At 39.9% G+C, this 252,000-nt stretch overlaps 2 protein-coding genes across 5 annotated transcripts; one reads left to right on the top strand and one right to left on the bottom strand.

Annotated features, from left to right (window-relative positions):
* Window positions 1-296: 296 nt before the first annotated feature.
* On the bottom strand, window positions 297-65,399 carry PPM1B (protein phosphatase, Mg2+/Mn2+ dependent 1B). Of its 4 annotated transcripts, none has more exons than XM_086461861.1 (7): window positions 65,362-65,399; window positions 38,331-38,476; window positions 24,901-25,764; window positions 22,894-23,011; window positions 14,114-14,225; window positions 9,914-9,971; window positions 297-2,125 (listed from the first exon to the last, which is right to left on the bottom strand). In XM_086461861.1, the coding sequence occupies exons 3-7, from the start codon at window positions 25,744-25,746 to the stop codon at window positions 2,096-2,098; spliced, it is 1,164 nt and encodes a 387-aa protein (XP_086317987.1). In that variant the 5' UTR covers window positions 25,747-25,764; window positions 38,331-38,476; window positions 65,362-65,399; the 3' UTR covers window positions 297-2,095. The 4 variants fall into 4 exon arrangements, with proteins under 4 accessions (XP_086317987.1, XP_086317988.1, XP_086317985.1 ...); XM_086461859.1 differs by lacking the exon at window positions 297-2,125 and adding an exon at window positions 3,389-4,020; XM_086461860.1 differs by lacking the exons at window positions 297-2,125; window positions 65,362-65,399 and adding exons at window positions 3,389-4,020; window positions 57,632-57,649.
* A 63,431-nt stretch (window positions 65,400-128,830) lies between these two features.
* On the top strand, window positions 128,831-241,337 carry LRPPRC (leucine rich pentatricopeptide repeat containing). The gene is made up of 40 exons (XM_086482286.1): window positions 128,831-128,960; window positions 147,383-147,975; window positions 148,041-148,324; window positions 159,945-160,150; window positions 163,043-163,165; window positions 163,882-164,003; window positions 164,094-164,152; window positions 164,890-164,976; window positions 165,470-165,596; window positions 166,648-166,792; window positions 167,583-167,725; window positions 167,991-168,096; window positions 168,178-168,285; window positions 174,142-174,260; window positions 174,909-175,002; window positions 178,160-178,229; window positions 181,430-181,457; window positions 183,746-183,803; window positions 184,943-185,049; window positions 185,262-185,339; window positions 185,683-185,736; window positions 186,447-186,560; window positions 187,772-187,902; window positions 189,352-189,437; window positions 191,065-191,269; window positions 198,943-199,067; window positions 199,674-199,780; window positions 212,414-212,482; window positions 212,722-212,812; window positions 216,275-216,417; window positions 216,527-216,614; window positions 221,426-221,549; window positions 225,226-225,314; window positions 228,605-228,809; window positions 231,023-231,162; window positions 231,325-231,440; window positions 234,531-234,605; window positions 236,102-236,186; window positions 239,736-239,878; window positions 241,212-241,337. The coding sequence occupies exons 1-40, from the start codon at window positions 128,831-128,833 to the stop codon at window positions 241,266-241,268; spliced, it is 5,034 nt and encodes a 1,677-aa protein (XP_086338412.1). The 3' UTR covers window positions 241,269-241,337.
* The last annotated feature ends 10,663 nt before the right edge of the window (window positions 241,338-252,000 follow it).

A 252,000-nucleotide genomic window follows, 5' to 3' on the forward strand; every position in this document is an offset into this window, starting at 1 on the left:
AGTTTAATGTGAATGTTTAGACTTTAAGTGATGCTCTCCCATAGCTGGAGTAAGACTCAGTCCAGCTGAATGTGGGATGGATTTGCCCCAGGGGGTCTAAATGCTGTTTGTACTCTTCTGTCTCCCACAGAGAAGCCCACTTGGGGACTTCTGGCTCACTATGACAAAGGGCCACGTTCCCTACAGAACAAGCACCAATCCACCTCTAAGACACCTCATAAATCCTGTTCGGGTCTTCTTTTCACATAGACTTTGCACCTTCTCGGTAAGTCCTTCTCAAGAAAATATACAGCATATCACACTGTTTTAGCAATCCTTTATTGAAGATAACAAGTTGGTTATGTTCACTGTATTGTATGAAACATCACAATATCATACTGGGAAGGTACTATCAGTACAGGGTTGGACCAGAGCGGACAGTCTGAACAATAAACCATTTTGCATTCTTCATTCCCTATCTTTTAACAACCCCAAAAAAACCAGTAAAGGGACAAATACCTGTTAACATCATCATTTAGAACACTTTAACTTACAAGGCTAAAATCTAATGAATAAATAAAATATACTGTGGCAATAATCCTCTCTAGACCAAAAAAAAATAAAATCAGATACACAGTGAATCAAAATGATTGGGAAAGCCGGCCTTCGGCACCAGTATGAAAGAGCGTGTGGTTTTTACAGACTCACCATGGGGATAAAGTTACAGAAAAATACCATGAATTCCATTTCACACAAAACCAGTTGATGACTGTCATTAGCTTAAAACTACACACAAGGGCAATTACATCCTCGCTGAAACACAGTTTAAACAAATAGGAAAATGTTTACAAGGCATCCACAGCATGTAAATCATGTACAGATGGATACATTCATTGTTTCCCCTCCCCAATAGCTTTTATTTTAGATAAATACTTTACTCTTCCCCGTTTTCAGCATTTACTGGACTCATTACATGCACAACTCAAAGAAGTCAGAAAAAAAGTCAAGGTTATTGCAAAAATAGAATTAAACTAAGAATCTTCAAGTACCTTACATGACAGCCACTCTGTACCATGCCCATTGCTTATAAAATGAAAGGTCATTGAACCCATGAAAATATCTCTAATATTTTCTTAATTTAAAATAGATAATTTTAAGTGTATTTATAGTAATCTCAAAGTGATAATTTGAACTTTGAAAATAATGCAAACAATTAAAAATTATACCCATATTACACAAGACTTCTGTCTGTATCTTAAGCTGAAAAAAATCAAAAAACTATAGAAAACCACATATAGAACAAAAAAATAATCACAATTTACATTATAATAAAGGCAAATTTTCAGCATTTTTTTAAAAAACCTGCAGCTGTGAGAGATGTCAAAGCAAGTCACTACTAACTATAAATTCATCAGTTTGGTTTAAAAGATCTTCTCTAGCAAGAGTTTAAGGGTGTGTTGTACACATGCGTAAAATTCTTACTGTTTTTAGATGCCTAGAATCTTCATATATTATTGCCAAATACACTTATCTTCAAGCAAGCAGTAGGCAACGTATCACAATTTGGACACCGCAGGGAAACCTAACGGTCTGGTAATACAGGTAAAACTGGAAAATTAAAAAAAAAAATAATACACATCTGACAGAGTATTGCCCAATTGAAATTACTTCCAAGCCACAGAGCTGCAAAGCCTTCCAACTCGGTAAAGGGAAATCAGTAACGTCTCAAACAATTACTTGCACTCTCTCACGCTCGTGTGTTGCACGTTTCGTTGAGCCATAGGGTATCTTCAGCGTACACCTACCACCCCACGTGCCTCAGGGACATTGACCGACTGCTGAGAGCATCGCTCCTTCCTTCCTTCTTAGGGCCAGAGTTCTTTACAGATGTAACCAGTGTGCCTGAGGCTGGTAAAAATACTGTAGTACAGGCAATGCTAAGAGTGGCAATATCAGAAAACACAAAAATGAACAAGTGATGGAAAATTCTAATATTTTTCTGCCCATTTCACAAAATGTTGTAAATCCACCAGAATTTTTCCCTTGTATTGAAGAAAACAGATTTAAAAGTTTTTCCCCCTTTCAGAATCAAAAGCATTTTAGTAGATTTGTAAGGCTACCACGGATCTTCTAGATCTCCAGCACCCTACAGGAAAAGAAGAGGAGAAATATTACTACTCACCAACACAAATGAAAACGCTTTGTTGCTCTTTGGATTTCAGTGGCACAATTAAGCAGAATACCAGCATAAGACAGATGACATTTTCCTTTTTTCCATACCTGCTCACTTCCACACACATTCTCTGTTCCTCAGCTTCATGAGGAAATTTGCTTTTATAAAACACAAACCCAGTAAAGCTACTAGAGCATAAAGACAGATTTAAAAACAAGTATTATCTAAAATTGTACTAAATCACAACTATCAACAGATACTACATCTACGCACTACAAGAAACCAAACAACTACAACATACTAAGGAACTCAGCTCTTCAGGTATTCCTGATCTGCAAGAAATTCCCACAGGCTCTTTTTCATTAAGGCAGTGAAATTTGTACCTATTTTGAACAATGATATTTTCGTGCAAGTGTTATATCGTGAACTGACCACTGACACAAGAATACCAGATTTAACTTATTAGCAGACTAGTTACCACCACTGTAAAGTCCCAGTACTATCACTAATCTACCCGAATGCACGTACAAACATGTGCTGTACACCAAAAGGCACAGAAAAGATTTGGTAGAAGGTAAACGTGGGTAGAATAGACAGTTTATTCATTTATATGCCTGATGTTTAACTTGAACCTAAGAAATGCTGCTCAAAGAGAGGAGTACGATGAATGTGCCAAACCCAAAATTACTGAAATATTTGTAGAAACCAAACGAACATCATGAGTTAATATCAGAAGCTATGAAAAGTTTCAAGTCATGTCAGAACAACAGCATTTCAGAGGGAGTTTATTACTTGCTTAAAAAAGTCCATATGCATACAGATATTATTCCACAGCATATTCTTTATTTTCACTTAAACACAAATTCGTAGACTCGACACTAGGTACTAAATCTAAGTACATTTTCATTTCTGGATATATGTTGTGCTACAACCTGGGAAGTAATAATACAGTCATCTAGAAAACTGGTATTTATGATGAACAGTGGATACAATCTAAATTGCAAAAAATCAAACACATTTCATGAAGAATAAGTGACAACCTAAAATGTAATAGCTTTTATAATTCAGTTGTAATATAAACTATACACAATTCAAATATGAACATGCAGTATATGATGCTGGGGAAAAAAAAAGAGTGAAGAATTTGTATAATTCGATTCATTTGCACAAAAGATACAATTAAGATTTAAATTACTTTACAATTAAAAAACATATTCCATCAAAATTATTATTTAAGATTGTACTTAAAAGAAAACGTTTTAAAATTGATTTTTGCATTAGCATGTTGGATTCCTATTGTTGGCATCACAGGATTTAAAAAAAAAATAAATCCGAGATTCAAATGGGAAGTTAACTGCTCACTGCACAAGATAAGATGCAACGACCATAATATACCATAGCAGTTGAACTTCTAAGGAAGAAAGAGCTTCGTATAAACCATCTGTACAAATAACTAAAGTAAAACCAAACAGACTTCTAGGATAGACGTGACAAATGCCGAGATATAAACAACGGAAAATGCGCCAAGCGAAGCATTAAACCCGCGACGTAAAACATTACGCCTGCTCATCGCTCCTCCCGTTCATCCCTGAATCTTCGGCTGAGCTCCGCGCATCAGCAAGGCGGTTCCCAGGTTCTGGGTGGGTGCCTGGTGCGGGGTCACTGGGTCCAGCCCGTATTTCAGTGCCTGAAGTGGACGCTGCAGCCGCTTGAGCCGGGCGCTCTTCCCCCTGCACCTTAGCTAGCCTGTAACTAGTCAGCATCTCTTCCAGGAGGTGGCGGTAGTTCCCCCTATGATTAAGTCTCATTTGCCTGAGCGCTTCCACCAATTTTCCCTGCGTTCCGCTTTCCTCGGCTTCGCCAGGGTCCTTTTTTTAAGATTCAAGACCCCAAAAAAATCAGTAGTTAAACCAGAATATTTTCTAACGACATTTAAAAAGAAAAAAAAACCACAAACAATTTTTTTTTTTCCTGAGAAAACATCAGCTTTGCTCTATTTGAATATAAAGCACCTTATTAGCAACATACACCTTAGAACAACGTCATTCCATGTTCTCCTATTTCATACAACATAACTTAATAAATGACACCTATTAAACCAGCATTTTTAATAATTTCAGTTTACTTTGAGCCAGGCAGCATCAACATGGTACCTCCTCACCATCTTGATTCAAATTGTCTTTTGGTGAATATAGCTGATATTCCCTGCAACTTTGGTCAGGGGTCAGTGAAAAATTTGAAAGTTTAAGCTTCTTTAAGCCACGAGGTCAATATTTTTAATTGTGAATTTCGGCACAGCCAATAGCAACATAGTTCTGTGAAAAACCTACTGAAGAGAATAGGTAACTCTACAGCAGTTTAGTTGAAGCATCACACCAAAACAAACGCTCAGTGGTTTAGGAAACAATCCCTGGTTTCTGCATGCATGATGCTGCCGTAAAAGAAACAAGCAGCTACCTATCAGCACCAGGAGCAGCCAGCTTTGCACAACGTAAGACTATTTTTGGCAGATGTGTGCATTGCCTAGAAAAATTAACGAGCAGAACAGGTATTGAAAGTCAAATCTAAACCTACAGCACAAAACCTGAGTAACCAGTGCTGATTAAGACATTGAGGTCTCCTCTGCAAACCACCTATTTGGCTACAAGCCTTCAGCTGAAAAAACTGGGGGTTTTGACGGATTTGGGTGGGGTTTTTTTCTGCAACAGGCTTGCACGTCTGTTACAGCGCTCTGACACCGACACTAGGTATTTTAACTTTCAAGTACTAAAGCAGTACTGTTACTTTAAGGGAACAGTACATTTTAAATCATTAATATCCAGCAGTTATCAAGCTAGACAAATGGAACTAGCTGCGAGATTTCGCAATACATTGGAGGCAAAATCCAGACTGCCTTTTTCTCATGCTGACCTCATTTGATTGTCATCTAGTCCAAACGCTTCATAAACTACAAGTATTGCAATCACTTATTTACAAGCTTAATAGCAGCATTAAGACACTATCACGGGTTCAGTAAGATTTTGGATGCCGTAATGTTGCTGGAATAGACAGATTATCACAGTCTAAATCAAAAAGGGGACAATTCTACCACACAAATGAACGTCACTGTGTATAATGCTATCCCTCTAAGCTTAACATGTTGCACAGAGTCATACTTCCACTGTGGTTTGCTGGTCTTAGCTCGAGATGTTTGGACTCCCATGTACTCGCATTTCGATATGTGGATAGCTCTTCAAGAGCCCAGTGAGGAGAAGCAAGTCAAGGAGGTAGTTTTAACGTATGAAGTGAGACTGTTTTAGTGTTTCATGAGCACAAAGTCAGTGAAAACTCAGGGCAGCAAGATCAGGCCACAGATTTTGACCAAAAAATACTATTTATCTAGCCAATATTAAACAAGGCAGCATAGCTGAGGAATTCCTGTTTTTAAAAGTTCAGAGAACATCTAAATCCCATAGTTCCTCCATTCCACCAGTTTTGCTCTGAGGTTGACATTAGCAAACGCACACCCTGAACCTCCACACTTCACAATATTCAGATCTTTAAAAATTCTTTTGGCAGACCGAAGCAAACACTTTTGTTCCCATGCAACGCTGAAGAGTAAAAGCAATAAGCAATGTAACAGCAGCCTTGAGACTGCTAAACAATTCAAACGGTAGCAGGAGTGGAAGTAACAGTGCCGTTAGTGTTTGATACTCAAATTCACCCCCTGCTTCGCTTTGCACCCTGTCTGATGGCTGTTTTGTGCTTCCCTCGTCTCCCTCAGCGCTAACAGACAAGAAGCCCCACAGACAACGGCAGGACAGAAACTGCCTCTTTTATACACTGTACACTATGATGCAGGTCTCCCTAACGATGCGCTGCTAGAACATGTCCCTGAAAACTCTGATTATTGTGCAAGTCAGCACTTGTCTTCACGTTCCAATTCAACTTGGTGCTACCGACCATTGAAACACGAGTAAATTTGCGCTAGCTGTATTTAACACGAGCATTCACAATTTCAACACAAGTTCTACTCTGTTAAGTTATGTATATCAAAAGGGCTACTACGTATTAGGGACAGGATTTACAATGTTTAAGGGGGTAAGAAATTTGTCCATTTACATTTGGAAAATTATCTGTAGCGGCCCTTAACGACCTATGATTTAATTTAGCAAAGCGCCAGAATAAAGTATTAGTAAAAGCAAGAGAGAAACATCACTGGTTTCAGACAAGGTATGATTGGTTTCAAACACAGCTTTAAACAAATGCCACTGAAACTATTAACACAGCCACTGTAATTTTAACGTTGTTCCTTGTGTTTAAGGATACCTATACACCCAAGTACCCTAACTGGATAGTAGCCTCTTAGTCTTAGGAACGCCAAAAAAAAAGATCAAAGAGGTAGAGTTAAAGAAAGAGTAATAGTGTAACATGTTAACTAGGACAATGACCCGGTGATATTGTAACATTACAGTGGTAACAACTATTTACCTATGAAGAAGTTCTTTTAAATCCCCTTTAAAGATCTGAAAGCACCAAGCCTCAATACCTAACACATTTCTACGATTTCACTCGCACTTGGTAAAGGCACAAGCCAGCACATTCATAGCACAAGTCCCTCTGCTCAAACACTGGCAACGCTGTTCTTTGTAAGCCCAACGCAGGGCTCTCTCCAGCCCTGCATTACAAAATACTTGTATTCTGCCGAGATGCCTAAAAGAAAAACAACTTAGGACTACTATACCTTGAAGCCACAGTAGTGATCTCTGAATATTGCTGTAGTGAGGATCCTTTCAATCCTCAGTGTCTCACTCTACACAACATCTCCTTCACATTAAGGATTCTTAGAAAACACACATGTGAAGAACTGGAAGAAGTTACTCCACAATCACGAGCTTGGATGACAAAAAAGAATTCTAAGCTCAACACTAACTGAAATCTTTACAGTGCTGAGTAAAAACAAAGGTAATCTAGGAAAAGATATCACCTTGGGTTTGATTTATATACTTTCTAAGAACTTATTTGCAAAGCTATAATAATCCAATTCACAGTAACTCAGGGCAACTAGTTTAAATTGTTCAACGCTAAAAAGAATACTTTTTAGAAGGAATCATATTCTCAACTGCAGAAGTTAATCTGGTTGGTTTGGGTGGTTGGTTTGGGGATTTCTGGTGGGGTTTAAAAAAATTTTTACTCACGTGCATTATTTTAGCAATTAATTACATTATTATTTTGTCAAGGTAAAACGGAACAACGGTTCTATAGCCTTACACAATATAAAACCATCAGCTGAAGGCGACTGCCACAGGCAGACTTTCCAGTTAGTAGCAGCAGCATCCTGCACTATGCCCACGCTCTAACAGACACGTGTACACCGTTAGCTACACACAGGGAAAGATTCCCAAGTGCAAGTCAGCGCACCCTCCTGCTCTGCAGGCTCAGCACCTGTGTCTGCAGCTCACACCTTTTTGTGTTTAAACAGGGCGTTATTAGTTCGATTCTGGTCTCGCCTGGAAATGTCATCGTTGGGATGTACTGTATGTTTCCTTCCTACCTTTGCTTCCTGTTTAAATGCGAGATGTGTGGCAACATTATCGCAGCGTGCAGACGTTGCGGAGAGTCTGATGTTGAGTAACTGAACAGCTTCCTTCCCTTCTACCCGCCCTCCCCCATGCACGAGAGTATTCAGTTCAAAAGACTACGAGATCACCACATATATACTTGGAACTGAGTAAGACTATCAAGGAAGTCATGCTTTCATCACCTCAGATACGAGGCCCACTAAATTCATTTCGTTCAAGGATAGTTAAGTAACAATTCCTGCTCGCTGGGAAAGCACAAACAGGAATTGCATCCTTCACCCAGTAGCACAACCTCCTCTCAAACTGCTCTGGGTCAGAATCACTTTGGATAGAAAGAAAAAAAAATAAAAAGGTACTGACTGGCAAATGACATCTTACCACAAGATCAAACTAATATTTAAGCCAGTGTATTTAAAACACATCATCCAACTTGTTATCAAGATTTGCACTAAATACCAACAGAAAGGTAAAGTTTACAAAGTCGACTGGAGTGTGCTGCTCACATTTCATATTAAAGAAGGAGGACTCAAAACAACTATCCAGGGATTCTAGCGGCAATAGAGGTCAAACCTATTAATGGTAATAAAGGTTAAAACTACATTCTTTTATGAGTAACTTGCATATTGAGTTCAGTTACTTTGTTTTATTAAGTTATAATGGATGATGTACAAAAACTTGTGCAAGTAGCCAATACACAAAAGGATGCTGTACTGTAGGTAAGGACTTTTAGCAAGCTTGCACGGCTATTGAAAAGTAAATTTGGACTTGGAAAAGATGCATCATAACTGCAACTATGCCATATGATATTTCTAGAAAGTTACCATTGGACAAACGTTTTTAAAAACACCACCAACTTGTAAAACCTATGCTGTAATCTTCAAATAAACCACTTTCACTAATAACTTTACTTCAAAAGTAGGAACAAAGTTATGGCTAAATATGAAAAGTAGTAGCAGTCTGACAGAGGTGCAGAGTTTCCTGAAGTACTAAAGAAGCTGAAAAGAGGAAAACTGTCTAGCTTGTTTTGCGGTACTGTTGCACAATTTGTTGACAGTTAAATGAAAAAAAATACCACTTTCAAACTAAAAAAGGAACAAATCCTAAAAAAATAAAGTTTGAGATTTCTTCTCTATTTGTACCCTACAGAACAGTGGCCCCTTCCACCTACATAAGCTTTCTAACCTAAGAGAAAAAACCAAATATAGGTAGGCAAGAGAAGATGACAGTGGGAAAAAAGTCATTGCAGAGACTGCATTCAGGACCTCAAGGCACAGAGCTGATAATTTCTAAGTATTTAAAAAAAAGCTGACATCTCCCCAGCACCATCCATGGTAGTGACCACCTGACTGAGGACCTTGTAGCCATCTCAGAAGACTATGATGAATTATTTACTAGAAGATGAGTGGTACCTTCACAGCTCAGTTCACATAAACTGCACAGGATATGACAACATGTACAAGCAGTGCTGTTTTTTATCAGTTCTTCAGTTTTCCAAAGATGTTTTTTTTTTAAACAGATTTAACCACAACCGACATGAAGACCAGTTATTACTCTTTACACTAATATCAAGGACCACCTAATAATCAGGTTCAAACTTACAGTAAACCATATTCCAACATACTATTTAAAATTCAACTGATAAGGAACTGGGCAGAACAATGTAAGCCATTTTAGAAATCAGAACTGAGGTAAACTAGAAATCACTTTGCACTTTGACTACTGCACAGCGGCTACACAGACAGCGTAAACTCTACAGTAGTCAATATTAGTCTCGGTATCTTTTACATTCAGTGTACCAAGGTCTTCCACACTTAGAGAAGACAATAGGAACTGCTAGATTCCTGGACAGCAGATATAAGAGCTAGTTAAGTAATGAATATGCTGACTGTAATTTTTGACAATAATAAACTATGATTTAGAAAAATCCTGTGTTATTGCCTCACAAGTTTGACTGAAAAAGCAGTAGTCAATTAAATGCTTTTAAAAGTCTTTCAGAATTGGGTGTCAGTTCGCTGCCTTTTTGAGGATGAAGTTCTGTATCAGATCCATCCAAAACAAGGTCAAAATGAACTGTATGCTACAATACATATTTTGTGTTTATAATATTTTATTAGCAGTGATGTACATTTTTACTTAATGTATGACACTACTTTGACATTCTCATTAACAAAGAGGTGTAGCAATCAAATTGGGAACTTACCCCCTCATTCTCTCTGTGTGGATTCAGCCTACTATACACAGCTTCAATAATATTACGCCTAGAAAGAGAAGTTTAAAAAAATTAAGCACAAAGGACTTCAAAACATTGAGAACTTAAAAGAGTTTGAGCACAGTAATAATTTCAAGTGTTTAAGATGTTTTGCCTTTAACCTGCCTCTTAAAGACAAAGCCCACTCTCAGTGTCTTTACTCACTTTCAATATGATGTCTGGGGATCTAGCAGTAAGTCAGGATTCGTAAAGACTAAGCAAGACAAAACATTGTCTTACCTTACCCTCCCCATGGTCTACCTCTTCACATCTTCAGAACTTCCAGCTGCATAGTCAGATTTTGCCAAGAGTAACATTTAAATTTATATTTCGCTTATTACAACAAAATTGTCGAGGTTGCTGGTTTTCTTGCCTTATTTCTGGATGTGGAACTTGAAGACAGCTGGGCTTTTCCCCATGTTTATCACATATTTATGTACAGAGGTTACTACTTGCCTACGAACTTTTGAAGTGTGGTACCCAGAGCATACAACCTCTGAGATGTGTTGTCTAGTGTCTATTCACACCATAGAAATTAAAACCCAAATGCTACTAGCTAGACTTTTTTCTGGCAGTGCTATATAAGGCCACACCTTCACAGGCAGGCAAACCAAGCACAAAAAGCTTCTCAAAAAATAAAACCCAAAGTATGAACAAACTTCTGAAAGGAAAAAGCTTATGTCCCTACATCTTCAGATCATAGTAAGAACTGGGAAACGTTCAGATGAGTATAATAAACATGATCAAAGTTACTGACAGCTTCCACAAAAAAGAAATGCTACATGAACAAAGACTCAAGTCTGGAAGTGACCAAGATCTATAAAAATGATGACTTACAGAATGCAAATAAGCACCGACTGTTGACTCTTCCAAAGAGCACAAGGGCATCAGATGAAGACAGCAGCAAATGTCTCAAAAATACACAGTGATGGCTTTTGATGCAACAGAACTTTCTCCCTAGGATACTGAGGATGCTAAAAGTTTGATGAGGATCCTTCTGAACTTATTTAACTTCATGGAAGAGAAGTTCTAAGTCATTAAGTACATAAACTACCTCAAGATCATGAAGCACCTCAGCTGTAAGAAGCTGAAAACCAAAATAATAACGACTGGGGCAGTATTTTACATATTTTTCCTAGTTTTATATTCTTCCCTAGGCATCTACTTTCAGCTATCCTGTGGACAGGACACAGCTAGAACGATCCTTGCTCTGATCTAGTACGACGAGGTTCTTATGTTCACACCATGGAAGCAAAAGCACATTCAGAAGTGTTCAGTTGTTGAATGGAACGTTGCAAGTATGTTCACTTCTGAGACAAAGCAGTAAATCAGGTGATCTCAGTATCTAGTGTCCAGCATCAGAATGTATTTTTCCAGTCATGATCCAGCATTTACAACCATACCTACTAAATGCTCAGCACTCTGGGAGATGACAGTGCATCGACTCTGAGGATGACCACTAACCTACAACACTGAAAAGTCATAGCGCTGTCATGTGTTCAGAAGCAATATATGTCAATGATGAAATGAGCATCTATCTAGACAAACCACACCAAGACAAGCAGAAGGCAGGCACAACAGATACACCTGACAAGTCAAAGCCTCAAGACACTGGTATATATGCAATTTATGCCTGTTCACACACAAAGGTTTTGGGCTGTGTCTGAACGAGCTCCAGGAAAGAAGTTCAGAATTACACTGATAGTGACACTTTCAAAAATTATGTCCAACACGGAAAGTCCACTGAAGAACTTCTCCAAGGGCACATCAGATAAAGTCAATGCTTTAAGAAGAAATCTAGAAGGGCTGCATGGCTGAACTAGTATGGGATCCACCAGCACTGATGGAAGATTTTCCTAAGGAAAGCAGCGGAGTCTTTTTGCAGATGATATAGGAAAGAGTTCTCTCCATTTAGTGATGGTGGAACAGCAGAATTCTGACCAAATGTCTGTACTATGACAGCAATATAGCAAAAAAAACCTAGACAGTCCAAGAAAGGCTGTCAGAGGCAGCCATTTAAATCAGACTTAAAACTCAGGCCCTTGGCAATTTTCCTATCTTTCCAATGCACTTTTCTTTCTTGAAGCAGCTTATTTCTCCATACTTTCCTGTGAGAGGAAAAGTCAGGAGCAAGATGTTGAGTGGAAGTACTAACGCCCAAGTGACACGGTGACTCAGGACTTCTGTTTTCTTCAACAACAAACGACCATTCTTATGGCGGCATTTGAAGTTACAGGGGGAGCCGAGTCAAGCCAGAAGCCAGTCTTTGTTGAGTAAGATTTTAAAGGATAAAACACAATCATCAAGTGACCACAGTGGAGTCAACACCTTCAGATCTTCTGTCTCAAAGAATGAGCCAGTAGGGGCTTCTACACAAGTGAGATGCTTGAAGGAAGTGCATAATGCCAGTAGAAGTGGGGCTACTTCAGAGGTTCCTACAGCTTGCAAAGACACTCTAGTCAAGGTAACATCACATGGCATTTCTCTAGCTCAGACATACTGAAAACCAGGAGCAACTATAACTGGTGGGAAAACCAAGGGTGTGAGCCACAGACCAGCTCTTTCTGCAACCAGTGAGCCAGGTCTTGGAGTTCAATCAGAAGGAGAAAGTGTGAATTCTTCATGTCCTGGTAATATGACAGGATAAGGATCTCTTGTTAGGACAAAAGTTTTAAGTCACACAGTATGTAATTTTGGGTAGTGTAGTCGTAATTTTTAAAAATCATCCGTTCAAGAACTCAATCCTGCAAGTAAACTAGTTACATGACCGCCTGTCTTTGTCCTAAGTTTGAAGGCCAAGAAAGAGTTACTCGATACCGTACGGTATTCTCTTAAAAGAAGCTGCAGCTACACCCACCAAAGTCAGTTTTCTGTAAAACAGGATTTCAGAAGCCAAAAAGGAGAGAAAGGCATCAAAAAGCAAATTCTGAACCTAAGCCCATTAAAAATGTAACCTGGTTCACAATAAAACAGAATTTATATGCAAAGATTTCAGAATAATGAAGCAGTATGTGATGCAGTTATTAAGCAAAACAACAAAACACACCAAGTCACTCAGCAGTTGGGAGGCACTAAGAAGAACAGGCACATGACAACTCTGAAAGCCTGGAATGCACACAAGTGGAAAAAAAGCCCCAGAACGTACAGGTGCTTTCAAGGCTAGGAAAAAACAATCATGGCAAACGGTGCTCATTAGTAAGTACACACAATGAAAACAGGTGTATACACAAACGCTCAGAGGACAGGACTCCACATTTTGAAAAATACAAAGATTCTAGAAACAACATGATCTATGCCAGGGAGCAACAATGGGTCCCACTGTTTGGGGAATTCTAGACTAACAATTGTTTATGCAATCCTAAACTCTGTTCATTAAATTCCTTAAGTTATAGGTTGTTAGAACATCACCATTAGCCTACCCCAGAAAACCAACGTAATTTCTGAATGCTCACTCCAATTAAGCTTTAAAATGCATAACACAGTTCAATATTCTTGCTTAGCTAACATTCAGTTTTGAGACTAAACAAAGAAAAACAGTCATGGAACCATAGAACGGTCTGGGTTGGAAGGGACCTTGAAGACCATCTAGTTCCAACCCCCCCACCATGGGCAGGGACACTTTCCACTAGACCAGGTTGCTCCAAGCCCCATCCAACCTGGCCTTCAACACTGCCAGGGAGGGGGCAGCCACAGCTTCTCTGCCCAAATTTTCTTATGAGAACATTTGCTGAGCAAACCAGCATTGACCCAAACTTATAATGGACACTAGGTAGTAAGAGGGAACATGACATCAGGAAAACTGAGCTAGTATTTTGATGTTCTGGTTACATTATTGATAGTTCTTAACAAGTGTAAAAGCAGTAAAAAGCCAAGAATCATTTTTTTAGTTTTTCTTTTAAAATGGCCATATGGAAATAGTAAGCTAGTATGTTATGTACCAGAATATGATCAATATGTTTCTTCTTACCGTTCTGGAATGGAAACAGTGACACAAATGTTTATGTAGTACAACAGGCAAACTACCTTAAAATATAAAACCCCCCCAACTTTTTTCTTTGAGTATAGCTGTTACAATAAGCAGGCTTTAAAACATTTAAACAAAAGAATGTTTCAGTGAACTAAACAGTTCAAAAACTCCAGTACTGTACTCACTTGCCAGCTAGACCACCTCCTGGTGGTAAATTAGGGATATTCTCCGCAGTTAAAATACGAATAACATGAGCAAGATCAGGCATTCCTTCTTCACCCGATTTTTCCATAATTTCTAATTCAAAAACAGAAGAAGTCCTTAGATTACTGAATTAATACCACCCATTCCTTAAGACACTAAAATACAAGATATTACCACTTTTTAAACAGAGACATTACAACCAAGTTACAGGTAAACAGGAAAACATGGGGGTTTTTGGGGGTTTTTTTTGTTTGTTTTGGTTTGGTTTGGTTTTTTACACTTTCGGTAAACAGTCTTTGCATGGTGGAACAGAGCTATTCAAACCCACAGCCTGCCTTTCCATCATGGTTCTAGCCAGGCCTCCTCAGAGAAACAGACTGTGAACCGGATGAAATATCCAGGAGACAGCAGCCTGTTCTCTTTCAAACAGACAACAGCTGGGAGTCTGTTTCAGTCACCTTCCCATTGCACCGCAACACGCACTCAGAAGTTCGATGCCATAAAATTCCCAGGAATTCAGTCATACTTCATTGAGTAACACCTTGAGTGCTCAAAGGCCTGGACCTCCAGTGCATGTACACCAAGACCATCACGCAATGAAGGTCATAGATAATGGCCCATTACTGCTCAAGTGGCCAAAACAGAATATAGAACCGACAATGAAAAATTAATAACATGGTTTTCCATTTCCAAAATAGAAATATCACTCAAGCCCAGTGCTAGTAAGCTCTTCTGCCCTGGGAAAGAACTGCCTAAACTGAAGTAAATCTTCACAAGTTTATTCATCAAAGCTGCTGTAAGGGGAACACGTAAGAGCTGTGTACACACAGGCACAACACTACCAGCTTCCAGTCAGTCTCCAGTCATTCAACTATCACCATGGCAGAAAAGGTTTCATTAAGTTATCTACAAATTGTAGTTGTATGCATGTGTCATAGTTTTAAGAAAGACCTTTTTTTCTGAAAATCAGCTAAAGGAATAGAGCGCCATTTCCTGTAGACATTGTTCTAGACAAAAATTCTCATAAGAATTAACAAGAGCGAATCCTCTCAAATATCATCCTAAAAAAAAACCTTCAGTCAGTCTGTATCTTGGCTACTAGCCAAAGAAAAACAAATCACTTGCATTTCTTAAAACCAATTATATTCTGGATGCCCGATTTGGAGCCCGCAACTAAACCCAGAAGCAGCTACAATTCGAGTTCCTGAAGTTAGAGAAAAGCACATCACCTACGTACTTTAAACACCACATCCCAAGTTTCCTGGTATTAATGCCTATCACCTATCTAGAAAGCAAGTGATATGCAGGCTTCTCTCAGGACTACTAAAAACAACCCAGTGCTTGTGAGGCACTCGCTCACTCTGTATCATGGACATGTGCAGGAAAGCTCCCCAAAAGCAATTCTACTTTTAGAACAGCTTTACTACCCTGTAACAAACAAGGCACTGTGCTTCCAAGTCCCAATTTTAAGTCAGCACCATGCAATTTCTGCAATGAGTAAGCTAGGTATACTACTACCAGAAGTCATTAAACATTATTTCATGAAACTTTATGTATAGTATCATACACCTGACCATTAAGAATGAATCACAGCTAGCAAAGGAAATGACAGCTGAATATGCAGGCTTGAATCTTCAGATTTTGACCACTCCTTCCATAACACATTCACACAAACCAGCCGCAAGTCCTCTTATACATTGCATCCTTCTGTGCAGTTCTACCTAGTTAGAGGTAGACTGTGCCACTATAATAGATTTTTGTTGAGTCACATCTGACAGGAAACATATTTTATGCATACACTGCTTTTTATAATAAGAGCACATCTGGTTCTGCACATACTAAAAGCAGACAAATAGCAAGAATTCATAAGAAGAAAGGCTACAGAAGTAAGCAATTACTAAATATTAATGCAAGCATAAGATTTTTATATCATCTTAAAAGGGAATTAAAGCAATCACATCTAAGGACTGCTGTATATTTCTTGGTACTTCAAGCTTTCCCTTTATGCCATATAACCACTTCTCAGCGAGTGCTGTGCTGAACCACGAGCATCTTCTCTCCATTTCTAGAAAGTGCCAAATCAGGAATTCTGGTGGAACTGACTGTCTCTTTTCTTTTCCTGATATTAGGGTGAATGATTTCATCCAGAACATGTCCCCTCTCCAAAAAAAAAGAAAGCTTCCTAATAGAAGATCCGAGAATAAAGCAAATGACCAAGCATGACCTTTTTTCATTACACATCAGTTAGCAGATACACACTGTGGATTTGTTTGACAAAGGCCACTAGAGAAAGAAACCCAATGCTTTCAGAAACAGATTTATAGGCATTTACAATGTTTTCACCTCCATCTCTCTGATGTTAAGAATAACCATGCAACTAAACCTTTTCCCCTGAATGTGCAAAACATGACTGCAGAAACTTTTATATTTGCATTGCTAATATAATTCAGACACTTAAAGAATCATTTCCTGACATTATCATATATGCAAGTCCATGGAAGTCTACTACAATGTCCTCTATTTTACTCCTAAAACATTTTTCACTAGAAGCCTAACACCTCAGATAAGCATTTTGAAAACTTAGACAAAATTTTCTTTCAATTTTATGTAATGCAAGTCCCCAATCAGACAGCATTACAAGTTTTCTATGTTCCAGCACCTCCTTTGATTTCCAGCTCAAGATTGACAGATCAGTTTTATACCCAGTATATATTCCACATACGTACAATGCACCATCCAACTCACTGTATTAACTGAGTAGTCATCTACTATTAAGACTGTTTAAGCCTACATAGAACAACGTGCCCCTATTTATGATTTGGGGGATTAGTGTGTTTTGGGGGTTTTGTTTGTTTGGTTGGTTTTTTTTAACAGCATGTCTGATACACCCTTTCAAATAAACTGAAACATAACAAAGAATTGAAATTGCTTCTGTGCCTACTTTTATCTTCCTGTGACCAAACTTCAGATCTCTAAAAAGCAGAGAAAAACAGATGTCCTGGTTTTGGCTGGGATAGAGTTAATGTTCTTCCTAGTAGCTGCTTCAGTGCTGTGTTTTGGATTTAGTGTGAGAACAATGTTGGTAACTCACTGATGTTTTAGTTGTTGCTGAGCAGTGCTTACGCTAAGTCAGGGACTTTTCAGATTCTCCTACTGCCTTGCCAGAGAGGAGGCTGGGGGTGCACAAGAAGCTGGGAGGGGACACAGCCAGGACACCTGACCCCAACTGGCCAAAGGGATATTCCATACCATAGGATGTCATGTTGAACGATAAAACTGGGGAAGCTGGCCAGGGGGTGGTGGCCCGCTGCTCAGGGACTAGCTGGGCATCTGTCGGCAGGTAGTGAGCAATTGCATTGTGCATCACTTGTCTTAAATATTCTTTTATCATTATTGTTTTCCCCTCCCTTTTCTATCTTATTAACCTGTCTTTATCTCAACGCACAAGTTTTACCTTTTGTTTTTCCAGTCCTGCCCCCATCCCACTGCAGGGGAGCGAGTGAAGAGCTGTGTGGTGTTTAGCTGCCTGCCAGGTTAAACCCCAACAACAGAGAACAGAAAGTAGCATTTGAAAGCAGCAGTAAGACAGGACTGACCTCACATACCTTAACTCCTGCCCAACACACCTGCATTACTTTGGAACCTAACCAACTGAGTGACTCAAACCAGAAGCACGGCTGTGCTCACCGCCATAAGTGACTCCATCACAAGCTACTGACTACAACCTCCTAAGTATTTCGGAGTACTGTTGAACTGGCAGCTCTGGAATGCAGTTATACACATTCTGTCATCCTCAGGGCCCAAACTAGCAAAAGAGCTTTGGTATACGAAGTCCTTCCACTGGAGATCTCTGTAAACCATCATTTGCTGAGTTTGTTTTTTTAATAACTCTGTTATTGGTATTAAAACAATAATTCCCTTAACTCTAGAAAGATCTTACGAACTACTAACTCAACTCATTGTACAAATATGCAGGATCTCAGCATTCTACTTAGGATGTACAAAGACAGACTACATTATATGTAGAAGTATTAAATTGCTTTTGAACACAGTTTTTAACTTTTTTTTTTAAAACAAACAAAACCATGCATCAAACAATGCCTTTCTCTCCAAGCCAGAGTTTAAAACGCTCAAGCATAGCAGTGAAAACACCCTGTTGTATAAAAGCTTTGACATGTTAGTCCAGTTGGCTTGAAATTTAAGGTCCACAACAAAAAGATATTCCATGTCGAAGAGTGTACACTCACCAAGAACAAATACCACTGATCAAACTAAAATTGTTTCAGAAATACCAAAAGGATTTTGCACTAAGTTCCAATGTTGTCTCGATTTAAATTAGTCACTTACTGAAAGATGAGAGTATCTAAGAGAACTCATGGCTTGTGTGTTTGCCACCTCCATCTTTCCAGCTTAGTAATTCTAAGACAAGTTGATTTTTTTCCAGAAAGTTTGCTATTGTCTATCAAGCAACTGCACATCACTTGTGAGCTGTTAATTCTTTAACAGATAAAGAAACATTGTTGTCCATGGTAAATTATTGTGTGCAAAGTCAATTATTTACCTTTTGAAGGGAACAGCCATCTAGTCTGGTATTTTAAACATCAGTAAATCTGCTACAGATTCTCACTACATACAATCACTTGCTGTAACTGAATGTATCAGACCACATTCAGAGCTTCAGAACACATCAGAACTACAAATAAATTATAACAAATACACTTCCCTGAAGACTATCCTAAGGTGTAAAACTATATTTAGAATACATCTAAAGAAATACAACTTCAGTCTTTTGAAAATATCTCGAACAGACAATCAAATCCATATTATCAACTTCAAAACTTATCTACGAGGCTTTAAGTTTTTAGAATTAAAGGCAGTTTAAACCTTTCAGGCACAGGTCTTTTATGCATTGTTTTCCAGACTACACTCAGTCTAAAGATGAATGCAAAATTGATTATGGCAGTTGTCCTTTCCTGGTCAAAAAGATGTTCCCACCTTCCAAAACTTTTCTTTACTACTCTAACACTTGAGAAAATACTCTTCTCCCCACTTTTTGTTTTTTCCTTCTATGAAGTTAAAAGTATTTCTGCTCACTACTTAAACCTTCAAATCAGACTACTTTTTTAAAAAGAATCTAACATTTTTCCAAATAATTCTCACCATGCTGCTTAGTGGTTTGAAACATTGTTAAAGCTTTTCTGTGTCATTTCCAAACCAATACTACAAGGCACAACAAACATAAGGTAAAAATGCCATCTAACAACTTTTTTTTTTTTAAATTAAGGAGACTGTGTCAAAATGACAATTTTGTAGAATTTACTATGAATGCAAAAATTTGTTAGAAGACAGGTAAATATTTCAAGTTCTTCTGAAGTTCGTTTCCTTTATTTTCTCCACTTCTTGACACAATTTCCTCAAATATGCTCTCATTCCTTGCTAAATACTTGACATTTAAAGGTCTTACACTCTGTCCCATTAGCAGAACACAGAATGACACAGGGAACTCATGCAGAAAAATAACAAGAAGAGCTGAAGCAACAGAAGTCCAAGCTTTGAAGCAGCCCATTTCCCTGAAGCACTTAAGCTTAGCAATCATTTTGAGTTCTATTCGGAATGGCTCTGCATCATCAGCTCAGACTACAAACTCTCCACTTGTTTTTCATTCGTGTACTATTTGTTAAATATACAATATAGCTAAAATACATTTCCACTAAGAAGTTATTTTGATAAAGTTGTAACTCAGTTATGCTTCAACACTGCATTGTTACTAGCAAACAGTGCCTCTTACATCATTCTCAGTTAATCCAGTCACATTGATCAGAAGTTATCTGACATGTTTTCTATTAATATAAACATTCACTTATGAAAGCAATAACATACACTGCAGTTCCATACACTTTTCACCCACTTGCTAATTGAGAGAGGAGCCACCAAGAAGCTGGGAATACTAACCAGTAACCACTGCTGTCAGTGAAGGTAACTGCTCCTGGCTCTCTCCCAGAGCCTATTAACAGCCCATGTGCTCTACTTGGACATAGGCAGATAATAAGCATTTATCTTAACTAGTGTCATCTAGGAAGCCTGGGATGTAAGCCAAGTTCTGAGAAACATGCCTAAAGTTAGCATTTGAAGTGACCATTAGCTCTCTCTAATCTCAACAGAAACTACAAATATGCAAGCCATTTCAATTTAGGTCCCATTTAAACAAGAGGGAAAGACACCACACAACAACAGCGCATTCAGAGATAACTTGTACTGTGGCCTGAAGGCCTTCCAAGATATATATTTAAAAATTAGGGGTTTTTACATCAACTATCTAGATTACCGGGACACTGACGCAAACAAAAAAATTTCTAAGTTTACCTCATTTGCGTTGAGTGCAATTAAAAAAAGGAATCCAGACAAAGAACATGGGTATTTTCACAGCTGTTCTACATAAATGAAAAACTAAATGATAAAATATCCACAGTAATCATCATTTCTAGCATTAAAGTAAGTTTGAGAATTTTTGATACTAAAGCAGCGAACGTAACAGTTGTTCATAACAACCAGGTTACAGTGGCAGCGTGTACACCTCCATGCCACTGTTGCATCTTACACAGAAGTGGTGCTAAGAAAAGTTATGAATGCTTAGCTGTGGGATTTTTGCTGTTGTAAAGGTTCAGAAGATTCCTGATCTCCTTGGATCTACATATTACTTCCCATTTATACCTAGTGCTACTTATTTGGATATGAACGACTTTCTAATAAAAGCACGTCCCACCAGTCCTTCCAGTATTTGTTACAGCACGTTAAAAAGCCAGTAGGTGCCTCAGATATTCAAGTAACCAAAACGAACAAGAAAAACAGAAGTGGCATCTATCTACTATGTGATGGTGCTGAGGTCCTGTATTAGTAATTCTCATCTAATAGTCATAAGAAAGGAAATGAAGTATTTTTACCTCTCCAAATTATACACACCATCCTTGGGTGCCTGGAAGGTTTCCAGATCCATGTTAAGACAATTTGGTGAGTCACACCTATCATAAAAAATGCTCAAGGTCACACAGTCAGTGGCCAGAGCTATGGTTTATGTCATTGAGACCTGGTTACAGCCTCAAGATGGTGGCTACATGTTGGTCTGACCTGCAAAGTTCCAAACATCTTGGCACCTGAACTTAAAATTACTTTCATGGAACTCTACTGAACAGTCCTGTAGACTGCCAGTATCACTTTTTTCAATATGAACACAGAAAAGTACCATTAGGACAGCAATACTATAGCATAAAACTACATCACTGGTCTCAGCACCTGGAACAAATACATCTACAAAGGCTACAAAGGGACTACCTCTTCATGAAGCACACTTAAACTTGGATTTAGTGATCAGAATATTCTAGTCCAGGCCTAAAACAAGTCAAGAAAGGGTACAAGTTATCTCAGCCAGCTTTCTCTTCAGTAAGCCCTTTCCTTCATTGAATACTGTCGCTATAACTGTTAGCTCCAACAAATCGGTTAATAAGCTGCATCACCCTAAGTGGGTGACAGTGCTTCAGTACCCTCTTGGTAAGATCACAGAAGTTTAAAGAATCATAACAACAAGGCTTTCAAACCCCTGATAACTGCTTGTCTCCAATGATGCTACTTCACAGTATTATCCCAGCAACATTTGTAACAGCAAGACAAGCTGTTTCAAGAACTCAGTTGCTTTCCTGCCTGGGTTGCTTCTGTAAAAACCCGTGCCAACGTAAGACCAATATTGTAAAAAAGGCAAACTTTCAATAGTAACTCTAACTTCAGTCAATTCTACCAAAACTGAGCTATACCTGGATCACTAGAATAACTGAGAAGATTGAACAGCCCAGGAGACCGCTACATATGGCTGTTGTCAGACCTTAAAACAGCCTTAACCAGTGACAAAAGATTCTAAATTAGAATAAACAGTTTGAAAGCCTGACTAAAAATTCAGTTTTTCTGTCATTCAGAATGCTGCAGAAAAGGAATAAATATACAAGGGCAAGCCTTTCATTGTTAGTCAAGCTAACTTTCCTTTAACTGTTTCTGCTTAAGGGAAGAAGTTGCATTCAACCTTTTGGATAAGCGAAGAGTTATAAAATCAGCGACTAAATGAAACTGGTTAAGAATTACGTTTAGTCCTCCATGAAAGTTCTAGACAATTATATGATTTTTATTCACACACACAGAGTTGGTAAGCATTCAGAATCCAAAGGGATGATTTAAGACTCTTGCATTCATAGGCATTTTGACCACCAACACTTAAGTATTTGCATAAGTGTATTTAAAGTTTTCCATGTGAAAAATAAGTCACAGCTGCATGAAACGGAAGCAGATGAAAAAACATTGGATAAGATGAACAAATTGTCCCACCATGAAAACCCTCTATAGCTTTTTCTTTTTGTCAAAAACTTTCATAAAAAAGGAACAAGTATCACAAGTATCCCTTTTAACATTTTATAAGCAAGACATTAACGATATCACAATTTACTTAGCTGATACAACACTCTGCAAGGTCAGTGTTTCCATTTTGACCTGTTAAAGATGGAAGTAAAAACCTAAAGCTCACCTTAAGAAAATGCTTGTGGAATACCAGGATAAACTAACCACATGGCTTAAAACATTTTTCCTGACATACAAAAATTCAGAGCTGTCATCAGGCCTGAATTTGACCCAACATATAGCGGCATGATGGCTTTCCCTGTTTTGGTTTTCATGCTCAAGAAGGTTATGAGAACATTTCTAGTGAACACAATGGATTTCTTACCTTCAACCCGTGATTCCAAGTACTTATCCAGCTCAGCATCTTTTTTCACCGCCTCATCTGAGACCTTAGGAGCATTTGAAAAACAAACTAGTACGATACTCATGTTATCACGACTCCCCTATATGACAACGAGAAAAGAAGAGTTAGGATCTTTAGTCTTATTTTTCATTTTTCTATTTTAGTCACATTTTTACTTGTTCCAAATACAGTACTACAGATATACCTAGGAAAAAAGAAACCTTGCAATAAAACTCTATTTTGATTAATAAGAAACTCTAAGTTTCCCAACTAAACTACTCGCTAAAATTAATTTTACTGATTTTTTCTTGTACTTCTAGTCTTAAAGTTTAAAATATTTCATGGACTTAGTTACTTGTCAACGGTCTAAAAACAGCATCAAGAAAACAGGTCAGAAATTGGACAGCCATTTAATGTCACCTTAAGCCAAGTTAAAAAAACCCCTCATGTTGCAAAATGAAATGCAGAATACTTGTCCCAGACTATTAGAATAGCTAGCTCCCAATACTGATTTATTTCAGTTTGGGAGCATTCACCTAAGACATTACATTTGCTACAAGTGTTTATCAGAGCACCTGTGTCATCATAGCACCTTGAAGAAAGTAAGCACGAAATATGAATCACTTAGTATGGCCAAGCTGACCTTAGACTATCATGTGCTCAGCAGTATCAGCCAACAGCTTTTTCAGATACTAACTTTAATGCCAGTTCTTCACTAGTGAGCTCTGATACCACTTTCCTGCTCATACTTAATTTTCAATGTTATAATCAACAGCTCAATTTAAAAACACAGTGTCTAAATCTCTTATAAGGAGATCCAGCAGAACTGTAATTTAAACTCCTGGTTTGAAATCAAGATCTTAATTTATTTTTGGGGAGGTAAAAGTTTAAGTGCCATTAGTCACTGCATATTGTTTCTGTGTAAATCCAACCTGCTATACAGTTCCTGTCATCTACCACAACAACTCCTTCTCCTGAGGAAATTAAGTAGGAATCTGGCATCAGAATAAATGCTTTCAGAAGTACTCAGGAGTTATTCTAGGTTCCCTTCTGTGCCAAGCACATGGGGACACACATCTTTTACAGCAGGTAATATTACGCGGTACAATTCACATCCTGAAGACAGAGGACAACATTCTAATATAGGTACAAACCGCAGAGATCCAGGACCTGACTTTATAAAATAAAGACGAGGTCAGGGTTCTGTTTTACTGGAAGTATACTAGAGTGACCATCCTTTAACAAGGCTGGTCAAGTGCTTGGTCAGAAAAGCCACGGCATTTAAACCAATCATATGGTGTATGGTATATGTTGGAATACAACCCCGTTTCTGGAAAAAAGTTACTTACCCTTTAGTGTTAGAATTCTGAATTTTAGTATTTTCCTCAAAATTGCACGTTTGGTTTGTGGCCTAATGAAGGAACTCTATTTGTGCTAGCAGGAGTTGCACTTTTCAGAGAATACTGGAAATTGTATAGCTATGAAACATTTGGAGACAGACCTGTAGTTGCTACAAAAAACCTCTCAATTTGAGGACCCCAAGCAAGCTCAGAGGCAACTCTCCATCTAAGCTACAACGAGCTGAGGACACCAGATGACAGATAAACCATACCTTGAAGAGGAGATCGTGCAAATGCTGGTTTTATGCAAAAGAGACGAACACAGCACAACTTGAAAGAACAAAAAAAAAATACCTTGCACCAAGTTTATTAATTTTGAAAATTCTGTATTTGGAAACAAAGTTTAGAGCTGGAGCCATATGTAAGCATTACTTGAGAAAATAATAAACCTTTAGTTTTGCAATTGCAGTTGCCTCTACAGGGACAAAGGATGAGTCTGTATATTCTTCAGCAAGGGCATAAAGTCAAGTAAGTTTGAGGAAAGGAAGAGGGAGAAGGGGAAAGGTAGGCCAGGAACTGCTGCTAACACAGTACCCATCGAAACAGAAGATCATTTTAGAACAGCTGCTTGGAGAAAACAGTTACATACCTTATGTAAACAAGTGTCCACTACCCAATTGCACACTTTTTCCAGGTCATCTGATACTTCAAGTCTAGACTTAACAAATTCACAGAGCTCTTCATTGCTCATTACATCCCAGATTCCATCACAAGCCAAGATGATAAACTCATCTTCTTCTGCCCTTAAAATTTCGCAAACCTCGGGCTCTGGAGAAACAAGTTGTTCTGTAGGGCCTTTACCATCAACACATTTGTAGTCATAGTCCCCCAGAGCTCGAGAAACTGCCAATGAACCATTAACACGCTGAATCATTACACTGCCTCCTGCATTCTGGATTCGCTCTTTCTCCCTTGGGTTGCAAGGTTTGTGATCCTGTGTTGAAAAACAGACTTGTCCATTCCTATAGAGAACAGCACGTGAATCACCACAATTGATAAAGTATACATGCTCAGGTGAAATCATAACTCCCACTGCTGTTGAGCCACTTCTGTCCATCCCATTTCTGAGGTCTGAGAAATTGCGCATATACTCATCAATTTTCAAAAAGCCAGTTCTGATTCCACTCTTGACATTTTCCACTGAAGGTTCAAGAGCAGATCCAGGTTTTTCTGTCGCCCTAAAGTCTTCATTGTTAGTGATGTGTTCTAATAAGTGCGTGGAGCAGTAATTTGCAACACGAGATCCTGCGTGACCATCATAGACAGCAAAAAAGGACCAGTCCTCTAAGCCATGGGGAATACCTACAACAGCTGTGTGAGCATCTTCCATTTCCACTCTCCATCCCTGCATACTGCTGAGGCCATAACGCAAGCCGTTCCCTGCACCATGAGCATTATGTTTTTCAGTTTTTGGTTTATCCAAAAATGCACCCATGTTTATGCAATACTGAATCTGGAAAACAGAGAAGAAAAGTCTTATTTATAAAACCACCACTCCATATAAGCTTTCTTTTTCCTCTCCTGTGTTTCTTCTTTATAGAAGAAGTGATAAAGCATGCACATGTGCAGAAGTCAACAACTCTAATGGGAGGAAAAAGCAATTAATAAATGTCATGAACTTACAGACCCCTGTTTGCATTTTTTGGCTGGGGTGTTGTGTCTTTTAAAGAGCTACTTCATCAAAATTAAAGGCTCTCCATATGAAGGCAGAGTAGTTCACATACCTTTGCAGCCCTGCCAATTTTGTCATTCTCCACATAAACTTATACATGCTGGAGAAATGACAACCATATCCCTTCTATTCTCCTTTCAGCTTTATTGTGGCATGAAGAAAAGCTAATACTTCATAAATAAGAACTGCCTGGTCTCACCAGCTTTGCACGTACCGTGCTACTGCTGTATTCTTGTAAAGCATGGCAAAAGTGACAATAGGGGAATCCAGGCCATCTGCCAAAGGAAACAAGGCAGCAAATCCCACTTCGATCCAAGAAAACTTCTCACAGGATTCTCTTAATAAATTACACTTAGTTCTTTGCAAAACTTTTCCATTTTTACTATCCCTAAAAGACATTCACGTGGTCACATGTGATTTTAAGTTCAAAGATAACACTGATTTGTTTTAAAAATGTAACAAGTCACAAGAGATATGAGCTAAGGGAAGAAATCAATGCACGGAAAGTTAAAACTTCTTCAACATTTGGAGATCTACTTCAAAAAATATGAAAGAACCATCTCCAATGAGCAAGCTTGCAGGTAAAATATGAGTAATCTATGTTGAAGCTTTACAGAACTTCTGACTTCCTCTCTGTATTGCAAGGTTTTGGAAGCAGGGGGGCTACAGCAGCTGCTTCTGTTAGAAGCTGCTAGAAGCTTCCCCTATGTCTGATACAGCCAGTGCCAGCCAGCTTCAGGACAGACCCGCTGCTGCCCAAGGCCAAGCCCGTCAGCGACAGCGATCAAACCTCTGGAATAACACATTTACAAAGGAGAAAAAGTTACTGTGCAAGAGCAACTGCAGCCAAAGAGAGGAGACTACGTGAGAAAGAGCTCTGCAGACACCCAGGTCAGTGCAGAAGTAGGGGGCAGGAGGTGCTCCAGGTGCCGGTGCAGAGATTCCCCTGCAGCCTGTGGTGAAGGCCACGGTGAGGCAGGCTGTGCCCCTGCAGCCCATGGAGGAGCAGATATCCACCTGCAGCCCCTGAAGGACCCCATGCTGGAGCAGGTGGCTGTGACCATGATGAAGGAGGCTGTGACCTCATGGGAAGCCTGTGCTGGAGCAGGCTCCTGGCAGGACCTGTGGAGACAGGGGAGCCCACACTGGAGCAGGTTTGCTGGCAGGACGTGTGACCCCATGAAATGGACCCAGGCTGGAGCAGTTCATGGAAGACTGCAGCCTACGGGAAGGACTCATGCTGTAGACGTTCATGGAAGACTGTCTCCCGTGGGAGGGACCCCACGCTGGAGCAGGGGAAGAGTGTGGGAGTCCTCCCCCTGAAGAGGAAGGAACAGCAGAAACAACGTGTGATGGACTGACCGCAATGCCCATTCCCCATCCCTCTGCACTGCTACAGCGGGAGGAATTAGGAGAATTCAGGAGTAAAGTTAACCCCGGGAAGAAGGGAGGGGTGAAGGGAAGGTGTTTTTAAGATTTTGGGTTTATTTCTCATTATCCTACTCTGATGTGAGTAGTAATAAATTAAACTAATTTCCCCAAGTCAAATCTGTTTTGCCCATGACAGTAATTGATGAGTGATTTCCCTGTCCTTGAACCATGAATCTTTCCTTATATTTTCTCTCCTCTGCCCAGTTGAGGAGGGGGAGCGACAGAGTGGTTTTTTGGTGGACACCTGGCATCCAGCCAGGGTCAACCCACCACACATCCTGTACAAGACCCAGTTGGACTACATAGACCCGAAAACTACCTTGCACTTTACAAAGTCAGTAGAGAATAGATTCTTTAACCCAAAGATCCCACAGTACTTTTCTGAGAATTTCAGAAACTCAGATACCACAACCTCTGAACATGCTAAAAATGACTGTCCTATAAAACTCTTAGTGACAGGATGTGACAATTATAGCAACCTTCATCCGAAAAGAATGAGAGAATTCTGCCATGACTGATGCTGAGCAGTCAGTCACCAGGTGTCCGACACGCTAGTACCCATCAAGCCTGCAGAGTCATGATAATCTAGTTCTGGTTTAAGAGTTTGTTACTAGGTCAGAAAAAGAGGTTAGGAAATCCTTACTTCTGCCATTCCCCTCACGTAAACACATTTTCAGCATACACAGCTTACTCTGACAGGAGAGATAAAAAGAAATAGTACAATGCAAGAAGGAGAAGATTACAGTTAGATTCTGTACCCCACCTCCCTTTTTAGGTAAAAACTGTAGGGCTTTCCTCCAGATAATCCAAATGTCATACTGCCTCTCTGCTACACCGACCTCCATGAAGGGCTGAGGATCCCCGCTACTACACAGACCCCAACAGTTTGCTCACCAGTTATGACACTTTCGAACTTGTCTCCCACTCTTAGTTTAATACAATTTTCAACAAACTTCCCCAAATACTGCAGCAACTCTGTATCTGGTTTACTTTTTAGCCTAGTTTCGCTGTCTGTCTCAAGTCAGGTTTAATGGCCTTTGATTCAGGTGCTACTAACACCATGCAAAAAGAGCAACGTGGTTCTATAGGAGACCGAGTACCATGTAACTTGATGTATTTTTTGTTTAAAAGCACCTGGCTAAGTCAAACTAACTAAGAAATGCCAGAATTTAAACAGCTCTTATGTTTGAGTACTACTCTATGTTCTAATCACAAGTCTTCAAACTATCTGTCCTGACACAGAATAAAACACTAATGAGACTCCAGGTTCAGGGAGATTTGCTGGAAAAGATGATTTCTTAAACTATCAGCTAGAAATTGAGGTTTTGCATGGACAGTATAAACACTAACACTACACAATTACCCCCTCTAGTCTGGCTATGAGATACTCCCATGATTTTTGATGATTTGTCACTTATTAGGGAACGCTACACTTGCATAACAGTTAGCTGTCTCGACGTATCAGTCTTCTGCTATCAAGTCTGATGTTACAACACACAGGCCTGGTACTCAGTAAATAGTCTATAAAGTAGCACTTAAAAAAGGAATTGTGTGACACCAAAGAAAGCGTCCTGAGCTTTTTTTTTTGCTCTCCAAATTGGGTATTCCATGTACAAGGTACAGATCCTCAGCTGCAGAATCTATAGTAAAACCAAATTAAGAAAACATGCTCAAAGGTTGTCGCCAATCTGAATTTAGTCCATATAAACATGGATTTTATAAAGCAAAACCAGAAATACCAATTTCTCAGATAATGACATATCTAATACAAGAAAAGACACAGAATTAGTTCAAACCCACATCACACATTCTCAAAATACTTTCCGTACTTTTAACAACTTGAAAAGTCATTAAGCCCTTTCAAACACATACTATCCTTCTTAAATTCCCCCCACCTTCCCAATCAGTTCAATTTTATGATATGATCTAAAAAATTCCATGCACAAGAAACCACAAATACTATCTTATTCTTTACCGCTGCAGTCACCATCCACTGGCCTCTAATTCTATTACCTGGGATAGCAAAATTGAAGATAAAATGACTACAGAACCCTATGTTATGCATTGTAAGCTTAACACTTTAATTTGCAAGTGAAAGTTGTAAGTTACATTCTGCTCACCATTATTTACATCATTATTTTTCCTTCTTTATCTGAAAAGAGTATTTGCAACTCTGCAAATCAGTGGAAACAACACACAACAACGCAAATGAGGTATTCATTACTTAGCGAGACACAGCCAAAATGCTTTTCACAACTCTTGCTCTTGAAAGATCTGATTTGGTTTGAAAAAAAACAAACAAAAAAATGGGTGTCATAAAAGCAAAGCAAGGCAGTGCTACACACCACCACAAACAAGTGCTCTCACTGCTCTCAGCAACTGATGTTCTCAGTTAAGAGCTGAACAAGTGACACAGTTTTAACAGTTCAACTAACATCAGCAAATGAGATTCTTGAAAGGGTTCTAATAGCTGATGACCACTCATTCACAAGTTACACACAATAGAAAGCTTATTTAAAAGCACACAAAAAAACATTCTTACCAGTAACATGTAATACAGGCCTGAAATGCTGCCAAAACAACACAAGTCCTCCAACACTTCAGACCTTGTATGAGATTCCTTTAATTGAGTTAAGTGTGTCCTTATGTTCTTAAAATCAAAAGTGTGGAAATCATAGAATCATTAGGTTGGAAGGGACCTCTGAGATGATCTAGTCCAACCATTGACCTAGTAGCACCACGCCCACTAAACCATGTCCTGAAGTGCCACATCTACACATTTTTTGAACCCCTTCAGGGATGGTGACTCCACCATTTCTCTGGGCAGCCTGTTCCAATGTTTGACTAACAAAACATGTGACTAAGGAAAAAAGATCAAAACCTATCTAATTGCAAAAGCCTGTAAGCTCAGTATTGTTTTTTTATACGCATAAAAAATACTGTTTAAAAACCCAACAAAAGCGTACATTCCACATCTTTGCTTTACCTATTTCCCAGTAGCTTCGCTTCTTACAGCACAGGAGGAGTGAGAAACAGAAAAGAAAGAGGATACTACTCAAGTTCATATTCTTGATATTCTAAATATCCCACTTCATATTACAAATCTTTAAAGAATGCAGAGATTGACTTGCGGTCAGTAAGAAAACAGTAAGTATAGAAATCAACTTATGCCTGGTCCTATAAAAGACACCAAACATACAGAAAAAGAATTCTTTTTATCCCTGTGTATATTATGTAGACTGTATAAGGCAGCAGCTGGTTTGAAGACCAGATGAAAAAGGTCAAGACATTTCAGTGAGCATGAAAGAAAGAAGCAGTGATTCCACTGACTCACTGGAACTCGGGTTTTCGATCAAAATTATCAGTGATAGTAAAGCACAAAGACAACTTAAAATTGATGAACCCCTGTTCTGTTAAAAACTTCATTTTTAACAGTAACAACTTTTAGCATTAAAGTTATAGAAAATAAGCAAGTGACATGGCATACAGGTGAGTACAGTATATTCCTATCAGGTGTAATTTGTACTTCACATCTACAGTGTCAACACACACAACTCACTCAGCTGTGTATTTACCTATGTACAAATTAGTTAAGTAAATCAGAAATACCTTAATGAAATCTGTGGTATCATACCAAACCTGACGTTTGCAAAGCTAAACCTGATGCTTCCATCTCTAACTTTAAGCATATTTGGCTAGATACAAGTCAGTCTTGACTCAAGCACCTAGATAATGCTTAAGTCAGGTCAGAATTCATTAATTACAGAATCAAACCGATTCATGTTGGAAGAGCTCATCCAGTCCAAACCTCTATTCAAAGTTCAATCAATATGATATCCAATACCAAAGATGACTCAGGCCGTTCAGATCCTTGTCAAGTTTTGAATGGAGATTTCGTAGCCTCTGAGCAACCAGTTCCTGTCTGACCACATTCATAAGGAAAACAGAACTCCCATCAGTGCAACCTGTGTCCTTTGCCTCTCGGTCTTTCATGACACATCTCCAGGAACAGCATAGCTCTACCTTCTCTATACCCTCCCATTATGTACCTAGAAGACAGCAACTGGATCCACCCCTTGGCCTTTTCCCCTCCAGACTGAAGAAACTCAGCTCTCACCTCTCCTCATACACCACATGCTTCAGCACCCAAGCAACAGAGTGGTCCTCTGCTCCACTTGTTCCACTATGTCTATGCCTTGCCTGTACTGGGCAACCACACTCCACACCATATTCCAGATGCAGCATCATCAGTTCCAACAAGAGGGAAATAATCACTTCTCCCAACATGCTGGATAAGCCTTTTTTAATACGGCCCAAACCTTCATCGCTACAGACATACTGCTCCCTGATGTTCAACTCGCTTGTCCTCATTTTCCAACGGGACCTCACGGTTCTTTTTCTGCAAAGCTCATTCCCAGATAGTCATCACTCGGACTATATTGAGGGAAAAGGTTACCTATTCCAGTAGGTACACAACTTGATTAAACTTCCTGAGGTTACCATGAGAATTTGTCCAACCTATCAAGATCTTTCTACCTAGTGTTAAGGCTCACCCTTTTGCTACTTGACCACACCCTCCAATACAGTACCAAATCTGCTAAAAGTGAACACTCTTCCACTGTCCAGGTTGCTAATGAAGATTTCACTATACTTCCTCTGAACAGTCAAAACCTCTCAACAGTTCTTGAGGGACTTAAGAAGGCATTAAGTCCCAAACACCTTTGTAGAGCAAGACTCAGTCTTAAGAGACAGCAGAGGAACAAATGAAGTGCCCCCCTTCAGCTAGCAAATTCAGCCAGAGTTTTAATCAATATGCGTAAGCTCAAAAATTCAATACCCCTTCAGCCTTTCAGATTTAATTTCCAAAGACCCCATTTTTAAATGAAATTTAATTGTGTAACATATTAGTTTGAGAAAACAATTTCATTTCCTTCTGGTGAAAATGTTTACCCTACAAGATTATTAGCTGAAACTTCCAAAATCTGGAAGACCACCTCTACTCTAATACCCAAAACTTTCTTTGAAATGGAGAAGGCCTTAGTTCTCATCCATGCTCCACAGACTATTCTTTAAAACAGTATATATTCTTCAGATCAATAACGGAAACTTAGGATTGCCTTCTTCCAGTAGTCTTCCCAACTCTGAGAAAAATAAAAGAATAATAATTATTATTATTTAAAAAAAAAATAAATCAAGGACCTTGTAAGTGCCAATAATAACTAGCGCTCAAAGGTTTTTGGAAGGCCTTCAGAGGAAGAAAATATTTCCCCCCCTCTCTGGCAATGGAAGAAGCTGAATCCGAGTGATGTGGTGCTAAAGCAGCAGCTCTAGCTACTGCTCTGCCATACACTCTTCATCTCTAGTTTTAAATCAATAGCTAAGCTTTCCGAGAGAGTTCAGGCTGGTTAGTAACAAAAGCTGACATCCCCTTCCCAGAGCAAAAACTCAACCCAAGGCTTACTTCTCTCAAGTCCTAACATATATTCTTCTCTGATGTTTCTTACCCGATACAAATCCTACATGAGGTCCTTATCTCATATACAGGGAACATAAGGAATAATTCAGGCTCAGGAAACCAAACACATCTACCCTTTTGAGGTACGGAAGTATGAAGACAAAAGCCATGTCCTCTGACACTCAAGAAAAATTTGTGATCAGCACCCTTTTCCCCACAGCTACACATTGAAGACTTTATTTGGTATTAGATCAGCCATAAAGTAAATGGTCTTAAAATCAGGTCTGTGAGTAAGTTTGAATTTCTTCCCTTTTTAAAAGAAAAACAACCACACCCACTGATTTTCTCCCAAGACCTACTTATAAAATGGTAAACAGCTCCTGCTCAGTTACAGATATCCATGGTTTTTTACCACACCATGAAGGAGAAACAGGCAGCTACCTTAAATGAAAAGCACGCTCCTTTCCATATAGATTTATATTTAATAGGCAGAAATATTTACTTGCTGGTTGTCATGAAGGCAGCCAAAATGTAATTTGATTATAAGGGTCTAAAAGCCATAATTAAAGTTTTGTAGATACTATAAAATAATTTTCAGATCACATGTCAGTTTCAAGAACATCAAAACTACACTAATGGCTTGACGGTCAACAGTCCCAAAGGCAGTAACATATCTTTTCATATAATAAGAATGGTCAAACATCAATCTTTTGGACTTAGGTCATAAAAGTGTACTGTAAAATGACTCTTCCTCAGAAGGATTCATTCAACAGGCCAGTTATTTTTAATAAGTCAGTGTTGTGGAAAAGAAACAGTGCCAGAGTTTCCTGTTACAAAACACATGTGCTCCTGCTATAAAAAAAGAATGACGTTTCAACAGAGAAAGTGCTGCACTAGGTATTAAAGAGGTAAGTGACGAATAAATAATCAAAATATCTGATAAACAATTTCAAAGCTTACTGAAAGTGCAGGAAGTAGTAATTTTTCTGGTTTAAGTAAAAAATTCAAACTTAGGCTTGGTAGAAAGCTCCTCTGTCTCCATTTCCATCTTGCACTCTCTAGTGTGTAGGCATGTGCATACACACACTCTATGCACTGCATGTGTTTACACACTCTGTAGGTAGTTTTGACATTCATAAAGATTCCCTGTACCCTTCAATTTACACAAGAAAGACTGACAGCATATTGTAAGTAATCTTTTACTAATCTTACATTATACTATCTATTTATACTACATGTACACTAAATACAAGTTCATTTGATGAGTGAAACCAGCTTTAAAAATGTTTATTTTTGATGCCAGAAAACTTGGGATCACTTTTCACTTACTGACACTGGCAGTACATAAATTCACATTAGGCAAACGGTCACTGAATTTCTGAGCAAGGTCTACTTGAAGCTTGGCCGTAACAGCTACTCTAACTACATAGCCACAAGTACTGGCAGAGTCAAACAGCAATTATCGAAATCTAAGAACAAGATGTGAATATTTTGCTTTCACTTAAAAATTAATTACATAAAAGGACAATGATTATCATTCATGTCCACTCTCTATTTGGTTTATATGTTTTGAGGGAGGATTTTTTGGTTTTAAATAACCTGTGGCCATGGGAGTCACCATTAGGAAGGATCTCAGCTGACCAAAGACACTGACACAAAGAAATTAAATATCAACATAAACCTTCAACATAGAGCCCACTATCAATAACTTCTCCTCCCAGGATGACATGAAAGCAGCCAAACAGGCTTTTAAACCAGGAATTTCAAAAATTCTGCAAGTTATTCCCATCACCAAGTAGAATACATGCCTAGGAGCTATAGTACAAACTTTGAAGTGAATTTCTGCATCTCTATAGTTACAACAGTTGGGGGAAAAAGAAACAGTAGCAAACCCAAACAAAACACACAACATGCCCCCACCTCACTACTTCTAAACCAGCAAGTTAAAAATGAAGAAGAGTTGAGAATGTGCTTCAGCTACTCTAAACCAGTCTGGAGGTACAAAACAATCACAGGGGTAATTTAACACTGTGGATTCACATCTATTTTCAATGTCAGTAGCAGTATCTGAAAACATTACCGCTTCTGCTCTGCCTCCACTACTCACCACTACATTGTGCCAGCAATTTCTTTTCTTTCAGAACTGCTGGCCCACACATTTTTGCCCCTACCCTTTGAACCGTTTCACTGAAGAACTGCAAGGTATTATGAAACTTTGTGGCTTTGACTGCAGTGGGTTTAGAAGCCAGTCGCCTGGATGGCACATCCAAGGGGGATCAACAGGGAAGACAGTGGGAGAAAATAGAAATGAGCACCAGGAGCTAGGTTAAGAACTGTAACCTTCTTAGCTGTGTTAACACCAGAAAAACATACGCACTCGTGGTCTTTTCAGAGGTTCATTTTATATTCTGCTTTCTTGCACTTTAGTAAAACACAGATGAAGCTAGGTAACTGCAGATCTTCAAGCTCAGCTTATACGGCAACCATCTGTCTCTCGTGGACAAGTTGCACACTTTTATGCGTGGGTTTTTATTTTTCTGGGATGCAGTTTGGTAGGTACAAAGTTAGAGATCATACCTCAGATATTCAAGATCAAGTTCCTAAAAAACTCGAAAGTGGACTCTGAATCTAGCTTTGCAATCACAGCATGTAGTACAAGGCCATCAGTGCCTAGGTTGACACATTTTTACAGTCACCAAGCTTTTATCATGCAGCTTCACCCTTACCCAAGTTGCAGAAGTCAGTTTCACACAGGTTTGTGGCCAAATGAAAGCTTAACATATATGTATATATGCAGGGCTCTTCCTAGTCAGCTACACATGATGCTGTGCTTGCAACTTCTGATAGCCAGCAGCCCTTAGATCACATTGGCACCACAGCTAGGGACTTCACTGAGAGATGAGGAATGCAGGGTCATTCTTAGGAAGGCTCTGCTCTAGTCAGTCTTAACTGATGTCACTCATCTTAGTTTTCGATGTAACAACTTCAAGTTTTCTTTACCAAGATTTCCTCCAAATACTACGAATCCTGGGAAATTCAACCCCCTTTGCTATCTGCAGTTTACCCAAGTTACAGAGTAACTATTGAAAAAGTGACACAGAAGATACATAAATACCCAGGCTGGTTCATCACGTCCAACATGGGCCAGGGCAAAGCAAACAGACTATTGCTTCTAGCACCTCCATGGGAACAAAATGAAGGCCAAAGTCTTTAGGAGCCAAGACTGCTCTGCATAATCCAGTATTCACGCTCTGGTACTATCTTCTTGAAGTAGGAATTTGGTGCACTGGCACCCAAGTGAAATGGGACTGTCCAGGCTTACTAACCCTGAAGTCACATTTTGTCCTTAAACTCTGCAACTCAGTGTCACTTTCTTGTACCACCTGGAAGACTGGACTGCATTCTTGTTTATCCCTACTGCCCATACTATGACAAGATTTATACCTCATGATATCAACTGAAATTCCTTTTGTTTGACCGTATCTGCTTATACTTCCCGTACCAAATGAGCACATTCTCACTTCTTTACTGGGCTATTCAAACCAGATGCATGCGTGGCACTTGCATACCACAAAGCATTGACCTAGTGTAAAAGAAGTGAACCTTGCCTAATAAAAGTTTATAGTTATTTTTAGGCAGAAAATTTTTTGGTTCTCCAAATTCAGTAAGAGATGAACTATTTTAAGTTAAATTTAGTTTGTTCCTTTTCAGTCAAACCAAGCACCACCAGCCAGGTTTCTATTAAAGAAATAGCACCTAAAACTTTGAAGAAAGAGCACCAATGTTTAGCCAATACACTATTGGTATTAAAAGTGAAGAATTTATTTTACTCATTTGCATGAAGCAGTATGTGACTAAAAATAAGTTCCTCCTTATTCTAAATTTAGGTGTTTAAGAAAATTTCTTTTCTTACCTTTTTCAATGTTTGTTTACTAAAAGTTTCAGATGCATTTTTGTGAGAACAGGGCAGCAATGAATCACCAATTCATACCATGAACAAATTGTTCCTAAACAGGTCTGAAAGACCAGGATAAGTGTTCTGCAGCAGGTCTGCACAACGGCAGTAAAACACAAACCCATTTATTTATATAATTGAGGGGTGACTTGTTGATTCATACAGAAATCTGAGGGAGTCGGACACAAGGGCTGGGCTAGATGAGTGCTAGAGGTCCATTCCAACATAAATTAGTCTGTGACTTGCACGGTATAAGAAGAGTTGTGCCTTTTTTCAACTTGTTACATCACTGCAAGTTAAGTGCAAACACACTCAAGACAACAGTAACAAAAGAAACCCCAACACACAAAACACATTTGAACCCTTCCTTCACTGTAGCAGCAGAGCAATCAATGCCACCTCCTCGACGCAAACCTGCCACTGACCTATGCCATCATCCAACTTCAGAGTTGATATCAACTGCTTGATACCAACAGTCCAGACTTGTCCTGCCACTATTGACAAGTGCAGCCTAAGGCAAGCAACTCTTCCTGTCAGAGATACCAAAATATGGAATCAAGACTGAAAGGCCTCCACTTGATCATAATTCTGCAGGTTCAGCATATGCAATAAAGCTATTTCATGGATAGTCTTCAAAATACATGCTTCCTGCTTAAAAACAGAAACAAATTATTCAGAAACATACAAATCAAAATATGCAATCTCTATGACAGGTATTTGTGGTGGTGTGGGGGGATATTTTGTTTGTTTTTATTAATGTAGCTTTGTAGCACTGAATTTTTTTTTAAAAAAAGAAGTCAGAGTAAAAGAACATTGACTTTTAGTTCCCTACACACGAGTTTATAAGACAGTGACTGAGTAGTAGGACAAGAGTTCTCTCCATCATTGTTGGATGAAGTCATGATTGAAAACCAGTAGCCAAAATATTTTCATCGACCTGGAAGACAATGTCAACCTTTACCCTTGAAAAGGTGATTCAAGAGTTCAAGCTACAGTGGACTTGTAACAAAAATTTAGAGATTTTCTGCAACTGATTAAAAAAGGTAACTTAAGCAATACTGCTGCTATCAGTGCATTTATGGAAATACAGAGGGGGGGAAAAAGCCACACACAGACAGTAAGCTGGTCTCAACACACAGTGGCAAAACACTTCCTGACTTTTACTGACTGACACTGTACAGTCTTTTGTGTGAGAAAATGCCTTCCTCAAAATCTGGCTCAGCACATATTTAGGTGTTGAAAAATCACTTTTGTTTTCCACTTATTAACAGTGCCTTGTACTGTAGCACAGAGAAGCTATGCGTTGTTATATTTCCTCCCTACTGAAAATAAGATTAAGCAAAATTCAAATGCATTTAAAGAAGAAAAAACCCAACACAATCCTTTTATCTAATCTGTTCTGAAGTTTATGTTAAATTCTTGGTCAATTACAAATTGCAAACTAAAACACAAAGTAAAAGCCATTATACCTTCCCACAAATTCCCAAGCAGCAGAATTTTTCTTACCTGTAATTGCAACCTTGTCAAGGTTCTACTTCAGTGCTGACAGAATTAGTTTACATTCCTGCTGCCAAGAAGCACATAACAGAATGACTTGCAAGACCTTGAGATAACAGTACAGCACACAACATCTGCTTTACTTTTGGTATTTCCTAGAAAGAAACAAAAAAAGAAAGTAGTTAGCTACTCCAGATGGTTTACAACAGATTTGTATATGATTTTTTTCATTAATACAACTTCTTCCTAAATACAAGTGCTTGAACTAAAGCAATGCTTGGATGTCAAAACACCTGTCAGTAAACACCATATTAAAGATTCATGCTAACAAAGAATCAGATTTATTTTTCCCCCCAGTCATCTAGCCTATTACCTGGCATTCAAGTCCCTAAATTCAGTAACAGAAGGAATAGCTTTTGCATGCCTGCTAGCATACAGTGCTATTTGCTTAATTTTATTCTCTTGCTCAAATGAGAGAGTACGCTCCTCGAGCATTTCACAACACTGAAACCCACCAAGTGCAGCATGTATAATTTGCAAGTTCTTTATTCTGCTTGTTTAGATGTAAAAATGCACAAGAGTTTAAAACAAAAGCAATAAGCCTCAGTCACAAAGTATTTCAGCCCCTCTGAAATAAGAATCATTGTGTTTCTTTAAAAGCAGTTTCTAGAAAATTAACCATAAATTCAGCTTAAAAGGTAAAAGTAGCAGATAACTAACAATTCAGACGTGTGTATCTACAAAAGCATCTAGGCACCTACCCATTGTTTTGAACAGGATGCAAATGCCCAAATTCCTTCATGGATCAGGGACTACATACTTAATCTTATAAATCACCGCATCTTACAAAAGTTACCATGACAGTACACTGGTAGAAGGAAGCACTACAGAAAATTCTGGATAACAGCCAGCTTGGTCTAGGGCATGACAGAAATACAAGCTTTATTGTAACACTGATGACTTTAAACTCATTACAGCACACTGATGAGCTGAACAAGTGATAAAGGGGACATACTGCAGAGACTGACTTTAAATCCACTGATTGAAAAAGACAGCTATGCCATTTCATTATGGCTTGCCTCTTCCAAACACTAAATAATGCTTTTCAACTACCAAAAAGCATCAAAAGCAAGAAATTGCTCAAAAAAAAGGAATACTTTGCTACCATTTGAAGAATCGTAGGGGTTCAGTAAGTTTTACGCCTGTAACATTAGTCTGCTGCAAGCCCTGTATTTTCCCCAAGATTCTCTCTTGCTGGGCACCACAACGGGACAGATGGTTCAAGGAATCAAACTGAAGCCAGAAAAAGTCAATTACTTTCTGCCACTTGAGGTCTCCGACCCAGCTTAGGAAATGCAAGATCAGACAAGTGCCAATGCCAGAAACACAGAAAGAGCAGCTGCTGCCAATTCAGATTTGCTCAGAGTATTGTGAAACTACACCTTAAGCAGCATTCACTAAATCATTAATGAACTCCAAAAAAGTATTTTGAAAGAACTAGATGCAAGTATCCTAAATCGCTGTATCAGACTACATGGCAAAAGCCCTCCCAAAAAAAGGTTTCAGAAAAAAAAAAAAAAAAAAAAAAAGAGTTGTTTCCACATCCAAGAACTTCAGCCAAAAAACCCACAAGCAGCACAGGTTCACAAAGTCACACAAAATAGCCTAACTCCCTCCTCTTAAACGCGCCAGTGACTAGGGCAGAAATGCAGAATGCGTGACCAGAACACAACTCCCTTCCAGCACTGTCTCCCACCTTCAGAAGATCCCCTTAACTAGGAGGGCACACGGTGCTTGCACGATGAAGTGTTCAAGAGCCTCACTTCCACTGGTGCTACTCCAGTAGCCTTTAGAAGCAGCTGACTCACAAAAGCAGACTGAAGACAAGCATTCCCAGAAGCAGGTGGCTTGACCCCTCCCAAATTATTCTACCCTACAGAGGATGTGAGAGCATTCATTAGACAAGGGTGACTTTTAGCCTGGAGCCAGGTTGCTTACAGTAAGGCAGACTCAAAGATATTTTGGGCTAAGAGCATCTTATCCCAGAATATGCTCTTAGCTGCACAAATTGCATCTACACTAATTCTCAGAAGTGAGAAAGACTGTACTCAGTGTCCCAAAACACAAAAACTTCTTAAGATACAGACTCCACCACTGATTTGCACAAGAGGGGACACTACTCCTACTTCTTTTTGCACAGTAGTGACTTCTTCAAATAAGCTGCACAATTTTTTCCCCCTTACAAAAAGACACTTAGATTCACGATACAGCTTTGGCGTAACAAGCCCCCAATAATTTGTGTACAGAAAATGCTCACATGCACAAATGAAACAGTGTTGCCCAGATTGCTCATCATAAATTACATCACAAGAATAAAGCTGAATGCTTCCTATTAAAGGCCTAACAAAATTACAAGATGTATTAAGCATTTTATTTGGGCTCCTTAGATCTTTGCAGTATGTAAACACTTAGTATTTGAGTAAGACTAGTTAGTTCAGTAAACTTTTTAATTTTTGCTACCAAGACACCAGTACCCTACAGTAGAATACTTTTTGATTGAGCAACTCAAATATTCCTTGGCTAATGAAGAATTTGAATTTTACTGTGTTTACAGTATTTTCTTCAGAAGGTTAAGACTATGCAGCCAAAGCCATTAAAATTGTCACTGCTAAAGAACCAAACCAAATATTCAAAAGTAAGCACACACACAAAAAAAATTATGCAATCTAGTGAAATCTGAAGAACCCTATCACATTATTTTACAGAAGGGTAGGCATCAAAGGCTGGTCTTCCTGATGATTAAATACAACCTTAAGAACCCTGGTAACAAAGCACTAACCATCCTCAAGCTGAATCCTACTGTTTAAACCAAACAAACCACACTACAACATCCAGTCCTTTGCAAGTTTCCAGACTGGTCAGAGAAACACAAAAACCACTGGTTTTATTCTGCTCCACAACCAGCTATGACTCTGACCTTTTCTGGATAACCAAATCATTGCTGCTTTAAAACAAGTAAACAAACCAACCAACCCACTCCCTGAACATCAACAGAAATAGCTATAATCTAATGTGTCATAATTGACCTTATGACATCACAACGCCACCACTGCCAACATCATCCCCCAGAACTGTAAACTGGTTTGTGTAGAAGATCGTAAAAATTTTGCAGAAGTAAAAGGTACTGGGAGGCAGAAGGAAAAGAACGCTCGTGTAAGCTTACCACACGTTAGCTCGCATACAGCAACCTCCCAGCTGCATGCTCCCCACACACTGTAAACGTAAGGCAGCACCAGCACCCCTCTCCCAAAAGAGGCATTCATTAGGTTACCAGAGTTTTCCGGGAACAAAAGAGCACATACCAAGGGAGTGCACTAGCTGTGCTGCAAGTTCACGTAGAGGTTCTTCCTTAGTCTACAAATACGACAAAGCTCAAACTAAAACAGGAGTTAATTTCTGTGTAATTACTTGAGACAACGTACAACTTTCACCCTAAAGAGAAAGTTGTGCATCCTGTGTAATAAAAGCATAATGAATTCCCTCTGCATTTGCCAAGTGGTTCTTGGTTCTGTACAAAAACATGGTGAACCAACCAAGACTGGGCAAAGCCTTGATTTGTGTTTTTGTGGGTGTGGTGTTTTTTTTTTTGCTGTTTTTTCCCCCTCCTCAAGCATGGAAGCTGCATTACAATGTTCATCATTACAACAGTTAAAGGCAGAAGAATGAACAGAAGTTAGATTACTTCACAGTGTTTTTAGTTTCAAAGTGCTTTATCCTTTCTGAAACCATTGATCTAATATTACGGTTTTGTAAAAAGTGCAACGGTACCTTTCCACTGCATTTTAAAAGTAACAGCCAGGGCTTCTTTTTACTTTGGGTTTTGGTGAAAATTTAGTTCAGCAGTTTGAAGTGTGCAGTTCAAACTTTTACTGCCAGTTAGTCACTTGAACTACTCAAGGCTGAATTTCCAATAGGAACACACTATCAGACTAGTATTTTATGCCTGTCCAAAAGCTTCATAATACTATGGGCTTAGCATTCTAACTAGGTCCATACTTTTAAATATCACCTCGCAAATAGTGAACTTAAGCTACAGCACCTGAAAGCTGCCTTTTGATACACCTTACAAAAGCTACTCTGAACTTTTTTCTGCAGACCTATCTTTATATTCGTAAGGCATCTCTAATTCCTAAATTCTCTGTAATTCTCTTTTAGGTAAGCTTTAGATCAGTAAATTTGCATTATGGCCATGCAGAAGTCTTGGCAGCAGTGGTAGCTTAAGCAATATTTGCTCTGGGCAGCTCATTCCTGTTTCCACGCTATGTGGCTGAGCAGACACAGATAGTTACATTGGTACAAGTGAATGCCTGAAGCAGAGACTGCTCAACTAGCTGATGAGTGACTCAAACTCTGTTGAATTATACAAGCAGAAGATGAAGGGATACCAAAAGCCAGCCTTACTAGAATTCAGAAGGCACACATGCAATCTACATTTGCCCACCGGCAGATCGCTGGCCAGCACTTACTCCTCCGTTCTCCTGCAATGGATCAGAGTTATGCTTAGCCATAACTCAAGCACAGAAACATGGAGCCATCCCTCAATCAGTTATACCAGACAGCTTTTCAAAGATTCAGTTTCAGGAATGCTGAAGAGAAAGGCCATCTACCATGCTCCAGTAAAGACATCCAAATACAAACCACTTTCAGTTTCAGTTATCCAATCATTAGCTGAACTAAGGAGAAGAGAGTACTTTCAAGAATTAAAATGTATTGCATTTATATGTTAGTGTTCTTTTGCCAAAAAACCCCTCAATTAAAACTACAACGAAGGATTGTAAGCAGAGGACTCCTACTTTGAACAAACATGCTCACTGGGGCTGCTGGGACTTCCTAGGGAAGAGCTTGCAAAAGCCTCTAACTAGCTCTTATCGTAACTCACCTTGCAGTGTAAGTAAAGTTCTAGATATGCATTATGCCTTCCACGGCAATCCACGAGTTGCAGACTGAGGAAGATGCGTTCATATTCTGCACAGGTTTGTGCTGCTTTTTTCTTAACCCAAAAGGTAGAGTCTGCCAACATCCCTCTTCCTGATGGGGATCCCAAATTCCAGCTCAGATACACCAGAGTGATATGCACGGGCAACAGCAGTAGTAGTAAACACGATCTTAAGCGCCTATCTTTTGAGCACATTCCTATGATGTTTCTCCATGAGGTAAATTTATTACCATCTTACTAGCTAAAATACCCAGGTAGCAATACCTAATGAGCCAGTTGGAAACCATCTGTCCATTTGTTGCCTTTGAGAACATCTGGCCTTCAAATCAATGTTTAAAAAATACAGGCACTCCAGGTGGATTTACTCACATTTTGTAAATATCCACCTGCTTGAAACAAGCAGAAATCACAGCTTGAGCACCAGTTAAATGTTCTGAGAAAGAATTCACCACACCTGTCCTCTGATAACATTCAGAAGTCCTCTGGGCAAAACCAGCATGTCCCTGAGCCACACCTCACTTCACACAGAAGTGAACTGTCTCACTCACTTTACCTACTACAGTGGTATTAAAAAGCATCCAGAGTTTGTCATTCCTTTCCCCAGGAGAAGTATAAGGTGTTAGCAGACTCTGGTATTATTCAAATTCAGAAGTCATCTTGCAAATAAAAACTTTCTCTGTTGATTATGCAGTAGAAAAGGCTTTCTAGCTACACCTTTCAAGAAAATATCTGAAGTGTAGGACCATAAAGAACTTTTACAGAACCAGCTGATAGGAAAATCAGAGAAAGCAACAGACTTCAGATCAGTTATTTCTGTAGCAAGTATGTGCTTCTGGATAATAAAGAAACTCTGTTGTTATAGACTTCAAAACATTGTAGGATACAGAGGTAAGAAATCTGACATAATTGTCTACTTCCATTCCTAAAACAGCAAAGGTGACTGAACTCCAAAATTTTAAGATGCTGTAGCTGGAGGATATAGTCAGGAAGTCTGAGAGTTTTCAAAGGGTTAATACAATTGTGAGCCTCTCAGAAACTACTCACAAAGGGCAAGCAGCACTGATTCTCTGCAGAAGGCTATCTTAACTTCAGCCTGGAGAAGAGAAGGCTCTGGGGAGACCTTATAGCAGCCTTCCAGTACCTGCAGGGGGCCTACAAGAAGGCTGGGGAGGGACTTTTCACAAGGGCCTGCAGTGATAGGATGAGGGCGAATGGTTGGAAGCTGGGAGAGGGCAGGTTTAGATTAGATACAAGGAAGAAGTTCGTCACCCTGAGGGTGGTGAGACACTGGCACAGGTTGCCTAAGGAAGCTGTGGATGCTCCATCCCTGGAAGTGTTCAAGGCCAGGCTGGATGGAGCCTTGAGCAACCTGGTCTGGTGGGAGGTGTCTCTGCCATGGCAGGGGGGTTGGAACGAGGTGATCTTTGAGGTCCATTCCAACCCAAACCATTCTGTGATTCCATGATTCTCTGAACACTGTGCAGCAATTTTTAACCCAGATAAGAGCTAGAATCCCCAGAAGTTAATTCTGGGTGGAGAATCTTACCCTACCATTCAGTGGCTAGCAATGCAATCAGCTTTTGAATCAAGTCTTGCTACTACCATTGAAGCCAATAAGGAGCTTTTTTATCTTCAATACCACATCTTATATTTCTGCTGCTCCTCACAACAAAAAGCTTAAACCTGGTTTCCACAACATGTCTTTCTGTACAGATCCAGTATTTAGAGCAAATATCCCACAAAGGATTCACAAAGGCACAATAGCATCCCATTTTATCTATCAGGGGAATTAAGCCATGACAACATATGCATGTCAACTAATCACATTTTTCCCTGTCTTACATGTATAATACATGCAACCCTAAGCGGGACCACGAGTATATCAAAAATTTAGAAGGACTTTAAACTCCACAAAGTGGAGTGAAAAACAAGCAAAAAGATCAAAATTACAGCGTTTCAGTTAAGACCAAGCACAGAAAAAAACCAGCAAGAATTCCATTGTTGTTGATATGTTTGACAATGATAGAAATCAAATGGTATCAAATTTGTAAGGGATAGCAAGACCGTTTTTTTATTTCTTTATATATGATACTGATGATTAGAGGAGGGACTTCTCCTCTCTCCAAGAAGGTTCTTGTTCTTCTGTCACCTTCTAAGTGTAAGTCTACAAATGAACTAAAACTGAGCCATCACAGCAGATTAAAAAAAACTCGGACACCGCTGATGGTCCTGTACAGTTACAGGAGGCATAAATTCTCTGCCGCACTATTTAACCACTTGGATTTATTCGTGGCTTTTTTTTTAGCCGTATTACCACTTGCTAGGTTTGTACACAAAAGGAGCTAAATCAAATGCAAAAAAAAAAGTCATTCGACACCATAGTAAAATCACCAGCACATTCAAATCAGAAATATAAGAATGCCTGTACTACGAGCTGCCAGATATTAACGCTTGCTATGCTATAGGCATTTTAACATTTACTGCAAAGCACACAACTTGGAAAGAGATAATTCAAGCATCTGTTATGTCAACTAACAGCCCCGCCCCCCCCCCCCCCCCCCCCATCTTCCAAAAGAACGAATTCAAATAGTACAGGAACTGAAGGCTCCAAATAGGAATTGTTGAAATACATAGTTATTTTTGTATCTCAATTACCGTTTCAGAACATTTTTAAGTCTCCTCCATGTTAAGAAATTTTTTCTACTACTAGCAAAGTTGCTTCAGTAACAGTACTGTATTAGTATGAAGAGAATCAGTACTTAAAAATATAAAGACATCTTCAACTTCTTAATAGGGTCTATTTGCTTAGAAAGTTGCTCCCTTACTGTTAACACAGATTTATCACCTTCCTGAATGAACCCAGCACTGACTTCCTTCATTTCAAACAAGGTGTATCTCAAAGCATTTGTAAGGCAGCTAGAAACAAACGCTCCAGAGAAGCAGCTGATCCTACGTGATACATAATCATATACTCCCACACTGTAACAGGATCAATATACCTGTAATCACAATACATATTATTCAATCCACAGTATGGTATAGAAAGGTATGTTTCAGATCACAGATGGTTTGTCAGACTACTTCAGAGAACACAGTACTGCCCCCTGCACTTTCATAGCATGCTCTAATTTTCCACCAGCCTAGAGAAACTCTAAGAAAAAGTCGAAGTCTAATTTAAAAAAAAATTACTATCTCTAGGAATGCAGAGTGAAGCAAATTTCTGTTACCTTTTTTTTCTGGCAGCAGTCTCCAGTATCGTTGCCTGGACACATGGAATCTTTTTCAGGTGTCTGCATTGAAGCTATCTGAACTGCTTCACTTGTCATCTAAACAGAGGAGTATTTGGCAAGAAGCAGCCCTTTGGCAACTTGCAAGATTAAATACTCAAAGTTTTGTCCAATTAGTACTGCTACTTCAGTTTCACAATAAATCACTTTGACTTGCTTTTAATCAACACAGTTTAAACTCTCTTGATTTGCAATACATATTTCAATGCTGAAGTTTCAGATAGATCTATTGAACAAAAACTGTTTTAACTTTGCTACCGCGCAAGTATCACAATACATGTCAAACTATACCTGTAAAAATTCAAAGGGCAATTTTATCAATAAGAATGTTAAAACTAACATGCAAGAAGACCGTGCCAGTTTTTGAGAAATCAGCATGAGAGAGGGTGCTTAAGGGCATTACAGACAGTCAATGCAGTAATGATAGGTCTACACAGACTTGACAGCAAGAAGGATTCCGGGAATCAAGCATGTTAATAATTCAACATTCATTTTATGCTACTCATCAGGTCAGACATCAGCTGCAGGCAAATCTGGATAACACATATTAAGACACCATCTCCAGCTCCAAAGGTTACTGCTCCCATACACTGCTGGCTGCAAGACATGCCCTTGCCGTACTGAATGGTGATGGGAACATCTTAGCACAAAGACACACAAAAAACCCACATTAATTGTAGCAAGGGGGCAGACACCCTACCCTGTCATCCCATTTATAGAGGCAACATGTCAAGATATTCTGTAACGATTTCTATGTTCCAAAGCTCTCCTCCCAGTCTTACCACTTTACTACATGTAAAGCTTAACCTGCATGTATTCTACACCAAGTTTCACAGACTGTCTGTATTAAACCAGGTATCCATAGAAAAAAATAAAATCAAGGCACACAAAGGAATACTCTTAATTTCAGGCTTTTGCAGAACAACTGAAAGAAACTGATGAATTTAGCAGTTTAAAAAGAAAAACACATTCAGCTTGGGGATTACACAGATAATTCAGTAAACCTACTATATAAAAAACAGAACCACCTAGTCACAACAAATTAGAAACAGGTACATGAATAGAAGACTGCTGATCTGAGCCTTCAAACAGGTGCTGATTTCAGCACAACGAGTGCCAATTTCAGTATGTTTCCACCCCCCCAAAACTGAAGAGCTAGCATTAGGCAACCACCTGCCTACATTAAGTGCTACTTGTACTTTCCAGTCCCCAAAACATCTCCTACGTCCTTCTGAGTGACTCCACGTGAATGTCTTCACCATCTGTTCCATGGCTGGAAACCACGGCCTCGTATTCCCCTTCTCACACAAACTACCATCTCTGCAAGGGATAGCTAGGTGCCTCTCCATTCTCCTCAACCACTTTTTCAGTGCCTTCCTTCCAGTGCCATTAACATGATGCCAGCCCAGTCAACAGGACAGTCCATTGACATTCTCCCCAAGACTGGTCCCATCAGAGGCAATTCTACTTTGTCTGCTCCAGGTTTTACCTCCCTAGACCTTGTTAAGTCCTGCTCCGCTCTTCCCTGGGAGTGGTGTGGGAACAGTACAACAAACATTATCAAACACTTTGTTAAATCATGCATGGAAGCCGAAGGCAACAGTATCGCTCTGCTGAATGATGTTAATGGCTCCTACCACTTGATCAGCACTCTTAACTTGCAGACAGATGACAACTGTGTACATGCTTGAAGCTATGGCTTTATTGAAAGGAAGGCATCTACCATTCCTTCGAAAATGAAGCAAACCTGCCCTCTGACTCCCAATTATTCCCTGATATTTTGAAATTGACTGGAAATGTCACTCAAGAGCTGTAATACTGTATTCACAGAAAAATTACAAGCTCAGCACAAGACCTTAAAGTAAACCAAAAAGAGTTACTAAGACACTGACAATTTAGTAAGACATTCCATTTTATAACATGCAACTTAGTGTATCAGTTTCAGAAGCAGGAACACCTATGCTGCTCAAAAGACAGCTTTGCGTAGTAATCATTAGTTATAAGTAACAATCTACTCAACTATTTTAGTTAAGAAACACAGCCACCTATAGCTTACATGCTTCTGATCATAAGTGTATTTCCACAGAATTATGCAGAAGTATTTAATACTTAACAAATATTCATAATATTCTGCAGGAATAGTATAATATGCAAGAAGCCAAGAACTCAGTACCATTTTGCAAGCCTCAGTATTCATGCTTTTTGTCATCTGACCATGGACAATTTTGAAAGTCTTACCTTGAACGTAGCATTAAAGTCAAATTTCTTCCAGATCTTTGTCCTTCTGATAAAGATTCACTTTAGAGACTCTTCCGTGTATATTAGGGGTGAATAAAGCAGAAGAGCCTGTGAGTTTGAAAGTAGTAAGACGGAAAAAAACTGACCAGTTTCTCTCCTAGCTCAACACAATAGTCAATAAAATCTATAGCTCAAGCACTGCTTAATAGCACTTCTAGACTAGAACTAACAAAATACATGAACCAGTAGAAGTAACCATGTTAGTCAAGAAGTTCCTACCTGTCTAAGGTAATGCAGCAAAAGATCATGTTAATGCCTTTCACTTGTTAGAGATGAAAGAACAAAGTGATCTAAGCTACACCATTCAATGGCCACTACTTGCCAAAAGAACTCCCACTGTCAATATGTACCACCTTCACAGACATCACGTAAGCAAATCCAATTCCAAACCAGGAAATATGCACAACTGCATGACAGAGAGCACGCCTGCATACACCCATGCATATGCATGCATGTTTAAAGCGTAGAGAGGATGGAAAAGTCTGGCATACTGTGCTGGTTTGGGCTAGGATAGTTAATCTTCTTTATAATAGCTAGTATGGGGCTATGTTTTGGATTTGTGCTTGAAACAGTGTTGATAATACAGGGATGTGTTAGTTATTGCTGAGCAGTGCTTATACAGTGTCAAGGACTTTTCTGCTCCTCACACCACCCCACCAGTGAAGAGGCTGGGGATGCACAAGAAGTTGGGAGAGGCCACAGCTGGGACAGCTGACCCCAACTGACCAAAGGGCTATTCCGTACCATATGACATCATCCTCAGCACATAAAGCTGGGGGAAGGAGGAGGAAGGGGGACACACACATTCAGAATCATGGCATTTTGTCATTCCAAGTCACTGTTACACATGACAGAGCCCTGCTTTCCTGGGGATGGCCTTACACCTGACTGCCGATGGGAAGTGGTGAATGAATTCCTTGTTCTGCTTTGCTTGTGTACACAGCTTTTGCTTCACTTATTAAGCTGTCTTTATCTCAACCCACGAGTTTTCTCACTTTTACCCTTCTCATTCTCTCCCCCATCCCACTGGGGGGGGGGGTGTGTGAGCAAGCAGCTGTGTGGTGCGTAGTTGCCAGCTGGGGTTAAACCACAACACATACTAAACACAATCATTTACAAAACCATATCCAGATCCTGGACTCAAAAGGAAAGACTAAAAGTTGAGATTCAAACTTATTCTGAAGCACAGAAACCATGACAAAGAAGCCTGTTACTAGCCACTACACATTTCTTCAAAAGCAAAAGCAGAAACACACCTGACTATTCACCAAAGTTACCTGGGTTACGAGAAAGAAACAAGGTTGCTTTTCTCACAGACACATGCGAAAGGCTATCACAGTTAAACCCACCGTGTCTAGGTACCACAGTATGTAATTTCTGCAGCATGAATCTGACTAAAGCCTTCTCCGTTTTGGAGACGTCTACACATAGCATCTAGGACAACAGCTTCTTTTCATAGGTCTGGGCCTATGAAGTGAACCAATCTCAGAGAAACCGAGATTTAGTTTCCCCTTCCAGTAACTTTCTCCTCCTCCAAGTAACTTCAAACAACAAGTGCTCTACAAAGTGCTTTGTTTTACAACAAGGTTCAGAGTAACGGGTGAAGGCAAGTGAGAGACAAGACATACTGATCACTATGAAGTTCTAAAACTTCTTTTTCAACACCAAGAAAGAATATTTTTCCTTCCTTTCTTAGATGAAATGAGCTTATTGAATGAACATTCATTGCTTATTCCATGCTTACTCAATAGGTAGATTTCAAGTAACTAATGCTTAATAGCCAAAATAGTCAACAAGACTAACTGACTACGTTCAATCTATTTTATTTAGGAGCACTAAAAATAAATGCCACTCACACAAGGAATCAAGTTCCCAAATAAAACAAAATGTAATGATGAGTTTGCTTGCTTAGGTCCCTGCCGTGGGTGACTCTTCACAGAATGACTCACAGTGGAGGAGACCTAGGAGGTCATCCAGTCTAATTTCCTTCTAAAGTGCAGTCAATGTTGAACTCAGTCCCAGTTGCTTAATCCACTCAGGTCCTGAAAATCTCCACAGAGGCTTACAGGTTACCTCCTATAATCTCTTAACAACCACCCTTACAGTAAAAGTTTTTCAACATATGTCCTATGTCCTCCCATTTCAAATTATGGCCACTGTCTCTTGGTTTCCTATTGTGCACCTCAGTGAAGAGAATGGCTCCATCTCCCTGGTACCCATCCTTGTATATAACAAATGGTTGCTATTAGGTCCCTCCTAAGCATCTCTTCTCCAGGGTAAACAAGGTCACGAAAGGCTCTCAGCATCCCCTCACAGGTCATGTGACTCCAGCTCCCCCACCATCCCGGTGGACTTGCCCTAAGTTCATCAATGCTGTTCTTGTTGGCGGTAGGGAGAACAGGAGCAAAACTGGACACAATATTACATAGGCAGTCTGGGAACATCTGGAACAAATGCCGTTTTCGTCACTACCAGGGTGAACTGCTGACTTGTGTGTAGCCTACTGTTCACCAGACCCAGGTCCTTCCCAGGGGAGCTAGTGGCACTCTAGCACCGCAGGAGGGTTACCGATCTTGGAAGCAGGCCTTGGCACGTGCCCTTGTCGAACTTCGCAGGGTTTGACAGGCCCACTCCTCCAGCCTTTCTGGGTACTTCAGGATGGCCACCCTGCCTTTGAGCCACCCAGTTCTGTGTCCACCACAAACCTGAGGAAGCTGCATTCCATCTCCTCCTCCAGGTCATTCATAAAGACATTTTTTTTAAGAAAAAAGTCCATCACAGCAGACCCTTGAGGAGCTCCAGTTGTAACTGCTGTCCAGGCAGAATATGAACCATCAGCAACACTTTGAGATGACTCTTCAACCAGTTTTCACTTGTCTAGTCATCCTCTCATTCAGGAGTATCCAGTGGGACACTGTAAAAAGCCTTGCTAAAGTCCAAGTAAAAAAAAAAAACCACCACCATCTACTGCTCTCCCCTCAGCTGAGACCCAGACATTTGACAGCAGGCAGCCAGGCTGGTGAAGCACGACTGACTCTTGGTAAGGCCATGCTGACTAATTCCAGTCACCTTCATTTTCAAGGGCCCAGAAATGTTTTGCTACGGGTTGATATAAACTACTTATTGATAGTGGTATCCAAATAAAGCAGTATTTAATGCTTTTATCAAACGAAATGGAAAGTTCTCTTTGTAATATAACATAGCAAGGATGTCTGAAACAGCAAACAGGAATCATCTCCAGGCTTCAACAATTCACAGCATTCAAATGTTTCAAAGTCTAAATATAAGAACTCTGCATAAAAATAAGCAGGTCTCAACAAGTGAATGCAGCCATCCAGCAACTGAGTTTCTGGATAATTTTCAAGGTATCTGGCAACAAGACACTAATAACAGAGGTTATAAAAGGAAAAACTTGGTGCTCATAACTCCACCTAAAATTTATTATAGAAACTGGTGGCTGAGAAAGGAAAAGAACAGCAAATGGCCAAGAAAACTTAAATATGTTTCATTAGGCACATTAAAAAGATTTTCTGAAATTCAGATTGCTTACATCTTTTCAGATGGTTTGAATTTCTCCCAGACTGTATGGAAAGAAAATCCACTTCACTGAGACTTCTGAACTTGAATAAATTCAGGAACTCCTGGACACAAAACCAGTCAGTGCTTGACAAACAACTGCAAACTCTATTCTCTGCCAGTGATGAGATTCCTCATGTTTCACTCCAAATACTTCAGTTCCTTTGCAGTTCCCCAAAACTTATGCTTGAAGCAGTGAGTAGATAAGATACTCTAGCTCTACGTTAAGTAGTGAACAACGCCAACACCACAGCAGATGAGCAGAGGCAGTCCTCTTATCCCCTAAGGAAATTTGCAAACGTGACAAAAAGCACAGAAAAACAGCTTGACTTGCTCAAGAACTTGCTATGTAAAGTTTTGGTTTCTCTTGCATTCTCCCGTGCCTACAGAATAAAGACATTCTTGTCAGCAAGTGCTGCTATTTAATTAAACCAGAATGACTGCTGCGAAGGGAGTCATATCAACACCTGTAGCAGGCTATGCATTTGGGGAAAATCCAGAAGAGGAGACACACATTTTTAATTTCATTATAATAGAGGTTTTACTGTCAACATTTAACTGCATGTTCTTTTAGTTCAGGATTGCAAGATGGCTGGTAACACTGTCAACTCTGTCACAGTTATGCGACTTCCAGTACAGTCTTATCATCAGCAGTAACATTCCAAGTAAATTTAGGACTTCCACTCACAAGATAGGTCATCCAGTATCCAAACCATTAGTGTTAAGAACCAATGTTAATAACTACACCTTAAAAGAACCTCCTTTGAAATATCTCAGGGTTCAGACTTACAAGAAGCTAAGCTAAACTGATAACTGCTGTAGGCCCACCTCCTGCCATGTGCATTTTCTACTCCAACTTTTGCACCAGTAGTTGCTCTCCTCTCCTCATGTAGCAAGCTGATTCAAAAAGCTAAACCAAAAGAAAATTAACCCCAGCAACAGATACCCAACATCACATAACTCTCTCACAAGATGAGACAGAATCAAGTATCAGCATGAGGAGAAAAAGGAGCACATGGTCAGAAACAGAAGTCTGCAGGAATACAGCAGCAGTAACATACTTAGGTAACTACACAAGAACCTCTTCCTTAATGAAACAGGATTAGGAGTGGATCCCAGAAGCAAACGCCTGAGTGCAAGCAAAGGCTTAACAAGAACTCTCTTTTCTGTACTGCATCAGCATCGAAAAGTGGTGAAAAAACAAACTATTCTAAGGACGTTTAACTAAAAAGAGGAATACCAGATGCTTACCAACTGGGCAGCATGCAGCAGAAAGTTGTTCGGGTAGGGGGAATGAACTCCCCAGAACAAAGAGACAAAACCACAGCTATATTGTGTACATTAATTGAGCCAGCTTGCAAAATGTTACATGCACTGTTTTTCAACAGCTGCAAAGAAATAACAGTGCCTAGCTGACAAAGGCAGCAGATGTATCTAGTGCCCAGCACCCTCACTGAGGTAGCATGAGATTTAATGACTAGAAACCAACATAGAAGAAACTCAGAATTAAAAACCCAGCTTCAACTGAGTCACATGCTACCTACTGCTTTAACTGTGCTGGGTTTACCTTTGTCCTGTCTCTAGGGTTTTGGAGGCACTACCCTTTGGAGGTGGAGCCAAACAAGCTTCATTGCTTTTCCCTCTCTGCATGGAAAAATTATTCTGGGTCACGTCAGCCCACTCTAATTTCCCTTTCCTTCTCTGAACATGGTAGTTTAGTCCAAGTCACCCAAAGACTTTCTAGGACTCTTTGCTTGCTAAGTGACAGTGACGTGAGTCTACCAGTTCCATGACACCTTAAATCCATCATAAGAATAGATCATGCCATGCACTAAGTTTTCCTCTATCTGGAGGACTTTTTTGTTTTAAACACAGTTTCAGGGTGCGGGGAACACTTCCACACAGTTCAGGAAAAAGCACTATAGGCTAAATCTTCTCCCGTTCCCCCCAACCCTTCTCAAGAAGGGACACAACAGGAGAAAATGAGCTCAAAGAAACCACAGGTCAACAAAAGTAAGGAGAAAGAATGAAGACTAATATAAAGCAGCTCCTCCCCATCTGACCCAGCAATACAGATGTCAATGGTCAACTTCTTGGTTTTTACTCATGCCAGTATCAGTCATGATACATCTGAAAGGCAAATAATTCCAGTAGGCTAGTGGCAGACAGCAGAACTTGGTAATAAAAGGTTGCATATCTGCTGATGAAAAAGTCAGGTGATGAACGGATGAATGAACAGGAAACAGAACTCTGTGGTAAGAGAATAAGGAAAAATACTCCTCAATGAATAGTGTGCTCTGCCTACTCACATATTCTCTGGATTAGCTTAAGTTCTCAGTGAATTTATGACGTCAGTTCTTTAGAAAGCATTGTAGTTTTCTTCCTTACTAAGAATACTACTTCTCATTTCCTCTCCTGCCTCATTGCAGTTTCTCTCCTGCAGTAACAGTATCAGACTTCGACCCAAGGAAAGGACAGGATAAATACTATGTGGGAAGAATCAACAGTTCTGAAATTGGAACAAAATAAACTAGAGAAGAAAGTTTGCTCAGAGAAGAAAGTTTGCTCACAGGTAGTCCAGGTTCACCAATTCTTTTTGTACTAGTGAAAGCTTAAGATGATTACTAAAGAAGATAAATAGCAGAAGAGGATGATGAAGATTCCAATATAGTGTTCTAGGGCCATCACTCACTTTAGAAAGGCTTCAAGCACAAATCTGACAGCTCATGACAGATCTAAGCTGTCATGTCTGCTCTGTGTGCAAGTGCTTTGGTTTTAATCAGTGCTTCAATAAACAAACAAAACAAACAAACAAGACTTATGGAGGAATGGACAATATGAAGAGACACATTAAGAAGTTTTCCACATTAGCTTTGTATTCCTTGTCAAACCAGCCACATCACCAGTTTCAACTCTGCACAAACCTTAAGACACCTTTCAAAAAAATGAGTTACTTCAGGTAGGGAATTGCTACTCAAGTTTTTGTTTACACAAAACATTTGAATCTGGTAATCCTGAACAAAACAAAACAACAGTGAAAAAAGATCACTTCAAGTAGTAACTGACTAGTACTTTTCCTAGACGGAGCCCTACTTTCCCTCTGTAGAGATGCAGAAATATGGAAAACTTTAGACTGAAAATAGCATGGTCATTAAACATATCTGAGAATACACAGTATTTTTCAAGGAAAATATTTTCCAAATAGAAATTAATAAAGGGTTTAAAGAAATACCACTTCAGAGTACTTTCCCCAGTGACATTTTTCTAACCGTGTTAAATATATTTCCTGCCATTGGCAACAGTAACGCACAAGCTCATTTCAAGAATCTTGAACTATACTGGAATTTTATTTCTCCCCCTCTGACTCTGTAAGTCAAGCCCCATTTCACCCCATGTTAAAAGAAATCATCAGAAATAGTGTTGACAATCTGTAACCTTATCCCCTTCCCTCCAAATGTCAGATACTCTGAGTTGACAGCACTCCTTTTTTTCTCCAGATTAAAATAATACTGCAACAATAGTCTAAACCACATAGTAAGTTATGATTAACAGCAGCTACTATTTTGAGTTCACTAAATATTTTAGAGAAGTTTTTCCCTGGCCTAGAATTGCTTGTGTTCGGTGCATTCTAATTAAGTGAGAAGTGATCCTGTTGGATTTAATGTTACAAGTTAGATATTGATCTTCAACGGCTCTTACCTCCATCGCTCTTGCACTCAAATATAGTAATAGAACATACAGAAGCACAGAAGGGGTTCAGCGTAAGGCAAACCAAAGGGCAAACAGAAGTGAAGTAAAAACTACTGTTTACTACAATATAAAAGCAGGACACAAAACACCAATGTCTATACAGCAAAGTCCTAACAATGCTTTTCTTCCACATCACACACAAGCTGAATTATTATTTCAATTTTAAAACATAGGAAAATGTTAAACTATAGCTTTTACTATTTATAAAAAAAAACCCAGATGATCTCTCACATCCTGCCCGTGGAAGAGACTGCACAACCATCTGACTTTAACGAACACTGTGAAATATTCTCCTTCCAACATAATCGTCCGCAAAAGTGGCAGGCTTGTCTTTTCCTTGATCCCACAAATGACTATTAAAAGAGAGAGTCACTTTAACCTGCTTCCAGTTTCCTTACATTGTAAGAGATGCACAAAATCTAAAGGAGGGTTGGTGGGAAAACCTCCCACCAAACAAGCAACTGCTATTATTAAAACTTCTGTTTAGATGACTGAATGCCCATGAACTTCTCTGTTATCTTTTAAACAGCATTTTGAGTTGTGGTGCACTTACTGAACAGGTTTTACAACGCCCCCCCTTCCCCCAGCTCTCGCTATTGTTTTCACAAGATTGTTCTCATTTTGCTTATATCTAAAACCCCTACTATTGGAAGTTTTATGCATAACCTTCTACTAGTTTGGAAAAAGTGCTCCTCAGAGTAACATAATCAGCCACAACCTGGACTTTGGAGGATTCCAATAAATTCACTCACCAGCCTAAGCAATCAGTAAGGAAAAGAGCAGGAAAGCCAGACTCAGAGAAAAGGAAAAGTGAAACAAAACCACCCTTGCTGCAATATGTCTCCTGGAAAAGTGGTAAAGACGCAGAAAACATGACAAGAGAGTAAGTAGATAAACATCCCATATGAGGAGTCAGTTCGATACACCCACAGGTAGTGGTCCCACAATTACTGGGTAACACTCACTAAAGATGCCTGTAAATCCCACTCGTAGTTAGACATTGTTAATAACCTCCTTTGAGATGTCACTTTAGTTCCTACTGACAACACTCAACGTGAGACATTCATGAATGAGTCTTAACAGACTGTGTTGTGCACGAGGGCTCTATTGAGACAGACGGAGCTTCTCTGCCTGCTAAGATGTAGGACTGATCACTATCTAGGGGAGTCCACGGACTACCTCTGGTAGGTCTGGATTCAAGTTTTACAGCAAGTAAGAAAGCCACTTCATGTTTGCCTTGAATATGCACACTAAAGTACCCTTTTCTTGAAAGTCAGCTATGAATAATTTTTCTTGAATCCCCCCCAGAGAATCAAACTTAACATTAGACAGTACAAACCAGTGTCTGCAACTGGTACCATAGCTGAAGTGAGGTCTTGTGCACAAACTGGTACGCAGAGTACCTTTTGATCAGGATGAGATTCTCCTGTTGGGAACTAGAAAAATAAAACAAGTATTTTATTACTCTACTAGGGAAATTGAGAGCAGGAGCAGAAAGGACACAGAAAGAAACTGAGTAACATCTGCACTAGATTCACCTTTCATACTTTTACAGAGGCTCTCTGAAGTGACTGCTTTGAGGACAGGTCCACTTAAAATAGAAGCAGAAAGAACAATTTCTTTAGCCTTATACACTGCAGACAGAACTTTCAGAACTCAGCCCGCAGTACCACAGAGCTTCAGTACAGCACTTCTCATCTGAAAAGTTTCAAAGTACATTAGAGTTCCAGCAGCTTTCCAAGGTCACAAGGGTGATTGCAAACACAAGTCCCCACCCCCTCCAATTCCTAATCTACCACCCTCAAAATCCAAACTAGCTGTACTCCAGAGGCTTCAACACATCATTAATTTTCAAAACCTTCACTCATTTCTCTCCTAGAATCATGGTCCAAAACTACCATATGTGGTACCAGTGTGTATTACAAAAAGCTACAATATACACCAAAGGCAGCTTTAGACCTGTCTATATTCATTTGGAGGTGGTTTAATAGGCATATTGGATACTCTCAAGAATTTTATCTATCCTATGGAGACGAAATTTTTTGCATCCCTTAGAAATTGCCATTAGGAACATAATTTCCTACTTCCAGATCTGCTGCCTGAAACATTGCGGGGGGGTGGGAGGGAATACTTTTAACTCTTCCAGAAAAAATTTGAAATAGTGGTAAATTTTAAAAGACAGTAAACCAAGAGTATTTTATTTAGTGGAAAATAAATAAAATACAGCCTTAGGAAGCCAAGCTATGCTGTGTGTCATTCCCCCCCTCAAGTTTTATTGAAACTGGCCACAATTCAGAAGTTTACCCACAAGTGTAAATATTTCAGAGATAATCAGGTCCAGTGAGTTTTGTAGAAGTAAACAGTCAGATCAAGGAGAGACATCCCAACTAGCGCCTCTTGAGGACAAGTGCAGCAGGAGCTCAGCTCTGTTACCAAAACCAACTTCCCATATAGGACAGCAGGACAGCTAGTGCCCCAAACGCATGAAAGTACTTTCAGAGCTCACAATACAGTATACCCAGAAAAATCCAACCACAAGACAAAGCCACAGGAAGTCAAGCTTCATAACCTGTTGCTCACACAGCTATCTTCTTGATGAACTGAAGTAAAACCATGAAAAAACTACTTTCCAGAATTTATTGTAGTTTTAACACCAGTCATTTTCACACACCATTTCAAAAATAGGGACAATAATTTAGGAACAGAGATTCAGTTACCAGTCAAGATAAACAATCCTTACTCAGAGAGTAGCAGGACAATTTCTGCTGGCATGACAACAGCACTCAGGACACAGGAGAAGGCCAAATCCAGTGTCGCCCCCATAGCACAACACCCTCCACAATGCTCCAAGGTGCCTTGCGGTACATCTATATTAGCACTTTGGGTTGGATCAAGAGCACACTTCCGAAGTGAATCTGAGCCACCCCACTCACTGTGCTTTGGTTCACACCTCAAAAGTTTCTGAACACATGATCTAGAGATCTCTTACCGAGTAATGTTTGGGGTGTACCTGGTCCACAGAATCAGGCTACAACTAGTCTAAAATAAAGCCCCATGAAGTACACATACGGTGGACACTGGGTCTGCCTAACTTAAGTTTCACTCTACAATCTTCTTCAGTTGCAGCACACGCTTGCTAATGCAAATATAATCACTGTGGCAGATACTGCCCATTCAGTTAAGAGAGCCTCAAGCAGCAGTAACTAAACCCACAGACTTAAGCTGCCAACGCACACTTCATTAGCCCTAAAAAGGAGGGCTGCACTGTGAATATGAGTGTTCCTTTTCCTGGAGTAACTATAGCAGCAATGTCTCACCACCCCTTTACAGTCAGAAGTATCAAAAGCTAGGGGGATACATTTAGGAAAATTCTCTGAATAAAGTTTAACCCCAAGATCTACACACTTTATGCATCACCTACATTTACTGTTTTATAAAACTTTTTAAATAGCCCTGAAAACACAATCCACTAACTCACATCAATGGCTCCACTGTAGCTGGTGATAGGAAAGGAAGAGTAGCATGTGCTCGATAATGCTTTTTATTACTCACACATCAGCTTAACCAACAAAGCTGCACAGAAAATAGGAGGTTTTGTTTTTGAATAAGCTGACCAACATAATATTCATTGTTTCAGCTTTCCACTTGACTCAAAATATCAGTTCTTTACAAATAGTTTCATCATTTGAGTTTTGTTCTCTCCAGTCACCAACTTTTCTTTCGCTATACAAAATTTTAAATAGAAGATCATGAGTTTTATACAAATAATACCTGGCTTTACCAGGACAGATAAGCTGGTAAGAACAGGCCAAAGCAGTATTGTATGATAAATTACAATAAAGTGTCACCTCCTCTACTCAACAAATGATCACCTTACTTCACTACCTCCTTGATAAAAACAATTAATTCACATACTAACAATGCAGAGCCGTGTTTGCTCTACGTTCAGTAAAGGTCAACTTCCTACACTGGGGTGCAGACACAGAAGTAGGATTATTGAAGCCGACATTTTCTGTTAACATGCTAATCCCCTGGAAACTGCAAAGGTAGACCAATGCTTTCCTTTGACTTAGCTGGAGTTTGTAGTCCTTGACTTGTCATTACCATACGCACTGAACAGCCATCTTAAGCTCTCAAGTAGCCTAGTCTGAAACATCCTCAAGCAATGTTTTTCTGAGCTGAATTCCTGTTAACTCTTGTGAAAACAGACTGAAGCACCTAGCTGTACTATTTATTTGAAAGAAAACTCAATTAAAAGGTTACTTCCCACCAAAGATGCAGAGATCCTATGCCATGAGATAGTAATGCAGCAACATCATAAAATGACGCACTGAAGTAATGTTAAAGAGAAACTAATGGTTCATGGAGGGAAAAAAAAAAAATAGTTGTGGGTATCTCATTTTTCCTAGCAGAACAATACCTGGGCTTGAATAACTTCCTCTGAAATTATAAAGAAAGGCTGTTGTCTGCTGAGATACGGGGTTCTCCCTTCTATCATTTTCTACATTCACACCTTTGTGCCCTCTCTCCCAATGTAGGTTTTTCTAAGACCCAGAAGACTACCTTCTCCTACGCTCGCTGGCAACCTTATGTTTCATCATGCCAATAATGTCTCAAGACATTGTGATGAGCTGAACTGCTCATCTCAAGAACATGAGATGAGCTACATCAGCTCAGTTATTTCTTACCACCTCAGGCAAAACATTTCAGACCAGTTTCATTTTGGAGTGACACTCATTAATTCTTCAGAATTTTTTTTGGCTTTAGCACACGATATAGATATAAATCTGTACAAGACTTATTTGCCAAATTTTAAGCCAAAGTCTCCCATGCTAGGTATCTGCCCAAAACTGAAAGACATAAGCCAAATAGCTGAGGAGTTTGCAAGGTTGTCTGTTAAAACCAGGTTTTAGTACCTTTTTGGAAACTCAGCACCCTTATTCTTGGTCAGGGACACTTCTCATTGTCCACACAAACAACTCCTCTTTTCTGGGCTTTTATAGCCTGATGCTATTTGAATTTTGGTGGCCTTTTTTTTTTTTTTAATTAAGAACCTGCAATGACTTGTCCAGATTTTGAAGTTAAAGTACCTGAAGATTATATGCATACTAGATATGCTCAAGACCAGGCCTAAACCAGACCCCTCGTGAAACTTCATAAAACACTTATCCTGCATTTACACTGCTAACAGACAGCGAGAAGGAAGAAGTTCACACCCTGTACATCTATAAGCCAAATCTTGAAGATGACCAAGCATAAACAACTGAAGTGAAAAGTGACAAATGAGGAGCAAAGATAGCAAAACGTTTTACTTTAACAGTTTTCAAAAGAAATCACCACTGCTCTCATCCAATTTACTGAGAAGACCAATATTCAGATCAAATCACTAGGGTTGCTAAAAGGCCTAAGATCTGAAGGATGCTTCTTCCTTTTCAAAGAGAAGTGAGAAGAAACACTACTAGTGCAGCACTGAATTCAAACAGATGAGAAAACTTGTTGGACAACGTGGCAAGAATTAAAAAGAAAAAAACAACAAATCATAGTTGAAACAATTAAGGTGGTGGGCAGAAAGAATCGGTGTTCGAGAAAAAAAGAACTATGGACACAAAGATATGTATGACCTGTTACAGTACTCGCTCTCCACAATCCACATAAGGAGTCTAGAGGCTGGATTCTTTCACCAAGATCTTCCTGTTCACTTGGAAGAGGCTGTGCTTGCAAAAGCCAATGGTCAGCTATCTATCTTCCAGTGTGGACAGGAGAAGAACAGCTCTTTACCACTTACTGACCTACAGCAGTAGGCCTGTGTGGCAGATTTAAGCATTCCTACTGGACTGATGATCCAAGACAGTACCAAATGATCAATTTTCAGAATTTTCTGGATAAAAAAAACAAAAGCCACACCAACAAAAAAAACCGCGCACACACCCCTAGGAACATTACGGCAGCATTCAGCATTTAGCTACTCTAACTAAACCCTGCTCCAAAGAGTGATAGTCATTATTATAATGCAAATACTTCAGACACTGACTTTTACATCTGATATTAAGAGTGGATTTTTACTGCCCTTCCCTTTTTGTAATACGGAGGCACCACATCCATCTAAGAAATACTCACTTCTCTCAATCACTCCCTCCAACAGGGGTAGTTCTTGACACTGAGCACCTTAAAAGACTAAGTTCAATACACAGATTTCACAAGCTTTAATTTCAATTGCGATGGGCTTATATTTCTGCGAGTTTAGTACGTCAGAAGCACACATTAGTGATCACCGTCGGAAAAGTTTAAGTGAACAATGATAACTCCCCACCAGAGACAAGAGGGGAACTGGTTTATCCAGGATAACTACTATGAGACTATTCTTTTCTTTCTCTAGTTCCCTGCCTCACCGACTACCTCACAGCTACCACAATAAAAGAAAAATGGGTTCTATGCACTCCGGATACAGCCTTCTCTTTACTACATTAATTCCATTTCCCTCATCTTGATCTTATGCACCTTAATTAAATCACTATCCTATATAACAGCCTCCTCTAAATATCTATACAGAACAAGAGCTGAGGGGCTGTGTAAACAAATAATACATACTATCCCAAACCCGCAGGATGTGGGATACACACATGCAATTCTTCCTCATTTCCACCTGAGTCAAAAAGCTTTCATTCTGAACAGATCACCCTTTCACAGATCTCTGACCATCAAATGTTTATGCACTAACCTTCTTTCAAACACAAACATATGTACAGCACAAAAGACTTCATACCTTCTAGACACGTGCACTCAGTTAAACTGAGTGTTAAGGTATATATAATGCACATAACAAACATATATAATAGCCACATTCAAGCCTCTCAGCCCACGCATACATGGGGCTTGTCCACACCACATTTAGGTGCTTTAGGTAGCTGCTGACCTGTCAACACGATTATGAGCGCTGGTTTCAGCGTAAGTTTACCCTGAAAGTTAATGGACAATTTACCCAGTGGAACAAACAGAACAAAATAATAAAAAAGGGCCTTTAACTGAAACACCTTGACTGTTTTGTAGCCTACTCTAATCTGATAATATTCATAACAGTCACCAATTGCCTCATCTTAATTCACTTTTTTAGTTTCCACTGGCCATCACAACTATAAAATATTTCTCTCGGTACCAAGAGAAGTAAAGAATCCTCCCAGTGTCCCATCTGCTCTGGACACACCTGGGACCCCCAGACCCAGTTCATCATCCCTCCCCCACACCATTTCAACTTTTCATAGCCTCAGCCAAAAATGCCTGCCTCCTCTCTCCATACACAGACTAGAGTTCCACTAACTCAGCAATACGAAAACACCAGTTTCCCTTTTGCACAAATACCATTCCCCTGATACACACATGTATACATAGCCTAATATAATCTTCACCCCGTACATGTAAAATCCACACAAATTCATCCTACCCCTCCTCTTCAAACGTACACAAACCCTTCAAAGACCCCAGCACCATCATGACCCCAATAGGCGGCATTTGCTACATGTTTTCCAATCTGTACCCCACAGCTCAAACAACCAATCTCCAGCCTTTCAATTCATCACAGGTGAGACACCAATTCACAGCCCCTCTCGTGTTCCCAGGAAGCAGACCACACTACTTGCTGCCCTAGTCCATCTCAAAATGCAAGAAACCGAGCTCACCAACCTGGTGACAGCCAGGCACTTCTCTCAACTCTCAGCGTGATGAGCAGACAAACCAACTTACAGTAAGAACACACGTGCCTTTCTGTCCACATACCATCTTGTATTACACACGAAGGTCTCACACATTAAGTCCAACCACATTGGCCACCAAACAAAACAAGCTCAGAACCTTGTAGCAACCTGTTACCACTGTGCCTGCAAGTTGCACATAGGCTCACCACCCTAAGCCTCCCTCCTCCAACAACACTTAGAAGCCAGAGACAACTTATCACCTTACTTCTCTCAACACACACAAGACTGTTTACCTATCACTCCTAAATTCATAGGCCCTCATGTACCACTGTTCCTAAATACGTGCGGTTTCACTCGCCATCTGCAGCCTCACGGTATAAACATATCCCTCAACCTACCACAGCACACAAAACAACACGCACGCAGATTTTTCCAGCTGCCTCCAGCCCATCAAAATGACTCCCTCCCTTCGACTAGCTACAAATTACAGTACAAGCACATCCACGTTTATATCCACTGGGTTCGCAGAGCCAGTAAACTGCAAACTACACGACACAACTGCCTTCAACTTCTCTCCCCTTCCACGCTGAAGGCGCCCAGGCTCTGCCCATCTGCCTGTGACTTCATCCCCTCCGCACACCACCACCTCGTCACAAGCACCCAGGCCTAACGACAGCTTCTCCCTCCAACGCCAGGGCCGTACCCGCAGCTCGCCACCTCCCACCACCCCACCCCGTCGGTAAACACCGGGCCCCGCCAGCCCCCGGCCCGCCACTCCCCCGGCCCCAGCCAATACACGTGCACAGGCCCAGCCCGCCGGCCGCCCCCTAACCCCGCTCCGCACGCACCTACCGGCACACCGGCCCCCGCCGACCCCTTCCCTGCCCCGCCGGCGGCGCTACCCCCACGGGGCCCGGCCCGCCGGCTCCCCCACCCCACACGCAGCGGCCAGCGTGCCGGACCTGGCCCGCCGGGCCCCCCTGCCGCAGCCCCACCGCGGCGCACAGAGGGCGGGCGCGCCGGGCCCCCTCCCCTGCTACGCCGGCGGGCTTGGCTTCCCCGCCGCTTCCTCGCCGTCCCTCCCCCGTGCGCCTGCCTCGGTAGCCCCGGCTCCCGCCTCCCCCCCCGTGTCAATACGGCCCCCGGCCCTCATTTCTCCCTCGGCGGGAAGAGGCAAGGGCCGGGCCTGCGCGGCGCCTGCCCGCTCCCCGCGGACGCGCACTACGCAGGCCTTGCCCGCCGCCCCGCCGGCCCCACGGAGCAGGCCGGCGCTGCCAGCCCCCACTCCCCACGGCACGCACGCAGGCCCTGCCGCTCGGTAACACGCGAGCCCAGGCCCCGGCCGGGCCTCTCGGCCCCTTCCCCCTCTCTGCCCGCCTCGGCCCCGCCCGGCGCGGACAACGACCCGCTCGCCTGTGCCCCACGGCCGGCCCTGACCCCTCTACCTGTCGGCGGACGAGCACCGGCGTCCCCCGGAGTCCGGGCCCCAGGCGGCCCTGCAGGGCCCGGCCCGGGTGAAGGTGGGCCTGGCTCGGCCTCAGGCGCGGGCCGCCCCGCACTGGCCGCCGCCGGCCGCAGTCGCCGCCCGCTCGCGCACTCCGAGCGCCGCCAGCAGCGCCGACATGTTGGGAGCCCCTGTCCCAAAGGCCGCCGCTAGGCCCGCCCTCCCCACCGCCCACGTCAGAGCGCTCCGGGAGGGAGGGGCGGGCGGGGCACGGCCCACGGCCCCGCCCCCACGGCCCCGCTGCCCTTCCCGGCCGGGCCGCCTCGCGTCCTTCCCAGCCTACTGGCTGCCACCGCCGTCGCTCATTCCGTCCCACCCCTTGCAGGTGGCCATTGGCCAGGCGCTCTTGGGGGTTCTACCCTTCCTCAGTGTCACTGGTCGATCCTTTCGCCGCTCACCCGCCAGCCCCGCCCATAAGCCCTTTTCTGATTGGGCCTTTCCCCCTGCTTCGGTAACTATTGGCTGAGGCTCTTGCCAATCAAGGTTCCCACGAACGGACTCTGTCTTTCTCCGCACTTTTTTTTTATCGGCCTCGCAGCCTGGGCAGGACTGACGGAAGCGGCTGTCAGCGAGCGCCCTTGCCCCTCCCAGCCTCCCTCCCCCCGCCTGATCCTTTCCCTCCCGGCGCGGTTTGCCTGCAGGCCATTGGCTCTTCGCACCGCCAGTCCCGCAGCCTCTCTCGCCCCGGCCGCCGCCTTGCGAAATGGGCGTGAATCGGCCGGTGGGTGCCTTCTCTTGATTGGCCGTCGCCCCTGCCAATATAAAGCGGGGCCGGCGGGCGCTGGGGAAGGGCCGGCAGGCCCCGGCGGAGCCGCAAAGCGCTTTCCGGCCCGCGCGCCGCTCCGCGCGGCGATTGGTCGCGGGGCAGGTGGGGAGGGGGAGAGGGAGAGGTACGCGGCCCCCCCGCCCCGTGAACCGCGGGGGACGGCAAGGAGTACCCGTATGTTCGCGCGATTACATCACCGCCAGCCAATCAGGGAGCGCGCGGCCGGTCTCCTGGTGGCGGGTGGGCGGGGCCTGGCGCCCGCCTGCGGGAGCCGTCGCGCCTGAGGCGCGCGGAGGGGGCTGGGGGGGGGGGGGGGTGAGGCGGGAGGATGGGCCGCCGCCGGCAGCGGCCCGGGGGGGGCGGAGCTGCCATTTTAACCGCGGGAGGGAGCGAAGCTGGAGGCCTCTCGGTCCCTGGCGTTCCCCTCCGCCGGTGGAGCCCTAGCCTCAGGGGACGGACGGGCCCCCGGGGGTACCCGAGGGAGGCTTCTCGGGGCGGCCCCTTCTGCCACCGGCTGGGTCCGCGGGCTCGGGGGGAGGGAACCGAGCACGGCACCGGGGGCGCTGACAACCCGCCGCCTGAAGAGTGACGGCAGCTGGGGGAGGCCGCCGGTGTAGGAACGGGCAACTGCCCTCGGCCGCAGCGAGAGCCTCCCCGCGGGCGGCTGGAATTAGCCCCCTGGGTGGGCTCGCCCGCTCTTTAGCTACTTTCTCGCCCCAAAGCAAAACTGTTGATCCAGGAAGGAGCATGAAAAGCTGCCTGATGGGTGCCTCACAATCCCTTGCTTTCCCACCTTTCTCAGCCAAGGGGCTGGCTGAGGGCAGCTGGCGTCATTTCTCGGGACAGGGAGGCAGTTCCTGCCTTGCTCCCCAGCCCCGGCCTGGCTCTGCTGGCCGCAGTTCGGCGGTAGAGCCTGTCCTCATCAGCTCAATGCCGTGGAAGTGACGTCCTTGCCTTACACTCCCGAGCGCCTGAGGTTTAACGCACCGTCCGCACGAACGGCACACGGATTCCCACACGACAGCTCACTAATGCCCTTGTCCCCCTACGTTGAGGTGTTTCCTCCCCACACGCCGTATCCATCGATGTGAATCAACAGGACTTGAGATCACAAGTTGAAACACAATTTATATAGTATTGTTATTTACCCATCTGTCTTTTCTGGAGTGTTCGCAAAGGAGCTGGCCCTGAAAAAGGCAGGAACGTTCCCTTCTGGTGTTGGCATTCTCTGCCAGTCTTCCACAGAGGCACACTATGGGATTATTTTTCCAGGCTCTCCAACGTTATATCCACAGTACAGAAAATACTATGCAGCTTTTAGCTTTAAGGTCATCCGCACCACCACTCCCATGAGAAAATCCTTGCAGAGAGCTCTGGAGGCACTTTGAGCTCAGGTGACTGATGCAGCTGCAGCTCTAAGAGCGCCGAAGCTTTGCTTCCTGGGGGTTCGAGTGCATCTACTCCACAATAAGAAGATGAGAAAGGTCACTCCAGCGTGACTTCCCACGACTCTCTACCAGGTGACAGAGCTGCTTGAGAATGAAGCCTACGTTGCCTCAGCACAGGCACTCATGAGCACGTTCAGAAGCGGCCAGAACGCTGGGACGTCAGTTAGCCTTCTGTCATAGACAACTTGCTCATAGACCTGCTAATTTGAGTGCCCAGACCCAGCTGCCAATCAACCTACTTAGCTTTGCAGTGTCCACATGATCTGGGACTCAAGATACTTTTGTGTATCCAGCTAGGGATTTTTTTTTTGCCTTTCCTCAGGCTTGTATCTCATAGTCATTTAAACACAATTCATGTATTATTAAAGCAATGACAAATCTGGCTAAAAATTGCTATATCTTCCGGTTGGTGAATGACAAATTCATTCAGCCTGGATACTTCTTGGACTTCCGAAACAGTTTTTGTTTCAAGTGATCCACCAGGAATTGTTTGAGAGCCTGTCGCTCTTTAAAGTAATGGTGAGTCTTGCACAGATTTCAGCAGGTACAGGACAGGGCTGTAATTTTATCAGGTCTCTGTTTATACCCTCTACTTTGCTTCTTGGCTACCTGCCAGAGAGATACCACAGGCAGCATTAGATAATTTCACTCAGTGTGACCAAGGTATACTCAGCTGCTACTGACTCTTCCACCTAATTTACCGTAGCAGCCATTCTTCCCACAGTGACTACTAAAACACAAGTGTACGGAAGTACTGAAGGAAAACACAAGTTAGCCTTCTGGTTATCATTCAGACCTTCTGACCCTGCCTTTCTCCTTGCTTCTAGGTTCAACACTTCTGTTCTTAGCCCCTTCATTTCACCTTCAGCTGTAACTGCATATATCATTTTATAACAAATTTAGAAAAAATAAAATACTTCCTTATTATATCACCTCACTACCAGTACAACCTTCACAGAACTGAGTTCCCAAAATAATAATTACCCTACATTTTCTCTAATAAAATAAATCATATCCCGTATTGCTTCTCAAACATGACCTACTTAAATGTTAGAGATTAACTAAAAATCGGCACCACGCACACGAGTCCTTAACCCAGCGTAAACAGCACATTCCTAATCACTAGAAAATGTGCGTATCTGGCTGGTTTCTGTGGGCTAAAACTAAACGCTGGCATTGCTCAAGAGGTGTGTGTGGCAAGAGGCAAGTAGCACAGTGACAGGCAGCAGGGGCGGTGGGTGAAGTAATAAGTAGGTGAAATAATGGTTGTATGTGGCAATGTCGAGTTAATGGCTAATCTGGGGATTTTGTGCCTTTTTGTGGCTGGCCCCAGTTAAGCTTCGTGTAAGATTACTGAGGCGGGATATTTGTTTGTGGGAATACGTGTGTGTTGGATCGACAGTAATGTGTGCATGCCTGAAAGTGTGTGCGTTTTGTAACACATGCAATGTCCCTCTGATTCTTAGTGATGACAAAATAACTATGAACTGTAGGAACGTTAACCAATAAATGGTAAATAGATTGTACAGGATAAAGGTAATTTGCAAACAACTTTCTTTGATACTGCACTGAAGAGGAATGAGAGTGAGTTCTTAATCGTACAGAGTTTTTTAAATTCTCATTTTTATATGTTCTATTGTTATCGGTGAACAGATTTGTCCTTTTAGGAGTGGCTGCTGCTGAATTTCAATAATTAAATTTGTTTCGTGTTCAAATGAATGAGCTGTAAAACAGGTCTTGAGAAAATATCAGTAACTTCAGGAAGCGACTCAATCTGATAGTGTTTTCATATCATTATCTCAACTTCTACCTCTATTTGTGGAAAAATTAGCTTTTCATCTGAAGCATGTATCCATCTAGTGTTTTAACTGGCCTTCACACTGGTTTGACCACAAGTGGCAGCTGCTCCAGTTTCACAAGAAAGCATTCTCAGACACTGAGAATATTCGTGGTACATGAATATTTTTTATTTGCAAGGCAAACAAGCGCTTTCATTTTCAGCTGAGTAACTTCCCATGGAAATTAATTCACTGAAAAACAGTAGTTAAGTTCTTCACCACTTCCCTGCATACCCCTTCTAGATTACACCATCTGTGAAGAAAGGAAGGAAATCATCACAGATAATAAGGTCATCTTCATATGAAGAAATGAGTAGAGAAAATTTGGAAAGATTCATGTGATATTTCACCTTGGTTTTGCTCAACAAGAGGAAGATTAAATGCTAACACAGCAATGGGGAATAGGAATAACGTGGGATGGGTCGCAAAGAAAAAGGCACAGATACAGACAAAGGCAGAAAACAAGTAATGTTACTGTGTCAAAATGGAATAACTGGAAAGTGAATATACTATTTCCAGCATTTTGGGAAAAAAATGGAGGAATTTCACAACAGTGTTCAGGACACCTGCTTTGTGATAGAAGAAAACTCGTGGAGTTCCTCACTGGAGCACATGGACTAGAGGGGATTTGCAGCTGAGGAAACACAGAAGTAAAAACAAAGATGGAGAGTAACATTCTAGGTTAAGGAAGCGATGTTCTCCAGGTAAAACATAGGGAATAAGACAGCTCATAATTTAGTTCAGATTTATTTCTGGAAAAGATGGTTACAGAGTGTATTGAGAGGAGAGAGCTGTGAGATCGCTACAGACCCCTGGGTGGAAGTTTTGGAGATAGCTAGAAAGCTCCATATTATTAAAGAGATGTACCACTTGGATACAAAGAACCAGTCAGTGAAATTTCAAATTCCCAGTTAATACTTTGGGGAATCGATGCTACTCATAGTTGGGGCCACACATGCTGGACTATGGTAGGCGATGAATTCCTGCTCCAAACTGTCACTGAGCCTGTAAGAAGTAAAGCTGTTGGATGGTTCAAGAATATGCCCTCAAAGGCCTGACTGTAGGGAATAACCCCAGAGCAGGTGATCAGAAGTTGTGTGATGAAAGGTAGGGGTGAAAGAAAGTGGAACATTCTCAACTGCAGAAGGGCACACTGTGATAGATGAACGGACCTGACAATAAAATTGGCTTGTATAATGAAAACAGAAATCTGAATGTGAAAGAAGCCTTAGAGATCTTAAACCCAAAATTCCTAATTCCGTTGGGTTCTGTATTTCACACAAGGCAGAAAGGTTTACAGGTAGGGGCTTCAAGGCGTAAGTGGAAGAGAAGTGGCATCGAGACAAAGGTAAGAATCATAAGCAGAGAGCTTTGAAAAAAGGTCTGGTTCAGGGAAGATCTCAAATGCCAATAAATGTGAGAATGAAGGCAGAATTTATCTGGAAAATCGTGTTAATTTAGACCTTGCAAATGGTATCTGGAAAACCAGCAAGATGTTATCCAGCTGTGGCATAACACTGTAAGAAAGAAGTGATGTTGCTTTCTAGTGAGGAAGAAGTGGGGTTTAGAGATAGCCTACATCTGATTCTAAAACTAAATGTGTATTTTGTCTCAATTTTCAGTAAAGATGGTGAGGGTGAACATGGGGTTAAGCAGTAGGATGGCTAATAGCTAGGAGGGAAAGGAAATTGCTAGTATCACATATTAAATGAAAATAAGGCACAGTCTACAGCCTCTGGGCAGAAAGAACAGATAATGTCCATTCCAGAAGTCAGAAAAAAGTGTCAAATGAAACCACTTACCTCACAGTAAGCTTTCTGAAGTAAGTATAGCAGGAAATGAGAAAGTGTAATGTTTGTTTACAAAAGGTGGACCTTACCAGATTAACCTAATGTCTTTCTTTGATAATATCATTCAACTTCTAGATAAAGGAGGAGGTGGTAGGAATTAGCAGAGCAGTACCGGAGACTAGTGGAGGTGATGGACTATCCATAAAGGGTAAAGCAAAATCTAACAATCAGAGGTGAAGTATCTGCGTTCTCTTTTCTTCCCACTCCCCAAGATCAGTTTTAGGCTTAAACCTATTAGATATTTTCCTTAAGGACACTGACACAAGAAGGTGGTGGGAAACGAATTTGTAAACGACGCAGTGCTTGGAGGTACCAGCAATAAGGAGAACCAGGAAACCATAATACACAGTTAAACTGATGGAGAAATAGAAATGCAGTTAACATCAAGAGTATAAAAGCAAGACCTTTGGGGATTAATATCAGAAGTTTCCTCTAGCAGATGGGAGCTCTTCACTTCAAAAAGATGATGGAGAAGGACAGAATATTCTGGTTTATCACAGCACGATATGAAATGCCGTTCAGCTTCAGCATTAGAACGACAAATGCAATTTTAAGCATGGCTGGGCAACAGGTTAAGTGCCTTCACACAGGCACTTAATTGGCAGTGTGGATGCACTTATTTGGAGCTCCACACAGGCAGCCACGAGCCAGCTTTGAGATGTAACAAACGGAAGGAGTTGATGTGCCATGATTATTTCTGTTCCTTCATTTGAGCTTTGTTCATGTTGTTAAATTGGGTAGGGACAGACAGCCACAAGCTGTCAAGCCAGTTTGTAATTAAGCCATGACTTAGCATGGCTTAATAAGTTACTACTCCACAGACAAGCTGTAATAACTGCCTGTTTGCATGCTCCCAGCTCATCCAGCTGCCGAAGTAAAATGTGTTAGTTTAAGCTACCCTACTATATAGCATCCTAGCTGATAAGCAATACCCTGCCTTGGTAACCCAATCGCTTGTGAGCGTGCACGTTCGCACTTCTCCGCCACGCTGCTGGGAAGCTCAGAACTCGGTGCAGTATTGTAGGTGGCATGGGAGATAGACAAGAAGTGTTAGTTTTGTTAACTTCTTGCTGAGACGTCTCCTTTTGCAGTCTAAAATACTGCTAAACATTTTATTTTGATGTTAGACTCACGAGTTTTGCTCAGACTACTCTCACCCATCATCCCTAATGCGTCTTTGTCATCATTACTGCCCTGGTTTGTTCTTCAATGACGGTTTGGACTTTAGATTACTTCTCCTACCCTTTGACTGAAGTGTTTTAAGAGAGATTAAACTATCAAACATCTTTCAAATGCTGTATAGATACAATGTTACATAGTACAGACCAGTCTAATGAAAATTTAAAAATAAGCATGTGATTCAAAAAGAAAAAAAAACTTAAATCTGAAGAGATTATTGCTGCTGACACAAAACTGGGAGGAGTGGCTGACACAGCAGAAGGCTGTGCTGCCATTCAGCGAGACCTGGACAGGCTGGAGAGCTGGGTGGGGAGAAATTTCATGAACTACAACAAGGGCAAGTGTCAAGTCTTGCATCTGGGAAAGAACAACCCCATGTACCAGTCTAGGTTGGGGGCTGAGCTGTTAGAGAGTAGCGTAGGGGAGAGGGACCTGGGGGTCCTGGTGGGCAGCAGGATGATCATGAGCCAGCAATGTGCCCTCATGGCCAAGAAGGCCAATGGCATCCTGGGGTGTGTTAGAAGGGAGTGGTCAGTAGGTCGAGAGAGGTTCTCCTCCTCCTCTACTCTGCCCTGGTGAGACCCCATCTGCAATAGCGTGTCCAGTTCTGGGCCCCTCAGGGAACTGCTGGAAAGAGTCCAGCGCAGAGCCACAAAGGTGATGAAGGGGGTGGAGCATCTCCCTTATGATGAAAGGCTGAGGGAGCTGGGTCTCTTTAGCTTGGAGAAGAGGAGACTGAGGGGTGACCTCATCAATGTTTATAAATACGTAAAGGGCGAGTGTCAGGAGGATGGAGCCGGGCTCTTCTCGGTGATGGCCAATGACAGGACAAGGGGCAACGGGTGCAAGCTGGAGCACAGGAGGTTCCACATGAACATAAGGAAAAACTTTTTCCCTGTGAGGGTGACAGAGCCCTGGAACAGGCTGCCCAGAGAGGCTGTGGAGTCTCCTTCTCTGGAGACATTCAAAACCCGCCTGGACACGTTCCTGTGTGACCTACTCCAGGTGGTCCTGTTCTGGCAGGGGGTTGGACTAGATGATCTTTCGGGGTCCCTTCCAACCCCTAACGTTCTGTGATTCTGTGTGATTCTGTGATATATACAGCTATTAACCGAGCTCTATTACTGTTGATGCAATTCCATTGCTACCTTTTCCTGCCCACTTACACTTCTGTCCTAAGCATGTCTCCAATAGTGATCTAATGACAATGAGTTAACAGCTTCCTACTTAATCTTTGTGATCTTTTCCTAATTCGTATGGAATAATCATTACTGTTAATTCACTGTTTTACCCTTCCTTACTGTCACTATGAGAAGTAATTGCATGGGGGAGCGGCAAAGGTTGCTTCATAAAATCATTGACACTTTAAAAATACTTTTCCACATTTCCATTCACCATCATCTCTTTTTCTTCCCATTGTGGAGAGAGAACAACAGCTGGAGAGCCCCAGTGAGAGGGAGGGCTTGTAACACATGCTGTTCACATCTACCCATGGGTAAGAGAAGCTGCCTAGAATGGGGAAATGCATCAGGCAGAAGCAATCCAATCTATGTGAGTGTATTATTTGACGATGTTTCTGGTGAGGGCATTCTGTTAAGATCAGCCGAGCTGTTAAACTGGAATGGATGTGACTCATCATCCTTCTGAGGGGAAAAACACCAGCAACCAAACTGCACAGTGTGAAGGGTTACCATAGCACACACTGGAAACATTAACGATGGGCAAAACTAGTCTTGAGAAGATCTTTTTTATTTTTTTTAAGACTGAGGGGGGGAAAATGTCATCTTCTGACAGAAACTTCACACACGTCCAGTAGGTCACTGAACCTTTTCCTAAAGAAATGAACCACAGCAGGGGCTGTTGAGTAATTTATAGATGTGTGCAACTGAAGAATACCAGTTTAAATAGAAAGGAAATGTGGCAAGAAATCAAATAAACCAAGAAAACTAAGCCTACAGCAAGGGAAAGGCCTCTATTTCTCTAAAATCTTGTAATGTCTAAGCAGTGCTCTCTAGTATCCATCCCAGTGGTGCACAACCCCAGAAGAAGTGGCCCAGCAGGCCAGAGCTGCAGACATGACTAGTTGTGAACTTGCTAATGGAAACACTTAGTGGTGACCCAGTTAAAGAAAGTCACCAATAGCAAACCCATCTGGTAGGATCAACAGGCTGCACACCAGCTTGCTGGGAGGTAAAGCTAGTGAGCAAGACTGGCGAGAAGGATAACATTGACTCCAAAGGGAGCCCCTCACAGAAAAAGAGTTGTTTCTTGCTTTTCTGCATTTCTGTAGGATGGTTTGAAATTGTCAGACATTTTAGAACAAAATCATAGAATCATAGAACAGCTTCGGTTGGAAGAGACCTTCAAGATCAATGAGTCCAACCTTTGTCCTAGCTCTACCAACACCACTAAACCATGTCGCTCAGTGCAACATCTACCCGTCTCTTAAACACCTCCAGGGATGGTGACTCCACCACCTCCCTGGGCAGGCTGTTCCAATGCCTGACAACCCATTCAGTGAAGAAATTCTTCCTAATATCCAGCCTGAACCTCCCCTGGTGCAGCTTAAGGCCATTTCCCCTTGTGGTGTCGCTTGTTACTAGGGAGAACAGACCGACCCCCGCCTCGCTACAGCTTCCTTTCAGGTGGTGGTAGGGAGCGATAAGGTCTCCCCTCAGCCTTCTCTCCTCCAGGCTAAATTTTGTCACATTGTGACCATTTTGCTTTTGAGCTCTGAGCAAAGAGCTTAGCCTTATGCATGCTAAACCCTGGTATGTCCCCTGCATAGTCTTGCAGCATCCACAGTTCAAAAATTAACATTTTAAACATTAAAACATACAAGCATGTAATGAATCTTCACACAGAAAAGCAAAGCAGAATGTAGGCCTGGATCCATGTTGTTATTAAGGCTTTTTTCAATTAATGGGGGGTGGGGTGGGGTGTGTGTGTGTGTTCCAATTATATACTGTCAGAACAACTGTTTTAAGATAAATATGTTGCATTTAGTTTCAAAAGTATTGTTAAATCCTTCTGTCTAGTTATTAAATCCTTCCTAAAAAAGCAAGTATATGTATTTTGTACTAGCATACGCACATGGAGATTATTTATGACAGGGTATTAATTTATATAAGCTATTCTTCTGGCTTCTAGAAATTGTATTAGTGTCTGGACAGGAAAAAAAAAAAAACAACCACTCAGATACATTCTCACCATGGTGACCTACGAGAGAACTGTCACAACAGAAGCTGCTGTTGCCACTACAATTTCCAGAGCTCCTGCTGTTCGTGTTGTCGCTGAAGAGAAAATCCGCTGCCCTTCGCTGCACTTAAAGCTCAGTAAGATCAGATTGCAGCTTAAAGATAATGTTCGCACTTTACTGTACATCAGTATCAAAGAGAAAATGAGACGATCAAAATATGCCAACCATAATAGTAGTGTCAACATTAAGTATGCTGTGTACTTCCTTCGAGGTACCGGGCGCTCTGACTCCCTCCTGTTTCAGCAAAGGGAAACTTGCATCGTGATCACAGCCTTGGGGCGCAGCTCTGCTCAAGCCAGAGCGACACTAATGTTAGCAAGAACGCAAGCCAGGTAAGGAGCAGAGGATTGTTCCCCCTCAAAGGAAAAATAAAGTCTAGTGTTGTTTTTGAAACACAAGAATAAATTAGTAGTTGCAGTTATCAAAGAGAAAATAGAAAATAAGAATAGGCATGTTGTCTCTCTGCACAATGAATGTTATGAACTCTGTTCCCACACTGCACCAAAGGACTGCCAGTTGAAATAACTGGGTTGCAAAGGTCGTTTTTTCGAAGAGGAGAACGAAGGCAGTGAAAACTGTAAAGCACGCTTTGTAACAGGCTACCTGTTACCTAACTAAATAAGTGTATTTCAAACGACTAGAAAAGATTTTCTAGTTTTGAAGATAATCTAGAGCTTGTGACAAGAGGACAACAGATTTTAAATGTGAATGATCAACTTTGGAGAAATGAGCAGTTTCATGATTTTTATACTCTGCGGTACGAAAATGAAACAAACCCAACAAACTCTTGGTGATAGGACTTGACATTTTAAAATCAGTATTTCTGAAAGGGAAAGGCCCCCCAGAAGACCTCTGATTAGCCTGGTCACTATCAAACTTGGGAACAAATAACTGAGAGAAACTGCTGGAACATCTATAATTAACTGTGGCTAAGGGAATTAGAGCTGGAAGTTACTATGATAGTTGTAAAGCCTCTGATATGATAAAGCGAGGAAGTAAGAGGAATGAAAATTATTTGAGAAAATGCTCCAAACCCTAAACTGATCATCATTATTGGTGACATCTCATGTGTGAACCCTATGAGTAAAGTAATTCATTTTTGACAAGCTGCGAGGCTAGGGTCTGGTGTACAGTTGATAGTTTTATTGTATGTAATTTATAAGATCTTAAAAAGCCATGAAAAAAAGGTTCATGATAGAAGTTATGCTGTCTGGGAAATGGAGACCCAAATCAAATTATAATTCAACTGACTTTGTAAGCAGGAAGGTAAAACTAAGTTTGGAACTCAGTGTGTCAAAGGATCACTGCGTATCAGAGATGATTCCGTTTGAGACAAGCGTAAACAGATTTCATACACAGGTACAGGGGTACAGGCTTTGGGTACAGGCCTTGCAATCACGTATGTTTATCTAAGATAGGCCAGCGTTAGCTGAAACACCATAAACTGCTTATTTCCATTGCTAGATGGGGTTTGGGAGTTCTCACTTCTTGAAAAAAATGTTACTTTTTCTGAATTACATTATCATTATATTTTTTGTGGATCAGGAGTAAAAGAAAGGAAGATACAGTATTTGCAGGGACGTTGGAAGAGCAGGGGCATTCAGCCTCCAGTGGCTATGACTTCCAGGTTTATTTATTCAGTCTGTGGCCCCCTGGAACAGGCTGTAGGCAAGATGACTTGCTCTGGTAGTGGCAATAGCCTACTTCTTACCACCATTCTTTCCAGAGGCCCTTTCCCTGCCCAGCAATAAAACACGGGAAGGACCAGAGCCCCTTGAGAAAGAAAGCTTTTAGAAATGAGCTACTGTCAGAACAATTAATCCAGTAATCACTCTTTTCTCCTCACACATCTGTGGCACCACTTGGAAAGAAGGAGACCAACAGCGAGCTGTCTGAATTACTTGGTGATACAAATCTGCTCTCAGCTGCTGTATTTCTTGGGCATTCACATCTTCAGCACGGGAAACTCACTGCAAGCAACCGGTTGTATCTATTCAGTAATTACGGCACTTTCAGGAAATTGCCGTGTCCCGCAGCAAAGTCTGGACTGCAGCATGTGGCCCTCTCCTGTCACTAGAGAAAGGTGTGGCATCTCAGAACTGGGCACCTCTACCACAGGGCATCTGACTGGAGTTCGGCAGAGCAGGGTCCTTTATGCGCGCCTGTTTGATAGAAATCACGGATGGTCTCAGATAAAATACAGACTGTGTCTGGCAGTGCAACAGCAAGAGAAGGAACCTCATAGGGAGAACATGTGGGGACTGAGGTAGAAACACATATTTCAACTTCTCTTCAAACCTTGTCATACAGCTGTGTGGTTCTTCTTGTATCATGCCCATTACAGAATCTTAATGACCACTGAGGGTTGAAGCAACAAAAAGAAGTTATACTCTATTTTCAAGTACATTTAACTCAAACCACAAAACCAACAACTTCTGAATTCTAGTGACAGAATTACAAGAAAGCCCCGTGTGAACAATGATGTGGGCGGGAAGGTGTGACTAAAGACTTAAAGTCTGGGATTTTTGTTTTCCAAAAGCAAAACAAAGGACTGTATACCCAAAGTACAAGGAAGTCAGTGAAGCAGAGACCACAGGGGATGAAGTATCCATTCATCCAGCACTTTCAGATTTAGAGGACAGAACAGAATCACTTTCACACCTAGTTTTATACCATTTAATTCTGTTGACTTCAGTTGGATAATATATAATTTTCAGTCTTAAAACAGAATCAGGTCAATTTGTCTTTTTATTAATTATTCATTGCCTAAGCCTAAGGATTTGTTGCAGTTGAGGCCCACATGCACCGCTGCTAAAGCCATAGCAAAAAAGTCAGAGATCATGTATTAGGCCTTTAGGTCCATAGCATCAGTAAATTACCACTGCTTCTCTATACCTGCAGTGTTTTCAGACAGACCTTCAGATTGGGAAAGTACAGTTGCACTTATCCACATTATTTTAAAAACTGATTTCAAAGGACTCTGCAAAACGTAATCTGAACACACATTTAATAAGACATAAATACAAATTAAGGCAACCATTGAAGAAGCACATCTGTCTCTGTAGTTAAAGCCTACTAAATTAAATTTTAAAGAATTCACTCAGACTGGAAATCGTATCACTGTGTGTGGGCATAGAAGGCTCAGTAAATTCTGGCTCGGTGGGTGAGTCAGCATGAGTCATCAGCAGACATGCCATCCTACAGTTACACGGATCTGCAATGTACATTTAGAAACGTTTCACAGTAACAAAATAATGCCATCCTCCTGCTTTTTGTCTAGATGACATTCATGACAGCCCCAAATTTCCTAAAATGTTGTAGGTGTCCTCTGCTCAACATGTGGGGTTAAAAAAAAAAAATTAAACCCCTCTATTTTGGTATTTTCATTAAGCAAAGCTAACACAAATATGAAAAGCTGTTAGGAAAGCCTCAGGTTGTAAATAAAATCATTTATGTAGTTGTATTACACCGACAAGCAACTGAGCAACTTCTACTACTTGTCAGGTGGATTTCTGATTGCTTGACTGAAACACAGGGAGTTTCTTTTCCTCTCTTCCAATTTTAACTGTTTCCATCACTCAAAATTTCAAGTGAGTAATAAGATGCTACAACAAATGAAGTTATTTACCTGACATCAGCAACTGTTCCAAAGAATTTTTTTCATTTTGGCATCTTATTGAAAGACTGAATGCAAAGTAGATGAGCATCTGTAAGGCTGAAACTATTCCTGCTTTCTCCTCTTCCACTTTTCTTAATTTCCATGGAAAAGTTAAGTTGTTTACTCTGTATTTCATTTTTCCCTGAAACAGATTTCACTTTCTTCCAGCCTGTCATTCCATATACAATCTATAGTTGCTCAGCATACCCCAGTTTGTACAGCTACATAGGGAATGCCTTTTTTCACTCCTCCTACTAATTTTGGAAGCTCTAATATTTACTTTTTATTTGGTTTTGCTAAAGATTAGGGAAACTTCACAAGTAATATGGCTGTGCTTACGATCAAGTGAATAGACGAGGATGGCTCATGGACATGTACATACACGGCTATTTGGCCAACTGGCCACTGCAGAGCCCAGTCTGGAAACCAGATCCACTGCCACGATTAGTCATTCACTGGGGTCCCTGGGTCCCACTTGTGGCAGTGGTGCCGCACAGACATAGCCGTATTCACATCAGCTAATCTGGTTACAAAACAGAGGCCCTGGTTCTATCAGATATATTAAAATCTGTGTAAACAGAAAGGGCTTAACCTCTTATTTTAGGCTGCAGACTCCTGTTTCCCGCTCTCCCGATAGCTCGGCAAATGCGTTCTGAATGTCTTCTCTCGTTATTCTCAAGGGGAGGAAGTTTCCCGGATTTATTCCTAATGATTATGTGTTGGTTTACTAACTAATTCCTTTCCTAGGTAAGTTGTCTCTGTATCACCTACTTTGCATTTCACAGCAATTAATATTGCCCTTCATTTGCTGTTGCTACGTGCTGGTAGTCTTAGTGAAAGCTTGTTTATTTTTTTATTTCTGTGGATTATATCTTAACTCCTATACACTGAGTAAAGGAAGGTGCGCTTGCCAGTGCTGCTGCCTCTGCCTACTTTTGTAAGGCATTAACCATAGCTGGAACTTGTCTGCTGGATTGGGCCCTTTGGCAGGAGGAGGAAACACCAGTTTTGTGAATCTTGGTGAATTGAGGGGTGAACTAGTGTCATCAGGATAGGTAATCTTAGGCACACCTTGAAGAAGAGCAGAAGCCCATGGAAGGTTTTGCAAGAAGCTCTGAGGGCAAAGTGTTTTGTGAGTGTCAGAGGCACCTTAACGCTGGATTTGGGCTTCCAGTCTAAGTACAGCCACAAGGACAAACTCAAAGCCATGTTTACCAGGCATCAATGGTGTTTGCTCACTGGGCAATCAGGGTTGCCAACTCCCCACATACAGCCCAAAGATTTCAGCACTTAACCCAAGTTGCAAATAACATCAGTTAGCAACGTATCTGTTCATAATAGCTAGCATGTTGCAAAAAATGCGCACAAAGAAAATCAGAAATACTTCAACCATGTTCACTCAATAACACTAGTCAGTAATAGCTTTAGTTCAAATATTTTACTCAAAGTCAAATCTGCTAGGACATTGCTGCTTTTTGACTATAAACAGTGGAGAGTAGAAAACATTTTCTGCAGAAAAACTCATTATTGTAGATCTATATATATGCATATACACTTATATACATACACATACTTTTTAGAATATATTCTCAGCATGTAGTCTTTCCACAGAAAGTCAACGTTCAATATGCTTTGTATATTTTAAGCTGTATTTTACACAAAAAAAAAGGAAAGTAGCATCTATTTTGGTAAACTCATTATCAAAGGCTGCTGGAAGCAACACTCAGTCTTCTGATACATTGCTCTTTCTTAAGCATTCCTTATAGTTAAAGTGGATTGATGAACATCAGTTTAAATTATCAAAAATGAGGCAAATTCCTCATTTCCTTATGCTTTCTATCAGCTACTGAAATGAACATTTTCTGTAGTTTTCGGGGAGTTTATTTCCAAACTTGCTATGAGTAGGGGAAATCCACTCTGGTCACCGTACCACAGGTTCAGAGCAAAGGATTTGTCAAACATGATTTAATACTTGGCTGCAGCAGATGAAATAAGAAACAATAATTCTTGAGTTACCTTTGAGGGAGGACGTGTTTTCCAGCAGGGACCATCAGAGGCATGAAGGAGTTGCATGAAATTTCCTTTCACCGCAAGTTCTGCCAGGAGAAACCTCAAAACTCAAGTTCACAGACTCACACCTAAAAACTTCCAGTCACACCTACAAAGATGAAGACCTTGTGAGCCATCCAGTGAGTAGGCCTACGAGAGGGAAAACCCCTGGTGTATTTACCTCCTTTCTGCCCTTAAATGCTTTCAGGTACATTTAAGAGCAAATCTCTGGGCCACGTGAAAGAGCCACTCTTCCTGCTCAGCATCTCACCTGCCTGGGCAGTGGAAGCTCCCGAGTGCTCTGGCAGACTCAGCTCGCTCCCACTCAGGCTGCCTGGAAGGGTGGGACGGGTTCGTGTGCAGGTCTTTGGTATATCGTGGGGTTAGGGCTGCTCCTCACTTCAGCTACACACCAATTGAACGGGTGTTTGAAAAAGCATTTAGGTACCTCAGTCCCCTTGAAACCTCACATAGGACTCTGAACGAGGAAATTCCATCCCCTGTTACTGGGTAATGGGATGACACTGCAAGTCTTCAGGAGGGCTTACTCCAAGGGTAGGGGTTTGGGATGCTTATTCTTAAAATTCTGTAGTGTTTTGCTGATTTAAGTCATTCCTGACTGGAATGCATTTAGGATACCACTCTCTGTCTAAATAGACAGTGGATGAATTCAGCTAAAGAAATATGCGGTCATTTGGCACCCTTGTATCCTGTGTCCTTGCTGGAAAGGGACTAGTAAAGGCTTTGTCTATTCTAGCAACAGGTGGATTTCCTAAGATGAAACTGCTGAGTAATCTGGGTCATTTTCCAGTATGCTGCTTCTTTTCATGTAATCTGGAACATCATTGTCATACCTGCAGCATTTAGGTAATCTTTAGTGAAGAGCTGCTGATAGTATCAAACATTCAGCTCTGCCAGGCAGACCTACAGGTACATTTTCCACCTTTGATAAATTGAATGTCAAGATCAGGTACAAGTGCTGATATTTCAAATAAAAAAGAAGGAAAGAGAGAGAAAGTGAGAGAGAGTATGAACAGAAGAAGGAAAGGAAGGAATGAAGGAAGCAAGCTCTAGAGAAAAAGAATGGGCTAAAGTTTTTCATTAATCAATTTGTTACGTAAAGTAACTTTTAACAAACGCTCCAAAATATTAAATTATTTTTCAGCATACTTTAATTTTCCTACTTGTTTGATAAAAAGTCAAATAAATTTTTTAAAAATAAAAATGAAGCATGACAGAATCAAATTAAGTTTGTTCATTGGCAGTGACCCTTATTCTTTGGCAGTATTCAATATCCCTTCAATTTTTTTGGCACAAATATGATGACTGTAGGGCAGTGGGGAATCTGATAGTGTCTTATAGGTCTATAGGTATATTTGCTTTCTGTATGCATATACCTATACTTGTGTAATTCTGATAAAAAATAAACATCACAGGTTTGGCTTAAAACTAGTCAATGCTACCTGAGTTAATTCACATGCATAATTTTCCCCCTTAAACCTATGAACGTAGACACCGCTTAGCTCAGGCTACTGTGGCTACACGCAGAGAGCGGAGGGCTGGGATTGTCAGGGCACTGGAGATGTGGACATGAGAGGCAGAAAGCCTAGAGATGCGTGGGTGATGATGAGGTCCATAGAGCATAGCTGTAAATCAAAAATAGCTAAATAAATGCCAATTGTTTCATTTTCTCTTTTTGCACAGCAATATGTTTATGTAGACCGACTGTGGGCAGTGTTCACGTCTGAAAAAAAAATTATGCAAGTGGCTGAGCTAGCTTTTACACGGTGGGCAAGTGGGATGCAGGGAGGAGGCAGGGGTAGAAATTGCAGATTTGACATGCTTAGGAAAAATTGCATCAAACACGAGCACGCACAAGCTGCTGGGTGTCACAGTGCATAGTGCTGAGCCAGCGCTCCCAGAGCCTGCCCTGCCCTGCGCTGCCCGGCAGCCCGGTGAAGGGGAGCCTGCTCGAGCAGATGTTGGAGCGGGTGACCTCCACGGGTTGCCTCCTGCCCCCACCCGGCTGTGGGACTCCGTGCTTTGCTTTCACTCCTGAAGCACCTCAGCTCAGCCCTGATGCCCGCTGGAAAGCGGGCTGGCACAAGGGTCAGTCCCAAACTCCTCCCCCAGAATTTAGCACCAAACAGCAGCTCCCCGCCACAGAGCAGCCTAGGGCAGACAGAGTCAGAAGAGAGAGGGAGGTCATCTTATTGTGGACAGCAACAACTGTGGGGGCCCAGCAGCCACAGCGGTCCAAGCCCGTGAAAATGAAGCAGCACCAGCAACGACACAGACCCAAAGCTCTGATCAGACCATCAAGGCAGGAAGAGGCAGGATTTTGCTGCCCTTTCTTTGGGGAACACCATTTACGAGGACTCGTTGGTGGCCCAGAAGAGAGAGCTGCTTCTGGCCTCGGCTACGGGATGACTCTGCTGCCTTAGCCCCATGGCTAATGCCCTTAGAGACGGGCAGCAGAGCCCGGTACACACCTGGGCTTCCGGACTGCTGCACCTTCCTGCATCTTTTCATTGCTCCATCCCCCACAACTTTTCTCCCTTCCTCCTCTTTGCCACGCAGCTTTCGCTCTCCTCTCCCCAGGCCTCTTGTCTCTTTCGCTTGCTGCTCTTTTCCTTCTCCTGGGGGGAGCCTGCAAACCTTCCCATCCCACCTTGCCGTTAGAGAGGGAAAGCCACGCTCCACTCGAAGTCAGCTCTGACGCGAACCCAAGCCAGCTCATTTTACCTTCTGTGCTCGGCGGGGCTCCCCACTTCTCCTGGGCGCCCCAGGGAGTCTGCTGCGCTCTCGGGGGGGCTCGGGGGCAGAGCTGCAGCTGCCTACAACAGAAAGGTGGGAGTTGGCAGGCGGCAAGAGACGGCCTGCGGTGGGAAGCAGCCAGTAGCCCAATTGCTGCCTTCGCTCTCCAGAGGAGCCCCCGTTAGCTGGCTGGCATCAGCCCCGTCTCGCACGGTGCCCCCGCCGCCCCAAAAGAGACTGGATGAACCTCTGACGAAGGAGAACCTGAGCAAAACCCCTCGCAAGTTGGCAGCTGCTTCCCTCTGGTGTTTTTGAAGGCTTTGGTGGGCACTTTCTTGGATGAAGCACATGCCGAGTGCCTTTGGGAAACTACGTTGCCAGTTGTCCTTGACTGTGGATCACCCAGGGAGTGGGCGGGGGGAGGGAGAACCCAAACACACCAGCTCTGCTGCCACGCAGAGGCCCAGCAGCATCCACTTGGCCTCCTCAGACCTTGCCCTCCTCCACCAGACACACTGTCCCAGTGCTTGGGGACAGGACATGCCTCTCGCTTTTCACACTCCGCTGCCGGAGCTACCCCCGGCTTCTTCGAGGACACCAAGCGCAGGGGGGCGGGTGTGCGGCAAGGCTTCTGCCGGCTGCTCGGTTTCTGCTGGGGCTGCAGGGATGCTTTGCTCTTCCAAAGGCGGATCTAGAGGGCAAAAGCACGTGCAGCAAAGTGACTTGTTGGAAGCAAACAGCAGCTCAGGCAAAACCCATCCAAAGCCTGACCCCACGGAGGGTTTTCAGCCCTCCAGCGCCCCGTCTGCAGCCTTCGGCTCCTCTTGCACAGCAAAACATTCATGCCCCGAGAGGCAGCGGCCAGGGCCGGGTCACGGGACGAGCGGGGCTGAGAGCACAGCACTCAATGCCCGGCCCCACCAGCAACGACGCTGAGGTTTGTGCTGTGCCAAGCCCCAGGCTGGGACAACCCTCCATCCTTCCTCTGACCTTCGCATCTCTCCACGGGGGCGGGTGGCTCCTTGGCTGGTGGGCTGCAAAGCTCCGCTTTCCCCTCCCCAAAGAGTTCCCTGCAGTTCTCCATCAGATACTCCACCAGCGCCTTCACCTGCACACACCAAAGCCTTGCTCTCAAGCCTGCTGCCCGAAAACACACCGAGCCTGTGCGCACCAGGCTGTGGCTGTGGGGGTGCTCTTGCAGACAGCACCCCAGCAGCACGGGCTTGAGGGAGGAGACACGTGGAGAGCTCTACGCAGCCGAGCTCTGATGGGCCAGGAAGGCTGCCGCCGGTTGCTCCATGCAGCGTACCTTCTCCGTGACCTCCAGCATGGCCTCCAGCGACAGCAGCTCCTCGCAGGGTGGGCTCAGCAGGGTGGGCCCGAGGCAGACGGCCAGGTTGCTGCAGCTCATCCTGCTGATGGCTGCGTTGTGGCCAATGTGCTGGAGGAGGGCCAGCAGCTGCTTGAGGAGGAGGAGGTTACCTGCGGGGGCACAGCCAGGGGTGCAGGGTGCCCCAAAAGTGATGCCGAGATCCCAGGAAGCACAAGAAGGCAGAGGGGGGTGTGCAGGACCGTTGCCTGTGCTTCCAGGCAGCCTGGCCGGAGAGAGCCCGCTCTGCCGAGCCCATCCGTCTCGCACGCAGGCGAGCGCTGCGGAGGGGCTGGGAGAGGAGAGGGGGACGGTGGGAGCGCAGAGCACGCAGGGAGGTGGGAGCCTTGGGGAGGTGGCCTTGGGCAAGAGTGTGCCCCTGGCCACAGTGCGCCAGCGGCCGTTCCCCTTGGCCCCGTGGGCTGCGTGTGTGCAGAAAGGCTCTGAGCACGCGCGCCCCTCTGCCCCGCCGGCCTCTGAGCCAGCCCTGCCCAGCCCCCAGAGCCTTATGCTGTTACGCAGCCGTTTATGACTGGGGCGCTGGCACAGTCCCTGCACACACAGTACCTGCTGGTGCTGCTGGTGCTGCGCCAGTGGTGCTGGTGCTGGTGGAGCTGGTGCTGCCAGTGCAGCTTGTGCTGTTGCTGCTGGTGGAGCTGGTGGAAGTGGTGCTGGTGCTCGTGTCGCTGGTGGAGCTGGTGCTGGTGGTGGAGCTCAGCCCGCAGGCAGCTGCCCGTGCCCTGCCGATCCTCGGGGCTCGGCTCCGCCGCTCGCAGCCAGCACCCGGCAGCGCCCGCCAAGTCCTGCCTGCCCCTGCTGCCCGGGGAGAGGGGAGGCGAGGCCGTGCAGAGCCCATTCCCACCGGGCCATGAAGAGGATCTGGCGGTTCCTGTGGCGCAGGATGGCGCGGGTGGCACCCGAGCCCTCCGGGAGCTGTGGTGCCAATGAGCTCCAGCCGCACGGCCTGGGCCAGCTGCACCCTGCGGCCGCCACCATCGACTGGGCCCCGTTGCAGCCGGTGCAGAAGAGCGACACCGGCTGCTGGGACAAGGATGACGCTGGCCATCGGGCAGGAGCTGCTGGAGTTACACAGCCTGCACCCGTTCTGGGGAGAGCAGGTAGGACTCTCGGGGTGAGGGCGGTGATGGGGAAAAGGGCTGTCGCCCGCCCTTCCGGTGAGTTGCCTTCGAGAGAGGATCCTTGGAAAAGGACGGTGTGGTCTTGCGTATGAGCCAGGAGAAAAGGCACTGCCAGGCATTGTCCCTGGAGAACAGATGTCTCGAGGCGCTGGTTCCCTTTGGGCTCCTTTCTGATCATTGGAGCGATCTCCCTGGCCCACGGGAAAGGCGTGCACGCTGGAGGAATCCAATTCCCAAGCAGGAAGCGAGATGCATTTTGACCCTGCGTTTTGAGAGGTCGCTCGCTGGGATCTCAGGGGTTTGGGGCGTGTGCTTGTGCTCCGGTTGTCTCTGGAAGCACGAGGATGCGGAAAGCACCCTGGGCATCAGGGAGTTGTATGAGCTTACTCTGGTTCCCAAACCTTGACTACTGCTTTTAACGTAGGTAAGCCTGCTGTACACTCGCAGTCTGCCCTCCGTAAGTCACCAGGAGACCAAGAGGCCGTTAAGGAGAGCAAAAGCTTTGGGGGAGAGGTACGTAAAAACAAAGATTTTAAATTGCAGTCCTTCTCTTAGGATGGCACTACACGCTAGCGTGAAATCAGATGTTTCCTCGAATAAGATCTGATGCAGAGTTGTTGAAAACTCTTTTCTAATCTGACATCAAGCTGGTGAGAGTCCTGGTTCTCTGAAATGCTGCCTCTATCCCCCCTGTTTTGAGCCGGTTTCTTAAGTTCTGCCAATCTGTGCTCTTTCTCTCTGAACAGACAGGGTCGGATTCGCCCCCTTCCCACCTGAGCCCTGGAAGTCGTCAGCCATCAGAACGTGTTGAGGCGCGAGTGTTTCAGGGAGTGGGTGAGCGACGGCTTAGTGTGCATGAGGACATGTCTCCGGTGCAAGAAACCAACCGGAGCTTGCCTCAGCAGCTGAGCAAAGATGCAAGAGAAGCTCTTAGGCTGAAAAAGGAAGTGGAGGAACTGAGAAAAGCCCTCTCGGAGAAGACATGGGCTTTAGAGGCAAAAGAAAGAGAATTACATCGGGTCCGAAGGCAAGCAAGGGAGTGGCATGCTCTACTACTTTAGAAAGACCAGGAGAGAGAAGACGCCATCGAGGAGGCAGAAGGGCTGCAGGAGGAAGTGGCCCAGCTGAAAAGTAAAAACCTTTTCCTCTGTCGGCATCTGGGAGAGGTGCGGGAGATCGCCCAAGCACGAACGGTGAGTGACGCCTTAGGATGCGAGGCCGTCAGAGGAGATAAAGGGATGAGGTGAGCACTGAGCAAGAGTGCCTTAAAGGAGAGCAGTTCCCAAGGTTGTCTGGTGCTTCTAAACGTCAGCAGGTAGAAGGTAGGTGCACAGGAGTCCATGGCTGGGCTTGTTTCGGTTTTGTCCTGGTCGTGTTGGGATTGCGGCAGGTTCTGGCAAGCCTCAGGACACGCTGATAGACACCTATGTATCTAGAAATGCTGAGGCATTCGTTGGTTTTCGCTTGTGGAGCAGCAGCAGAATAGCGTCAAGGATGATCCATGGAGTCGGCTATAGGAGGCCTTGCCTCTGATGGCTGGAGAAAGGGCTGCAGTCCAACTCCAGCTCTTGCATTGGCCCCCGATTAGATTTTAGCATTCTCTTAAGAAACAAGCCAAACCCCACGAAGGCACAGTCTCGGCATCTTCCGAGAAGAACGTGCTAGGAGACGGAAATCACCATGGAGGGATGACACTTCTTTAGCTGCCTTCAGTGTCCGAGGACGGCTAGAGATGATCAGCTGTGCAGATGCCATCATCTTTCCATGGAGGAGATTCCTTCACTTTGTGATGCCCTTAGAAAACTGATCTCGGCATCTTAACAAGTAACTGAAAGTAACATTGCAGATGTTGGCTTCTGACCTTTTCCTTTGTGCTCCTGTGCCATGGCTTCCCTAGAGACAAGTGGGATGGCTGCAAGGAGAGCTCTCTGATACCTGCAAGAAGCACTGGACAGCAGAAACTTTGCTGAAAGCCTCGACACGGGAGTGCAACTACCTGAAGCAAGAAAACTGGTGCTTGCAAGAGGACTTGGACAAGGCTAAGGCCAAGGTACACAACGTCTGTAAACATGTTAGTGCGCGTGAAGCTGCTCTTTTCCTTCAGTGATCAGAAGAGAAGACGTTATTCTGGGAACCAATAGAGAAGAACAGATTTGTCTGAGGACGTGACGAGCTCCAACATCATTAACAATCATTTTCCTGACTAGGGGGTGCCTTTAGCTCCTTTCTTGTTCCTACCTCCTCCCCTCTCGCCTTCAAAAACTCAGCCGGCTCTTCAGGGAGCTCGTTTTGAGGCTGAGGGAGAAAGCAGTGTGTGGGGAGCAGCACCTGGGTGGGGAAGAACAAAGCAGCTGTGGTCTTTCGAGACTCTCTTCTCTTCTGATGGTCCAAATGTTGTGGCCATGGTGTCATAGCACAAGTCTCACGCTCCCAGATGTCTCTGGGCTTGGTTGCTTTCTTTGCAGAGTTTTTCTTCTCTCGCTCTCTGCCCAAGGGTGGTGTCTAGTGGCCTGGTAGTGGTGTTTTGGGGGAAAGCAAGTAACCTTCTGTTTGCCTTGGGCTGCACCCTGCCTCTAAGTAAGGCCTCGACCTTCTTGTCTCTTCCCCTGCCACTGTCTGTCCCCGGCATTAGCACAGGGGTGGGTGTGTGAGAAGGAACGGGCCGGAACAGGAGTGCGACGGAAGCAACATGAGATGCGGGGAATGGGATGAGATGCAAAAGAGCATCTTCCCAAGCGTGGGTGCTGTAGGATGCTGGAGAAGCAGTCGAGCGCCTTTGCCGTGGTGCCTTCTTGGAAAGGAGGGATGGATGGAGCTGGAGCAGTCTTTTTGGCAAGGGCTCGAAAGGAGCGCTTACTTTCAGAACTCCAAGTGCCTTTTCCCTGGGTTGCAATGCAGACTCGGTGGATTACAGCTGTGACCTCCACCCATACGTCTGATTGAGTTTCACAGAGCTGTTGGACCCCTCTGCCTAAGGCAGGTTGTTTTTCCCCCCATACAGGTGCGCGAACTCTCTGCGCAGCTGCAGCTGGAGTCCCAAAGATGTCTGCAGAGCCAGACCAGGGGACAGAGCGCAAAGCCCTCGGGCTCAGGTGAGCAGCTCCAGGTGCGATTCTTCGGTGGTCGGGTGGGTTGGGGATTACGGTTGGGCTTTGCCTGCCACACTGAAATAGTGGAAGTCTTCTCTAGGGGATTGCTGCCCAGGTGGCACTAGAGGAAAGAAGTTGCTTGCTTATCCTGCAGAGCACAAAGCAGGTCCTGTTAGCTGGAGATCCAAAACACGAAGCTGATTCTCTAGAGAGGAATCGAATCTGTTTCAGGACCGTTGTTCCTTCGGAGTCCCGAGGTGCCATAGCGCTGATTTGCTTTTGAGACGTTGTCCGAATACGGTGGGTGTAGAAAGAAAGTGATTTGGCAGGACAAGTTCTATCTGTCTCCCCTTGGGAAGGACGGAGCTGGAAAAACAGGGCTCTTGAAGGCAAAGAGGTCTCGGGGGTCTGAAGTGGAAGCAGATGCCATTCGTGGGGTTTGCGCGGGTTCGTTTGTTGTGCGCGGGCTCCGGGATTTCCTTCATGGGCTTTGGCAAGCTAGTTGCCTGACGGTGAAACGAAACGAGGACCACCTTATTTCTTCCTCTGCCTGTGTCCCTTTCCTCCTCTGTTTCCTCTGGTGGGTGTAAACCCCCGCCGAACTTTCCGGTGCCCTGCCACAGTGGAGAGTTGCCTTCCTGGGTCAGGTCTGCTGTAGAACTAACATCAGATCTTGCTTGTTCTTCTTCTCTCCCAGTCACCAGTCAACACGAACCGGGACGTGCTGGGGCTTCTCCCTGGACATCATCTGCTCTTCCTTCAATCGCGAATGAAGTCCAGGGTAACCCCTGGGCCCCTTGGTGGGCAATGCCGAGAGAGCGTGATTCTTGGAACAACAGTTATTAAACTGGAAGGAAATACTGGCTACTCAACATGGTTGGGATAAGGCTAGCTCTGGCTCAAAGCCACATCTCTGTTCTTTTCCCAGTGAGAGTCTGACAGGGAATTGCTCTGTGGTATAAGCACCATCCTTCCTTAGATGGTACTAATGGTGAAAAGCAGCTAACAAAAGGTTTGTGCCTGCCGCAATTTTTGCTTGGAACGTGCGAGGGCACAGGAAAACAGAGTAAGAGGATCTTCGTGCTTCTGTGGGCAATGGGTAGGGTGGGACAATGAGGTGCGTAGGATGGCAGAACTGCTTCCAGGACTGTCCTGCACAGCTCTGCTGGGGCTGGGCAACGCTGAGGCTTCCCCGGAGTGTGCTGATGCCCATGCTCTCCTGCTGACAGCTGCTTTGCTGGGAGGCCAGGACAGAGTGGGCAGCTGAGGAGTGGACCCAGGGATAAGGACTCTCAAGGAAGTCCTGCCAGAAGACAGTGCAGTGGAAACCAATGCATGTAAACTTGCTTAATTATACAGTGCTTAATTATATATATTGTACTCAAACTTAGAGAACAATGAGTAGGAGAAGCCCATATAAGTTAGTTGCCTGAAAAGTAAAAAATTCCCTAGGTACTGCTGTTAGGTAAATTAATTTTGTCTTACAGGTTTGCTGCTTCATTTTCCTTTTTTTTGGAAATCCAAGAAGCTTCTCTCTTAAATTTGCATAGCCGTCAACTTGCTGAGGGTAATGCTACTAACTATGTTGCTGAGAGAAGTCCTCCCAAAAGACTGAAACCTGTGGGCTTTATCTCTTTTCACATCACTGATTCATCACTTGCTCTCCTCCCTCAAGATTTACAGTACATCAGGACCTGACTGGAGGAGTTGTCTGTCATACTTTCAGTTAATCAATGACCTACTTTATTATTACATTTAAAGCATGGGCTCAAAGAGAGGCTTTTTGCATCGAGTGAAGATCTGATCAATAACTGCCATGAAGGACACGGCAGGGAATGGGGTTGTGGAAGAGAGAACAGTTTTTACTAAATGTCATTTCATGACACCTCCCCTTGGTAGCCCAGTCTATTTTAGGTACAACAGGATGTCATCATTCCAGTTACTTTTCAAATTCAGATGTGCAGATTGTGGAAATATACTGAGCACTGAACTGGAAGCTTTTCATATAAGTATTAGCACATCACAGAAGGAAACAAACCAAAATTTACTTTCGTTCCTCACCGTTTAATTGTATGTGCCTTCTCAGTTATGATTGCAAGCACAGTACAACTCAGCCACCCTCAGAAGGTGAAGTGGAACGGTGTGCCAAATGAAATTATTTTCTACTGGACTAGCAGAGGGCAACTGTGTTACGAAACTTATTTGATAAGACTGCTACCATTTTGGGGGACAGACCTGTTCCTTTGTGTCTTCTGTAGCAGGAACTGTTCATTTCATTACAGAAGTAACACCTGTTACTTTTATGCACCTCTCCAAAACTGCCAGGAGTAGGAGAGAAGTGAATTGGTTCTCTTTTGTCTCATGTATCACCTAGAAAATGACTGTTGTGTTTCTACTACTTATGCTATATATAACTAATATACAGAGAGTTATGCTTCCGCAACCTCATTTAGCCAGTAGAGTCACTGAATTTATATTAGTCTCACCAAAGACTGCAACAATCCATGCAGCTGAAGAACGATTTGACAGAGTCTCTATTGCCGCTGCCAGGACAGGAGTCGAAAGATCCCTGTTTGAGATCTGGACTGAGTTTTCATGGTTTACAGCTGAATAATGCCTTAGGTCTGGATTCATCTCACCTAGCTGTAGGCAAATGTTTGAGCCGATCAGAAGGGTAAATAGTAACCCTCATGTCTGCATAGGGTTAGCCATGAGTGATAGACTGAGTCAGTCCACCTAAGGCCTGATGCATTTTCTAAAGATGTCTGTCTTTCTTCATGAGTCAACAGAGGAAGCCCAGTGAGACCCTGTCCCTAACTGGACACCTCGGGAAGTGTTAGTGCTAGCTGTTATCAGTCAAGGCCTTCATGTGCTTAAGGAATGGTCCTGACACGAGAGGAGAGGACTACCAGACCTCTCTCTGTTGTAAGAAAAATGGGAAATCCCCTAAATCTTATACCACTGGTAACCTCCCCAGCGATTCTGAAAAAACCCTAACTCCTGTGCTTGAAATGTATGGGGTTTTCCAAGAGACAAAGTTGGTTCCAGCAGTAACCCCTTTCCAGTGATAGCAAACGTTATTCAGGAGAATGGAATCTTGTGGAGCCAGCAGAAGTGCATGCTAATGAAATTGGGGTGAAACCCGTGTTGCTTTTATGATTTTGGTCCCTGCCCATCTTTGCATAGAGGGAGGAGTTCCAACACTTGCAATTTGTACTCTTTGCAGTGCAAAACCTCCTTACACTGCTGACCTGTTATTTTGCAGCTTGGAGTGAAGTAGCCATCAGAAGTACTACAGAAGACAGACTTCTGCTCCTTGTACCCCGAAGTCAGAGCAGTTTTGGGATAGGGGAAAGGATGAAAAGGAGCTGAAAGTACCCAGCAACTCCTGTTCTCTCTGCCTAATACCAATATTTAGGCAGGGTAACATGCAACCCTGTCACAGGTGACAGAAAAATACAGGTAATGCCTTTAAAACAGGGCTTTGATAAGAGTAAGGTCAGGGGCTGCCCTCTCTGCTCTTTGCATTCATCATATGGAGATAATAGCTGTCAAGACATGAGAAGCTTTGTATGTTGAGACAAATGCCAGTACCTGAAGCGCAGTACCTAAATAAGCATCCCAGTTTCAGATTCTTGCCAACTGTGTGGTTTTGGCATTTTGCAAAAAAATATTTCACAAAGACATATTGGTATATATGCAAACCACAGTTTTAAAATGCCACATTAAGCTAAGTGATAGCGGGAGAACACAGCAGTACAGCGGCAGAGTGGTTAAAAAGGGCTGCAGTGGTAGAGTGGTTAAAATGGGTTGCTAGGGTGTTACAAGGATGGCTTTGAGATTGTTCCAAAGAGTCTCTCCTCTCTAAATTGTAAACACACAGTTGGGCTGAGAAGTCAAAAGCAGACAAATTAGATGTAAGCTACATGGCTCTCTGTCATGCCAGAAGTTGATCTATCTTAACTGTCATAGCTCAAAGGTCTCCAAAGATCAGACAGGCCACGAATGCTGATTATTATGAAATTTATATGATATTATGCAGGAAAAAAAAGCCCATTTATTTAGCTGCAAAGTGAATAGTTAGATATGGAAATTAGTAGCAGTGGGTCACATAATGCCATCATTTTGAGAATAAACTCACTGTAAGAGCTGATCCAAACTGAAAAACACAAGGAACAACTGAACAGACTGTAACACATTTAATAAATGAATAAAATGATACTGAATTGACCACATTCCAGTGAAATGGAAACCTTCTCCCAGACTCTGACTATATTTGTTCAGAGTCTTACATGCTAAATCTCCCTGAAGGGTGATTTTTCTTGGACAGCTCAGACAGATCCACGTCCACATTGCAAGCCCTTCTACTATCAGTGCTGCACACAACAGAGCTACTGACGGTCTGCTTCACCCCGAGCGTGGGGAGACTGGCCGGGAATATATGGTTCCCCCCAAAGGAAGCAAACTGGTTAGTAGGTTGCTCAGTTAAATGCAAGCTACTAGGCCTTTTGCCTCCTTTTTGTTCCTTCTATAACTGTCCTATTCTGTGAATGAGACGTTTTGCCACCAAAGTTCAAGTCATGAGAGTAATAAAAAGGGTGATGTGGTGTTTCCTGTACCTGTTCCCTGTCTCAGTGTGACGCAGATCCTGCAAGCTCCAAGCACCTCCGAAGCCTTTCAGTCTGACGTTGGTAGAGCATGGCTTCCCACAGGCTGTGGTATAAAGTATCTCTGACTTGCAGCCTCCTCCCTTTTTCACTTCTTGCTCTCTAAATTATTCTCGTCTCTGCAAGCAAAAATGGTGCATGTGTCTGAAAACTCCTGTATCAGCAGCTGAACCTTCAAATTTCTAACAGCTGCTGAAGTGCTGAGTATCCTGAGCACTCGCCGGAAATTTAAGCCCCTCCACGCTTTCTGCTGCTAGCACCAGTGAGCACCGTGGGGAACTGAGATCCACACCTCACTGTACCCATGCAGAAGAGGCAGGAACAGAGCTGCCTTCTGCACAGCTGGTGGCTGGGGACGGCAATTTTAAGCTTCCTCAGACCCAAATGGCCTTCTGTATACAGAGAGCCTCCATGACCAGTCCTGAAGAGGGATGGTGCAGCCTCTGGATAACTCACCTGTGCGTGAAGAACAGCAGGAAGAGGTAGCCCTGGAGCAATGGGGCATCCTGGCAGAGTGAGGAGTATGAGGTGTTTCTGGACTGCTATTCACGTGCTTGGGGTATCTCACAGCACCCACCAGTGCTTTTCTGGACCAAGGCACACAGAATCCCACACCAGAGATGTGGCCACAGCTGCCCTAGTCCAAGTTGAAAACCTGTCAAAAATTTAGGAAAGACACCACCTTTTCTCAGTGTTGGTATCAGATTCTGCATGAGCCAAGGGCTGAATCTCCATTCTGAGGGTTTACCTCCATTTTCTGTGGCAGTGAAGTTAATCCGAGTGGTTACTTTGATTCACACAGAGCTTCTGAGTTACTCTGTCGTCATGCTAAGGAAAAAGATCCACTGGAAATGCACCAATAAAAATTAAAACAAAGGCAAATCAGGTTCTTTCTTCTCTGACTTACTCACACAACTAACATTTTAAAAGGTGAATTGCTGACTGAGGCACCACTCCAGCTGGGATGAGGATAATTTGGGGTTGGTAACTGTAATAGCTTCTAAGTGAAATTCATTTGCTGCCAGTAGCGCAGCTCTAACTGATTTTCATCTGCACTTTTAATAAAGCAATTACAAAACAGCATAGTCTCCAGTATGTGAAAGTGTCCAAAGCTGGGACAGAAATTAATAATGTAATAGTGTAAGGTACCTAGGGTCTGGATAAAGTGTCCTGGAATTAGAAATGCTAATGGCTTGTCTCACAGATAACTGGGTTGGTATAACAGTGGGCACAGTGACCGGCCACAAAGCCCACTCTGCACTTAAGTCACTCCGGAACCTGGGAGCCAGCTCTGCCACACGTCCAGGTCTTCCTAGTGTCCTTTTACAGAAATGCCAGAAGCGGGACTGCTGCAGCCATTTCCCAGTGCTGATACTCCTGATGCATCTCACCAAAAAGAGAGTGGTGTGATAATAAAAGTCTTTTCTCACTGCTTTTGAAAGGACTTGTTGATTCAGGACGAGACCAACATTTGAGCTGAGACTTTTAGCATCTCAGAAAGACTGAAAAATGTGGTTACAACTGAGATGGATAGGAGAAGATTTCAAAAAGCCTTGCGAATTTTACGAGTGGTTTGTTGATCAGAAAGAGCTATTTCAGCAGTCCACAATGCCACACAACTCATTTATAAGGAGGTAGAACAGGTCAGATGTCACTTAGGAAGTTTCCACTGTGACTAAACATTTCTGGAGAGATCTTTAGTTTAACTTCTAATAAACTTGAGTTCTTGGAATACCCTTCCACCATTTCAAAGAATATACATGCACTTATTCACAAATACTGGACAAGTCTCTGAATTTTGCTGTGCTATAGAGTATTTGTTTGTACAAGCATCCTAGTTGCCTTATATGAAGTTTGCACTGGTTTTTGCACAGTATTTAAAATACTTGGATGTCAGTGAGTCAGAAATTAAGAGCATTTGGTATTAGTTATATCCTATATTCTTTCTCCACATATTTTAGTCATATAATATACACATAAAAGAATAAAAGCAACTAGCATTGCTTTCCTTAAGACAACTCAGTCTTCCTTCTAGCAGCTCACAATCTGTCCCTGCAGCTTTGGCTGTCTGCCAGACGAGTTAGTGCTGGTATCATGTAGGCTAATGTAACTCTTGAATCACTTGACTAAATTTAGGTGCTTGCCTCAGAATTCCCTCCAAACGTTTAAACAGACCCCACAAAGATGCTTTTCAGGTTGTGTGGGGTTTTGTTCTTTAAATCAGACACGCGCTTTTAATTTGGCTTTTTTTATTTCTTCAGCAAAAATGTTATTCATAGTTACTAATTCAAAAATATTAATTCTGAATAGCTGAGAGGTGCTTTCCTAGCATGATGGGCGTTCAGCAGCACGGGTGCCTGAGTGCCTAGGTGCAGGAGCAACATGCAGAGCAGCTGGTTTGTTGACTCCTCTGGCAACCCCTGGGAGAAGCGCACGGGGCAAAAACTGTGCAACTCGGTGTTATACAACCCAAACCACAACGGCTGCGGTGGTATTATCTCTTCAGGGCACATGCCCGGAGATGCTCGTCAGGAGGGTGACTTCAGACCTTAGGGAAATCAAAGGGAACCTGTCTGGGTTGTCTTCCCCCTGTCCTTCCTTTTCTGAAGGCGTGGGAGCTGTGGGAAGGGGGAAGAGTCCAGTGAAGCGGGTTTGCAGTCACAGCTCCCACCCCCTTTGACTGATCCACACTTGGTCTCTGAGCTGCCTTTCTGACCAACAGATGGTATGGTTACGGTTATGACGAACTATAACTGTGGGCAGTGCAAAATCAAGCAAGTTAGCCATTATGAGTGGATTCCTGGCAGAAACGTGCCAATTCACTTTTGGGTGGCAGGCAGGCCCAGTGACACGTCTGACGAGCAGTCAGAGACTGAAGCTTGGTCAGCACCACCCACTCACTGGTGTGACGCTGTAAGCTCACAGAAAGTCCCACAGACTCACATTAACCACCGGGGAAAAGACATGACTCCAGGGCATTTCTGAGCCTCTGGGAAGGAAACCCAATTTTCTGAGCTAAGCCACGTACCATCACTTTTTCTTTAAGGTATATTAAAACAAAGCTGTCCAACAGAGGACAAGCTCATGGATGTTTTGGAGTTCATTATACACTGTACATATTGGTATCTGGTTGTCAGTGTATAGAAACTTGCCTGCTGCAGGGTTTCAGAAAATGAAAGCAAAGGCTATAACTGGCGCGTCTGAGAAACACCACAGCAAAGAATTGGGTAAGTGACCAACAGAACAAGATTTGTGAGAATATATATATGAATGCTTCAGTTGTAAATAGCTAGCTATACCATGACCACACGGAGAGAAGCAACCCTGCAGTTTAATTACCGACAGGAACATGCAGTCCCTGCTGCTGTACCGAGGCAAACGGTCATAGAATCGTAGAATCATTTAGGTTGGAAAAGACCTTTAAGATCATTCAGTCCAACCATTAACCTAGCACTGCCAAGTCCACCACTAAACCATGTCACTCAGTGCCATCTACACGTACTTTAAATACCTCCAGGGATGGTGACTCCACCACTTCCTTGGGGAGCCTGTTCCAATGCTTGACAACCCTTTAGGTGAAGAAATTTTTCCTAATGTCCAATCTAAACCTCCCCTGGCACAACTTGAGGCCATTTACTCTTGTCCTGTCACTTGATACTTGGGAGAAGAGACTGACGCCCACCTCACTACACCCTCCTTTCAGGTAGTTGTAGAGAGCAATAAGGTCTCCCCTCAGCCTCCTCCAGACTAATCAACCCCAGTTCCCTCACCCGCTCCTCGTATGACTTGTGCTCTAGATCCCTCACCAGCTTTGTTGACCTTCTTTGGACCTGCTCCAGCACCTTGATGTCTTTCTTGTAGTGAGGGGCTCAAAACTGAACACAGTATTTGAGGTGCAGCCTCACCAGTGCCGAGTACAGGGGGACAATAACTTTCCTGGTCCTGCTCGCCCCACTATTTCTAACACAAGCCAGGATGCTGTTGGCCTTCTTGGCCTCACTACCAGCTCATATTCAGCAGGCTGTTGACCACCACCCCCAAGTCTTTTTCCCCCTGGCAGCTATCCAGCCACTCTTCCCAAGCCTGTAGCACTGCCTGGGGTTGCTGTGTCCCAACATGTGAAAAGCAGAAAGTTTGGAGTGAGCTGGAGACTGTGTTGACCTCAAACTCCATACATCACCCAGGCTGGTAACAGCTGACTCCACTCACGTTTTATGTTCTTACAATGCATGGTTAATATTCACTCACCAACTGTGGCAGCTACATTTTGTTTATTCTGTATAATTAATGAGTGTATTCCAGAAATATGTATGTAGCATCCCTTACATTTTTCTCTGAAGCATCTGATATTGGCCAGGGTCAGACCCTAGATTTTTTTGGATCAGCTTGGAAATTCTTCCTTGTTTCATTAAACAAAGTCATAACATGTTCCTTGCATATGGCAAACAGCCACGCTTGAAGTTAGACAACAGTATGTTAACAGCATTTACCCCAAAAGAATCTGAATAATCTGTAACATAGGTTTCTACATATACATACAGATGTCTATGTACATAAATAAATATCTATAGGAAGCACTATCTGAAATACCACCCTCCCTAAGGAAAGTCATAGCAATCAGCTGGTGCCAAACTCACCCCATAGCAGCAGCAGGAAGGGGAATTTTGGCCTGTGTTTACAAAGGCGAACTCCTACAAAAACAGAGTTCACATTGGTAGCATTCATGCAGAACATCTCTCCTGCGCCAGGGCTCAGCCGAGAGCATGCGGCACCTCGTAGAGCAGCACTCTTAAGTAGAGCCTTGGAGTTAAGACTGAATTTGCACCAGAAGACTCAAGTGTTCATTCACAGCCAGAAGCCACAGAAAGTTTACAATGAAAGCCATGCAGTGGAAGGCATAGGTAGAGAAGCAAGGAGTTAGTGAGTACAAAATGACAAAACTAGGCCCAGAGATGTCTAAGAAACTGGTCTCTCAAATCTGCTGATGTCCATCAGTGTAGTGTCTGGGCTTTCTGGGTAGTGAGAAAGTCTCAATGATGTAGTATGTTTGGGGAAAAAGAGGCAAAATGGATTACTCAGGGTGAAGTACTGCGTTCATCAGTGGCTTCAAGCACGTTGCCTGAAAACAGCCAGAACTTCAAAGACAATCACAGTCATTAGCTTTCTCTGTTTAATTCTCTTAATTCTTTAATTATATAATTCATCAATCTTCCTCCTTTTGAGAAAGGATAGTATTTAGCTAGAGACAAATATGAACTTGGACCTCATTTTGAACACACACATTTTACTGAAAAGCATTAATTTCGGTTCAGATCAGAATTTTACTTCAGATCACTTTTAGCATTTAAAAATACTTAGACAGCTGGAAGAAAGACCTTTTCAACTGGCAATATTTACATGTGGATCTGAATTTAAAACCATAGTTGACATGAACCCATAGTCTATGCGTACACTATACAATTACACTTTCAGGAACTCGGACTTTAATTTCACCGTGTGATCTGTGGCCCAGACTACAACACAGTGTTTTCCACATGCCAGAGCTGAATTGTCAGCTTTCATAGTAATTTCACCAGCAAAGTCATTGAACTGGTCAATGTCATTCATAGTTACCTTCTACCATGACATTCAGTTTCAGGTTGGATTTGATTACCTAAAGCTTTATTGCCAAAGTGAAACAAATCACTCTAATGAACACTGCAAGCTGAATGCTAGCTGAAGCATGACCATATTTCTTTCTTTCAGTAAAGCCTCTCTCTTTCAGTACCATAATTGTTCTTATAGCATGGTTTGAGATCACCTATACCAGCTGAAGTCACTATTAAAATTACCCTTTATTCTGTCAGTTTTGGGGGGGCATCCTGATTGTAACTTCAATATACTTCATCTTTTTGTCACAGGGCGGGACAAAGGAGTCAAAAGGAAGACCTAAAAGTCCTTGTTCCAGAGGTGTGAAAAGGATTCCTGCTGAGCAGGAACTGGAGAGGCAACCGTAGGGTGGTGTTTGATGACCTTTCACAGAGCCAACAGTAGAAGGCATAGCAAGCATTGCTGGTGATTGGAGACAGGTATGTTAGGCTAATTAAGCTGCATTACTGTCAGCAGCCCCAAGTTAAGAGGGCATAAAGTTGGAACTCCTGCAAAGCAAGGTAGAAATGAGGCAAAAAATCCTTTACAATATACCTACCCACCAAGAACAATTGCAATTAACTAAAGATGAGAGCAAGGCACTAAAAATCATCTTTTAAATTGGAGTTAGTTTTCTCACAGTATTTTTTCTATTGAAGTTAAGTCTCTACTACTCATAAGCTGGGAAGCGACGTCCTCCCTATAGATCTTTCTTAGTATCATTTGCCAGGTAGGGGCTCAGCACACAAGCTATTATTCCTCTCTCCACTGCCATTTGCTGTCCCTTCCTTGAAGACGAGTCAAAACATCTGCCCTAACAGTTTGAATTACCCAACTTTGGAAGGTATTGCTGTGTCTACAGCACCAAGTATGCACATAGCCTTTACAGAGCACATTGAGAATGAACAACACACTATCTCACTTGAAGAATGTGATGCACAGGCCAATTATTGTTGGTGAAGAGATCTCACAATTTTTCTTTTCAATGGTAGAGTGTTTAAGGGAAGATTGAAAGAGAAGAATGGTGCTTATAATCTGCAAAGTAGCGGCCTGTTCTAAGTAGAGATGTGATATGAAAAGAAGCGCAAGTCACAAGTGGGAGAAGATGACAAAAGAAGTAGGCAGCAGAAAATGCATGGAACAGATCGGGGTTGACTCACATGGCTTTCAAGTCTGTTTATTTCTTTGGAGGACTACACAGAAATCTATTTGCTTCGTGGACAATTGACTCCTGTGCACAGCCTTGCTTTCTGGTTTCCTGCCATTCTCTAGGTATAGACCTCCTGCCTCACACACAGGCCCTATAGACAAGCTGGGAATGTGCAAAGAAGGAGAAGGGTATTAAGAGACTTCTGTTGCTTTCCTGATCTGCAGGAAGTTGGAATTAACCACTCCACCCTTGTGCTCCTCTATCCTTTAACCATATCGATGTCAGTGTCCTCCTCACTTTCACAGTATCTCCTTGCTACTGAGAACAAAATCCCTAGAGCACAGTACTGGCAGGATCCATGTACAAGGAGCAGGGAAACAATACTCCTCTGCATTTCATGGCCTTTCAGGGGCAACTCCTCATCAGCCACATGCTGGGAAACCAGACAATTCGGATGCCTTTAAGATATCACATGGATTGAGTGTGGGTTGAGTTTGGGGCTTAGGTAGCCAAAAACAAAAAGAGCTTTCAGGAGAGTGCTTAGATGAAACTTTTTACAGCCTGGAAACTTTGACATCTGCAGAATGCAATGCTTAGTTATTCAGCCTCTGTTTACATCTCCTTCAGATCTAGCCATCTGCTACACTTCAGCTGTTGTGTTTTGATGCCAACCTTCCTGTAAGCAGGCTTGCATTGGTTGGATTCCATCTAGCAGTGTAGCTGCTCCTCTGTGAAAGCCTCGCTTAGTGACTCCTTTCTTATTTCTCCCTGGACATGTGAATATTGCTTTCTCATCAAAACCAAACTGACATATCATACATCTATTAGTTGCCCACATCCATTCTTGTAAGTCCATTCATTCACTGGAGATTCCTACTATGTTGCTTCATGCTGGACTGCTGGAGAGTATGAAAGTAGAGGCATTCCATACATGCATGGATACGACAGATTTAGCAATTAGAAGTTCACTTCCTTGCACCTTTCACTGGCATCTGTTATATTCTAAGTAAAAGGAACTGTTCAATATATTAAGAGTGGGTCATTTTTAGAGGCTGTATTCATGGGCCCGAGTTGGCTGAGATGCAAAGATGTACTTAGACTTTGGTTTTTTTCTCTGCTTTTCTGCTTCTTGTTGTCCTTAAATCTGGGAATAATTTTAGACAATACTTGCCAAATGCACGGATAGTAGAGGAACCATTCACTAAGCTACTAAATCATAGCCATACAATGAAGTCTAAGGAGTGGGAAGAGGAAGGGTAGAAAACCTGAAAAAAAAAAAAAAGGAGACAAGTATAATAGGTATAGATCAGCAGGAGTAAAAATTTCCTATTCTTTCCAAGATAGTAATGATGCCTTCAGAAAGTAACCTTTTTGACTGAGGTTCTGAGCCTCTTCTTGCATACCTTGAAGTCATTATTCGTTCATACAGTCAGAAACATTCTACAATAGTTTCCCTAGTTTGCCAGAGCAAAAGGAACAGCAGGTATTGGAAGACTGGAAGCATGTCTACTTTTGTTTTTCATGTTTCATCTGCCTTCTGCCCTTACACTTCATCCCTTGTTTCATACCTTTTCAGACCATTACACTCCATAGGAGGGGCTGTGCCTTCTAAAGCCAGCATGTAGGACCTTGTGAGCATACCAACGATGTAAGCAGTCAATAATAACAGGACAGATTCTACCACTCTACACCATGGACCGGCTAATCAGCAAAGTTAGTCCTGCAGCTCATCCATAGTAGATGTAGGGTCTTAACTCTGAAAACATTTCCGCAAAATTGTCTTACATAAATCAGTCAGAAGGTCCACGGTTGTGAAGCGCAGGACATGCATATGAGCTTTCAGGATTAAGGCCCAGGAAACAACAGGGTACTGTTTATTTTAAGCCTGCTCATTGCATTCAGCAAGTAGCAAGACACCATGATTTTACTTTACTTTGTTTTTGTCATCACAGCAGCTTCCAAGAGTTCATGAATGGTACTGTTGAATACAACACTGTCATTGTTGAATAAACTGCTTGACTTCAGCTAGACCTTTTAATCACAGTGTTTCTTGCCACTATTGCTCGGAAACACTGGGGTTTTTCCACACAAGGAAGAAGAAAAAAGGATTTCCTTCCAGAAATACTGATTTTTTTTTCCACACAAGGAAGAAGACAAAAGTAATTTCCTTCACTGAAAAAGCCCAGGAATGACAACGCATATTTTTAACATTGTGTTTAGAGTCTGGGCTTTTGTTATAAAACAAATGCAGCTTAATATGCACCTCTCCCTCCAGCCTCCAAAAAGCCGGTTAGATGTGCCAGTCAATCTTTTGTTGAACATATAGCGGACACTACCCACCTGTTCACAAGTACTTGATCAGATTCTGAAAACACAACTTTTCATTACATGAAGAGAGGAAAACACAATATTAATTCAGTGATTTGAAGTAATAGTAAGTAATTCTCAGTGAGTACAGCACTTAACTCACCAGCACCCTGGGTAGCAGTCCCTTGCCCTGGATTCTCTCAGGTATCATTGTTGAAGGCACAGGTCCCACATGCTGTCTTCCTGTTAGCTCCTTCAACTGTTCTGTCAGAGCTTGTGCTAAATTACTGTTTTTCAGTATGACACCATTTGCCGACACATCTGGGGCTGTCTAAGGACCCTTTGTTTAAGTCAGCCGTTTCAGCTCAGGGTATGCTGGGCAAAATTGGCCCCTGTTGACCAGCAGTGAACGGATTTGGCCATCTCTTGGTGAAACAGCACATACAGTTGTGAAGCTCCTTTCATAGTAATTTGAGATCTCTGTAATTGCAGCTGTGGGAAGGCAATATTTTTGAAGGAGAGGTGATGTACCGTATCAAACTACCTGACAGAGATGCAAGAAAGAAGCAGACCAGCTTTTGGTTCCACAAGGCCTGATCTCAGAAGTCTCATACAGGTGGAATGAATTTTGTGCTGGGCACAGACTGAGCTGTGTCAGTGCCACATAACGTGGAGGACTCACCACAACGCTATTCATTTCTTGCAGAGTGCTGTAGCTTAAAAAAACCCAACTAATCAGCTTTTTTAAGCATAAAAATCTGGGATTTCAACTATCCTTAAAACACAGAGGAGGCACTTAAAAGTTACAAAGTGTTAGATATTTTGAACAGAGTCTGTGCTTAAGATGTTAACCATCTTCCACTGTGTAAAAACTTACCTAGTTCTGTGTTGTTCAGGTCATTTCACATTATTCGTAGGTATTTTGCTGTGATGAATCAGTTACTCAAAGCATAGCATACTTTTAGCAAACTATGTCAAAATTCTCTATAGAATTTTCTACAGAAAAATATTTCTTTACGATATTTCAGAGACCTGCCCTCTCAGAGAGGGGGATTTTGAGAATGACCATGGAAAGTCAGAAAAAGGAAAGATGAAAAAAAGCATTTGTTTCCCAAGGACTGCCTCTGCTGATCATAGTCCCGATTTTCTGTGTAATGAAGCTCCCAGCCTGGAAGGCTGTGCGCGTGTGCAAAGGTCAGGGCAGCGTGTGGGAAGTTTGTGGTGTATTTCTTGCAAAGCTTGAGATGCGAGCAGTAATGACATTGCTCCAGACCTTTCATCTCTAGATACCGTATGACCTCTGATTTCTACACAGTGTTTCAGGAGGCTCTAGTAAGATGGTGGAAAGGCAAGAGTTCTCCTGCTTAAGAGTGGAGATAGATAGCTGCGTGCAGGGGTGTGCTCTCTATTCAGAGATACCAAAAAAAAAAAAATTTTCCTCATTCTTCCCCTTACTTTGTATCATCCTTTTCAATTGACATGTTAGGGCAAAGATCCAAAGTCTCAGCCAACATGAAAAGAGGCCTAGAAATCTGACATACACAAACCCGTGAGAAGATTTCAGAGGGGTTTGTGGTTTCTAAGGCAAATCAAAAAGTATAACCCTGGCTATTTTGTAACAAGTGTCCCCTGACTACGAGACTATTGGCAGAGCCTGCACAAATATATTGCATTCAAACGTCTGTGCTCAGACATAAAGAAGGCATTTTGCCAAAATGAAAATGAAAATCATTGGCCAAATTAGCATCGTGCGATCTTAGCTTTAAAATGACCCTGATGCTATATAAACAAGATTACATAAGGGTTCAGAGGTATGTGAAGCAGTTCAGTAGTGCCATCTTGAGGGAAGCTCCTGGATGTTGCGTACAATTCCAGATTTCAGATCATCAGAATTTGCCCATGTTTTATTAGTTGGAAAGAAGTCAATGAACTACCCTAGAAGAATGAGGTACAGTAGATTGAGAAATGCATTAAAACATGCCCTTATTTAGCAGAAGAGACGTCAAAGCCAGCACTAATGCATTTCTATTGCTGCAGAAAATTATAGTCTGGAAACAGAATTGTAATGTTTTGCACTTTTAGCTGTTTATCACAAAGCCACTTAGTAAGACAAATTAAGCCCTGTGAAACATTAACACTAATTTAGACCATAAATACCTTTGTGTCAGAAGGGAGCCAGCAGAGGTAAAGAGCTGATACCAGTCTCACAGAATTCTGTTTATTTTCTGTAATCTTTATTTTCATTTGGGACGCAGAACAGGATCCATTTACCCTAGTCTGATTTGCAGTAAAATTGTAACTATAAATCGGAAATCAGATTGATTAATTTATGAAGCAGCAAATGGTCAGAATTACAAAAGAGGATGCTTACGATTACGATCTGCTTTGCTTTCCATCCATTCCTATCTTCCCCATCACATTGGTCTGGAAGTGCCATACACCATCTGGTAGACTAAGATCAGTAAATGTCAAAAGTGGTTTTCATTTTTCAGATCTGTCAGCTGGTGACAAGTAGGGCACTTTACAGATCACTCAGATTTTTTATTTTTTTGGTTTTTTACTGAGAAGGGCTCTCTCCTTATTCATAAACAATATGGATTTCCTGACCAGAGACAGAAATGGCAGCAAGTGATGGTTCATACATGGAGTTTCTTTTTCCCCCCCTCCTGTTTCCTTCCTTTAGTGAGAACAGATTTACAGCTCTTAAACCAACACAAAAATAGTGCACCATCTTTAATAGCTTAGACGTTGATGACTTGTTACTTGACATGCACAATCACCAGAGCTGACGTATGATTTATTGATTATCTGTGAAAGGCCAGACAACTGTGAACTTCGATGCTTCTGTAAATACCAACATCACCCTAGTGTGAATGCATGCAGTGTGTGATCTTACAGCCACACGTAATTCCTCTGGGCCCTGCTGCTGGAACTAAACATACAAATTCGAGTCACCTCTTCACAAGATCCAAGCACCTTCATTTCTTGCTGAATTTACCAGGATCAAGGGCACTTTGCACCTTTAGGAAGATCCAACAAGTTGTAAGACTGCCTTCGGAAGAAGCAGGAATGGAGAAGGAAGGAAGATACCTTTCCCTTCCAGGAAAAATTGAAGGGAGAAGAGAACAGCCCCTTGGATGTAAGCCCAGCTAGCCTGAGAGCAATTGCAGATTGAGATCCTGATACACTAGCATGATATTCATTTCACAAAAATGGCTCTTTCAATTAAGAGTAAAAGTTGTGGCAAGGTATATCATGCTGTAGTGATATGTTGCTGTGACTTTTTTGAAGCTTGTCATTCCTCAGAGCTGGCAGAGTAGTCAGTCCCTGTATGTGGTTATATTTACCTACGTTCTGATGTTAAGTAAATGGTTAATCAGCTGAAAATACAACATACACAAAATAGCTGTTCATAAGTCTCTTTGAGTCAATTCCTGAAAAAGTGCTGCAGAATGATACTTTTGCCTGTGTCGTTTTGAAGTACAATTTGCTTGAAAGGTACACAGAAAATGCATATTTTGATTAAACAGGAACTATATACCGACTGCGCCCAGCGTATCAGTACATGCCTTTTTTTTTTTTCCCCCACTTCTTCCTCCTGTCTTGCACCCTTTTCTCTCTTCACCCCCAGTCAGATTCTCTGGAATCAAACCTCATTGATAGCCTCTGAACTATATCAGTTTATGAAGGTGAAGGCCTGCCTTCTGTCTTCATTGTCTTTTATACCTGATTGTTAACCATTCTAACGCTTGAAATTAATTTTTTCAATCAATATTACCATAACAGTGTGAAACTAAAATTTAAGTGAAAGAAATAAAAATGCTAATACTTATTAGCAGTGGATACATTTTTCATTGAGAGACATCTTCCCCATTTTCTGAATTTATTAATGAATCTAATTTTCTTTATTCATTGTTTCTCTAGGAAACTGTCAGGAAAGATGAAAGGACTGTGAAAAATATATAGGACTGTGTTTCTAAGTCCTTTGTATGTGATGATCACATATATATTAAATCATTATGAACTAAACAGGTAATAACCTTTTTGCTGGGATTGAGACAATGCTTTACTTTTTTCTCTGTGGAACTAAAAATTATTATTTCCATCATACACTTCTCCATCAATACACCGCGTGGATAAAGAATTATAAAAATTACTATGTAGTGTTGCTCTTTCACACAATCCTTACTGTAATTAAAAACTCTACCTACTCCTGTTCTGGGAAGGTTTGGGTGCATATACCCCACACACCTATGAAAGGAAGAAATCTATGGGAAGGCTCTGGATTTCTGTACTTGTTTCTAGACTCCCTACAGACACACACTTGTGGAAGGAGGCCATATATGCAAAGGCTCTGTATTTCCACACTTGTTTGCGCACTCCTGACTTCAGGAGACTGAAAACAGTGTAGCACAAAATACCTTCTGAACAGGACTGCCAGCCCATCCCTTGAAAGAAGGAAATCTATTGATGGGGTGGATATGGCAAATTAACATCCTTATGCGTATTTGGGAAATGAGTTCATGGATTACAGCAAGAGGGGCAGCGTGCGCTGGAGCTGGCCTTCTGTATTTCTGTGCCCACCAGGGTAAGGCTCCTTTTTACCTCTGGAAACAGAGGCAGTGATTTGTCATTAATGAATAAGCTGCCCCCTTTGTTGCTTATACTTGTCTTCTTTTTCTTGTATGAGCAGAGCAAAAAGACCTCAAATCCAGGTGTGAATAGTAGGTGTATGTATTTCTTTTTTCAACTTGCTCTCTTCTCCTTAATCAGGTCCAGTTCTACAGCCCAGATCCTACCAAAGCCTGAAGCTAGATCTGTGGTGGCCAAGAAAGCATCACAGAGCAGGGGCCACCCATCTCCAGCAGAGATGTGGAAAATACTTGCAGTGAAACCTCTCAAAGGCTTTTCCTGTTTGTTGTTTTCCTTTTCCTGTTTATGGTTTTGCACTTCTACATAGATGCCTCTGCATCTGAATAAATGGTCATGATTAAACCCCAACTGCACGCAAAAATGGCTTGAAAAATATGTGACTGCTTTCATTTTCAGTTTGTTCTTTCCATGGAAATTACAAAAAAAAAAAAAAAGCAAAGCTTGGGCTGTAGCAATGACACTAAATGCAACACGAATACTTTTAAGATACATACACAGAACAAAGAAGGAGCTTTTCTTCAATTGTCTTTATAGTATCCCTCACTACATTTCCCATTATACGCTATTCAAATAAACTGCTACAAAATTGGTATTGAAGGGTATTTGTAGCATCCAAGTTCCCCTTAGAATTTTCTTTCTCCATTTCCAAATCACTGGTTTGTGATTTGGCAGTTTCATTTACCCACAATTCTTAACCTCACCAGCCAAACTAGTAGGTGAAATGATTTTTCTAGAGTACAAAACACAAAGTTCCAGTCACAGGGATTTCTCTTTATCCTTCTCTTGCCATTTGTTTTTAATTTTAAATGTCCACCCTCAAAGGAATTGGGTGAAAGATGATACATGCCAACATGTTTCTTTGACCTACAGCCCAACATCACCACCTGAACACTGAGAATCATCTGCTTTACCATGTTAATTTCTCCTACCGTAGCACTGTTTCCCAAAAGCAAATTCCATCACAGCTTTACTGTTTCAAGCAGCAGTAGGTGTGTTATTGCATTGTCTAGTTTTAGCCTGTACCCAGGGCTAAGTTACAGCAGTTGCTCCATCACCCGATAATCCCTCACCAGCCAAGGAGGAGAATCAGGAAAAAGGAGAGCAGACCTACAGGTAGAAGTGAAACACCACCAATACCAACAGAGATGTACAGAGCTATACTCAGCCAAATGAACATCCAGTCATCACAACTGACAGGAGAGCAGTCCTCAGGAGAAGCCAGAGGAAAGGCAGAAAGAACCTCAGCACAAACATCATAAGACCTCTCTCTCTTTAGCCAACCTTCCCCCTTTATGATGACCATGGCATTATGGGATGGGCTACACCTGTAGCCAACTCAGGTCAGCTGCCCTGGTGTGAATAGTAGGCTAATGGCCTGCCTAGCACTGCTGGGCTGTGATCCTAACCCAGCATCAGTAAAATATCTGAACAAAAATTAAGCTTGCACCCGTTTTATCCCTGAGAAAGTCATTCTGCAGTAATGCATTAATTTAGGAAAAATATTTTTTGGCAGATTTGTCCTCTGAATGTGTGGTTTGCATTCCCCTTCTACAGAATTCCTGTGAAGCTTAGGGCACTGCCCATGAGACTCCTTCACCTCAGCCTGACAGATATTTTTTAAATGCAATAGTGCAACAAATGCTAAGATCCTTTTGTAGGCAAGACAGCAGAGTACATATGCTGGTTGAAAGCAGCATGTACGCATACTGCTTTTTCTCAAAAAGGAGCTACAGACCAGCTTATCGTCTTGCCAGGTCATCCTTTATCTCAAACAGTCCTGCTGCAGAAAGATCATCTCTGGTTTTGACATACATGATGTTCTTATATTGTGCATTCAGCCAGTGTGCAATTTTATAACAGCTAGATACCATGAGGTGTCTTCGGGTTTACTTCAACCAACCTCCTAAAACCCTTTTGGCAACACAGAAAGGTAATGGCTAGATGTTAATCATAATTTGCAAAAGGAAAAAAATACAAACCCTCTTTCGATTTCTACTTTAACTTCCAGGACTTACTTTCCCCTCAAAAGAAACAAAATCAGGTTGCCATTTCATCTTACTCATGTATTTATGCTACAGTCAGAAATTCATATATGTAGTTGTGATAATCTTTCGTGGGTATTTAAGTATGACTTTCCCTTGCAGCCAAGAAGCTATTTCCCCTGGAAAGGATCCTATTCCAGTAAATTTGCTGTGCCAGTACTGTGCTTTGCAGCCATTCAGAAAAGGTGCTGAACAGTGTGAGAAGAAAGAGAAAAAGCACAGGGACAAGAAAATACTTAGAGCATATTTAGAAGTACAATGTGAGAAACACTCCATTTTTCTCAGTGAAATATACAGATTTTGAATAACCCAGAAAAGTTCTTAGGACTTCTTTTATATCTGACTATATCTGCAAACCACAAAATTCAAGATTTCCTTTGACAAATGGCAAGATACAAACAGGCACCATGATTCACTGCAGGGAGGAGTCTACAAGGCTGTACATAATTCTGAACAACAAAATTACACACATGTTTAAATGAAGACTTAATTAGACATAATGTTTTAACTGTCTCCATGAAATACTGTATTTGAGTTGCAATTGCATTTTAACATCAGTTATTTCTGACTCTACATACATTAAAGCCTTATTCATTCATGACTGGTTGCAAACAATAATCTGATAAATATCAGCTTTAACCCCTTGCATGACAGCCAAAGAAAATAAGACCCTGATCTTGACTAAGGTCTTAGTAGGCTATAATAAGACAAAATGATACAAGTTTCTCCTATAATTTTTGTCAGAGGTCATCAATCTGTATTCAACAAAACCATTATTGATATTTGATGCTGATGAGTTCCTAGTTCACTGGCTAAAAAAAAATCATATGACACATTAGGCCTATTCTTTTTCTTATGTGAGACCTGTAATTAATAGGCCAAATCATTCTCCACAGATAATTAATTCTCATATAATTCCACAGGGTGACTGACATTTCATGTAAATACTTCTTTGGATAGGAGGATGCAAATAAAAAGGGCTCAACTGCTGAACACAGTATATTTTGCATCCGGCTAAAGCTCCACATCAGTGTGCCGTTGCAGAGCTGCATCAGCACACAATTCCCTATTGCATCCTCCCCCAGTCCCTTTGCAAATGACCAGAGAAACAGTTTGTAAGTTGAAAGAGGAAAGGGATTAAAAATGCTTGAAGAATCAGACTGACCAAAAGCCAAGATTATTGCAGTTTTGAAACCCTATCACAAAGTGTAACGTCTGTGTAACCTTCCTGCAGTGATAACATCTCAACATAGTCTGTTGGTGTTTTTAAGCAAGATGGCTGAGCCAACCCTATACACCAATGCAATCAAAATGTGCAGTCCCAGTCCCTCTCCCTCTTCTCTGAAGGGAGCTCTGGTATGGACCAGACTCTTCACTGAGCTGACTTCATTCACCAAAGCCATAAAAAGTAACAGAATACGTCTAAATGCCATGTTAACCAGTCAAAACAGCCCACTGCAAGAGCAGAGGAGCACAAGAGTTTGCCACAGACATGGTGAATGTGAGGAGAAGGGGACGAGGTCTTCCCCTCCCGCCAGCCGTGACATGGTCACAGAGCCCACCTCCTCTAAACCTGCCCACAAGAGTCTAACACCTAGGGAACACCCTGACAACCTCCTTTCCCAGCCAAGGAGAAGAAAAGGAGGGTAGAGAGGACACAAAGCACTCACACGCTTTCTTGTCCCATCTATCTTCAGAAGCAGATGGCAGCCCTCGGAGAGCAGGCAGCTGTGCAATTAAGTGGCTGCTTTTTCCGTGCAACAGCTTCACGTTCAAGTCCTAAAAACCGCAGGAGCAGCCCCAGCGAGGCGGTTTGTATCGGCTACCCTCGCAGCCAGAGAGAGACACTATGCCTCATCTCCTAGTCATCTGGGGACAGACACCTCGTAGGTGCAAATTGCTTTTACTACAAGACCTGCAATGAAATCACGGCACACGAAAGCTGAGGATCCAACCCATTTTAGCCAGTTCTCCAGAAGAAACAATGCTGGTGAGGTCATGCAGCATGTGTGCCTGCGCTTCTATCTGTATTTCTTATTACTTTTTTTTTACCACTTCCATCAATATTTAGGCAAGGGACAGAGATCTCAAGGAAGTCAAGTTCCCACAACCTCTGGCTAGCAAGAAAAGACAGTGTGGCTATCAACCAAAGGAAGGGCTGAAGAGTGAATTAGCCATTGTTAGACACGGCTGAGACCATGTGAAAGCTTGACCTCAAAATACAAATGCAGAACCGAGGGTCCATTGGTTCTACTGATCCCACAGAACAAGCATCAGTATCAGTCTTTGTAGAGGCTGACTATATAAGGCTGGCTGCAATGTCAGCTTTTCCGCTCTATAGACCAAGAGGTTTAGTTCCCTGCTTACCGGAAGAAAGGCAAACAAAGTAATAAATTATAATATTGTTCACCTTTGCAGACAGGTTCCTTCTTTTCCTATGAGATATATGAATAAAATACCTCACAGATAAAATGCAAAAGCTTTGTCTCAATTGCGTTTGTAAAGAGCTCCAGGATTCATGCAAAATGATAGCAAAACCCAAGCACAAATCACAGGCTTTGTGATAAGGCTGCCTGGTACTTAACATGTAGATTTTTGGTAACAAAGAATGTTGGATTTCGCACCTTCTTGGCCAATATAGAGATTTACAGTTTTATCAACCGCCTTTTGGAAAGTATTCAAAAATCAGTGTGAAGGCATGAGAGTAAAATGTAAAAATACAATAGACCTATTAGGTCACCAGATCCATCTACATGACAGATCAGGACAGTTCTCTGTGACAAATCCACCCAGCTGAGTTTAGCAGTCTTAGGCAATTGGACAACTAGCACTTTCCCTTACGTTATAATTTTTTCAGACCGTATGTTGTGTGCTTCATTTCATTAATTCAACCACATTTTTTCCTCTTCCTTTTAAATAAAGATTGCAGCGCTCACATGTCAAGCTGAAGAAGACATTAACATCTAACATCTGTTTTTGGCAGGCACTATGGGCAGTTGGCAGCAGCTCTGCGGTTCCCTCCTTATGTAAATGATCATGTGCTGGTGGCTGTCTAAGCTAACATTGCTGGAAGACAAAGGAAGAAAAAGTCCTTTTCCTTTTACTTGACGCTCTTAGCAAGAACATAAGGAGTTTTGCATGTTGAGCAGACAGCCTCATTTTCACTCTATGTGGGCCAGATCTGGCTTCAGGGGAACCAAAGAGAGCCCTGTGCAAGCAGGAATATTTGCTGAAATATTTATCAAAGAGAAATTATTTTTAGGGTCTTATTTATGTACGGATTTATTTACTGGAAAGGACTGCCAGGGAACGCTGCCTGACACAGAGGCAAGGAAGAAATTATGATGTGCACCCTCCAGTCCACACAGCAGATGTACCAAACCTTTCCAAGACTGGAATGCATTTCTAAAAAGTAGGTTCATTTGATGAACAATGGTTGTTCAGACCTTTTTTAATATGCCTGTAAAAGACAGCAGATACAGAGCTCCACTTACTTGAAAATATGGCCTTTGCTGGGCATCGCACGGGAAGGACATTATCCGCAATTCTCTCTCTCATTTTGTGTGTGGACCACTTGATATATGGAATAAAACCAGGATAGCTGGAGAAATTCTGCCCTGTGTTGTACAAGAAGACAAATGAGAGGGTCCTTCCAGCTTATCTCTACAGATGTCTGACATGCAGCCTGTGAGACCTTAGCACTTTCAGCTCCTGCGGGGATATGGTTTCTGAAGGTATCACTTCTCTGAGGTGTTTTGGCAGACGTTGGGACAGTACTGCCCAGCCTGAATTCAACTGAAATTTTATTGCTGGCTGCTGTGAGATCATGAGTAGACCTAAGGGACTTCACAACGCAGTTGGAAATGAGATCTTCAGCTCCAAGGAGCAGGTGTTGGCCTGAGAGCACAATTTCGTGTTAATTAGCCCAAAGTGTTCTGAGACAGCACTTCCAAAGCCCTGCCTTCCGCTCTGCCTTGCTGCATCCTACCACCTTATACTTTTGTACCTGCACTGAGACTTCTTCAGGTGCATTTTAAGCTGGGGCAGGTAGCTCAGATGGCCAAACATTGATTCTACAAGAAACATGGGTTTTTAAGCCTGAGCAAAGTTCTGTGTTAACGCAGCAATACTGCTGGTCCTTAACTAATTTTAGAAGCTCACATTTCTTGCCTCAGAACTGCGCTGTGCTATGCTGATACACCTCACATGTAGTGAGGAATACACCACTTTGCAGCTTCAGACTCTGGCTAAATACCTCTAATCAAGGCTGAGCCGTCAGCTACGGATGTTTTTCCCCAGCTCTCAGCACATAGCCTTGCCACCACAAGAGGATCTCAAAGCTGTGACAACCATGCCTCTGAGTACATGTAGGTGCTGCCGTGCAGCCCAGCCAATCTTGTTTTAAACAAAACCAAGCAGTCCTAGTGTTTGATATCAGACCTCAATGTCAGTATGAGAGGCCAGTTGTGATGCTACATAGTAGCAATAGTAGAAAGAGAAAACCACGGAGCTTGAAATAGTGGATGAGGAGATGTTTAGATTTGAGTCTTCCTACAATGCTGCTCTTTCTAAAAAGAGAATCAAAACATTTTACAATCTGGCAAAGTTCATATTTCACCACGTTCGTACACGGAAATTTAATCTAATGGTTAAAAACATAAATTCGACATAGCTGAGAGCTGAGGTCTGGGTTCTGTTTTGTCCCTGTTCTAATCTTCAGGTCAATTTTCAACCCCAAATATTCTACGTAGCAGAAAACAGAGTTTCTTTGGTTGAGTGGTCAAATGAAAGAGAGAGAGCTGCTGAGTATGCTCCATTCCCTCAAACTTCACTGATTCAGTAAGAATGCCCAGCCACTTGTAGGACTGGGCTTTAACCTGTTTGCAGCAATTAGTTCACCTTTTCAATAAAACGCTGCTAATTTCTCTGTTTTCTTCAGGGATGTTAGGAAGCTGTTGCTGTGTGTGCACTGGATAAGCCTGGACATTTCCCTGGGAACTTCTTCCGCATGTTTACACCAATCTTTCTGTCTTAACGCCATCTTAAACTATGCTGAACAATGGTGGGGACACGCTGTGCACACTGCTGCGAGAAAAGAGAAAAGAATGAGCAGAAGGACAGTAGGAAGCTGAATGGTGTGTGAAAACGAGAATATGACTAAGTGACTTACCATTCAAATTGCCTTTTCACCAGATGCGTGTAATCAATTCCAGCGCAGTAGGGATGGTTAATATTACAAAGGCTCTAATCGTGGATTTGTCCAGTATCATCTTTCCCAAAAAGTACCCTCAGATGCCTGAAATGCATATGCATGAATTTAGCAACAAAAACTTGAGGTTGGACCATTTGCCTTCATAAAATTATTTGTATCCCAGATTTTAGGTGTCCCTGCCATAGTGATTTTATTCTCAGGGAGCAAGTGACTTCTCAGCACTTGCAAAACTCTGCCTACAAATTTGACTGAAGCCAGTACTTTGCAACAGCTGAGATAACAGTACTAAAAGAATTTTAACTTTTATTGTGTTGGAGTTTTATATAGAGGGTAAAACAGTAATACGCACAAAGTACGCCTCGCAAGGAAATAAAACTGTATTTGGAAAAGTCACAAGGAAAATGATCTATTCCTGCCCAAACGAATTTTTGTCCCCTGAAAGCGCTGAAGACAATCATTTTACATGTTTCAGTAAAGAGGAAAATCCCTGTATTCCAGGTTGCACTAAAAATGATAAGCCGAACATTTGTGGCCTTTATATTCAATTCAACAGGGACAGAAGATCTGTGAGATCCTCACCAGAACTAATCTAAAAGACATTAAATGAGCAACTTTTATTCATTTATAATTTTATAACTACATATTCTCTATTTTATGGATTTTTTTTCTCCCTCAGAAATCCAATTCTCCATTAGCTGTTTCGGCAGAAAAATTCCTACCAGCTCTAGTTCACATCCAGAAACCGCAAATCAGCTCTGAATCCCTAAAACAGGAAATTGTGTAATTTGTAATTAAATGTATTTGCATTTCTATCTTGAACTGGAATACTGGAGAAAAAAGCCTTGGGGACATCTGATCTGTCCCAGTTTGTTCCAAGCAAAGAGATGATCGGTATGAGCCTTCAGCTTGCATATAAAACAGTCTATAGAAATGAAAGATACTTAGAAAATACTGTAGTTTTCTGAAAACCTGAAAAATAGAGGCTCTGAGCACTGAGCAACTATAGGTGTTTGGTAACAATCTAGAATAATTCATTTGAAATTAATGGAGTTTCTCCCTGCTTATCACACTACAAAGTAACATCAGAACTTGGCCTAATTTCTGAAGTTACTTCCAGTACTCATTGCAGAGGGAAAAATGTCATTACAGCTCTCTTAAATGAGTTCAGTATAATTACATCACAAGCTTAATAGCATGTGTCTCAATAATTTTCAAGATTAGTGAAAAACATGGACACAAAAAAAGAAACCTGAGCTCCCTTACATAACTTTTCTATTGCCGTTTTTTTTTTATTGTCATAAGTAGCTGCTTTTCGTTGCTGCACTACAAAAGAAACCTCTTTAGACAGCTTTCTGCTGACTACTTCTTTTATCTGTAGATGCTTTCAGTGACTTGTTCATGTACCTTTTTTTTTCTCCAAGCAAAATAATCTTCTATAGCCTCAATGAACCTGACAGTGAAAAGCACTAAAGTTGGATTACACAGGGTCGTATCACAGCTTACTGAGAAGCATGGGGCCACCAAAAGGAGATAACTGCAGACAGCACAAGGGTCCAGGATGGCTCCTGCTTCAGTCCTGCCTCAAGGTAGCATCTCATGAGTACCCACTTTCCATTTCAGTAATCCATCTTTGTATAATATACTTATTGTTTATGGCCATCAAGTAAGGCAGGCAGCCCTCATCCCATTACTATTTTAGCTCCAGGGTAAGGCTTATTTTTCTTATCTACAAAGAGGATATTAAGGAGTGGAATACATACACATAGTTATCCATAGGTTTATTGTGTTCAGCCTACTACCCTGTCAATCATGCCATTTTTGTTTTGTTATCACTTTTCTTAGTTTAGTGCCATAACCTCAGGCTCTGATCTCATCAGATCTCACAAGCTAAGTAGGGTCAGGTCAGGTCAGTATTCAGATGGGAAACTTCCAAGAAAACTCAGATGTTTGCAGGACGGAGTGCTTTTCCCCCCACGCTGTATTTTCAGGCTCAGTCAGTACCCAGCAGTACTGAATCAGCACCAGTGAATGAAGTTAGAAACTTACAATAAAACATTTCAAGACAATTTCAATGTTGACAGACTTCATGTCTGGAGTGAAACCCAGCTTGAGTACACTCAGTCTAAAACAACAACTATTATTTCAGTCAGGTAGTTCATTTTTCACTTACCCTGCAAGTCTGTACTTGCCTTCATTACCCGTCCACAGATCTTTCTGCCAATACTTTATTTTTCCTTTCTTTCATAGTGCTCACTGAGAGCTCCTAGCTCTGACCCAGTACCATCTCTCCTTCTTCTCTAGGTCTACCATAGTGCCTAACGCCACAGGATCAGGTTCATCTTCTAATTACCATGGCAACGACTGCCTCCCTCTCAGGACATTGACATTTCACTACATTTACTATACATTCTCTTATTCCAGTAGCGTATTTTGGTTCTCCTTTTATGTCATTAACTGGGTTCTGTTATTCTGAACTGCTAAAAGCTTTCTGTCCCATTTCTGAGTTGGCTAGATTTATGTGGCAAATAAAATAATTTCCACAGAGGTAATTATTAAACTGAATTGAGACCCTTCTGACTGGAAGTAAGTTACTTTAGTTATTAGTTTAGTTGTAGATCTTTTTATCATTAGTAGCTTTTTAACCAACTTCATGTTTTGTTAGGTTAGGGCACCATCCCATGACAATGTATGGTCAGTTAAATCACCACAAGATAAGAAGGTATAAAGTGACGTCATCTGCTCTCAGTTTTTGTGTCGCTCACTGTCTTTCATTGCCATCCTGAACATTAAGCTCTACATTTCATGATCATAGAATCACAGAATCACAGAATGTTAGGGGTCGGAAAGGACCTCGAAAGATCATCTAGTCCAACCCCCCTGCCAGAGCAGGACCACCTGGAGTAGGTCACACAGGAACACGTCCAGGCGGGTTTTGAATGTCTCCAGAGAAGGAGACTCCACAGCCTCTCTGGGCAGCCTGTTCCAGGGCTCTGTCACCCCCCCAGGGAAAAAGTTTTTCCTTATGTTCATGTGGAACCTCCTGTGCTCCAGCTTGCACCCGTTGCCCCTTGTCCTGTCATTGACCATCACCGAGAAGAGCCCGGCTCCATCCTCCTGACACTCGCCCTTTACGTATTTATAAACACTGATGAGGTCACCCCTCAGTCTCCTCTTCTCCAAGCTCAAGAGATCCAGGTCCCTCAGCCTTTCATCATAAGGGAGATGTTCCATCCCCTTAATCATCTTGATCCTGGCCATGACCTTTCCACCCCATCAGCACTAACATTTGTCATATTACCATGTATGAATTTATTTTTCCCCAAATGAGAACTGTAAGTCAGGAACAATAAGTCAAGCTCCTCATGACTTGCTGAGGAAACTTGTGCAACTCAGTGTCTTTCCCTTAATGTAGTGGATATGTCAGTTGGCTCTTTAGTGATTTATTTAAAAGTTAAAGCTATTGTTGATAATTTGGAATGTATATACCACCTTTATTCACAAAGGGTAGTACTGTCTTATACATGGAGTCATAGGAATATTCAGTGAAATATTCTTAACTGAGGGGCAGTAATAGTACCTGTGCTTCTGACACCACAACCTGATGCTAGTTACATACATTATTCTCAGTTTGTATTTTTCAAAGGACAAGTAGATGCATGAGAATTTCGTTTTTATTGTTGAAATGTTGCTTTCACTATAGTTATAAGGCAGGAGGCAACATGATCTCGTAACCAGAATAGGAAACAGAATTGGGATACTTGTAGGTATTTTCATCTTGACTTTGCCACAGCTGCCACCGTTATCTTGGACAAGTCACTGTTTCAGACTGTAACTTCCAGCTTCCAGAGCTTCAATTACTCCCCAGTAGGTAGTCATAGAGTTGGGGAAACAAACGGGCTCATAGGCTGTGCTTTTAGGCACATCAGCCTCAGCCAACATCCTCACAACCTTCCTTCCACTACATTTAGGCCATTAAAGAGAAGAAGTTACCTAGTGATATAATCTGCCCTCAGTCTTTACATTACTCGATACCCCTTCTATAAAATGAGGCTAAATATACTAAACAAATACATATTGGAAAATCCTTTGAACACCTTAAAACAACAATTCTGTGTAATGTAGTTTGCAAGCGCATAACACATCCCTTATAGATAGATGTGGCATGCCCATGTGCTTATTAGCATCCTCCTCTTTGGAAAGCATCACTGATTAAAAATAAGAGAGTGGGCCAAATATAGAGGAAGGTCCTTATTAAGTAGGTTTGAATTTGGATCGCAGAGGTTAAACCATTTGCCAAGGGTTGCAAAGAATTTTTAGTAAAGAAGCAGGACTGCATTAATTTCTTTTGAAGTTCATTCTTTGCTTGATTTAGATTCTTTCTCTTGAGTATGCAGTAAAACCACATTAAAATGTTACATAAATTTAGAAATTTCTGGAGATATAAACAACGAATCGTGACTCCATAATTCGAAAACAAAGGGGAAAAACGGTCAAAGTACAAAAAGCTTTGTAAAATATTAGCATAGACATTATGCAATATGTGCCTTAAAGAAGCTGCATGTGATTTGTTTTCTTAATTCCAGTTTTCTCAGCATAGAAATCCTGCTAAAGAGCTTATTGCTTGTGTACATCAAACCTTTGACCCAGTAATGGAACTTTACGTGATGCCACAAACAGACATAACACTGAAAGGTGTGAAAAGAATGGGTCCATTGGGATTCGTATTTATTCTAAACAGTTCTAGATGTCAGCATCAGTCTAAAGTTACCAGTTTTTATCCATTAATAACCACTGACTGTTAAAATGTGTCACAGATTCTGATAGCTTCCACACTGCAAACATGCTGCCTTCTATTGTCAAGAACCACTTTTAGATAAGGGCATGTGGCAGATTACTGTTTCTACTGTTCCTTCCTCGCCATTATGAATCCCAGCATGTAGTCCTCATGCCTTACAGAATTTCACAAATCCTCTGTGTGATGCAAAATTTTCACTTTACATGGACTAAACTACCCCAGACAATTCCCAAGGGACAAACCCTCATCAACTGACAACACTTAAATGTGAGATACAGAATGGAGAAAACTAATACAGCTCCCATCTTATTTTCACAGCTGGACTCTTATGAATTTTTGACCTCAGCATGTTAGACATTAACAGGACTGATTTTTGATTCAGCGTTTAAGCTTCACTTTGACTTTTTATTCCCACTGCCAGATGATTACTATCTCTGATCACACTATGGAAGTTTACCAGGCACAAATCCTTATAATGTGTAACCTTTATACTGCCTTGATTTGCGTTAATCTGATTTACCAACAAACGGACTCGTCTGTTTCATTCTGACAAAGTTGATTTATGTTGACATGTTGACTTTTGTACCACCCAATGCTGCATTCCCTTTATTAGGTTTCTGACTTTGTGTCAGCTAGACAGGGCTGCCTTTTCTTCATTTTTTTATCCAGCTGGGAGATATTTCTGTGCTTCTAGAAATTAGGATGCTGAACTAGTAAAATCAACAGATTTGTTATTATTATGGACAGTACAACAAGGTCCCTTTCTAAGATTTCAGTGGTTTGATTTCCTTCTCACTTTGGTTGATGTAAATCACTAATAATGCAAGTAAAATTATTTAAATTACAGTGGTGGAAAGGCAGAAATTTAAAAAGAATTGAAGCCTAATTATCTTAAAACATTTAGCATGAATGTTGCTACTGAGTGGTACCAGAGTGCAAAAAATAGCTTTGCTCTCTTCAACACCTCCATTTGCCAGGACAGAAACCCCAGTTTCCAACAGAAAGCTGCACTTTTTGTCCCGATTCCCCTCCTTCAGGAAGAAGAAACATCTTAGGCAAGGTTCTCACTGGGGAGATCATACCCTGGTAATAATCCCAGTTGAGTAGCGAAGGTTTTGAACAAACAGCACAGGTCTGTACTTGGATATCACCAAGGCAGCATCAGGATTGTGTGGCCAGGCCTCCCATGATGGAAAAGGATGACACACAAGCACCACAGGGATATAGGCATTTTCTCATAGAAGTGAGGTAAAGAACAGCTAAAAATACTTCAGTGAAACAAGGACTTCATGAAAGCTTCTATTCCTCAGCAAAGTGAGATGCATTTTTCTACAGCTGAGTGACGGAGAGAAGCACAGAGAAACCCAGCTGTTTGCACACTGTGTTAATGGCATCAAAAGCAATATTTTAATTTCTAAGAACTCCTAAGTACCATGCAAGGAAAAGATAGCATGTGTTTTTCAGACATACCCAAAACAGGCTTTGAACAAGATTTTGTACTACTGTGATCTGGAAAGCATCTCAAAAGATCATCAAGGCCAACACAACTAAACCAGAGGTTGAGGTCCAAGACCTCGCCTGATATGTGGGCATTCAGCCCATGGAAGCAGATTAGAGCTAGTCCAAGTAACCTCCCTGAAACTCATTTTGCATGGACATTGGATCTTTAGCTCCACCCATTTTGCTTTTTAATCCAAATCCTATTATGTCCCACTACTTCCTGACATAGGCAGAGGCTAACTGTATCACTCCGCCTTAGGGATATTAAAATTATGGATTTTCAGTTCAATGATCATATCAAGAATTGTCATAAAATAAAGTAAAATTTTGATTTGGATCAAACTGACATGAAGCAATTTATTTTTGGCTTATGTAACCATTTTTAATCTGCCAGTATAAGAATAATAGATGATGGAGATGGAGTGGAGAAGGAGAAAAATGCCTGTTGAAAATAGTTTTGCATCCTCTTTCTCCTTTTTTTGATTAAATACTGTTTCTTTAAAAATGTTACTATTCTTAGTACTCCACTATTTTCATTCCTTTCACCTCTAATTTTACTATTTCAGTGACATTTTCATTCCATATTAAGGGATTTTTGGAAAATTTTCAAAATCTGTAGAAAGAAGCAGCTCGGGGAGGATCACAGGAGAGAGGTTTCTGGAGTGGTCCAGCTGTGCTTTGTAACATCACCTACCTTTCTTACTTTAAAATAGGCAACCAAGGACATGCAGAAGTGGCTGTGATCCTGAGGCCAAGCGTGCCATCTAGTGTTGGATATCGTTTGTCGAAGGGGAACCGTTAATTAATCTCTGCGATGTTTACAATATTCGTAATACAGCCTTCATCACCCGATGGATAGGCTACTGATACCTCACTCGGCTATTAAATGTAAGGTCAACAATAACAGTAATTTTTCATCTCCACGAGTCTTTGGGCAGTATGTGTGAACAATTCGTGAACATCTTTTGGTTGAAAGCTGCTGGGAACGTCCCTTAATGAGCACATCTGAAAAGTAATGAGTCTTCTGCAGAAACGGAGCTGCCCAACATTACAATAAAATACCTTGAATACACTGTGGACACTGCGGTGATCACTTATTTCGGTAAACTGTTGGAACTGATAGCCCCGCTTGCTGTGCAACAGATTGTAACCACGTACTTTTCCTGAAACTCCAGTAAGGAGGAGAACATAACCCATACAACCACCCTCATACAACAGCAAAACGGATAATGAAAGCTGAAGATGTGCAGACTGACATTTTTTTGTTCTTTCAGTTCTCGTCAGCTACTGCCTGTTCAGTGCGGAGATACCAGCAGCAGCACAGAGAGCCCACTTTCATGCTGGCACTTCTCTTAGCACACATACCCTGTTATCACTGAGGAGCATAAAGTTTTAACGTATGTTACCATAAAGTTCTCCTGAGGAATTGCTAGAACCTCTCATGGCACAGTAACGGCAAGTATGAGCACCTAAAACTTGGTGCATTCCCACAAATGTAAAAATGAAAATCATTTGAGGTAAGGTGTCGTTGTTTCCTCAGGTGTTCCATTTTGGACCCCTCAAATAAAGATGCCAAAAAACGTTGTGCATGATCAGGGTTGGAGGCAGGAAGCTGTACGGCAGTCAGAGAGATGTAAAAAAGACTGCCTGTGAAAAATCTACAGAAACAGTTATTTTAAGCATCTCTCATATTCTTGATACGTATTGCTAAAATTAAGGCTGATGCAAACACAGGCACTACACTGGTGGGCAGAGTAAGGGGAGAAAAAGGAGGATAATTCAGAGATATTGAGTCACATTTCCTCTGTTCAGCGTAACAAAACAGCACTGTTACTAACTGCAAAGTGACTTCATGATACATCTTATCCTGTGTAACTCAGACTGTTGCCAAAAAAAGTCCCTCAGGTTGCCTTCCTGTGGTGCCGTGCTCCCACCACTCTCCTCCTGTCAGGTCCAGTGATCCTGCAGCATCAGATTTTGCCAGGTCAGTGAGTTAATCCAACTGAAAACTAACGGGGGTGGGGGGGTGGGGGGGCAGTTTTCTATCAGATAGCCACTAAAAATGACATCCTGCAGCCGATCCTGGGGCAGGAACAGCAGCCTCATCACTCAAGGAAAATCACCCCTTTTGGCAGCGGCCCACAGTTCCACTGGTTTAAGAACAAATGAAACCACACCTAAGACCACAGTAATACAGACAAAAGTATTCACTGATAGGCATGAGGTATAGCCCCTCAAGAACCGTAAAATATCAAGACAGGTGAGTAAAGTTTATTTTGATATATCAATACTAGAATTAGAATTATTTATAGTACAGAGGAAGCAATATTTTTAAACAGTTAAGCTGCATCCTTTGAAGAAAAAAGCATGCTGCTTTACATTAAGATCAAATCAAAAGACAAAATGTGTGTTTCTTCTCAAAACATGCATTTTTAAATTTCATTACGTGCCTAAAGGCTTCCTTGGTTGTAAAAATGCATAGGATATTAAAAAGATGGACAATTAGAAAGCTTCTGCAGTGAGGGACATCAGATTTGTTATCTTCAGTGCAATGTTGTTAATAAATAATCACTCAAGACTGAGTCTGAAGCTGAAAGCAAGCGGAAATATTAGGAGACACTGAATTTGCCATGATCTTCTCTGATTTAAAGAAAACACACCTCTGTACACGTAGGAGAGCACCCACACTAACAACAGCCTTATTCTCCTTCAGGAAAAGGCTGGGAGCCCAAATCACTTCCTAAGTAGGCTGGAAGTTTCTGTGTATCCTTGTCCCAGCAGTGATCCAGTTCGGAGTTACTACTTGCAGTAAGCCTGCATGCCAAGGTCAAGTAGGCGAGGCACAGCCACTTGTAATGCTCCTCCCAGCAACTATTTTTGAAGCATGTTACAGCGGGACAACTCTGAGAGCAGCACATCTCCTGTAGGAAGCACTATTGACTTTGATGTGCAGCAAAGGTGAGGGAGAAATATCATATCCTTTCTCAATTTCATCACTGACGATCACAGTAGTAATTCAAAGACCAGACCGAGGACTCATTTGCACTGAATATTAATGCAGGTGTAATAGATTAAAAAACTGACAGCAGTAGTTTTCAGAACAATGCATCTGCCAGCCACAATCTTTGAAACAAATCCGAGTCTGACAGAGCAGCTTCTTTCCCTCTCTTGAAAAAGGGACTCAATATGATCAGCTACATCTTCTCAAAAGAAAACATTTGGACTCTTTTCTTTTATAGACTTTGATCCAACATCAGAATGGCAGCAATTTCAGTGGAGGTAAGCTCTTAAATGAGGCCCAGGCATTTAACTGTCTTTGAAGCTAGGTGTTCGCTTTTGTGAAGGGACTTGACAGTCTGAAGATGAGAGCCTCTTTTCATGCCAAAAATAGAATAAACGTGCCATTTTGGAAAACTGCTCGCATGGCCCTGCCAGTTTGCCTTGACATTTTGGTTCAGGAATCCCCTTGTGTTTCACAAAGACGCTCTTTCCCATGTTGTTCAGCTTCTCGTCTCTGCTAAAAAAGCCAGTGCAGGTGCTTAAATTACGGCAGGTGTGTGGGCTGCGGGGTGTGTGCTTCAGATCTGTCTGCTGGACAGAAAACAGGCTAGTGAACCGTTTGCTAAACATCCACAGTCACTATTGGCTTATCACCAGATCCTGCTCAGATGTAACTCCACTGAAGTAAATGGAGTTCTGCAAGCAGAACACTTGACCTGAGGACTGATTTCATCAATGATTTTAAAGTAGTTTAGTATCAGTCTTCCAAGCCATTCAATCCAAAACTGCTTTGAACCCAATGAAATTGTGGAACTAAACCTGCTTAGAATGTCAATTTTCCTGTGAACATACATGTTCAAAAGCTACAATGTTAAAACATGCTATTTCAATGGTAAAATAGTGAGAATTAAATTGCCATTTTTATGTGTGAACCCTTTAAGACGATCCTTCTAGTGAAACAAGTCACCTTTTCCTGTCAATATCCCGAAGTACCCTTTCTCTCTCTTGTTATACTTTGGTGAAAGAATACTTCATGTCCTCTCCATTACTTTCATGCTTAATGGCATTGCAATGAAAGAAATGACACCTTACAGAATTAGGACCCAGACTAGCATCCCTTGGAGGCTGAGTTTCAGATCATTATTTCTGCTGACACTGTGCAGCTGTTGCAGAGGGGTTTTTTTCTAGGAGCAACTTCGGGTGTTTTTTCATCTTTTTTTTTTTTTTTTGCCACAGAAGTCTTTAGCGGGAAGAGGAAGGCACGGCTTGTTGGATCAGTGATGTAACACCAGCTGACAGGTGGGTTTCAGGGAACTCTCTGGGGCCATGGCCTCTTTAGTGGTTTTACCACTCTAAACTCAATTACAGTGGAGTTTCACGCTCCACAGCAAACTCCAGTCCTTTTTTGATAAAAACTCTACAAAGTAAATAAGTCATGATGATGATATGGGTCTACCATTTAATATTCATTGAAGTACATATGTTTGAAAATTGGAAGCAGAGTTTAATCCATTTTCATATTTATATCAACATGAAGCTTTAAAAAGGATATCTTTCCTTTTCTCAGAGAATCTTGATAATTTCTGGTCTGACAAGATAAATAAAGATGTACAAAACTCACTTTGAATATAAAGAGAAGACCCAAGGAGATTTAAAATGCAAATCTTAAAGTATATATCCTGAATCTACTAATTTTCAAGAGGGAGCTTGTCTCCCTTCTGTGTGATTTTCAGTTTGACTAAAACGACATAAAATACCTTAAAGGATCCACAATTCTTGAAGCTGTGTGCATAATTTGATTACAATCTACTTATACCTAATTGCACTGATGGTGTAACAGATAATATATTGTATAAAGGGACTTTTACATATATGACCAATTTCTTCTCTCATTTAGATACATTAGCTTGAGGTAACTTTTCTGTCTTTGATATATTTAAAGTTACAGTAACCCCCAGAATTTGGTTGTGTATAGCTGTGACAGTTAAAACACACAAAATAAGTAGTTTGTACGAGAATTACACATAAAACTGACAAAACCCCCAATATATCAGCCTGAAATAACTTTAAAAATTCCAATTTGCAAAAAATCGCCTCATAAGCATTACATTTAATCATTATTTTATAACATCAGGCAGGTTTTCCTGCCCATGGTTTGTGCACTTTCAAGAGGAATTAAAAGGAAGATGTAGCGTAGTTTTCTTTGTCCTAGCGTTTTATTTCAGACCACTGAAAGATAAATGAAGCTGGTGAAAAAAGAGTTAACATAATGATGTCGTCTTTTATTTGACTGAATGTTTAAGCATGGTGCTACGGCTGATGGCACCTTGTTTAATAATGCAGTACATAGCTTCCTAAGGGGACAGGGCTTGATCTGAAAACTGAATATGGTGCACTCTAAATTCTCTTCCCTGAGGAAGGCTGACTAACTGATAAGTGCCATGAGCTAGTGCAGGGACTGATTCTGTCAAATCAAGCTCAAATGGAAGGCACAATGTAGACTCTTCTCAAGTCTTAGTGAAGTAATTTGAGCAGACATTTGTGACATTAGACAGTGCATCAACTATGGAATGCTGTAAAAGTTCACTGTCTTACTACAAGGTGGTCTTTAGATGACAGGATAAAGAAATCAGTGCAAATTTGTTAATGTAACAACTTGGAAAAGCATGCTAAAAATGTCACTCTATTGGGATATGTGATAAAATGTATAGGGAAGTGACTGCCAGTTGGGTTTCCTTGTGAATCCTTCATTAGAACGCATGTAAAAGGCATAAAAATAGGGAAATGCAATAAATATAAAATTTGTATTCGTTGCTACGCTAAACTTCGGTATTTCCTGAGCTAAAAAATTCCAATTGACAGCTGAGGCAAGCAAGCAAGAAAACCCATTGTTCAACTGTTTATTTCTCACTTCGGGATTATATAGCGATTCTTTTAGTTAAGTCATTCAATTCAAACTTCCAGCACTGCAGTCTTTGAACATCTTGTCTAAACGGGGTCTGAAGAATAACAGTCTTTAAAGTCAGGAAGAAAATTGTACAGTTTGAGAAGGAAACAAAACCTGTTAATCAGACAAAAATAATATGATAACATGCAAGGACTAACTTTCAGCAAATCAGCAAGAAAGACTGGAAATGAATGGAAATTACTCAATAAACAGAATGGAAAATGGCAGAAAAAATTATTTTTTCACTGGTCATTCATGTTTGCCTAACCTTGTTTTTTTCTTCAAGTAAATAATGGTTTCTCATTATAACAAATGAGGAAAATGTCTGCCAGGTTTCCAGTGAAAAATTTGACAAATTGCTACCTCGGAAAATTGAAGATGAAATTAGTAAAGGAAAACGTGCTACATAAGGAACGGATCAAAGAGGATACAATAGCAAACAATGTTGAAAATAAGCATGTCAAGCTGGAGAGAGGTTATTAGTGGGTATCTTCCAGGATAATTTTAAAAACTTTGTCAAAAGTTCTGTGACCTTAACAGAGAAACGACAGTTTACTGACGAGATGGGCTGACAACGCTCAGCTAAAAGGAACAGCAGTACAAAAGGAGTCTGCGTGTCTCAGAGAAAGACCTGATCACCGGAATAATAAAACTGTGAAGAAACCGTACATCACAAAGCGCAAGGTTGTGCATTCAAGACTAACAACAAAATCGTTGTTGTAAGCTGTGAATGCATCAGCTGGTTAAGGAGAAAGATTCTGGTGTAATGAGTGCTCACCGGAGGAGTTGCAGATGACAATCTAATGCCAGCGTGAGAAAGGCAAATGATACCAAGCTGGTATCAGACGAGATTTTTCTTTTGCAGAACTACTAATATCATGGTGCAACGCAGCTGGTGAGACCCTGCCTGGAAGCTTTAGGTGACACCTTGCTACGAAGCTTTCAGGTCACCTCATTCAGGAAAGAAGTCCTCAAACTGGAATGGCAAGAAGAGGCCATCTGATGACATGAGAAGACAGTGACCTGTTGAGGCTGATTACAGATAGCATTTTCTTTTAAGAAATACAACAATTGGGTGCAGAAGGAAAAGAATTTCCATTTAACTACCATGACAGGCAAACGAATGACTCGTTGTATGCGAGCCAAGGGGCTGCTGGAGGAAGCTCCCGTGGCAGCCCAGTTCGGGAATGCAGCTTCTCTTCTGAGCGGTGGAAGCAAAAGTGCTGCTCCCCAGCATGGTGAATTTTGACAAGGTCAGGAAAAGAGTTACGTGATGTGGTACATGTGGTCATGTTTGATGTGAAGACCTAGGAGGTCCTTTGCTTACCTTATCTGGGGCTGTATGGAGCTCTGTAACACCATTTTTTTGTCAGTAGTATGCTCAAAGCTACAATTTAGGCCAGTATCTGAGAAGTGTTCTCAGCCCAAAGTGCTATATAAGTAAATACATTAATAATCTTGTATTAATGGACCATGGGGAGAATTTTCAAAGGCATTCAGCACCTGTAGAACTTTAAACCCAGTGATATTAATGGCATTATATAAAAAAATTCGAAAGAGGGATCCTCAGCCACCTTGTCCTGCAGAGACAGAGTAAAGATCCAAGCACACTGCCAGTGTAGGTGACACTGACAACTTTTGTAACAAACTCATAATCAAGCTTTAAATCTTGGAATTCTGCAACCCTGGTGTGAAAAAATGTCTGGTTCCCACCACTCTGGTGATCCTGGCCACTTTCAATCCAGAGAAAAGTCAGTAAACCATACAACCTCTTAGGAACAAGACAGATCTATACTAAATCCAGCCTTTCCATTTATAGTAGATGTTACCTTTCTGTAGAGGCATGTGTGTACAGACACACTAAGAGGTGGGGAGAGAGAGCGAGGGAGGGATGATCTGCTAGTTGAGTCTAATTATTAAAGGTCTAACTTAAAGTACCTACAAGTAGCAATGCTCATAAACAGCAAACTGGAGTGCAATAGTTTAGTTAATACAGATAGCGAGTCACATGAGATAGGGAAATCTTCAGTTCTGCATTGTATTGCAGAATAGTAACTAATACGTATTTCATAGGTTAATGGAATACGTAACACACTCATTACACCAATTTTATTTTGTGAAAACAGTTCAACTACCCAGCATTTTCAAGATTTCCATAGGTTCACCATACAGTATGATCAGATTAGCCTGGCTGATCTTTTGAAGGGAGTTGCCCTACAAAAACTTAAAATCATTATTTTCAGAATAAATATTTGTATTAAAATTTATCAAGTTTTCATTACACTCAAAGCCTTCCCATCAATGACGCTTAAGGGACAAATACTGAAATCCAGTAGCCTTTAAAAAACCCACCAAAACTCTCCTATCGAGCATTCCTGCGAACACCTGAAAAACAATTTGATTAGGTAACTTTACTCTAGGGTTCAAACTCTGCTGCTCAGCTTTCACTTTAGTGCCTTCCCCTTCTTAGAGCATCTATCCAATGGAACTGAACCCTGGCCAGCCAGAATGGAGAATACTCAGCAATAGCTCAATTAGGAAGTTAAAGGGAAAAAAACACAAGCAGCTTTCTCGTTAAGCAGGAAAAGATGAGAAAATTGCAGTACTCTCCAATCAGAGGAACAAGAAGCAGGAAAAAGACATTCTAATTTTCAGGGACTGAGGTGGTCTCTCTGTAAAGCAATATGAACCAAGTTTTAATCTACATCTTCAGATTCTGAAGCAGGATTCACTGGAACTGGTTTCACTGTTTCGTAGGTAACATCTGTCCTGCAAGGCCCACTAGTATTTGCAGCAGTATTGCAGAAAATAATAAAATAGCCCTCAGAGGCCTAATATTTAAGTTAGTAAGATTTTCTACCCCAAAATGCTGACAAACCAACTAATTACATTGACACAGAGCTATTTTTAAGACCACTGATAGACATGAGATTTAAAATAAATCAGATTTGGTTGTACACAGACCCCTGTTTGCTACCTTCTTTAATTCATTTACTTAATTCTGTTCATTCCTTGAGACACAGCGTATCAGTGCTAATACTCAACTCAAAAGTAAATGCTCAGTTTCAGGTAGAGCAGTCAGCCTTATCTGCAGCAAGGTGCTCTAGAGTGCTGCAAAATGAACTGTAAGTTAGCCTGTTACCTAGTGTCAGAATTTCCAAGTTAATTACATTTGGAAGTACCTACATGGCAACCAGTATTAGCTAGGGTCCTATTTTGGAATTTTATGTGTGATCATTCCACTGCCATTTAACTTACTTTTAGAAATAAATTGTTAAATAGCTGAAATAAGGAGCATATTATAAACCATGAAACAACACTAATTACCACAGGATAAAATAAGCATTCAATGCACAATAACGATATCTTTGTAAAGAGCAATTTCTCATGTTTGAAGTAATTTATTAGTAACTTACACATGAAATTTTCCTTCTTTGTTTTGCTGCAGAGGAGGATGTCCCATGAAGCACAGGCAGAATTCTAAAGCTGCAAGTTTATAAATGCTAAGTGATGCTGTATCTGGGAACCTTGAATCGAACTTTTCTACAACAAGGACATAAGGCAGTGTACCTTTTACAAACAAGGTGTCAATTTTACAGTGATATGTAACTACGCCACAGATACTTTCACTAAGGGTGGCCTTCAGGCCCTACTGAGTTTAATACCCATTCTTACACCTTCAGTAACTCATTTCAGATCTTCCGGTACAAAGAATTGCAGCAGCTTTACGGTACTGTCAACAAACTCCATCCAGGCTTTCTTCCACAGCTGGCTGAAGCAGAAGCCAAGAAATCAAGACAGCTAGTAAAATCAAGTTATAAAACAACCTACTGTTTAAAGCCAAAGGAACTTCACATTACTGTAAAGATCCATCAGCTTCAACTAGCTTTCTGATATCCACGGAGCAGAGTTTAGATCAAACTTTAGATGCACCTATGGGTTACAGTTCAAATGGAGTCTGTGGTTCTTACTGCTTATTATTCATCAAGACTGCAAAACCTTTTAACATCTCATGCGATATCTCTCCTTTGGCTTTTTACTTATGAAATAAGACTTTTTCTCTTGCACTAGCAAAACTGAGTGTCTGCAGCAATGAGGAGAACTTTTCTATACCTTTCTGTAATATTGTGTTGGAGGTGTAAGGATACTGACATTTTAAAACATTCCTTTGCCCATCTAAGATAAACATTTTTAAATGCATGTCTAGAAAATTTGGAATGGATTTACCATCAAAACATAAAATGTTCATCATTTACATTAGAAAGTCCTCTAAAAGTTATGTTCACGTACAATTGTACATCATTACAAATTATAAGGGTCACAATATTTAATGCACTACATTATGCAAGAAGTCTGATGATGTTCACAACAGCCCTTTCCAGCTAATCTGAAGTGATTTTCTTTGAAATCCTAAACATCCTCCTAGACTGCCACTTATCTTCCAAGGAAAAACAGTGCAGAAGTGATGACAGCATCCTAAAACTTTTTCCCTACAGTGTCACCAGTTTGATAATGTAGTGTTTGATAATGTAGTGTCATTTTCTTTCACTGAAAGAAAATGGAAGCATCCCAACTTACGCCACTGGCTACCCTTGAGGCATTTTGCTTTAATATCTCTATGCCTCAGCTTTCCCATTTTAAAAAATGTTCATAATATTCATTCACACCAGCAGGGTGTTGTAAAGCTAAATTTATTATTGTTTGTAAAATGCTTTTAGAGCATCCAACTGGAAGAATGATAGATATGCAAAACAGAACCTCTTGTAGCTATTATTCTCAGACAATTTCTGTTGAATTTATATAAAAGGAATACTGATTATTCTCAGGCAATTGTTCTCAAACAATTTGTGTTGAATTTATATAAAAGGGAATACTATCTTTTTAACAATATAAAGAAAACTTGGCCTTTCATCATTAAAATAGCATGCACTGAACATCTACGTCATACTGCTATGTGTTACACGAACACATGCCCTCAGTCATCCCTGCCTCTTCCTGTCAGTAAAACACGTACAAAGCTTTCTAAGCGGGTGTTTGCTTTGGATGTGTAACTTTCTGCTGGGGAGAAATACAAGATACTGCTCACTAGTTTTTATTTCTGGTACTTGTCTGTGAATCCTGTCAAATTCACACTTTAAAAGAAGCATCTTAACAGAGTTTTCAGAGGTTGAGGAGACCCTCACTTGCTCATCCCAGTCACATTCAAATCAAATAAAAAGAGGCAAGATGTACTCTGGTATACAGGACTGGAAGTCAAGCCAAGCCTGTGCTTAGCACTGCCATCCATTCACTTTGCAAATTTAGTCACAAAACTCTGATTTTTCATTCCAATGACCACAAATTCACTGCTACAGTTCCCATAAGAGAGCTCAACCTCCTCCCATGCAAAATCAGAGTCCATCCCTCCCCTCAGATGTTGACATTTAGGGTACTTGGAACTAGTCAACACCCGGGTTCTGCTTCTTAATCACTTGCACCATCCATTCTTACCACTCCCAGTTCTGCACAGACCCAGAATGGCTGCAGTTGGATCAAACCCGAAATTTATATTGAAGTTTTTAGTTCCCTGTAGGCCAATGTGTAAACAGGTCAGACCAATATACAACATAAGCTATTATTGACATTCAGAGTAACACATGGCTTTCTGTAGGGTCTTACCTGGATCAGCTCCCAATATTATGAATAAAAGTTAGTGAGCCAAAGGAAAATGTGTTCCTCAAGAACAGCACAAGGAGTTGTGACATTTTCAAGAAATCTGAGTTTGGAAACATCTCAATAGCCTTATATTTATCCATAAATGTAAAAATTAATGTAAAAATAAATGTGTGAACAGGACTGTTGTTTTTTTTTTTTAACTGATACATTATGATCTCACTGCCTGAAGATCTGGATCAGCTTCGTCCAAACCACAACCCTGCTGGGACTCTTCATACACTTCATGAGCAAGAGATTCGGTTCTATAAAGCACCAAATCAGCCGGGCAGCAGCAATTATAACGTGATCCAGGATTATCCTTCCGTTCAAGCTCTCGCAGTAAGCCGTCGGCAGGCCAGGCACAAGACGGCAGACACGCTTTTGACTTTTCCCGCTCTTTTCTGAAGGGAAGCGGCAGCAGTGGGCAGGAACCTCTGCCAGAGGGACCCCCTCTGCTTGGAGCTGGAGAGAATAATCCCCTGCAGAGTCCTTAATTTAAAGATGGTTAGGGGGAAACCAACAGCAAATCAGAAGAAAACTAAGAGAGAAACCATATTTCTCAGTCCCCAGTCATTTTATGTATATACACAGTGGGGATAGGCAGTGACGTCTGTGAAACTGTCTATCCTCAGGCACTATTGACTTGGCACCATACTACTCAGTTTTCCCTGAAACCAAATTAAATGCCTGAAAACAGCAACGCTTGCCAAAATGTTTGTTTTTAGCTTCGCTCCGTTGTCTTCGCATTCAGACCTCTTTTCTTCTTCTGCCCTATCCCTCCGATTAGATTACATTCCTCTTAGTTGTGGGAGCTGGGATTATGCCTGAGCTCGGAACTGGAGGGAATACAGTAAAGCGGTCTAAAAGGGAAGGGGGGATATTTCTGACATTCCTCCCAGTGAAAGCAAGCAGCAATTGACCAAACACACTGTACATCCACACTCGGGGCTTACACACTGGGTGAATGGGTCAGCCCTTGATCTCCCTGTGTTGCCTTATTGCATTTCCCGCAAGGCATTACCTCTGCTGACAGATTCCATGCTTCTCATCAATGAGGACTGTCATCTGGTCCCTCAGGCTATGCTCTTGACTGCTTCCATTGATCCTTTAGTTTGCTTTTATTTCTGGATGCCATGTTATCACTGTTGCTGGGATTTTGTATGTGCAATCAAGTATTATTATAAGTCTAAATCATAGCTCCTCAATTAAAAAAAATAAATACAATTAATTAGAAAAATAACGTTGTCCAAAATCCGCTAGCTTTTCTTTTGATTGCACTTAATGTTTCTAAATGTTACATCCCTCATTCTGTTCATTCCTCCCCCCATCAAGTAGCTCTGAATGACTTTCAACCTCACTGCCAACTACCGCAAAAAGAATAAATCAGGTAGCAACTGGTTTCAGCCGAAGCCTACAGTGATTCTTACTGGCATGGCAAAGCTTACTTGAATTCACAAGGGGCTTAAAAAGCACTGAGATGGCAGAGATTGTTGTGGCAGAAGCAACTGGAAAATGTCCTGAGATTGAAACACAGACATATTAACATCACCCTTGTGGACGCTAATGACTTGCACTTTAAAATGCCAGAGGCTCATACTGCCAGTTAAAACAAAGAAAAAAACACATTTTTAGTCTCCAAAGACTTTAGATCTTTCCAAACTCTGAGGGCAAATTCAGCCATAATGTATTTTTGCAGTAGAGCAGGGCAGCTCATGCATGCCACTGGGGGAATCATTGCCTGGAGTTGCTGTAGGCAGTGTAGTCGGTATAGCTAAATAAAACAGCAGCTGAAAACCTTTGAGAGGTTAAACTAGTAATGAAGCATTCTATAATGCAATGCAATCAAACCTAAACAGTTTGAAGGCATATCTTGCTGACACTCGCAACCCTTGTCTTTCTCACTGAAATGTATTTAAGGAAACGAGCAGCAAACACAAGGATTTCTGCAAGAACTTTACAATTTAAATTGACACATAATTAGAAAAATATTTTAATCCTTTAATGAAGTAACAATGTCCTACTTAGACATTTCTAGATGAGGACTTCTTTTAAGAGCTTAGTAGTAATGGCAGATTGGAAACTTTCTGAAACTGTAAATGTTTAAAGAGCTCTATTTGAAGAAACTTAAAGGTAACAGGAAAGGAAGAAAAACAGATGCTGACAATAAAGAAAAGTCTAGGAAAAGGCTTAGAAGCAAATGTTTGGAACAGAAAGTAAAAAAGAAGGACTGGTTTGAGTGGGAAAATTAGTGCAGGATAGGAAAAACCAGAGGCCAAATTCATCCTCAATATAAATCTAATGATGAACCAAGCCCAAGAAATTTTAAGTGGACTGGAAAAAGGCATATTTCTTTCTGTTTTGATTATTTTTAATACGTAAAAGAAAGAAATGCCAAGTTCTATTTGCTTATGTTAGAAATGTGAGCGACATGCACTCTTTTTCTTCACAGATTCCATGGATTGCTAAACAATGAGTGGGGTAAATTTGTGTGCTATATGGATTGAGCTAAACCTGAGTAACTGAGAAAGTCATTTATACCTTGCCTAACTGAAAATACATTTTCTTCTTCTTAAGGACAAAAAATATTGACTAAGTAATGTTTCAGAGTTTTCTTAGGGATCTACTCCTGCCTCCAAAAATTAAACAAAACTTCCCCTTCTATAAATTTTATGATAGAGCAAATGACTCAAAGTAAAAGGTCTTTCTATAATTTTCAAATTCTATTTAAAGTAACAATAATTCTCATAATAGAAAGAGTCTGAAAAAAGAATGTTTTGTCAAAGTCAAGTGAGAAATTATTGTAAAAGGCAAAAATGCAAAAAGAGAGATGAAAAACTTTGTATCATCATCGCTGTATCAAATATTCGTAACAGAATTCGGTGTTGGTAAGGGAAAAACAGTTGCTTAATGAACTTCCGGGTCTGCGCCCCACAAATGTTTAGGCACATCTCTATCCTCGTATACATCTTACTAAAGATAGGTACATTTGAGCCAATGGCTTGAGTCATCAAGTGAGTAGTTAAAAAGATGAAAGTAAAAGGTGAAATTGAAAAGTTTATAGGCAGAAATTAAATCAAAAACAAAACCCAGACAAAACAACTAACTTCCTCCCAAAACTGAGGAAACAAAGTGTAGTTCAAGGATAAAAAAAGTAACACATACACAAGATTAAAACACAGAAGAAAACAGTTAAATTCTGAGGGCTAATATTGGGGAAAAAGAGTAAGAGAAGAACCTGCCAAGACCCTCAATATAATGGACCAGCTCCATTCCTCTTTTGACCCATCCTGCCAACAGGCAAACCCCTTCCCATTGGAGTCCTAATGCATTCCAGCTAATTCACTGTGCATCTTCTAAATTCAGATTTAGATTTAAAAGTGTCGGAAATGGTCTTCTAGGTAAAAAGTTAAGATTTCATTTGTTCTTGTAAAAATCTTCTCTAGATGCTTCAGCTTGAATTTTGTCACATACAGATAACTTCTAAAAACTCTGGGAAGAGGAAGAATCTTGACAAAATAATGAGAGTGTCCTGTAAGTGAGCCTGCAGGAAAGTGGGCATGCTTAACACGGCTGTAATTCTAGTTCAGTCTTTAAACTAGGAATGAACAAATTAGCCAAGATTCAAATACAATTTGGCCAGAAAAATGTATACTGGTACCGAACAGAAGCAAGTGAAGTAATTTAAACACATATAAATGTTATTGAGCTGATCCATAAGTCCTTGCACACCCTAAAATGCTATTGATTAAGTCCTTACATTGACGTTCTACAAGGACCAGAAACACAGCTTTGGGCCACGACCATACAGATTTCTCTTTATGTTTCAATTTCTTTTCAGAACAGAGAATGCAAATTTAAAGCACTGTATGTATCACTGACTAAATCTTTGTAGAGTCCCCCTTATTCTGTATGAAGTATGTTTTTACTCTCAGTTTAATTAAACTTTATATACTTCAAGGAATTCTTACTCCAAAACAAAAGTTTAAAATTGTTGATAAATGACATCAAGCTTATCTCCAGAATTGCATGCAGTGCTGAAAGAAGCAAAGTAAGAACAATTAATAAAGATCATGCTGTGTAGCCAGTCAATATCTAACTCAGGAGCCCAGGGTACGGTTAGCTAACAGTCAGCAGTAAGATCCTTCTCTTCAGTTCCCCTTCCACTCCCTAGCTAAGTCAGGATGATATTCTACTTGGCCTGAGCATTATAAAGCATTGGAACCTGTCAGCAGTATTAGCATAAATTTTAGTGTTATTCTACTAAAATTTGCTCTTAAATAAGGACTAGTATCTCACTAGATCACATTTTATATACTTAATTTAATATCTAACTTTAGTTTCATGAGCACTTCAAGACAGGATAAAATAGCACCATTGCTAAAACAAGACATCGAGCCAGCATCAGTCTCTTAGCTTCCCATTTCTGCACAGGCCCACTCCTTGTCATCACCTTGTGTTGGCACAAACATTTGTGTGGCTGTGGAGTGTAAAGGGCTGTCGAGATGATCCGGCTTAAAACTAACCCAGACTGATACACCCATCTGGTTCATCAAACAGCTACGTAAATACTTGTGCCAACACAAAAGGATAGTGCAGGTGAGGACTCAGAAGCAAAATACAGGTTGAGGGAAATATTTTTAATATATTCTTCTTGCTCCCTGTCTTGGCAGATTTCTCAGCTCTTAGTGACAGACTGACTCCCCCACAGATATCAGACTGTGTTCACACAACAGCCTCACACTTTGACATATACTCCACTGCCTCAAACAGAACAACCACTTTTCAATGCATAAAGATCAGGCTAAGCTTATTTCTTCCAAACTTTTTCTATATTACCCTGACTCCTGCTCTCTCCTTGCCTTTCCTCTATGAATTTTTGGTGCTATAGAGTAAAATTGGACGGTAATGTTCATTAAATAAGAAGTGTGTGGAAGAAGGATTTAAACAGAGAACGGGGGATAGATATGGCATGGCATTGTCCTAACATGCAAAGATACAGGAGCTAATATACGCACGCATCGAGCTGATCACAACACATGATGCTGTTGTTGGTGCCAGCAGCATCTCCCTCACGATCACCTAGTGCTGCCCCGACCCCACAGACAGGTCTCATGGAGGTAACTCTGCATCTCCAGGGAGGGTCCCCTTCCAAGAAAGTCCTCTTGAGCAGTGACCATTCATTCCAACACCTGAATTTTCATGTGCTGAAATAACTCAGTTATTGTTCACCTGTACCAACCGGCAACATGGTCTAAATGTATTTTTCCAAGTGGGCTACTTCCATCACTTACTGCTCCATGATTTTTCTCAGTAATTCAGACAGTGATCTTCCCTTGAGGTTTTAAGTACTAAGCTGAGAATGATCTCTATGTAACCTCACTAGATTAAAATTTATTTTTGCTAGCTATTCCTACCAAATGCATTTTGAGTATTACTAGTTAACCCATTCTGAATTTACTGTTATTGAAGAGCAACCATTTTTGAATTGGTGTCACTAACTCACATGCCTTACAAAAGTGTGCCAACACAGCTGTCACCTTTATCAACCAGACTCCTAGTCCTGTTGAACAATATAAAATTCATTTAACAAGCCCTAATTTCTGTGAAATCATGCTAGTTAACATTAACTGTATTCTCAGCATTTAATTCTCTACTGATGAAGTCCATCATCAGTTGACGTGTTATTTTCTTGAGGCTCCATGCTAAACAGCCGTCTTCTATTTCATTTCCCAAGTCAACCATCTTATCACTTACAATAGTGGCAGATCATTCTCCTGGTTCTCTGAAACTTCTCAGATTTTCATTTATAATCAACATCAGTAGTCCAGAGAGATTTGTTAAGAATCTCCTGGGATGACTTGTTTCAACCTGCTTACATAAAAATATTTAATGTTAAAAAGTAGTCCTTTTACCCTCTTCACTGTGGGGCAAAGTTTCATTGTTCATATGTCTCTTTGCAGGCACCCAGGTTTGTAAATTACAACTACAGCATTATTAAGTACTTCTACATTCTCCGCACTGTAGAAAATTCTGTCTTTTATGCTGAGAAACTGACCTTTTACTAACAGAATTCTTCTTTTTCCACGTCATGAAAAAATTCCTTTTCCCTACTTTTGTCCTTAATGAGAACAGTCCCTGGGATTAGAGTTTTAATATAACAACTGGATCCCAGCCGCTTGGTTGTATAAGCAACCTGAAAGCTTTCGGCTAGATAAACCAGAGAAACACCTTCATTCTGAAGCAGGTAGTTGAACATTTTTCAAAATCTATGTTTAAACCTGACAGTTATGTTGCTAACATTAAGACAGCACTAAACATACTTTTCTTCCTTGCTCTTTGTTTGCAAACTACAGAGTACCCGCACAACAGTAAGGCATTACATCAGATATTGGGCCACTGAGAAATTCTGAATAACTGAGTATTATACCATGCCTAACCTTCAGGCAGGATTCAAGGCAACACAGCATGATTTTCATCAAAGCCGCAAACCTAGCACAGTGCCTGTTGGAGAGACATCTGGTCCCTTGGATGGAAGAGAAATTTTCCAGGGATCAGACATCGCCAGAAGAGTGGGAAGAATCCTTCAATCTCAGTTTGTCCTGCCAGTTTATAAACCTAGCCATACCACTTAAGAACTGGTTATTTTGTTGTGTGGTTTCTTTTTTTTTCTTGCTAACATTCGTTCAGCTCAATTATTACAAACATGTGGGAAGAAATTCTCACTGTGAAAGATACAATATGCTCTTCCCTCTGAAAATATGCAACTTTTACTGGTACTTTCCAAAGAACAGCAACAATCCAGAAACAAAACAAAAGAGGACAAAGCTCTTTTTAAAATTTTATTTTAAGGCCAATATTCAGTGTACAAAATCAGATTTAGTGGAGCATGAAATTCTTGTCCGAGTCACTGATTTAGTAAAATAATCAAAAAGTGTTTCATGGCTTCATCAGAACATATATTTGCCAATAACAAGCAGAGGGTTTTGCAGAGGGAATCCATGTTTGTAATATTTCTTTCCGCACTGCTTAAAATACCATCTCTTTTGCGCGATTCTGATAAATGCCTTTAAAACACAAGTTTACAGAAACACACAAATACTTTTATGCCACAAAGTCATGTATTTAATTTATTAGACAAGTTAGGGAAAAGTAAAAGGGATTTTTTTTAAAGAAGATACTTTTAAAATGTTAATTTTTTCATCCTTTGCAGGGATCACTTGTGCTGCACCTTAAATAGCCCAATATATTTGACTGCTATTTCATCTTGATTTATCCAGACAGTATCTGCCCTATGGGAAATACTTGAACTTTCCAGTCTTCACACATTGCAGCAATGGGAAAATACCAGCAACTCAACCCATGTTGCTGAAACAGGCTGCTCTCTCCAGTTAGATGATACCCATTCCAGCCATTGTAACTGAAGTTTATGAAAAAAACTTAAAAACTTTTTCCATCAGTGGCCGATCTGCTTTAAGAGATTCTTACTTTCTGCCCTTCCAAATCCTTGTTTACACCTCTCCGGGTGTTTCCATCTTCTCAGCCAGTCACGTCTGTGGCCTTACTCTGAGGGAAGAGAAATAAAGAGAAAAATGGGAGTTCTTAACACAATAAAAGCTAACTTCATTATGGTTCATTAAAAAAACAAAGCAGCTATCAATTTAGACACCAATATTGCATTTGAATAACCTGAATGAAACTGAATTAAGCATTGTTCAGAAAAACGCACAGTACAAGTGTACAGTAGCGTGCTGTATCTGTCCCTAGTGATGTACACCTATACTGTATGCATACACCAAGAGATTTAACGTTTGTTTTAATGTTAGTGGATTAGGTTCTCCAGACTCTAAGTGGCCTTTAGATTAAACCTTCTAAATCACATATGACCAATTGCCCAATTCCTAAAAAATATTCAGTAACCATTAAGGCAAACCAGAACATCTGGAACATCTGTAAGATGTTCAATATTTTGAACCAAAGCAAAAACCTAGAGTTTAGATGCTCTCACTCAATCTGACTTATATCCAGAATGATACATTTTTTTCATTGTTCAGGATAGGAGGAAATTTAGCAGAATCAGACAGCATGCCCACTGACATAAAAACAGCATAAGGATTCTTATCTAAAGCAAACACTGTAAGCTTATGAATCATGTTTTATTATAATTTCCTGGTCCAGCTAGCAATCTGCATGATCTCTGAATCATTCCATTCTTGTCTCCAACCAAAAGTTAAAGCATGCGTCAAAATCTGAAAATGGTTTATTACATACTGGAGCTACAGGCAGATGAAATACAGCTTTAGCATTCCCGAAACTCGTCTTACTACTTTCTCCCCTCCAACACTGATTATAGCCAAACCCTGGGGCACGATACTCTTTGTAGTACAGCACGCCCACAATTGGACATGTAAAACAAAGGCAATGACAGAAGAAAAACAATATGCGATGCACATACCTTAATTATGACTTTGTTATTATTTAAAAGCAACAGATTTAAGATACTGAAGGACTACTAATCAGTGACTGTTTTGCAGTTTTCAGTAACGGTACAATATGCAAATCTCTCAACTATATGATTCACTACAGCTCTAAGAATATACCTTCTGACAAAAGCGGCTACCTCAACTTCTCATTTTATGCAGCTTATAGAAAAATTTCAGATGTGACCCAGTTATGTCACAACCATTTTCAAATTCTGATCCTCTGAAAAGTAACTATATAAAAAAAGCACCTTCTTACTCATCAGATCTACTCCCCACAGATAGCCAGGATAAGATCTGCTGACTTGGTTACAAAAATAAAGGCTGTACTACTTATTAAAATTTCTACTAACCTTGCAAAACTAACAGAGCTGAGGAGAACAGGGAGCTAAATTCTTTTGCTTCTTCAGTGGAAATAATTATTTTACAGTGCAAACCAGCTCATCAAAGATTTTGGGTGGGATCAAACAACAGCAAAGGCATACTTTTGCCTGCAGAAACATTTTAACTAACAGATATATACAATAAGGAATTAATTTAGCATTTTGATAGAGATTAAGTTGCCATTGGAAAGGAATTGTTTTACATGAAAACCAAGCATGCTTTATATGGAAATCGTATAGGACTCTCAAGCAGCAGTTTTCAATTCAAATTGCCTATTATCCATCTTTCTCCAGTTCCTTGGTTTGCTGCCTTATTTGTCATTCCAACAAGACTCTTAGATATTAGCCTACAAATCCTGAGATTTGGATCTTCGATTCTTTCTTTGCTACTGCTTGTTCCTGTTCCAGGACCTCAGTTTGATTTTTGGACCCTGCCAGACCCACAGCAAAGCAAAACAACATGCCATACCATCAAAGCTATGCAGTCAGGCTTCCATAGATTATGAGAACGGCTTAAACTTAAGTAAACTTACAGCACGGATGAGAGGAGCTTTTTTTTAGTGGGGGCAAGTGGGGAAAGAGTTGACACTTGAGAGACAAACAGCCCCCAAAGACATCCGAGCAACAAAATTTGATCTTAAGTGTCCATAAAAAAATACATGGTTCTTCCCACTCATGCCCTTGCAAGTGAGCTGTGCTTACTTCCACCTTGTTTCTGGGAGGTGAACAGCAATCCCTTTTCCATCCAGTCAGCAGCATTACCAGTTACTCAGTTTACTGCCGTCTCACAGATTTCTTCTTCTGGTCAAACTGCTCTGTTCTCACCCTTCTCCACTTTCCTTCTGAACAACACGTTCATTCGTACCATCTCACTTCTATAGCTCCTGAGTGTCTTCAGTTTCATCCCCTCAAAATAAAACCTGACTAGTTCAGAAAACGTGTTGATTTGAATTTTATTTGCAACCAGAAATTTTTCGTGGAGAACCTGCTTTGCTGTATGTTACAACACTGGCCAAATTACAAGACCTGAAAAACACTTAAGTATTAAAAGCTGGAGATAATTTGGGATCCTGGAAAATATTCCAGAGAAGGAAATCACACTATTGCCAGCATTAAGCAATTCAACCTCTAAAAATCACAAATTTGTTTTAAAAAACACTCTTTTAAAGTATTTTTTCCTCTAAATTCATCAGACTTTCTCAGGTTTAAGAGTTTTTTTGCAAATGAAGCTGAAATTTCACAAGATCTGAGAAATACTCAGTGACTCAACAGAAAAATGTGAGGATTTACAATAACAATCTTGTATTTTAAGCTGATCCCACTTTCTCCTTTCAGAACAAAATGGAAATGAGATATTAAAAGCAGCAAGTGTGAATTTAGACTTAGATTCTCTTTGCTGTCACAGAACAGTATCTCTCTCTATATATATCTGTATCTAGATATACGTGTAAACATACAGAGGACAACACAGAACCACATTCATCATTATCCTTCCATCTTTTACTGCCTCTAGAGCCATCTCTTTCAGAGGTGCTATTGCTTCAGCCTGAACTGCACGCCTGAGGCAAGAGGCTTAAGCCAACACTTTCAGTCAGGTTTGGAGAATAAGCCATAGGGAAAGGTCACGCTTTGGTTTCTTGGCCATGTTCCCTCAAGATACATTAAGAATGTATATTCTTCATACCGGCATCTCTTAAGTCTGAAATCTGACGTTATCCTTTCTCAGACACCACGAATAAAACCAATATTGTTATTAACAATACAAATACACATGTATTCACCATCTTCTCAATTACAAGGCCTACCTTCCTCCAAAGTCTCAGGTAAATGCCCCAAATTATTCTCTCCATGGCAAACCTTCCTGATAGTCTATTTCCCAAGAGGAACATTGTTCCTAAATGAATGCTGGCAACTACAGTCCGTCCCCTCATTGCATGACACAGACCATGCACCTCACTGGATTGTGACCTTGGCAGGAGGACGGATGTTCCTGTCTTACCACCCTGGTGCCATCCACACAGAGCTGCCTCTAGATGAGGCCATACTAATTTAGGGAATAAGAAAGAACAGACAAAACTATCAGCAGGTTAGGAGCAAGTCTCCCTGACACACCACAAGATGTTTTGTGCCCACCTTAAAACCTCCAGCCCTGAAAACTCTAGAAATGAACCCCACCTTTCCAACAGGGATCTGATGGCTCTGTCAGACAGCACAAGCCAGTAGAGGGCACCCCTGTGACCCCCAAAGGATCCATGGGGGAATTCACCTGGACCCCATTGCCCAGCCTGCAAGCACAGATGACATTTGACTTTTTCAAAGGTAAACATCTTATAAACCTCTCACACGAGATGAAGGCAATCAGGCACGACCCCTGTGGTCATCTTACTCTCTGACACACAGCAGCCACATCCAAACTGCCTAAAGGCAACAGTCCTAGGCCAACACTGATTCTCTTCTGCATGTCCTCTCGTTTCCTCCACTGTTGCAAAGGCATTTTGACACCACCGGGACCATTCACCATGCTTTTGCCAAGAAAGGTTGGACCAGATGATCCTTGAGGTCCCTTCCGACCTGGTATTCTATGATTCTACGGTTCACCCCGCAAGTTTTTACTGCTCAGATTGTGAGGATGCATTCATGGTGTAATTTTAACTTTGGATTTCCAGATTTTCCAAAGGCAGTTGTGGCATAAGGTACTTTTTAAAAGCTGTTTTGTACATAAGGGGTTTTATTTGAGACAGGAGAGTGAGCAAAGAAAGCTCTAATTACTGCCTGTTATTTTAAGTCCTGCTTTGGAAATTTCCACGTCACACTTCAGCTAAGTTTTAGAAAATATTAAGAAGTGTTTATGATAAACTTTCAGCGAAATTAGCAGAAACCTTATCAGAACTTACAAGTTCCAGTAGAGGTAGTATGCATGCAGGCAATGCCCATCTATTACCTTAAATAACCAGAATCACTCTGTGGCCTTCAAGCTGACTGGAAGAGTTTGGCCAGAGTCCTTACTTTTAAATCCTCCCACTCTCCAGGATAGTGTGGCCATTGCCAAACTGGCTACTGGCCACAGCCCCAGGCTGACTGATGCCAATTTCTCAAACTATGCCAGGCAATTGTCTGGCATAGGCTGAGACTGTTGTAGAGGGCAGGAATTTGGTACTAGAGACACAGCTCCAGAGCCCGGGAACATCACCTGGCACTGCTCAATTATTATTCCTAGGGATAGTATCCTGGGAATTATTAACGATGGGAACAAATTCCCTGGGCAGAGTGAATCAGGCCAAGAATCATGGAGGATGTGGCCTGTTTAGAGAGAGGAAAACCCAAAAAGTCGGCAGAGATTTCTTCTGCTTCTCTGGAGCTTTCTACTAATTCTCTCTTTTGGTGGAGAGACCAACAAACCAGTCCAGTCCCTTGTGTGCCCCATGTCTTTCCTTCCCATCTCTCTTAGCCTGGACTCATTCACATCTGACTTTTCACATATGCAGCCGACCACAGCTTTTTCTTCTACAACTCCTTCCTTTCCCTACTTGGATGAGTATCTTCATCCCCCTCTTTGGGTATGTTTGTGCCTTTGGCCTTTTCCGTATCTCTGGATCTCTCTTTTACCTCTGGATTTGTATTTTCTACAAATATAGCAAACCTACTGTGCTGAGGACCCACAGATCTATCTCAAGCTTTTTGTCCACACTGAAATCGTGGTGCCTCATTCACATCTTGATATGACTCAGCTTAATCATGGCATGGCTAAAACAAAACTCTTACTCTTCCCCTAATACCTTCTGTTTCTCAACTACTACTGGCAACACTACCATACAGTGCTTTCTCTAGATTCCTGCATACCAGCGCTAATAATTTTTCTCTATTAATATACCTAATACACAACTTGCTTTCTTTATCCAGAGAACTAAAACTTCACCCAGACTCTGAACATTATGTCTCAATTTGCTGATTAAAATTTTTCTCTTTCTCAGATCTTGATAAATGTGATCTAGGCCCTCTCATCCATTCAGAGAACTTCAGAAGCAAATATAATTTCCAAAGTCTACTGCTTCAGCTATATCACAGTTTGAATTAATTCCTTGGGACATCCTTTCCTTTTCACATCAAGCAAACATCTGTCTTTACAGTTTCTAAAGCAGAATCGTATCTATGACCTCTCACTCAGCAGTGAATAGACAGCTCCTCTCCGAGCAGCCCATTGTTTCAGATCCCTTTATCCACTGACTGGATTGTCAAACAAACACCTTTTTGCATTTTCCTTTGTCCTTTGGAGGAATTCCTGGTCAGCATCTGTCCCACTGTTCTCCTTCTAAACACTTCTTAAAATGTTCTTTATTGATTCAGTAGCAGTGAGGTCTCAGCAACAAGAACCTACTATTTATTATGGTGGACAATGTAGTATCATCATCTTCTCTTACTCTTCCAGCCATTTGCTTTATCTTTCCTGGTCCTTAGCATAAATATCATAGGCATTTTTGTACCGTGTCATCAGAGTGAGCTCCCAGGGGCTCTACTCCATAATCAACTCCGGTAAAGCACGTACCTAAGCCAGACTAGAAATTAGCATGTATGCATTGTACTGGTGTTAAAAAACCCATCTGGGTCTTCCTCAAGATCAAACTCTGCATTCTGTGAAGTATCCTGACACTGTGACGCAGCAGAAGCTGCAATAAGCAGTAACATTGCAGATATTGTCTTACTAGCTGTACCTCACGCCTTGTGGCTTGACAATGAACACCCAGGACTTTCTCACAAATAACAAAAATGGGCGTTTATAACTTTTAAAATCTGTGCCCTTTGCTTTTTGATGAGGAGACTTTACAAGCCTTTCCAAGTAAATCGTAATTAGAAATGGTTGATTGAAGTTGATTTGATAAAAATCAACCTGCCCTCTGGAGTAGGTATTTGCAATCTGTGGCAAAAATAACTGCATGCTTTTCGTATGAAAACAGGCACTTAACTTGTAAGTAGCCAAGTTAATGTTTTGTGTCATCGGAACCAGCTCAACTTGCATGCTAAAATGAAACACCAACGCAGATGGCACCTTAGTAAATATAACCAGGCCCAGGCGGTAATTTACCGTTAAAAAGGTTTTTTTTAATGAAGGTCCTTCCCTCTGCCCCTCACCCCCGTTTAGTTCCCAGAAGGACGCAATAGACGGCGGCACCTCGGCGGCCCCGGGAAAGGCCGCCCGCCCCGGCCCCGCCACGCCAGTGTCACCTTCTTGGAGCAACGCGCACCCCTCAACCCCCGGCGCGGTTAAGCCCGCGTTTTCCTTACTACCGCCAAGAAACGGCTACGGGATTCTTTTATTCGCGCTTGCCGGCCGCCCGCGCGTTTTCGGTGGTGCCCGAGATAACCCCAGGGCGGTGAGCGGCAGCTCCCCCCGCCTCAGTCCCGCCGCGAACCGCCGTCCCCCCCCGCCCCCTCTCTCCGGGCCGCCGCCGCGGCCACCTCCAGAGCTCCGCGGAGGGCTTAGGAAGCGGCGCCCAACTCCCTCCCCGGAGATCCTGCCGGGAAAGGCAGCGCTTCCTCCCGCTCCCTTCCGCCGCCAGAGGCGCGGCGAGACGCTCCCGCCCCGCGCTCTCCCCCCTCAGCCGCCGGCGCCCGCCCTGCCGCCTTCCGCCGCCGCGACTCCCGGTTGGCTGCCGGCTGGCCCAACCCGGGGCTGCGGCCGCGCCGCCGACCTTGCGTGGAATGTCCCATCAGGGGAGCGGGGGGGGGAATTAGAAGCACGCCGGTGCCTGAGCGGGTCTATTCCGAGAGCGAGGCCAAAGGCTCCCCCTGCGGAGAATGGTTCCTCCCGTCACGCGGGGCCGACGGAGGCGGAGCGCCGGCGCCTCCGGCCCCGTCGCCCCTCCTGGCGCGCGTGCGCAATAGCGGGGATTCCGGCTCACGTGCTCCTCCGCGTCCGGCGCGCGCGGCGGTCATGGCTGCGCTGCTGAGCTCCGCCGGGTGCCTGCGGGCGCTCTGCCCGCGCCTCCTGCCCCTCCTCCGCCCGCTCCCGGCCGCCGCCGCCGCCGCCGCCCGCCCGCCGGCCCCCGCCAGGTGAGACCCTGCGCCGCGGGGCCGCCGGCAGCCCGCCGGGGCCGGCCGGAGCGGCGCTCCTCGTGCCCAAGGGCACTGCCGGCCGGGCCGCGCCCGCGGCCGATGGCCCCTGCGGCGCCGCCCCCGGGGCTGCCGGCGGGAGCCCTGCGGCCCGGCCCGGCCGCCTCTCGCCGCATGTGCGCCGCAGGGTGAGCTCCGGGGCAAAGGCCGCGGGGAGCCCCGCTTCCCGCCGGCTGGGGCGGCGAGGCCGTACCGCGCCCTGGCAGCGGCGTCCCGCCGGGCTCGGAAAAGCGGGGGGCTCGCCGCTGCGGGGAGAGCCCGGGTCGCTGCCCGCGGAGGGTACTGCTGCGCTGGGGCCGCTGAGCAGGGGGGGAAGCCGAGGAGGAGGGGGGAGATCAGCAGTGGTTGACCGCGGGTAGCCGGGCAGTTGGGGTCTGGGTTTCTTCCCCGGGCCCGTCAGGCTCAGCTGGGTCTGTTCTGGGGAGGAATATCTTCATTCCTGTGCCGTGGTTCCCGCTCTTCCATCAGGCAGGGGCGGTGGAAAACTCGCCTCACCTGTGTGCATCCCTGTTGCTGTTCAGACCACACTAATAGGCGGTGCCCTGTAGGAAGTTTGGAGACAAAACCCTTCCTTGACACGGGTGCATCTTTTTTCTTTTTTTTTTTTGTGAATCTGATTATAAAAAAAAGTTATTTATAGGAGAGCTAAGCGTTCTCTCCAGTGATAGTGCAGGGCAGTTCCACATTTGGGATGTTTTTTGTCCTGATTGCATACCTCTTAGGTGTAGAAGTGCAAAAGGCTCAGCCCTGAATACATGAACAACCATATCAGAATCCATGTTTGTAGGAAACATCCACTATTTCGGTTTTTTTTGGTGTACTGGATTTGTTTTTTAATAAATCACAAGGGTGATGTTAGCGTTCTGTTACGTGGGCAAGCTAGCTGCTTTCCTATTTTTTCCTTAATTACTTGTCCTAAGAAGGAAGCACCTCGTGCAGGTGATAGCTTTGTCAAAGAGTTCGGTGTTTATTGTTTGTGTTTCATGTAGCTGTAACAGCTGCATGAAGACTTGGGCAAACTTTTCATACGTTAGGGGTTACTTCATTGTCAACAAGTTCTCAGACTGTGTGTGAATGAGCGAAAGGTTTGTTTATGACTTCTGAACCTTGGTGGGGTTACACCTTTGGTTTCCACCATGTCCAGTTTCTAAGTCTTAAATGAGGGAGTTGGCAATGGGTCGGGATGCTTAGCTTTCATTTGTGGCAAATAACTTGCTGTGGTTGTAATTACAGTTGTTAATTAAAACCTTGTATAAAATTAAACAACTAACTATAAAAAATTCATAAATATAAATGCCTAGCTAAACAGAAGTTTTAAATCATTTCCTCCAAGGATATGAATGTTTGCTGTATTTTTTCCAGTGTTCACAAAGCCCAGTGAGGATCCAGTGTGGGTAAGAGGGAAGGGGGTATGACGCTTCTGGTGTGCAGAAGCGTCACTTTACAAACTGTTCAGAGAGCAGCTAGTGTTGCCATTAGCTTTGAGTATGGGAACACGGCCGAAAAAAAGTGTCAGTGTGTAACTTCAATTAGTATTCGTGATTGAGCTTGAAATGAATCTCTCATTAAGTGTCCAAATGATGCTCTAGACAAATTTTTGCATAAAATTTGAGAATAAAGCTTTAAACGTACATGCTGGGTTTTACGAGTTGACATAACTCAGAGCAGCCAAAGGGAGAAAGTTCTTCTGTCCTGTCTTGCTTGTGCCTTGTCATAGCTCTGGTGGTCCTGCTAAGTCAACGCAGTGTAATTCCAAACCAGAACACTTTTCTGCCGTTCTAGGTGGATAAATACGTTCAGCAGAGGACTTGGTGAGTTCCAGAGCTGGTTCAGGAGAAGGGGTGGGAACAGTCCAGAGTCAGCAATAGAGAACTCCTACAGGGAAGTCTCACTGCTAAAATAAGGAAGTTGTTGCTGCTTGCACTATGGTAGCCTGACTGAAATCTTACCTAAAAAAAGACGTAGTTTTCTGCTGGTTTTAGTGGTTGAAAGGTAACATTGTTAAATGCTAAAGTTGGTGTGAAGGATGCAGTAGACCTGTGCAGGAAGGACCAGGGAACTGGGAAGATGGCTGCTGTATGGTTGGCAACAGAACCACATGTTTGGTTAGCTGCAATGGGTAAACTTTTCTTTGTGCCAATTCAGCTGCTTTTTGTCCTCACCTGGACGCTTTAGTTTGTTGCAAGAAATAATACTCACTGAAATTCATGTATGACTTGGTGAAGGACTAACAGCGCTTTTTTGCTGGAACTGCGTTTCTGGAAAGAACTTGCAAAGCCCTTTATGCGATGACAATTTGGCTCTAACAGCTGGGGTTTGGGTTTTTTGATTTGTTTTGTTTCTTGTTTTTTCCTGCCACAAATGATACTTTTTTTCTCGCACCAAGTTATAGTCTTCTATATCTTCAAGTATAAGTGCGGTCATATGTGGGATAGTGTAGTGATCATGCTGAAAAATCTTTAATTCTCAGGCTAGATTTAGTTAATTATGTGGGAACTGTACTTGGTAGAGAGCACATTCACAGGAAACAGCAGCGATATTTATTTTATGGCTTCTAGATTTCAGTTTAAACTGTGAATTATGTTGGAGTAAGACTGAGCAGCACACCTAAATTTGTGCATTCTTTCTGTCCAGTAATTTCATTCCTAAGATAATTTTTCACCTAAAATCTTTGTCTTGCTGTCACTTTACTATATGGGTTTAGGCATCCTAGTGCACAAGTGATGCTCTTGGACCAGTGTGGTAAAGCAAAGGTAACATGTATGAACTGAAATTGCACATAGAAGCATATATCTCGTTTCATTTTTTTACTTTAAGTAACTATTCATTGTTGGTTTTTTCTACTTAAGCCTCCATTTCTGGCAACGGACCTCTTTTGAAGAACCAGAATGACATATGGACAACGTTGAGGCTTGCTATACTCGCTGTTCAGGTCTCGAGATGGTATTTTGAGAGTGAAATGCCATCCACTCCAGTAAATTCCAGAGGATATTGATAAAGTTCCAATTGCAGTAGTGGGAGAAAACCCCCACAGTTTTAAGAGTAAATAAATAACAAGGAATAATCCAGCATTTTGCAGGAGAACCGGGTAAATGGCTATACATCTCCATGTGCTTGGTATAGTTGCTTTAGCATTGAACATAATAAGGTGAGTTCAGAGGCAGGTTTGAGACTTTCAGTACAGTAATGGTTACAGAAAAGTTGCAAATCTGTTAACTCCTTTAGAGACATGAAAGAGCAGCCATTCACATTCAAGTAGAGATTTTACCAAAGGATCATGTTGCTCTGATTTTTAATCTAAACTTCTGCAAAGGGTTTGGGACAGTAGATGGATATCCGATTGCATTGACTATTGAGAAGCATTCCATAGCAAATCAGATCTAAGGCGAATTTACTATTTTCCTTGACTACCTCTAGTACAATATGTGAAATGTACCGAGCTGTATGTCATCACTCTTAGGCTGTGCCAACAAGGTAAACTATGACAGACCAATACAACAAACTTCAGATCTACAAGCACAAACTTTAGCACCGTGCTGATTTACGTGGTACACATCATTTACTGGACCTTTGCTTGTTGAAGCTTCGTTAAGGGAAGAGATGCTTGAATTAGCTGACTTGTCAAGAATGCTGTAACGAACCTCTCAATCGATGAGTGTTCAGAGTAGATTTTGAATTAACATCAGAATATCTTTTGGGGACTTTATCCTACATGATTATCTTGTGGTTTGATGGCTTCCTGCTGTCGGAAAGTTAGTGTTGGGAGGAAGGGTATTTGCTCCATTCTTCCCACGCTGACCACCCTCCCATTGCTGGCCTGCCTGTCCTGCTGTAAATCAGGATGCTTCTTGGACCTGTTACTGGGCTGATTTCATTTGTTAGACTACAAGGAGAATGTTTTCTGACAGATTGACAGGTTTTATTGGATCATTTGAGGATCTGGTGAACTCTAGAAGGGGGGGACCACAGAGAAGAGGGATGACTGTGTGATGGTGGATCGATGCAGCTGCATAGCTGAACTGCACTGTTAGATGTGCGAGTGCTAGGGTACTCATGCTGAAGTCAACACCCTGTCTGTCCTCAGTAAAGAACCATTAGACTCCTAAGGCACAGATCAGGAAAGTATAGCTGAGGAGGAAAATCCAGTGGAATCTCTACATGCAGGTCTTGCAAGGCGTCTTTGGCTTTGCTGTCATTTCTTCAGTTTGAGATTCTTGTCTGTGAGTTTAAATGTTGTTTTTTGGGGCTGCGGAGCAAAGAGCATCTCCTCAAGCGATGAATTGTGCTGCAGTGAAACCTGCTTTTTGCAAGAACTGTGTTCTGTTCAGAGGAATGATTGCTGATGAAGTTGGTAAGAGGGTACCATGTGCAATGCCTTTCAAGTTGTCCTTGTAAAGACCGTTGCCTTTTGGTGTGTTGCAGTGTATTTGTACAAGTTTGAAGCATGTTGGTGAGATGGGAGGGAGAATACCCTTTTAAAGAATCTTGTTTCAGATTTGGGGGAGATTTGATTTAAGCTTTGGGTAAGCCATGAGTTAAAAGCCCAAATGATTAATGGCTTAATGCCTGGTCATTATTTTTTTATTTTATTTTTAAATTAGCTGCAAATAAGTTGCTTTTGGCTATTCATTATCCTACTCAGCAGTCCATCACCAGTGGACAAAAGTGCAGAATTGAATGCTTAATTACTTTACATTAGCAAAATGATAGAATTAACAGGGTTTAAATACAGAGGATGTGTTCAGTAGACTTGCTGTTGGTAATACTGAAGCAACGCTCTGTTGTGGTAAAGTTTCAGGAGCTGCACTGTTGTAGTTGCGTGTGTTTTACTGATGGATGTAAAATGTCTAGCAACATCCTACGAAATAGCACAAAGCAAAGTTTTTCTGCTTTGCTTCTTGCGAATCACTTAGGCAAAGTTTTAAGTATTCTCCAAGAAACTTGAGGTTTCTCAGTCTACATAAAAAAGCCTAGAATTTTCACTTGTAAGATCCTGCTGTATCTCATTGAAACAAGGATGCAGGGGCCTGAACATTGTCGCCTTTTTTTTTGTAGATGACCATAGCTAAGTCAGGGGAAATACTGTTTAGCAGTCATGTGAATCAAGCTGGAATCTCAGGTGGTGTAGTTAGTCTTATATTTAGTAAATTTAACTAATGTTAAGACTTAAGTGCTTTTATGTACAGTAATGAATTTCAGCTTGAATTTTACCGTTTTTCTACTTTGAGCATGACTTGTATTTTGAAAACTATTTCACACGCTTTTTTTAGAAAAAATTTCGCCTATTTAGTTTGGAAAGAACAAAATGTTCGGTACTTTTCTTAGAAAAAGCATAGCAACTACCTTATTGTGGCTCTGATAAAGGGAGGCAAATACCCATATGGTGGCTTTGTAGTTCTTTTTTTGACTGTTTGGAACCGGTCCAGTTTTACAGAAAGTAAACTTTGTGCTGCTGCCAGGGGGAGCACTGGAACCACCTACTAGTTGAGTTTTGGGAAAGATGGAACATTTTTTACTCAGGCTGGTGTGTAAGATGTGTTCCTTTAGGAAATTGAAGGCACTGCCTTTGGTCTCCTCTAGAAATATGGAAGACATGTAAGTACATTAATACAGTACTGGGATGCTCACTAAACCCTTGCAAACAAACAGAAATTTTACTAGTTGGCTTGGTAGAAATTTCCCCATTCACACTTCATCTCTGCATAAGTTCTTGTATGAGTTTGTCTTCAACTGCTATCCAAATATTGTAAGCTAAGTGTGAGGTGAAAAGTTACCACTAAATAGCAGGTGGTTGTGTGTTGGGATTATGAATGTGTAGTTGATTAACCTTTCCTGTGTAGGCAAGGTCTAGAGTTTTAATCCTCACAATTGTAGAGACAAAGCTGAAAATGGTGTAAAGGTACAATTATGTAAAGGCTCAAATATTGGAAGGCTACTTCTAATCTTGTGATTGTGGGAGTAGGAGAGATCACTTAATAGGGCTAAATATATCCTTTTGAGCTTCCCTGGGTAGGTACAAAGAAACATAGTTCTGAAGCATAGTAAGGAGAAATTACACATGTTGGGGAAGAATCAGGTTGCTGATTCAAACATCTGAAGTTTATTGTGCAGCTTCATGTGCTTGCAAATATAACGTTTCATGTGGAGAAAATGTTAAAAGGTAGTTGAAGAAAGTGAATACTTGGCACTCATTGCAGCCCTTGGAGGAGTATCGTGCATTTTGTGTGGCATAGCATTTAATTCTGAACAAAGGTAATTAAAATAATTTAAAAAATAGGGTTATATCATAAGACTATGTAATCTAACATCTAGCACCAAGGCAGGATCAGAAATGCCAAGGTCTTGTGTGATAGATTCTCTGCCCACCCCCCACCCCCCCCGCCCAATCTGACTTTATAAGCTTCCAAATGAGAAAGTTTGTGGAAGTATCCTGTTCTAATATTTAATTAAAGTTAATATTGCAACAATTAATATTACCAGTGTGATGCCTGATGGATTAGTTACAGTTACTTCTCTGCTTGGAGAGTGGGGTAGGATAGATCAGTCTTTTGAGTCTTTCAAACTTGGTGGGGTATTTTTTGTGAGTGACTGCACCATGACAAGCAGAATAATTCTCTCTATATTTTATCTGTGTTGCTTTTGTCAGGAGTTGAAGAATTGATGTTTTCTTTTTTGCTACGTGAAGTTTCACCTTTAGTGGTGGCTCCTTTTCACTGTTTTTTCAGTTGCAGTGTTGTCTAACCAACTGTACACTGTCTTATATTTCTACATTTATTTTTTGTCCAAAATGTATGGCTTGCTTTGGTCTGTATTGAATTTCCTGTTTGTTGATTTCAGACCGTAACATCAAGTAGTCAAGATGACTCTGACATCTGAGGATCTCCTTCTAAGAGTTTGCTACCATTATGGCGTCATCTACAAATTTTATAAGTTTATTAACTCTTCTGTCATCCAAATTGTTGATGAAATTGTTGAATGGACGTGGGTTGTACCAGTCCTGTTCCAGCTGGGTCAGGAGATAGCTTCATTTAGAGTTCCACAAAATATATTTCTGATTTTGTAACAAACCCTGCTCAGCACATTCTAAAAAATATATTTAAAATGAAAATCTTTTTAAAACAAGTACTGCACCTGTTTTTTTTGTAACTAAAAGTAATCTGCTTGTTTTGCTTGTGAGATTGTCAGATAGCATGGTTCCAACAGCCTGTGTATCAATCCGTACTTTTTATTCGTATGCTTCTGTTTTTCCCAAAACTTTTATGAGTTTTTGAAGATAATCCCAAAGGACTGAAGATTGAGTAAGGCCCATTAATGTGTCTTAAATATAACATCTTCATGTTTCCAGAAATTACTTAGCTCATTCTTCCCTATTCTTACCTACACCCCAATCTCCTTGTTATCATTTAGTCATAGTAAAATGTTTAAAATTTACATGATATGGTTGCAATTAACATTTTTTGAAAGCGAAACAGTGTATGATCTTCAAATTTTTTCCATTTTAAGAAGTATATGTATTTTCTAAAAATCATCTTTTCTATATTTAGAAGTGTTTCTTGCTGCCTTTTTATGTTACTTCCTGACTGAAATGGTTGACATGACCTTGATTTTTATCCTTGCTTTTTTTGTTTGATTCCCCTTAATCGTGTGTTCTTTCTCAACTTCTAAAAATTAAAGAATCGCAGAAAGTTGTTGAAGATTCCTGATACATGGATAATAGCTTCATTTTGTTAGCTTCTTTTTCTGTTTCATGGGAGTTTGAGCCATTAATATCAATTTTCAGTAAGTTTGTAGTTTACTGCATTCTCCTATCCCTCACTTGACTGCCTGAAATCAAACCTGGTACTGTGTCCCTTAATTGGTCAAGTTTGCATTTTTTTTGGAAGCCATCTTTCTGGTCTGCTCAATCTTTCGTGTTTCAGAATAGTGAGCCTCTTTGGTTGTTGGTTTTTTGTTTGTGTGGTTTGGTTTTTTTTTTTTCATTTTTCTCCTAAATTTTGTGGGTTTAGCTGATTGGTAGTCCTAAGAACCAAATTCAAGACACTAGATCCCTGTATCTCCACCCAACTTTTGAAGCTATGGTTATTTTTAACAAGTTCATACTGTGGGATTGCCTTAGCATTACACAATGCCTTAAATCATGCTAAAAGTGTAATTTACCCAAATGCCAAAAGCCTATGGATAAGGTACACCCTGATCTTACACTAGAGATTGTATTTCAGATTGATAATGGTAGTTTAGTTGGATGCCAGTGGAAGTTTAAGAGTTCCTCAGGTTGTTTTATACTCTCATACTGTTCTCCCCTGTCTGTCTGAAACTGAAACTCACACTCCCATGTTGCCATTCGTTAAAATATCTTAGATCAGTTATAAATTAACAGAAACACCAGTACCATATTTGATAAAATCGGGGTGTGGGGGGGGTGGTGTAGATAGAAATGCCCAATTCTGCAGATGTTTCAGAAGGCTAAGTTAGTGTATAAAAATAACACTTCCTATAAGAGTATGATATTTTATAGTGTGCAACTGCAGCAATTGATATAGTATAATAATCTAAACTTATGATTTAAATAGCATCATGCTAAATGCTAAGCAGGGAGAGCTTAGTAACAAAGGTTGAGAGTCCTCTCGTGCTGTTAACCAGCGTATTTTGAGACTGCACATACTGGTTTTATCTTCATCCTTAATCTGATGGAGCTATGCAAGTGCTTTAAAATATTTGTAACTTTTGGTGTGTGGGGAATCTTACAAAGATGGCTTTCTTAAAACAGTACAGGACTTAAGCTAAGAAATGTAGATACCGGTTTATGGTTACCAGTGTGGTATATGGCATAAGATCTAATATAGTAACTTGCAAAATATTGTAAAACAAAAGCAGATTTTTCATAGAAAAAGACATTACAATTTTAATCTGAAGCATAGGAGTTTTGTCCACTTGTGCTTTGATTGTTAACGGAAATCAAAGTGTGAATTTCTGTTACAAAGACAGTCAGTCCTGTGTTGCTGCTTGCTTCCAAAGCTTTTTTTCCAACCTGACTTGAAGTATTCTGAAAAACTTTCAGGTACCTTTTTTGATGGGTACATAAGAGTGGATGATACCATTTTCTTTTTTAATGTATATCTTTAGGAAAAAAAAAAAAAAGATGAAGAATTTGTAATCATTACAGTTTCATTCTTAAAGCTATCCAGTGGCTAGCTCAGTTGAGTGTTGCTGTTTATGTGTTATTAAAGAGTTTATCTAAGTCGTAGACCTCTCATTTGCTTGTTACACCCAAGAGGTCTTAAGATTTAGTATCTTGCTGTTATTCTTACCTTGTAGTACTGGATTGTACTCTAATTAGTCTAATGATTTCTGTTTTAGGGAAAGTACCCTGTCTCTGGTTATATGATGAGGTAGAAGGAGAAGAGGAAAAGGAAGGAAGGAAAGCATCAGGGAAAATGACACCCTTGGATATACCCCTAGTGAGAGATGGCATTGCTAGTAATAAAAAAGCAGTTTGGTGTTAATCTGACAAGCTGCTTATGACCAAAAGTGGTGTTTTCAGTTTCTTCTTTTTCTTTATAGTTCTGATTTTAGCCACCTATTCCTACTCCATTTCTTTTTTTTTTTTTTTGGTTCATTCCGGTGGTTTTTTTGGACGTTGTGAGCTGTTTCCAGTCTAACCTGATGGAACAGTAATTTTTTTGTCGAAGTGACAGAGTTGGTATTGTGCCAGGTTAGTGAGTTAAACTCACAGAGGGATCTGAATAACATGGGAGCTAGCCCAAAGGAGTCGGTGGGAACTTGCATCTAGAAGGAGGTAGCACAGAGACTGAAGGAAGGGATCTCTTCCTTTTTGACAGGCTTTTTTCTATTTCTCCAATTTATTCTTCCTCATTGTTTCCCTTTCCCTAGTCAAATAAAATGCAGATAATTTGCTGGCCTCTGGAAAACTCTTCAGGAGGAAACTTGAGGAGATTGGGCAGTGTGAAATTTGGCTGCTTGAAAAAGATAATGCCAAATGGTAATGATGTTCCTCATTAGTAAAGGATTTTTTTTTTTTTTTAATGCCTTCAAAAATCAAAGATCTACTCAACTGTTTGCATGGCTCCATTAGGAAAGAGGTTCTGCTTCAGGCTGGGTTTATTTAAAGAATTTTACTCCTAGAACTTTCGGCCTGCTCAGTTATCAAATCAGGAGTTCAAACATAAGGAAGAAGGTGGTCTTTAGGCTACTTCCTGCTCACAAGAGGCAACCAGATGGTAAACCACCCGTCTATTTTTTTTCCACCACACTCATGTGCACCCCACTGGTAATTTTTCTGCCACTTAGCAGCTTGCTACCAATATTGCTGAAACACCAAATTGCCAGCAAGCTGCTTCCCCACTGGACTTCGTCTCCTAGGGCCTTAAACTGGCACTGGTTGGTGAGAAACCAACCAGCAGATATACCTGTGGGAAATAATTTTGTAGAGAATGCCAGCACTGCTGGCTTTTAGGCTGCCATTTCAACCAAATGTGCAGCCATTACTGTGCAGGGCTCCTGGAGCATCTGTAACGGCAGGGACTACAACAACAAGGTGGTTTTGAACTAATCTAGAGACTTACGGAAATTTAGGTGAAGAGCTGTCTTGAGAGGCAGAGATGAGGGAGCGCAATTTCAGAAGCTGATGAATCTTCTTGTTGCCATCCAGCATATGTTACTTCCTTTGTAGGAAGGATAGTCTGGTTGATTTTATGCAGTTATAAGGACAACTGAGAACAGGCTTCCAAAAACGTTTGCGCGTGATGATAATTTTTACCCGCACAGGCAGTTCACAATTCTGCTGTGGTGCAAATACTGTTTTCTTATGTACATCCACTTGTTCTTTTTTTAAAAAAATGTCAAGCTCTTATTGTTTTACTAGAAATAACAACACTTTTTCATTATGTATCTTGTTGTCATACTTTATTTTGAGAAAATAAATGTTTAAAAAAAAAAATCCAGCATTGGTGTTTGGTTTATGTCGCAGGGTGGCTGGTTCATGCTCGTTAATGTAAATTCTGCAGAATGGGGAATGGTCCTGTTGTTCTTTAAGCCGTTGCTGTCTGAAACACTGGCCTCTGCATTAGTTTTGTTTATTTTAATTGGGGAAAAAAAAAAAGGTCTGATTTGCTGCCTTGATTTGCTGTGTTCTGGAAGAGATGTCTGTGATGGGTTTTGGAGTGTTTTTTTGAAAGCATGAGAGAGCTTTTGTGAGAAGCCATAATGGGACAACAGACTTTTACAGTGCTTGGATGACTTCAAAATTTTTATTTTTGTGGGAATAGTATTTGAACCGTTTAACTCAAGATGAATCCAGCTGAGAATCTCGGAGAAACAGTCGTCACTGTGAGAAAATGTACATGACTATATGTTTTTAAGTAGAAAGACACTGAAATGAATCACCTCTATTTGTTTGTTTACATCAATATGGAATGTTTTTGAGAAACCCTTTATCACCAAGAAGTGCATTATCTTTTTGACACTATTTGTCTAGCATAGTTGCAAAATGACTTGAGGAAGAGTAATCTTTATTTTTTTTTTTTGTTTGTTTTTATTTAAGCAGAAACATTATATACCAAATAAGGTTCCTTACAGTTGCACCTCAAGAGGAGGGAAGTGTTAAAGAAGAACCAATTTCAGAAGTTCAAACCAGACAGACCTGGCAGTTTGACTGGGCGTTGAATAAACTGGATAACTCCGTCAGGAAAACTGGCCGCATTCCTAAAACACTTCTACTAAAAATCTTCCATGAAATATGCAAAACAGGTAAGTTGCTTCCAATTAAAGCAAAATAAAAGCTAAATTTAAAGCTGCAATATAATGATCCATCAAACCAAGGAAACTAACTGAAAGAGTTCTGCTTTACATTTTGTCTTTTGAGTGTTGATTAATCTGCTGCATATGGTGATGAACAGACTTTAAATGCTTTAGAGATGTTATTTTGCTTTGAATGCACATCTTTGTCTTTGGGAATTTATAAGTCTTGTAAAAATTCTTGTAAAAATTTTAAGAAAACTTATCATACTGCCTTGCTTGTTGTGGACTTTCTGGTAATGTTACACCTTCCTCGTGTATTGTGCACTGTACTGTGCACTCTGAACAGGGATCATACCTGTGTGTTTTACCTAGAATATTTTTAAAATGTCTGTAATAAACCATGCTGTCTTTAAGAGGTTATTTGTTTTAAAATGAATCTATACAGGAAAATCTAGAGGTGATCCCCAAGTTGCCGCATTCCCAGGTTGCTGTGGTTATTCAGGAGAGCTTTATTCTTCTGAATAAACCAAAAATCAACAGCTGAGGCATTGTTCATTCTGACAGGTTCAATAACCCTTTGACTAAAAATAGCCAGCCTATATTAATATTTTGCAAACCAGGTACCACAATTGATGAGGTTTGGTACCAGTTAGGATGAGTCAATAGAGATATTTGCTAAATATCCTAAGTACTCATGACAATATTTACCAACGACAGCATGTATTGTTTTGTTTTAGTTTTAAACTATGTATTGCTCAGGACTGCTAATGGCTTCTATACCTGAGGTGTGCTTTTAAGGTTCAGTGTTTGAAAGCTGAGTCTTCAATTCATTCTCTCTTTCTGCTGAACGTCTTAGTTTTTTCCTTTTGCTTGTGATATCCTTTCTGGTTCTGTCTGCCTTGTGGTTTTTTAGGTATAAACTTAATTTACGCATGTGGATTGGCAAGAATTTTATGTCTGTAGGTTTATCTGCAGATCACAGTTCTTCATGATCTTTGGTTAGTTACACAGTTTTTAGGAAGTTATAGTAACAAAAAGATAATTGCTTGTAGTGGTTTCCTTTGGCTGTGTAAGTATATTAAAAAAAAAGTGTAAACTTCACAAGGGATTTAACTAGGATGCTAGTCAAATAAATGACAAATACTTCCTTACGAAAAATTCAGTCCTTTTTTTTTGTTATTAATGTTGAAAACTTAATTTGGCAAAAGTGTGGGAGTTTAGTTGCTCTTGATTTCTTAAAAACATTTGCCTGCGTTTGTATTGGTTTTCCATTTCTAATTACAACATGAAAAATGCCTAAAGAAGGTGCTTGCTGTAGATGTCCTGCATTTTCCCATGCACATACTGCCAACCCTTTTCCTGTTTCTTTTCCCTTTCACGGTGCTCAGTCACTAGTATAACACTGGCATTGTGAAACTGGAGATGTGTTGGCACTGTTACTGCGTGAACTAACTGTATGCAGGGATTTTAAAGTTAGTCAAGTATGGCTCATCTCCCCTTTCTGTTATGTCTTAAGAAGTTCAGATCCCCATTTGCAATTTGTATCTGCCCCTTCTCAGTGTTTTATTTCTCTTCTTTTCTCATTATTGCTTATTTTTTTCCCCGCTGCTGCCTGTGTTTCTTCCCAGATGAGCTTACTCTGTATAAATAACTCTTCTGCTGTAGATTGTGCTCTTGAAACTTAGTTTACAATAGTTATGTGGTATCCTGGACTGACTGGTCCTTTTCGGTACCTGAAGATCTAGTTCTAGATGGTATGTAGCTTTCTGCTGTTGAGGGTTGGTTTGGTGGTTTTTTTCTTTATTTTGCCGTTATTTTATAGCTGTTTCTACAGCTCTGTATAATTAAAAATTACGCTTACATCAGCAACACCTGGAGATGTCTACTGGCAACAGCTCCTGCCTCTATGCTGGGCTGTATGCAACTTTGGAGTGTGGGTATGATGATTTGGAAGTAACTTACAGAGCATTAGTAATGCTTTAGTCTTCAAGTTGTTTTGCAAGTCTGAATCTTTCAAGTCTGCATGTATGTCTCTGAGACAGAAACAGGTTTTTTTATCACTTATGTTGTATGTGAATATTTATCTTGCTCCTTGTTATGTGAAATTACTTCTGAAGTATAGCATTCTCTGCGATAGAAAAGGAGTAGACACAGTTTTTTGCCCCCCTTTTTTTTTCCTTTACGGTATGCTGCTTTCTAAAGAAACTCCTTTTTATTAGAAACTGCTGGGTTTGCATATAAAGATGTGATTGGAAAAAAAAAAAATTGTCTCCAGCTTATTTGGTTATCTGTGATAGATTCTGCAGCTCTACCTTACGAAGTCCGGGAAAGACAGATGAGTTTATAGTTACTTTTTCAAAATTCTTGAGCTAGTGCAGAAGTCAGCGAAGGTAGACATTCTTACAATTTCCTTCGCTACTCTCTAGGTGTAAATTATCTCCTTTATTTTTATATTGAGCTTGGGCAGAAGCGGAAATGGAAATTCAAATACGGAATGTCTCTGAATACCAGTTTTGGAATAGCATGGAGTTAGTATGAAGTATCTTGCCATTTTAGAAATTTACCAGGAAGTTATGTCCCTGTTAGGAGGAAATGACCTATGGATGGGGAAATTGAAAGTATTAGATCATCTGAGTTCAGTATTTTGTTGTACTTTTTAGAATTTCTGCTCAGCTGAGCTCATTATTGTACTAAATGGCATGTTTTATTGTGACTCTAGCACATAATACTGCCATCAACGAATCCGATGGGTATCCTGCTCAGTAAAAATCTTCAATCTTGGAGAAGATTCTATTCTATACAGAATGTTTAAATATTTCAGTGGGTCAGCCTTGAATCTTTTTTCTAATATTAAATGCATAATTATTTGTAAAGAAATTTGTGGTTGTGTTCTACTTGCAGGGTGTCCAGGGAGTAACCAGACCTTGCTTTTGTTGCGAAGTTGTGGTGCTCTTTTACCAGAGGTGTTGTCACCTGAAAGAACAGAACTAGCCCATATGATATGGGACAAGATGAAAGAACTGGGTAGGTTGGTTTTGTTAGTCACTCTTGCAAAACCAGCTACGTGCTTTAGTTACTTTCGTTGTAACAGAAGACCGAATGTATGTAAATGGTGTTTAAATGTTAGGTTATCACAGCAAATACTCAGTACTGAATAAACGCTAGATTTTATTATTCAGGTGAGAGACCTGTTTCCTATTCTGGGAGTTATACTGACATCTAGGGGTGTTGTTAATAAATCTAAAGATGTGGTTGTGGTTTTGGTTTTTATAAGATGCTTAAATTGGGCTTTTGCTTGATTTTGATAATTGTAAGAATGCATTTTATTGTTCTGTTATATGTTACCCTGGTGGGTGGGCTGAGTATTCCTTGTGCTACCAGCTATTTTATGGGATTATTTTCTTGTTAGTGGTTTATCTTTAGAGGTTGCGTAGGTGAACTGCTTCTTGGTACTGCTATTGCTGAATCTGTAAAATAAATACAGCTGTAGAGACTGTGGAATAGCATGCACACAAGCATTGATGTTACTGTGCTCTTGTTATATTTTAGCCTTTTATAAACACACGTGCTGTTAAATACGTGTATGTTATTTTGTAGGTGGATAAAAGGAAGCAGTCTGATTATACATAAAGTTCATGCAGAATAAAATTGATTTGAAATTAATTACCCGAGAAACCTGTAAAATCATGTTGAATTTAGAGAATCTACATTCACTGACTGTGGTTGAAATATTCCCTTAGGTGCTGTGTATGATACAAGCCATTATAATGCTTTACTTAAAGTCTACCTTCAGAATGAGCACAAATTTTCTCCGATGGAATTCTTGGCCAGAATGGAGGAAGCTAATGTGCAGCCCAATCGAGTGGGTACCCTTTTACGATATCTTCATTCCTAATAGTAGTATCCATTTATTGGATGGAAATCATTAACCTCCCCTTTTTATTTTCTGTAGGTTACATACCAAAGGTTGATTGCTGCTTATTGCAATGAGGGTGACATTGAAGGAGCGAGGTATTCTTTTGTATTTATGTTTAAAGGGATTTCCACAAGATCCATTTCTTATATTCTCTACCGTTAATGTTAAAACTCTTTTCAGTCTAATTCTTATAAATTGAGCAAAGCAAAGAGGGCATTTAAATGTATTCTAACCAAGCACTGAAGAGAAGTTTCTTAGAGACAGCTGGAACCTACACAAACAAAATGAAAATAAGTGATAGACCAGTGTGTTCAAATCCAATTGTATTCAGATTGCTGAGAAAATAACTTGTTTTGTCATTTCTAGAGCCAGGGTGAAGAAGTGTGAGGTTATGAAGGCTTACTGCCTGTGTAAGGAAATGGCTACTGAGAAAGGTGTTTGAGAATGAAGTGGGCTAAGGAGCAAATAGCAGCAGTTCTGGTTTTTTGTTGTCATTACGTAGGGCTTGCTGGATATCTGTCTAACATTTTATTTTTAGCAAGGTTAAGTTGCAACAGTGTGATTGCTGGGCATGAGAAGTAAGTAGAAGGAAGATAAAATTAAAAAAAAAACAGCCCCACCCTTGTCTCTGCATATTTCAAAGTGACAAGTACAATTCATATGAAAAAATGAAAATAGCATATTATGAAGCATCCCCAAATGTAAGTGACATTTGGGATTTGATTTTATTTGATGATACAGTACTTGTCCAGCAGAGCAGCAATAGCTTGGTAGTTTATCTTTTCAAAGATAAAAAAAAAAATCTAATCATTCATTGTCTTTTATTTTGCAGTAAGATTCTTGGATTTATGAAGAGCAAAGATCTCCCAATCACTGAGGCAGTATTCAGTAGCCTTGTGCAAGGTCATGCAAGATCAGGGTAATGTTTAATACCTTTTTTTCTTTTGTTTTCTTCTAGTTTTACTGCAATATGAAGCGATACTGTACAGAAAAATTAGATGCTGCAGAATAGTATGATGGTTTTGAATAATAATGTATAAAAGACTGTCTTTTTAGACATTTTCGAAGCAAAACAGGCCTTTTGACAAAGGAAGTAGATTTTTTCCTTGTGTCTGAAAATATTGAATTTCAAGATAGATTACTGTACTTTTGTAATGTTTGAAAAAGAAATTTGCTGCACTTCATTTTGAACTTTTTCAACTGTTAAAGTTGAAAGAGTATTTTAAGTAATACAATAATGAAAAGATTTGCACTTTCACCTTTCAGGATTTGCTTAGTTAAAATAAGTTTCTCTGTGCTTGTTGCAGTCTTTGTTTCCAATTCTAATTAATTTAATGAGGAAATGTGGAAGTCACAAGAAACATTATTATGATTAAATCTACTGAAAAGTCTTTCTTTTTGAATTCTTTTAGAGATATGAAGAGTGCAGAAAATATCCTTTCAGTGATGAGGATGGCTGGTGTTGAACCAGGTCCAGACACCTATTTATCACTGCTCAATATGTATGCTGAAAAGGGTGATGCTGATAGCATCAAAAAGGTATGGCAAGTTTGAGTTTTAATACAACTTGTTTGATCTCTTGGTCGATTTAACTTGGAATGCTTTCTATCCTTGCAGGAGGAATAATACTGAATTTTGTAACTTGCTTCCTTCTAGTCCACAGCAATTAAATGATTTTTTTTTTGGTCTGAGTAGCTTGTTAACTGAAAGCAGTCTCATACTTTATGGAAAATACTTGTCTTTTGATAGTTGCTTTTCGCTCTGAGAAGATATGTTTGCCAGTGAGTGATCTAATAATTCAGGTTATTTTAAGAGAGCAGATAGTGCAAGTGAGATATTTATATATTTATAAAAATAAATAAAAAGTAAACCTTGATTATCCTGCTTCCATTGAGCAATTCTTTGGCTCCCATTGAAGCCACAAAAATCTTTCTATTAAAACAAAATTTTTTTTGAGAGTTCATGCCAACAACTTAGGTATTCATGAAGTGCGGATAAGATAATGCTGCCTTACAGCCCTTTGTGTAGCTGGGTTTTTTTCAAGTATTCTCTCTTACTTTTTTTCAAATCGAAGAAGTATTCGGAAAGGAATGAGAAAAGAAAATTGGTTTGAGTTTAGTAAGTAGTATCAGATGGAGAGGACCAAATCAAGGAAGATGATGTGGGAAATAGATTATTGGTCCATGACTCACGAATTAAACAAACCTTCATCAACCAGCCTTCTTCCAAACACTAACAAAAAGTCTGATTAATTGTTTTCCCCTTTTCAAAGTAATTTGAAAGTCATCTCACAATGGGAATACCTCTGGTGTTTTCATATATTATTACACGTTAGAGAGAAACTACCCGTTCATCTGTCCCTTTTTCTCTATTAGAGTCTAAAGCCGTTTGAGGCCCTCTCTATAGATCTTGGGTGTTCTCTCTACCACATCCCATGTATCTAAACCCATGGTTTTAAAAAAGGAAAAAACCACAGCTTTTTGTGATTTTCTTTTTTTTTTTTAATAAATTATTTTTAAACTTTATTTTACTGTATCTTGTTTTGAGTCACTCTGGAGTTTATTAAAGTTAAATTTATTCCTGTTAACAGACTCTAGAAGAGATTGAGAAGACTGAAGGGTACCTTATGGATAGGATTTTGATGCAGGTGATTTTTAGCCTTGCCAAGGCCGGATATCCTCAGTACATCGAAGATATTAAAGAACGCATAAAATTTGAAAGGGAATTAATTCCAGGTATGTCCTTGGTTACTACAGCAGTGTTTTGCTACTCAGGCTGGAGAGGGAAAGCATTTTCTTTTTTTTCTCCTTTTTTTTTCTTTCATTTATTTCCAACAATAACTAATGATACCAAAAGTAGGTGATTTTGTACTTTTCTTTTGAATACTTAGGGAAAATAATATCCACATTAGCCTGTGGATTCATTTATGCTGCTTTCGGTCATGTTTTATAAAATTTAAGTATAAACCAATTTAATTGTTTACATACAAAAATTAATTTATCAATTTTTTTTAACTTCTAAAATTCATTAAGATTTTATAGGAAAGCAGTAAGTGTGGTGTCGTTTCTTCAAACAACACTGTTCTAATTCCTGTTGGGACAGCTCTGTGAATATCATAAAAAGGGAGACTAAACACTGAATATAGTTTTCTTTATTTACAGTTAAAGTCACTTTTGGATCCCAGTATGTGTAATCTGATAACTGTTAATTATACTTAATCCATTTTTTCCTTTTTGATCTGTCTAGAAATGTATTTCTGTTGTTTGTAATCCTTCTGTCATGCTGCAGTGGTGATACTTCTGTAATTTTTGACATGGTCTTGTAATGGGAAACATGAATTTCACTGGTAAATATAAATAATTCTGGAAAAGGTATTCTCCAATTTGCTTGGTTAATCATGTTTAAAAGTATGCTAATGACACTTGTAAAACCTTTGCTTTCCTAGCTTTCACTAATTTTCATAGTTTAATGTGAAAATAGTTATATGCATTTTTGAAATGTTGTTCTCTGTTTTTCAATTGCTAGATGCAATGAACCTGTGTTTGACTCTGATAACCCATGGCTTCGAAGATATAGGTTTCCAGATTTTGAAGTCTTTTAATCATTTAGCACGTGAACATTTGGACCAGGGTAGCTTCTTCTTGCAACATTGTGTAAATAGAGATATGGTAATACTTTTTTCTTAATATGCTAATATTAAGTATATTTATTTAGTTTAATGCAACTGTGAAGATGGAAAATGGTGTATTTTTTTTGCACGGTTCTTAAAGATTAAAAGGAGGATATTAATATTTCATATCACTTTGCATAGTAAATTGAAATTCACAAAGGGATCATGTTTGACATGTGTAATACCCCTTTCCTAAACGTTAGAAAAATCTAATGTTCTTAATTTGAGAAATATATTAAGTTAATTTTTGAAATTCTTTGCAGCCTGCGAAAAAGCTTTTGCAATTTTGTAATGAGTTAAAAGAAGCAAAAATGCACTCGGCGCCATTACCGTTTATTTTGCGTTGTGCTTTGGAGGCCAACAGATCAGGTACTCTGCTTATTTAGTTATTTTACGTATGCTTAGTTAAAGTACTTGGTCACTGTTTAATTATCTTCTGAATGTTTTCAGCCTTGGCCATTGATGTGATGAAGATGATGAAAGAGGAAGGCCTGCCCCTCAGACCTCACTATTCCTGGCCGCTGCTCGTTGGGTTCCAGAAAGAGAAGAATCTTAAAGGTCAGTTGCTTGACAGATGCTCATCTAGCTTTATTGCGAACCTGGTGCACAAGTCTTTATTAAAACGCTGCTGTGAGCTTCAGCAGACTCTTGAAAGTAACCAAAGACCTTGCTGCGTGTCTTACTTTCTTGCAAACAGTTTTTCCTTCAGAAAGACTTTTTTTAAAACCCCCGTTCTTATGTAATCATGGTACAGTTCTACAAATTTAAACCTTCGCCTAGAAAGATGTGAGAGAGTGTTTAATTGTCTTTTCAACTCTTCACATTCTTTCTGCCTTCTACTGGTTCTTTTTGCTGCTTGTTACCTTTTACGGAGTTTACTCTTGAAGAAACTGGAATCTGAGAGAAGAATTTAAAAGTAAGGTTATGTTGTAATAGCTCTCCTGGACTGCAAACCCAATCCTTTTTTCAAGCCAACTACTTATTATCTGCCTGATAAGCCAAACCTGAGTTTCATTACAATAATAAAAACTGCAGAACTTATATTGCTGAATGTGTGAGCCTGACCTGACAGCATACTGATTGAAGGACAGAAATGCTCAATCTTTAGGATTCTTAAGTAGGTTTAAGCATTTAGCATACTTTCCCGTGTTACACATGGGGATGTCTACAGGATATGAATAAGAATTGAACAAATACTAAATTTTAGAGTACAGTATCTAATTCTTTGGTTTGCGTTATTGGTAATTCAGAAAGAATGGTATCGTAAAAAGATGCTTTTAACAGAAGTACTTCCCCCTTGGGGAAACAAAAAACTGTCTTTTTCATCTTATCTCACAGTATAATGTGCTTTAGAATGAGATGCAGAGTTGTTAGTGTGACACTGGGTGACAAACAAAATGCACAAACAAAAAAAAAAGTGCTTTTAGCAGACTGTTCATATCGCAATTTTATCTTAAATATACAGTCACATTCCAGTTTGGAAGAAATGCTGAAACAAGTATTCCCTAATTGTTTCTGGCTATAAAAATGTCTCAAGTCTTTTTCAAAAAGCCTTTGTGAAAACAATATTCAATTTTTATTAACTCCTTAGGCTCTGTTCCTGCTAGACTACTTCCCAAGTTTATCTTCTCCCAGGTTTTCAAATGCTTGAAAGTTCTATGATATTTTAAAAGTCTGGCAACGTTATTTTAGTTGGGTCCTTTGTGACTTACTTTAAGTACAATGTTGCCAAAAATAAGTAAATTGAAATCAGCGTCATACTTCTCTTGGATGCTGCTTACTGAAAAAACACACTTTCTGTTACTCTGCGGAAAATTTCACCTCACTAACACAATTATAAGAGACGTTGGAAGTATATTTAGATTTGGACTTAGCTCCCAAAAGCGAAGCGATATCTGATCATTGAGAGAAACTTAAGTTTTTATATCTCTTTTGGTCTTTGGCAAGATCAGAGGTTGCCTTAATTTGGACTCCTACTGTAGAAATGGACTATGCTTTGGCTAGTGGTTCCTGCTGAAAGTCGTGTAAGCGAATTGAGAAGAAAATTGGTGAAGGAACCCTCCATTCTGGCTTGCTTTGCTATTTTCTGGAGAGCCTTTCTGTTTCTATCTGCAAAGGCATTGGATACATAAACTTCTGCGTGGCTATATGATAATGCTGTGCTTTTGTAACCACGTTTTTGTAACCTGATGCTTGGTCTCCAAGTTCAAGTTGTCAAGTGGGAATGTTACTCTTGTGGGCATTCCAGCAAAAGTCAGTGATTTGCAATTCTTAAAATACGTGAGAAGATACTAAGCAATTTATTCTGCAGTGAAGAATCAGTGGAATTATTCTTCCTGCAGTGAAACAAGTTATCATGTTCTTTCCCATGTGTAAGCTCACACTCATTTTTTGAAATTTAATAATGAAGAATTGAATAAATGAGATCCACTATCTAAAAATACAACCAATACGCTTGAAGGAAAGGAAATACGGGGAAAAAAGCCCACCCTGAAATTGTTTCATAGAAATAATAGAGCAAAAAATAATGCTGCACTGAGAACCTATAGGTGACAGCAGATAGTAAATGAACAGAATGTGCTTTCTGACAGCAAAACAGAATAGAGCGGTGTGAACAAAAGTACGGATAGGCACTATATCACATCTCGTACAAAAAATGAGGAATAATTCCTTTCTCTACAGAGTAGTAATGCCCCACCTAATGTGTGTAATTTTGCATCTTGGTGTATGTAAGGCTGAAAATGGAAAAAAACTTTGAGGAAAAAGTATTAAAAATCTGATAGGCATGTAGACAGTGGACTAAATCACGAAAGAACGCAGAAACCTCTCTAGTACTGCAGGCTACGAATGTGTGAATCGGTATGTGTAGTGCAAGCCAAACAATGACATAACTAGTAGCAGCATTTAATTATACGTTTATCTAGTGTTTATTATAACAAAAGCTGACACTGGATACCGAAGGAAATTCCCTAACTTCTGTATTATGGAATTGAGTTCGCGTGAAAAGTAGCAGTGAAGTGGTGGCTAAAAGGAATGAAACTAAGCAAGGGCATTTTTAAATACACTGTAGAGAGCTTAACCTCTCTGAAACAGCAAACAGCTCTTTTCAGTCATTCACAAAGGCAAATAGTTTCAGATAGGGCATTCTTGCTCTTATATGCATCTGTTATATAAGTTGATAATTACTGATTTCCATAGAATTTGTCTAAGTAAATGCCGTTAGGCTTTTAGGGATGGAAAATGCTTGCAGGGTTTAAAAGATCAGTATCTGGTGGATCTGAAACTGTTACTGGCACTGAGATTCATCTTGTATCAGATTATACACTTAACAACGGGAGGGCCTAGTATAAATAAGCAGAAAAGTTTGACTTATGCTTGTTACTGAATGTTTTATAGCTCGCCTTCGTCTTTGTATAATCATGTTATTTGTAAAGACAGTTTTTAAGAGAGTTGTGCATTTTGCTTTTGTTTTCTACTAAACTGTTGTTTTATACACAAAGCATGGTTATTGAATGGTAATTCAGTTCTTACTTTGGGAAATGAAAGAGTCTGTGTCCAGAGAGAAATAAGGGTGGTGACTTCACAAAGTAACTACTAGAAATAGTGTTTTTAGACAGACTTTCCTGGCAAAGAACTCTTTCTGAGTGCATCTGAAATTAACAGCACAGCAAATATACGTTAAATGTTATGTTGTTTTCCTGGATGCGACCTCATTTTTTGAACTGGAGTTTTATTTTTTTGGTTTCCTTAAGAAACTGCTTAAAGCCTAATGTTACTGCCCATGCACATGTACCTAACTGCCTTAGAAATCCCCCTTGTTCTGATGGGACTGCGTTAGGAAGAAGGCAGAACTTAATGTGAGAAAATGAGGAAATGAAATGAAAGGTGGACTGAAATGCGCTTCTTGAAAAAGCAGCAAGTTGCTGTGCTCTATCACAGAAATATTATTACTGTCTTGTAATCCATCTCTTCTGTGTTTGTTCTTGGATATACTGATTTGAGGCTGGAATCTGTTCTGTTGGGGTATTTGAGTACTGTTTCCAGTATTGACAAAAAGGAGGACAGAAGTTTGTATTTTGTTTCGTATTTCTGTCCTCTTTCTACAGTCTGTTATTTGATTTTAGATACTCAACTCCTGCAATCCTTACATAGCCCAAGATCTCAAAAACCTGTTCTTGATCAGGGCGGGAGATGGACAGAAGACTTTACTCTGGGTTTTTGTCACACCCAGTCTTCTGGATTAGTGGTCTCCAAAGTGGGGTGTGAAAGACAATCCACGGCGGTGTGAGCGGGCTGTTAATTAAAAAAAAATTAATTATTTCATCCTTTTTTACTTTTGATTTTTGTGTATATTTTATAATGGGCATAATAGGAGTACAGTAGTACATGTATGTAATTTCTAAACAAATATCCGTGTATTGGAATTGGAGGCGTGTTCTCAAGAAAGTTTGGGAGGTCAGTGTTCTAGATAAGCATGACTGCACTTTTGTCTCTCTTAGTCTGTTCTTTGGTTTGGGGAGAGGGAAGAGGTTAGTATATTTTCCCATATGAGGAGCAAAGAATTTCTAAAAGTCCACCCACATGATGCTCAAATCCTATATCATGCATGTATTTGATGATTTTATAGTATTTTAATTGAAGTGGGAATGTTTCATTACTTTGTATTGTGGAAGATATTTATGTGATGATAAAGTAGTTCTGCTCTCAGCGGGATAGACGATGTATGGAAAGTTGTAGGATTCTGTGTTGGTTTTTGTTAATCTTCTGTTCCCCCCCAAAATTGTATGTCAGCCACCTTGGAAATGAAGAAACGTGTGGCAGCATTTTTAAGTTTGCGATTAGTTTGGCTCTGTGCAGTATGGTTACTGGTATTCCTCCTTAGCCTGCATCTCACTTGTGCTGGTGTTCTCATCTTCATACATGCCCTCTCCTACTCATGAACTGTATCTACTTGGGACCTAGGGAATGGGGATGCTTAAGAAGCCTGTTTTCTGCTCTGTTCTAGATACAAATTTGAACTCAGAACTCCTGAGTTAACCACACCTTATTCATTATGGTATCTAGTTTTTGGTCTTCAAGCTCCTTTCTAGGGGTGCAGATACAGTTATTTTTTAAAAGGTTTCAGCGTAGGAGGACTTACTGTATTTTCTAGGAAATTGAAAACATGAAATAGAAACTAGCTGTCAAAATTTGAAAGGTATCAAGAAAGACTTACTGTAATTAATTCTTTATTCATATTTTTGCAGATTCTGGGCCAAAATCAGAGTTTTGTTTAAGGCAAACTCGAACAGATGATGCGACTTTAATCTAGTGTGACTTGCCTGCATGTATTTTCAAGTGCTCAAAGGGAATTCACATTTGATTATTTGCACCATAGTGCACTGCATAAAATATTCATAGAAGTGTCACTTTTCCATAGGTGGCACTCCAGGGCAAAGACAGGGACTTTGGGAAACTTTACATTTTTAAAGTAATAACTATGAAATGCAAGTTGAAAAAAAACATATGCTGTTTGGTACTGGTGTCCTGCAGCAACTGCCAAATCATTTTTAGACCAGCAGAAAATGATAATACCTGTATTGATTTTGACAGAGGTTCAGAGTTTGCTAGCTAGGGTTACTGTGAGAAGTTTCTGCAAATCAGAAGAGTGTGAGCAGTTAAAAATCATGACATATACTCTAAAACTCTACACTCCTGATTGCTGACCTATTAGATTCAGTATCTGTTGTCTTCAAATGCATATCTACAGCAGTAGTGTATAGTCGAGTTGTGCGAATTGATTCGAACCCTGTAAAAGTTATAACGTAGCTTTGCTGGGGCTTGGAAGGGTCCAGCCTTTCTCAGAAGTTCCAGTTTGAAGCTGATGTGTCGATAACCAACCTATTTGCTTACAAAAATGTTTTTTGTTTTAAACAAATCTAGAGACGGATCTTGAAAGCTTGCCTTGTTGTTCAGGGTTGGATACTGGAAAAAAGTTAAGACTGTATTAAAATGTTGAAGAACATATTTGTATCTTAAATTTGGTTATATACTTTAGACCAAATTTGGGTTTTTTGAACAATAATGCAGACATTTTGATACATAGCTCCAAAAGGTGTTTTGGAAACGTCACTAAGAGTAACTGTCATGTGTTCACTGTATTAGAAAATGACTTTGTATACTAGCAATTTCCAAACGAGCCAAGAGTTTCATGGTTTTGATAGCACAGCCCAGAACAAGAGATTTAGTAAACTTACTGTGTTTCATGAATAAGAACTTTATTAACACCTAAAATAAAAATGTAGGCTCTTGCATGGCAATTTCAAGGAGGGAAATTGAGACAAGTAATTTTTTCTTTTTAAAGCAATATTTATTTTTAAATGTTGAGTCTCAAGCTTTCATTTTAGCTTAGCCTTACAAATTTTGCCTTGATAGGTGTCTTTGAGGTCCTCAAAGTGATGCACGAGTTGGGGGTGGAACTTGATGCAGAAACATACACAGACTATGTTTTTAAAAACTTCGCTGATAGTGAAAGTGCCCGTGCCCAGCTGAAGGTGAGTTTACATTCAGAATTCATAAAAATGAGTATTACATGGCTTATTTTTACATGTCCTCTGTGAAGGCTTTAGATCCCAGTCGTGCTCTAAACATGAACTTGGTACGGTGAAGCCTGTTCTGAATATTTAGATGACTTTTGAAAGAGTTGTTGCACTAATGGTTTGTTTACTGTGTCTTTCTCATGCTGCTTTTCTTTCTCCTTTTCAGAGCTAACCAAAATATTTTTGCTAAAGACTTACTATCTTTCTGTTTCCTCAAGTGGAAAACTAGATAAATGAATTATGTCCTTATTTATTTTTTTTTTTACTGGGGATTAGAAGTATTACATTTGTTTCTGGTGATTCTTTTTTTTTTTTTTTTCACTTGCTGAAGAATTCAGAGTTGCAGACTAAGTTTAACTGTCCCACTTTTTCTGCCTTTGGTAACTTTGTCTCTTGCAATTGATCTCACTACAAAAGCTGGATAATGCTTGGTCAGTAGCACCTTACCTGACTAGCCACATAGACTTCTGTAGAGCAGCTTCTGTATTCTCAACAGCTATCAGTACAGGAATGCCACTGTCATTTGGAAAGGAAGTATTTAAAAAATATGTATCAGAAGTCTTCTCTCTGTTTGCTTCCAATGATTGATTGCTTTATCCCTAGAAAAATGACTGCTTGTTTGAAACTGTTGGATTCTCTGTAGCAGAAATAAGATACGAAGCAACCCATGGGAGACTGAACAACGTTCTTTCTCTGTGTAAGTATTTTTTGTGTTGAACATTATTGCGTCCTTGGTGGTAGTGTGATTGGTTGTAGGCGAAGAGATTAATATATGAGGTTTAAAGTTACATGGGAAACTTAAGCAAAGCTTTTATTATGTGAGCTCCCCTACGATGAGATGTCAGAGTGTTTGAAACTCCCAATTCTGGACAATGTATGATGGTTAAATTCTTTTTTTAGTGTTGAATCTGGCCATAAGTTGTACATATAAGATGTTTACAAATCACAGGTTTGCTGATTGTGATAGAATTATGATCCTCTTGTACTTAGAGGGCTTAAGGAAACAATTTGCTTTGCACAATGACTGTTAAGTTGTTGGTGCAGGGTTTTGTTTTTGTTTGCAGCATCAGTTATAACAGGATGCTAGTCTTGACAATATGGCTCTGAAGTACTACGGAATCGTTAGTGAAAGAACCGGCTTTAAAGAACTGGTTGGTACTGACATTAACCTGAGGGTGCTCCGCTGCTCTGTTGGTCATGGAAGTTATATGTATAAATTTGATGGGCTAATTAGGTGGTGGAGGTGTAACAGCATGAATTAATGACGACTTAAGAGTTTTTTCCCAAGACTGTTCTGATGCTTAGTGCTTGCAAATGTTAATATATGTCATTGGATGCATGGGATGGGATGACTTGCTTAATTAAGTAGGAATATAAGTTTCTCTTCAAAATTTAAAACAAATACAGGTTTTACTTGCCTAGTATACTGAGACAGTAATAAAACACCTACATTTGGACTAAATTTAATACAGAAAGATCTCCTTTTTTTCTTTTAAACAAGTTATATGTCCAAGGTTCAGTGGAAAGCTTAATTTGCTGCAGTTGTCATTAACTATACACCATGACCCTGGAAAGCTGTTGTGTTGAAAATGAGAAAATAAGTAGTTACTAATCAGTGATTTAATTTTTTTATTGGAGATTTACCAATAGTGAATCTTAAGATTCACTTTACCTTCAGGCATTATTTTTTTTATTTTTATTTTAAAAAAAAAATTAACCATGAAAAATGAAGTACCTAAAATAACTTTGAGATTTTTTTTAAAAAGATAAGTATTTATTAGGAGCAATGAAATTTCTTCTGGTGCCTATGTGAAAAAGTAGACCCACCCCTGCACACTCATTTTGGTTAACTGAAATAGTCAAGTTTTAATGTGTTATAAGGGACAAATATGTGTATACCTAGTATATAGTAAATGGGTATGATATCAAAAGTGTGATACAGGCACATATAGTAGGCTACTTTCTGTCTTACTGTCATGAAATTAGTCTCGTATAGTGTATTATTTAGGTGTTGTCCGTGTGTTGAATTCAAATCTTGTAGTGGTATTTCTGTTTACAAAGACTAGGGTTAATAATTCATGGAGACATACAAAATTTCTTTTGAACTTGAGCTTTAAAGGAAGGTACTCCCGTAAATAGTTTACCAAGCTGAAATGAATGCTAGTAAATCTAATTAGCACCTATGTAATGATAAGGCACAGATATTAAACAGCTGATATTTTTTTTTTTTTTGACTTGGCTCCTTTTGCAGTATTACAGAGAGGGGAAAAATAGATGCAGTATGGAAAATAGTTCAAGATTGTCTCATCAGCGTAGCTGGGGGAGGCGAAGGTTAGTTATTAATGCTGGTTGCTATCTAGGTGTATTGATTCAGCTTCTCATGCCTTATAATGTATAGATTTCTGCTACTGACAAGATGAAAACTACGAAGCATCAGCTGAGGAATCTGGGTGCCTAAGGCAGTGTACATGAGAGCCGCTTTTTCCCTTTATCATGCCGTTCCATTCCACTTCATTGTCAGCCCCTTGATTTTCTCAGACTTGTTTGTTGCTAAGGAAACCAGGTTGCCGATTGTCAGCAGCAGTTGAGCATACTAAGATGCTTTTCTGCTCGTCTTTTTGTGAGCAAAAAGTTTAATATACCACTGGCAGGAGGATTTGTATTGAGGATTTCTTGAAACCAACTTTACCTGAGAATTCAAAACTAAAATAAACGCTTCCACATTTAAAAACTTTTAATTTTCTAAATGCCTGGAGTAGACTAAGAAGTGGTTTTAACATGTTACTCCTGCCTTTTATTTCCCAGGTTCCTGTAGAGCTGGTGTTTTTATTTCACTTCTCTTCTACCATGTACCATATTGCAGCCCTTGCTTTAAGGGCCCAGTGCATTCAGGTTTTTACAGGGGTTAATTCTGTTGTGATAGTGAAGTCAGATGATAATAACTTCATGCAACACTTAAATGCATCTACTACTGTTTTGTTTTTTTTTACTTTGCTGGACTATGGTGCTGGAATGAGGAAGGTGGTAGAAAGGTTTGGAATATCTAGCCAAGAAATGATGTAAAGATAAGGATATAGGGCATAATTGTAAATGGCATCTCAGGGACATCTAATTATAAGTAATTTTACAGTTTCCTTTGTGTTCAACCAATATCGTAAATATCAACGTTTAGAATGGTGTATTTTCTCTTTTTTTTTTTCTCCCTAATGTTTAACTTAATTCGGTGGATAGCACTTTAGATGGAACTACTTTTTCTTTCTTGTCAGGCAGTTTGCGCTGGCAGAAGCAAACACCTAAGAAAGTGTAATTGGTTTGGGGTTTTTTTGTGTGGTTTGTTTTTTCTTGTTTTGGTTTTTTTTTTTTTTTTAATTAAAAGCATAGAAGGCAGAATTGCAGGTGTTCAGTCTGAAACAATTAGCAAACCATTTGCCTTTGGATCTCTTTTTGTTCCAGTGCTAATATCTCAAGTTTTCTTGACTAGGATTGTTTGGGTTTTGTTTTGCTTTTTGGAACATTATATTTTCTTTGGTCTTGCACCTTTTTACAGATTAGATGCTTACTCCTGTTACTAATTCATATAAAAGACTAATATATTAACTATTGACATTCAAGGCAATGATGAGGGAAAAAAATCTCTCTTTTGGGATACTTGATCCGTTTTGAAATGGAGCAGATCTAGAGCTCATAAAACCAGGACTGGGTATTTTAAGTTTTGATTTACAAATGTTTGTCAGCATTTAGTAAACTAACAAAATAGTTCTTCTAATGACACCATATTTACATGACCTCCTGACTTGGTGCAGTTCAGGGATTTTTTTACAATGGCTATTTAGAAACATTTCTTTCATTCACAGTGTCTTCAGCAAGCACACCTCCTGTTGATATTCGTCAGTTTAGAAACAGCCTCGTTTGGGGTTTTAAAAGGTAAGGTTGCTATATGAATACCTCTTTTTTCTTTTTTTTTCTTTTCCCCTCTGTAGCAAAGGTCCCTCACCTTTTTGTCTTGTTGAGCACAAGTCTGTGCAGTCTTCCCCCCACCTCCCACTTCCATGTTTGAAAATTTCTAAGTAGGGTTCCAGGTGTAGTGGATCTGAGGGCTATCTTCATTCCTCTCTGCTCTCCCTGGTTTCCTTGCCTGTGCTACGTATAAGCCTATGTTTGAGGTGTGATATATATCTATATCTGTATTTCTCTCTATATCTATCTATCTATATATCTGATTTAAAAGAACTTCACTGGTTTTGTTTGGTCTGTGGGGTTTGACAGTATATAAACTTCTCAGAATAGTAAACGTTTGGGGTTTTACCTTTATTCACTTTTTTTGTTAATGAACTGCTATGCTAATGTAATATTTCCCTAAAGATTATCACTATTAACCATTAAAGTAAATGGGTGCTTAATGAAGATGAAATACCAGGCCAGGCATATTCTACCACACCTGACAGCTTTCTGTGCCCTCTGGGTTAATATGACTCCCAGATGCTCACATTTAACACCTGGTATTGTGCCACATTGCCATGTCTTTGTATTCACAGCCATGTGGTCTTGTTTTGCCAGGACCTTCCTTGCTAACTTGCAGAGTTGTCTTAAGCTTATGCAAGTATATGTGAATTAACAAGCATTTCTATCATTCACTGTTTGCCCCAGTCAAACATTTAGGACTGTGAATGAGGCCTTGGGGTTTTCTTGCAGAACACCTATGCCACTGGGTACCAGAGTGGTCACTGCATAATATTACTCGGGACCACAGTAATTTTCTAAAATTTTGTAATGGCTATGAGATATAATTATATTTAAGTTGGATGTTGGTGAAACACACCAGGTGAATATGACCAAAATAGTTTTCTATTAAATTGCAATTCTGTCTAGCTGATCCTTCTTTACCATGGGAAAAGGAGGAGAAAAAGCAAACCAGTGTTCAAATTGGGTTTGTTAACTAGGCCCTAGCTGACCTTGAAATCCAAGGGATAACTGAAATAATGTTTTAGATTCAATAGGGGTATTTTACTATTCCTTTTAATAGTCAGCCCCAGAATCATCCTTTTCAGATGTATTATAGTAACAGATTTTTGAAACAGATTTTCTCTTTATAAGTGTACATAAATATTCAGTTAAAGTAGACTTGCACTAGAAAGCAAGCCATGCTAATGTTTACCACACAGGACCAACACTAGCATGAAATACCCCTACCACTGGAGGGTTGTGCAGTGTTCAGAATGTGATTTAAAGTATCTTTAAAACGTTGTCAACTTGTATTGTGAAAACTAGCTGCTGAAGGATCATACTGTCCTCGAGTGAAACAGTTACTCTCCTCAGTGGTGGAAGTTCCTACTGTTGTGATTCCAATTGTTATCGGACATTCGGGCTAAAACCTCCGAATTCTGAGGGGGATTAAGGTTGAGGGGGGTTGTGGTTTGGTTGGTTGGGGTTTTTTTTCCAAATTACTGTTTCCCTCTTTCCTTGCCGCTTGTAAGTGTGGCATAGGGTTTTTTTTTTTATTTCTTTAATATTAATCTCTTTTGTTTGCCTTAATTGCTACCTGGCTTCAGAAGCTATGTACAAGGTTTGCTGTACCCAAATTTCACCCTTGCATTGTTTCTGAAAGCATGCCCATTCATGTTTGCTTTTCCGTTTTAAACTTAACGGCTAGAACAGCCTGAAAATGAAGCTTGAGGGTATGATAGGGTAGAAGAAAAGAGTATTTGTACCTTTTGTGAAGACTGCAGCAAAATTCTATGACTAAATGGAGGTCTCAGATGTTCAAATGAGCGGAATTTAGGACTGGCGTACAAAAGTACAGGGTGTGGACTCCAGGGACACATGAACAATGTCTGTGGCAGACGAGTTTATGGACTTCGGTGGAAGCTGCTCTTCTCTAGTAACTGCTTCGAAGTATTCCCATTCTATCTGCCTGATGTACCATTACTATTTCAGAGTCAAGTACTTTAGGAAATTGATGCATTTGATATCTGCAGTGCATTGTCGTGCTGTCAATGGTGGAGCGAGTTCACCCAGGAAAGCTTAACTAACCTCACAGATAGCATTTCCCCCGCCCCATGTGGACCTGCATTCGACTCGTTTTCAAATACAAGTGGCAGTTGCACAAAAAGAATGTTTCATAGGCTTGAACCCCTAAATAAAATCCTAAACTTCTATGAATGCTTTCAAGTTTCTATGCAGCTGTTCAGACTGGCATCTTATTTTCCCCTTATGAGAATTATAGGAAGATAAAATAAGGTCACGAGTTTTTGTTCTCTTAGCCTTGTCTAGGTTAATGCTTCTTTATAATTGTCGAAAAGTTATGGCCTCTAGCACAAATTTTGATGTTCTAAATTACAGGAATATGTCATTTTTTTTACACTTCAGTGAACTGGTTACCATTTTAATATGTTGGGGGTTTTTATACTTTAGTTAACTGGCTATCATTTGCTCTTTAGTTGTAACCTGAGGATGTACAGAGAAGTGCTCTCCATCAAGTGCTGTCCTGTTCTATGAGGGGAGAAATTAGAGTTCCTCTATGTTTTGTTTTCTGTTTGTTTTTTTTTTTTTAAATATAATTTATCTGACTATAATAAAAATTGTACCTTAAGAGATTTGATTATTTTCTTTTTTGCATGGTATAAATGCATTTATAGCTGCCTGTAGTTACCTGTTGATACTAAAAATCTAATTTTAATGCACAGGAGTCTAGATCTTTTCTTTAGCAAATTCTACATACCAAGTGTTTGCTATGTAAAGTGCGAGTTGTTTGAGTGAAGTTTATTTTCTTGAAAGTCTAAATAGAACGAAAATAAAAAAGTACTATTAGGACATGTTAGGAGATTGAACCAAAAATAAAACTAGAGTATGTTCTTCATAGTCTTAGTTATCTGTTTGTATTGCTGCATTATTTTAAGTTATTTAGCAGAAACTATAGCCATATACACGTCTAGTAAAAACTACAATACTTACTCTGTACAATGCTGGTTTAAACAATATGTGGTATTATTGTATTTTAATTTTATTTAAATAATTTAATAAAATCGTCAGTGTTAATGACCTGTGGGTTTTTTTTAAAGAAAAAAGATATATGAGTAAAATCATTTTGTTGATTTCAATTTGTTATCCTTTGCTGCCCTCTTCAGCTCAGATGATGTACATCTTTGGAGCAAGGTAAGTGGAGATAATAATGCTGTAAATAAAATCAAGTTCTTCAGGCACTGCATGTTTATGATGCATTACTGTAAATCTGAATTCTGAGCCCAGTAATTGTAGACCCGATTAATTTGAGCAAGACTTTTGCCAGTGCAGATTGTACAACTGTATGAAATTGAGTTTTCAAATTGGCAGTGAAGTGTAGTTGTGAAAAATCAAATGGGGTGTTACCGTGTAGTGCAGCTTACGCTACTGTGGTTTCTAGATCAATGTTGTTATAGCTGAAGGTAGTGCATAGCTGTAGCTTCTGGAACAAAGTCTGCCATGGTTGTGCAGTCTGACACTGTTTAATTCTCTTTCCTGCCTTCCTTGAGCTGTCTTCCTCTCCCCACACTAGTACTAATAAAATAATAAGGCACACTTAGAATTTTCAAGTTTCTGTCATATAGCTGAAGGCAAAGCCAGATAAAAGAAATCACCTGGATGAAATCAAGGGGAAATGACTGGTCATCTTGCCCTCCCTGGTTTGGGCTACATTAGAAAGACACTGCTATATAGCTTGGACAATAAATTTTGTGGAGCACTAGAATAGAGGAGATGTTGCAGGTGCTGCCTGGGATGTAGTTACAGAATTTGTGAAGCGATGCACTGTGCTTTGTCTTTTTTTAATTTGGTACTGTGCCTGCTGACTGGTAAACTAGTACATGGCTTGCAGTATAGTTTAGATTTTTGCAAAGAAATCTTGGAATGAAATGGCAATTGTAATTTGGAAAGTCACTGATTAAAGATTTCTATAAATCAGGTGCAGCTTGTGAGGTGCAGGGATTTTTGTGTTTTACTACCATTTTTTTTTGACGTGAAGATTATGGCGAGAGGATGTTTTTGTCCTCTGCCTCTGTCCGTCCTTTTTTGCATTGAAAAAACAAAAAGGGAGGGTGGGGTGAGGAAAAAAAGGGGATTTCTTACTCCTGCTATGAAATTAATTTTGAAGGACAGTCGGAGGACTGAAGTAATGGTGGTTTGCACGTGAAGTACTTTCTAGAGTTACTTCTGCTGTTCTCCACAATGAAAGATAAATGTTGTTGTCTTCGTCAAGTTTATGAGTAAATATGTGTATTAACCTTCTAGAATAAGAAATGCCAGCTTGGGAAGTAAATAGATACCTAGCATTAGAAATAATATCACACTTTTTTTTTTCCTGTAATCCATCCTTTTTGGTATTCTGAGTTTTGATTCAGAAGAACCGTGTTACCGTGACTTTCTTGGGTTTTATTGTAGTTGTACGTTCTTCTGCGTGTTGATTTGTCATAGCAGGATGAGGGCAAAAGGGCAGAAGAAAGCTGTAGTGTACCTGTACACAGTGTCCGTGGTGTTGGTGGAATGAGAAATGACAGATAACAGTATTCCATTGCACATTAGGTATTTTCTGGCTTTGTTTTATCCATTTTCATTAGCAATTGAAAGTGAGGGTTCCTTTTCTTTTGTCATTACTTAAAACACAGCACTTGGACAGTGGGAGTGTGTTTCACTCTTAACTTCTTTAGGATTGCGTTCCAGAATGACGGCAGATAAAGCAAAATTCTTGAAATACTTAAAATCTCAGTTTTTAACTAAAGATGATGTAATTTCCTTAGAAACAGTCAAATGGATTTTTAAAGTGATGTAGTTTAGGTTAAAGTGTTTGCAGGTAGGATGAGTAAATGCTGCTTTTCCTCTGATGAAGTAAAATCTATGTATTCCTTCAGTTTGGACTAGATGATGGAATGTGTGTTAAATTTAGTCAAAGGCAATTAAATTTTATGGACGCATATTTTGTCATTCAAAATTGCACTTCTTTACAACAGCTGTACTAGTTACCTTAAATCTATCAGAGCATGATAAATTGTGTTCGTCTTTTCTTTATATATTTGTTTCTTTCAAAAAAAAAAAAAGCTTTATGGCAAATTTCAGCCTTTTGGTAAATTGGAACATAATTGTAGTATCTCCAGGAGTCACACTGGTTAATATTTGCTTGAAGCAATGTCTTACAATAGCTAACTTTCTGTAGAATAATACATAAACAGAATATTAGAGTGTCTGTCTTACTGCCATATCTCAGAAAGCATTTCTGTGTGCAATATTTTTTTCAAGAAAAACATATTATTTACAAAAAAACTTCTTTGTATTTCTTAGGGAATTACTATGATGTGGTAAAGAACAATACTTTAACAGAGAAATGCTTTATTATTTTGAGAATTCAATTTCACATACTATTTGTCCTTGCTTGCTTCTTTTGGCTGCAATGTACGATTATTCTGTCTTACCAGATAACAGAACTGTTGTACAAGGATGAACGTTATTGCCTGACGCCTCCAGGACCAACTGGTAGAGTTTCAATTTCTATGATTGTAACTTATCCACAAATCCGTTCTTCTGTGTAATGATGGGTTTGAGGGATTACAACAGTAAACACTGATTGCTTCTTTTTGAAAGTGAAATTTGAAAACATGTTGGGTAAAACCCTGATTCGAATAATCAGGGCATATTTTGTGAGATCCGCAGGATCTTTTTTTAGAATTATAAACAAATCTTGCTGATAACAATTTATTTTTCTGAATTTATTGACCAAAACAGAGATTTAAAATGAACACAGTATCAGTGCTTAAATACTTAAAAAAAAAAAAAAAAAAAAAAAAAAAAGGCAGTCGTTCAACCTAGTTTTACCTTTAGGAGCTGTTCTGATTTTGTGAAGCAAAATGGTACTTAACATGCCAAAATTTTTACTTTGAAATAAGTATACTTTTTTTTGTGTAATCTGTTTTTTAAAAAACAGGGTGTTTTTTTTTTTTTCCTTTGTGGGGCTGGAGGGACAAGGGGATATGAGGAAAGCTAACCTTTGAGAAGACAGTAATTGACGCTCTTCCTGTTCTCGGCTACAGGACCCTGTATATTTTTACACTTGCATAGATAAGAAACTTAGCACTATTTGCTAAAATCTGTAAATCTTGATTTTCATTGGCTAATAGGCAACTTCTTCAGTATTAGTCAGTTAAAATATTTTTAATGCTTTTATATTAATATTACAATACCTGATGTAGCTTGGTAATGGTATATAATGGGTAAAATGTACAGAATAAATATGCAAAGTGTTAAGAAATCTGTTTTTTCTTTTGAGCAATGACAAAATATTTGTGGCAACTATTTGGGGTGGCGGGCAGGAAAGGGGGGGAAGGCCTTGGGCAGTACCACTTCTGTCACACAGTAGTGGAAAAAATAGATTGAAGTAAGATTCTGTACTGAAAAGCTGTCACTAGGTCTGAAAATAATTAATATTCCTTTCACTCACCAGTTAGATATGTGCTCCCAAACCACATAATCTCTATGCCTCAGTGATCATTGTTGCCATTTCAGAGCCTCTCATCAGGGTGACATCTCACACCAAAATGATTTCTTATAAATTAATCTTGATAACATGACAGTCTCGGTAATTTTAGTGGAATGCTTTCTCTTGTTTTTTTCCACAGAAGCTGTTGGCTATTTTCTTTATCACTTGATTGACAGCATGAGTGACTCAGAGGTACAGGCCAAGGAGGAGCGTTTGAGACAATACTTCCATCAGCTGAAGAAGATGGTACCATTTCATTTTTTGCTACATAATGCCTGTCCTGCCTGACATGTATCTATTAGATTTGAAATTGCTGCTTTTAAGTACAACCAGACCACTTCTCAATGACATGCAAGAGCTGGAGACTTGAATTACGTCTGAGATAATTTCTGTTAGACAAATTTCAGTTTGGTTGTGTTTCAAAACTCATATAATTTTTTCCCCACCTCTTGGTACAGAATATAGTTATCCCTACAACCCACTGCAGCGGCATTTGCAGACTGCTGGACTCCTCTCAAGTTCCTGAATTAATTAAGGTCTGTGGTTCTATAGCAATTACTTTGAAGCTAAAAAAAATGGAGTATCTGTACTCTGTGAATGTATTCTCCTTTGCAAAACAAATATCTTTATGCAGTGATTATATGTAAGCCTTTTAACCTTTCCATGATATTTCACTGTTGAAGCTGGTTTCGTTTCATGTGCGAAAGGGATACATTTAATAAGTGCTTTTTCAAGGGGGTGTAATATTGCTGCAGAATACAGCCTTTTTAACATTGCAATTATATAAGTAACTTGAACATTTTTAAGTATCATATGCTTACTTAGAGATTGAACTTCCGTGGTGGGGATTAGTGATATCTTTGTCTTACTACATTTTAGGATGCAAGGTTACTGTCTCATAAAAAATCCCTGTCTACAGACGACATTCCAGAAGTAAGTAAATTCACATAGCTATGCTTGTTCTCACTGTAATAATGATGTTTGGATATGGGCTTTAGATGGAAGTGTAATCACTAGCTTTCTGATCGTGGTAGTATATTAACGTTATTTAAATCTACCATTTGAAGTTCAGAGGTTATTTTCCAAAGCAGGACTAAAGGCTATCGAGATTTTCACATTGATCTAATACTTGACCTTGGAGTTGGCTGAGGTTTCATGCCTCAGTTTCTCTGTCCGGTAAATATTTTTCTGAAAGTTCTAGTTAGTTAACAGTGGTGGTGTGAGGCATAATTCATGCTTGTAAATTACAGTGATCCACTTGAGTGGCAGGAACCATATAAATCCATACTGCTTCTAATGGTGGAGTGTCAAGTCTTTACATCTCTGATCTGAGCAGAGTGGAGATGGAAAAAGAAACGGGCTTCTTTTCCTTACTTCCCTGAACACAAAGAACTGAGTGCGAGAGAAATAGTAATGTTGACCTTTGTAGATATGCTACTTAATGCTTTTTTTACTGTATTCTGACTCAAATCTTCAATTAGTCTGTACTATTTAAACAGATAAAAGCACCTTAAATGATTAAAAATTTTCTTAGAGTATGAAAGAAGAGGATTATTTTGTCTGTCTTTTATTAAAGTGATCCGACAAGTTGTTCAGGGAAGGGTGTTTTTGCAATTGACATTCTTTCTGTTGCCTCCATTTAGAGTGCTAAATCTGACGTGTCTGCTTTGGAGAAGAAACTGGAAAAGCGAAAAGCTGAAAACCAGCCTATTACAGATGTCTTGAAACAACTCATACATGCTCTTTGTGAAGAAGAGGTATCTTAAGCAATGCAGAGATAATTGGAAACACATAGCTATATTTTTAAAGGGACATAAATGACTGTATTATGGAAAGACATAGTTAAGCAAAGACAAGTGCAGTGCTTCAGGTTTCATGGTTTGATGCTTATAAATCAAACATAAGTGCAAAAAGCAATTAAATCAAAAGGTTAACTAATTTCAGCAACACCTTGAATGGCATGTTTTGGGGTTGCTGAAGTTTGTTTACAATAATCTGCAAAGTGAATGATAGTAACAGCTGTGATAGGTTTATCATACATGCCAAATGTCCTTTCAAGCCATGGCTCCGGTCTCTTATATCTAGATTGTCAAGCAACTGATACATGCACTAGTCATTTGCAATTCAAATATTACTAGGTTGTTAATGCAGGGATTGAAATTCCATTTTCCTGCAGGAGGAAAGCTCTTCTGAGATAAAGGGTCTCTTGCCTTCATTCGGCAGGCGTCCAGCTGTAGTTTACATTCATTTAGCGTGTGTCTGTAATTTGTGGGGTATCACCACACTTTTATTCAGTTTCTTGTTCAGTATGATCCTGCCTACAAAGCTGGATATATAGGAACAGTAACAGTTGTGCAGATGATATAGCACAATATTCTCTGTTGCTAAGAATACAATTTAGAAAGTGATTCTCAGCTGTCTCTCTCTACAGTTTTGCATATGAAATACGACTAGAAGCAAACACCATTGTAAGTTCAAAGTGGTCAAATGTATGAATAGGAATGTATAAAAAAAATAAGCTTTCTGTGGGATCATTAAGTAGGTTCTCATTCTTTAGAAAGTAGTTTTGTGATGTGTTTGGCAGTGTACCAGCTGAAAATGGTTATGAATTCCAAATAAATAAAAACTATTTTAGAATTTGGGTTAATGATGTTTGTGGTGCCTGTCTGTATTAAAAAAAAAAAAAGTCTTATAAAAAAATGCTAGAAATATAAACATAAAGCGAGAAAATTTATTTAGAAATCTACTCTCAGGTTAATTTAAAAGGTGTTTTAGAAAAATAGTAATTTCTGCAAAATAACCATCACTTAAAATTTGCTAAAGCATTACACCACTGTGTTTTCAAATGTGATCTTATACTGCTGAAAGCACTAAAGCAGTCGTGTAAGTGCACACTGAACATATAAGAATCATAATGTCATATTGACTTTTCCTCTAGTTCACATCTTTGCTTTGTTCCTTTTTTTAGAATATGCAAAAAGCCCTTGAAGTGAAAGCCAAATACGAACCGGACATGGTTGTCGGTGGCTATGCAGCCTTAATAAATTTGTGCTGTCGACATGATAATGTAGAAGAGGCAATGAACCTGAAAGAAAAAGTGTAAGTACACCGGCACCGAAACATGTCACAGAGATTTATGCTGATACACAGACCTTGTTGAATTAAGTAGGTTGAGTATTAACCCTCTCATACATTTTTAATTAGTTTTCCCCACCAATGTATGTGCATTTGAAACAGTCACGGGTGTGGTTTTTTGAAACAAAAAAATTTGCTTTGTATAATTGAACATCAGAAGCATCTATGTTGTATTTTTGTATGGTCAGTAATTATCTTTTTTTTAATAGCCAAATTGCTATGTAGGATCTGTTGTTTTGTTGGGTTTGTTGGGTTTTTTTTGAACATACTCATCATGTAAATCAAAGTTTGGTTTAATTTAAGGGGGAAAAAAGTGCCTGTATTGTGTATTAGAAAGCACCTGGAATGTGTTGAGAATATGCTGCATCTATATTGTCTTTAGAATAGCAGTGTTTCTGAGTGACATTATTTAAAGACTGTCAACAAGCATTCTACTTTCAAATTTTATTTTCAGAGCTTTGTATCTTGGCTGTGAAAATTAGCTCCCAGCTAAAACATGCTATGCATGACTTATCCCAGAGCACATTCTTATACATAGTCTTTCTGTTTGCCCCTTCCCTTTTTCACTTGAAAGCCTCCTTTCAGTCCGATGCTGCAGTTAATATAGAACAAGTTATGTGTTACTTTGAGATTCTTTCTCGTGTGCGCTCACAAAGTGTGTGCTTTGGTTTTACAGTAGGTTGGCAGGCAGGTGCTCGTTACATCTTGCTAGTGTTTGAAGTTATGTGAAATGATTGTGCTAGGAGTATCGAGAAATTTGCCACTGCTGATAACAGTAGTGCATTGGGTTTGGCTGTACTACCGCTCTCTCACAATCCCCTGAGTGAGCTTGCATGAATATCATGGAGTCTTCTAGTGGAGCTTCGCTGCGGCAGCACATTTTTACGGATCTGCCTCAAGGGTAGCGTAATATTGCAAAGAAGTGACTCTTTTGAATTGTTAGAAAAAGAAACAACAGAGAAGGAATTAATGTTAAAACTTCCAGAAAAAAAAGACAAATACAGAAACTTCAGAATAATAGCTTTTAACTTGTTACTATAGGCAAATAGTTTCATATGCTATGTCGAAAAGAATGTAGCGCTGCCCAGGCCATGTGGACTAAGTTTTCTTCCCAGGCTTCTGGGAAAACCCCTGTTTTATGCAGTAACTACCAAATCACTAATTAAACCATTTGTGTCTTTAAAATATAGCTTCTGGGTTTTGGGAGTGGGAAGGTGTGCGGATAGTATTTTTGAATCACATTTTAATGGAACATCTTTTCAAGTCTTACCAGATTTCTTTCCTTTGATACTTATTACAACTTTTAGCTGTCAGTGCTGTTGTTTTGTTATGTAATTTTAAAAATAAATCTTTAAGTTGAGTCCATGAAATGTGAACTTCTGTTGATACAATTCTTAATGTTTTAATTTCTAGCTTCCCTAAGAATTCACCTGTTGCTCTTGACACTGGAAAGTACGTAGCACTGGTAGAAGTCTTAGGAAAGCATGGTAGACTAGAAGGTAATTCATTTGCTTTCATTGTGTGTTTCTGCTATATAATAAAGGTATCTTGCCTCAAGAATAAAAATGTGAGTTGATATTAATGGTATATCATGTCCTGAAAAGTGCTTGAACATTTTGCATACAAATTTGCATGTGAATTCAACCAGAGATGCTTGGACAGTGCAGGCCATTAGTTTTAATGGATTGGCAAGCTTGTCATTTACATTTGCACAGCTCAGTGCTTTTTGCATTTCTGCAGCTAGTTTTTATTAGCATTGCTGTTTGGATTGAGTTTGAAGATCATGACTTATGGCACAAATTGCGTATGTGCCTAGACTAATGGCTTTGTTTTTGCTTAAGAAGGTCTGAAGGCTGAACATAAAACCTATAAACATAACCTTCTCATAAGAGCCAAGTACTGCAAAAAATCATTTAACTTTTTATAAAGTATGTATTTTTCTGTTAATATTCTTTTATGTGTGTATTACTGAATTTTAGAGTTGATCTGTCAAGCTGCCTGGAAATTTTGGCTTTTAATGAGTGTTCTGCAGAATGCCTATTTTGTATTTCTAGATGTTTGCATTAAGCTGTTAGCTCATAATTTCTATAATTCAGTCTAATATAATTCTGTAATTTACATAATTTGGTTGATCTTTAAAAGAACTCTAGATGGTCATCAACTTTAAAAGGCGATTGTGAATATCGGGTCCCATGATTTTGTAGGAGACTTAACACCATAAAAGCATGGTCCGAGCCTAGACACAGAATGTTACAGTTTTATATAAAACACTATACAATAAAAGAAAAAAGCTAATGTGGGTTTTTTTGTAAGATCTTTCTTTGAATTTTTACTTTGCTTCTTATTAAGCTTACTGTTAGAAAAATAATAAACAAAGCTAATGTTTTCCAAATCATAATAAATCAGATCATGACCACCTCTGCATTAAAGCAGTTTGAAAAGATTAGCCTGCTTTTAAGAGCATAAACATCCCTCAGAAAATAAAACAATTCATAAATGTAGCCAAATGTAAAGTGGTCAAAACATTCCGTCTATGCAATAATTAAGAACATTATAAAAATGCATTTATTCCATATACCAAAATGTTTGTTTCTGCCTTACTAATGAAGCTTAATGAACCTAATGTTTTAACATGCAGTCTGTTAGAAAGCTTTCATTGGCTCTCCTTGGCTAATTAGTATCGACACAGCAAACAGGCCCTATCGGTATCAGACCATTAGTCTGGCTGTATATACAGTGTAAACATATCTTTATTATCTGGCCTCGTGACAAGCCATCTGCTGAAGAAACAATGGAGTGATTTAGCAGATGTTAGCATTGAACGATAAAAGCATCCATTTAGTAGAATCTTGCAGCTATAGGGCAGACTGTACAGGGTTATGTGGTGCAGAGTGGGCACACAGTTCCTATCTATAATTTGTAGTCAAAGTTGCAGCAAAATGATAAAACCAGGCTATTGTGGATTTATAATTGTAGTCTCGTTTAGAAATGCAAGTAGTAATTAACTTGAAATCGGCATTATACGCCAGAATTTACATTCCTGCTGTGTTTGAAATGCTGTTTTAATAGCAGTTTGTTTTCCCTACATGAAATTACCTAAGGGTCTTTTGTGTTGTTTCATTGTAGATGCTATTAACATTCTAACGGAGATGAAAGAGAAGGATGTTCCTATCTCAGACAGAACAGTTGCATCTTTTTTCCGCATTCTTAATGCCGCTGCCATGCGAGGTGAAGTTGAAACAGTGAATCGATTGCATGAGACCATTGTGAACTTGGGGTTGGCAGAAACTGCTGTCCTTCATTCCCCTCTGATTACAGTTCACCTTGAAAAGTAAGCTATATTTGGGCTTCAGACGAAACAAGTTATGATATGGTATTTATTTATGTTACATGACCTGTATATGCTATGCACAGCTGCTCATGCATGTAAACATGTACACATGCACGCGCACGTAATACTTCGGTGATCCAGGAATGGTAATGAATGACAGTTTTCTTAAGTTAGATAAGTCTGTTTTCATCAATTATATGTCACATCGTGGTCTATGGGAGCAACAGCTGTGTTTTATGGACGCATCAGAGACGAGGTGACTATATATTGGAATATGCTCATGAATTACTTGGTTCTGAGGTCTGTTTGACAAGATAGCTAGCTATTGAGAGCATAATAGGTGTATTCTCAGCTCTTGTGGTTAAGTAGGACATGATTTTGCCATTAAAACGGCATTATTTTGCTGTGCCATCCAGTACATCTCAGGTGAGTTGAAGGGTGATTGTTGAACACTGAAATGTTTTTAAGTCACATGGTTCAAATAATTTGATGCCTCAAAGATGTATATTAACATTTCTGTTCACATGTAGAATTTTGTTAGTTCTTGTAAGTATTCTGAGTATGCAAAGTCTGTATAACTTTTTCTGTGTTCAAAATTCTTGTCAAAAAGATAGAATTCCTGGTAGATGCACGCACATTCCTTTCTACAATAATGTTTCAGTGCAGTGGTCAACAGTTAACAATATAGCGTATGTCTTTTCAGTCAGCCACACTGCCTTGGTTATATCGCAAGACAAGGCAGATGTTTATGGAAGTAATTTAACTGCAATCATATGTAACTAATGTGTCGGGAAAATATCTGATATGCTTTGCAGTGTGCAGTAAGAGCGGCTGCGTTTGACGTAATTGCTTTATGCATGTTGACATGCAAGTTGTACGTGGTGCTACTTGGGTTCTTTTCACTTGAAGTAGTATATGATGATGTAGATAAGGACGTGATCGTGTGTGGATGCAAAGAGGGACAGTAAAGTGTTATTTTAGTTTGTTTCCACATTCTTTTAGATTATATATGTTTGGTAAAACGTTCTAAAAAGTTTTTTTTAATAAAGGGTCTTTTGGTGAGACTACAGTTTTAAAGAAGAAAGTAATTCCGTAGTGTGGGATTGTATGGCTACAAGTCATTGGTACTCACCTGTATAACTCATAATACATTTCATATATAGAAATACAATACAAAGTAATCTCATTTCCTATGGTTTTTTTTTTGCCACCTTATGGGTGGAGAGACTTGCTTCCTCTCCAGTGTTAGAACAGAAGGGGGAAGCTTTTTCCATGTGATTTGCTTGGAAGGAATAACTGAATTTCTGGGGGTTTTTGTTGTGGGTTTTTTTTTTTTGGTTTTGACTTGGAGATGCTGAGAGTTTTTCAAAGTTATGAGTGACTGAAATCAGTGTTAGTGATTTCAAATAGTAGTGCTTACTATTTGCAATCCTACAGCTCAAGTATCATGCTGAAATGCTGTCATTTAGCTGCAGGTCGTCAGCATACCTCTGAAATTAGCTCTAGGATATTTTTTAATGTTCCACAGCAGTAGTTGTTTTAGTGTTTTGTGTTCTTAATTTATTTCAAACCTTTTAATTGCTTGTAAAGGAATCTGTGGTTTGGTTTTGAAGATTTCAACAATTCTAGGTGTCAAATGATTCATCTACCCCTTTTCCTTCTACGCAGTCCTGAATATTCTAAAATTCTTAAGTCCTAGTGCATGTTAAAAGTGACAATTTTCAGCAGAGCATGGAAGAGAAAAAAATTGTGGATGATTAACAGTATAACTTGACAAAAGCTAACAAAATCTAATATTCTAGTAGAATGGACATTTTACCTTTAATATTTTGAGAAATACGTAACTGAAGTAGCTAGAGAGAGAATTCATACTGTTTTGTGGTTTGTTTTTTTTTTTACCCTGAGTAAATTTAAGGGGAACCACCCCCTCCCACCCCCCGCTTTTAATTGTGTGATCTTTAGTTATGATTCTGAACAGTTTCTAAAGATGGTGAAATCGCATCAAAAATTGAGATGGTGTGTCATTCAAGGTGATAAATCTGCCTTGGACAGTGCGACAAAAATGTTAGTTTCTAAAGTCTGCAAGGACGAGAAGAGCATGTACTTTTTCTTAAAACATGTCTTTTGAACTGGTTCTTCCAACTGCTAATAATTGGAAAAGGTTTTGAAGATTACCTACACCATATAAAATTTCTTACGACTTTAACGATTGTAGTTTTGGCTTTTACTTTCTCTACCAGATGTCAGGGGAAACCTATTGGCACATGAGCCATTTTACAAAACTGAAGAGGTTTATCAAGCTGACCTGCTCCTGTGCTATACAATACTTTGATAATACCTATCTACAGGATGATAAATTAAAAATTACAGTAACTACTGATGCTTTTTTTCTTCCTTCAAGAAAGCTGCACAAGCCAACTTTTGTACAACCAAAAGTAGGAGTGTACATCTTAAAAACTTGATATGGTTCCTGTCTTTTCATTAGCATAAGTTTCTTTCTGCTCTCCTTGAATAATATCACCTCTGAGAAAAGAAACAAACCAAAACATCTTCAGGTTTGAAATGTACTGATTCCCTGTATCAGAAGTGCTCTTAAGCAGAGGGAAGAAAACTTCCAGGTAAACTACGAAAACATTGTGTTGCAGACTGTATGAACAAAATATTTTGTAGTTTGAAGTCAGTGAACATAAGCAGTTAATATCTGTATTTTAAACAATCAAAAGACTATAGCTGGATTGTGTTTCTTTAAAAATGGTCAGTGTATTTTAAGTACAGTGTTGTCCAGTAAAGCATTGTGTGGTGGTTTGTGATTATGAACTTATATAAACCCATTTTGTGTTGTTTCATATGTAGCAGATACAGCGTGAATCCAGTGCCTTGACAATTTTTCTTCTGTTGTTTTCACGGAGTTAAAAATCAGCCTATGATTTGGTTTGAGATGATTCTGGAGCACATACAAGTTAATTGACTTTTAAATTTACTTTTACAAATAGGCATATTTTAAAATTAGGTTATATTTTTAGTGGGTGAAAAATATGTCTAGTGGGGAGATTTTTTCTGATTTTTAGCGGCCTTATTTCAAATATTTGTATTAAAACTCTTTACGTGTTGCAATGAAATTAAGGATGTTTGGCTCCCTTACTCCATTATTGCAATTAGGAATTTAGCATTATCAGTGCCAAAGGACGAAAGTGTCTCATTTGCCCTATGGGGACAGGACAGTGATAAGATGATTTTTCGTCAAGGATCATTGGGTCGTAATTAAGTTACATTCATGGCTATTGCTTTTTGAAGGATGATTGGTAAATGACAGGCTTCATGTGCTTGGTACGGACAGTGTTCACTAAGGTTTTTTCTCCCTCTGTCAGAAAATCCTGTTGAGTCTGATAATGTAAATGTGGCATTTTATTCTGAACAAAAGAGCAGGGAAATGAGCTATCTTGTCTAATCATTCAGTTGTTTAACACCGACTTCCAGTTTAGACTCAATTGGCTGGAAAGCACTTGACATGTGAAGTTAGTGCTGTTCGGAACGCATGTTTGAGTAAATTTTAAAGTAAGTGACAGCTAAATTGTACCTAGGGAAATTACAAAGCCTTCAACACAGTTAATTTTTTGGGGAGGATTAGTTGTAATTGCAACACCAGTCTCCTTGAAGATTCCTTAGTATGGCAAATGAACAGAAAAACATTTAGCTCTTTCAAGAGCCCGTTCTCTTTTAACAGAATGATTTTTGTAAAGCTGATTGTACCTTGCTGAATTGACTTGCCTCTACAGTAACATCTGCTTCAGATTTGTAGAGAGGGATTTGTTTTACCAGTCTACCCTCCACCCCCACCCCACAGAGTCCCTTTTTTCTTTCTACCTCTCCAGTGATTTCAGGTTTGAGAGCTTTTCAATCAGTAAACCCCTTAGGTAAATTGCCACTTCACTAAAGCTTTATGCATAATGTTGCAGCACTTCATTCCAATTAAAATCAATATTTGGAGTCTTATTTTTATCAGGCAGACTTTCTAGTTGGGAAAGTTGTTTATTACAAGTAAAAGGTTTAGATTTAGTGCTGCATTCTTGAAGCAAGAGGGGAGTGGCTTGCTGAAATTGAAGGGGGATGTTGTATCCATGCATGTTACAGCCAGTCCTGCTACAGAGTGTGTTCTGCAGACACTTAAGACATCGAGTAGTTTTGTCTCTTCAAATTGCCTTGTGTGGGTAAAATTGCCCATGCAAATATTTTGGAAGATAGTGACTATAGTATCTTGGACTTCATAGGAAACCTAAACAGAAACCAGACAAATCCAAAAACTTAGGCTATCTTAACCCTAGCATCAATTTAGTTAAAAAATAATGCCAAGGCAGGACTCTTCTGGGATTACATAAGGGCCAAGCATAATACTGTAATGGCTGAGGCTCCTTCTGTCATTCAAAAATAATAGTATATCTTCTTTTTTAAAAGAACAAGTTTCAATGAGAGGGAAAAATACACCTAATCTTTAAGTGGAGCAGGTATTAGCCCTGAACAGGTAGTATTTGTGACTGAGAACTGTAGTATCTGGCAAACTCAAAATGAAGCATGGATCATGGATCATCTGTGTTCACGTTTTAAATACTATTTTGTTCAGACTGACAGTGGAAATCAGATTTTTCCAACATGCCTATGAATATATGGGCTTTATTTCCTTTTTGACTTGATCCATATTAATTAAATAGAAATTTGGGACCAGGCTTTTAATGTAGTAGTGTAGAAAGTATCCTTTGGGAAGATAAAAGGGTGTTCAACATGCATAAGTTAGTACAGAAAGCCTGACAAATACTTTCAAACATACGGCTGGCTGTTAGCTTAAAATCCTTGTGTCTACATAGCATTTTCTTAAAATGTGGAAAATATTTTCTGTGCACTTTTTTTTTCAAGTTAGTGAGTTATAACAAAAAACACGTTAAAATCTTACCTATACTCAAAATTTGAAGCCTACAGTAAGTTCCTAATTTTCATTTTCATTCTTTTTCTAACAGGCTTGTAAAAATTGCTTACAAAAGTAGTTGCTGGTACTTGGAATTAACTGCAGTTTGTGACAATTACTGCAGGTTGTTGAATAAATTGTATTAACTCAAGTACAAGCGTAAGCTTGATGGTATTTTTCTTTGCAGTAGTAGTACAATGTCTTTGTAGAGGTTGAACTTGTTTACATTTTAATGTTTTATAGTTGGTTGTTGCTGATTTTATCATTTATTTGTTTTATAAACCCTGTTCCCTAGTAAACTGTGGATGACTGGTTGGTTGCTTGAATGCAGCTGAACAAATAATCAGATTTCGATAGATACAAAACAAATGTCTAGTAAATTAGTGTGTAAGATACTGACCTCCTTAAATGCAGACTTATTCAGGCACGTTTGAACAGTAAGTACCAGTAACAAGTACAATATTTCCATTTTTATCTCAGTTCTTTGCTGACTTTTTTTCTCTGCGTATACAGCATTAGTGCTTTCAGAAGTATACATTTAGAGACTAGAAAACTGTTAATGTTCCTTTTGAATGACATTCCAATTATTCATTCATTTATTGATAGCTTTGACCTAAAAACAGTCACTTTAATCCTTTAGGAATACAGGCGAGACAATACTATGGCTGTTTGAGCATCAATCTGAAAAGCTAGATTTATCACTGAAAACTTTAATTTGAATGTATAAATGTTGTTGTGCCTTCTTAGAAATTGAGCAGTTTTCTGTAAAACTGGTTTTTTTAGATGTTAACTGAACTTGCATCTAAAGCAGCAGAAAAATACTGATTATATAAAGCTTTATATGTCTGTGGTAACTACCATAGTATTTCTCTTTTATGACAGTAATCTAGCCTGCAACATCTACTTGCAGTTTTGAAATTAACCTGTAATTTAGTCTTCACCCCAAATGACAAAAATTCAAATGACTCCATGGGGTGCCAGAAGATGCACTGTAAACAGGGCTCGGTAAGGGGGATAAGGTAGAAATCCGTCGTCTTAGGTTCGTTTTACAGAATGCCACTAGTGCTGAGCAAAATTAGTTCTTCTGTGTTACTCTTAAAATTTTTAAAATATTAGCCTGGATGAAGATAGTAGTATATAGTACTCTAGATAATCTCATTCTTTTAAAAAGGCAAAATTTGTGATGCACAGCAAATGCAATGTGAGGAGAGGACATCTGAATTTGGCTTATGTTAACAGTAGTGTTTTAATTTGCTAAGGTTCAGTTGATCAATAGTAAAGTTGCTTCAGGAATGCAGAATCATTATTTCAAGTCAGTTTTATTACAGCCTTCAGCTGCTGCTGTTGAGTGATTTTTATTTTCTTTTTAATTTATTTATTTTTTTCCCTTGCCTACTTCCACCATGCTGTGTTTGATAAGCCTTTTGGAATCTAAAATGCGGTCTTGTTGACTGTTTAGCTGCTTACTACATTTTGTATGTGTCATCTTGCTTTGTTTCAATTTCAGTTTTAAACATTCCCTTTCAAAGAATAACTTCACGTATTGTTTTAGCAGTGTTTCAGTGGTTGTCTGTTGCTTTTGGTTTGTGAGGTTGTTTTTTTTTAGATTGGGTTGTAATACTTTGAAAAAGAGTCTGCAGCAGATGATTTAGTTCTCTTAGTTGCACGGTGTAGAATGTTAATATATATTTGTGGTTAATTTGAGTTCCAGATCTGATTGTTTTTATGGCTTTTTAGTTTTGCTTTTTAACTATGTATACTTCTGAAGGTGTTAATACTGTATATGTAGGGAAAAATTCGGCAAAGGACTGAGATAACAAAAATGGAAATCCTGTACTTGTTACTGGTGCTTACTGCTCAAAGGCTCCTGAGTAAGTGCATTTAAGGAAGTGAGCATCTTAAGCACTAATTTACTAGTACCATGGATCTATACTAGTGCCGTGGCTCTACGTGACGTGGGTAGGCCAGCATAAAATACATTTTGGTACCTTAATATGTTGTTGAGTTAATTGCAAAAATTACATACAGATCGGGTTTTGACCTTTATATAGAATGGAAAAATGCCAGCCCTTCAGTTGTGATGAAATGGAAATCAACAGATGAGTTATAGGTAGTCTGTTAAGGTGTAAAACAAGTACTAAGCGATTTAAAGAACTGTGGTTATCTTAGTTAACTCTGGAGCTCTATACTGAAATAAAAATGCTGTGGAAAAATTTTAAAGAGCTTAAAAATTGAAAATGTCTAAACAGAGACATTTGGAGGTAGTATAATATGCACAATATTACTTATAAACAAGAAAAATAGAACTCTTAAATACAAACTGAGATTTCTGGGAATTGTGGTTTTGTCACAATAGTACATAGCATAAGAATTTTACTTCAAATATTAAGTGCATCTAACGATGAAGAGCATTCACACCTTTGGTTAATTTGTAGTGAACAGTGGTCATGCAATCAAAAATTACGTAGCCAGGAGGTTTAAGCATAAATCTGTAGTTCAGTTTTTATTTCTGTGGCTGCCAAGCATACACGGTATTTGTTTGTAAGAAAACTTTACTCGTTATTTAAAAATAACTGTAGAATATTGTGGGGGGGAATACACTCTGGGATTGTAAACTGCTGAATGAATTTTCCTTGAAATTTTCAAGACTACAGCGTTGTGCTGCCCCTGCTCATAACACCTGATTGTTTTTATTCGTTTTGTTTCATTCCACAAGGGGTGACATGCATGCTGCTCTGGAAGCTTTAATCAGCTGTTACAAGAAGTATGGTAAAATTCTTCAGCTTCATAACGTCTACTGTAAACTGATAGAAAAAGGAGACTCTGATCTTCTGCAGAAGGGTTAGTTGCATGTAGTCAAATGCTATCTGGTTATATGGCATGTTTTCTGGAGGCTTTTCTTCCAGGATTTGTAAATAATTTCTTTCAACTGAAAGAAAAAAAAATTGTTTGTGTTTTTATGTGTAACTTCAGAGCGCTCAAATGATGCTTGAGTTTTCCAGAAGAATCCTAATGTTTGGATAATACAGCATTGAGCCCTCAAAAATTAGTGCTAATACTTGTCCTAGCTATGTATCTTACTATTAAGAAACAACTTAATAGTAAATCAGCGCATCTGTTTTTCAAATAGTTGTGCAGTTAAGAAATCCTGAATCCTCACTCTCTGCAAGTAGAGAATGCCAATGTATAGTCTGTCTGTTTCGTTGGTCGTAATTCAAAATACAGTGCAAAAAACCAGAAAAACATTTTAAATATGCTGAACCACAAAGCTACAACAAATTGTGTAGTGTGTTGTAATCGTTCCGTATGTTTCAAAATTTGTCTTCCTGTAGCTTATTCCTGGAGTTTTTGTGATGCTTGGAAAATACTAGTACTAAGAATATCTGATGTATATATTAAAATGCTTCAATATATTCAGTAAATTAATGAGCTTTACTCTCTCTTTAGTTTCAGACTTTATAAGCAGAGAATATGGTGACATGATGGCTCTTTATGATCTCTTCTTCGCCTTCTTGCAAACAGGAAAATACAAAGAGGCCAGGAAGGTCATCGAGGTGGGATTTTAACCATAGTACTCTAATCATGCAGCTATTTAGACTCTTAATTAGAAACATTTAAAGTTTTTAACCTTTAATTAGACTTGTTCTGATTCATGTTAATAGAATTCAATCCCAATAATAAAAAAAAACCTCGACCGGCTTTATTTTGTATAATTACAGTTCAGAAGAGAGACAGTCTTGTATATTGAAATTGTTTCCTCACTTTTTCAAATTCACTGTTACATATCAAAATGATATTTGCATATTAAATATCGGATTGTGGAACAATTAAATTAAACTGGCATTCCTGGGTGTAAAGTTGCTAATCCTCTTTCCAAAGGAATTCTTTGTTCTTAAAAGCACTGGAATTTAATTTGCTGCAGACCATGCTCAGATTTATTTGTAATGCTTGTCTACAAGTTAATCAGCCAAACAAGCGCTGTCTGCTACTGTTTGGCATTTAATTTAGCATTTCTTCTCTCTCTCTCTTTTTCAGGATAGTAAGCAGCTTATAGGAAGTGGTAGGTGACAAACTTGGTCTATTTAGGATTAGTATATTTTATCTAGACTTGATTGAAATTGTGCTTACTGAAATTGATAAGTCAAAGGGGCAGCTGCAGAGTCTGCCCAGATTGTGATTATTTTTCTTCTTAACACAGTTGTATGTTTTTAAAATGCTGCATAAGTTTTTTTACTTAATGTGTGGGAGGAGGCATCTTGCAGAAAAAGTAATACTTTGTCCTCATCAGTTTTGTGTTATGTACATACACAAGTCTGTAACCTAATTTTGTTGGTTTTTTCCTTCCTAAGACAAAGTATGCTTTTTTCCTAATTCCCTCTAGAATATTTGAAATACCAGTTATCCCTACTTGAATTATCTAATAGAATTCTTGCATTTAAAAAAATCTTAACTGAAGATCTGCTTGCTTGTCTGTGGTGGAACAATACTGTCCTGCTGTGGGGTGTGTGGAAATTGCTAAGCACAATGTAGCATTGATATTTTTGTTCTGAGAGGGTTTTTTGGAGCTCAAAGTCTAATACAGAAGAATAGAAATATCAGTATCTGACAGAAGATGATACTGAGGAGTTGAGTTCATTTTACAGTGATTAAAGCATATAAGAGATAAAAGGATGAATTCTGATATTTGGAAGCAAAATTAAAACTGTATGAGTAGAACTGGTACTTGGTGTGATTTAGCAGCTGTTTCTTTGATACTGGCATTTGATTTCTGAAAATTTATATTGGTGGCTACAATTCAGCAGTCGTGGATAGGATACTGAGCAAATGATCAGATTGTTGGGGCTTTGAAACTTTTGTCATTTTCTTAACAGGTGTAAAGTTATCTCTGCAAATATTGAATATTTGGTGATTGATCATATATTATTAGTAACCACAGACAGGGGAAAATCTGAGCACTTGATATCCGGAGACTAAATGGAAGTTTTCCTAGCTTTTTATGCCGTTACCTGACTTCCATGAAGCGTGAATTAGAGCTTTCTCTATGCTGTTGAGAAATAGAGGTTTTAAATTGCGGAATTTTTAGGAGTATAGGAATTCATGTAGGAGTAGTATGCATGTATTTTACTAGTGAATAAAGTGGCGCAAAATCGATTGCTGTACGATGTGTTGTACTTTAAATACGCTTTTAAGATGTAACAATATGTTCAGTATTTTCAAAGAAAATTTTTCTACAGAGGACAGGAGATCTTAAAGTTGGTATTTTGCTGAAGAAGAAAATAGCTTTTTTTTTTAAACCATAAACTAGTCACTGTTTGCTTTTTTGTTTTGTTGGGAAGTCGAAGCCTTAATCAGTATAATGTGGAAGATGGAGTACAAGGTGCATGTTTATCCTTTCCTCTAGTCCGGTGGATTCGCGACAAAATTCCTTCTCTTGTTGGTCATCTCAGATTGTTTTTGTATTTTGCTTTCTCGTGAAATAATACTCCGTGAAGGTGGTCAGTTGGTGCCACCTTCTCTTTTTAGACACTGTTGCGTATTAGACATAGACTACCTTTCAGCACATACTTTAATAATGTATTGCTGATTAGGTTGGTCAGTTGATATATTTTGTTTTGAAAGTATCTGTGGTGTTGATAAAGAGTGTCTAAAAGGGTAGTAATAAAGCTGGAAAAATTTTCCTTAGGAGCTAAGGAAGAGGAGACTGTGGAGGATATGGCTGTTTAAATGCAGAGTTACTAAGTGGACACCGCTGCCTCTTCTTGCTCTTGCAATTTTTAGAAGTCTGAGGTATAGTAGATGCTTATGTGAAACTTAGTGAGAACTGCTGCTTTGAAAAACTTGAAACTCAAAGCCCCAAGAGTAAGAAAATAACTCTTAAATCTCCATCTTTGGTAAAATACAACTGGTTGACAGTAGTGGGAAAGGAAGAAGGGTAAGCTTTGAGTGAGATTATAAAAAACTAGGTCAGAGTTCTATATGTACGTTATCCAGTGACAAATGTGTGGTGCATGCATATATGTAAGCTCATGTTGTGAGATATCATCGTAGCAGGAAAGCTGAAAGCTCTGGGGCTCATCTGCTTGCTGGAAGGCCAGCAAGACTAGCAGAAAATGGTAGTGTAAAAGACAACGAAAGGTCAATAAAAAGGAAATGAGGCAAACAATGCACCTGGTGGATACAGAACAAATAAACTGAAGCATGTGTTAGTTTGGTGGCGTGAGTCTCTTTTGAAGTGATGCTAAGTGCAAGAGAAGCTGTGGTGGAGAAGGCTGTGGGGGAAAAGCAGCTAAGTTCTAAGGCTTCACAGAGCTTGGTTGATAAGGTAACCATTTTCAATGTTGCTTGAGTGCCTTGTTAAGCTTTTGAAAGTCTGCTCTCATTTGTTCTGTGGCAGGTAGGTAGAGAAGAAAGCCTCTGTCAGAGACGGTACCTCCAAATGAGGTAGCCTTGCCTACTCTGTAAAGTAAAAGTGTTTTGGTTTGTTTTTTGGTTGGTTTTTTTTTTTTTTTTTCCCCTGGCTAGGCCTAGAGATTCCTGAGCCCTTGAAGTTATGCTTGTAGATGGATGTGCTGGTAGAGGCTCTCTTGCATTCTGGGAACAAGATCTACCATTGGGCGCTGTAGTACATCAAAACAACATTTAGTCTTCAGTTCTTAATTGCACCTCAGCTGATAAGTTAGCTCTTGTCTTGTGTCCTTCAAAGGCGATCATGTCAAGACAAAGTTGGCATAGCTCTCTTCTTGTCCCTTACCATAAGGTCACATACTAGCTTTCTTTCCCCTGGAGTAGCACAGCATGACTTCTCTGTCATCAAATTAGCTCTAGTTACTTAGGACTTTTTCCCTTACTTGGAAAGTCAGTTTAATTGCCTTTTTTCCCTTCCATTTTGCTCTTTCATAAAAAAGAGGGGAAACAAAAAAGAAAATTAAGTCAATACATTTTGACTTAATTAAATTACATTAAGACTAACGTAGGCTAAAAGAAAGGAATATGAATTTTCAATTAGTAGGATTAGGGGAAAAGTACCTTCTAGAAGCATATTTTCTTTAGCTGTCTTCTAAAATGTTGTCTTATTTTGAAAATACCTAATCAGATTTTGTCCTGGAGAGAAGTCTTGTGTAATTCTTCATACGTGTTGCTTCAGAGGTCAAGGTAGTGGATCAGAGAGTCTGGAAGAGTTGCTTGGCCTAGTACACATTTAAGTCTGGCATATAAATGGTAAGAGAATTTTCTAGAGCCTAGTCCCCCCAAATCCCTCCAATCCACAGCTTGTTGCCTGTTGCCAGAACTGGACAATTGGAATTCCCTTCTGTTTACTCAGTTGTTGGCTGCCACATTATTAACCTGATTGAGCTGATGGTTGAGAGCTGGACTATGATGTGAAGGTCATCCAGGAGAGTGGGAATGAAGAAGGGAATGTTACACTGCCTTGGCGGAATCTACTTCCTCCCCTCTTCACCTGTTACTCTGTTATTTTGCATGCATGCTGCATGCAGTTTAAAGATTTCACTGCCTAAAGCAGTTAGAATATAGTTGTTTGTCATTTTGCCCAATTGTAATTATTTGGTCATCTCTGAATTTTGCACTGACATCTCATACTTGCAGCTGTTTTACCTGCATGATGGTTGTGTATTTCTAGACTCGCCCTTTTGCCTTCATTTCTTATTCATGCTGAATGCAATTATCAAAATACTCACTGAGTCTGCGTGTAATTAAGCCCGTGTCCATGCTTGGCTCTTTCTGCTAGACTTATGAGACTTCCATATCGTTAAGTACTGTCATAGTCCTGCAGCAGAGGTTCAGGCAAGCCCTACCACTAGTCTGCTTAGCAAAAGTCTAAACTGTGTTTTCGTGAAGTAGAAATGAATGCTTTACACCGATGGCTACAGTATGCAAGCTTTTAAACTGGTCTTATATCATTTCAGCACCGTATTGATAAAATCGTTACTCCTTAAACTAGATTTCATTGGACAGCAAAATACTTCTGTAAAAAAAAAAAAAAAAAGGCCAAAACAAGCACCACATTAAAAAAAGGGTATCAGGTCACTGGCATTTTTAGTTAGGAGCTTATGGGCTCCTCTGACAGGAACTAGGCATTGGTAGAGATGTTCAGCCATCTTTTGTTCTTGACAGATACTTTTTGCAATCTTTTACATTGAATCACATCAGCTCTTAAAATTGTTCCTTCAATGAAAGAGTAAAATCTGTTATTTCTACTGTTTGCTGTTTTGCTGGAAATGAAGGCTGAGAGAAGATTACTGTATTTGGGATAAAGGGAAAGATCTCAGAACTGTATGGCAAAATTTTTCAGTAGCAGACCAACCTGTACAAGTTTTCTGCCACTAGAGGAACCTCCATTGAAGATCGCAATGCCTAGTGCATGGCTTCAGAATTCTTTTAACCAGATTTTTATTAAGTGTTTTGCATTCTTCATCTTCTGCTCTCATACTAAATCATTTATATTTAACAGTTAAATATATCATACCATATCTCACTTATTTCAAGACATATATGTGAAAAATTGAGGGACAATTGATTGTGAAATACTTTAATTAAATATGTTCCAATGTGAATAAATGCAAGAAAATGCATTTGCTGCTGAAATTCAAGACCTGACAAAAGAACTGTTTTGGGTGAGTTTAGTGTACAGGAATATATCCATCAACAGATGTCAAGTTAATTCAGGAGGTAAATAGATTTAAGCAAAGAATTATGACATCTACTGTCAGCAGACCTCTAAGATACCACTTGCCATTGGATTTAATCTACTATAAAAACAATGAGAATATTTCTACATGATATTGAGAGATTACAATCTTCTTTCATCCAGATTGCTTTTTTAAGAGTCTACATCATAAAATTGAGTCTTGCTGGTTTTATGCTGGAGATAAACTATGGGAAGAAGATGCTTTCTTGATTTGTGACAGCAGGATATAGGGTGTTTTTTCTGTGTAATTTAATGATGGTTATACCTAGTGTCTGAAGTTACCTACAAAGACTTATTTTTCGTTCTGTTAAGAAAAGAGTGGAGATGATTAGAACAAAATATAAATGTATCTGTGTGAAATGCAAATTGTATTAGATAGTGGTGGTCTGAGACTGAGTAGTTTGTAGGGGGTGTAATAGCTTTTATTAGAGTAACTGTATACAACTGAGAGGGAGGGGAAAGGCTGAAGAGCCTTTAGGCACGCAAGCCCTATAATTACAAGAAAAGATTATTTTTTTGTTACTATTGAGTCCTATTAGTCTCATAAAAGCATTACTTCTCCTTATGAAACTGACTCTGATATAGCTATTAGTGAAGTTGGATCTCGTGTCCGTACATATATGCAAGGGTGTATGTGGGTTAATTAAAAAAAAATGGTGTTTACTAGTTCAGTGCAAGTTAGTTAGAAGTTCTTAAGAACTACTTCCTTAAAAGAAAGCAAAGAAATATGTTTCAAATAAGTAAATTTGGTAAAGATGACTACTGAACAAATTCCTTCCAGAAGGGGACAGGGTAATGTGTTTGGAATGTGGGATCACGGCAAGAGCTGTGCAACTTTTCTTAGTTCCTCGGACTTCGTCTTAGAGGGAAGTTACTACTGAGTTTTGTAAGGCTTTTTTTCGTTGGTCATACAACAAAAGCCGCATTACAATGCATAGAGCAAATTTTTGCTCTGTTTTGAGTCTAGAACATCCTTGAGGATTTTTGGGTTTTGAGCAGGGGTTTTGCATATTTTTGATGTCACCTTTTATTCCAGTGTGAATATTGTTGTGAAGTTCTCTTATTGTCTAATGATTTTTTTCATAATACTACTATACTGCATAATTTACTGGTAAAAGTAGAATATTCCAGTAGTGCTTAAGCATACATCAGTCTCAGTTGTCATAAACAACGCTGAAGTTGTATTTGTGTTCTTATTTTATTTTGGTGTTTCTGGAAAATAATCAAATTTCCTTACATTTTTCTCAACGTCTGCCGAACATAAAGCAGCATATTTTCCTCTTTCAAGTGAAATAAATAAAATCATGATTATTTACTCAACAGCTACTAATCATGTTGGTGAAGTCAGGGAACTATGTGACAGAAGCTCTGAGGCAAATGTGTAAAGCAGGAAAAAAAATCAAAACCAAACCAACAGTAAAACCTTTCCCAGTGGAGACTGTAAGCTTTGTTTTTTCTTATTATGAACTACTGCTACTTTTTATGTAAAAATTAACCTAGTAGAAATAGGCTAGTTCATGCCTTGAGTGATTGTAGGATAGGAAAGGAGAGCGTGAGCTTGAATTCTAATCACTCTCAGCAGGAGAGTTGAGGTTACGTAGACGTGTGTCCCTTTATGGCTTTCATTAAATATCTGGTAGTGCAAATAAAGTATCAAATACACTATAATTGAGTAGGTTTTGAAGGCGTAACTTGCAGTGGAGCAACTCATAATTTTTAAAACTCTGGTGCTGCTTTACAGTATTTGCCCTTGTTACCGAACATGAGAAGTAGTCCTGCTGAAGGTACAGCTTTAACTGTATTCAAGCTTTCATACAGTTATCCTTTGCCCAAAAAGTTGCACAAGTGTCTGGATGTTTCAGATGAGCTTCTCATTGAAGAAATCAGTATTACAGCGGTTGAGGTGTGTTTAGTCATACTTATTTCTGGGCAAAATTGCTTACAAAGAACAAAAGCAATTACTCATTTTTTAGAGAAATCCCATCTTGGTTACAAGCAGCTTGCAAGATTTTCTTTTGTTTAAGAATAAAATGAATGAGAATATCTTTCCATGCCATCACCAAAGAAACTGGTTTTGAAATCCTTGAGACCTGAACTCCTTTCCAGGTGTAAAGTGAAATTGTAGAAAAAGTGTTACTTCCATTGCCTGCCATATCCAGAGGTGGCTCTAGTGTCATCCTGGTAGTGCAATGACTTAAAGAAAAGCTGAGCTAGACAGAAGTAATGTGTTTGATTAGGTAGCTGATATGATAGCAACGGGAAAGGTACTTTTTGATGCATAAATTATTTTCAGTCTTTAAAGCTGAATCTTTTTATAAACTTCTGGACTATTGTGTAAAAGTTGGTATGTTCAGAGTCAATTTTGATCTTCTGTATTTTCTGTATATCCCACTGTGATACTTCACTTACGTTACGTTATAAAGGTCATAATGTAAGAAGTACAGCTAAGTGGTGTGTTTGTTTCATACCTATGAACACAGATGTAAGATTATTTTTAAAAATCTTAATGTAAATGTTTTAATTGGTATTCTTTTAAAACTAATGCGTTGCTATTTGAAGATGGAGTATGTAATAAGGCAAAAATGTAACAGAAGTGTAAGATAATTTTAACCATCTCATCTATCAGCTAGACTCAGATGGCTCCATAAGGTACAGAAACTTGATATTTGCATATTCTTTTAACTTTCTAATTAAGTAGTACACCTACAGCCAAGTAGAAGTGAGGAATTCTGCCAAGAGTTTTAGCATAGGGGAAGATTCAAACACAGCATATACAGTGTTTGTGTTGTAAAAAACTTTGTTCAAGTAAGCTGCCGTGCAAAAATATCCCAGGCTTCATTGTAGCTGCGTGGAATTTGTGAGATTTTCATAGACATTTTTGTGGAATCAGGGAAAAATCTGTCTTTAAATTAAGAACTTCCCGTCAAATGTTCTGTTTTCACTGATGCTTATGTTAGAGAGAGCTGTTAGAAATGACATACATCAGTTCTTATAGCTGTCTGTTCAAGGCTGTCTGGTTGGAGAAGTAACGCATTTTCTTGCAAGACATTGCTTTGGCATCTAAATCTCAGTAACTGGTTCTGGTACTGGTAACATAAGTCTGTTATGGCTGTTGATGTAACTCATCATGAAACGTTCTTCTTCCTTTAGCAGCATTAGCTGTCTCTTATTATTATGGGCTTTTTCAGCTGCAAAGAGAAGAATGAATGGATCTACCTGTCCAAAAAAATAGCATCAGAAAGTGCAGCATAGATGGTGTTGATAAAATTTGGCTGTTTCTTTCCGGTATGTTGGATTGGTGATTATAGTAGAACTGTTTCCCTAAGAAAAGTTTGAACTTTGGGAAGAAAATGTAAGGATTTAGAAGAAAGCATAAAACTCTTAAGGAGGGCAAAGTTAAACTTAAGTGGTTAAATGGGTGTGTTATTCATGGTGAAGTTATACTGTGAAAAGCTAGAGTAAGTTGTCCGGGATACGTAACAATTATTTTGCCGAACAGTGCACAGGAGTAGTTTGTGGAAGTGCAGTGCTGGAAGGTTAACACAAGAGAGTCATCCATCTTGTACATGACAAATGAAAAATACTTCTGCTGGCTTTTAAATAATTCTGCATCCTAAGCCCGCCGTAGCAAAAGGGGTGCTGTTTTAGGACATTCTCAACTGCTAGTTTTCTCAAAGGCCTCTTTTGAACAATACCACAGGGTTTCTGGTCTGTATGTTGGTTTTTGTGGGTTTTCTCTATAAGTTTTGTGTTTAAAGAGAAAAAAGTTCCTTTAGGCAAGAAGACAGAAGTGAACAAATATTTTCCATATGTCTTCTGTAAATTACTTAACTTTTTTTAAAAAAGTTTTTTTTTAAAGTAAAAAAATAGCATTGGTCTATTAGCTGTAACAGTTCAAGAACACTAATGTAAACAAAATTTGAATATTTCTATCGTTATTTAAAAATCTGGAAAAACATCAAATAGATTCCCCTCTGACAGGTCAGTATTTTTCCAGACAATTGTTTTCTGATCAGCTGTAATAGGTAGAAATTAGCTCAAATAAGCACATTAGTACAGAAAAGATTTTTCTGGTGATTGGACTCCTTCAGTCACCTCTCTGAAGTGACTGGTCCTAGGAAGGATGGGAACAAATCAGATGCTTTCAGTTTGTTAGGATTGTTCCATTCACATGATTTTTTGAGTGCTGCTTGGCAAGAGTTCTTCTGAAGATGCAGCTTATTTTTTCCCCTTCTGGTTAGTTTTTCTTTGCTGTGTGAAGGTACAGAATCAGTGAGTAAATTAGTGTAGAGTTGTATGTTGAGCCTCACAAAGATAGTAACAAATGTGATCAAAAGTATTGAATGCTTGTTGTGGGAGATACGACAGAGTAGGTGAGTTCTGCTTAGTCTGGAGAAGAAACAGTGAACCCGGGAATTATTATATACCACTCAGGAAATTCGTACGAAATGGAGAGGATAAAGAAAAATCAATTGTGCATTGTCTTCCAGTACAAGTGAAACTAGTAGAAGCTAGGCTGAAAACAGACAAAAAGTAGTAATATTTTGATTGTTTTCTGCAGGAGGTAGTTGAGGCAACCCTTTACCAAAAGATCTTGTGAATGGTAAATCTTATGAGGTTCCAGGGGCAACCAGAGAAGGTCATGGAAGATAAATCACTAGAAATAGTGTGAACCACTGAAGCTCAAGTAGTTGGAAAGTGAAAGAGCACTAAGGGGGAAGTATTGCTGGGTTTTCTGTCATTTATATTGTCCTATAGGCACTGTTAGGGAGAGGATAACAAGCCAGAGGAACCTTTGGTTTGGTACAGTTCAGCTGTTTTATAGTCCAAGAGAATGTAAAAGTCAGAAACCTTCCATGTTTAGTTCATATGCTGTATGAATTGCTTGAGACTCTTAATAGTTGTTTCATTCTTTAAAGCAGTGAATGCCTTAAGAAACTAAAAAAAAAACAAAACGAAACAAAACACTGAGACTCAAGAATAGATTTTTTTTTTTTAGTCCGTTGAAACAAGCAAGATCAAAATTGTAAATGAGAATTTGGAAGAGTAATTAGAGTAGCAGTTTTTACTTAATGTTTTTTTTTTTATTCCTGGCATTTTTTTTATTCTGTGTTTTAGTCTGCTGTGTTGCAGAAAGTCTGCTTCCTGCTAAATGCAATGTTTAAAATTCCCTAAGATGGTAAGGGATAAGCTACAAATATGGACTATCAGGCAAGCCCTGGAGATTTAGTTAATCTGACCTAGATGTTCTTTTGATGATTGAGACCTGCAGTATGTGAAAACACTTCTCAATTTCAAAATGAAACACAAGGATATCTGTTGTATAACTCAGCTGTCCTTGTAGTGACAGACACATCAATCATTTCTGAACAGGAAAGGATTTACTATAAAAAGTTTGTAGCTTTGGAGCTGTTAAGTTCATTGGCATTCGGATCAGCAATGATATTGGAAGTTGTAAGTGAATTCAGCATTTGAATTTTACCATGTCCTAAAGAGGATTAGCTACAAATGCAGGCAACATACTGTTTTCTTTTTCATTTTCAAGAGCCTGTTGTGTAAGATGTTAATTCTTGACTTAGTTTTCAGCATATTTTATGTGAAACTGCTTGGTAGCTCTTAAAAAAGCACCGAACAGGTACCTATAAACATAAATAACTGGGCGGGGGGGGAGGGAATAATTGGGAAAAAAGCAAGTACCGGGAAAGCAAACCTGTGTTAATATATACCACTTTTGAATACTTGAGAAGCAACTATTTTTCTGTAACCTCTTGGATTGAGATTATTTTTATAGTACAGTTAAATACATAGACAAGATGCTCCCCATTGAAGAACTGTGAGGTTAATGTCCTGTTTTTTAAAACCCTTACAATGATTACTTAAAATGGTTTGGATGATTGGTAGGCTTATATGGCCTAACATTTACTCTGCAGAGCACTGTTTCCTATATTTTTATAGGTTTTAACTGAAGTTTTGCATGCTGATTTTCTGGTGTATGCTGAATTACTTCAGAAAGATGTAACAGTAGTAATTCTGCACTTGGAGAATAGGGGAAAAGGAAATTACCTGTGTTTAAAAAGACAAAAAGTAGATCAACTTTTTTGATGGCAATTGTTTCCACTGTTTTGGAACTGAGACTCAATAGATCTCACAGCTTTTTGTTCAAACTGTCTCTTTTATGCAAAGTTCAAATTTTGGAAGTTGCACTTCATGATTAAACAGTGGAGACTTCTTATAATATTAACCCATAAAAACCTTCAGGAATCAAAACACATGTTTCTCCGTAGGGCTGGGCAGACATTTCCTCAGAATCGCTTTGAGCTATATTAATGTGAATCTGGACACCTGAAATGAAAGCAGTCTCCTCTCTGTAAATGATCCTTGTGCTAAAACAAGAGAGTATCAAGAAAGTAAATCCAAGTACGGTGTGGGAGGGAAGGGTGAGAGGTGAAGACGATGGATGCTTGTTCAGTTCTTTTGTATCGCTTTTTTAGATATGTTGGACGGGCATGCCTGTAGCATGTTTCTTTAAGAACTGACTTTTTCTATGTTTATTTAAGAGTTTAAGTGGAGGAACCAATGTTTTGGTCTGTGGTGCTGAGAAGGCACAATGTAATAGTTTGTACCAGGTGGAGTTTCCAAGTATTGAAACCTTTTTGAGAAGGTGTATTCTATAGCTGTAGTCCACGTGATACAACAAAGGAGTGAATAAGCAAAGGCTCATCAAACCTGGGAAAATTAATAACAGAAAGAACTGTGGCATATTGACTGTTACACATCAGGTCCTCTGTGTACACACACTTAAGAGTAAGCCTTTGGTCTCTTCTGGGATGGGAATTGCCTTACAGTTAGTGTACCTGGCATCTGGGTTGGCAGGTGTGTGTTACAGTTGTTAACAGTTACTGCTCTGTAAATTTCTGGTTTTCTTACTGAGCAGTAGCAAGAGAAGTCAATATCTAAAAACACTGGTTTTTTTAGATATTAATAGTTGTAAGAAAATGGCTAGTATTAGCAGAGGAGATGTACCAAATGGTGGTGATACGATTGAGAGCATGGTTTTCTAGTTGTGAACCCATCGCTGTGGTGTTGGAATACAAACATTTTATTGTGAAGAAAGTTTGGAAACATTTGCTATAACTCTTTACCGTGAGTAATACAAAGGATTACTATGGGCAAATAGCAATAATACTCTCTTACTGTGGTGATAGATATTATTTAACGTTGCAGTTCATCTGAACTGTATTTTAAATCAACTCTCTCAGCAGACTTCAACCAAAAAGGAAAATGTCTTGAATAAAATGGGTGCAATTTTTAAGTTTCTCATAAATGGAACCGAACTTCATTATCTGTGAGCTTGTAGTCTCATTCAGATTTCAACAAAAAAACCTATGAACTGTTATTATGAGCACATACATTATGTTTACTTTTCCTTAGAATGTTCTATGGGAAGTAATGTGTGTGCTCTTGTGGAAATATTTTACAGACTCCTGGCTTAAGAGCACACTCTGGAAGGATTCAGTGGTATGCAAAAAGGTGTATATCAAATAATCAGGTATGTGGCTCGTATGATGTCTTCTTTGTAACTGTCATTACATTCCAAGAAAAATTGTTTTGAAATATTTGTTTGTGAAAGGATGTGTGACAGGCTGAGGTGAACTTAATGTTCAGTGTAAATGCTGCTGCACTCTTAAACAGAAATATTATTTTAGCTAAATGCACATGGCATGAAAGTGCACATATATAGAAAAATAATTTTTGGCTGAGGTATAACTATGTTCTTTCTTTTTAAAGATGGAGACCTTGGAACACTTGGTAGAATTAACTCAAAATCTATTTGAATGTGATAGAGATCAGATGTACTACTACCTGCTTCAACTATGTGGTAAGTGGGCTGGTGATCTTTTTCGTGTTGTAATCTCTTTTCTTTTGTGGTTGGAGATAGGAAATAACCCTGAATTGGAGAGGAGTTTTATCCTGGTATGCAATTAGCCTGGATAACCTTTCTGAGGCATCTTGTTGGGGGTAGGGTACAGGGGATTTTTTACTTGAACACTTACATAGAACTTATATAGTACAAGTCTTCTAATTCATGCTGTTGTCTTGTGTCCTAATTTGAAAGTTTCCTCTGTTTTGGTTTTTAATATATACACTTAAATATACTTGTTATATCTTCGTAAGTGATAAAGATCTGGAGTCTCCTGTAATTTGATCTGGTTTGGAAATGTGCATTTTTTTAAAAAAAACAAAACCAACCAAACAAACAAAAAAAAACCCCCAAACCTACCAATTCTTCACCAGCCACAACCTAACTTTTGCATCATTTATAGGAATGGAACAGTTTTTAAAATAGAAAGTTCATTTCTATGCTACAGACTTAGTGTAGTATATATCTATAGTGGTTTTTCTTTTCCTCTTTTCTGTATTTTTCAGTCTGTGCTGGTTTTGTTATTCAGTGTATCGTACTGTATTATACATAATCAATTTTGGAAACTTTAGTTCTAGTTGTTTTTGAGTCTTGAAAAAACATTTTGTGTTAAGATTGCATATGGAGCACTAAATAGTAAACTGGGATGTTAAAAATAGTGTTACAGGGATTGCTATATATTTTGGTAATTTGTGTGTGTGTATATATATATTTATATATATTAATATATATATATATAAAGGAGCCATTACAGCAGTTTCATATATTTGGTTATGGGAAAACTTGCAGGTGAGCTTGAAGTAATTTTAGGCTGTTCCCCATGTATGTTTTTGTTGACTAGAACTAACAATGGTTTAAAATACTATTCAAACCCTCTTTTTCTGTTCATGTGGTAATGAAGGAGGCTTCATTGCCATCGCACTTACCGACAAGCAGAAGACATGAGTACTTCCACAAAAAAAAATTACCAGAGACCCCTTGAGACCTCTGCTTTTCATTTCCTGAACAGCCTTAGAAAGCTTCAAGAGCAAATTGTAGCGTTACCCAGCTCTGGCTTTGCACATACTGATTCACCATCAAAAGTCAAGTAGCCCTGAAAAGTAGTCCTGTCTTAACAGAGAGGGAGCCTTCCTGCTTCTCCACTCATCTTGTTCACCTCTGGCAGTGACTAAGTCTGACAATGTGCCTGCTAGGAAGAGAATCTAAGAAGATACAATTTATCAAATTCTGTCATGCAAAATCTTCAGTCTTCTTTCAAAAGACAAAACCAATTCCATCTGTTCAAAGAAGTGGAAAACATTTGTGGGTTTCTGTCACCATAAAAGACAAAAACCATGCACACTCCTGCTTTCAACCATTTTAGATTATCTATCAAAGCTGCCCCATGCACAAATACAGTAGAGAGTTGTCACTGTACACCTAAGCCATAACTTCAGAATTATTTTAAGCATATAAGAAAAGAATTTACCAACTAGTCCAAGCTGTGATCAAAAATGTTGAAAGCAATGCATTTGTTTTTTTAAAATCAGAACAATTTATGCTGGAGAGAACCTGAGGAGTTCTAGGCCTAGCCCTTTCCCAGAGCTAGGACAGCTTCAAAGTTAGATCTCATCTTGGCCTTGTCTCTAGAATTTTGAGTGCCTCCAAGGGTGGAAATCAAACAGCCTTCGTGGGCAACCTGTTCCAGGGTTAGATCATCCTCAGATAGTCCAATGCTGTAACTTCTAACCATCACCTTTCTTGTGTACTTCCAAGGAGAGGCTGACTCACTCTTCTCTGTAACTGTCAATTAGGTAACTGAAGACAGCAATGTTAGTCTGCTTTTCTCCAGGCTGCCCCAAACTCACCTCTTCAGCTTCCTGTCTGTCTTCATCTGCTCCAGCCCCATGTCTGTCTTGATGGCTGAATTTGTTCCAGGTGCTAGCATCTCTTTGGTAGTTGTGGAGCCCAAAACTGTGCGTGGTCCTCTAGATGTGGCCTCACGAGTGTCAAACATACGGGCAAACACATGAAAAAGTGTTAAGACATCCTCTGTCCTACCCTGCTAACTGCCATAATAATCTGCTTTAAAATGTTATCTGCAGTATTTAGTCCTTAAAACCAATCATTTCATTTGACTTAGGGTAGTCACCAAGGTTGCTGCCTCTTCTAAAAAGCTGAAGTGATGCCAGAACCTTGTTGACAATGGGCTTGGCTCTTGAACAAGCCCAGTTGCATATCCAGGTGTTTTTCTAAACCCATGCTGCTCCTGGAAAGAAGAGAACATTGCTCTGTAACATTTCAGTATTTGATCGCAATACTGTTTGCAAAGCAGCTGCTTTGAAATGCTGCATTGAAACACCAATTTTATAACAATTCTAGAGAATGTCCGTGTGTCGTGCTGCTCCTGGGTGGCTGCTCCAGCTTTTCCTTGTGTTGTGATTTAGTCCAGTGGAGCCTGAGCTATAGAACAGCTGAAGTTCCTTAACTGAACAGTAGAACAATAGCTGAAGACCTGCTGTTACAGACTGAGATACTGCTGTGTGAACGATTCATTCCATCATCCACCTTCTGCTTCTGCCTCCTTGCCTGGCATCTCTTCATTTCTGGGATTCTGGATTAAACTATGGAATGGACAAATTACAGATAGCAGATGCTGGGGTTAGGTAGCTGTAAACAGGATCTACAACCAAAAGTCAGTGCTGTTCTGGTGACTTAATGATAAGAGACATAGGAAACCACCTGCTGTATGTAGTTAAACAGTAATTAACTGTTTTCTTGCACAAAATCCAGCTTTCCGTTTATTTGCAGTTATGTATAGTGGTGCGTATATAAATTGCTATTCTTGTTGAAAATAGTTGAATTATTGTGTGAATTTGGTAGCAATTTATTAAGTTTTTCTCTTTCAAAAAACTTTCTACAATTTTCAGATGTCCATTTTTTTTCTCAGCAAAATGAGAACCTGAAGGCCTAGAGCACTTCTTTGACTTCAAAGTGGTAAACTTCTAGGATGTAGATGCTCTATTTCAGTAGCAACATAACCAGAAGATTTCATTGTAAGAATTTCAGAATAGCAATTAGAGGTGGTACCTTAGATTGTTAATGTTTTGTAATAATTTAGGAATTTTTGTAATTGTTTTTACAATTAACAATCAAGAAGAGTAGAACTGATGAGCTAGGAGGAACAATTTCTCATTGATTTGAAAATTCATAGAAACCTTTTGGGGTTTGATTTTTTTGTTTGTTTGTTTGTTTGTTTCCATCTTCTGGTGTCCTCTGTGTATTAAAAGTAGTTTAGATCTCTTCAAGTTGATGATCATATTAAGCAGAAGTACATGGTTAATTGATGAATTATTTTCCAAAATACCTTTTTTGAATCACTTTAGATATGTATGTACACTCTAAATGTGCTCTTAGCTGAAGATTTGAATCTTGTTTCAGAGAACAACAGTGACTGGGGAAAGGCTGAAGCTGTTTGGACTAAAATTCAAGAAGAAAATGTTGTTCCTCGTGAGAAAACACTAGCCTTACTGGCCAATATACTTGAGAAAAATGGTCAGGTTGTTCCATTTGAGGTACCTAAGGTAACTGGAGTTTAAATTTCCTAGCTAACAACACTTCTGAATATATTTCTTTCCACTGAAAAATGTTATCAGCACCACAGTAACTTGAATAAGTTTGTTTGTTTTAAAGGTTAGACATGAAGATGCTGGAAGTTTAAGTGCTTCTAATATGGAAGAAATAAAAATAAGGATGCTTTGCAAGAAAAACAATGCAAAAGGTAAACTGAAAACCACGGCGGTTTTTTCCCCCTTCAGCATTAATTTTAAGATTTTGATTAACTACAGAACAACAGATGCTTGCTGTTGCTTTTTGTTGATTTGTTAGTATGTTAGGAAAGGTACCTGATAATGTTACCTGCCAATATTATGCTTCAGAAGCTGACAGGAGAAGGATATGCTGAACTATTTAACATGTCATTGGAAATGCTGGCTTTCAATTGCATGTTTGAAAGCCCGCGTGTGGTGAAGTTGCAATTTAAATCTACCGAAGTGTTCCTGGTTTGTAGTTCACGTTACACTGTTGGGTGGTGTTCTAGACTTTCAAATGTATCCGTTAAACACCAGAAACTAAATTTAACGTACAGGATTGAGGCTAAAAATACCGTTTTAGGATTCCCAGAAAATCTAGCTATTGAGTCACAAGTTTTATGGTGTGAGACATGAGAAGTGTAGTGAGGAGAAAGATTAATATCAAGTGAAATAGCTGGGACGTGCTTATGGAAAGGCAATGACCTATTAAAAGGGGTTGTTCAGAGACATTGTGTTTGCCCCTGCTGTTGAAGGTACCTTATTTAAGCTATAGATTTGGCAAGGAAATTAAATAGATGAGATTAAATGAGATGGAACTGTGTTATGGAGATAATCATTGCTCTCTTCCTATCTGACTTTTATCTGTTAGTCTGTTTTCTGTTTGTTGATGTTGCAAGGCTATTTATTTCTATTTGAAGGGAGGATTCAATATGTTGCGTAGTGTCTTTAGCTTCTTTACAACTCAGATTAAAGTTGTCCCTGTTTCTCTTTAGAATTTGAAAACTTCCTCCCCTTGTTTGTCCCCCAAAGAAATACACAAACTGTAAACAAAAGGTCAAAATCTGTGTCCCCACAGCTCACTGTTTCCAAACCCCTGTGCCTGTGGGTACCACCCCACGAAAAAAATGGCCTTATTGAGAGATGACTTCAGATCAGTGCTGCTATGAAAAATGAATAGCTCTTCTGTGCAAACTTCCCTGCCTCAAATAAAGACAGAATTAAGTTATCCATGGATATTTGCCTTTGTATATAGAAAGGAGGGGTGTACTTCAGTGCAGTTCCTTTGGCTTGGTCTGTGTTTAAATCATTGGAAATCCATTGCTATCCATCTCGTCCCAAAGTGAGGTCACAGAGTCAGAACCAGCATTACTGGACCTTTCCAAGGGGGGAGAAAATCACTTAGTTTCCGGTGTTTGCCAAGGTGCAGAGCATTTGAATATTCTGGAAATCCTTCTTTTCTTTGCCTATACTATGACAAATAATTAGGCATCTCGCTTGAAAGCAGATTAGAAAATAGAATTAAATAGGTTTAAAAAAAAAAATTTTGCTGAATTGAGAAAGATTCATAAATACAAGATACCCAGTCATTTTCTTCTCTGTTTTCGGTGTAATTTACATGTTGGACACACAGATTTTTAAGCTTTTAAGTTTTTAAAAGAAGACTCTGTCGGTCATTCGCACAATTAACTTCTGTTGTTAGTGAAATGATCCTACAGAGTTGTTCAGTCGCAGGAGAAGTGTGAAGTGGAGTCTGGATATTCTGTATATAGGGAGTGCAATCTTGTGTATGTGAATTTAAGAATCGTGTATTATGGCAGTCATAAAGTTAATGTTTTCAGAAAATTCTTCATGCTGGTAAATTTGAAAAATCAAAAGAAAATGAGAGACAGAGAAATATTTTCACTGAAAACTGGACAAAAATAACGGAATGTGTTTTATAACGTTATTCCTAGAAAAATGTCCTGTGCCTTTGATATCATAAATGATCAAGTGGAAAGCAGGAGGAAACTAAATATGCCTTGGACCTTGCAGGGAGACTAGTTTAAAGCAAAAATATAGAATGTCATCATAGACTGTTAGCAGTTATATTTGATATGGAATTTATCAGTAAATTATTCCTGCATGTTTTTTTATTTAAAGGTGCAGTATTTGAGAGGAGGTGGTCTAGAGCTTTTGGGAATCAAGGGAAAAGGTGACGTGTTGGGAAACAGTTTGTCTGTTGTTGGGAAACAGATAACTTTGTCTTAAACCTAAGACAAATAGAACTAAGTTGTCAGTTTAATACAACAGTATAATGTAATTTTGATGTGAATGTACTAGGGCAGAATATAACTTTTTATCAACATCAGCTTTTTGATAGGAAAAAACCTTAATTTAGAATCATTAAGGTTAGAAAGACCTCTAAGATCATCAAGTCCAACCATCAACCCAACACCACCATACCCACTAAACCGTGTCCCGGAGTGCCACACCTACATGTTTTTTTGAACACCTCCAGGAATGGTGACTCCACCACTTCTCTGGGCAACTTGTTCCAATGTTTGACTACTCTTTTGGTTAAGAAATCTGTCCTAATACCCAGTCACAACCTCCCCTCACATAACTTGAGGCCATTTCCTCTCTTCCTTGATTATACAAAGTCATGTTTCCATTTTTATCTTGATTCCTCAGTGTGAGAACTTGACTCTAGAGGGTCATGTTTCACATATCCCAAACAGTTGCAAATGCTGAAACAAATCTTACTGTCTTGAGAACTGAGACTTTCTTGGCAAGTTGTCACTTCTGTAACAAATCTTTCTACTTGAAATTGCTAGCATAATATGATAAGAACTTCCTCTGTTGAATGCCAATATACTTCTGTAATGTTAGATGCCATCTTGAAGAATAATAAGGTGATAATACCTGATAAGGCATAGGTTTCAGTTTGAGACTCATCTAGGTAGACTTCAAACGTGCTACTTGCACTAATGCGAAGTTAACAAAATAATCCAAATTGGAGAATCATTGTGAGGTCAGGACTGACATACACAACAAAACATCCTAGAACAGGAAAACAAACCTGGCTTTTTATGAAAGATTTTTAGTTCTTCATTGAACTAGTCATTACAAAAAAGATTGAAATATATTTTGTTGTAGAAACAGATGTTGATGTTGTAAACTGTGATAATTGACGGTAACATATGCTTGACATCATGACCACTGGTGGCAAAGTCCATTTCTGTACTCAATGAATGGAAAGCAATATTCAAACGCAGGGTAAAATCCTAGTTCATTTTGAAGACAGCAGGGCTTTTGTAGGAGTCTCCAAACATAAGGAGTTTTTGGCTTTAAAAAATAGAACTTAAACATGCTTTCAGGAGCAGAAGAACAAACCTATCACCAGTCAGATAGATTTTTGTAAATTATTAGTTACACTTGTATTAGATTATACCGATGAAAGGATTTTTGTTATTGTTGAATGTGATTGCTAGTCTACTGGTACTTCAAATTTCAGAAAAGTGGAAGAAAAAAAATCTCTTTCCCGCTATTTAAGTACAAACACTCTGGTATTCAGCATTTGAGCAGGCAAGACGGTTCAGCACATTACAACAGGCTAAGTTTTAACCTCAGACCTATAGGTAAATGTGGTGGAGGGTTTCAAGACCTTTCCCGTGTCATCCTGTTGTTGTTTCATTGGTTTTTTGGTTGACAGTGCAATCACTGTTACGATGTCAGACATCAGTCGTACACTCTCTTCATCTCCCTTGTGTGTCTCTGTCTCTCTTGTATACATGGAACTCATACACAGAAGTGGATTTAATTTTTACTGTTATATTCTTATCCTTTATCTCTGTTCGTATATATTTAATGTAGCTCCAAGTGTTCAGGGTAGATTATGGGTGGCAATGTTAATTCTAATTATTAAGTCAGTGCAAGAGTTTTTGTGGTAAATAATAAATTTTATGCATAGTCATTTCTGTGCCTGCATATCAGAAGGGTTTTATGTATATTCTTTGGTTGAAGAAGTTTAAGAATCAAACGTAAAGGCACACCAGCAGTTTTGGTTTGGGGAATGCCAGCTTAAAATTCATCAGCACACTGCAGTAAGCTCTGTTAGCGTGACGCTTCTTGTGACAGTGAGGTTCAAATGAGTTGTCTTCATCTTTACTTTTGAGGTATAAGAAAAAGTTCTTAGCTGGGAAATTTGGAGTGATAGTCCAAATATTTCTGAAAAGTTTTAAAGGCTATTGTGACTATTGCTTGAATTAGCAAAGGGATTATTTTTTTTAGTTTCATTAAATGAAACATGCAATGACAGGTTAGATGTAAAAGATCATTTGTGGTTCTTAACACAGCTTTTTAGCATATGTTATAGACTGGATGGCAGTTTCAGCTGCATGTTTATAGCTGCATAATCTTGTTTCAGAAAAATAAATGACTGAAAAGTGTGCTTATCATTTTTTCCCCCTTTTTGGTAACATCTTTTCATACACTGACAGTTATTGTGAATGCATGAAATAAAACTGTTAATCAGTCAAACAAATGCAGCGTAGTTTACTTGTTAAATATCTGTATATTTGTAAATTGTATGTTTTGTATAAATCATGTCGTAGCCAAATAATTTGATCTCCCCATATTGGAATCACCTCCTATATTATTTGTTAAATGCTGTTGTGATCATGCACCAGACACTGTAACTATATACCCCGGAATTAGGTGTTGCTTCAAAAATCCTGAGTCTTCCCCTTGTAACCAGCTGTGTTGGCATTTAAGCAAAAGCCGTATATAGAAAAAGAGCAGTAGCAAACTTTTTGTTGTGCGGAGGTACGTGTCGATTGATTGTGGTGTACACGCAGGTTTGAACAAGCTGTGACCAATAGCTTTGGGCTCAAAGATGTATACAGAGGATAAATATATTTAAGATGGACTTTTTAAATGAATAGGTGATTTCTGCCTGTGATTAACATCATCACAATGCAACATTTCATTTTGGCTTTTTTTTTTTTTTTTCCTTTTTTAGAGGCCTACAATATTTTCCTGAAAATGCAAGGGAAGAATGAGTTTCATTATCGTTCTTATGACACCCTGATAAAAGCATTGTTAACCCAGGGTTGTCTTGAAGAAGCCATCAAAGTGAAACACATGTAAGGCTTTTCTGTGTTTGGGGGATTTTAATTACTGGGGGCAGCGGGTGGTGGTGTTTTTAAATAATTTCTGGATCATTTTCAGGTAAGTCCTATCAGGACAGGTCATGACTGGTAATTAGGAGCTATGGTAAGAAACACACCAGTGATTCAGAGGGCGATATGCCATATATTAAAAAGGTACTAAGTGACAGTATGTGTTGCTAATAACTCATTTCAACTAACAATGTCAACAAATGTACTTGGCATCAGAACTGAAAGTCTACCCTCCTGGCAGTCTGCCGTTTCCTCTTTAGAGCAATATCCAAACAGACAGGATTCCTTCACTTAGCTGCCCGTGAGCCTTCCCCTAATGCCCATCCCTGCTGCTGTCCTACCCTACCCACACTCCCTGGCAGCTGGCTGCCTGCCAAATGCAAAATGGTACGTTTGACTGGGATGCCAGTGGCTAGGAGATGACCATAAACCTTAGATCCAACTCTTACACTTCTGAAATAAATCCAACCTGCTGTCATGTATTATTAGAATCACCAGAATCAAATTAACCTTTAGTGAGTTGTATGGTACACCACTTTAATTATTGCCTGTAATGTGTGTTCTGGTCAGATTATAGGCTTCAAAGAAAAAGTGTAACTACTCATCAATGTGGAGGTTAGAAGAACAAAAATTTGAGTTTAAGTAGTTTAAGGCTTTCAGTTTCTTCAGCTAAAACAGGAACAGTGGTTGTCATCAAGTATGTTCTCTGACTAAATGCAGTGAATGTGAAAGTTCCTGTAGATAACTTAAATGATGCACAGAGCACTATAAAAATCTAGTTGTCAACTTAGTTTTCAATGTCTGTGAACAGTATAGTGTAAGATGTTGTTTATTATTTTCATATTTTCTTTAAGTGTTTAGACTGAAGAAATGTCTCTCATTGAGAAAGTATTTGAGTTCTGCATTTAGAAGAATAAATAATATTTTTTTTCGCAGAGGTCTCAGTAACCGGGCTGTATGATAAGGAATATTTGTGCTTGATGAATATATGACTTATATCAAGGAAAAACTTAAACAGTTTATCAAAGTGAGCTGCCTGAAATACAAGTCACTGATAAATCTTTGTCAATAGATGTTTTAGAAGGACAAGAAATGCTGATAAAGTTTAGGTAGCATGCTAAACATTTGCAGAAAGTATTCATGCATTGAATGATGTATTGAAAGATCTTCATGGAGGAGGTTTGAAACTTTCTACTAAAGATTTGTACACGCATTTACTGCTTCCCTGCTCTGCAGCTCACACACACTTGTAAGGAAGATGCATGAAGTATTGCATGTTATCAGCAGTAATTTGCAGATTGGAAAGGCAGGAAGAAGGTGGTGGCTTGTTCCTAATGTTTTGATGATTCAGAATTCCCACTTTAGATAAGTGTTGTCATACATAAATTCAAAATGCAAGAAAAAGATGAGCAAAAAATTTTAAAGACTACATAAGTAGATGTGTTTTAAAGGACTAAACCTCTGAACCTTGAGATATTTAGGAGAAAGGAAATAGCATTTAATAAGAGGTTCTGTTCTTGGTCACTGGTCAAAGCCAACTGTCATAATAACCCCTGTGCTTTTCAGAACTCTCGTACTCCACCTTGTAGCATAGAAATGCCAAATAATAACATTGTAGGAAGCCTGTAGCGGCTCACTGTTGCATCAAGACAGAAAACGCTTCTTATTGGCAGTGTTCGTGGTGTTTATCTGCGTATCTTTTTTTTTTTTTCTGGTAACAAAACGATGCTTACATTAAGCATTTTCAAAAGTCTAAGTTTTAAATTATTCACTGAAATAGAGTGATTGTGTGTCTACCCATGGTTGAGAAATGGCAAATCTGTGTGTTTTGCACACATTTCTGCATGCTTGACAATTTTTCCAACCTCATATTACAAAGAGACTGCTCCTACAAAGCCTGAATGTGTGCAGTGGTCTGAAACTTGTGCAACTCCTGATATTCTCATAAAATACAGGAAAGCTACCTTCATTTATGTAAGCTAACATATTTTTCTTTTTGCTCTGCTTGAAGTTTAAATAATATGTAGAGAGCCTTACTATAAGCGGTAGCATAGGCAACAAAATACGTGATTTTTAAATTTTTTTTTTTTTTTTTTTTCCATTTAGAAAGGTCAGATAATTTTAAAACTTTCTTCCTGTTACCAGAACTGGGAAACTTCCAGGCGAAAGTGATGTGGTAGAAGGAAATTGCACTCCTACTCTGCATTTGAAAAAAACAAAGCAAATAACACAGAAAGTTACTGATCTCATGGGCAACCCAAGTCTAGTTGCTTTTGCATTCTAGCACTATTTTGAGGAATATTTACTGCATTTAGTCCAAGAAGTTTTAAATAGAAATTTAGGAGTATTGGAATGATGGATTAGTTCTGTAATAGTAGCTAACATCTATTTAATCACACTAAAGATTGGAAGATTGGAGAAAGTAAATCCTTTGTTATATGTAATTTACAGTCTCATGCATGAATTGTTGACTTAAGGGCTTTGACAGATGGGACAAAGGAGAAAAAAAAAAAGCGGAACTGAGCAGTGGGTGCTTAGGCAGGGATTAAGAGGATTGGTTGGGAGAGTAAGAAAATCCCGAGTCCAGTGACTGCATTTGTGAGCCTGGGAGGCTGAAAGTGACTGAGAGGATAGTCATATTGTGTGCTATGTGAAGGATTTTCTTGGGATTGAGGAGAATAATTTAGCAATGACCCTGCTTACCTCCCAATCCGCTCAGCCTCTAAGTTCAAGTAGGTAGGCTGCTCAGTTGTTTGCCACAAGATGATCAGTGAGGTTTATCTTGATTGCTGATATGGTAAATGGCAATGCCCCCCTTTTCTGTGTAGAGATTTTGTAATCTAGAAATGAACCTTTGTAAAGTTATCCTTATATATTAAAAATGTGGCTATGTGTCATTTAGGAACAGGAACATTTTGTAGTGTAAGATCAATGTGATTGCTGGTTAGTCTCTCTCGACTAATTTCTAGAGTGTTAGAAGAGCTTTAGCAGTGTTATTAAAGATTCTCTTTGCTATAGATACATGAAGTTTTGTATTACAGGAGAAAAAGAATTGATAAGTGAAATACAATTTTAACATGGCTAAGGCAGCAAGTGTAGTATGTTCAGTTTAAAACCTGTATACATCTAGATGACAGAAATTTGAAAATTAATCAACCAAATGATATGGTGTTAGTTCATAATATGCTTTAGTTTATGTTTAAAATATACAGTGCTGAAAATAAATGTTTCATTTTTATTGCTGAAAGAATAGTTTTATATTTTATAATTATGGTGACTATTGAAAAAAGAAGAAAAAGTATCCAGCTTAGGATACAACAGAACAATGCAGGGCATGCAGTTATTTTAGTCATCTAATATGTCAGCATTCAAGAATCTGAACCGATTGTTTAAAAAAAATCTTGTACTTTGTTTCTTTTGTTGCTCACTTCCAACTTTGTCATCTGTCAGAATGCAAAAAAAAATTATCCTTCTATAACCATTGACAGGATAACACAAAAGCTGTCTCCAGGTCGATATTTTGCGGCAATATTTTTAACATACGAACAGTAGTTTTTATAATTTCACCTTGGTGCTCAACCATTTATTATCGTATCAGAAGCATGTCAGTAATTCCTTTCTAAATGTCTGCTTCTTTTAGTGCTGAGACCCACATCAAGGGCTTCACACTGAACAGTGCTGCCAGCAGCCTCCTCATCATATCGCAAGTTAGGCGGGATTATTTGAAAGGTATGTCACAATGCTTGACCTTTACGTCACATTAATGCCTCTGCAGATTTTTCTTGTAACGCCCTTCGAATACTTGGATAAAGGAGTCCATTTAGCAAATTACCTGCTTATCAAGAGCCTTTTGTGGTAGCTGAGAGACGTAAATTACTGTACATGCATTTATAATACAGCTTGAATATGAATGTACTTGTCATTTGACCACTTAGTCCAGTTTCCATTCCATTTAACACAAGATGGGTTTTCTTAAGATGAATCACAGCTCTTCAGACATGCAAAATTTGTGCTCCAGAACGAGAGAAAGTACAGGCTTTCAAGTGCGTTAAAATTCACAGCACAAGTCATTTTGCTTTGGAAATTAACATACTTTAGAGCATCTGAAACAATTCCCAGCAGTTGTTTCTTGCATATTGTGTTGGTTGTGTGAGATACCCGATGAGTTAAATTGACTGTTAAATGTGCATGATTGTGCACTAAATGATTATAATATTGATTTAAAAACTTAATCAAATACTTTTTAATAGTTCTCAATACCAACAGTAACAAAATACTCAGTTTGGTTTTCTTTTTAATGTAGCAATGATGATAGTAAAGAAAATGGTGGCTGAAGAGTATGTAAGGGTACCCGACAAGATGGCGGATAAAGTTTACAGTTGTGTCATTTTAGTTGTTGGCAACTAATTTAGTTTAGTTGGCTGTTTTAAAGCCTGGAGTTCCACTCTACACCATTACATTGTGCTGTAGAACTCCTGTGAGAGAGGAAAACTTTGCAAGCACATAGATTTACATGAAGTGCTGTGTCTGTTACCGCTGTGCGAGCGTTACTACAGCATTGATAAGTGTTTTTGTCAGTAGCTTTAAGCGTTAAAGCGGCTCCATACGAAGAAAATGTGTTACGCTGAATTGGGTTTTACTTTCATACCAGAAGACATACCAGAAAATCCATTTTTGATCCTGCCATCAGTTGATTTTATTTCATTCCATGATGTGTAGCTGTAGTAGCCCATACCCATGTAACATAAACTACATTAAAAGACTCTTAAGATGAGCATTTAGACACATCGTCTTGCTCATACTGCAGCTGATAAACTTGTCTTCTGTCACATTCCTTCCCCATTCAGTCTACAGTCTGACGTCATTGCCAGGTGCCATCGACCAAAGTATTTGTGGTGAATGTAATTGCCTCTCTCGCTCTTGGCAAGTCTTAAGTCTTTGCAGCTTTCAAGGCCTTCGCCTGACTTTCCTGTCTGATTTTATTGTAATAAATTTTCTGCTTATTCTTGTCCAGTGTGCCATGAAGTTTTGCCATTTCTTCCTAAATATTACACACAAAAATCTTCCCTTCTTCAGAACATCACTGGTGTTTCTATATTCTGCCAACCTCTTGTGCTAACTACCTGGTTTCTTTTTAGCTAGCATACTAAATTCTTGCCACGTCAACTCTCTCCCTTGCTGTACTCTTAAAAATGTTTCTTTTTTTCACAATCCAAAGTTTCTCAAGAAGTTTATGGAATTACATTGCTTTGCAAAATTATGTTTTCCTTTATCTTCTGCTTTATTTTGCAAGCTACTAAATATTTCAGCCATACTGGTCGTTTTCTGAGCCTCATAAACTACCCAAAATTTCTGGGCATAGTCTTTTTGTAGTCTTTTGTTGGTGAGCGCCATTTGACCTACCTCCTGTGATGACTTTTGCTTGTGTAAAACTTTCTTGCTTTATCACTTCCTGATACAGTTCACCATCATTCTTTGCTGTGTGGTGTGGTATAGATAAAAGGTTTTATGTAGGTCCCTAAGTGTACTCATAAGAGCTCTAATATCTTCTGCCACGAAATTGGTAAAACCCAGGTTACTTTAAGTGTCAGAACTTGAGTTTCACGGTAGGGAATTTGCAGAGTTTATAGGAAAGCCTTTTAATAGATAAATGGTTGATTTTTCACAAGCACACAGTTACCTGCTCCTAAGTACTCAGAAAACAAGGGATTAAATTATGAATTCAGATTAGTAATAATGGATGCTTTTGCATAAGAAAAAACCAAAACAGCAGAATTATCCAGTATGCTGCTAGTACGACATTTCTTGCAGTAGTGCTGCACCCATGCAACTTTCAAATCTGCCTCTGTCCTGGAGAAGGCTGGTCATGCTCTGTGCTAAAGGGAGGTTCTCTCTTAGAATCAGGAGGGAATTTGAACTTAGCATGTGTTTTAAGTTTGCTTTTTAAATTTTGGGAGTCTTGCCCCTGGTGTATTGCTCCTTTTTTTTTTTTTCCCCTAAAAAGAAAGAGGGAAGGGGAGAAGGCGGGGAGGGGTGCAGAAATAAAATTTGCTGTGAAGGAAGGCTAGGCATACAGGATGTTTTTTCTTCCTCTCCTGTGAAAGGTAATATTTGGTTTCTGCAATACGTGCATATTGAATTGGAATGTTAATGCTGTGGAGTTCAAGTGGGTGTATATTGTGTTAGAAGTGTTATCCCTTGGTATTATAATTATTATCTCTGATTAATCCTGCCTATGCTGATAAGGGGTAAGAGATTTTTACCAGAGGGGCATGTCTTTCTCTTGTGTGTTTGCTCATGTATAATGTAAATTGACAAGATTCTGGTTAGAGAAACGAGAGTGACTTCATCTGCAGTGAGTTTGGGGAATTCGTGGCAGATGGGCAGGAGGTTGATTTTGTGTGGTTTTAACATAGGTAATTGCTATAATTTGAGGAGTTCTTTAGGTAACTGTCCAGTTTTGAGTTTATTTTCGTTCTTTTATGGAGACATGTCCTGTGCTTTCATTTAAAATTAAATGGTTTGGGGCACACTTAAAAAGACAAATCTGAATACTAGACTTCAGCAGTTTCAATAATGATTTGCAGTTTTAAACTATGTTTATTGTTAAGTATACAACATTTTTTGTTTTTGGCAAAGAAAATCTATTATAATTTGGAGAAATAAAATAAGGTCATGACTTTTAAGGCCATAAGAGAGGGCATTTATTATACAGCTGCTTTCTTTGAGCTGGGTACTGAAATAACTAATTAAATGTAAAAGTATCTTAATACTTTTTATTGAGCAAATGTTACAGCATTTTAACCTGAATTACTGTTGAAAGTTTTTATTTGTGTGTGTATATAGTCAAGTGTGTGTGTGTATATAATTCACTGTACCAATTTTGGGGCTTGAGTTCAGCAAGAGAATTAGTTTCTGTATGTGTTTATAAAAGGGTAGGGTTAATGATACCAGCAGCATGGTTGTTTTCTGAAATAAAAACCTGATTTCCTTTTCCCTTATTTCTTTACCCTTGTTAGATGCAGTAGCTGTTCTAAAAGGAATGCTTGACAGTGGCCTGTTGCCTACTAGACCAGCAGTTACTGCACTCATTCAGACTCTGGCTGAAAAAGGAGATCTAAAGAACCTGCAAGCACTTAAAAACATGCTGGAAGACATCACAAAATCGATTGGTGTATCTGCCTCACTAATTGCTAATGCTATTGCATTGGCTCATACTAAAAAGTAAGTACTTCTAGGACTAGTATATGTGATTCTTTTATGCAGAGTGGTGGAAATCACTGGCATTATCCATTTCATTCTGTTTCCATTCCCACAGTGTCCTGGATGTTAAAATTCCAGTTAAGTTGAGCAGCGTACTGTGCAGTTCTGTTCTGGTGTCGTTTCCCAAACACGTTTAGGGTTGAAAATAATTTAGTGAATTACAGGAATAGCTATGAAGCTTTTAGGAGAGCATAACGTATTCTCTGGTGGTGTAATTTAGCTTTGATACCTTTGTTCTAACATATTACACCTCATATAAAGTGTTCTTCTTGGTGTTTGATCAAAAGCCCTATGAAATCCAAACGTAAAATTGAATTACTTCATCAGTATAAATGTAAGCAAATCTTGGAATTAGTACCCACAGATTATGCGTATAATACTTGTTTGGAAACAAAAATCTGCTACCTGTTCCAGTAGTTGAAATGACCAAATATTACTGTGTTTGCCCTCGAAGTGTGAAAGAAAGGCATGTATCTGTGGAGTGGGTTTGTTTGGGTTTTTTTTTTTTGTCAGAATTATAAAAAAAAAAAAAATTGGCTGGTAAACTGTTTTAGGCCACTGTTTTGATCATGGTAATTATCTCCACACTTTGAGTGTCCTTTGATTCAGCTGTTTAATTCAGTATCCATGTTCTGCCTAGCAGTTTTGTTTTAGTTGATACATTGGTACTGTGCTAGTTTATCCTTTGTATAAAACTGCTTGGGGGAAGCACTTTTGGGAGAAAGAGCATACTGTGAACGCCTCCAATATGCTTTGCAGGAACCAGTCTTCAGGGATCCTACTTATTCTGTTACTTTATTTCAAACCAGTTTCATCAGGCAGAGCTCCTGTGTCTAACTCTGCAGGAAAGCTGTAGAACTGTGTAGTCCATAATAGATACCCGACTGCCTCAGGCATGCTAGACCAGAGAATAGTCACTGAAGTGTTTGGAACAGCGAGAGGACTTGAGTTGAAGAACCACCATGCAGGCCATTTGCAGTAGTGAGCTCACTATATTTTCAGCCGCTGAAAAACAATCTGTCTATAATGGACTGATCCTGTAAATACCTAGATCTGAGTGGTCCTTGGCACACAGTTCCAGTGCATTGACTTTTGCCTAAATTAAACACTCTAAATAGGAGAGATGCTTCAGGGTTTGTCTCTTAAGCTGCATGTTTTCCTGTATTTTCATGTCATGAAAGTGTCGTGAAGTCATGCTATGTTTTTTTTAAGATGTAGATTAGTGACAAGAATAGATAAATAAATTTCTGTATGCAAGCACAGGTTATTGAGGCAGCATTGACTTTTCCCATACTGAAACTAGCTTGCATGTATGAAAAGGCAGCAGCAGTGTAAATAAAATGCACCTTATATATTCTTAAATATCTTGCAAGCTGTACCTTGAGAACTATGAAAACCAGATTTCAATGGATGTTTTTAATACCTGTTCATTTATTGGTAGATTCATGTTTCTGATACAGTTTTCAAAGTGTTTTTTATAGCTTTCAAATGTGCTGCATTTCTGCTTCACCTAAGAGCGTTCATTGTGCCCAGATTTCTTTTTCAATTAAATTAGCTTTTAGAGTGGACTGATAAGAGATGTTGTCATTTGAACTTTTTAGAATGCTAGGAGTAGAGTTTACACTTTGATGAATAATTTCTGCATTATTTTATTAGCATTTGCGGTACTTTAGCCGTAAGATTAAAAGTGTTTAGACAAAGGTACTGACCGAACAACATTTAGTATTGTCTTTTGCATCTAAAAAGGCAGGCATGAGAAAAATTGGGTAAATAATTAATTGAAGAGCATTAAAAAAAAAAAAAAAAACAAACCCTGAGTTGCATGCATTAATTATTCAGATACCTTCCGTTAATGTTTTGATTTTTGCCTTCTAGATTTGCAGAGCACATTTCCCTAAGCGGTTAGCTGAACTCTTCTTTCTTAATGAGCAAAAAAGTGTCAAAATTACTTAGGTTTTGTACAGGTCAAAGGTCGTTAAAAAAATGTGTGGGTTAAATTATTCATTCAGTCATAAATGGTTTCATTTTTACAATATCTGAATGAAGTCATAGGTACTCAACCATTCCTGGGAAATATAAACTTGATGTAGAAAACAAAAACTTTATTGTAGTTACTTCTTTAGGTTTAGAAATCTTGATTTGAGAAACTAAGCCAGTTCAATGTCTCTTCCTAGCAATGACCTTGATGCTGCTGTGGAATGCCTTGAACCTCTGCTTATCTCTGGTGCACAGAATCCTGATCAAGCTGTCAAAAGTATTTCCTATTTGTTAAGAAAGGTGTCTGAGGAAGGATTAGAACCAGCTTTGGAAAAATGTAAGTTAATTGCAATGATATTTAAATATTCTGACTAGAGAGAGGTGTTATGAAAGAGCTATTACATGTAAAACCTGCTCAGTCAGCATAAATCATGCCTGTGAAGTTTACAAAAATGGCTTTTCAATCAAAGATTTTCCTTATGTACCCATCATTTTGCAGTTGGTGTGATGGCAGAACGACTGGCCAGTCAGTTTGGAATTTACAGACCTGTCACAGAGCTTTTCCTTCAATATGTCAGTGCAGACAGAGCGGATGATGCCAGATCGCTGGTACAGGTAATGACATAACAAGAAAGGTACAGAAATGCTTAGAGCTCTTCAAAGGTTAACTGAGAAATTGTCAAAAAGAGGTGTTGTATAGCACAGGCTAGTACTGGTATGCTTTTGAGTTACAGTCTGAGTAGCAGTAGCACAGTTCAGACTCCTCCAAACCATGAGCTAGTACTCTAGCATTAATAGTAGTAGTGGGTGCCGGAGTCTGAATGTTGTTTGTCTTCTAACAACTTGAAAGAAATAAAGGAAGACTTGTGTGTTGCTTGAAATTCCATCCAAAGCAAATATTCTTCTGTGTTTTCTGCTAGACAACAATTGCTTCTTGCAAACCATTTCCTTGCAACTTCTCACATAATTTCTTAAGTGCTGTGATCGTAATAAAATCTTACTGCTGTACAGTTTGCAAACCAGAAGCAGGCAATGTTGGCTTTTCATGGACTTTATTTCACCTGATCCAAGGATTATTAAAAGTTAAATTTGCTTTCTATTCTCTTGAGTGTCACAGATGCATTAAAAGAGAAATGCTGGTCTCTGGGCCGCAGTCTCAGCTGAGTTAGCGATCTTCAAGAGATGAGACAGCTGCATTCATGCCATTTATACAGAGCTAAAGACAAAGCCGAGCCACAGGTGGGATGAGCTGTGGGTGGTGGGAGCTGCACAAATGGGCTTGTCCCAGCAGGTGGCAGCCCAGCAGCCACGCCGGCCCTGCGGATTGCGCAGTCACAGAACGTACCGTCCCAGGTTGGAAGGGACCTCAGGGATCCTCTGGTCCCGCCTTGGCAAAAGCACAGTCTAGACGAGATGGCCCCGCACCCTGTCCCGCTGAATCCTAAGTGTCCACTGTCGGGGAATCCACCAGTCCCCGGGGGAGACCAGTGTCCAGTGGTTGATTGTTCTCATGGTGAATGGCTGATTGTTCTCATTGTTCTGTGTCCGTAGGCTCCTGCCTCCAATTGAGGCTTCTTACCATCTCCTGGTAGTGCACACTACTTGTTTACCGGTTCCTAAGTATTTTAAGCTGTTAAAGAAAAAGCTCTGCTTCATCCATCAGATGTTTTATGATAGTCCAAGACCATTTTTTGAGAAGAATGCATACCCCCAAATGTGTTGGGTTACATCTGCTGCGGTGTGAGGTGTATTATTTGTGTATTCCCTGCTCTGGAACATTACTTTGTTTATTGCTTTGCCTAACTGGTTATCTGAGTATTAAATTAAAAGGAGACTACAAGTTTTCTATAAAACCCTCTTGCTATATAGCATGAAACATCAAAATGCAAAAAAAAAAAACCCCAAACCCAAGTTATGTCACTCTTCCTGATTTTTTGATTGTTCTTTGATTGAGATGGAATGAAAATCATTTACAATTTCTTGCTTTTGTGAAGGGAGAGGGTCTTACATTTTTAAGTAAAATCTGCATGTTCTTAAAATTTTTCCAAACATGGAATAATTTCCACTCATATATTCCTAAAACTTCTTATTACAATGGTGTCCAACTGTTGGAATTCAATTCATGGCTCTGTAGTATACCTGAGATAACATTGTGCACGCTATATCTTTGGGGAGAATTTTAAAATATTTCATGTTGAGTGGACGTTCACAAATCAGTTTAAGTCGAAACCTCTGTGTATATGAGAAAATTTGGGTTTTTAAATGGTTCAGGAAAAACTTTCAGTTGACTGCTATTGTGGATCAAGTATTCTACTAGTAGGTAACCAGAAGACAGTAATAATCACTGACCATTTTTTGTTATTTTCTTGAAAAATAAAACATAGTTAATTATTTTGCTTGTAATAATCTGAAATATTAGTACACACATGGAGAATTCTTGCTTTCAAAAATGCATCTAAGGGTCTATTTAAAAGTTAAAGCAACATCAACAGTGTCTTTTGTACTGTGTGGAGGGAGAATGCATTTATTGACCAAAGTCAAAAGCGGCTTGATATTTCAGCGTGAAAGGGGGCTGGGGGAAGCATTTCTCCAACTAAATTCTCTTTCCTCTCATAGCATCTAGTGACAGTAGGTGAGAATGGCTACAGTCAGTAATAAAATGTTGCAAGATTCTCCCATGAATATTTTACCTCTGTTTGTCACCATAAATCAATTTTTTGTCAGAACACTATGGGTACACTTTTGTCTCAGTTTGATGGAATGGAACTTCACACCTTTTCACCTGGACCTTAAAGAGCTTGTCAAACCGTATTGCACGTATAGTACATTCATAACGGCATAACCCAAAATTTCTTGTTTGCATATGTCCAAAATAACTAATTGAGTGCAGTAAATTCGTGGTAGATGTATTTTTATATGCACCATGTTCTCTTCCTGTGCATTTTGGTACTGATAAAATATCTTGCAGCTGGTAAAAAGCACTGTGCATTGTAAGAACTTTAAGACTGACACCTTTGAGGAACAGACACTAAAATATTTTCTTGTATATTTTATTTTGCTCTAGTTTCTGAAGTAAGAAAGATTTTTGATTTCTCTGGTCTGTCTCAAACTTTAAGTTGAACTTCTCTTTCTTTCTCAAACACTGTCTATTGCGGTGAAAGCCTTTTATAAAATACAGAGATTGAAATCAGTCCTTTGTATGCATAAGTGTAGGTAATTATACTTTAAAGAGAACTTGCTTTGTACATTTTAATTTTTATAAAGAAACGAGCAGTTATCTCCCTGACACCTTATTAAATGTATAATTAACCTTATGATCCCTAGCTCACTTGTGAATGCTTGGCAGTATAATTGGAGAGGAATAGTGTTTCTCTTTTTCATTCTTTTGCAGTCCTAAACCTCATTTTTTTTGCGGTATGTTGAAGTATTAGTTTAATTCTTTCCCCTTTTGTTTTAAACAAACTTTATACCTACCATTTTAAGAGCAATGTTTACCAAAACGGTGCATGAAATGAACTTATTTCCTTTGTTCAGGGGTGGTTTGTTGTTGTTGTTTTTTTAATTAATGGTCAACTATTATATATACTTTATATATAATACGTCAGTATATTATTTTAAACATCTGTAATTAGAAATTTTCACCTTAGAGATTGTTTATCGCTAACCTACTCATGACTGCTACGTTAATTATTTCTTTTTCTTTAGAGGTGTGGCGCATTAGTTGAGGAGAAGAGCACTTTAGTGAGTTTTATGGCTAGATCAGCATCTAAACCTGGACAGGTATAATAATTTTTAATGCATATCATTGTATATGTAGCAAAATACTGTTTCATCAATGTTTGAAGTGTTTTGGATCTTAAACTTCACAGCTGACAGCTTTACAAGGTTTCTTGGGGATGAGGGGAGGTTATTGTGCAGAGCCGGTTACAATTAAAGGAACAGTTTACTTATGGAGCCGGATGGAAAGGAGGGTGTGGTTGATATTTTCCTATTGTTTCAATAATTTCCTGCATTTTTGATGTTATATTTTATATCCTACAAACGTTGTGCTTTAAATGTTCTACTGCAGTATCCAGTTCAGTATTGCAACCTGAACGTACTTATTTTGCTGGCTACATTCTATGAATACAAATGCAAGTTAAAACCAACCTCAGCCTCTCTCTGATGATGAAATGCCTGTATGTGTACGTTAAAGCACACATGTCTTACTACTTGTTATGGTGGTTCGGGCATGTACCTAGTTTGAGGGTCTGTTTAAATTCCTGGCTTTGTGCTCGTTCCCTGTAACTTGAAATGTCGTCATTTATGTGCCTGCTCTGCCCCTGTCCCTCCCAGGGACCAAAAAAAACCCCAAATAAACAAAACACCACACACCAAAAAAAAACCAAACAAACAAATGAAAAAAACCCAAACCCAACACTGAACAGCAAAAAAAAAACCCAAAACACACACATGCATGCAGAACCACATTGATTTCTCTTTGATAGAGGAGCAGCATCAGGAGACAGTTAATACACAAACTAGTATAAATACTTCTCAAATGAGGGGAAAAGCACATTTATCTTTTGTGGAAGTTGCCATTAAATGCTCGTAGCTTAGAAGTTACTCTGTTGAAGTGGTGGTGATAAATATGGTGATGATAAACACCATTTTTTAGTGTCTGTAGAAATTAAAAAAACTTGAAATTTTCTAGCTTTTCAAGCTGAAATTTTAATAACACATAGCAGTTAGTAGTATGTGCTACTAAAGATGTTACTAATTTCTATAGACTTTTTTCATTCAAGACCTGGGAGGTTTTGAAACTGGAATCGGAGGTTGAGGGAGGGAGGTTCCAAATTTCAGCATACTAGTTTCTGTTCTGACTTCTTTTAAGCACTGATCATAGCTACCATTGACCTCTAGGCCAGTGAAGGCTGCCAAGTGGTTTGCTTTTTTTAAAAAAAAATTGGTTTAAATCCTGACATATTCTCATTAATGCATGAATTGCTTCCTTCAAAGAAATTGAGAAACTAATGTTGATGTTTCTTGAGTATGGATTTTAGTCCCGTATTTTGTTTGTTTTATGTTGTGTCTGATTTCTTTGACTGTTTTGTATCTGCATATGAAATTTTGGGAAGGAAGTTATGTCTGCTTTCAGTTGCACAGTCCATTTCTTGTTGTCAGTAAGTTCATTTCACTTTAAAGATCTGAAATAATTATTCTAACTTTGGCAATTTTATTTTGTTCTTTAAGATTCGAAGGTAATGCTCCTTTTATCTGTGCATTAAATTTCATAGGCAAAGAAGATTGAGACACTTCTAGAACTGATTCCTGAGCATCTAGACGCAGAAACTGCGTACCATTACCTCATGAAATGTTATGGTAATTTACTCTCCTTGGAATAGTTTTTTCAGTAAGAATTCCTTCAGACATTTGGAAAGATCATGGAAACCTTTAGAAAGGGGAGTAGGATCTACACTGTGTAACTTGCTTTACAGTTTGAGCCACAAAGGGGTGGGGGATTTGACTGGGTGTTTGTTGTTTAAGTCTGTTGGGTCTGTGTACTGTCCTAGCTCTTGGCTTGAAAAAGCAACCAACGGACCCAAGCCTTCAATTCTTTACAAAAGAACTGCATTAGATTAAAGGATACTGCTACAATAGAAGCTAAGTAGGGGCTTTGTGGAATAAAAAATCCATCCTACCCATGGAGACGAATACTGTAGAAACTAGTGGCTTTTAAAATGAATCTAGCTTTTTTTTTCTCCAAAACATGTAGTGAGTGTATTGATTTGTTTTATGTTTTTCAGAATCATAAGTAGTAAGTTCTGTCAGTGATGTGCAAGGACCTTATTGTCACTAGTGTAGATTCTTTATACCTGTTTTAGTTTAGCCAAAGTTAATATTCCAAATGCCTTCATTTGGATTTACCTAAGTAGTTGAAGTGCTAATCAGTTCGCTTTATAGTTGAAGTCAAAGAGGAACAGCTCTAAAAAAATAAAGTTGCTTATTTAAATATGTTTATTTGCAACACTTGGTTTTGAAAAACCAGGCCATATAGCCCTTATGGCAACAGTCAGTTGGAAGTTTGTGTCTCTGTACTGCAGTGTCCTTTGCCTTGTATACTCTGATACGGCCCTCCAGTTTTATTACAGGGAGTAAATAACTCTTCACACGTGTATTACAAGCAAAAAGATACAATGGCAGAAGCCCTTGGGCTCCAATCTATCACAGAGGAGATAAATAGGAATGATTAAGTAAAACACGTCAAACCCAAATCCAAGGTATGGTGTTAAAGGAATACAAACTTCACAGCAGTTGATTCAAGTTGTAGAAGTTCTCCTGATGTGGTATTGAACTTAGAAAATTCACTTGCTTAGTAGTTCAAAACAGCAATCGCTACTGAAACCGTTTAGCCCCATAGTTTCATTCACAGCAGGGTAAGTTTTCTAAGATATATATTTTGTTTTATAAAACAAAAAAACGGCTTTTTGTCACCAGCACTGTACTTGCTGCTTTACACTATCATTAGCCCTTTACTGCTTTTACCTCAGTAAAAATTCTATGAGTGACTAATCAATTTTTTTCGGTATCCTTTCCAGCTACCTCTTAGTACAACAATTTCATAAAGAGACTGCAGAGAATCAACCACTTGCTCAATTATACTGTGTGTGAACAGGTGGTTGCTGTAGTTTCTTTGAGCAGAGTCGTAGCTGGCTCGTAGCAGGTTCTAGAGGAGACATTCAGTACCAGCATGGAGAGTTTTAAAAGCTGATCCCAGATTACTCTATACAGCCATCTCACCTGTCTCATATGTCTGTTACTTGATCCACTTTACCAGGGCTGGGCTGGATGAGTTGTACTAGGCTATCTTTGCATTTTCTCAACAGAATTTGCAATTCAAAATAACCGTAAGTTTGTGTTAATGAAAAAATAAACATCAACAAACAGTTTTATAATCAATTATGTAAATTGGCAATTTAACTACCTCTTCCCCTCATCCCTTCCTTCCATTTCTTGATGATTTCTACAGTGATGAGTATTTTAGTTTCATCTGGCTGTTAAAATGATCATCAGCAAAGTATTTAGCACAACTGAATTTTAGAAGGCTTTGCTTAGGTTGTGTTCTAGCCAAGACACCTAGAAATAAGATCTTTTATTTAAAGTATTTTTTAATTATTTTTTTTTCATTTTACAGTTAGTAAGCTTTAAAGCATGATTTCTCACTTTGGGCCTAGCGTCATTATTTTCTAGAGAACAAATGATTCTCCCGTCAGGTCCATTGTTGGTTTTAATTAGAAAGGGGAATGAAAAAGGTAATGGAATGCTATTACTACAATAGGTTACTGTTGCTAGTTATCAAAATAAAATGGACAAATAACATGATAATTGTTTATGTGTTTAGCAAAGATATAGCAGAATATAGATCACAGGTGAAAGAAGTCCGATTGTATATCAGACATCCACAACTGAACAAATAAAAGGACATTGACTCCTTTCCTCGTCCTGAGATATGATCCACTGCCAGGACTGGATTTCCTTCGCCTGGTGGGAGGCATAGTCCTTTGCTGTTGTATACCTTCTAGAAAAAGGAAATATGTAAAATCACATTTGCATGGTCCATTAAACGCAATCTAAGTATTAGCTCTTTTTTTTTTCGTTTTCTGTACAATAAATACATCTATTCTAAAGAAATAGAAAGTTAACGATTTCTATTAGGCTTTCATTAAACCATCACTTCATGCAGTTTCTGCAGTAGCCTCCCACGTTCAGAAAGGAGCTCAGCCACTTGCCAGATGTGAGTGGGAAGCTTTTTCTCATGAGAAGGGGACACAAGCTATCCATTTCTGCATAATTAAAGCTTTCTTCTTTAAGAACAATTGAGTTTGTAGCACCTACGGTTGTGAAGATGGTGTTTCCCAATGCGAACAAGACCTGAGACAGCTCCCATACTGCAGATGTTCGCCTTTTCCCAAGCAACAGAATGAATTTAACTAGGCATGATGGTTTCCTTGTTGTTCACAAGGTGCTAGGAACTGTTATAAGTGCTTCTACGACCCCGAGGACAACAGTGAAACTGTCAGGGGTCGCTTCAGTTTCAGCCTGGTTCTTATCGAGCCAGCATCAGAGCAGCAGAAAAGTCTATGGTTAAGCATAATCAGTGTAGAAGGAGGAGTTCCTCCCCTCTCCCACTTTAGAAGGAGGAGAAATACACTTCAGTCTTCTGCAGCTAGAAGTGAATAGTGCTTTAGATAAATGAAGAATGAATTAGGTAGAACTTGTTGCAGGGGATGGTGCCTTTTATGGAATATCCAGAAAAATATTGTTGGTTCCCGAAGCAGCAGTTACGATTTGCGATGGTGTTAGTGGGTCAGGAAAAATTTTCTCTTGTTCATTAGGATGAAATGGGTTTTTCTTTGTGTTCCGAAATGAGCATCTGATCTTTGTTTTCTTTTTCCTTCAGGTTACAGTTTTGATATAGCCCACACCTGTATTTGTTAATGATATTCTGCCCTTACTTAGGGGAGTTAAAGTCTCTTCTAGAGTTCTCACATGCTGAATGTGGGTGGCTTTTGTTCTAGCTTTTTATTTTTTACCTTTAGCTTCAGAAAGAGGCCTGTGGCTCGCGCTCTCACTGTGGAGCGGCCTGCTCTCACTGTGTGGCTCCTACTCCTCTGTGGTTCCAGCACATGCTTTAAGGCGTTGACCACCCAGCCTCAAAAAAAGGGAAGGCTAGAATGGCCATATGTTCTGTTCTCTTACGTGAATTGTCGGTAGGATATGAAGAATATCCAGAATATTTGGAATATTTTAATATAAAATATTTAGAATATGTTTTGGCAAGTAGCACAGATGTCTGACGTCATGGAAGGGGGTGAAAAGAGGATCACTTAACCATGGAGGGGGTTTGTGTTTTGTTTTTTTTTTCCTCAGAATCGGATGGGGATATTGCTTCTGTAATGGCTGTGTATGAGAAAACAAAAGCGAAGAATATACAGCTGCATGAGCTATCTCTGAAATCTTTAGCGGCTTTTCTGAAGGAAGCAGGAGAGCCTGTCCCTTTCACTGAGCCCCCTGTGAGTATTTCCTAATTAAGAAATAGATCTGCAGAATTGTGTATGTTCAGCGTTAATAAAACAAATTCCATGAATAATTACAGAGGGATTAGATCTCTGCAGAGACTCCTCAAAGGAGGTGATGTGTGAAGTACTGCGTGTTGCAGGAGCTATAGTAATCTTGCATTGGGTTTGACTTGAGGAAATAAAACCTCTTGGGGCTTACGATATTTAAACTACCTGCTCCTTATCAGGCACTCATCTACAGGTGTACCTTTATCAAATGTCCTTGGGGCATTTATCTAAGCAATTGAACTTTAAAAGACTTATAGAATGGAGCATTATTATTAACATTGTTTTTTATATATTTATATATTAATATCATTAACAATTAACGTGTTTTAGTTTACGTTAATTACCTGTTTCATATCTAGTACAAGTTGCCGCTTTAGTAGGATGGGATTTTAGAACTGTAGGTATTATTTTGCTATGGCAGCTTTGCCTCTGTCTGCCTTGCCAACAGATGGATGCAACTGTGCAAATACACCTTACTTGAGGGTGGCAAGTGGCATGACACTAAATCGATTAAGACTGTAAATACTTCTTTGACATTGTTCCTTTGACTAATAGTCTACTAGTACCATTTTAGGAAAGCAGATTTTAAAGACCTATTGTTTTCCCTCTCTAAGCAAACTTTTTATTGCCATTTTCTAGCTGCTTTTTATATTCTAAAATAAGTGGGTTTCTATACTTCTGTAAGGACCTGATTGTTTCTCCATATTGCTTCAGGATAAATGGGATTTTTCTTTTCTCATTTTGCGAAGAACTGGAGAAAATTTTGGCATAAAATAATTGGGTTAGCCTTTTAACAGCTGTGGAATTTTGGAGGTTTTTTCCAACCTTGACATAATTTATAATCTGAATTTTTATTTGGACTGTAAATTTAAAATGTAGAGTATCTATTTCTTACATGTAGCTAGTGAAAGTAAAGTCACTGAACTGATTCATTTTCTGATTTCCCTGTTCAATTTTTGTCTAATGCAGCCTGGTGTTTAAGAGTCTCATAGGTTTTTTTGACACAATTGCAGATTGCAGTTTAAAAGTATTTTCATTTTAAAAATGAAATTGATTATATTATTGCATTTTGTAATAGAAGCTTCATTATGGTAAGGTTTTCATTTTCCTTTTATTCTGTCTCTCTGGTATTTCTCTTAATTATACAGACTTCAATACAGATCAGTTTTGCATGACAGAGAATAACAGATTTTGCTTTTGTCAGTGTAGGACTTTGTTCAGAATTAGTAACTTTTCAGTTGAAACCATGTTGAACTTGTTTATTCCACTCTATTTATAGGAGACATTCAAGTTCTATGTGGAAAAATGGAGGAACAGAAGATTGGAAGCATCATGAACAGACAGTCTTTTATGCTTTAGTTTATGAAATTGTTTAAATATTACATTCAATAAAAACTGAAGAAAGCATGTTGTTCTGTGTAATTTTTAATATAGATCCATGTTTAAGCATCACTTTCCATAGCTGTAATTGATAGGAACATTCATTAATGGAAAAGCTGTTGAAATTGCTAATGAAATATCAAGATGCAGCTTTCTATGGTATTTCTGTTTTGATGTATGATCTGCTGTAGCCTGAACTGTATTTTGGCTCTTACTGATTCACCAAATATATGTATATCAAGAAAGTTGCTAGAGGGGTATCTAACTGTAACTTAAGCAAACTGTCTTATCCTGTGTTGTTCTTTGCCTGGTCAGTGTACTTTGGGCTGAAAGTAGAAGGGTAAAGATCATCATCTTCAGAATTCGTCTGTATCTGCACAGAAAATAAACACATCTTTTTTAGATTTGTCCTAAATGTACTTCTCTTGTCTTAAGTATCTTGTTAGGGCATTCGGTATTATAGGGAAAGACAAAATACTTCTACCTTTTACGCTAGCTTGTGTGTTGTGGTTCTATAGCGTCTTTGATTCGTTCTCATAACTGTTCATCCAGTCAGTTTTGTGGTTACAAGACCTGCGTATCCATGAAAGCGTGCCTTCTGAACGGAGCAGTGCTCATGATTTGCAGAGTTAGCAGTTTTTACCTGCTGGGAGACTGATGTGTGTGCTTTAGTTGTGTAAGTGTGGGAGTAAACCTGCTCTGATGTGATGTTTTACAGTCCGGAATTGTGGGATCATGAAAATGAGACACTTATAAATTACAAAGACAAAAAAGTACATAGAAAATACAGCCGTTACCTCTGTGAGTAATGATGGAAACTTGCAAGTGTGCACATTGGTCTAACGAATGGAATATGGTGCCTGTGCAGTATTTCAGACAGGTTTCAATGACATGAAAGCTTGTTTCTGTGCATTTAATAATTTTGTTTATTAATCTTTACGTTTTCAGTTAGTTAACCTTTTATTTCTTAGGCTTTCCCACATAGGCAACACTGTGGTGATTAAATCCATGTGTGTGCAAAAGCGTTTGGCAAAATTTTGAAAGGCTTGTACGGTAATCTGAATGTGTCAAAGTTAGAAAGAAATTGGGACCTAATTTTTTTTAAGTTACATTTCCAGTTGATTAGCTAGTGTGTTTTCAAATACACAGAAAATTCCTGGTGTACTTAAAAATAACTAATCAGCAGCAGAGGAGGAGTGGGAAACTTTGTTTTCCAAACAGACTGGACGAATTGTAGCTGTGCCTGCCCCATTGGTGGTGTGGTTTTACAATGACCTTCGTTACTTGACAAGCATGGGCTTGACAACATGCTGCACCTACGTGGCTCTAACCGTCTGGCACCCTTTGTTCCCGGGTTGTCAAGAGAAAGCATTAACGTTTGAAATTTCATTCATAGCCTAATGGCTGTGCGCCCTGTCTGAAAGCAAGCCCGGGCAGTACTCAGTTTATTTCATTGCACAAACGGGGATGTTTCTTTTTTTTTTTTGTAAAGCTGCAGCTACGTTACATGTGTTTCAGTGTAATAGCAGCATAATTGAAGACTGTGTCAACCAGTTGGCAACCCTTTCTCTAGTGCCACAGCTCTTGTTTTTAGAGGTCATCTCGTGAATCTCTCGGTTACACAGCAGTAGCCGTGTTCCAGTAAGCGGAGTCACATCTGAGCGTAACTGGAGGCAATGGGCCTCTGTCCTTTGTGAGCTGAGCTAGCCGGCGGGGTAAGGAAGAGAATATTGCTTGAAGCAATAACAGCAGATGGTAGATCTTAACTGCCTTTTTGACAAGGAGGTGGAATCTCATGCGGTCGCGGACCAAGGGCGATTGATTGTCAGGTGCCGCATCCGTCATTAGCCTGTGCTGTGATACCGGCAGGTTGTGTTTGCTGGCTGCTGCCTTCTCAGGCAGAAGAGAAGCACAGAACGTCCCAGCCAGATGCGTGGCTCCGTGTTGCTGGTGCCTGTGCCTGAGGTCTGACCACGCAGGGTTAGTACCAGTTAGCATCTGCACGTCTTCTTACTGGTTTGGCTTGAACAGAGTCGTGTCCTACCCTTTAATAGTTGCAGTTGTGGAAATGGAAAGTAAATTTGATAGCCTGCAACTGAAGAATATAAGTTAAATTGTTTCTGGCTCTGAGATTGCATTTTGAGTGACCTCGTGGAAAGTTGTGGGCTGAATGAGCTGGCTGCTGAGCCGATTAAACAGCAGCGAGGCACTGCAGGAGCGAGAGGCCAAACGGTACCCGGGGTTCCTGGCAGCACTGACGGGTAATGAGCGGAGGTGCACGCTGATCGTTTGGGGTCACGTTGGCATTGCCGAGGCCCATGGAGCCTTGTGGCAGAGATGGGAAGGCAGAGATTATTCAAAGGACTAGCAAAGGCTGCCATTGTGTGATAATATTTCTGATTTTCTGTTCCAGTGAATGTTTCGTGTACAATTGAGGAGTGATTACACGGAGGAGTGCAGTCTCTCCTGTCTTTAAAATGTGGGACAATGAGGGATTTGTGCCACTCTGGGACACAATCATCTCAGTCTGAAACAAGGTCATACTGGGAAGGTTTTGCAGAATCGGCACTTGTGCTGACTCTTCTAGAATACGCTTGAAGTGATAATATTTCTTGTGCACTGGTGTGCTGAGACTCGGCCATTTCAAGCATGAAGAAAAATGCCGTTTAGGAGGTTGGCGTTTCTTCACCAAACAAGTAGGCAGTTTCATTATTTATTTCTTCATATTCAAAGAAGGAAACCTGTAAGATGACAAAATGCAGAATGGCAGCCTTGCAGACTTGTCGTGGTGATTTATTAGTCCAGATACCAAACGTACTCTGTCATACTGACCATAGCACACCTCTAAAGCAGATTTATTTGCCACTGGCTATGGATAGCTGGGATTGTGCAAGATCCAGACCAGGTGCAGTGTCTGAGAGATACGAGTGCGCTTTTCCAGAGGCCTCCGTTGGAAGCTGAGAGTGTGCTGACATGAAGTGACCTGACATGTTACTGTAAAAAGCAAATTGTGGGAGTGTGTATGTGTTTGCATAATAGTGCGTCTTGATTGGGGTTGAGAGGACTGGAAAAAGCTTGCTGCTTGAATTGAGATGACTTAATCTCGCTTCTGTGCCCTGCACCACATTATGGACTCTCCTCTTTCCTCCTCCCCGTGAGGCAGGGGCAGGAGGAGGGGGCTTTTTGGGTTTTGAGCTCAACATGGGTAAAGCATCCTTGTTAACTACCAATATAGTCATTTTGCAGCATGGTGGTTACATGCTGTAGTTTTATCCGTATTTACTAAAACAGTTCGTTCAACTCATTGTCTCCCGAGACCCTTTTCTATAGCAAGAAACGTGGCTTGGTAGGTTAGTAGCTGTCTTTAGGCTTTCTTAATATGTACCCACTGTTGAAAATGGAGTAGCTGAACAGATCACGTCTTTGTCAGTGACAGCTCAGAAGGTTTTTATAGATTGAATGCCTGAGTCAGCAGGATTCCAGCTGCAGTTTGCAGTAACAAGGGAGGATCATAACATTGAAGGTAGGATCACGAGCGCACATATTGACAGAGAAATAGACTGGAAGCGTGTTCACCAGACTACTACTGTATTTATTGCTTTTCTCAAAGGTGTGATGCTTCTGGACTCTCCAGGAGCACAGCAGAGGAGGAAGTAACAGAAGTGATGGATGTGACCAGGAGGTTTTGCTGTTCAATGTGAGAAATGTATCAGCATCTAGAAGTAATGTCCGATTTCCTCCACTGGCCTATTGTTGCTGTGAAGTTGGAAAAAGCGAGCACGTAAGAAAAAGCTGAGACTGTCATTGAATTTAGACTTTTTTAGCAAAGGTTTCTCTGCATTTCTTAAAATTATTCTCATAATTTCTGTGTAAAGTCAACTGCAAAACCGTATTTCTTTTCCAGAATGGCTGCAGCCTCTGGTGGTTTGCCAGTACCACTGTGAATCGGTAATCAGAGGAAACCCAGTATCCTTTTAAGTTGGAGGCTTCAGCTGAGACTGTAACGTAATGCAAGGGCATCTTTCTGAGTGTGAGTGTGCAGATCCTCAGCTACAGGAGCAAAGTTCTGGGTTTCCCATTAGGTATGGAAATCAGAGCAGACATGGAGGTTTGAGTTTTCTCTACTGTTTCCTGTAATTAAGAAAATGAGATAATAGAAACTGTCTGACGCAGTGCCTGCTATAGACGGGGGTTCCACATTGATCTACTTTTAGATAAAACTATTAATGCAAGGTTTCTCTCTGATACTTTTAATACCTCTATATTACAGTTGGCTAATGCTTCACCATTTCTCATGTGATTACCCTTACAACACTGTGATAAAGCGGTGGTATCTATAGAATTGCTGTTGTCTGCAGCGATAGCTCCAGACCTCTCTGTAGTTCTGTGGTTCTCATAGTTAGCTCACTCAGCTGTAAGTGCCCATGAACTTAAAGCAACGAACCTCAGTGGAAGTGACAAGTCTTGAAAACCGACAGCAAATTTAATTCTTGGTTGTGCAAGTAGTTTGTATCTGCTGTTCTTCACATAGCCCGTGAAACCAGGACAAATCTGAAAAGTGGAATTGTAGGAAGAGTTGTAGACAGCAGAGGTGAATCTTCAGGGGAGGAGAGGAGGATGGACCTGTTTTAGATAGAAAACAGTTTGGGCTGGAGTGAAAGCAGAAGGGGTGTGGATAGGACGAGGTTGACCTGGCCAGCCTCCTTCAAGGCTGTTGAAGAAGGCTCTGAAAGGCCGTTTTGCTGGGTACTGGATTATTTGTGGGAGAGGGGCTATGAAGAGTGGCTGTCAAAATACAGGGTTGTCAGAGAGGAGATCTGAAGGGATTGGAAGTACTGGGAAAATACCTATGCGGGAAGGAGGAGAGTTGGTGTTGTGGGTGGCAATAAGAAGACAAAGCGAGCAGCTTTGGCCTGATGTCTTAGGCCTGGTTGGATTGGCAGTGCACGGCTGTGAGGGGAAGGAGCAGCCCTCAACTCACTGGCAGTCGATGACACACCGCCTTGGATCTTCACCTTTCTCATGGCTCCCAACGGTCTCCTCCTCCAGCACTTCTCCTGGAGGTTCACTGAAGGGGGAAGCAGTGGCAACAGCAAGGGTTGCTACGGGTGAGTTGGCTGCCTGAGCCCAACTCAGTGAAGGAGGTTGTGAAGGACTGATCAGAGCTACTGGGCCAAGGCTGGTCCTCTCGTGCCTTTCCGCCATGGGGAGTCATGGCGGTACTAGTCCTGTGATTGCAGCTGGGTAACTGAAGAAACGGGAACAGCATTGTGGGCTGAAAATCCCAAAGGGAAGTTTGTTCCAGCAGCAGCCTCTTAAACCTCATGCTTCTCAAATTCGAAAGCAGCTGTAGGAATGAGTGAGTTATTACTGTAAATTAGGGTGCTTCTAAAGATGAGGCCGAGTATTGGACAGTGTTTGGCATTGGAGCTGTTACCATTTCTTTACACTGAGGTGAGGCTGCAATGGAAGCAACTGGGTTAGGTAGCTGAGCCCACGGCCTAGCCGTGCTCTGAAAAACGTTCTGCCTAAACCAAAAATAAACGATTGCCCTTGTTACTTTCAGAGTTCTCTGGGATTTGCCTCTGATTAGTTTAGCTAGTAGCTTGAAGAGTTCATGTGTGGAGCTTAGCCCAACCGTAAATCTTGGTCATCTCTAGCAATTGTCCATTTTTTGGGCCCTTGGCACCCCTTGTAAATGAAATTACACTCTAAAAATTGGAAATATGATAGAAAGTGTATGCTTAGTGGAAAATCCCTTAGGAGCCATATATCTGTAGGCCTTGCTTAAACCAGGTTTTTGTTTTCCTTCATGGTTTTGTTGATTCAGCCTGGATTTCAAACATGAACGTTCAGAGTGAGAGAGCTCGCAATGTCATGTGTCGCACCTGGTTAACTGTTCAGCATTCCAGGGAGGAGGAAAAAACCCTGATCAAGTGCAGTAGCTTGATACATATGTATGTAATGTTAAATTAATTTAAAACAAAACAAAACCAGCTACTTTAGCTTTCCTTTTTTTTAATAGTTCTAATGACAGCCATATTTTTCATCATCTATAGTACATATAAAATATTGTGCTCCAATTGTTTTTGTGCCCAGGAATACAATTTCTGCATTTGAGTGTCTTTCTCACTGTCATCAATAACATTATAAATTTGTCTAAATCCAGCAAGTAAAAACAAGCTTGAAAACTGTGTTTTATACCACTAGCTGCAGGGGGCATAAAATTACGGTAATTTCTGGCTTTACTATTGTCAGTCATGTTCAAGAGTTTTTTCCAGTGGAAATTTATCACGTGCCTGGCAGTGAGCATACTACAAAGCTGCAAGGCGTTTTTCTAATACAAAAGCACTGAGAAACTCCTTATGAAGTACATCAAGCTAAAAATATTCATTCACCTTTCTTTTGCCTTGCTTTTAGAAGGGACAACAAACATGAAGCAAGTATGTCCAAAGCGTTTGGCAGTGCTGAGCTCTGCTGTGATCGGCCAGCGAGCTTTTCTAGGTAACTATAATCCTTGGCCGACGTGCTTTTTTACGTGATTGCTGGTAGGAGTTGTGGGTACGGGGGGGAAGGCGGGAAGCAGGAGCAGCGTGTGATGTGAACGGCCAGAGCCACTGGGCGCAGAATTACTGCGGGACTGGTGGGGACGGTGCCGGCTCTTTGACAGTTCCCGCTGGCCTGAAATGCCCCTGCGGCTCCGTGGGGAGTGGCAACTTGTGCCCGTGTTGCGAGGAATTACAAGCCAAAAAGTTTATGAAATGATGGTGTTAAGGGGATGCTAAAAGAGCAAAAAACCTGTTGGCGCTCTGCCTTTCTCAGCTGAGATCAGTGTCTCCTGGGGTGATGGCTGCCACAGCTTTGACCTCCGACTTGCCCACCTGGCAATCCAGCCACTGCCTCGTGGGCTGTAACATCCTGCAGCTGGTGGCAGCCATTCAGGGCAGCGCACGGCCTGGTTTTCGGTTTTCAGTTTGTGCAGCGCTTGCTGTTGCCTGGTTTGGAACTCCATTTTTTTTGGCATTGTGCCTTTCTACAATTAGTTGAAGCACTGCCGCAAGGTGATCAGCTATTTTTAACTAAGAGTAGTAGAGGATTTGGGTGTTTGTTGAAAAGCAATCATTAAGATAATACTCATTTCTCTTAGGGCGCTCTTCTCTGCATCGTGACTTGCATCATGAGAAGGAAGAGGTTTACTTGTGTCAGGGAGGAGCTGCTGGTGGAGGCTAGACTGGCATAGCAGCAGTGACACACTTTTTTTTTTCTTCTGACTTTCTCAGTGAAATGAAGTCTTTTTTATTTTTAAAAAGTTTCTGTTTTCTAAACTCTTCCCCCAGTAGATGAAAGTGAGCAAAGTTACTGTCTTGAAGAGTGATGATGTTAACTGTTAACTGTCATGGCAAGGCACTGGGGATTTATTGAAAATTACCTGCTCTGTGCCTTTTGCTTTTGACTACCTGTGAACGTTCATAGATTTCCAGTTGCTCTGCATTTGCTTGAAAATGCAGTACTGAGGGAGATGACTATCTGGTGGACTAATTTGCTTGTATACAAAATAAAAATTATTTTTGAGGCAAGTGGTATTGTTTACTCACCGTATGGCTTCTGGCCAGTACTTTAACATTTATGCCTTTAAACCCACTTGTTAAACATAAAAAATTAAGGTGAGGCAGAAACAGGACTGCGATATGCCAGGAATCTTGGCAAAACCTGATTAGATGCTTAAAAAGGAGCAAAAGATTCAAATGTGTTGATGATGGGAGATGCCAGTTCTGGAGCCATGATGTGAAGGTTGAGGGGATCTGTTAAGTTGCAGTTTCTTAGCACGGGGAGCATTAAAACCATCTTAATTGTGACCATGTAAGCAAAATAATGCCAACAAAATTTGCAATTCAAAGTAACCATAATTTTGGAATTAATGAAAAAATAAACATCGACAAACAGTTTTATAATCAATTATGTAAACTGGCTATAGCATTTCTACAAATTATGGATCTGAATTGCTTTTTAAGTATTCACTGAAAAAAAATTATGAGCTATCATAGGCATTACAGTTGTGTGTGTATACATATATGTAACCTATCCATGCAGATACCACTACATATACATGTTAGTATGAACACAGGCACGCATATGTATGTATATGCTTTTTAAAGCTCATCAGTTCTTAAAAGGGTTAAGCAGTTTTAAAATTACCTCAACCCACTGCTTAAACATTGTTGCCTTAATTAATAGCTGCTAACATATGAAGGGCTTGTCTTGGCTCTCAGAGTACAAAAAAAAAGCAGCATGTCACAGAGCTCCATGTACACTGTTTCTTGTCTACTGCCATTAAAATTAATCATTGTGGCTAAAACCTGAAAGGTTTGTTATTTCTGGTACAAGTGGACATACCAGCACCTGCAATCTATTACCCTCTTACCCATAGAACCTCCTTCTGTAGTGTATTGTCTGTGAATGTGGTTTTTTTTTTTAAAGGGATTTCATGGTGGGTTTTTTTTTTAATTAAAAGGGATGGCTATTGATACTTGTTACTTATTTAGCATTTCTGAATGCATTTTGCAATGAACAAATATGGGATGAAACTTTCAACAGCTACTTATTAATTTAGCTTAGCCATAGTGAAAGCTAGTCCTTTCCAAACGACGAGTTAAAAGTATTTTGGAGGACTGCCATACCCACGAGCCAGTATGCAAAGCACTGTCTCTGTAATCCGTTTTCCAGTGCTAAAAAAGTTTGTCCCTTTTGCCAAGTGGAGAGACTGCATAAACGTGGAGTGGAGGTTGGGGAAGAACTTCTCACCTCTCCCTGTATTAAATACTTTTAAGTAATAAAGACAAATTTTTCTTACCTGTTTCTTTAGAGGTAAGACACTGCCTCTAGTACATAGAGGTGTTGTAATGCGCACAGTTCTGTGTAGTACTTTATAGTGTAACTTTATACATGGGCTTTACAGTATCTGTGTAACCAACACAGATTTTTTTGATTCTGGATTTGGTGAATTTTCCTTACAAATATTGTTGTTGCTTGTATTTGATGTTCCCGTTCCCAAATCTGATGTGTATGCATGCAGACTGAAACCTCGTCGCCTGTTGCAGCCAGGTCGTGCACGGGGCAGCTCAAACAGCGGTGGGGCGAAACAGCTTGGAAACTGCCACCGAGTAAACGTGGTGCCATTTCAAAACCAGTCTCGCATGGGCTTGGTTGCCTGCAGGAGCAGGGACCGTGACTTTGGGGTGAGGATACCTTTTTGGAGCCGGGCCAGGGCGATACAGCAGCGGGTGACCCCTCGTTGGGGCGACAGGCAGCGCTCTGCTGGAATGGCAGGTCGGCCTCACCGCAGCGCTCGCGGCCGTAGCAAAGCGTCCTGCGTGGAGCGGAGAGTGCGGTGGGTTTTGCGCGGTGTCCTGCTGGTGATCTTTAGTCCCTGCGTGGAGATTGTTGCGGGCTGCGGTTATGCTGGCGCAGGGAGCGCGGGCTGGAGGGCACACCGAGCTGCTGCTGGCACGGGGGGGTCTGAGGAAAGGGAACGGCCACTCTGAAACTTGGGAAGCAAAGCTGTGCTGAAATTAAGTTAGAACATTGAGCCTCGGTTAGAGCTCGTGGGAAGAACTCTGTTCCCTCGCTAACCGCTTGCTTTTGCAGCAGCAGCTCCGCTGTGGAACTGCGAAACCTTTTCTGCGCAGGACTGCCGTGAGGCAGGACACGAACACAGAGGCCGCAGCAACGCAGCGTGACCTTCGCTGGCTGAGAGGTGCGTAATTCCCCCTACCCTCGTGCTGGTTTTCAACTCCCGGTAGCGCGAGTGGGGCAGGTTGTGTGTCATCCACCCACTCTTCCCTCTGCTCTTCGCTGTACACAGCCCCACGGCGTGCTATTGTTAGGCATGAGCGCTAATTGCTGGTATTTCAAGGCTCCTATCTTCGTATTGCTAAAGCCTGTAACAATAATCACAGCCTATATTCCCCATCTCTAGGCATCAAGGAAACAAGATATGATCGCAGGCAGTGTGCTAATGTAATTGTAGTATATAGAATATGAGCTTTTTCTATGTAAACACAGGCCTGGCCACATCCTATGATAGCTCTTCCTGCACTCGGTACGGTGCCTGTTCCTAGGCTCACCGCTCAAGTCCCCATTATGTATACATCTACCCTTGTCATAACACCACCTCTGAAACACTCACACCGTTTGGTCCTGCTGCATAATGTTAAGAGGGTGGAATTTTAAATTGAAAAAGGCTGTTTAAGTAATGTCAGCAGCCTGACTAATTTCACAAAAGGAAGGAAATTCAAAGTTAAGGCTATGGTATATTCTTATCTGGATGCCTGAAGATTTCTGTGCGTGACAATATGCCCCTAAAATTCAGAGCTGTCCCTTATGTCTTTAATTTCTCCCATTGTGTCTCTCCTTTTTTTTTATTAAACATCAAAGTGAATTCACAACAGAGAGTCAGCCTAGAATTTAATCCTCTAAATACCTTGAAAATAGAGGTTTAGACTAGAAGTACCAATATATACCCTTAAAACTTCAGTGTAATATAAAAGAGATTCTAATCACAACAGATCATTACAAAGAAGAGTAAACCACTTTAAAAAAATTAAGTGTCTTAAATATAATAAAAAGGAATAATTAAGAATCAAACAGGAAGCTGCTATTCTGACAATTTAATGATGCTGAATTGGACT

Source organism: Leptosomus discolor, chromosome 2 (assembly GCF_034619465.1).
Source record: "Leptosomus discolor isolate bLepDis1 chromosome 2, bLepDis1.hap2, whole genome shotgun sequence".
Taxonomy (NCBI): Eukaryota; Metazoa; Chordata; class Aves; order Leptosomiformes; family Leptosomidae; genus Leptosomus; species Leptosomus discolor.

Bases quoted from the DNA above. Each gene is read 5' to 3' on its own strand.
- PPM1B (XM_086461859.1), bottom strand. From the start codon at position 25,746: ATGGGTGCATTTTTGGATAAACCAAAAACTGAAAAACATAATGCTCAT. The intron at 23,012-24,900 runs GTATGTAACTGT...GTTGTCATATAG, and splicing joins TGGACACTTGTTTACATAAG to GGGAGTCGTGATAACATGAG. The intron at 4,021-9,913 runs GTAAGTTCCCAA...TCTTAAAAAAAG, and splicing joins CACACAGAGAGAATGAGGGG to GACCCTGGCGAAGCCGAGGA.
- LRPPRC (XM_086482286.1), top strand. From the start codon at position 128,831: ATGACAGGCAAACGAATGACTCGTTGTATGCGAGCCAAGGGGCTGCTG. The intron at 199,068-199,673 runs GTTAGTTGCATG...CTCTCTCTTTAG, and splicing joins CTCTGATCTTCTGCAGAAGG to TTTCAGACTTTATAAGCAGA. The intron at 212,483-212,721 runs GTATGTGGCTCG...TTCTTTTTAAAG, and splicing joins GGTGTATATCAAATAATCAG to ATGGAGACCTTGGAACACTT.